General features: G+C 34.8%; 3 protein-coding genes and 2 non-coding genes across 5 annotated transcripts in view; 3 read left to right on the top strand and 2 right to left on the bottom strand.

Moving 5' to 3' along the window:
• Positions 1–11,365, bottom strand: part of TSPAN19 (tetraspanin 19) — a 16,843-nt gene extending 5,478 nt beyond the window's left edge. The window contains exons 1-4 of the mRNA XM_034987290.1: positions 11,300–11,365; positions 11,144–11,216; positions 8,356–8,480; positions 4,532–4,606 (exon numbers count right to left, since the gene is read on the bottom strand). Of these exons, the coding sequence (XP_034843181.1) occupies positions 4,532–4,606; positions 8,356–8,480; positions 11,144–11,216; positions 11,300–11,365 (339 nt within the window). The remainder of the gene's footprint in view (positions 1–4,531; positions 4,607–8,355; positions 8,481–11,143; positions 11,217–11,299) is intronic.
• An 11,168-nt stretch (positions 11,366–22,533) lies between these two features.
• On the top strand, positions 22,534–225,190 carry LRRIQ1 (leucine rich repeats and IQ motif containing 1). Its single transcript, XM_034987248.1, is given in 25 exon segments — positions 22,534–22,680; positions 24,010–24,121; positions 28,252–28,343; positions 30,146–30,263; positions 32,732–32,955; positions 38,116–38,190; positions 40,938–42,566; positions 48,941–49,093; positions 51,104–51,254; positions 75,759–75,952; positions 76,483–76,610; positions 89,389–89,462; positions 97,758–97,851; positions 111,535–111,714; positions 113,855–114,298; positions 116,505–116,715; positions 123,953–124,072; positions 136,226–136,315; positions 136,968–137,089; positions 137,610–137,705; positions 137,957–138,039; positions 146,989–147,090; positions 211,123–211,255; positions 213,846–213,906; positions 225,020–225,190. Coding segments are annotated over 25 exon segments (5,004 nt in total).
• LOC117998956 lies at positions 186,685–186,786 on the bottom strand. Its single transcript, XR_004676160.1, has one exon. It is a non-coding gene; the product is annotated as a U6 spliceosomal RNA (small nuclear RNA).
• Positions 200,881–200,986, top strand: LOC117998950. The gene has a single exon (XR_004676155.1). It is a non-coding gene; the product is annotated as a U6 spliceosomal RNA (small nuclear RNA).
• A 35,551-nt stretch (positions 225,191–260,741) lies between the features above and the next one.
• The window catches only part of ALX1 (ALX homeobox 1), a 21,601-nt gene continuing 17,508 nt past the window's right edge, over positions 260,742–264,834 (top strand). The window contains exons 1-2 of the mRNA XM_034987289.1: positions 260,742–261,216; positions 264,072–264,376. Of these exons, the coding sequence (XP_034843180.1) occupies positions 260,991–261,216; positions 264,072–264,376 (531 nt within the window). The 5' untranslated portion in view covers positions 260,742–260,990. The remainder of the gene's footprint in view (positions 261,217–264,071; positions 264,377–264,834) is intronic.

Raw genomic sequence — 264,834 nt, 5'->3', positions numbered from 1 at the left:
TTTATTTATTTATTTATTTATTTATTTATTTATTTATTTATTTATTTTTAAAGATTTTATTTATTTGACACAGAGAGAGAGCCAGCTAGAGAGGGAACACAAGCAGCAGGAGCAGGAGAGGGAGAAGCAGGCTCCTGGCTGAGTAGGAAGCCCGATGCAGGGCTCGATCCCGGGACCCTGGGATCATGACCCGAGCCGAAGGCAGATGCATAATGACTGAGCCACCCAGGCGCCCCTAAACTAACTGGAATTTAAATAAAAACTTGGAAAGAAAAAAGGTCAAAATCTGTGAGAAACTTTCCTTATGGTTCCTAATAAAAGAGTATTCTAGTCAGTTTGTTCCTTTCTGCTTATTCCTAAGTGTTTTCTTTTCCTTCTTTATAACTATTTTTAGCAATCTCAGTGAGTGCTAAGGCATTTGTTTTTTTGCATTGTAATCTATAGGAGGAATAAATGAGACTTATTTTATGATTAGGGAGAAAGTTATGTGTTATTCTCCTGAAGGTCTAAGGATTCTGCTTTTCTTCTTGGACCCTCAGAAAAAAATTGTAAAAAACTTTGAAATGGACCAAAAAAGATTACTGAGTATCTTTTCAATGGAAATTAGGCTTGTTTTAACATAACTTCAGGGTCTTCTTATTCTATGGGGGTCTTTACCTTTCTCAGTTTTTAACTTACTTTACAACTTTAGTAAGTTGTAGGAAGCTATAGTTAGACAATTGATTCTTTGTCAGAGAAGTTACAAATGAATTTTTCCTAGTGGGGTGCAACTGGTATCTCCCCTACGAACCATGTTTTGTATATATTAAGAAATGGCCTTTAGGGGTGCCTGGGTGGCTCAGTTGGTTAAGCGGCTGCCTTTGGCTCAGGTCATGATCCCAGGGTCCTGGGATTGAGTCCTGCATCGGGCTCCCTGCTCAGCCGGAAGCCTGCTTCTCCCTCTGTCTGCCACTCCCCCTGCTTATGCTCTCTCTCTGTCTCCGTCTCTGTCTCTGTCTCTTTCTCTCTGACAAAAGTAAATAAAATCTTAAAAAAAAAAAAAAAAAAAAGAAATGGCCTTTATAACTGTCTTTTCTTTGGACTCTCCTTTGAACTGGTTTTCATTTCTTACCAGTTCCCACATTAATAAACATGTTAAATAAAATCATTGACCTGTGCCTACTGTATATTTATACAAGAATTATGATTTTTAATTGAAAAAAATTATCCTTTCAAAATACTATAACAAAAAACAATCAGATTTGAAAGTTTGGGGGGAAACTACTCTTTCAAAATCTAGATATTGCAGAGGTAAATTTTAATAGTAACTTACTTAAATATTTAAAAGTTTATATGACTTTCATAACTAAGGTAAAAGGTAGAAAGAATGGATAGTATTCCCATTTTATGAACAAGGAGATAAATACTCAGAGAATTTAGTTATTTGCTTTGTTTACATGAATCATGATGAGGAGCTGAGACTTCTAAATATGGTTCATTTGAATTCTAGTCTATTGATTTGTCATTATATTATGCTGCCTTTGAATAATGAAAATGAAATTCCTGGTGGGAATACTACAACAATTAAACCATGTGTACAAGTTAAACTCTTACACAGTTACTTATATATCTATGCTTTAATGCATTTAAGATTAGAATAATGTAAAGTGTTACTTAGATCTCTAAGTTATTGATTGAGCTTATTCTCCAAGTTAATTTTTATTTAGAATAGAAAATGTTTTTCCATTTTATATTGTTGTGGGTAAGGGCAGACTTATGTCCTTATTTATCCTCTAAAGCATTTTTTGGGAGATTCAGAGTGCACATAAATCACATCTTAGTACATAAGGGTATCGTATATAATCTCTGTGGGTACTATATAAATAAAATTCCCTCACGCATATTTATTTTGACAAACATCCACTGAAGCCCTAGTGTACCTCCAACGCCGTTGGGTGCTGTAAGTGGCATAAAAGATTAAAGGCTCCTAAGAGCTTAGTCTAATACGAATGTAGAAGAAAAATCGATGTAAACAAAGCTGTTAGCTCTAGATTCAGTTAATAAGTGTTTGAGTCCAGGCTCTATCATTTGGCCATGATATATTTTAGCAAGCATTTCTCCTCTCAAAGCCTGAGTTTCCTGTTCTAGAAAGTAAGACTAACAGTGCAACTCTGGGGGTTGTTGTGAGGATCAAAACTATATTGTCCATTGGCGCGAGCCAAGCTACTCATGCTGTTTGACAAAGTCCAAGTATGGGGGACGATCCTGAAAACAGGAGACTCCACAGCTGGCTCCTGCTATTCTCTTTCATTTTGTTTATGGCAATCTTTATAATTGTGGGAATATTTCTGGGGTTTCATGATAAAGTGACTACTCATCTTAGTTACGCCTATCTAAGCAATCATAATGAAACTAATTCCACGAAGAATTAGTTTCTATAGAACAAAATAACAAGACGGTCACGCTCTGTCTAGCACCTTTCTCTTTGCATACTGTTTTTTAGTTTTAGCGAAAGCCAATAAGCAGAAATCAATAAAGGTCATGTTAATCATTACAAAGGAAAAATGAAAGAAGGCTATGGCTGTAATCCAGAAAATGATCTAAGATTTGGAAAAACAAAAATATCCTAACATATAAATAAAGTTCCTCCGAGGCTGTCAGGAGGAGATGCTTGCAACCTGACCCTGTGTGTCTCCTCATTCGCCGAAGCCAATCTTTCCTACGAGAGACCCACCCTGGCTGGAGCTGGACTCCGGCAGTCCATAAAGTGGTTATCACAGTTTCTGGCACATGGTAATTATTCTCAAATGGTCTTTCTGATTCTTAAGTAGAGCTGAGTATGTGAATAACACTTAAGTGAGTATGGACAACACTGATAAACTAAATTTATGTGCTAAGGATCCTGAAGTGTTATATTCAAGTTGTATCACCAGATCCCAAAGTCAGCTAGGATGTAGTGCTTTGCCACAAAAACAGCTTTACAGAACTCACATGCTGTACACACACACACACACACACACGCACACGCACACACACACACACAAGAAGAAAGTTTAGCGCTAAATGTCAGTTCATTTACAAGAAGTCCTGGGTGATTAGATATCCAGGATAGATGCCCAGCACAGGAGTGCAAATGAAGTAGGAGGGCAGTGGTGTTATGTAGGAAAGATTTTATTGGGGTTTGGTTGTTGCTTAGGATTCTACATTGAGAGAGAATTTGAAGGCCAGGAAACACAGGAATAAATCAGGGGCTCCTTTGGAAATTAATTAAGGAAAGGAAGAGAGCTCTTAAGTAGCTACTGCATTACAGGAACTTTTCAAGTTGTCAGTTCATGGTCACTCTCTAAGGGAGGTAGGAATGAACCATACTGTACAGATGAAGACATAGGCTCAGGGCTCTGAAGTAGCTTGTTGAGCGCTAGTCATCTGCAGATCTGTACGACCTCTAGTCCATGCTCTTTTCCTGCAGGACAATCTCCCTCGACACAAAGATAGACCGTGACTGCACTGAAACAATGAATTTCTTTAAAAATTGAAAGTAATCATTGATCTCAATAGTTAAGTTTTGTTTCCAAAAGGTTTTTTTCAGATAACTTATTATGTGTTTTTTTAACTTAATTTGATAAATATAAATCCTGTGATTAATTATATCACTCATGGTCCTACCTATGCAAAATACATGAATTATTCAGTTCATCTCATTTATTTATTAATTTATTGTTATTTTACAGATTTTTTTTATTTATTTGAGGGGGTGGGCAGGGAGAGAATCTTTATTTTTTAAAATTTTTTTAGAAAGATTTTATTTATTTATTTGAGAGAGAGACTGAGAGAGCTAGAGCACGAGAGAGGGGAGGATCAAAGGGAGAAGAAGACTCCCCACTGAGCAGGAAGCCCAATGCAGGACTCGGTCCCAGGACTCCAGGATCATGACCTGAGCTGAAGGCAGTTGCTTAACCAACTGAGCCACCCAGGGGCCCGGGAGAGAATCTTTAAACAGACTCCCACTCAGTGGGAAGCCTGATGTGAGGCTTGATCTAACAACCCATGATCATGACCTGAGCTGAAACCAAGAGTTGGATGCTTAACCAACTGAGCCACCCAGGCACCAGGTGCCCTCAGTTCATCTCATTTAAATAAAATCACAAAATTTCAAATTTGTACAAGTCTAAAGGTGTTTCTTTCCAAAAAATAGAATATAGTCAGCCTATATAGAAAAATAGAATTGGGTCAGTCATGGTAGTCACAGTTGGCTGGGGGGCCAATTTTGGATTCCCTACTCTTAGTATCATCTCCTCTTCCCCCATGTTCTTTGTTATTTACATTTACATTTTTCTCAATCTTCTGCTGAGCTGAAGACAAATTTCCCTAGCCCACCTTTCCCATCTGACCCCTGGCCCTTTCCTTATAGAATTCTATAGTACTTCCAATGAATCTCCGCCCCCCCCCCAAAGCCATTTATCTTTTGCTCTTAATATAGGCTCATAGGCCTCAATAATTTTAGATACTCAATTTTGTTTAGATTTCAAATAAAGGGATGATCTTTCCATACCTCCTTTTTCTTTATGAAGATGAATGTTGAAAGTACAACCTGAACACCAAAGGCCCACATTAACAGTGCTGTGTACTGAAACAAAAGAAAAACAGAGATGGCAACTATGTTTCTAATATGTATCTTAGATACTTCAGTGATGGGAAAATGCATATCATAGGAAATACAAAGTCTTAAAATACACACAGGTATTGATGGTTCCTGCCCTCATATACATGAGTGAAGTTATTCAAACAAAAAGGCAAAGAAAAAAATTCACTGAGCATTTGGATAAGAATTAAGAAAGAAGTGATCGTGTTCAGTGAGCATGCTATAGACCACTTGTTCTACAAAGTTGTTGATGATTTTCCTTCATTCAGATCCAAAAACTGTTATAGAGAGTAACTCACTTATCTGGACCTCCACTTAACACGCCAGTCCACTAATACTAGAAAACTCACTGAACTGTGACCTACTACACAAACCCATCAGGTGCAAAGTAACAACAATAACAAACCCCCAGAAAATACAAAATCATCTGCTATAATAAAATTAAGTCTGTAGGTACATTTAAACTCTTGCTTTGAAAACTGAAAATACTTCTATCCAAAGCCAAGTGAAATCATTTTTACACTTACGTAACTATATTTTTTAAACTTACAGCCACTGCAATTTTCTTCATCACAGGAGCACACAGTAATACACATTATCTAGAATTCATAATGATTTTTAAAAATTAGCAGTCTGAATATTTTACTAACTAAAATATAAGAATGACTTACTGTTAGTATTCTTAATTGCACATATTTTAAACATTAGTACTTTAAAACAGTCAGTTAAAATTTGATTGATATAAATTATATTTCCTATTTTCAGAAACAAACATTTCAGAGACAAAAATATGGTGTTTAGATCTGTTTAGAAGTTTAGATTTCTAATACTTCTATATACGTTATCTCACTTAACCTTCACTAGAAGGAGATTGGTAGAAGCAGGAAAAATTGTGTAAAACAATAAAAAAATATTACTGAGTTACTTTTTAATGGCAAGCTGGTTGTGGTCTAATGGACTTTCCCAGGTTTCTGACCTTATGAGAATATGCATTATTACCTTTGACTAAACTAGTATTCAACTCTGTACAGAATCCTGATAGTAATACAAAAGTTCCCTGTCCATAGCAATGCAAAATGATTCCTATTAATGGAAAGGCAAATGAATACAGTCTATAGAGAATTAAATCTCCACAAATCTAATTCTCCTTCAACCAGTTGTTACTTCTTACAGTTCCCTTACTGAGTAATTATTATTTATTTATTCAAAGATTTATTTATTTATTTGACAGAGAAAGAGAGCACAAGTAGGCAGAGCGGCAGGAAGAAGGAGAGGGAAAAGCAGGCTCCCTGCTGAGCAGGGACTCAATCCCAGGACCCTGGGTTCATGACCTGAGCCAAAGGCAGATGCTTAACCGACTGAGCGACCCAGGCACTCCTGATTAATTATTTAAATAAAGTTTCTGACACATGGTCATTGACACAAATGTTAAGTCATGATTTTTACCCTTGAAGATACCCTTTTAACAGTAGTTAGATGTCTATTGTAATAAGAAAAATTCAGTGTATTTATGTGTTATTAGCACTTACAGAGTACTGTGAGATCCTGCCCAAGAACTTTTAAAAAAGGGAAGTAAACTGTCCCAAAGGGGCACGTGGGTGGCTCCATCAGTTAAGTGTCTGCCTTCAGCTCTGGTCATGATCTCAGAGTCCTGGGTCCTGGGATAGAGCTGGTAGGCACTTAACAGAGTTGAATACTAGCTTAGTCAAAAGGTTCCCTGCCCAATGGGGAGCCTGCTTCTCCCTCTCCCTCTGCCTGCCCCCATGCTCATGCTCTCTCCCTCTCTCTCTTTTTCTCTCAAAAAAAGAAAATCTTAAAAAAAAAAAAAAATACCCCCCCCCAAAAAAAACTGTCCTGAAGAGTTAGACTGTGAAACTGTAATATCTATTCAACTGGAGTGGGGTATGCAAAATCACCTTTAAGCCAAAGAATAGTGCTTAGGCCTATAAAATTTGCCCGTAATTTGACTGCATAAATTAACATCGTTAAAGGAAAAATGTATCTATCAGAAAAGTACTGGTAAATTCAGAGGAGAATAGGGAAAGTGGCCTGATGGCAAAAAGTAGCAGTTCCCTTCCTTGGAGCATCCAGACAAGAGTGTGGTGTCTGGGCTTCAGGACCTAGTATTATGCACATTCCTTATGATGGGGTCTGTCAGGCTTCTCGGTCACAGCCCATAAATACTTGAATCCCATAAGGCAGAAAGTTAGAAGATGTCTGGTTTTCTCCCTCTAGTTTCCCCTTTCCTTACTGCCCCCCCCCCCCTTCTTATACTAGTTTCAGGCTCTGTGCCTTCTTTGCCTAAATGGAAATGTATGGCAAGGAGAAAATCACAATGTTCCTGTAAGCCATTTCTGTCCTGGTTTCCAGATCCAAAATTAGAAGCCCATTGAGAAAATTATGCTCAATGTCCTGGAAGAAGAGAAAGGTGGGATTTGAGAAGAGACAGTGAGATCTCGTTTTAGACTAGAAAGAGTCTGAGCCTGACTGTGGAGCCCTGCGCATTCCCAGAGCAAGAGAGTCACGCATTGGGCTTCCTGGCGTTCCCCTGGTGAGTGGTAAGACCCCGGGGGAAAAGGAAGTGTGGTTTCCAGCTTTGCCTAAAAAGCCTCTGCCAGGGGAAATATTCAAATAATAAGAGGTACCGATTATTGGGTAGCAACTGATCCCTGTATCAGGCGTTAACCCTTTAATTGCTGTGTCATTGGGAGGGTGAATGTTTCAGGGGAAGGATACTGCGGAGAAGGAGCTGAGGTCATGGCTATCTACCAGTCCTTCACAAAAGGTTTCACTGATATACTGTATGATATCCTGGATGATATACCACATAAGAGCAGCTTTGCATTTGCTACCCTAGGCCATTCAAACAGCAGAATGAGTAGACCGGAAGGAATCATGTGAGCTGGGAAAGTGAGAGTTTTCATGGTGACCAGCGCAGATTGATAACCAGTGCCCAGAGTGACCACTGAGACTTTCATTGTTACATAAAACCTAAGTCTTTCCGCATTCTTCCTGGTAAGAGACACAATGTCTGCAGTTGAATTTCATATTTGTTGGACAAGAGAGTGCCTGTGAATTAAAACTGATTTGATTTAAAGAAAGTGTTAAAAAGCTGTATTTCATCTGAGTCTGTGGATTGTGATCCAGACCTGCCACATGTATGGTAAATGGCTCATGTTCACGTCTATAATCCTAATTATAATTTATCTTTTCATGTTACATGGCTAGGGAGACAGTGTGCTAGCCAGATGCCAGGGTCTGGCCCTCTCAGCAGTTCTATTTCTCTTTGTTAAATAATAAATTGTGATCTCAGTTATAAGCTAAGCTTCCTACATGGCATTCCCACAGGGAGAAAATGTGCTGAGTATAGGATATGTTTTCTTTTCCTTGCTAAGCCACATTGCTTGTTGACTTTAATAGTTTATTTGGATTTTAGTCTTTGGATTCTTAATTTTGGTTAATTGTAGTTTACACTAGGAGATGAATTCCTGTCGATTCTGCTGAAAAATAATATCTAAGTGTGTAAATGCAGAGATCCAGATTTGATCCATGGAAAACTCACCAAGAACATTCTACCTAGAAGTTTCTTGAGAGGGAGTGCTTCATGTACCTTATTCCCTAGGGCACACTATACTGCAATGTTATGACGTAAATCATTATTGCTCATTTGTGTGACATAGACACTCAAAATCAAAGATACAGATTAGTTCAGACTATTAAGATGAAATACATACCAGAAGTAGGAGCCATCTGATTTCACTGTGAATTCCCAAATAACCCAAGAGACAAAGAAGAACAATAGCAGATCCAGTTCCAATCAAAATGTGACAAATATATACTATCAAGTGATTATTTTCATCTGTGGAAACCACAAAATAAATTATTATTAGGTGATGTTGTATTTTATTTAATAATATATGCAGTAACCTAAGATTTCCCTAAGCAGTGGCTGCCAAACCGGTAGGATTCTCTGTCTCTCTTTTTTAAACTTCATTCTGGCACCCTCTTACTTAGTCTTGGCAACAACTTTTCTTCCATTAATGACATGATAGAAAATTTCTTCAATCTCAAAAGATGTCTTTCTTTTACCTTATCTTCATCATCTTCTATGAAGGCAGACATTTTTTTTCCTGGGGTGAATTCTTCTATGTTTAATGAACATCCAAACATTTATGAATTTATTCATACAAATTTTAGGGGCATCTAACATGTGTGGGTTAAGTTTCTCTTATATGAAAGTCTGAGTTTATTGGTAATATGACCCCATTAAAACTATATTTTATTCTCTCTCCATCTAGACCGAGCTCTCTGCTAGAGACTATATATATTTATATAGTCAACAGACTAATTGTTAAATGTTTAGTGTTATGACACAGACTGTAGAACACTAAATGCCTAACAAATATTTGTCAAAAAAAAAAAAAAAAGAAGAAGAAGAAGAAGTAAATTAAATATGCCGTAGGTTTTATGGGAGAACAGTGCAGGCAGTGGTGTCCTGGAAGCCAGCTTGTTCTGGCTCATAAATGCCAACTGTTACATTTTCACAAAATTCGTAAGCCAACCCAATTCATGTTGGCACTGTGAAATCAGCCATTGTGGCATTACGTCTTTAAACCACAGAAATCAGTAGATACCATAAATCAAGACTTTCTATCCCAGAGCCAGTTGTTAAACGTTTACCAGCATGCCCCTGGGTACAGGAGACCCTAAGCCCGTAGGGGGAGGAGGCTGGAGAGTGTAGGTAGGCAAGATTGCTGGCGAAGGCAACACTGTGCTTGGGCTTTAATGAGGACTGAAAAGATCTCGGTTGGAATGACAGAGGCATTCTGAGACACGGCACAGTATGTGTTGGATATTCAGCTTTGCTGGCACTTAGGGTTTGAAGCAGGTGAAACCGGGCAGGTTTGCAGGGGACAAATTATGCACATTTTGTAGGCTCTTATCCAGTCTTCCTCATTGGAGTTAAGCTCCGCGAGGACATAATCTGTCTTTCTTGTACAGTACAGTATCCTTAGCTCACGGGATTGCGCCTAACATGTAGAACAGACTCTATAAATATTTGTCCTATGAATAAATAATTGCAGTGGGGAACCAGAAAAAAGCTTTTCGTGTTCTATGGGTAGATTTTCATCTTAAATTATTTCAGTGGCATTTGGAAGATGGCTGAGAAAAGAGATCAGAATACGAGGCTGTTGGAGGTTATTACTGGGGCAGAGGGAAGGAAGATGGGGCTCTTAGGTGGCCTGGTGTTATTACAAATGGAGAGGGGAAGGCAGAATCATTTTTAAGAAGAGGTTAAGTTCGTTGGAAGTTGCACATAAAAGAGAGGGGAGGAACCAACCACTTTCTTGCCACAAACTGGTTATTTTCAGTTCCATGTCTTAAAACCTTAACCGAGATTTCACTAAATGTTTAAATACATAATTTTAAAAAAAAAAACAGAACTTAAAGGATAAGTTTCTGACTGTCTGTTTAGGATATATTTTTTTGCATAAGGCAAGTACGTTAAGGTTAATGAGAATTATCTTTCAATTCCGCAGTGGAGGGAAAGAAAAAAGAAAAGACTTTTGCTCTACCTTAACTACTACATTATTAAAGTAGATCCTGTATGGGAAGTGCTTAGCCCAATGCCTGGCACATAATCAACACTAAATAAGTGGAAGCTACCATTGCCATTCTTCTGGGGAAGGAAAGGAAAGAAGAAAGGCTGTCATAAGATCTCCACACACCCATGTACTCTGAGAAAACCCCTAATGCACTCAGACATCACAAACACTTTACCATAAGCAAAGTATATAAACAGAAGAGAATAAAGATACCAGGCACTTAGGTGTAGCTGAAGTTTAACTAAATTATTCAGTACTTTGTAGTACTTTATTACCTATTAAGTCTTTTTATTTAGCTTTTGTTTTCCTACAAACGTGTTTTTTCTTACTTGAAGTCCACTAAGAAATGTTTGTTCTACAGTATGCATGCTTTTTGTCATATATTTAATGATAACAGTGCTGTCTAATAGAGCTTACTGAGTAGTGGAAAGAATCTAAATCTGCACTGCCTAGTAAGATAGCCAACACCCAATAGCCCCTTATGGCTACTGAGCACTTGAAATATGGCTTCCTTCCCAACCACCAAGGATATGTATACGAAAATAACACTTAGGATATTAAACTTCAGTCCATAGTGAGCACAGCATACCACAAAATGGTAAAACAAAGGGTTTTTAAATTTAGTTAAACGCATTCAACTATTTCATTTATATTTGGATAATATTATATTTTATTTGTAACATGTAATGGGGAGAGTAATTGAGTTTTAAAAGAAATGATTTAACTTGAGCACTACATTGGTCTCCACTATCTTTTCATCCAGAGTGTATTAGAACAACACACAATCTTCCATTCTTGGACAATACTTAATGAATTTTGGAGAAATACTGCCACCTGCTGAATATATTATGTATGCAGTTATTTAAAATGGAATGCCTGGCTTCACTCAGAGAGCAAAAGAAAAATAGATACATACCCAAAGCTGTGAAAAAATTATTTCTATCCAATAAGAACCATGCACCAAATCCCATGAGTAAAAGTCCAAGAACCTACAGAAAAAACAGTCAGTGTTTATATTCGCTAATAAAAACGCATTACATTTTCTTTACGAAATAATTATAAAGAATCTTACCAAGAAGGCTCCATTAATGAGATTAAGAAAGTATTTAAAAATTAACATTTTGTTTTTTCTTAACATTCTTTTTCTCCCTGGATATTGGTGTTTCTGAAAAGATAACCACAACTTTTACTATAAATAGTCACCACAGTAACAACTTTAAATAATTCTGCCTGCTCATGTCATTTATTTGCACATTTTTCTTCTGATACCAGTTGTCAATATAGCATTCCCCTCCACCCTCCCGAATATGAGGACATGTTGAAGATATCTTGAAACTGGGCCTGTCTTCTCCATCTGCACTAGGCAGTTGAGACCAAGAAGGCATTTGAGTAACATGCCAATAGCCACCTTAGGAAACTTCTTGCAGTTTTCAAAAAGTAAAATACTTTGTTTCCAGTCTTAACGCACCTTGTTCTCCTTGCTGGAAAGCTTTCCTTCACCTCTGCCTGTCCCTCCTGTTTCCCAGAATAATGTCAACTCTTTGTTGAGTTCTCACCTTGGAAGCCTTTGCCTAACCTCAATTTGTTGCCCTTCTATTTTCTCTTTACTTGTCTTTTCTTCCCATGTAGACTCTGAGGTCTATTAGTGGAGAGAGTAGGTCTTGTGTACCATTATAATCCCAGAATGTAGCACACAATAGCTACTCAATAGATACTTGTTGAATTAATAAATGAGTAGATGAATCAGATTATTTAATTAGTGAGTAATTTAGTTTGGTATATAATGGAAGGGAACAAACCTTAACTTAAGGTTGTGTTAAACATTATTTAATTTAGTTTCCTAAAACTTTTATGGGAAAATCAACACTTAGATCATTGGTGTTTGGTGCTTTATTAGAAATGAAGGTTTTAAATTTTCTTGGGCATGTTTCTGGGTTTTCTCTTTCCTCCATTGTTTCAGTTCTAGCTAGTACCGTATTTTACAAAGTATTGTAGTTTATAGTGTTTTAATCTTGCAGTGTGTAACTGACATGATGAAATCAGATTTAATAAGATTAATTTGAAGCTATTTGTCTCTACTTGGGAAGATCTGTTTGTTGAACCGAAGAATGCCCTGGAAAGGGGAGAAATAAGAGATGTCTAGATTAGAGTCTATGCACTGCCCCTCCCTACTCTGACCCAAGGCCACATTCCTCCCTGAAATGCCAGGGTTCTCCTTCCCAGCTGAAGGAGTCTCTCCAGGCTTTGTCTTCCACCCTCTGCTTTGAAGTCCCCTCCTGCCATTTGGTTTCTCCAGTTTCTGTCCTCCATTCTTATTCTTAGATTCCTCCAGTGTCTGGCCTGTTTGGATGGAACAATCAGTTAGAAAGACTGCCTGATTTTTATTTCAGTTTCTCCCTAAGAGGCTGTAGACACATAATTTTGGCTTCAATTCCATTTACTTCAGCTGATGAGAAAGTTGTGATCCTCTCCTATAGCCTAAACAAGTTGTCAGAGCCAAAGTCCTGGGCCTCTGTGAACAAGAATGAGAAAGTAATGTACAAGAACACTGCAGGAACTCTGGTGGGAACTATTGAGAGGCATAGACTTGACTGTTGAGTTGGTAATAATTAGCACATTAGAATTGGGGCTAACATGCTTTATCAAAGGATCCACAAACAAAAATAAATTGAAGCTTATTTCTCTTTCAGTCCAAGGTGGGTAACTGGTTCTCTTCTAGATCATCTTAGGAACTTGGGGCTTGCTTCAGCCTGTTCCGTATCTGGCTCCCAAATTTCCTCATAGTGTCATCTTGTATAGCCAGCAGAAAGGAAAGGAGGATGAGTAAACTCGGGTAAGCATCTTTTAAGCCAGTGAGGTGAAAGTTGCCCACTTCTCTTCTGCTCATATTCCATCGGCACATACTAAGTCACACAGCAGGTCTCAGCCCACGGTGGAATCAGCTATGTGCCCAAGAGGAAGGAAAGAAGTGACTTAGGGTGAGGAGAGCCAAACAAAATACCCAACAGTTAGGAAAGGGCATTGTAAGAGATAATTAGAGGGAGAAAAAGAGTGCTTGGATACAGTTTCAATATGTCTTATTATGGAAAAGAAATAATTATCATCAGAAGGATTCCTGTAGGATGGAAAAATTAAAAAAAAATGATAATCACGGACAAAAACATATACTTCATGTTTATTTTTTTGTTTTTAAAAATGTTTTATTTATTTGTTTGTGAGGGAGATAGAGAGAGAGCACACGAGCTGGACGAGCAGCAGGGAGAGGGAGAAGCAGGATACCCGCTGAGCAAGGAGCCTGACGTGGGACTTGATCACATGACCCTGGGATCATGACCTGAGTCGAAGTTAACCGACTGAGCTACCCAGGTGTCCCTCATATATTTCATGTTTAATAAATGAGTTTGAATGGGTAGAAGATATCTTTGTGGTTAAGCACTGGAAATGGAGTGCAGGTAAATAGAGAGCATAAGTTATGCAGATTTGGGAATTATCCATGGGGAGCTACTGTCATGGAAAAGAATGAAAGAGGAGACTGACTGCAGATAAAAGTAAGCAGATGCTTGATAGTAAAGAATGACATAATTAGGAATTTGAATTTTTTAATGCAGACTTTTACAAAATGAGGATGTAATCAAAGCATGATCTCATGGAAATCAGTAGAGAAATAATTTTCTAAAATAGTGTTGCATGATATAGAGGTCAAAAAGGGTAAGAATTCAATACTCTCAAAACCAGCCAACTTGGTAAGAAAGCTGTTCATGGTAACTTCAAAACAGCAGTGTTTTAGTCCATTTGAGCTGCTATACCAAAATACCACAGACTAGAATGCTTATAAACAACAGAAACGGGGAGTCTGGGTAGCTCAGTCAGTTAAGTGTCTGGTCATGATCCCAGGGTCCTGGGATTGAGCCCCACATCAGGCTTCCTGCTCAGCGGGGAGTCTGCTTCTCCCTCTGCCTGCTGCTCCCCCTGCTTGTGCTGTCTCTCTCTCTCTGTCAAATAAATAAATAAAAACAGCAGAAATTTATGTCTCATAGTTCTGGAGGCTAGAAGTCTTAAATCAGGGTGCCAGCATGCGTGGGGAGAGCCCTCTTCCAGGCTTCAAACTTCCTCTTGTATCTTCCTGTGGTGAAAGGGGCTAAGGAGCTCTGTGGGATCTCATTTATAAGAGCACTAATCCCATGCATGAGGGATCCCCCAATGACCTAACCACCCCCGAAAGGTCCCATCTTCTAATACCATCACATTGGGTATAAGGATTCCAACATGTGAAGTAATTTGAGGTAATACAAACATTCAGACCATAGCAAGAAGTTCAGGTTAAAGAGTTGGAACACAACAAACAGGGTGTCTAAGCAACAAGTCAAGAAAGTCCACAGCCATATTTGCACAGAATGAGAAGAGGAGATGGTCATGTGCTGATCCTTCCAGTTACAACCACCACATACTGGAAACAACATCAATGAAAAGAAAGAGGTGCTAACACAAAGATACACAATAAGTTAGTGCAGTTTCTATTTAAATATTTGTAGTGTGGAAGAACAAGTTTTGTCTTGGATTGTTGTTGTTTTTGCTATAGACAAAGAATTTGTTTAAACAATTAAATAAGGTCCTGGTGGCATTTCTTTTGTTCATTTCCTGATTAGGTAATTAATGGTCCAATAACAGAGATATTTTTAATAGTATAAATGATATAAGAAAGGACAATTTACAATAATTCACCTATTCACAGGTGTCGTTTTTCACTAGATAATAATAACCTAATTATTATTTGTTATCATTTGTAAATTCCTTCTAACTGCCAGGAGATGGGAGCACAAAAATGAATAAGTAATGTACAAGGAGTCAAGTATTAAAACCGATGGTCCACTCCGAGTTATGTGTTGGGGATGTGGGGACAGGGAATAAAGGGAACTGGGAAGTTTCAGAGAGAAGACAAATTTGAGATAATCCTTGAAGGTTGATAAGAAGGTCCCAGTCAGATAAAAATGGGGTAGACATAGGAAGATTTCACGACAGATGGAACACTGTGCTCACAAGCTTTATAGTGAAGGGCATGAGGGCAAGGGTCAGAGTGGCAAGAGGTGAAAAATAAGGCTAGAGAAGTAGACTCAGTAAAGACTGTGAAAGATCAGGTATGTTTTGCTAAGAATTTGCTTTTAATCTTCTGCAGGTAATGGAGAATCCTATTTCTGTCATCAGCGTGGAAGTCAAATTAGAAAAGAAACCTATGACAGGGAGCTACTTTGCAAAGCTAATGTATTAGTTCATAACAAATGATGTCGTCTAAACTACAAGATAGTTATGGGGATGGAGAACAGTACCAGGATATGAGAGACACAGTAGGAAGTAGAATTGTCAGCAATGGGATGTTAGAAAGAAACCAAAATAAAACTTGAATTCAGGTCTATAGAGCTTAACTACTTGGGCTATTAAGATTATGCCATATTCTACAATATGTCATTTACACTGGTTGCCTTGACCATCAAAGTTTTGCAAATTAGGTACTCTTGTGCTATTATCCCCAGTATTATCAATGACATAAGAGATTCAGGAAGGTAAAATAGTGTTCTTGAGTTCACCTAGTTAACACGTGGCAGGGCTGACATTCAAATCCTTAGATATAAACCACTTTCTTGCTACTCTTCCCAAGGCTTTAATGTCATCACCTGTAAATGTAGATTAGAAGAACACACACCTCAAAGGGATACTGTGAAAATTGAATGAGATTATGTTTGGAAGGCACTTAGTCCAGCACCTGGCTAAATGTTACATATTAATCTTGTGATAGTATAGTAATCATACACAAGGGAGGAGCACATGAGGTTGGGAAAGGGATGGGAACTGTAGGAAAGTGATGGACTCAAGCCGGCCGTCATGTGAGCTGCAGAGAGCACAAAAAGGGTTAGAGAAGGACCTTGAGAGTTTGGGACAGTCTTTAAATGGAAAAAAAAAGCAGAGGTCTAAGAATCCAACACTGTAGGTCACATATTAAAAATATTATTATGCAATAGTCATCCTCAAGAAAATAAAACAAACATCTGCTAGGCAGCTATTTGAACTTCACAGTGATATTCTGGGATATTTAAATTTTATCACTGCTATATAAAAAATAAGACAACTGTTGCACAATGTTTTTTAAATTAAAGTCATCTCACCACTCGACTAACATTTTCTTTTTCTTTTTTTTTTTAAAGATTTTATTTATTTGACAGTGAGAGATACAGCGAGAGAGGGAACACAAGCAGCGGGAGCGGGAGAAGGAGAAGCAGGCTTCCTGCTGAGCAGGGAGCCCGATGCGGGTCTCGATCCCAGGACCCCGGGATCATGACCTGAGCCAAAGGCAGATGCTTAACAACTGAGCCACCCAGGCACCCCTTGACTAACATTTTCAAAGAAATCTTATTCTTGTCAGATGTCAGAGAACAAACTGTTATCTTTCATCCTTTCATGTCCTCAATAAATATTACGTGCTCTCTAAGGGAACTATATTGTGTTAGGTCAATAGGCTATAAACCAATCAGACCTGCAGATAATTTTCAAAATAAGGTCAAAATTTAATGAAAAGAGGGGCGCCTGTGTGGCTCAATCAGTTAAGCATCTGCCTTCAGCTCAGGTCATGATCCTGGGGTCCTGGGATGGAGTTCTTGCATCGGGCTCCCTGCTCTTCTGGGAGCCTGCTTCTCCCTCTGCCTCTGCCTCTCTCTCTCTCTCTGTGTCTATCATGAATATATAAAGAAAATCTTAAAAAAATTTAATGAAAAGAGAAATACTTATTAAAAAGAAAAAAAACCCTACTCAGGTTAAAAGGTTATGGACAAACTGACATACTCAATTTTACGTTATAATATCTAGGAAGATTTCAATTAAATAAATTTATGCTAAATGCTGCAGACTTAAACAAAAGTTTCAAGTTAAATTGACATAATCTGTAACTATGAGACAATTGTTGTATCATATTTTGTTCCTTATTTAGTAATATTAATTAGTGATAGCTAAGGTATGACTAATTGATAGAATTATCAGTTTTCCTCCAAAGTAAAAAATAACAAGAATATAAGAGATGTACTAACATGCATCATAACTTATCTTCAGAACTTTCAATATTTTTCTTTTTTGCTATCAATTTGTTTGACAAGGTAAGATTTAAGAAAAAAAGCAGTTTAGACATCATATTCATAAAAGCTGATTACTAATTTAGCTAATTTAAAATTAGTTCTGGACAGCGCCTGGGTGGCTCAGTCAGTTAAGCGTCTGCTTTCAGCTCAGGTCATGATCCTGGGGTCCTGGGATCAAGTCCCACATTGGGCTCCCTGCTCAGCGGGGAGTCTGCTTCTCCCTCTCCCTCTGCCCTTCCTCCCCACTCATGCTCTCAATCTCTCTCAAATAAATGAATAAAATCTCTAAAAAAAGTTAGTTCTGGAAATTAATTGATTACTAATGGATTTGATATTCTGTAGGAAAAGCCTGAATAGTTTCGTAATTACAAATAAAATTAATTTTAAGATTTTTATTGTGAATTTCAACATAATAGCCTGAGTATTTTACTTATTTATTTTTTATTTAATTATTTTTTTGCTGAGCATTTTATTTTATTAAAGATTTATTTATTTGAGGGGGGAGGGGAGAAGGAGAGGGAGAGAATCTCAGGCAGACTTGGGGGTGGGGGGGCTGCATCTCACCACCCTGAGATCATGACCTGAGCTGAAACCAAGAATAGGACCCTCAACAGACTGAGCCATGGAGGCGCCCCTAGCCTGAGCATTTTAAATGAAGAATTTGAATGGCCTATAAATTTGCAACAAAACTAAACTAAAAAAAAAGAAAAAATGGCACTTGAGCATGGACTTTGATAATGAAAATATCCTAAATTTTAATTAGATTTGAAACCAGAAGTAGTTGATTTTTGAAAATCATTGTCTTTGAGTGAGGCACTAACATGTGTTTTTTTAATTTCAAAAATCTACTTATTTCTCATTCTATATTATTAATTCCTATGTTGATGCAATGTTGTTACCAGGAAATAGTCTATTTTCTTTCAAAGGCTCAAAGGAAATGTTTGCTTTTAGTTTATTGTATGTCAGATGTCTTTTGCGATTATGCTTAGCCACTTCCTCTTGGAATTTAATTCTTTGCAAGCTTAAAAAAAAATAAACAAATATCTGTTATTAACTAAAATAAATTTCACAGTTTGTACACTATGTATTTGCTCCACGGTAAAGGAAATTAGATGATTTTTTTTTTTAAGATTTTATTTATTTATTTGAGAGAGAGAGTGCACGAGCAGGGGGAGCAGCATGCAGAGGCAGAGGGAGAAGCAGGCTCCCCAATAAGCAGGGGCCCCAGGTGGGGCTTGATCCCAAGACCCTGGGATCATGACCTCAGCCGAAGGCAGACGCTGAGCCACCCAGGTGCCCCAACTTAGATGAATTTTTAAGTTAAAATTAAATAGCATGATATATACTTACGCTTCAAATTTTATGTTAAAACAGTGGGTGTCACTGTCAATATTTTACAGTAAAACATATTTCAGAAAATATGGAGGTTTTTGATAGGCATTGAGTGAGGATTTATTTGTCTTTTTAAAAATAAATTGCTGTCACGGAAAGCAAACGATTTATTGTCTTCCATACTTCAGGCCCCATAAATCACTATTCAAGATTACGATTTGGTGGAATGAATAGTTTTTACGTGGGCAACTGAACATTCACTAGTCGCAAGTAATAAATATAGATAGATTAGAAACAGTTTAAAGGTCAAGCCACCTTTACTTGGGTAACTGTAGCAAAATGTCGTTTCTTTATTCCATATTTTCCCAAAGTATTTAAATATTAAAATCTACCTGAAAAAAACGTTCCTCATTCAGCTCCTGAGATGCCGCGTTCAGGCCAATTCCGAGTGGAGATAGTTTGTCCTACTGGGGCACCGGTAAGAAAAGACCCGTCCATCTTCCTTGGGATTGGCTGTTGTCGTGGTTACGCTTTGTTTGGCGTCTTTGGGCGCTGTCTTCCAACCAAGCCTGGGGATTTAGCCGCTGGTGGGTGAGCTGGGGCCCCTCCTGAATGCGGTTGGTGGCGCGGGAGGCGAGGCAGAGCTATGGGAGCGCAGACGGAGCCAGGCGCCTCTCTGCCAAGGCCAGGGAAACGGTCGGGGGGCCGCGGGCTGAGGGGGTGGCTGCTGGAGTCTGAGGAGCCCTAGGCTCCTTTCGATTTCGGAGCTTTTGCAGCTCACCCCAAACTTAGAGATCCTCCCTTAGACTTTAGAGAGCTTTCGATAATTACCTTATTTCCTCCCTAAATGTTGGTTCCTTTCATCCCTCCCTCTATTCCCCTCTTCCTTTCTTTCCTCTTTTTTTATGATTTATAGCTACCTTTTAAAGTAGATTTCCTTCCCTGTATTTATAACTGAAAAACTACAGTTGAAAGGAGAGTTCCTTAAGATTTCCCACTTTGGGCAGCTTTAGCCGACTCCAAGTGATTTATTATCAACTTGAAGAAGTTTACTGTAGTCCTCTTACGGTGGGATCCATCTAGGGCTGCCCTGTCCTATCCTGTAACCAAGCCACTAGGGGGCTGCTGAAGGCTTGAAATGCAGCTAGTCCAAATTGAACTGTACTGTAGGTGTAAAATACACATCACATTTTGAAGAATTAGTATACAAAACAAAAATATAAACTTTTTACACTGATCTTAATAATAAATGATTTTTTATTGACTAAATGTTGAAATAATATTTTGGATATAATGGGTTAAATAAAATATATTATTAAAACTAATTTCACCTGTTACTCTCAACTTTTTTTAAAAATTGCTACTAGAAAATTTAAAATCACATATGTGCTTGGATATATAATTGGACAGGGCTGATCTAAAGGGCCAGTTGATGAGCAGAGAGGGACGCATAATGGAAATGATTCTTACCTTTACACTGTTCTCCTGCCTTTCTTTCTACATAAAGTTTTGTGTACCTGTGCATTCTGCTTTAGAGCTACATTTTAAAAAAATCTAATTTTCCTACCTCGCAAATCTTTTGAATTGCACTTTAAGTAAGTTTGATAACAGGATAGCATTTTACACTGGTTCTGTTTATGGTTTTGTTTTCCTTTGGAGGAGGAAGATGATGGGTAAAATTGTCTAAATTACAAAAGTAGTACATATTCATGATTTTAAAGATCACTCAACATAAAGGTATGAAATGAAAATTAAAAGTTCCCCAATTTGTCCCCCAAAGTTTCTGTTTTAAAAAAAGTATGTGTGTATAGTTACTCTGCATATTTTTCTACCACATGCCTTTTTTCAATTATTTCTTCTTTGCTACCTTTCCACAGGAGCGCAGTAAATATACCCATTTTTAAAAGGACTTGTATAGTATTCCATTCTATGAATCCATCATAATCTATTTAACTTTCCTTAGTATTTAGGATTTTTTAATTACATTTTTTATTGAGATAATTGTAGATTAACATGTAGTTTTAAGAAATAATGCGGAAATATCCCTTGTACACTGTCCAGTATCTCCCAATGGTAACATTTTTATTGGTGCGGTCTGCTAATCTTACTCAGATTTCCTCCGTTTTACTTGTAATCATTTCTGTGTATTAGATAGAAGTTTTATCATCTGAATATGCTCACTTACCTACTATTCCAATCAAGATACTGAATAGCTCCAATGCTACAAGAATCTTTCATGTTGCCCTTTTATTGCCATAACCACCATCCACCCCTGACTCCTGGTAATCACTAATCTGTTCTCCACTTATAAAATTTTGTCATTTCAAAAATATTATGTAAATGGAATCATGTGATATGTTACCTTTTGGTTTGGGCTTTTTGCTCAACATAGTTCCCTAGAGATTCATGGAGATTTGTCGGTATTGTGACATGTATCAATATCCATCCCTTTTATTGTTGAGTAGTATTACATGGTATGGATGTAGTAGAATTGGTTTAACCATTCACCTACTGAGGGACATTTTGGTTGTCTCCAGTTTGAGGCTATCATGAATAAAACTGTTGTGAATATTCATGTAAGTTTTAGTTTGAACATAAAATTTCATTTTTCTGGGATAAATGCCCAAGAGTATAGGCAATACATGGAGATCAGTCCAATTAAATCATTTATATGTGAAAGAGATTGGACTGAAATAAAATCATAGTTGATGAGTACAGTATTTTTCAAACTTTTTTCCTTAAACCAAGACCCACAGTAAAACAGACAAATTACACATTACACTGCAGCTCATGCACACATGCATACATATATACCCACTTAAAATTGAAACAAAAGTTTTTAAAACAATTTTTATCTTTAACATATATAGTACACCTATAGGTTATTTTCTGACCTACCCTAATTTTTCCTATCCTATTACATCATTAAAACTTTATGATGAAGAGCCACTGCATTAATATCTTGATCCACTAATGGGTTATCATCCCGCAGTTTGAAGACTATTGGGCTAGGGGATATTCAGAAGGATACTGGGCAGATGAAGAGCTTGACTTAAGTTTGGAGACCATTTCTTAGTGGGAAAAGCACTGGTTTTGGATTCAGGATCTCTCAATTAGGGCCCTGTCCCCATTACTTATAAGCAATTAATGACTATATGAAGTTAAGTAAACTCTTCAAACCTTGGTTTTCTTATGAATACAATGACTATAATGACCTTATACCTGTTAATTTGCTCTGATGATTATCAATCACACAAAGTATCTTCAAGTGCCTGGCTTGTCACAAATACTCAATACCTGGAAGCTAATGGTGGTGGATGATGATGATGATTACATGAAGATATACTGTAATGTACTGCTTAATCTATATCCATCACAAGCATTAAAGGTTTAAATAATATAAATATTGGTCTTATAAGCCACATATTGTCCATTATTACAACGTATTATTGTTGTTAAAAACATGTGGCTATCTCTAGTAAAGTTAACAACTATGAGTTAATGAGTAGAAACTAACCATATGTTGCCCCATATATAGACTTAGGTTGTTCTCTAATGAGTATTCTTTTTTTTTCTTATGAGTATTCTAATCTCTGAATAAGAAATGTATTGAATAAGAGAGTATTATTAGAGTTGATCATTTTGTAGTCAAACAAAGAAATAATGAATTAATGAAGAGAGAAAACCGTGTTCTTTAATATATAGTACAACCATAATAAGATATGATGAAAGTATCCTAGATGAAAATATTTACACAGAACATGTTGGATTGGTATAGCACATTAAACAACCCATAGTTTTTACTCGTTTTATCCTCTTCAATTTTTTTAAAATGGTTCTGTGTTTATTATGAAGGATGATGGAAAATGATGATGATGATGATGATACAAAGCTCAAAGAAGAAATAGAAGCTGAATTGGATAAAATCAGCATTTCTTCATTAGAAAAAGATGATATTGATAGTGATTCAAAATCAGACACCCAGAGTGATGATAGTGATACAGTAAGTGTTAAATGCTGCGCTTTTAAGAGCCTTTTAACTGGAGTAAACTTTGTAGGAGAAATATTACTTTTTTCAGTTTGCTTTACATTGTTATCTCATTTTTTAACTTTACAATCACTTTTAAACAATGTATATCGTTAGATATTTAAATATAAAAAGTACATTGAAGATAGAAGTCACTTATAATTTCACATGTATATATGTGCATTTTTTTGTAAAATTAGTATTAGACATAGAATTATTTATTTGTATACTACTTTTTAAACTTAAATCATGAGCTTTTTAATGTTATTAGATATACATGAAAAGCAAAATTTATGTGAAATCTTTAGACCTATAGAAATAGTTATTTTTTGGAAATCAAATATATTATCTTTTCATTTGTATATTTCCCCCAATGTTTATATGCTTAGAAAATTTATTCACAGATTCATTCTTTTACATCAAAATCCTCAAACTAATGGGAATTTATTTTCAAGTGTATTATATAATGTAGATCTAAGTAGAAATTTTCCTGCACATATTTAGTTAATATTAATGTCACTTGATGAATAATCTACCTCTTCTTTTTTTTTTTTTTAAAGATTTTATTTATTTATTTGAGAGAGAGAGTGAGAGAGAGAAAGAGCACAAGAGGGGGGAGCGGGAGAGGGAGAAGCAGACTCCCTGCTGAGCAAGGAGCCCGATGCGGGACTCGATCCCGGGACTCCAGGATCATGACCTGAGCCGAAGGCAGTTGCTTAACCAACTGAGCCACCCAGGCGCCCCAATCTACCTCTTCTTAATTGATTTGTCTTATCGTTTGTATATGTTTAGTTGTTATACATATAATCTATCCAAGGCTCTCTATTCTTTTCCATTATTCTGTTAATTTTTGCCCTATTGTGGTTTTTTATGATTAAGTATCAAACAGGTCAAATTCCTTGTTTTGCTTTTTCAAAATTTTCTCCACTAAGCTTTTTCCCAAAAAAACCCTCATTTGTTAAGTTTTGGAGGATAATTCTACTTTGATTTTTAATTAGGATTGCAATAACCTCTATATTACTTTTGGAAAGTTATAATTTTTATATTATTATGTATTTTTATCCATAGCTAATTCAAGTGAGGCAAATTTCTGAAATTCTTCATTTGAATATGAGACGCAACAGAATCATGGATGTACTTCATAATCACCTGAAAATGAAAAGCAAATTTTAATCAAATATACTTGTTTGAACTGATTTGCACATTTTGCTCAAAGTTTTGGTGTATGAAAACTTTCATCAAATTTTTGATACATAGTTTTAATAAACAATTAACAGTTTCTATCATTTTTTTAAAAAATTTTAGGATTTGGATGAGTTACCTGAGTCAGTTCTTCATTATATTAACATCATAAAGAATAAGAGCAAAACTGTTGAAGAGCTCCTTCTTCAGGACTTGGAAGATACTGATGTTTTAAGTAAGTAGTTTTTTTTTTTTTGAAGTACAGTTTTTATCTGTTTGACAGATAAGTTTTCTGTAGGCATGAATAATTTATAATTTAGAAAAATATAGTGCTTGAAGTTCTTAGCTGTTGTTATATACATGTATATGCATTTCTCTCTTCTAGAATATCTATAATATTCTGGATTGTTTAATTTAGTCCATTAATTTTTTCCTTATTAGTCTCTTTATATGTCCAATAAATACTAACCACCAACAGTTTGTTTTACCAGTCTTAATTAAAACCAGACACTCTATTACAGTTGATTCTTGAACAACACAGGTTTGAACTACATGGGTCATTTATGTGCAGATTTTTTACAGTACTGTAAATGGATTTTCTCTTCCTTATGATTTTGTTAATAACGTTTTCATTTGTCTAACTTTCTTTATTGTATGAATACAGTATATAATATATATAATATATAAAATATGCCTTAATAGACTATTTATGTCATTGGTAAATGTTCTGGTCTACAGTAGGCTATTAGTAGGTGTGTTTTGGGAGATCAAAAGTTATATGCAGATTTTTGACTGTATGGGGGGGTTGTCACTCATAACCCCCATGTTGTTCAAGGGTCATCTTTGCATTAAAAAAAAGAAAATTAGTCACAGGAATATTTTAGAAGTATCGGTTTATACATTTTTTGGGAGAAAAACGTAATTTACATCGGAAACCTAACAATTTTTATTTGCTTCAACTGAGCAAATTTACTTCTTGGAATTATTCCAAGAATAATAGAATGATCAAAGATTTAATTAGAATTAATCATGGCTTGGTTTATAATGAAAAATGGCAACAGCCTAAATGTTCAACAGGTCTCGGTGTAACCAACAACACCCACTAAAAAAGATGGCTTAGATAATATTTAATGGCATAAAATGTTCATGATATAGTATTTAAAGTTATTCTAAAATTCAGGTTTATTTATGCAAATATTAGCATAAATTACAATGTGGATATTCATAGATATTCATTCAACAAATATTACTGTGTGAAAGGATCTGTTTCAGCCACTGAAAATATAACAGAGAACAAAATAGGCAAAGGTCTTGCTTTCCTATTCTAATGCTCCAGTGTGGGGAGACAGACTTGAAACAAATAAATATATAATATTTTAATAATGATAATTTCCATGAAGGAAACCATTTAAGAGAGGGGATAGAGATTGAAGGTTGCTTTTTTAGATAGAGAAAGTAAAGGAAGGCCTCTCTGAGGAGGTGATATTTGAGCAATGACTGAGAAGGAAAGCCACATGGATATCTCAGTGAATGAGAAGGGGAGCCACATGGATATCTAGAGAGCCAGTGTTCCAGAAAGAAGGCTCTGTAAAGGCAAAGGCACAGATCCTATTGGGGTCAGATCATATAGGGCTCTTATAAATCATGGTCTGGGCTTTGGATTCTACTCTGTGTGTGTGAAGGTTTTTGAGAAAGGAGTGTCAATATCTGATACATTTTTGAGGCAATCATTCTGGTGATTGTGTAGAAAAGATAACCTGAGGTAGCAAGAGTCAACTACAAAACTATTGCAATATGGTGGTTAGAGGGATTCCTTGGTGGCTCAGTCAGTTAAGCATCTGCCTTTGTCTCAGGTCTTGGTCCCACATTGGGCTCCTTGCTCAGCAGGGAGCCTGCTTCTCCCTTTGCCTGATGCTCCCCCTGCTTGTGCTCTCTCTCTCTCTCTGATAAATAAAATCTTTAAAAAAATAGTATGGTTAGAGATGAGAGTGATTGGAGTAGAAATGATAAAAAATAGTCATAATCTAGAAACTATTTTTAAGTTAAAAAGAACCAAAAGTGTTTATTGATGGATTGGAGTGAGAGGAGGAGAGGAAATTGACTCCAAGATTTTTGTCCTGAGCACCTGTTTGAATGGATATGTAAAGACTTACTCTATGTAGATACTTCAAATTTTGGCAATGATTATCTGTAGTTGAGTTATAGGGAATATTAATGATTTGCTTATGTATATTTACTAAAGTTTGCACAATGAAAATATATTATAAATATATTGGCAATTATATAGCCTAATTAAGAAAAAAAAGGGAAACACAATTATAGAAAATTAGTTACATGAAAGGTTATATAACGTAATTATAGCAGTGGTTTAGAAAATTATGAGATCTCGTGTATAGTTCTGATCAAATAAGTATGATAGTCTCAGTGAATAAAATATTTTTCCAAGAAAATTCAAATGATCAAAATTGCTTGAAAAAAAGTGGAAAACATGATTAAATCAATAATCTGGCAAGAAAGTGGAAAAAGTTTCCTTCTCAAATGTCATTAGAAATTAGTATGATTAAAAAAAAGAAAAAAAAAGAAATGAGTATGATTTTACAGTTGAATTCTACAATCCATCAAGGATAAATGAATCTGCAGATTATATAATATTTCATTTAAAAAGCTGCATATTTCAAATATAAAGCATAACACACACACACACACACACATACACGAAACCAGAGGCTGATTTCACTTATGAATGTAGATATATTAATTAGGGCTCTCAGTTGTAGACAGAAGCTACTTGAGCTGCTTTAAGCAGAATGGTTTTGGGAGTGTTTGTGTCTTTTATGGGTAGAGGTTAGACGTTTTGGTTATTTAGTGCTGCAAAACAAACTGAGTGGTTTAAAATAACAATAGTTATTATCTCTAATGGTTCTGTGGGTTGACTGAGCTTAGCTAGGCAATTCTTGCTTGCTGTGTATGCATTCACAGTTAGATGTTGAATAGGGACACAGTCATCTGAAGCTTTTAGTGGATTGGAATTCCAAATATGGTTCCCTGAAATGCTTGTCAATTGATGCTAATTGTTGGGTGGGAGTTCAACTGGGGCACCTGGATGGTCAGCTGGAGGCACCTATGTGTGGTATCTCTCTATGGCTTGCATGGCACCTGGATTCTGAGGAGTTCCACGAACAAAATCCCAATAGACTAATGTGGAACCTTGTAAGGCTTCTTATGATCTAGTTTCATACGGGGTCAGCCCAGGTTCCCTGTGGGAGGGAACTAAACAGTAAATGCATACCAGGAAGTGTGGAAGAGACATCTTTGAAGACTAGCTATTCCAATGAATAACACAATTGTTAATAGAACTGAAGAAATACACTCTAGTCCAAACATACAAATTGTAAAAAATATACACACACACATACATTGTTAAACTGGGTTGCAGAAAGAGATGCTGTCTGATATAATTAAGATATTCAGAGACATTAATCTTCTACCACATACTCCTATCTCCAACCCAAAGCTCCCTCTATCATAATCTGGGCCAGAAAAATGAAAATATTGCTCCCTGTCTCTCTTCATGCATAGTATTTTTATGGAAATAAAGACTTATGCAAATATATCAATTGGCAGAACCTTAATCACCCTTAGAAACCTAGCTTCAAAGGAATCTGGAGAATGTTATTTTTGCTTTGTCAGCCCCTCACATGGGAAAACGGGCTCCTGAGACTTTGAATAGGTGTCGAAGAAGAAAATCTGTAACGTCTGACAAAATAGGTGTAAGTAGTTAGTGAACCAGCAAAACAGTCATCTGTGAATAATAGTTTACTGTTAATGAAGATTGACATGATAGAACACATTAGCTGAAAAAGGAAAAAAATTAATTACATCTGCACAGATGATAAAAGGACAATAAAATTCAATAAAAACTCATAAAATCAGAAACGAAAGCTCACTTCACTCACATTAGTAATTATCTTTTAAACTAATACTTTTATTAAAGTGTGTTTAGTATCTTGTGCAAGGTTATATTGCTAGTTTGTGGCAGTAGGATTGAACCTTTATTGATTTCTAATCAAGGTGTCACTGCAGTATCAAACAGCATTATTCTGTGTATGCGGAAAATAAACTTTAGTCTAGAATAGGAAAGGTGATCAAGAGAGTGCTTTATGAATTTGTTACTTTTATTTTTAGAACAAAGATTACAGATGTCCTCTGTTCTTTATATTTCATTATTTTCCTATTGTTTTGAGTCACTGATCAAGAATATACTATGATAGAATTTGAGATTAAACGATAATGAAAGGGTTTGAGATTTTAACATGCTTTGCTCTGCTCTAATATTTAAAGCTATAATATTTTTTCTTTCTCTAGACTATAGTTGTGGACTGGTTCCTAATAATCACATGCATTTAAGGATAGAATTATCAACTGAACATAAAGAAAATCCAGAACAGTTGATAAAGGTATATGATCAATATTTGAAAGTACTCAATATTACAGTTAGAAATTTACCTTTCCCTCTTATGAAGGCTGATAGTTCCCTGATTTGAAGTTCAGTGATAAGGGCACCTGGGTGGCACAGTCTGTTAACTCTTGGTGACTTAGTTTTGGCCTAGGTCATGATCTCAGAGTTGTGAAATGGAGCCCCATGTCAGCAAATGATTCTTTCTCCCTCTCCTTCTGCCCATCCCACAGCTTGTGCACTCTCTCTCTCAAATAAATAAATATTAAAAAAAAAAGTAAAGTCCACCTATTAAAACTTAAAAATTTAATTATCTTTAATCAAATCATTTTTGGCTTTATGTTTTCCTCTGGCATGTAATATACAAAATTCAAATTTCAGTTTTAAAAATATTAGAAATAGTGATTTGAATCATCAGTAATTGGGAATTTAAAATGCATGTAGATGAAACAGTAGAACTATACTGTATGATAGTTTTTCCCTAAAAACTCCAAGGAAAACAATAAATATAATGTTTATTACCCTGCTTAGGAATGTACTGTGTTCCAGCAGAGACTTTCAATGTCCCATGAAGGGATGCCTGGGTGGCTCAGTCCATTAAGTGTCTGCCTTCGGCTCCCGGTTATGATCCCAGGGCCCTGGGATTGAGTCCCACATCGGGCTCCCTGCTCAGAGGGAAGCCTGCTTCTCCCTCTCCCTCTGCTCCTCCCCCTGCTTGTGCTCTCTCTCTCTCTCTCTGGCAAATAAATAAATAAAATCTTAAAAAAAAATAAATCAATAAATATCCCATGGAAATTTTAAATGTAGAACATCTTATGTTAGTTTAAAAAAAAGATAAAATATAAAAATTCCTAAAGAAATAAGAGTAAGGGAGAGCCTAGCAATTTTGGTTAAAACCTCCAGAAATATATTTGAGAAATTTCTTCTACATGTTCGGCATCTTAGACTCATTTTACTTCTTATTTTACCTAGCTATCTCTAATTTTACCTAACTCTACTCTGCTCCCTAAGATGTTTAACATAATTTGAAAACTGCTTATATATATGTCTCTTACTCTCTTTTTTGGTAACAAACTTGAAATATTAATTTTGAATTATCATACTGCTACTTCATTGAAGTAGAGATCCTATATCTTTCCAACTAGAATATGGTAGAAGTCTAATTATGGAAAAGTATTCCTCAACATTTTGATTTTTGCATAATTCAGGTTAAAGTGGAGAATAGTTCCATTTTTTTAAACATGCTGAATGTATTAGCTGTTTGTAGATTTGAGCAATCACTGTAGTTAAGAAATATAGAAATGTATTAGGAAGAAAGCGAACATTAGTAGAAACACTTTGAAATGATTTTCAAGCAATACTTTTTGCTTTCATTTGAGCATGGTTGACATACAATGTTACATTAGCTTCAAGTATACAGCATAGTAATAAAACGTCTCTACACATTATGCTATGCTCACCACAAGTGTAGCTAACATCTGTCACCATACAAAGCTATTACAGTATCATTGACTATGTTCCTAATGCTGTACCTTTTATTCCCATGACTTATTCATTCCACAGATTTTCAAGCAGTTTATTTGAATATTGTGGGTAAATATAAGAAAGTGATTAGAATTCTGAAAAACAAGGAGGGTAAAATACAGTCTGCTTGGATGGGAATAAGATTTTTAGTGTGCTGTAGGGTTGTATTTGAGAGAGACTGAAAGTAAATAAAGTTCTATGTATGTATAAAACTTGATATATTATTAAAATGATTGCTTTACTCTTTCTTTAATTATTGGTGCCCTTTTAACCTTTTAGATGTTATCTGAAATAGAAAAAGAAGAATTTCTGAGGAATAAAACCCATTGTGGCAGTCCTGATTCTATTCCAAAGCCTGGTCCTCATGATTTGCCTGTGGATGAACATGTTTTGCCAGGTGCACTAAACTGCTCAATGATATTTTTGATAAGTTTTATGTGATTGGCCATAGTTCTCTGAAAAAAATTTAGAGAGTTTTCTTTTGACATTTAGAAAAATACAATCATGATATTTGAAAATTATTATGCCTTTACTGTACTTACTTAAATTCATATTTTCATAGTTTTTTATGCCTCCTATATTAACTTGATTTAAATATATTTAAAATTTTCCATATATATCTGACTGAAATAGATATACCCAGCCTTGGATTTTTTTTTTAGATTTATTTATTTTAGAGAGAGAGAGAGAGTGAGCAGGGGGAGAGGGAGAGAAGCAGACACCCTGCTGAGTGGGGAGCCTGACGCAGGGCTTGATCCTAGGACCTTGAGGCCATGATGAGCCAAAATCAAGAGTCAGAAGCTTAACTCATGGATTGGAAGAACAAACATTGTGAAAATGTCTATGCTACCTAGAGCAATCTATACATTTAATGCAATCCCTATCAAAATACCATCCACTTTTTTCAAAGAAATGGAAAAAATAATCCTAAAATTTGTATGGAACCAGAAAAGACCCCGAATAGCCAGAAGAATGTTGAAAAAGAAAAGCAAAGCTGGTGGCATCATAATTCCGGACTTCAAGCTCTATCACAAAGCTGTAATCATCAAGATGGTATGGTACTGGCACAAAAACAGACACATAGATCAATGGAACAGAATAGAGAGCTCAGAAATGGACCCTCAACTCTATGGTCAACTCATCTTCAACAAAGCAGGAAAGAATATCCAGTGGCAAAAAGACAGTCTCTTCAACAAATGGGTGTTAGGAAAATTGGACAGCCACATGCAGAAGAATGAAACTGGACCATTTCCTTACACCATACACAAAAATAGACTCAAAATGGATGAAAGAACTAAATGTGAGACAGGAATCCAACAAAATCCTAGAGGAGACACAGGCAGCAACCTCTTCAACCTCAGCCGCAGCAACTTCTTCCTAGAAAGATCACCAAAGGCAAGGGAAACAAGGGCAAAAATGAACTATTGGGACTTCATCAAGATAAAAAGCTTTTGCACAGCAAAGGAAACAGTCAAGAAAACCAAAAGACAACTGACAGAATGGGAGAAGATATTTGCAAATGACATATCAGATAAAGGGCTAGTATCCAAAATCTACAAGAACGTATCAAACTCAACACCCGAAGAACAAATAATCCAAACAAGAAATGGGCAGAAGACATGAACAGACATTTCTGCAAAGAAGACATCCAGGTGGCCAATAAACACATGAAAGAGTGCTCAACGTCACTGGGCATCAGGGAAATACAAATCAAAACCTCAGTGAGATACCACCTCACACCAGTCAGAATGGCTAAAATTAACAAGTCAGGAAATGACAAATGTTGGCTAGGATGCAGAGAGAGCGGAACCCTCCTACACTGTTGGTGGGAATGCAAGCTGGTGCAGCCACTCTGGAAAACAGTATGGAGGTTCCTCAAAAAGTTGAAAATAGAGCTACCCTATGACCCAGCAAATGTAGTGATCTAAAGGGGCACGTGCACCCCAATGTTTATAGCAGCAATGTCCACAATAGCCAAACTATGGAAAGAGCCCAGATGTCCACCAACAGATGAATGGATAAAGAAGATGTGGTATATATATGGAATATTACTCAGCCATCAAAAAAATGAAATCTTACCATTGTTGAATGTATGTACTACATACAACAATGTAGATGGAACTAGAGGGTATTATGCTAAGCGAAATAAGTCAATCAGAGAAAGACAATTATCATATGATCTCACTGATATGTGGAATTTGAGAAATAAGGCAGAGGATCATAGGGGAAGAGAGGAAAAAATGAAAGAAGAAACCAGAAAGGGAGACAAACCATAAGAGACTCTCAATCTCAGGAAACAAACTGAGGGTTGCTGGAGTGGAGCAGGGTGGGAAGGATGGGGTGGCTGGGTGATGGACACTGGGGAGGGTATGTGTTGTGGTGAGCGCTGTGTATTGTGTAAGGCTGATGAATCACAGACCTGTACCCCTGAAACAAATAACACATCATATGTTAATAATAGATTGATCTAAAATAATAAAAAATAAAATAAATAAAAAAATAAAAAGTTGGAAGCTAACCGACTGAAACACCCAGGCGCCCCCAGGCTTGCATTTTTAAGTATCCTTTAACTATGTTCCTTTAACAGCACACACACACACACACACACTTTTATATTAAGTTTTGTGGTATAGTTAAGGCAAGTTATGTGATTTCTTTATTGACTGAAGTGGAACTTCCTTGTATATGACTGCAATAGGATTTTTATGTATATTCAAGAATGTATTTTTTTGGCATATTATCACTTTTCCTTTGGTAATACATTGACCTTATTTCTTCATTTCAAAATTACTTGCATACTCTACATTAGGTCCGTTTTGAGAGGCTTGATTTTAAGAATAAAAAGATTTCTCTTCATGAATACAGATGATGCTGATATAAATTTTGGATACTGTGAAGTGGAAGAAAGATGTAGGCAGTCTTTTGAGGCTTGGCAAGGCAAACAGAAAGAACTGGAAGACCAGGAGAAAGAAACTCTCAAAGCTCAAAGGGATAGAGAAGAAAAGCAATTTCAAGAAGAAGAAGAAAAGAGACATTGCTGGATGAAACAATTTGAAGTTGAAAAGAAGAAATTAGAGAATATTCAGAAGGTAAATGTTTTTTCTTTTAAATTTTTGTTTTTCATACATTTTTTCTTTCTTTTATAAATTTTTTAATTTAAATCCAATTTAATTAACATACACTGTATTATTAGTTTTGGAGATAGAATTTAGTGCTTCATCGGTTGCATATAATACCTAGTGCTCATTACTTGAAGTGCCCTCCTTAATTCCTATCACCCAATTACCCCATACCCCTACCTTCCCTCCAGGAACCCTCAGTGTGTTTCCTATAGTTAAGAGTCTCTTATGGTTTTCCTCCCTCTTTGTTTTCATTTTATCTTATTTTTCCTTCCTTTCCCCTATGTTCATCTGTTTTGTTTCTTAAATTCCACATATGAGTGAAATCATATAGTATTTGTCTTTCTCTGACTCACTTACTTCTCTTAGTATAATACCCTCTAGTTCCATCCATGTTGTTGCAAATGGCAAGATTTCATTCTTTTTTTTTTTTAATATTTTATCGATTTATTTTGACAGAGAGAGAGAGAGCAAGAGAGGGGACACAAGCAGGGGGAGTGGGAGAGGGAGAAGCAGATTTCCCGCTGAGCAGGAAGCCTGATACGGGGCTCGATCCCAGGACTCTGGGATCATGGCCTGAGCTGAAGGCAGACACTTAACAACTGAGCCACCCAGGTGCCCCAAGATTTCATTCTTTTTGAAGGTTGAGTAGTATTTCATTATATATATGTGTGTGTAGATATATATATATCACATCTTCTTTATCCATTCATCAGTTGATGGATATCTGGGCTCTTTTTATACATTTTTTGAATCAGTAACTACTGAATAGTACTGATGTTTTAGCTTATGGTGTGGACTGAGCTCTGTTCTATGGGATTTAAGTACTCCTAATAATTGAGGCAATTGTCTGTGGTAACAATATTTACTATGGCTTTCTTGATTAGTTTTCATTAAATTTATTGGATTTAAAGATTTATTTAAATTTATTTGACTATATACATTAATTTAATTTATTTAAAAATTTATTAAAATTCACTGAAATTTCAGATGCTGCTTTGGATCTTGTGGGCCCCTAGGTTCAATGAAGTTACAAAGATTGTCCTAGGTCGATATTCACAACATAAACGTTGCTTTTTCATACCCTTCTAATCATACAAGAAGGCAACAGAATTTTCTTGATCATGAAATATCCTTGCTATGTGGTCTAATGTATAGCAATTACATAAAACATATTTGGTTATAGCAGTTCACCCATGTAGGTAATGGTCTGTGTCTTGCTCCCATAATTAAGCTAATTCCTGAGACTAGAAATTTTTTGGTGTGAAGGAGTTTTGTGTTGTTTTTGTTTCTGTTTCCTCTTAACCCTACCCCAGGAGGTCCATTCCTTTAGGTCATGGTAGTGGTATATTGAGAAACTGGTGGATTTTTGGTACCCTACTTTATGGCCATCAGGATCATTAGAATGTCTAGATAACAAGCAGGATGGACTTCTCTGTCTTACATTACTAAAATTGACCTACATATTACCCACACTTACTGGTTTTGAGAGTTGCATATAGAGAACATTGACATGTGGTCACTTAGGCAGTTCAGTGTATTCTACCCTTCCATGTTGAGTACATTGCATTTCCTGATTGTATATGAAATAAATTAATTAAAAACTTTTTACTTAAATAAATTAAGTAAAAACTTAAATAAATTAAGTAAAAACAATTATACTGTAGACCCAGTTTGGCTGTGGCTTTTTCTAGTGTGGATCCTTAGCTTTCCTTTCATTATATTTTCCTTTCCACAGACCAGATTAATTGGTCATTTCCAAAAGTCAGAAGCTTTATTCCAGGATAGACTTTAATATAATTTAGATTTTTGGAGTAGTGTTTGTTGTCTTATGCTGAAATGCATCATTGCTATTGATTGTTAGTGGTGTTTACAAGATTTAGAAAACATCTGACTTTTAAAGATTTTATTTGTTTATTTGACAGAGAGAGACACTGTGAGAGAGGGAACACAAACAGGGGGAGTGGGAAAGGGAGAAGCAGGCTTCCCGCAGAGCAGGGAGCCTGATGCGGGGCTCGATCCCAGGACTCTGAGATCATGACCTGAGCCGAAGGCAGACGCTTAACGACAGCCACCCAGGTGCCCCGAAAACATCTGACTTTTAAATTCTGTTCATTTTTAATTGTTTTATTTATTTTTTATTTTTTTTTATTTTTTTTTTAAAGATTTTATTTATTTATTTTTTTTGACAGAGAGATAGAGAGAACAAGTAGGCAGAGAGGCAGGCAGAGGGAGAGGGAGATGCAGGCTCCCCGCCGAGCAGGGAGCCCGATGCGGGGCTCGATCCCAGGACTCTGGGATCATGACCTGAGCTGAAGGCAGCCGCTTAACCAACTGAGCCACCCAGGCGCCCCCATTTTTAATTGTTTTAAAACAAAAAATTTATTGACTACCTCAATGGCAAAGCATTCAGCTATGTGTTTCAATGACACAAAAGAGATCTGACATTCAGGCCCCACCTTCAGAGGATTCTAACTTAGTTTCTGAAAGTAATTTGTGCTTTATCATAAAATTATAGTTTAGAAATATTTTAATGAATTCCTAAATGTATACATTTTTATGTCTTGAGGTTTAAAACTTTTCCAGTGGGACCATGCCATAATTTTATAGTGATGTATTATAAATATATAATTTACTTACTTTCAGTAGTTCTTTTCTGTGTCCTTTGTTAGCTGTTGGGGAGTGAAATAGGAAGCTATTGTAAATTTCTTTCCTCAAGAGTTCTACCCAACTTCTCCCTCCTCATTTTTGGCAAGTGATCACATTACATTTTTGCATCAATTACGAACTCCCTCTTCCTAATCCTATATCTACTTTGCACCCAATCTCTGTATTCACCCTACCTTTTTTCTTGTCTTTACTCCACACTCATGAGGAAAGGTTTCTTCTACTAAAAGTTAGCTTTCCCTGCGCTGCTCTGTATTCTATTTTTCAGTTACCCCTACTTTTTTGGTTGTTTTACCTTGTATGCTGAAACGCCCCTATCAACTTCCTCCTTTCTTATTATTTAAAGCATGTTCAGTTTTCTTCCATTCTAGAAACAAAAAAAAAGAAAAATCATAAGATCACCTTTGTTAATATGTCTCACTGTAGCTTCTCTTTAGCTCTACTTATCATAGTAAGGCATCTTAAAGAGTAGTTAGTTTTGCTATATTTATGTCCTCGTCTCTCATTGAATCCTAAACCTACGAGGTGTATATCACCACCACCCCATTAAATGAAACAGCTCTCAACAAAAATAACCAATGACTTCTAAGTTTCCATATTCACAGTTTCTTTTTCAGTTCTTATATTGGCCTCTGTAGCATTTTATGCCAGTAAAAATTTGATTGTTCACCATTTCTCTCTTCTTTGACTTCTGTGGGATCACAACTCCTTGAGTTTCTTCTTACCTGTTTGGCAGTTCCTCTTTATATCCATGTTAGCCTTCTCTGTCTCTGTCTCTGTCTCTCTTCTTTTTTTTTTTTTTTTTTAAAGATTTTATTTATTTGACAGAGAGAGAGACAGCGAGAGCAGAACACAAGCAGGGGGAGTGGGAGAGGGAGAAGCAGGCTTCCCGCCGAGCAGGGAGCCCGATGTGGGGCTCGATCCCAGGACCCGGGGATCATGACCTGAGCCGAAGGCAGACGTTTAACGACTGAGCCACCCAGGCGCCCTCTGTCTCTCTTCTTGAATATGGTACTACCAAGGATTTCTTCTTTTGTCCTTTTTTTTCATATACTTTCTCTCTTGATAACGTTGTTCATAGCTGACAGAAACAAATCTGTTATATAACTGTTCAGAAACAAATCTATATTTATAACAAAAAAGAAAAATGAACTATGTAACTCTCCTACAGATATTTACACTCAGAACTTAATGTGTCTAAAACTGAAGGCATTGTCTTTCTGAGTTGTGCTTCTCCTCTGGTATTCATCATTTTGGTGAGCTACACTATCATCATAGTCTAAGCTAGAAAGGTAAGGACCATCTTTGGCTCTTCCTTCTCTTTATTATCCTCTTCTCTTTAATAGTTCTATTATCCATCTTCTCACCCACCCACCTATCTGCTGTTACTCTGTAGTTCAGGGTGTCCTAATGTCTAGCTTGGCATATTCACTAAACTCTCTAATTGATCTCTACTTTTGGTCATGTATTCCACAAACTCATTCACCGTAATGCTGCCAGAAGGATTTTTTAAACATTATTTCTGTGTTTAATTCTCATCTTATAAGATTATGTCCAAAGAAATATTCCCACTTCCTTTATCCAGGCACTTGGCATTTTGTAGCAATTTCATGTTTACATTGTCTTTGTATCTGTTCTCACTCCCATCACCCTATACAGAAGGCCCTCTTGCTTCTTACATGGGCTTCTCTAAAACCTACCTTATTGATCTCTTTAGTGACTCCTTGGTTTTTTGTCTTTAACTCTAATGTAACCTTTTAATTTTCCTAAAAACAGAGCTACATTTTCCTAGTTGAAAAACATTTAATAAATGCCTTCAAATACAATCTTCTGTATGACACTTTTCATGATCTTCTAGTTATAGCACCTGTTTCTACTGTGATCCTTTATAGTTTTCTCTTGTGATAAATTTATTCTGCTAAATTTTAGGTAATAGGTGAACTTACGATAGTGTTCCCATATTAAAGGTAAAATTTTAGAGGAAAGGGATTATATTTTACTGATTTTGTTTATTCTGCAGAGCCTTAACAAAATAGATGCTAATCAAGAAAATCATTATCCACTGAACTGATGGATTATGTGGATTAAATGGGATGGTATGGAGAGAAAAAATTGTAATGCAAAACTCATCTTGCAAACATTATTATTTGTAATTTTTGCACTGCCCGATAGCATATCTAGCCAATGCATTTTATTATGTGAATAAACATACTCAAATAAGTAAAACAATTTGCCCAGGTTGCAAACATCTTTATGTGCTCAAAATGGGAACCCTAGATATCATATATGTGATACTTTAGGTTGAGATTAAAGTTGTTATCCCAGTACTAATAACAGAGTATCAATGGGTGAGTTGTTATCTTTAACTATTATTTACAAATATAGGTTGTGAGATTTGAATATAATGAACATAATGTTTTTTTGATATTTGAACATAATATCTCAATATTACTGTATGTTCAGCAAGAACAGGACAAGATGAATGATGAACTCCATAAAGAAGAGAAAATGTGGAAAGAGAAATTTAAACAGCATGAGGTATCTATTTCTTGTTTTTAATCATCACAATAATCATTCTTCATTTGAAATAAATTATTATACTTGAAATGGACATTTTAAAATAATATTGCCTACCTGGTGTAGGATTTAATTTACTAAAGCTTTAAACACTTCATTAATCATCAGAAATTCTCCTTGAAATATAAGGTCCTAAAAATTAAAATAAACTGGTTTAGTGAGTGAACATGTCTATATAAAATTATAATTCTACAATTTTTTAAGGTTTGAGGAAACATACTATTATAAATATTTCATTATGATTGAAGATGGTTATGAAAATCACACCTGGGAATATAATAGTATAACTATTGAAATTCAAGACAAGGGGGGGAGAAGTTGTAAAAGCTGCTGGAGCAGAAAGGCACATTACCTAAAAAGGAGCAACAGTAAACTAACACCTGACTTCTTAAGTGAAATGATGGAAGAAGATAGTAGAACAAAACAATTTAAGTGTTAATGGTTTCTTTGATCTTTAGTGTTCTTTGAATCCTGAGTCATCCCCTGATTTCTGGACTCAGTTTTCATTTCTTGTATGCCTAAATCTTTTTTTTTTTAAAGATTTTATTTATTTATTTGAGAGAGAGAATGAGAGAGAGAGAGAGCATGAGAGGGGGGAGGGTCAGAGGGAGAAGCAGACTCCCTGTCAAGTAGGGAGCCCGATGCGGGACTCGATCCTGTGACTCCAGGATCATGACCTGAGCCGAAGGCAGTCGCTTAACCAACTGAGCCACCCAGGCGCCCTGTATGCCTAAATCTTGTTGAAAACATTATTGGATACCAAATTTTCTCAGTCTTTGCACACTTGAAAATATTTTTATTTTGCTTTAACAACCAAACGATTAGTTTCCTGGGGTATAGAATCCAGATTTATTACCATTTGGTTTTAACAATTTAAAGATATAACTCCATTGAATATTTATATATTTTTGCCTGTTATTATTATAAATTTAATACTCATTCCTTACATTCTTTTGAAGCCTTAGGATTTTTTACTTTTTACATTTATCCACACGTATTTACTGATTTCTTATTGCGTGCCAGGCACTTCTGAGTGTTCAAGGTACAGCAGTGGATAGAATGGAAAATACTGCCTTCATAGAGCTTAATTCCTTAGGGTTCTGAAATATTGCTAGCATTCATGTGGGTGTATCAGTGTGTGTGTCTATGTGTATGCATGAAAAGTTAACTCCACTCTTCATCTTACGACCTTTTTTGGTTTAGAAAACATTTTTCTTTTCTTTCTTTTTTTTTTAAAGATTCATTTATTTATTTTAGAGAGAGAGAGAGTGCCAGGGTGTGGGGAGGGCAGAGGGAGAGAGAGAATCCTGAAGCAGACTTCCCACTGAGTGCAGAGCCCAACATAGGGCTCAATCCCAGAATCCTGAGATCATGACCTAAGTAGAAATCAAGAGTTAGACACTGAACCTACTGAGCCACCCAGGTGCCCCTGAAAACATTTTTCTATTATTTTCTTCCCTTCAATTTTCTCAGGTCTTTAGCTGTACCTCCTACTAGTCATATTGGAATTTCTGTGTTGATCCCCTTTACACTTGGAAAGTCTCTGTCATAGATTTCATGTCTTTGTTATTTTGTATGTTGTTTCAGGAAAATGTCTAATTTGGAAGTTTTTATTTAGTCAACACCTATTTAAGCTATTCTATTTTGATTTTTTGTTTGAGTGAGTCATTTTTTTTTTGAGTACTTGCATTTTCATTTTTATACAAAGTTATCCTTATTTAAACATATTTTTCCTGGGCGCCTGGGTGGCTCAGTTGGTTAAGCGACTGCCTTCGGCTCAGGTCATGATCCTGGAGTCCCTGGATCGAGTCCCGCATCGGGCTCCCTGCTCGGCAGGGAGTCTGCTTCTCCCTCTGACCCTCCCCCCTCTCATGTGCTCTCTCTCATTCTCTCTCTCTCAAATAAAAAAACAAAAAAACAAAACAAAACAAAACAAAAAAACCCATATTTTTCCTAAAAAATTTTTGTAAATTTTTATTCAGTTTAATAGCTCTCTTATCTCAGAAACTACTTCTTCCTTCCACTTACTGAACTATTTTGATTGTCTCACATCCTTTGTGTTAGTTTTCCTCAAATATTTGCTGAATTTTGTTGATCTGTTTACCTCTGTTTTAGGACTCTAGTGACAATGACATTTTTCTCGCCTAACTCCAGATGCTCTCACTTAATGCAATATGTGCTTATCAGCTCTCTTAATAGTTAAGAAAGGATAAAATGTGTGACGAGGCTAGTTCTTCATATTGCTTATATGTATGTTCTACCTTGCCTTCCTGGTCTCATAAATCTCACCCAATAATCCCCTGCTTCTGCAGTTTCTGTGCTAGCTCTGGGAATCTCCTATATCAGACCTCCCATCTCAGAAAGTTTGAAGTCCTCTTCTACACAAATTTTGGCTTGTGGTTTCTCTTGCTTTTTCTCTGTGTCATTCTGATTTCATAAGCTTTCTCTCTTCAAGGAATTTCTCAATTTATATCTGGGTGGCTTAGTATAGCTATAATATTAGAATATCAACTTGCTAACATGATCAAAACTCCCAAATATTTTTAAAAAATTATTACCCTTTAAAATAAATGGCTTTAGTTCTTCTAAGTGAATTTTGTAACAACTTCATTATGATTTCAATTTTACTATTTGTTTTCAGCCTATATTTTAGATGATAGTTTAATGACATCTTTAGTTTATGCTGACTACTATTTATCTTACTTTAGGAGTTTATTAAAAACTTGCATTTACAAATGGAAGAAGAAAGAACACGATTTAAAGATCTACAAGAAAAAGAAAAAATGCGTTTATTAAAACTGCAGCATAATGCAGCTGTAACAATTCAGGCTAAATATAAAGCATTTGTGGCCTACCAAAAATATGGCCCTATCATAAAAGAACAAATAGAAAGTAAGAAAAGGAAAGTGCAAGAGTGGAAAGAAAAGGAAGCAAAAATACGACAGATGGAAGAAGAAAAATGGAAAAGATTGGAGGAAGAACAAAAGATAGAAGAAGAGATAAAAAAGCAGAAGCAGGAGGCAAGGAGGAGGAGAGAAAAAGAATATGAAGAAAAAAAGAACATCATGAGAAGAGAAAAAGAGCAACTACTAAACAAGGAAAAATTAAGATTAAGACAAGATGCAGGCGAACAGCTAATAATAAGTAGAGCATTAAAGAAACGTGAATATAATATCAAACTTTTAACTGTTGAAGATACATCAAAGAATAAGGATGATATAGCCAAAAAGGTAGGGGATGAAAAGTCAAAGAAATGGGAAGATGTTCCCCTCTGGCTACTTGAAAAATCAAATAAGACAGAAAGTGTCGGTAGACAGCTTGTACTAAAAGAATCAATACAAGAGCAATTGAAAGATCCTATTACAAACCAGGCAATTTTGGCAGAATTTGAAGTAAAAAATGAATACCTGCCAAAAAAACAATGTTCTGAAAAAATTGTCAAGGAAGAAAGAAAATGTGAAAATATAGACAAAAAAACTGAATTGGAAAACCCAGATCTAAAAGAAAATGTGAAAGAACAGTTTCAGCTGCAAGAATTAAAGCCTCAAATACAAAAAGGGGAAAATGTGAAAACTGCCAAAAATGAGAATATGAGACAAGACACCCAAATAATAATAGTAGGACATAATCAAGAAATTAACAAGGTAAAAAACAATGAAGCACAGAAAATAATCAAAGGTAATCAACAGAATAAGATACAAAAAGTAGAAAAAGAAGAGCTATCAGAACAGAATGGGATATTATATGAAGAGAATAATATTTCAGTGATTTCAGTGAAGGAACAACCACTAAAATTAGAAAATTCTGAAGTTATAGAGGAAAATATAATACTACGAGAAAAAGAAATTGATTTAAAATCCAAAGAAAAAACTGAGGAGATCCCAAAAGGCAATACTCTGAGTAGTGATGCGATTTTTAACAGCAGTGACTCCATGATAAATATAGAAGGCAAAATAAATGAGCAAGATTATATTTTTGGTAGAAATGCTCTTCGTGAAGATTTGGGGGGCTATAATGCAAAAAACTCCTTAGTTTTTAAAGAAGTAAACTCACTTAAGTCTCAACCTAAAGAAACCACAGAAGAATATCATGAAAATAGAACTGAATGTAAAAGTATTGTGACCTGTTCTTTACCAAAGCCAACACTTCTATCTTCTATTGAAGAAAAGAGGCTAGCTTGGATAAAATCATTTAAACCTTGGTTTGAAATTTTCAAGGAAAATCAACAAAAGAAAATTGTTAAGATGAAGAGACCTATAAAATGCCCAGCCAACATGATGCCCCCTTTGAATACACTAGAAATTCTTCGATGTGGCCCTTGGAATACTTTACAGCAGGTATTTTATAACTTTATAATACTTTTTCATATTCAATTACAACTGATTCTCTAAAACGTTGAAGACATATTTTGTATCCAAGAATTTTGTCTCTTAATTGGTGACATTGCTAATGAAATATTGCCCCATTTGAGAGGAGATATATTTAAAAGATCTCCTTGATTAAAATTCTTCAAGGTATCTCCCTCAGTGTAGCACTACAGAAAGCTTTGATTTATATCCTGAAGCCATGTTCAAGGGTCCTGTAGCCATTATTAAGCTTCTAAGAGTAGAGGCATCTGGGAATTTAGTGTGGAATTTAGTAGGAAATTCCTAAATTGACATTCAGTTAGTTTGCTAACTGTGTCTTGGGCACAACACCACCTACTGGCTCCTTTGGAATGAAGTGGATTTCTCTGTACCTGACAAGGGCTGTGAAAGGCTCATGATAGAAGACTCTAGAATTTCTATTTGGAAACATATTTAGTCATGTGCTATATAAATACGGCGCATATATGCCTGAAATTTAAATAATCATCACCAACTGCAATGAACTTTTATGTTTATAAAGCCCATATTTTCAACCAAAATTAACACAAAAACTAACGGGTGCCTGGGTGGCTCAGCCTGTTAAGGCTCTGCCTTAGGCTCAGGTCATGATCCCAGGGTATTGGGATAAGCCCCTCATTAGGCTCCCTGCTCAGCAGGGAGTCTGCTTGTCCCTCTCCCTCTGTCCCTCCCCCTGCTCATGTGCACTCATGTGCACACTTTCTCAAATAAATAAATAAAATATTAAAAAAAAAGACAGAAACTAACAAATGGGTAGAAAAACAGGAAAGAATATTTCAAGTAGTACAACACTAGAAAGGACTTATGATTAAAATACATGTATCTGGCTAGGGTCTGAAACTGAAATGTATTCAATAAAATGTATTTAGTTTTTTGATATAGACAGATGCCTAGGAAAAGAAACATTCATGTTAATATATATCAATTTTTTAATTTATTCACTCAGCAAATATTTATCTGTTCCATATGATTGATCAATATTTATTGTTGGACTAAAGGGACAAAAAGAAAACCCAGTCGTTGGCATTATGGAACTGACTGGTATATAAAAAGGCTTTAAACAAATAAATATACCAATAAATACATTACTACAGATTTTGATAATTTCTGTAAATAAGACTCCAGGTTATTCTTTTTTTTTTTTTTTTTTTAAGATTTTTTATTATTTGACAGAGAGACACAGCGAGAGAGGGAACACCAGCAGGGGGAGTGGGAGAGGGAGAAGCAGGCTTCCCGCTGAGCAGAGAGCCCAATGCGGGGCTCAATGTGGGATGCGGGGCTCAATGCGGGATGCGGGGCTCGATCCCAGGACTCTGGGATCATGACCTCAGCCTAAGGCAGACACTTAACAACTGAGCCACCCCAGCGCCCCACGGTATTCTTTAAAAGGATAATAAGATAGTGGGCTTTAAAGAGATCCCTGGGATGTGAAAAAGCAGTATAATGAACAAGAACTATTTTGAAGTTCCTTTATTTCCTAGGCAATGTATTTTCATATCCATCAGATCTGTAGAGCTACACATAGAATCTCTCAATAGCTCTTCTATTAATTATTTCCCTTGGCTCCGTTATCTCTGAAATCATTCTTTTTCTACTTTCCCTAAGATGTTGTGCAGGCTTTCTGAATTGGTAACATTAGCTACTAACTTTTATTTTGGGTAATTTTCCTATGCGTATCTGTTTGAGCTAGGCCTGAGTGACAGCTTCATGCTCATCGTGTACTTGTTTCTAAAGTAAACTGAAGTTTGTAAAACCAGTGCTCTTCTCTTTCATTGTGGGTCTCTGCTCTGTTCAATGAGAAGAGCACTGAGGGAGTTAAGATGTGTGAACCTGTCTCCTTGGTGTTTCTTCTCCTATCCACTCTGTTCCTTTTGTGAAACTCTTGTCATTATACATAAAGTAAGGATTACTCCTTTTGCTTCTTAGAGCAAGTCCTGGCCAACTGTAATGGGTATACAGATCACCTGGGAATTTGTTAAAATGCTAATTCTGATTCAGTGGGTCTGGTGACCAATCCCAATGTTCTGCATTTTTAAAAAAAAGATTTTATTTATTTGAGAGAGAAAGAGAGAGAACGAAGAGGGGGAGAGGGAGAAGCAGACTCCCCGCTGAGCACGGAGCCCCATGCAGAGCTTGATGCCAGGCTCAGTGTGGGGCTCGATGTGGAGCCCCATCCCAGGACCCTGAGATCGTGAACTGAGCCAAAGGCAGACGCATAACTGACTGAGCTACCCAGGTGCCCCAATGTTCTGCACTTTTGCAGTGCTCCTTGGTTGATGCTGTTGGTGCTGGCCCATGGATTAATATGATTAGAAAAGTTGTAAAAGACACTGTAATCCTCTGACTACTGCTCAAGCAATTATTTCGAACATTTAATTTTTCTTTGAAGCATCAAGTATACAGTATAAAGTTGAAAAATATTTATGAATATGTCTATAAATGCAGAAGTGTTATAAAATACCATCTTGTAATGACCCTGGGAGATGGTTTATATTGGTGTCTTTATTCACTATTGCTACTGACCCATGACTCTCTTACTTTGATTTTCTAGTCTCTTAGCTTCACATCTTTATCCTTATCTTGATCATCCACTGCCATCTTTGGAAGGTCCTTCTAGAGAAGACCTTTAGAAGAGAAGAGTTTACTCCTCTAGAATTTCACCCAGTGATGAATTCATTTTGCTTATATTAATCTCTCACTTTCAGCCTTCAGCACATGAAATCTGGTGTGCCTCTTGACTATACTTCTTTACAATTTGTCAGGCAATAGTGGTTTTCATTACTTGACTGTGGGTGGATGAGTGGGAGGATGGACAAATGGATGAATAAATAAGTCCAACTGAATGTTAGTCTTATCTCCATATTACTGCTAGCTTCACAATTTAGACTCTATTAATTAAAAAGGAAATTAATGTAAAAATTATTTGAGTATAATTCAATAAAGTACTAACAAGCCCTGTATCAAGTAAGATCGGGGTCCTGATTTTATTTCTGCCATTTACTGGTTGTTGGGCAAGGTGCTTGACCTTTTTGAGCTTCAGTTTTGTCTTCTATAAACTGGGAAGAACAATATCTATTGGATAGGATTGTTGAATTTTAAAATAACATATGTGATGAATATAGTCTAGTCTGTTGTCAAACTTGGATCTCAAGCAAAGATTCTTGACAACTAATATATGTATTTTTTCTAGTTTTAGTGTTCTAATTCATTTTTGTTTTATTTTTGCTATCTTGCTACTAATGATAACTTGCTTTAAATAATCATAAAAAAGGTACTGAACTTAAGGATTTTTTAATATGGCTTTATAACATGGCATGAAGGATAACATTTTAGCTGTTGATTAACTTTTAGATAAGAATGTCTCACGTCCCTTATACAAGGCAAATTGTAATAAACTGGTACTGTAATGGTACATGAGCTACTAGAAGTTAGAGGCTGCTTCATTTAATCTAGTAATCATACCTCAGATTCAGTCTCTTTGCAGCTGATTTTTAAAGTATTATTTCTTCAGATTGAAGAGATTTAAGATTTTATCACTGAACAGATGTTCTGCAAAAAGCAAAACCAAGAGTCACTGCTTTCCCTATTTTTGTAATTACAGTTTACCATAAAGGACTGGCACTCCTTGTATTGAACTCAAGAATAATTGAAAGTGAAATCTCTAAAATTACATAGCTATTTTAGGTCATTTTATGTACCATGATCTGTCAAGGATTTAGGGAAATATAGATGATTAAGTAATAAATTGATTTGTTATCTTTTATTAAAATATAATGAACGAGTCATAAGTTCTATAGGTAGAACAGTTCATTTTCAAGAAAATATTAGTTTTTGAAATATCTTTATATTACCCTTTATTAAGGAAAGAAACTATGAATGCTACACTTTAGTTTTGCCATAGGGCAGTTTATCATTCATTTATTTCTGAAGCATTTAGTGAACATCCACTATGCTCCAGTTGCTCTTTTTCAGGCTGCCCATGCAGTGATGAACACATTGTGAGTACTAATTCTATATTGACCTTAATATTTGGAGCATAAAGCAGCTTTATTTATATGGTTACTGTCATGCATGTATCCATAAATGATTAATATAAAAATTAATTTTGATCTCATATGTTTGGAAAAACCAAGGGTAAGATAGATAATAAATTACTGTACCATAAGGAAATTTTAAAAATCTTCCATAAAAGGGAGGAGGAAATATTATGAAATGCCTTATATTCAAAAGTAGATACCATTAATAAGGACGCTGCAGTGTTTGTCACTCCTATACTGTAATTAAACTAAGCTAGAGAAATTACCACATCATAAAAACTAGAACGTAACCGTTTACATAGGTGACTTTAAGCAGCATATGATTACGTCAGGCAGGATAATATAAATTAGAAGGTAGAGGAGCATTTGTTACTATAAAGCTACAGTTGTGGAGTTTTTGGTTTTTAAGTGCTTAGTTCTAAATAGCGTGTTCACTTGTTAGTATACAGCTAGCTTCCCAGTTACAGAATTTATAGGTTCTCTTTGTGGACAAATTAAATGGGTAATACACAGTGGTTTTCTTGACACAAATGGATGAATATTTTTCTTTCTGAAAAACCATAAAATATACATTTGCTTCAAAAGTAATTTTAGACTATGAATAACTGAGAAATTCCTGAAATAATTATGAAATGAGAAACTTATTCACCTGAAGTTTGAAAAATATTGTTTATTACTTTTTCTACTCAAAGCCAAGGAGTGGACTTAATCCCTTCTTTATATCTCCAGGAACATATGGTCTTCCCATTCACTTACATAAATATGTAAATTTGAAACTTTTAGTTTAATTTAGTGCACAGGAAATGACCGAATGAAGAGGAGTTACTGTACTTAAGACTCTTACTTTTTCTAGCCTTTTCTGAAGCAATAATGCTTTCAATTTCAGTAGAACATTTTTTAAATTTCTGTTTCAGTATGATATATACTAGACTCTTCCTATAAAGCTAATAATATTAAAATTGTTTTTCAGTACATGGGAAACCCGGCCTTAGGATTTTTGATATGACAATATGAAAGTATTCTTACTATAAAATGATTTAACATATATAGTTTTTAAGATTTATTTATTTATTTATTTATTTATTTGACAGAGAGAGATACAGCGAGAGAGAGGAAACACAAGTGGGGGGGGTGGAAGAGGGAGAAGCAGGCCTGCCGCCGAGCAGGGAGCCCGATGCAGGGCTCGATCATGACCTGAGCCGAAGGCAGACGCTCAACGACTGAGCCACCCAGGCGCCCCTTAACATATATAGTTATTTCAGTGCATGGACTTAATTATAGTGAAGAACCAACATACTATATTTATTTCTCTGCCATTTTCTTTATATTAGAGCTCTTGAGTTTAATAAGTAGAGTTCTTTTCAGTAATCTGAAACTATTCCTGTTATCTGACATATTCTTGTGCAACTATAAGTGTAGTCCTTACTATATATACTGTAGAGTTGAGTACATTCTTTGATACTGAATTTTCTTTAGTTAAAAAGACTAAAACCAAAACAGTAGAAAAATTCTTTAAGAAAAAAGCTTTGTGAAGTATTGAGTCCACAGTGATATTTCAATAATAAGAAATCTCATAATATGGTCTTCAAAGTGTTTGAAAATACAGAAAAAAATACCATTCATGCTATGTTATATTACAGATTCTATATGCTCTAGGTATATTACATTATTCAACAGTAAGGAATGATTCATACCAGTAAGGAATGATTCACACCAGCAGACTTATAATAGAAAGCTATTTTTATTATATGGTTTAATTATTATTGCATGGTCCTATTTATTACAGGTTCTATAATTTCTCAAACTTTCTTTGTTTTTGGAAGGTAGTTGAGCCATTTTAATTAAATCATGGCAGGTTGGACACAGAATCTACCCCCTGACATATTGTGGCTCCTGTTAGTATCCAGGTATTCTTAGGATACTGTCAAACACAGATCTTAAGCATTTATGTAGTACAATCTTGAAAACAGTGCCAAAATAATTCACACAGAAAGTGAATTTGGTGAAAAATCAGCGAGTGAGCTAATAGATGGTTATATTATTGCTTCTATGCATATTACTTTTGAACTTGAATTGGTCATGGATGATAGCATTATTTTGCCTTTCTATGTGAGGAACAAAGGAGGCCCAGATAGATTAATTGAAAGTGAATTGTTAACAAATGCAATTTTCAGTATATATCATTAGTTTTTTTGATGAATTTTTAAAAAGAATTTTGCAAGGCTGATATAGTTTATATTCATTATTGTTAGATAATGTTATGTACTCCCATTTTCTTGAATTCTGTAGGTCACAACAGTTACATTTCAAGATTTGCCAGGTTGTAGTCTCTCCACACTAGCAGAGTGTCCAAATCTTCAGTTTTTGTCTCTTCGACGCTGTGGGTTGATTTCTTTGCACAGCCTGAGTAACTGCAAAAACCTGAAGCACATTGATGCCCAGGTATGTCCCTGTTCTCCTCATTGTTTATCCTATAATAAAATAGAAAATGGATTTATGTTTATATTTCAGCAATGACAATTTTGAAGAAATAGTTACTATGTTAACCTGTAACTTGGGTTCTAAAGATGTCAAGGATCAAACAAAATTTGTGAGAACCATTGAGGAAAGAGGATTAGGAAGTATGGCCTGGAAAATCACTTATCTCTATTTGCAGATGATGTAGTTATTGTCTTTGTTACTTTTTGCTGTATGACAAATGACATTACTTAGTAAATTAAAACAACCACCAATTTAATTGCTCATGGTTCTGTGGGCCAGCCATGAATTGAGGCCAGGCTTGTCTGGGTCTTCTGCTTCGTGTTTTGTTGCCTGGGTCTTTTACGTAATTTGAAGTGGGGGCTGGAATGTCCAAAATGCCTTATTTGTCTGGTGCCTTGGGAGGTTAGAATTTCAATCTCTCTTTCTTTCCTTCTCTCTCTTTCTCTCTCTCTCTGTGTCTGTGTCTCTGTCTCTTCCATTTTGGGGCTTCTCTACAGAGTGACCTAATCCCAAGAGTGAGCATTCCAAAAAGACAAGCTCCAATATGCAAGTGTTTATCAAGCATCTGCTGGCATCATGCTAGCTAATGTTCTATTGGCCAAACCTGACTTTGTGTGGGAGGGAGCTGGGTGGATTTGTGCATATTGGGTTGTGAGGTTTATTGGGGCCTATCAAAGTAACAGTCTACCACAATCTACCCTCTGGCTCCTAAGGAGTCACATCCTTCCCACATTCAAAATACATTCATGTTCCAGAGACCTCCAAGTCTCATCATCTTGTGGCGTCAGACTTAGACTTGAAAAACAAAATTTCCTCTTCTAAATCAGATCCAAGTGGAAATGATCTGCTCAGATAGAGTTCTTTCAACTCAGAGATCTGTGAGATAAAATGAAAAGTATCTTCTCTCCTCCTGTTCCCCCGCCCACACACACACACACTCACATACAGTGGTGAGATAGGCTTGATTAATTACAATAGCTATTCCCATTCACAATGAAAGAAAATAAGAAGCTCATGGTGTCCCTATTCCATAGCTGAGCACATATCATTTCCTTAATAAGGACTCGGTTCTGCTCAATGAAAATGGTTTTCTATGACCCTTGGTTCTGCCCACTGGGGTTTTGACATTTTCAAGGAATACTTCTTTTTCCATAAGATGTACTATTTGCAGCTGAGAATTTTCCTGAGCCTGTTTCGTTTCCCATAGTAGATGGGGTGGGGGTGGGGGGCGGGTAGGCTAGAAGCTTCTTTTCATTTGACTTACATTCTTTTCAGTTCACACAGTCCGTGTTTCCACCAACATGATTTTCTTTGAAAACTTTGTGGATTTCTTATGCTTCTTATTAAGTTCCCTCCATTAGACAATGGCTATGCTTATAAATATTTTTGAGAGGGATGCCGTGGGACTACACACAAGATTCTTAAAAGCCTATTTATTTTTCTGAGGTCTTAAAAAATAAAATTGCTGTTACATCCTAGACATGATCTTGACACTGAAACCAATATTATATATTGCAGAGATATGTATGTGTAGTAAAAGTATAAAACTGTACATGAGATTCATACCTAATTCACAATATTGGTGTTCTTTGGAGAGGAAGGGAGCAAAAGGGACTGAGGAAGGGGAAATAGGGAGATTTCAACTTTTTCAGTGTTTGGTTTCTGTAACAGTTTTAAAGCAACTATGACCTAGTGTTCATTTTTGTTCATTTAGATTGTTTGAAATCTTTTGTTACATGATCTTCTGTATTTTCTGTATTTTCAAAGATTAATAAATATAAAATCAGTTAATTATTAGGTTACTTAATATTTTCATCTAGATAGTATAACATTCTGCATATTTGCCTTAAAAGTCAGAGATTCAGTTATTTACTTGGAGATCCTCTCTCATCCTTCCTCTTTTTGTAAGCTTTAAATGTTCCATTAATAAGTTGTTGAACTAAAACTAATGACATTTGTTCTTTGTCTTAGGAAAACCATATTGAGACTATCAATTGTGAAAATTTGGAAAATCTCTGTGTTGTTCTTCTTAATAAAAATCAACTGACTTCTTTTCATGGTTTGGATGGCTGTACTAATATCCAAAATCTTGAACTCTCACATAATAAAATCACTCGAATTGGTAAGAACAAGGGAATTTGAATTTATTGACATTTATTTCTCATGATTACATTTTGTTTCATTTATTCCTTTTCAAGAATAGGCCGCCATTATTAATTATTTTATTTATGCCATACTTATTTAATCTTTTATCCAAATGCATGAAAGAAATAAGATTATTTTTAGTATATATAAAGGAAATATGCTCTCACCACTGGCAAATGGCTAGTTATCAGTGGCTCCTTAAATTAGTATATTCACTAACCTATTCCTTTTTTTCTAACTAGTGGTCATCTGAGCTCTACTGGAGACTATAATACCCTGGTTCTGTGCCATCATATTTTTATGGATTTTGTGCTTTCTGCACTTAGAAACTGTCATATCTGTTTCCTAAAAATCCCTGTCATCACTCCTTTCCTTGCTTTCTACACTGCTTGTACTAACCTTTCCTTTTTTAGATAAGGCATGAAAGAAAGAATTCATCGGTTTGAATCTCCCTAATCTTTTCCATCTCTCCATCTGTGTATCTGTATCCCTATTTATCTATATCTGTTTCCACCCTCATACTTTATAATCCATATAATTCAGCAATGAAAATGTCTTTTCTTAAGGCCAGTCCTGTTTTCTATAAATATAATTGTCAGTCTCCTCTGATGCTTAATCACCTGTCATATGTGAAACAGTTCCTTTGCCATTTACTTCTACCATAGCCTCATCTCTCTTACCCTTTGCTGTCAAGTTTTGTGAAAGTATTCTGTTCATGCTTTCATTTTTTAGTACCCAACTTCTCTCTTCTTCCTACTGAAACTCAACTTCAACTTACCGCTATACTGTTAGCAGTGTGATAATTCTAAAGTAAAAATCTCATTATATTTCTTACTACCTGGCTTAAAATTCTGTTATTTTTTATTTAAATTTGTGAGATTCTCAAGGGACTTGATAGGAGCTTAAATAATGGTTAATGAATTATCAAGGATTGCTAAAAAGTCAGGAACTAGATAAAAATTTAACTCTGGTACAATACTAATAGCTTAAATTTTTGGACACCTAAAAGGTACTATCTTTTCTACCTCCTCATCCTAAAATTTATTTATTTATTTTTTTCCTCATCCTAAAATTATTAGGAAACATGGTCTGGACTGAAATTTCAGGGAGTGGGATGGGAGTAGATGGGGTAGTGGAAGTAAGTTCACTTTTCCCATTTGATTTAATTTTATTTTTGATATATAAAACAAATATATGTTTCAAAGCCAAACTACATTTAAAAAGGCATACTCAAAGAGATTGATCTTTCATCCCTGTCCTTTTCACTCTGTTCTCCGATATACTTTTATATATAGATGTTTTTGTATATATGCACATATAACATCTATATATGTATTTAATAAGATATGTATCACTTATGTGTATGTTTGTACATACAAATATATACACATATATCTAAGAAATATATGCATATATACTAATCCTAATTCTAGGATTAAAATATAGAATATAGAATATTTTAAGTACTGTCCTTTATCTTGCTTTTTTTTCACTTAACAACATGTTATGGAGTTCAGAGCATTCTTTTTCCATGGCTTCATAGTCTTCGATTTTGTGGATCAATCAGGTTTTATTCCACTGGTTCCTGATTGATCAACATTGGATGGTTTCCGGTCTTCCACATTTGCCATAATAAGTAATCTGATACTTTTATCATTTTATACTTTACCAGTTATATCTTTAGATTAATTTTCTGCAATGTATATTGCTGGTGCAAAGGACATCTGTAATTTAGGAAAATAGTGCCAGGCACATTTTATGGGTTAAACGATTTTGCACTCCTACCACTAATACACATTAATGCCAGTTTCTTCCACTTTTCTTCTATTATTTTGTTCCTTCTATTTCTGAGTTAAATATTTAATTTTTAAAAAATTTTTATTCTTGGGATGCCTGGGTGGCTCAGTCGGTTAAGCGTCTGCCTTCAGCTCAGGTCATGATCCCAGGGTCCTGGGATCGAGTTCCGCATCAGGCTCCCTGCTTGGCGGGGAGCCTGCTTCTCCCGCTCCCACTCGCCCTGCTCGTGTTCCCTTTCTCGCTGTGTCTCTCTCTGTCAAATAAATAAATAAAATCCTTAAAAAAAAATTTTATTCTTTTTCACTCTTGTTAACATAAATACTTAAGTCTATAAATTTTTCTGTGAGCACTGCTTCGTCCGTAACTTCTGTGTTTTCATCAGTTCTACAATTTTATGACGTATTTTGCCTTTTAGCTAAGATTTAAAATTTCTGTATGATAAGACCATTTTGTGTTGTTGCTGTTATTCTTTTTAGTTTTATTGCATTATAGTGAGAGAATTATCTTTATGCCATTTCTGCTTTTTGGAACTTATTGTGATTTTCTAATATATGGTCAATTTTCAGGAATGTTTCATGTGTACGTGAAAAGAGGTCATTGTGTTTTTAATTGGAATATAGAGTTTATATTTTTATCTTTATGATCTACCTTGGTGATCATTTGTTTTAGATCTTCATAGACTGAGTTGAGCTGGTATAAATATGTTTATTATTAATCAGCCTATTTCTTTTTGTATATATATTTTTATATATTTTATATATCCTTTGGTTTCCATTTTTTGAGTGTTGCTCCATGCTGTTTTGTAGATATTCTTTTTTTTTTTTTAAGATTTTTTTTTTAATTTATTTATTAGAGAGAGAGAGAGTGAGAGAGAGAGCACAAGAGGGGGAAGGGTTAGAGGGAGAAGCAGACTCCCCGCCGAGCAGGGAGCCCGATGTGGGACTCGATCCCGGGACTCCGGGATCATGACCTGAGCCGAAGGCAGTCGCTTAACCAACTGAGCCACCCAGGCGCCCTGTTTTGTAGATATTCTTAACTGTGTTATCTATGTGTCCTTCTTTGTCTCTTTAATGTTTTGAGACTAAATTCTACCTTGCCTGACAACATTTTTTTGTTTGTTTGTATTTGCCTACTTGGCCATAAAAAAAAAAAAACCCACAAAACTTTAGAAACACTTTGTTTTAGGTGTGTACTTATACACAGCATAGATTTGGGTTTTATTTTTTGATCCAATTTTAAATGTTTTTGTTTCATATAGAGCATGGCCAATTGCATTTGTAATTCAACTTACATCCTTGGTGTTAGTACTGTCATCCCACTTGGGATGATGTTCCCTTTCTGGAAGAATGCCTTGTTGATATTACCTGGGTTCTTCCACCACTGGAGCACCTCCATTTCTTATTTATCCATCCAGTTTCCATGGGATTCCTTCTGTACCAGTGTGGATTTAGCCTGGATTGTGTTGGTCATGGATACTTAACTACCCCACTTAGAAAAATTCAGCTTGTAATTTCTTCCTCTCCCATTTACACTGGAAATATGATAGATTGGGGTATTTTTATTTATTGTTGTTTGTTATGAATTTCTAGAGGAGTTATGGGGAAAGTTGGATCAAGGCAGTCACTGTCATCTCTGATTTTTTTTTTTAATATGGGAAAATTATAGTTGTTTTCACAAAGCAAGCTTTTACAGACATTTCAAGGCACACTTTTGAAAATAAAATGTGTAATATTCTTTAATGTGTTTATTTGCCTGTGTGTCTGTGCTGCTTGCTTTGGGACTACTCATATTTTCTTCTGTATGGAAATAGTGATACTTTTGATACAATTTTTTATTTTAAAATTTCAGTTTAAAAGACAGAAATAATTTTGTTGTTGTTGGAATGAAGGCAAGTGCATTGATAATGCATGTTGCTATATTGGCACACACTGAAGCAAGCTTAAAAAAAAGAAAAAGGCTGATTGTGAGAAGAAATGCTTCACCTCCCATTCACTTCATTTTCATTGCCAGCAGGGCTGTATGGGATTTCTTGTAACCAGTGGATTTCCTGGGATAGGATATCTGCAAGATTTATGTGGAAACTGCCATAGTATTAATTGATGTACTTGAGGTATCTTTATGTAGTACAGAGCAAATAAGGTAAAAGACATCTTTGCTGTCTGTTGGGTACAATGAAAACACTGTATTTATTGAGTGTGAGAAGAGTGTACATGAAAAAGTAGATTTTCTGAAGACTGTTTTGAGTCTGTTTTTCATCTTCAGGAACTGCTTACAGAGATTCTGGTTGAGCTAAAGGAAAAGCATAGATTTTGTCTTTCAATGATGTATTGATGCTAAGAACTCTTATGAAGGGGCACAAAGATAGATTTGTGTTTATAAGTTAATAGGTTACTATTCCATGCTATAATATTTCTTAAGGAGGTGAAATAAAATTGGAAGCAATACCATGTATTCTACATTTGTAGTTTCAAGTTTAATTTGTTCCCAATTCTTACTAAGCTGTAGTTATTGCAGTAGCTAATATGTAGGATTAGCTTTCATTACTTTTTATTAGAAAACATTAATGCACATTTTTATTTGAATTTCATTCCACTTAAGTGAATCAGAATAGGAACTGTGTCAGTCTGTTTAAGGCAATTCATTTGAAGTTATTTATGCTAAATGTTTTCCATTCTAATGAAACTGTTTAATTACAGAAATAGAAACACAATGTAAAGTATACTTTTTAAAAGTAACAACTTAAATAAAATGTAATTCTATACATTGAAAGTTATGTAAAGTTAATTATGTATTTTTAATTTAGTAAAAATTATGTTTAATTTAATGTTTAAACATATTGTGTGCTGTGGCTAATTTAAAGACTACCACATAACATTTTAATATTATTTTTTATAATTGGTTCTATTTGGGTAGCACGTTTTTGATTATAGAATATTTTGATTTGATCTGGAGTTATTCTTGCATATTTTGAATGTCAAAATAATTGCTTAATTTTAACTTTTGAAGCTTCACTTTAGTTGATAATTTTAAATATGGATTTATTTTAATCAGACAACAGATTTTATCATACTTTTTATAATCTAAAATGTTTTCTGTTTTTTTTCCTCTGGAAGTTCTTTTTTCCTGTACTATCTTTTATAAGTCAATTTAATTTGGGTGATTTACAGTTTAAATTTTAAGGTTATGATATCATTCTGATATTTCATGCTTTCTTTTGCCTGAAATTTCCCATAAGTAAGTTTCAGGTAAAATTGGCAAAACATTTTGTTTTCCAGAAGTAATATGGAAAAACATTCCTTGAATGGATGTTGAATATCTGTGAGAAGTTTTTCATATTTTGAGGTAGTATTTTTGACTTCATTTTTTAACAAATAGCCAAAGCAAATGAAAAATAGGTGATTTATAATTTATAATCTAGTTTTCTTTGTTCCTTCCATTTTTATGTTGGATTTTATTGACTTTTTAAGAGAAACATCCTGAAAGTAAATTAATCTGAAAAAATTCATGCCATATGACGAAATTATTTTATACATTTTCTTACAGAAAAAAATACAACTTAATATAATAAATATAGCAATAGATAACTTTTTTAAACCACCATATATTTATGTACTACATACGTTTAACTTATTTGCTTTTCCTATAAACGCTACGAGTTAGTTACTATTAAATGCTCCCCCCCCCACTCCGGTAATAATTGAGGCACAGAGAGGTTAAATAAATTATCTAAGATAAATTAGTAAATGATAGAGCCAGGATTTGAAACTCAGCATTCTATCCCTAGTATCTGATTTTTTAATTCCCTCATTCCACTGCCTCTCCAAAAGATATGAATTTAACATTTAAGATTATTACTATTTTATTAGAGTATATTAAAACTCTTTATGCAGAAAAAAGTAATGATTTTAAGGTTTATTGATTAATAAATTTGTTAATGAGCAAATTTATTGAGCACCTACTATGTGTAAGCACTTTTCCAGACACTAGAACACAGTACTAGAATATTGCTGAGGATGCAGCAATAAGCAAAACAAATGAGTATCCTGACTTTTACCAAGATCATCTAGTGATATTTACATAGAGAAAAGAGAATGGGAATAAATTGCTGTATTTCATTTATTGAATATTGAGTAAAAATGAAAATAAGTATGATGTTGATGTGTAAGAGCAAATAATTATTTTTGTCTTCTCATTCATGAAGCTTCTATCTCCGCTACGTGAAGAAAACTTTAATCTGAAAAAACACCTTTCTTTAATGCCAGCAATTAATTTGTTAATTTATAAATTTCAGGTGATACATTCCTAGAAAATACCATTGTAAATAGAAGTATTAAGAGACTTTTTTCCCCTGATGTTTTATTTTCAGATAATACTGCTTTCTGGAAAAGTGACACTAATATTATAAGTATGAAAGATATTGAAATAATGCAACATTTTCACATAGGCTTGATTACTGTCTTGACTCATAGGGGAAGTGTGCCTGGCTTAATACTTGCTACCCGATGTTGTCTTTGGAACACTAGAAAAAATTAATGAAGTAAAATAAAATAAAGCTCTGGATATTTTGCTTGTAGAAATGCTTTTCACTACTGTATACTTAGTGAATTTCTTGTATTCCACTAGATGGTGCTAGCTTACTCTTCAGTTTTGAAATGCAACAATGCCCAGTATAAAGCTGAAAGGGATTTTACAGATCTGCCAATTTCAGCTTTTTAAGAGTTTACAGATGAAAAAACAGACCCACATAATTTTCATCAAACTCCTACCAGAGGTGGGGCTAGAATCCAAGTTTTCTGATTCCTGTTTTAGTATTCCTGTTTCCACACAACATGTATGATCCTGAAGAACTTTTGCATTGAAACTAAAAATCTTAAGCGCCACTCAGCATATTTGCATGTAACGGTCAAACATAGCAATCATTGAGCAGCTGAAGGAGGTAGACCTTTACCAAACACTTATTTAGTGAAAACCCAGCCTAATTTAACATCTTTAGTTTTGCTGTTCCTTACAGGAGAGGTTTTTCCCCCACTGTGGCAGGAATGTTTTATTAGACCATTGGCTCATTTCTGTGGGAGGAATTCTTTGAAATAGATATTTGTAGCAAGTATAGCCAAATGCTAATTTTGCCATGGGCAAGGGCCCTTTGAGGGATAAACACACTTGGCTTCAGTTCTATTTTTTGGGACATAGGAAACTTTTAAAGAGTTAATAAAGAATATATTGAAGCAGTGGACTCGAGTGTTTAAGTGATACTTTATATTTGTTATATTTACATAATTTGCAAGAAGCTCTTGAATATTTTTGTGGCTACTGTTTTGTTTTGTTTGGGATGGGGAGTGGACAAAATAGAAATATTGACTGGGAAAGAATCATTTTCTTTGAGATGTTGAGAAAGTAATGGTATTCTAAGGTAAGGCTTGCTCTAAGTCTATTTTGCTCAGTTATTATCCTTCATTTGATAGCAAAGAACTTGTAAGATTAAAAGAGGAAGGGTGGCAACTTATTCTAACTTCCTTCCCATCTAGATCCCCTTTTTGAGCCAAGTGCATTGACTTGATCAAATTACTGTTTAATCAATTGTATACAGACTTTTTTTTAAAGTGTGTACTGATATCCTATTTCTTCTTCAAAGTTTAGCTCAAATATTTGTCTTTGAAGTCTTATTTGGTCACAACAGTTAGAGTTTTTTAACTACTTTTCATTGAGGATAATTGTTAAGAAACAATAATAGCTATTATTTTTAGTACCCAATATGTGAAAGTGTTGTACAAGCTACTTTAAAATATTGTTTTTAATCCTCCCAATAACGCAAAATCCCCCTCACTCCACAAATAAAGGAACAAAGACTCAGAGAAATTAGGTAACTTGTTTATATTCACACAGCTATTTTTTGGAATAGACCTGAAATTCATGGACCGTCTGCCTCAGAGCCTATTCGTTTTTTATAATGCCATAATGCCTGTAATTAGCATAGTCATAGAGAAAAACTATATGCATGACTCCTATGATGATTGTGGGTTGTAGATCTTTATTCTTAGAGCCTATTTTTTTTGCTTTAAATATTTTTGAGGCCATGCTATTTGTTTTATATAAATTTATAATTGTTATATATTTCTTTTGAATTTACCTATTTTATCATTTTTAAATGTCCCTCTTTATCTGTAGTAAAGCTTTCTGCCTTAGTCTTCTGTGTCTGATACTACCCAAACTAGCTTTCTTTTGGACACAAGATCCTTTTATGCTTGTAAAAATTATTGAGTACCTGCCTTAAACAGCTTTCATTTATGCACGTTATATCTATCAGTATTTACTGTATAGAAAAAAAATGAGAAAAATTTTGTTTTTATTTATTGACTCAGAGCTTAAGATAATAAAGCTTTTCCATTAGTAATAGTTTTATAAATAATAAATGTAGTTTTTACCAAAAAGATATGGTGAGAAAAGGGTTATTGTTACACATATTTGCAAATCTCTTTAATGTCTAGCTTAACTCAAGACAGCTGGGTTTCTGTATTTCCTTCTGCATTCAATTTGCTACAATATCACACCTCATGTAGCCTCTGGAAAACTCCACTATGAACTCTTGAGCAAATGAGAGTGAAAAAGGCGAATAACGTCTTAGAATTATTATGAAATAGTTTTGCCTCCATGGAACCTTTAAAAGCGTCTGTAGGAGGTTGGTCTCTGGACCATACTTTGAGAATCACTAGTTTAGTGTGTACATAACGTATCTTTTTCTATCCTTTTACTTACAATATTTCTACATGTCCTATTTTTGGTATATCTCTTTTATGTAATGTGAAAATGTGTTGCTTTTGTTATTGTTTTATCTAGACTCCCTGACAAATTTTAGCTTTGATTCTAGCCTTTGGTCTTTAATAACTAATTAAGTTTAATTAATAATTAAGTGTAATCATTAATATATTTGAGTTTAAATCTACTATCTTACTATTCGATTCTATTTGTTTTGCCAGGCAAAACAAATAGAATCGAATCTGTTTTTTTCTCTTTTCTTGCCTCTTTTTGGTTTAGTTGAATTTTTAAATTATTTCATTTTTCCTTTCTATGACCAGTTACATATTATTTTACTATTCTTTTTGTTTACTGTAGATAGCATGCCTTATTGATTTACCAAATCTAAATTTATTTGGTACTTTTTCAAAGCAGTTCTAGGGTCTTAGAAAATTTAAACTTTATTTACTTGCTCCCAGATTAATATGCTATTATTGTCGTGCATTTTATTGTGTGTGTGTGTGTGTGTGTATTTGGAATGGCTTAAGATAGTATTATTTTATAATATCAATATTGTTAGGATTCACCCACTTTTTAAAACCTTCCCTTTGTTTTTGTCTGTGTGTGTGTGTGTGTGTGTGTGTTTGGAAGTATTTCTCTTTTTTGAGATAAAATTGATATATAACATATTTCTTTTGGGTACAACATAATTTGATTTTTGTATAAAAAACACTATGAGTGATCACCACAGTACATCTAGTTATCATCTGTCATTATACAATTGATCCCCCCTTACCCAATTTGCCCTCCCATCCCCTTTCTCTCTGATAAGCACCCTTCTGCTCTCTGCATATATGAGTTGTTGTGGTTTGTTTGCTTAGTTTTTTTAGATTCCACAGAGAGAGATCGATCATATGACATTTGTCTTTTTCTGACTTATTCCACTTAGCATAATGCCCTTGGGATCCATCCATGTTGTCACAAATGGCAAGGTTTCATTCTTTTTATGGCTGAATAATATTCCATTGTACATCTAAATACCACAATTGTTTTATCCATTTCACACATCAGTGGGCATTTAGGTTGTATCCATATCTTCGCTATTGCAAATAATGCTGTAATGAATGAACATGGGGGTACATATATCTTTTCAAGTCAGTGGTTTTTTTTTTTTTCTTTAAATAAATATCCTGAAGTGGAAATGGTAGGTCATAAGGTAGTTCTATTTTTAATTTTTTGAGGAACCTCTACTTTCCATAATGGCTGTACCAATCTACATTCCCACCAATAGTGTGAGAGGGTTCCCTTCTCTCCATATCCTTGCCAACACGTTACTTCTTGTCTTTTTGATAATATCTATTTTAACAGATGTGAAGTGATATCCCATAGTGATTTTGATATGCATTTCTCTGATGACTAATGATGTTGAACATCTTTTCATGTGCCTGTTGGCCACCTGTATGTCTTCTTTGGAAAAATGTCTATTCAGATCTTTTGCCCATTTTTTAATCAGATTGGATTTTTGCTATTGAGTTGGAGTTCTTTATAAATTTTGGATATTAGACCCTTATCAGACATGTGATTTGCAAATATTTTATCCCATTCAGTATGTTGTCTTTTCATTTTGTTCATAATTTCCTTTGCTGTGCAAAGCTTTTAGTTTGATATTGTTCCACTTGTTTATTTTGCTTTTGTTGCTTTTCCATTTGGTGTTAGATTAAAAAAAAAAAATCATCCAAGACCCATGTCAAGGAATTTACCACCTATGTTTTCTTCTATGAGCTTTATGGTTTCAGGTCTTATGTTCAAGTCTTCAATACATTTTGAGTTAATTTTTGTGTATGTTGTAAGATAGTGGTCAAGCTTCATTTTTTTTTGCATGTGGCTGTCTAATTTCCCAATACTAATTATTGAAGAAACTGTTCTTTCCCTATTTTATATTCTTGGCCCCTTTGTTATAAACTAATTGACTATTAACTAATTGGTTTATTTCTGGGGTCTTTATTCTGTTCCCCTGATCTGTGTCTGTTTTTATGCCAATACCATATTGTTTTGATTACTGTAGCTTTAGTGTATAGTTTGAAATCAGGGAGTGCGACACCTCCAATTTTGCTTTTTCTTGAAATTGCATTGACTATTAAAGGTCTTTTGTGATTCCATATAAATGTTACAATTATTTGTCCTATTCATGTGAAAAATGCCATTGGGATTTTGATAAGGATTACATTGGATCTGTGGATTGCTCTGGATATGGACATTCTAATGATATTAATTTTTTAATCCATGAGTACGGAATGTCTTTCCATTTATTTGTCTTCATCAATTCCTTTCATTAGTGTTTTGTAGTTTTCAATATACAGATCTTTTACCTCCTTGATTAAATTTATTCTTAGGTATTTTATTTTTTGATGCACTTATAAATAGGATTATTTTCTTAATTTCTTGCATAATTGCTGTCTTTTCAGACTGTTTTCTGCCATTTAAAAAAACACTACTGTGGGGCGCCTGGGTGGCTTAGTCGTTAAGCATCTGCCTTCAGCTCAGGTCATGATCCCAGGGTCCTGGGATCGAGCCCCGCATCGGGCTCCCTGCTCTGCGGGAGGCCTGCTTCTCCGTCTCCCACTCCCCCTGCTTGTGTTCCCTCTCTCACTGTATCTCTCTCTGTCAAATAAATAAATCTTAAAAAAAAAAACACTACTGTAATATTGTTTTGTAATTTATTCACTTCATGATAATTTGTTAACATTTTTACATGTTATAATTTTTAAAAAATTGTAGTTGAATTGATCAAGCAAGAGATATTTGAGGAGAGATTCTGTCTATATTATTTTTCTATTTCCATGTGGACACAACACAGGGCTGAAACTAGTAGAATGAATCTCTGATGAATTTTATATTACAAGTAAAGCTAGTTTTGAAAAAATAGATTTTGATATTTTTAGTAGAAATGTGGAGAATATAAATTATTTATATGTGTTTATATAAGGACTCTATCCTTCTTTCAAAAAATTACAAAAAAATTTATCATTATACCAGTATTAAAATAAAGCTATGTTTATTATAAAACATAGCTCGTACCTAAATAGAAATCCAAAAATCTTTGAGGAATAACAAATATCAAATGGTAAACAAAATGTCCTTCTATATATAGGAGGCAATTACATGAAAGAACAAAGTAATCAAAATAAGAAATCACTTGAAATGAATATGGTAACTCTTCAGCCAATCATGCTTACTTTTTCTATATAAATAAGTGTACTTAGGGTAAAGTTTAATTTAAAAAAATTTAGGTAATTAAGTAAAGTTTAACTAAACAGTAGAAAAAGTTTTATAATACCTGTCATTATTACAGTATATATAAAGAGATAAGCTCTAGGCATGTAATTTTTATTAATATTAAAGAAACAGTTAACATTTTAGTGCTGCTTTTGAAATGATGCAGACATACTTTTAACCACTACTGAAGTTGATCATCAATTTGAATTTTTAAAAAGTACCATGATTTATAAAGTGAGCGATTGTTGAAATATATTAACGTATATAAAATAATCTTAAGATGAACAACAATAAAAATGATCCCTATGTGAATTACTGGTTGGGAACATTCCTTTTCAGTCAATTTTTCTACCGTTTACTAAGATGGGACATACTTAAAAACTCAAAAGCATTGTTAAACAATAGAGCAAGAGTGTATATGAAACTGTTCTGACTGCAAAATTTTAGACTGGCTTCCTCATGCTAAAGATGATAAATTATCTCATTTACACTTCCATCTTCACCTTCCAGTTTTGCCAGTTATAATATCCTCTTTGTTGTTTAGTAAATTATTAAAACATGTGCTTTTGATACATGTATTTTAGACAATATTAACTCCTCTTTAAGAAAATAAAATTAGAATATTTACACTTTTTCCTATCTTCTTTTCCCCTCAAAATTCTTATTATTCACATCAGGATTTATGACTCTATGTATATATCCTTTAGTGGCTTTAGATCTGTATGACAATGGGTCAGTACCAGTTCTTTTTACAACTGTTCTTTCAGCCTCTGCTTGTCTGGATTACCTAGTTCATTTGCTCTTTTTAAATCTTATTTTTTCAAAGAAAGATAGATCCTATAATCCCTGAATTCTTTCATGTTTGAGAATATCTGTCAGTTGCTTTCATTCTTTTTTTTTTTACTTCATACATATTAAAATTTTTTTATTCTTATGTTAATCCCCATACATTACATCATTAGTTTTAGATGTAGTGTTCCATGATTCATTGTTTGTGCATAATACCCAGTGCTCCATGCAGAATGTGCCCTCCTCAATACCCACCACCAGGCTAACCCATCCTCCCACCCCCCTCCCCTCTAGAACCCTCAGTTTGTTTTTCAGAGTCCATCATCTCTCATGGTTCATCTACCCCTCCGATTTCCCCCACTTCATTCTTCCCCTCCTGCTCCCTTCTTCTTCTTCTTTTTTTTCTTAACATATATTGCATTATTTGTTTCAGAGGTACAGATCTGAGAGTCAACAGTCTTGCACAATTCACAGCGCTTACCAGAGCACATACCCTCCCCAGTGTCTATCACCCAGTCACCCCATCCCTCCCACCCCACCCCCCACTCCAGCAACCCTCAGTCTGTTTCCTGCGATTAAGAATTCCTCATATCAGTGAGATCATATGATACATGTCTTTCTCTATTTGACTTATTTCGCTCAACATAATACCCTCCACTTCCATCCACGTCGTTGCAAATGGCAAGATTTCATTCCTTTTGATGGCTGCATAATATTCCATTGTATATATATATACCACATCTTCTTTATCCATTCATCTGTCGATGGACATCTTGGCTCTTTCCACAGTTTGGCTATTGTGGACATTGCTGCTATAAACATCGGGGTGCACATACCCTTTCGGATCCCTACTTTTGTATCTTTGGGGTAAATACCCAGTAGTGCAATTGCTAGGTCATATGGTAGCTCTATTTTCAACTTTTTGAGGAACCTCCATACTGTTGTCCAGAGTGGCTGCACCAGCTTGCATTCCCACCAACAGTGTAGGAGGGTTCCCCTTTCTCTGCATCCCTGCCAACATCTGTCATTTCCTGACTTGTTAATTTTAGCCATTCTGACTGGTGTGAGGTGGTATCTCATTGAGGTTTTGATTTGGATTTCCCTGATGCTGAGCGATATTGAGCACTTTTTCATGTGTCTGTTGGCCATTTGGATGTCTTCTTTGGAAAAATGTCTGTTCATGGTTCTGCCCATTTCTTGATTGGATTATGTATTCTTTGTGTGTTGAGTTTGATGAGTTCTTTATAGATTTTGGATACTAGCCCTTTATCTGATATGTCATTTGCAAATATCTTCTCCCATTCTGTCGGTTGTCTTTTGGTTTTGTTGACTGTTTCCTTTGCTGTGCAAAAGCTTTTTATCTTGATGAAGTTCCAATAGTTCATATTTGCCCTTGCATCCCTTGCCTTTGGGGATGTTTCTAGGAAGAAGTTGCTGCGGCTGAGGTCAAAGAGGTTGCTGCCTGTGTTCTCCTTTAGGATTTTGATGGACTCCTGTCTCACATTGAGGTCTTTCATCCATTTTGAGTCTATTTTTGTGTGTGGTATAAGGAAATGGTCCAGTTTCATTCTTCTGCATGTGACTGTCCAATTTTCCCAACACCATTTGTTGAAGAGACTGTCTTTTTTCCATTGGACATTCTTTCCTGCTTTGTTGAAGATGAGTTGACCATAGAGTTGAGGGTCCATTTCTGAGCTCTCTATTCTGTTCCATTGATCTATGTGTCTGTTTTTGTGCCAGTACCATACTGTCTTGATGATGACAGCTTTGTAATAGAACTTGAAGTCCGGAATTGTGATGCCACCAGCTTTGCTTTTCTTTTTCTACATTCCTCTGGCTATGCGGGGTCTTTTCTGGTTCCATACAAATTTTAGGATTATTTGTTTCATTTCTTTGAAAAAAGTGGATGGTATTTTGATGGGGATTGCATTGAATGTGTAGATTGCTCTAGGTAGCATTGACGTCTTCACAATATTTGTTCTTCCAATCCATGAGCATGGAACGTTTTTCCATATCTTTGTGTCTTCCTCAATTTCTTTCATGAGTATTTTATATTTGTCTGAGTACAGATCCTTTGTCTCTTTGGTTAGATTTATTACTAGGTATCTTATGGTTTTGGGTGCATTTGTAAATGGGATCGACTCCTAAATTTCTCTTTCTTCTGTCTTGTTGTTGGTGTATAGGAATGCCACTGATTTCTGTGCATTGATTTTATATCCTGCCACTTTACTGAATTCCTGTATGTGTTCTAGCAGTTTTGGGGTGGAGTCTTTTGGGTTTTCCACATAAAATATCATATCATCTGCAAAGAGTGAGAGTTTGACTTCTTCTTTGCCGATTTGGATGCCTTTTATTTCTTTTTGTTGTCTGATTGCTGTGGCTAGGACTTCTAGTACTATGTTGAATAGCAGTGGTGATAGTGGACATCTCTGCCGTGTTCCTGACCTTAGGGGGAAAGCTCTCAGTTTTTCCCCATTGAGAATGATATTTGCTGTGGGTTTTTCATAGATGGCTTTTATGATATTGAGGTATGTACCTTCTATCCCTATACTCTGAAGAGTTTTGATCAAGGAAGGATGCTGTACTTTGTCAAATGCTTTTTCTGCATCTATTGAGAGGATCATATGGTTCTTGTTCTTCTTTCTTTTATTAATGTATTGTATCACATTGATTGATTTGAGGATGTTGAACCAACCTTGCAGCCCAGGGATAAATCCCACTTGGTCGTGGTGAATAATCCTTTTAATGTACTGTTGGATCCTATTGGCTAGTAATTTGGTGAGAATTTTTGCATCCATGTTCATCAGGGATATTGGTCTGTAATTCGTCTTTTTGATGGGGTCTTTGTCTGGTTTTGGGATCAAGGTAATGCTGGCCTCATAAAATGAGTTTGGAAGTTTTCCTTCCATTTCTATTTTTTGGAACAGTTTCAGAAGAATAGGTATTAATTCTTCTTGAAATGTTTGGTAGAATTCCTCTGGGAAGCCATCTGGCCCTGGGCTTTTGTTTGTTGGGAGATTTTTGATGACTGCTTCAATTTCCTTAGTGGTTATAGGTCTGTTCAGGTTTTCTATTTCTTCCTGGTTCAGTTTTGGTAGTTGATACATCTCTAGGAATGCATCCATTCTTCCAGAGTATCTAATTTGCTGGCATATAGTTGCTCATAATATGTTTTTATAATTGTTTGTATTTCTTTGGTGTTGGTTGTGATCTCTCCTCTCTCATTCATGATTTTTTTTATTTGGGTCCTTTCTCTTTTCTTTTTGATAAGTCTGGCCAGGTGTTTATCAATCTTGTTAATTCTTTCAAAGAACCAGCTCCTAGTTTCGTTGATCTGTTCTACTCTTCTTTTAGTTTCTATTTCATTGATTTCTGCTCTGATCTTTATGATTTCTCTTCTCCTGCTGGGTTTAGGCTTTATTTGCTGTTCTTTCTCCAGCTCCTTTAGGTGTAGGGTTAGGTTGTGTACTTGAGACCTTTCTTGTTTCTTGAGAAAGACTTGTATTGCTATATACTTTCCTCTTAGGACTGCCTTTGCTGCATCCCAAAGATTTTGAATAGTTGTGTTTTCATTTTCATTGGTTTCCATGTATTTTTTAAATTCTTCTTTAATTTCCTGGTTGACCCATTCATTCTTCAGTAGGATGCTCTTTAGCCTCCATGTATTTGAGTTCTTTCTGACTTTCCTCTTGTGATTGAGTTCTAGTTTCAAAGCATTGTGGTCTGAAAATAGGCAGGGAATGATCCCAGTCTTTTGGTACTGGTTGAGACCTGATTAATGACCTAGGATGTTATCTATTCTGGAGAATGTTCCATGGGGACTAGAGAAGAATGTGTATTCCGTTGCTTTGAGATGGAATGTTCTGAATATATCTGTGAAGTCCATTTGGTCCAGTGTGTCATTTAAAGTCTTTATTTCCTTGTTGATTTTTTGCTTAGATGATCTGTCCACTTCAGTGAGGGGGGTTTTAAAGTCCCCCACTATTACTGTATTGTTGTCGATGTGTTTCTTTGCTTTTGTTATTAGTTGCCTTATATAATTGACTGCTCCCATGTTAGGGGCATAGATATTTACAATTGTTAGATCTTCTTGTTGGATAGACCCTTTAAGTAGGATATAATGTCCTTCCTCATCTCTTATTACAGTTTTTGGTTTAAAATCTAATTTGTCTGATATAAGGATTGCGACCTCAGCTTTCTTTTGGTGTCCGTTAGCATGGTAAGTGGTTTTCCACCCCCTCACTTTCAATCTGGAGGTGTCTTTGGTTCTAAAATGAGTCTCTTGCAGACAGCATATCGATGGGTCTTGTTTTTTAATCCAGTCTGATAGCCTGTGTCTTTTGATTGGGGCATTGAGCCCATTTACATTCAGGGTAACTATTGAAAGATAGGAATTTAGTGCCATTGTATTGCCTGTAAGGTGACTGTTACCGTATATTGTCTGTGTTCCTTTCTGGTCTATGTTGCTTTTAGGGTCTCTCTTTGCTTAGAGGACCCCTTTCAAGATTTCCTGTAGGGCTGGTTTTGTGTTTGCAAATTCCTTTAGTTTTTGTTTGTCCTGGAAGCTTTTTATCTCTCCTTCAATTTTCAATGACAGCCTAGCTGGATATAGTATTCTTGGCTGCATATTTTTCTCATTTAGTGCTCTGAATATATCATGCCAGTCCTTTCTGGCCTGACAGGTCTCTGTGGATAGGTCTGTTGCCAATCTAATGTTTCTACCGTTGTAGGTTACATATCTCTTCTCCTGAGCTGCTTTCAGGATTTTCTCTTTGTCTATGAGACTCGTAAGTTTTACTATTAGATGTTGGGGTGTTGACCTATTTTTATTGATTTTGAGAAGGGTTCTCTGTGCTTCCTGAATTTTGATGCCTGTTTCCTTCCCCAAATTAGGGAAGTTCTCTGTTATAATTTGCTCCATTATACCTTCTGCCTCTCTCTCTCTTTCTTTTTCTTCTGGGATCCCAATTATTCTAATGTTGTTTCATCTTATGGTATCGCTTATCTCTCGAATTCTGCCCTCGTGATCCAGTAGTTGTTTATCTCTCTTTTTCTCAGCTTCTTTATTTTCCATCATTTGGTCTTCTATATTACTGATTCTCTCTTCTGCCTCATTTATCCTAGCAGTTAGCGCCCCCATTTTTGATTACACCTCATTAATAGCCTTTTTGATTTCAACTTGGTTAGATTTTGGTTCTTTTACTTCTCCAGAAAGGGTTTCTCTAATAACTTCCATTTTTTTTTTCAAGCCCAGCTAGTATCTTTAAAGTGATGATTCTGAACTCTAGATCTGACATCGTACTAATGTCTGTATTGAGTAGGTCCCTGGCAGTCGGTACTACCCCTTGTTCTTTTTGTTGAGGTGATTTTTTCCGTCTTGTCATTTTGTGCAGAGGAGAATAGATTAGATGAGAGAACAAAATGCTAGCAGAGTAACAACGTCCCCAGAAAATATACTCTAAACAAATCAGAAAAGACCTGAAGCAGTGGAACAAGAAACAGAAAGAGAGAAAAAAGAAAAAGAAAAAAAAAGAAAAAGAAAAAGAAAAAGATAAAAACAAACAACAACAAACAAAACAAAACAACAACAACAAAAAAAAACAGAATGTGATCAAATATGATCAGGCTGGTCAGTGCCACACACTAGATTTGGGGTGTATTTTGGTCTGTTAGAAGAAAGTGCCTCCCAAAATTTTAAAGAAAGAAAAACTTATATATGTACAAAAATAAGGGTTGATATGATGAAGGGATGGAATATGACTGTAAAGATGGAAATTATAAAAAATTTTATAAAAGGAATTGATAAGAAGTTGTTTGAAAAAAGAAAGAAGAGGATTTTAAAAAAGAAAAAAGAAAAAAAAGGGAGAGAATGTGATCAGGCAGGAGAGTAGAAAAGACCATATACTAGAGATTTAGGGTATATTTTGATCTGTTAGAAGAAACTATCTCAAAATTTTAAAGAGAGAACAACTTATATATATATGCCAAAAATACGGGTAACTACTATGAAGGGATAGAATATGAGTCTGAAAATGAAAAATAAAAATGTTTTTTAAAAAAAGGGATTGATAAGATGTTGGTTGAAAAAGGGAAAAAGAAAAATTCAAAAAAAAAAGAAAAAAAGACAGTTAAAAAAAATTAACTTTGAACTACTAAAGAATCATGGTAAAAAAGCCACGAATTCTATGTGCAGTATTCCCCTAGCGCTGGCATTCTGTCGTTCTCATTGATCAGTAAACTTGGTCTTGGCTGGCTGTTCTCGCTGATCTTCTGGGGGAGGGGCCTGTTGCAGTGGTTTCCAAATGTCTTTGCCAGAGGCGGAATTGCCCCGCCCTTGCCCCCTCCCGGCTGAGTAATCTGCTCGGGTTTGCTCTCCCGGGCTTTTGTTCCCTGCGAGCTTTCCGTACAGCTTTGGAGGCGGAGAGTGAAAATGGTGGCCTCCCAATCTCTGCCCTGGAGGAGCCGAGAACTCGGGGCCCCACTCCTCAGTGAGCCCCCCAGAGAAAAGCCATCAGTCACTCCTGTCTCCCCGGTCTCCGGCTGCACTCCGTGCTCACCCGGCCTGTGACCGCGCATTTCTATCTCTGGCACCCGACCCCGGGTGGAGTCTCCAAACCCAGCAGATCCCTGTGGTGCACTCCCTCACGGCTCCTCCCGGGGGAGGAAGGTGAGTCTCCCCGGATCTGCCGCTTGTTGGGTCTCTGCTGGAGGAGCAGGGGCCCGACTGTGCCGCGGATCACGGTGTATGGCAACCCCGAGCTGAGAGCCCGCGCCTGGGCTCCGCCTCTGCAGCCGGCTTCCCTGCTCCGTTGCCTGGGAGCTCTGCCACACTCAGGCACCCCCGGTCTTTCTGTGACCCCGAGGGTCCTGAGACCACACTGTCCCGGAGGGTTCCACCCCCCGCTTAGCCACCAGAGTGACGTCCCTCAGCGGAGCAGACTTTTAAAAGTTCCAATTTTGTGCTCCGCGGCTCTATCACTTGCCAGAAGCGGCCGACGGAGGCCCCTCCCCCGCCGTCTATCCTCCCGAATATCGCCTCGGATTCACTTCTCCGCACGTCCTACCTTCCAGAAAGTGGTCACTTTTCTGATGAGAGAGTTGTTGCTCTTCTTTTCTTCGATCTCCTGTTGAGTTTGTAGGTGTTCAGAATGGTTTGATCCCTATCCAGCTGAATTCCTGAGAGGAGACGAAATCCAGGTCTCCTACTCCTCCGCCACCTTCTTGCTTTCATTCTTGAAATAGAAGAAAGCTGTGCATTCTATTTTTAGATAACACTTTCACTTGGTACTTTGTGACATTGCTTCACTGCATAAGTGATAGTGTGTGTTGCTACTGCAAGTTAGAGGCTGTCCTCATGACTGAGTTCTGTGAAGATACCTGAATAACACTCCTTGTCCTTGATCAGTAACTTAACCAAGAAACATCTTATAATCAATAAATCCACAAATTTGTTTTGGAATGTAATGTCCCTTTCAAACTACAGATTAAGTTATTCCTTTGTTTCTGGAAAATTTTGGTTTTTATATATTTGAAAACATTTTTGTTTTGGTTCTGTTTTTCAATCATAGATGATCCATATTTTGGTTGAGTTTGTCTTTCATGTCTATTGTAGTTCAATGTCATTTTATTTTTGGCTTTCTTCGTATTTTATTCTCAGTGTGATGATCTCTTTTTTTGTGGGCATTTCAAGCTTTAGCTCTCTATTCTGTGCAATGTTGTTTCTAAGTAATTTATTAGTTCTGTCATGGTGTTATTTTGATCCATTGTTTACCTACATCTCTTGTTTTAATATCTTTGAATTCTTGTTACATTAAATTTCTTTAAATATCCTTCTATAGCCCAAAGCATTTTCAACATATTTTCTTCTTTCTTGTATTTTCTTCTGAATAGAATCCTTACTGTATTAGTTATATATTGTTATGAAGCAAAGTACCCTAAAACAGCAATTTAAAACCACAAACATTTTTTCATATTTTCTGGGGATCAAGAACCTGGGAGTGGCTTAACTGGGTGGTTATGTCTCAGGATCTCTCAAGGGGTTGCAGTCAAGCTGTCAACCAGGACTGCTATCATCTCAAGGCTCAATGAGGCTGAATGATCTACTTCCAAGCTCATTCACTTGTTTGTTGGCAGGCCTCAGTTCCACATATTCTTTAAATGATTTCCTTTTTTTGTCATTAAGCTAATTTTTAGGTTATGTATATATATGTGTATGTATACTTTAATGCACATCCTCCCTCACTGTTATATATAGGCAGATGTTTTAGAGATCTTACCCAGTCTCCATTTACTATTTCACTGAATTTCCTTTAAAACTTTCATCTTAAAATCTAAGAGGTATGCCCCATTATCTCCGTACAGAGTTCCCCTACTTTGGCTATATAACAAACCCTTTTGATGAATAGCAGTATCAGGTTTTCCCAAGGTTTTTCTTCAGGTCAGCAATCATTGTTGGTAGTGGTGGTAGTCAGGATTAAATAACACTTCTATTCAATACTTGCTCTGATTTTTTCCCCCCCAAATAGATTGTTTTTAAATATATATTATGCAAGAAGTGCATTCTCATTTAAATTTTTTTAAATAGAGAATTATATAATGTAAGCAATAAAACATTATTTACCCCTTCTCTCTTATTTTGTAAGAGTAACCACTGTTCACAGTTGTTTATGGATCAATCAAGATCTTATTCTAGGCAATACAATTATAGATGTGTAGATTTAGATTCAGACTCACTCAATAGCTAAAAGCCTATGTATGCAAATTAGGTTTTACACACAGTAATAGATTATGAACCTCCCTCTTTGGCAGATTACTTTATATTGAAGATTATGTGCATTCATTTTATAAGATACTCCATAATTTACTTATTCCCTTAATGATAGACATTTAACTTACCTCCATTTCTTTGTTTTAAATAATACAGAAAGGAGTCTCTCTACATTTTACTTTATAGTTGTGTGTGTATTACCATGTAATGGATTCCTACAAGTAGAAATGGTGTGTCAAGTATTCCTCAATATCTGAGGCTTGAAATCATGGTAATTCCACCAAATTGAAATCTCAGATTGTTGAGTAAACTAATTATACCTTCTCTATATATTGGCTGAAAATCATGGTGTCTTAATATTTTAAATTAGCTGATAGACTTTATTTAAGTCCTCCTAGCCTAACATGTCACACACCGATACTGGTTTTTACATATACAGACAGCCCTAGGGTGGAAGTATGTGTGGCATGTTTGAGGAACAGCAATGAGGTTAACATGCTAGAATGAACCAAGAGAAGGGGACAGTAGTAGAGGATGAGTTCAAAGATAGGGTTTTGTGGGCCATTTTAAGGACTTTAGAAGACATTCTCTCCATAATCAAATATTTAAAACATAGTCTACACTCCTTGTCCCCACTTTTACTGTACTGTTCTTCCATCCTAATTACTCTATTGTTATCTCTAACAAAAATCTTCAGCTAACTTCATGACTGCCAAGGCAGTGGCCTCCTCTTATTCCTTGGCACACTGTTGGCCATATATAACTTAGTGTAAATAAAAATACCTTTGATAATTGTAAAATGTATATTATTTTTTTATTTTTACTAACCAACTGTGATCATCACAGAATTCTGTTTGCCTTTTCCTCTTGTTCTCTCCCAATTGTTCTGCTGTTTTATCTCCTACTTCCTTTCAGCTTCTTATGCCAAATCCTTTAGCTTTCCTCAGTGTGTGACCTGATGTTTCATTCTTGGTTCTCTTCTTGGGTGACCTTTGAGAAGTTTCACAAATGCATTCCCAACTTTAAATGAGTTAATAGAAGATTCTGTTTCTGGATAGCTCTGAATAACTTAAGAGTAAAGTGCATGGCTTTTAAAAATATTAAGCTGTGGAAGTAAATTGCTTAAGATGTTTAAATATTTGATAAAGGACATTTTATTTTACACAACTACAAATTTTTATTAATATTTCCTTCTTCCTGAATGCCTTTAAACTGCTTCAGTGGGTTAATTGATGTTCATTGGGTATGATCATAAGGCATACTAAATTCCAGAGTATTTTCTATTTCAGCAGACTTCAAAATACATTTTAGCTAATATATATTTATTATTATATGTAATATACTATTTCTAATACCTTGGAGTTTATAATATATAATATATATAAGATAGTTGACTCTGTTACTTAAACTTAGTCGACTATCTTATAAGACAGAACAATTCACTCCTTGAATAATATCAGGTGACAATTTTTTCTAAGTTATACTTGCTATTTTACATTACAGGAAAATACCGGTATATTAATCCTAGATAAGAACTTAAAAAATGTAAAATTACTGCCTAAATTTAAATTTAAGTCTCTCTCTTCTGTGGGTCTTTCTATGCATTTTCCTGCTTTTCTTAGATAATGTATAATTTATCATAAGAAAATTAACTCTTTAACATAAAAATATATTCCTTTTTATACAAAATAATAATCCATAACTAATCATCCATAAATTACATACATACAAAATAATCATCCATAATTAAGTTGTTTTGACTCAAACTATTAGAAACATTGCAATTTTGAAATATAATTTTTCTTCAAATGTATCTCTATGAAATATTTGTACAATACACTCAATTCTGTTACATTATCTAAATTTTTAAAATATGATACAGCATTAAGTTTTCTTGTGAAATCTTGGTAATATTACTTGATTTTTCCTTTTATTTCTCCATTTTGATATAAGCAGACTGCCCTTTCCTTCTGGAAACTACAATGTATAATCAAAAGAGCAAACCTTGAGTTAATGCTTTAAATTTCTCCTGGATAAATTTATTACATAAATTCCAGATATTATTTTTATACATATGTTTCTTTCAAGATTATCTTTCAGTTTATTATCAATAACTTTTTTTTTGGTTGAAAAACTCATGTTTATTCCAACATTTAATTGAATAAAATATTTTGGGGCTTGACAAGAAAATCACAATGAAGCTTGATTCTCCAAGGTTTAGGCTCAATGACTCCCATATGTACAATACTCACTAAAGACATTCTACTAACCAGTACCTACTTTAGACCTTAAACCATATTTCCAATTTCTAGAACTGCCTATTTCATATAATAGGGTGGTGCTTAGAGAGATCGTATCTAGTCCAATATTCAATCTAAATAACATTTTCTAGATTTTTAATATTTTCCATGAAACATTTACAGACTTCCTCAGCATTTCTTTACAGTGCTAATTCCTGATAGCTTACTTGAATAACCTTCTCAGTTTTGTTCTTATAAGTGCTGAGCTGTAGTCTAAGATTCCTCTGGTATTTTTTATATAGTACCATATTGGTTTTAACCTTTTCTGGGCAACAAGGAGGATACTTGTGACAATCTTGAAATACCTGAAGAATATGCTAATATTTCATTGTTGTTAATATGGTTGCACCTACTTGACTTGGGGGAATCTAAGATAGCTATCTCCATGGTAGGAAAGTAGCATTCCAATGTTACATATTCAATCTTAAGGAAGTAATCAAACTTCAAAGACCCTGAAACTAGGTTGAGAACTATTTTTTTAAGAAAACAGGTCCTTCTATCTCTCCCTTGTTCTGTTGTCATTTGAAAATAAAGCATTCAATACCCAGTGTATACTTTTTAGTATTTTGTTCAGTTTCCAATTGTGTGTGTATATATATATATACACACACGTATCAATGTCATTCAAAAATATATCTTGTAGGTACAAGTTTAAAAAATAATACATTTTACACTTACACATTTTTCACAGGAATACGGGCTAAATCTTCACTTGTAATTAGAAATATTGGGAAATATAAAGGTGCAATAATTTAGAAATCTCACCTTAGATTCTGGAAGAATATATGATACAAGTGATCTTGGAAAATTTTTCTTCCAGGTGGTTTAGAATCTCTGAGAAATCTTCAGCAGCTAATTGTGGACCACAATCAATTAATTAGTACAAAAGGTCTTTGTGATACTCCTACCATTATATACCTGGATTGCTCACATAATCATCTTACTAAAGTTGAAGGTATTGAAAACTGTGGATTGCTTCAAGTACTGAAGTTACAGGGAAATTATCTAAGTGAGGTAATTTCTTTAAATTATTGGCTTCTTGATTAATACATTTTCTTTTGATAAATCATTTGCATGTTTTAAAAGCAACTTTGTTTAATTTTCCTTTTTTTTTTTTTTGCTGATCATCTGTATGTGATTTCCAGTTTACTTAAAACTGTTACATACTTCTATTAAAAAAATGTTCAACATAGAATATTTTGTAAAGAAATCTAATTTAACATTAGTTTTTCAGAACACTAAAATAAATCATAACTTTTCAGTTATATTTCAGTATATAAGTGGAGCCAAATGTATCTGTAATGAAATTCTAATTAAAGTTTACCATGAAATAACTTTTATTAAAAAAACAATTCTAATTATAAAGTTAATTCTTAGAAATTTTATTCATACTAAAATTCTCATAACATTATAGTTTCATTTATGATATGTAGTTTAACAGAATATACATTTTGTTACTTTTAATAGATTTTATGTTTTTAAATTTTGTTGAATAACAAAAATATTTTACTTAATATAAGCTAATGACCCAAATTTAAATATAGCTTCCGTCCTTGGAGAATCATGTTCTACTAAGAGAATTGCACCTGGACGATAACAGCATTTCAACTGTGGAAGCATTTTCTTCATATTGGTTGCCTTTATTACAAAACCTGACTATCTCTCAAAACAGGTAAAAACAAATTGCATAAGTACTAAATGCATTGAATGATTGCTTAAAGTAAATGCTTGATCTTCATAACAAGTAGAAAGGTTGTTAGTTTTTACCAGCAATTCAGTGAAAGTGCATCACAATAAATTAGTACATAAATTAGAAATATAACTTTATAGGATTTGAAAAAGTAGTGTATTGGCATACCCTTGAATTTAAGTAGAATTTTAATTGTCACTTCTCCTACTCCTTTTGTTTCTTCTCAAAGACATACTTGTAGAAATCTCTCAGAGCAGGTTTGTTTATATTTGTAAAGAATATAGTCCTTGGAAAATGCAGGAGGTAGTTAATTTAATTCAGGATGTCTCATTCTCTCAAGTGGTACTTATTAAGTCCTGGAAGAACGATTTTTAATCTGCTCTCAACTTGCATGTCTTTTTGTAACTGTTAAGATTGATTTAAATTCGATTTCCCTAAGGTTATAAAGTAACACTTAAAAAAATACCTTAACATTAAATCGAGATGGGTACCTGGCACAGAAGATCCATTTGAAACCACCGAACATCTGGATCTTTGCAGAGAATAAATGTCTAAAACCAAAACAGGAACACAGTATGTGTATGTATCCCTCTGCTTAATATTTCCTTGAGACCTATCCACTCTAATATGATTAATTTGTTCATCAAAGGCACATAGAGTAGAGGAAAGAAACCACCTTTAACAAGAAATTGCTTTTTTGGGTTATACAACTCTTGCAGAACAAGTGCACAAGTACAACCCGATTTTAATACATACATATTTTTTTCCTAAAAGAACCATAAAATTTTCTCACATTCTTTCCACAATAGTGCTCATCCTCTGAGCATGTAACTTCTACCTATTAAACTATTCCACTATTTGACAAAGCAAAAACTGAATCTGTATTCAAAAATTCCCTTAAATTATTTTAATTGGATCTAATATATAAAAGTTTATCTGGTTTTAAAAGGGCATTTATTATAGAGCCAGCTCTTTCAGATAACACTGTTTAATTTGGGCCATCCACAAACTCATTGGATCTTTTCACAATATTTTCCAGGTAAGAAACACAATTTCAATAGAAATATTCAGCTATGCTTTGGTCATATGCAGTAAATCACTCAGTAATTGACATACCTCATACATTTTATAGAAGTGGATCTCAAGCCACATTCATGAGAAAAATAATATTAGAAGAGATTAGAAAATATTCAAATCAATACCATTTTTTTTTGAGAAATGATGCCTTTAATTTCTTTGGACAATTTAAACTATCAAAGAAATCTACTTTTAAAAGTTAAAATTACTACTAGCTGATCGACTTTTGCCCTTTCAGTCTCATATGACTTATTTCCCATATCAATCCGATATGACTACGAATTATATAAACTAGATCACTAGACATTTGTTAGAATTAATAATAATAATTGGAGGGCGCCTGCGTGGCTCAGTTGGTTAAGTGACTGCCTTCAGCTCAGGTCATGATCCTGGAGTCCCAGGATCGAGTCCCGCATCACGCTCCCTGCTCGGCGGGGAGTCTGCTTCTCCCTCTGACCCTCCTCCCTCTCATGTGCTCTCTCTCTCTCATTCTCTCTCTCAAATAAATAAATAAAATCTTAAAAAAATATATATAAAAATAATAATAATTGTGGTACTTAATCCAAATAACCCTTATTTATAAGTTTGTTTGCTTAACCTTATAACATTTGGATATTGATGTGGTGTTTGCTATTTTGGGGAGCATAGAACTGAGTAATATATGTCCTTAGCATAAAAGAACTCTTAAGGGGTGCCTGGATGGTGCAATTGGTTAAGCATCTGACTCTTGGTTTCAGTGCAGGTCATGATCTCAGGGTCTTGAGATCGAGGCCTGCCTGGAGCTCCATGCTCAAGCGTGAGTCTGCTTGAGACTCTCTCCCTCTGCCCATTCCCATGCCTGCTCTCTCATGCTCGCTCTCTCTCCCTCTCAACTGAATAAATAAATTGTTAAAAAAATTATAAAAAAACTCAAGGATGAAAAAACTTAAACTTCTGAATTTAACTATATAAGAAAAGTCAATTTATTATATAATATATGCTATTTTGAATTTTTTAATAATACTGTCACTTATATTTGAATATATTCTTTGTGATCTCTCATAGTTCTTTGCACATTTAACTTTCTATCGTTTCTGAAAGGACAAAGGGAAAAGGCCCATGGACATCAGGGAAATGTGATTGATAGATGGAAATGGACATAGAGAGTAGTAAAATCATTTCTTGAAATCATAGTGTAAAAATGATCTTCAACCTTAGGATTTTTCACAATAAGCTAATACCATTAACTGCAGGAATTACCCATCTTACATTAAACTTCTACATGTGCATTGACTTTTTCAGAACTATATCAGGTTTGGTAAAACTCAGGATCAGCCAATCTGGGTTTGAATTCTGAATCTACAACTTAAGTTGTCAGTTGACCTTAAGCAACTCTTCTTACTACCGGAGCCTGGTTTTTTTTTTTGTTTTTTTTTTTTACATATAAAAAGGGTAGTAATACCTACCTTACCTATTTTATGGGATTCTGATATTTATCTAAAAGGAAAATGTATGTCAATACATTTTGCAAACCTCAGATGAGTTTTATAAATGTGATATTTGGATATGTGATTGGTATGTCTTTTAAATTGTATATATTTTTCTTTTAATTTCTGATAAATATTTTCACCACAAGGAAGAAATTATGTGTCCATATGCTTTTTTCCCCCCAACAAATGAAATACAATAAAGAATGATACTTAGTACATACTGTTTGAAATACATGTTTCATCTTGACTTCTGTTTTAAATTTTCATTAGGACATAATGACTGTTTTAAGTTTGACTCAGCAGAGTCCTGACTAGAAGACTCTCGGCTTCATGTCTTTCTACTTCCAGTGAGACTCTAAGTAGGAGCAGAAAGTGGAAACTATTACCGATTGGCTGCTCATTGTACAAATCTTTTGCTTTTTGTCGTCTTTGAAATTTATATCTTTTTTATGCCCAGGGCTAATGTGACAAGGTCAAATGGTATTAGGTTTTCACTAATGTCCTTTGTCTTTCTGGTTTGAATTTTCTTGGAAGAAATATACACAGATTGTCAGTAAAAGGAAAAGTTCTAGAGGTTTAAAAAAAGAATTCTACTATTAGGTTTCTACCATCCTAATGAATAGTCATAAAGGTGAATGAATAGCCAGTTTTCTTGATCAAAATTTTTTTTAAAAAGAAAAAGAACATGATTCTAAAAGCATGGCTATCTGAAAAGAAAATTTAATATAAAAATATTTTGTCAAACTAAATATTTCTTTACTTGCATTGATTTTTGAAAAGAGAATTTTATTTTTAATTCTATGACTTCATTGGTTATTTTATTGGTTGTCTTCAACCTATATGTTTCCTATACATTGCCATATATAACTTACTGGTTAAAAACATGAAATAGTCTGAAAAAAAGGGGAAAGCTCATGATCTGTTTATCTTTCAAAACCCTTTTAGTAGAAGGACAAAGATTTAGTATTAGAAATTAATTAAAGCTACAAAACAAGTAAGAATTTTCTTGTTGATAAATGTATTAGAATTATATCGAAGAACTTAAATTTCTTATTTGTAATAATAATGACCCAGAACATGCCTGAGTAGGAAAATCATAAAACTAGGACTTAAATCCACTAATTATGTATCAACAAAGTTTTAAATTTTCCTTCTTCCCTCCCTTCCTTTCTCCCGCCTTTCCCTCCCTCCTTCCTTCCTTCTTTCCTTCCTTCCTTCCTTCTTCCCTCCCTCCCTTCCTTCTTCCCTCCCTCCCTTTCTTCTTCCCTCCCCTCTCCCTTCTTTCTTTTTCAGGTACATGTGACTTTTTGGTAAATTTTACTATTTAGTAGTTTGTATACAAATAATGAAGTGTGTGTGTGTGTGTGTGTGTATATGTATATATATATACATATACACACACATATATAAATGTAATGGCCAATATTTTATCACTTTTTCTTTTATTACCTTGGGTTTTTTTCCTCCTAGAAATCGTTTTTAAGAAGTGGTGTTGTGTAGGTTTGATATAAATAGTAATATTGTATTTAGGTTTAGCTACAGTCAGAGAGAACTTTTTCCAGCCTCATTATTTGGTCTGTTTTTCATAGGTAGTATCTTCTGTCTCTCTGCTAATGCAGAACAGGATAGTACAAGAAAAGAGTCAAGGTTAGTACAAGGGTTAGTTTTGTGCCAGACTTCCTGAGGCTTCCCAGTCATGGTATTATTCTATAAGCTTCTGACCTTAGAATAATAGATTTTTTTTTCATGACAGGGAGATGGTAGAAATAAAGATGTAAAAATGTCTGCCAGGACAACTGGAAGGACACTATAAAAAGCAAGAGCGCAAAAGAAGTGGTATTAATGCATACTTTTTTTTTTCCTTTGGTACTAGAAATATTCTGTAGTTAAGGCATATTTTGAACTGTATGGAGTTGCAACATTTATAGGGGGATTTAGGAGACTTGTATTTGTAATGAGATTATATTTGAAGCAAAGTAATTTTTCTGTTGTTGTTTAAAAATTGAGAAGAACTGGCTTAATTTTTATTTCTAAATAGCTATGGTAATGTGATATTATATTACAGAAAAAGTGTAGACTTCCCTTAGTTGGACATGCAAATCAAACTAAATTAATTTTCCCTTCATGGCTGTTGTTTCCAATGATGTGAATATCACTTATTTCCTTTACTTGAATTTGGACTCTTAATGACAATATATCTTAGAAAATGATAGAAACTTTTAAAAGTAGGAGGAAAAATCATTATTACTAGAATTTAAATATACATGTATTAATAATAAGTATTATTTTTAAATGTTAAAATATTTCTGCCAAACTTAAGTTTATTCTATCTATATAAAATCTTTTCTATTATTATGTTCCTTAGAAGCGTACTTCTAACTTAGAAATAACCTTAGTGTAACTTTGGATAGTTGCAGTACTTATAATACTTTCAATCTGGTAAACAAAATTTTTTTTTTAATTTTATTATGTTATGTTAATCACCATACAGTACATCATTAGTTTTTGATGTAGTGTTCCATGATTCATTGTTTGCATATAACACCCAGTGCTCCATTCAATACGTGCCCTCTTTAATACCCATCACCAGGCTAACCCATTCCCCCACTCCATCCCTTCTAGAACCCTCAGTTTGTTTCTCAGAGTCCATAGTCTCTCATGGTTCCTCTCCCCCTCTGATTCCCTCCCGCCTTCATTTTTCCCTTCCTACTATCTTCTTCTTCCTTTTTTTTTTTAACATACAATGTATTATTTGTTTCAGAGGTACAAGTCTGTGATTCAACAGTCTTACATAATTCACAGTGTTCACTATAGCACATACCCTCCCCAATGTCTTTCACCCAGCTACCCCATTCCTCCCATCCCCCACCACTCCAGCAACCCTCAGTTTGTTTCCTGAGATTAAGAATTCCTCATATCAGTGAGATCATGTGATACATGTCTTTCTCTGATTGACTTATTTCCCTTAGCATAATACCTTCTAGTTCCATCCACATCGTTGCAAATGGCAAGATTTCGTGTTTTTTTGATGGCTGCATAATATTCCATTTTGTGTGTGTGTGTGTGTGTGTGTGTATGTGTGTATCATATCTTCTTTATCCGTTCATCTATTGATGGACATCTTGGCTCTTTCCATAGTTTGGCTATTGTGGACATTGCTGCTGTAAACATTGGAGTGCACCTGCCCCTTTGGATCACTACATTTGTATCTTTGGGGCAAATACCCAGTAGTGCAATTGCTGGGTCATAGGGTAGCTCTATTTTCAACTTTTTGAGGAACCTCCATACTGTTTTCCAGAGTGGCTGCACCAGCTTGCATTCCCACCAACAGTGTGTAGGAGGGTTCCCCTTTCTCCACATCCTGGCCAACATCTGTCGTTTCCTGACTTGTTAATTTTAGCCATTCTGACTGGTGTGAGGTGGTATCTCATTGAGGTTTTGATTTGGATTTCCCTGATGCCAAGTGATATTGAGCACTTTATCACATGTTTGTTGGCCATTTGGATGTCTTCTTTGGAAAAATGTCTGTTCATGTCTTCTGCTCATTTCTTGATTGGATTATTTGTTCTTTGGGTGTTGAGTTTGATACGTTCTTTGTAGATTTTGGATACTAGCCCTTTATCTGATATTTCATTTTCAAATATCTTCTCCCATTCTGTCGGTTGTCTTTTGGTTTTCTTGACTGTTTCTTTTGCTGTGCAAAAGCTTTTTACCTTGATGAAGTCCCAATACTTCATTTTTGCCCTTGCTTCCCTTGCCTTTGGGGATGTTTCTAGGAAGAAGTTGCTTCGGCTGAGGTCAAAGAGGTTGCTGCCTGTGTTCTCCTCTAGAATTTTGATGGACTCCTGTCTCACACTGAGGTCTTTCAACCGTTTTTAGTCTATTTTTCTGTGTGGTGTAAGGAAATTGTCCACTTTCATTCTTCTGCATGTGACTGTCCAATTTTCCCAACACCATTTGTTGAAGAGACTGTCTTTTTTCCATTGGACATTCTTTCCTGCTTTGTTGAAGATGAGTTGACCATAGAGTTGAGGGTCCATTTCTGGGCTCTCTATTCTGTTCCACTGATATATGTGTCTGTTTTTGTGCCAGTACCATACTGTCTTGATGATGACAGCTTTGTAATAGAGCTTGAAGTCCGGAATTGTGATGCCACCAGCTTTGCTTTTCTTTTTCTACATTCTTCTGGCTATTTGGGGGATTTTCTGGTTCCATATAAATTTTAGGATTACTTGTTCCATTTCTTTGAAAAAAGTTGATGGTATTTTGATAGGGATTGCATTAAATGTGTAGATTGCTCTAGGTAGCATTGACGTCTTCACAATATTTGTTCTTCCAATCCATGAGTATGGAATGTTTTTCCATTTCTTTGTGTCTTCCTCAATTTCTTTCATGAGTATTTTATAGTTCTCTGAGTACAGATTCTTTGCCTCTTTGGTTAGATTTATTCCTAGGTATCTTATGGTTTTGGGTGCAATTATAAATGGGATCGACTTCTTAATTTCTCTTTCTTCTATCTTGTTGTTGGTGTATAGAAATGCCACTGCTTTCTGTGTATTGATTTTGTATCCTGCCACTTTACTGAATTCCTGTATGAGTTCTAGCAGTTTTGGGGTGGAGTCCTTTGGGTTTTCCACATAAAGTATCATATCATCTGCAAAGAGTGAGAGTTTGACTTCTTCTTTGCCGATTTGGATGCCTTTTATTTCTTTTTGTTGTCTGATTCTGTGGCTAAGACTTCTAGTACTATGCTGAATAGCAGTGGTGATAGTGGACATCCCTGCCGTGTTCCTGACCTTAGGGGGAAAGCTCTCAGTTTTTTCCTATTGAGAATGATATTCGCTGTGGGTTTTTCATAGATGGCTTTTATGATATTGAGGTATGTACCCTCTATCCCTATACTGTCAAGAGTTTTGATCAAGAAAGGATGCTGTACTTTGTCAAATGCTTTTTCTGCATCTATTGAGAGGATCATATCATTCTTGTTCTTCTTTCTTTTATTAATGTATTGTATCACATTAATTGAATTGAGGATGTTGAACCAACCTTGCAGCCCAGGGATAAATCCCACTTGGTCGTGGTGAATAATCCTTTTAATGTACTGTTGGATCCTATTGGCTAGTATTTTGGTGAGAATTTTTGCATCCATGTTCATCAGGGATATTGGTCTGTAATTCGTCTTTTTGATGGGGTCTTTGTCTGGTTTTGGGATCAAGGTAATGCTGGCCTCATAAAATGAGTTTGGAAGTTTTCCTTCCATTTCTGTTTTTTGGAACAGTTTCAGAAGAATAGGTATTAATTCTTGAAATGTTTGGTAGAATTCCTCTGGGAAGCCATCTGGCCCTGGGCTTTTGTTTGTTGGGAGATTTTTGATGACTGCTTCAATTTCCTTAGTGGTTATAGGTCTGTTCAGGTTTTCAATTTCTTCCTGGTTCAGTTTTGGTAGTTGATACATCTCTAGGAATGCATCCATTTCTTCCAGGTTATCTAATTTGCTGGCATATAGTTGCTCATAATATGTTCTTATAATTGTTTGTGTTTCTTTGGTGTTGGTTGTGATCTCTCCTCTTTCATTCATGATTTTGTTGATTTGGGTCATTTCTCTTTTCTTTTTGATAAGTCTGGCCAGGGGTTTATCAATCTTGTTAATTCTTTCAAAGAACCAGCTCCTAGTTTCGTTGATCTGTTCTACTGTTCTTTTAGTTTCTATTTCATTTATTTCTGCTCTGATCTTTATTATTTGTCTTTTCCTGCTGGGTTTAGGCTTTATTTGCTGTTCTTTCTCCAGCTCCTTTAGGTGTAGGGTTAAGTTGTGTATTGGAGACCTTTCTTGTTTCTTGAGAAACTTCTATTGCTATAAACTTCCCTCTTAGGGCCGCCTTTGCTGCATCCCAAAGATTTTGAACAGTTGTGTTTTCATTTTCATTTGTTTCCATGAATTTTTTAAATTCTTCTTTAATTTCCTGGTTGACCCATTCATTCTTTAGTAGGATGCTCTTTAGCCTCCATGTATTTGAGTTCTTTCCAACTTTCCTCTTGTGATTGAGTTCTAGTTTCAAAGTACTGTGGTCCAAAAATATGCAGGGAATGATCCCAGTCTTTTGGTACTGGTTGAGACCTGATTTGTGACCTAGGATGTGATCTATTCTGGAGAATGTCCGTGGGCACTAGGAAGAATGTGTATTCTGTTGCTTGGGATGGAATGTTCTGAATATATCTGTGAAGTCCATTTGGTCCAATGTGTCATTTAAGGTCTTTATTTCCTTGTTGATCTTTTGCTTAGATGATCTGTCCATTTCAGTGAAGGGGGTGTTAAGTCCCCTACTATTATTGTACTGTTGTCAATGTGTTTCTTTGCTTTTGTTATTAATTGGCTTATATAATTGACTGCTCCCATGTTAGGGGCATAGATATTTACAATTGTTAGCTCTTCTTGTTGGATAGACCCCTTAAGTGGGATATAATGTCCTTACTTATCTCTTATTACAGTCTTTGGTTTAAAATCTAATATGTCTGATATAAGGATTGCGACCCCAGCTTTCTTTTGGTGTCCATTAGTATGGTAAATTGTTTTCCACGCCCTCACTTTCAATCTGGAGGTGTCTTTGGGTGTAAAATGAGTCTCTTGCAGACAGCATATCGATGGGTCTTGTTTTTTAATCCAGTCTGATAGCCTGTGTCTTTTGATTGGGGCATTTAGCCCAGTTACATTCAGGGTAACTATTGAAAGATATGAATTTAGTGCCATTGTATTGCCTATAAGGTGACTGTTACTGTATATTGTCTCTGTTTCTTTCTGGTCGATGTTACTTTTAGTCTCTCTCTTTGCTTAGAGGACCCTTTTCAATATTTCTTGTTTGCAAATTCCTTTCGTTTTTGTTTGTCCTGGAAGCTTTTTTCTCTCCTTCAATTTTCAATGACAGCCTAGCTGGATAGAGTATTCTTGGCTGCATATTTTTCTCATTTAGTGCTCTGAATATATCATGCCAGTCCTTTCTGGCCTGACAGGTCTCTGTGGATAGGTCTGTTGCCAGTCTAATGTTTCTACCATTGTAGGTTACAGACCTCTTGTCCCGAGCTGCTTTCAGGATTTTCTCTTTGTCTATGAGCCTCGTAAGTTTTACTATTAGATGTTGGGGTGTTGACCTATTTTTATTGATTTTGAGGGGGGTTCTCTATGCCTCCTGGATTTTGATGCCTGTTTCCTTCCCCAAGTTAGGGAAGTTCTCTGCTATAATTTGCTCCATTATACCTTCTGCCCCTCTCTCTCTTTCTTCTTCTTCTGGGATCCCAATTATTCTAATATTGTTTCATCTTATGGTATCGCTTATCTGTCGAATTCTCAGTTGTTTATCTCTCTTCTTTTCAGCTTCTTTATTTTCCATCATTTGGTCTTCTATATCACTAATTCTCTCTTCTGCCTCATTTATCCTAGCAGTTAGAGCCTCCATTTTTGATTGCATCTCATTAATGGCCTTTTTGATTTCAACTTGGTTAGATTTTAGTTCTTTTATTTCTCCAGAAAGGGTTTCTCTATATCTTCCATGCTTTTTTCAAGCCCAGCTAGTATCTTTAAAATCATCATTCTGAACTCTAGTTCTGACATCTTACTAATGTCTGTATTGATTAGGTCCCTGGCAGTTGGTTCTGCCTCTTGTTCTTTTTTTTTTTTTGAGGTGATTTTTTCCGTCTTGTCATTTTGTCCAGAGGAGAATAGATGAATGAGAGAACAAAACGCTAACAGGGTAACAATGACCCCAGAAAAGTGTACACTAAACAAATCGGAAGAGACCTGAAACTGGGGAAAAGAAAGGGAAAGAAAGAAAAGGGAAAAAAAGAAAAAGAAAAAGATTAAAAAAAAAAGAATATGGTCAAATATGATCAGGCTGGTGAATAGATCAGTGCCACACTAGATTTTGGGTGTATTTTGGTCTGTTAGAAGAAAGTGCCTCCCAAAATTTTAAAGAAAGAAAAACTTATATATGTACAAAAATAAGGGTATATATGATGAAGGGTTGGAATATGACTGTAAAGGTGAAAATTAGAAAAGATTTTATAAAAGGAATTGATAAGAAGGTGGTTGAAAAAAGAAAGAAGAGAAATTAAAAAAAAAAAAAAAAGGAGAGAATGTGATCAGGCAGGAGACTAGAAGAAAGCCATACACTAGAGATTTAGGGTATATTTTGGTCTGTTAGAAACAACTGTATCCCAAAATTTTAAAGAGAGAACATCTTATATATATACCAAAAATAGGTTTAACTACTATGAAGGGATAGAATATGACTCTAAAAATGAAAAATAAAAATGATTTTTAAAAAAGGGATTGATAAGATGTTGGTTGAGAAAGGGAAAAAGAAATATTCAAAAATAATAGTAAAAGAAAAAAAGAAAATTAAAAAAATTAACTTTGAAACACTAAAGAATCAGGGGGGAAAAAAGCCATGAATTCTATGTGCAGTATTCCTCTAGTGCTGGCGTTCTGCTGTTCTCATTGATCGGTAAACTTGGTCTTGGCTGGCTCTTCTTGCGGATCTTCTGGGGGAGGGGCCTGTTACTGTGGTTTTCCAATGTCTTTGCTGGAGGCGGAATTGCCCCGCCCTTGCCCTGTCGGGCTAAGTAATCTGCTTGGGTTTGCTCTCCGGATCTTTTGTTCCCTGCGAGCTTTCCCTACAGCTTTGGAGGAGGAGAGTGAAAATGGCGGCCTCCCAATCACCGCCCTGAGGAGCCGAGAGCTCGGGGCCCCACTCCTCAGTGCACCCCCAGAGAAAAGCAGTCAGTCCCTCCCGTCTCCCTGGTCTCTGGCCACACTCCGTGCTCACCCGGCCTGTGACCAAGCATTTCTATCTCTGGCACCTGACTCGGTGTGGAGTCTCCAAACCCAGCAGATCCCTGTGGTGCACTCCTGCGCTGCTCCTCCCAGGGGAAGAAGGGGAGTCTCCCCGGATCTGCCACTTATTGGGTCCCTGCTGGAGGAGCAGTGGCTCGACTGTGCCGCGGATCACAGTTTATGGCAACCCCGAGCTCAGAGCCCGCGCCTTGACTCCATCTCTGCAGCTGGCTTCCCCGCTCCGATCCCTAGGAGCTCTGCCACACTCAGGCACCCCCGGTCTGTCTGTGACCCCCAGGGTCCTGAGACCACACTGTCCCAGAGAGGGTTCCACCCCCGCTTAGCCACCGGAGCGACATCCCTCAGTGGAGCCAACTTCTAAAAGTTCCGATTTTGTGCTCTGCTGCTCTATCACTTGCCAGTAGCAGCTGATGGAGGCCCCCTCCCCCACCATCTATATTCCCGAATATAGCCTTGGATTCAGTTCTCCGCACGTCCTACCTTCCAGAAAGTGGTTGCCTTTCTGTTCAGAGAGTTGCTGCTATTCTTTTCTTCGATCTCCTGTTGAGTTCGTAGGTGTTCAGAATGGTTTGATCCCTGTCTAGCTGAATTCCTGGGACCAGAGGAAATTTAGTTCTCCTACTCCTCTGCCATCTTGCTCCGAAACCCAAAAATTTTTTTTTGAATTAAAACAAAATTAGTAACTAAGCTGTTATGCTGTCAAAAAGTGAAAAATGTTTTTCTTTATATTTTTACCTCTTAGTGGCTTAAGTTATGTGTTTGAGCCAGGAAAATTATATAGATAATATAAATTCTCTGTTGGGTGCCTGGGTGGCTCAGTCATTAAGCGTCTGCCTTCGGCTCAGGTCATGATCCCAGGGTCCTGGGATGGAGTCCCACATTGGGCTCCCTGCTCTGCGGGAAGCCTGCTTCTCCCTCTCCCACTCCCCCTTCTTGTGTTCCTGCTCTTGCTATGTCCCTCTCTGTCAAAAAATAAGTAACATCTTAAAAAAAAAATTTCTCTGTAAATTTGGCCTTATACAAAAACAGTAACAACCAAAAAATGTACTTATTTTTATTTAAATAGCCACTACACATTAAACTGCATGATATTTGTCATTGAAATTGATAGTCCATTGTAATTTCTCTTTAGAAATGAATATAAATCTTCCAGTATAGAATAAATAGTTGGAATTTTATAATTTATACATTTTTAATTAGTACTGTTAATGTTATAATTGTATTTTATTATACAAATACAATTGTATATAAAATTATATATAATTACATATCATTACATAATTGTGTTATATAAATGTTACTATATAGTTACATCAATAATAAGGATATCCCTAATTAAAATTTTTATGAATTTCTTTGTTTTCAGCTTGACAAAAATCATACCACTTTTTCATTTTGTTTCTTTGGAAAAACTAGATGTCAGCAACAATTGTCTTTCTGGTAAGTTTAGAACAATACATAATTTTTAAAAAGTATGTAATGAGCTTCTGAGTTTCTTTTCCAAATGTGGTAAGGGAGTTGTTTTGGATAGATGTGTTAGTGGTATTTACAAAGAACATACCTATACAATAAGGTGTAGAGGAGGAAAGATTTTTCCTGTATCCTCTTAAGATCTTAGGCTAGGCCTAAGAATTAAACTGATACAAGGCAGATTTAGAAGTAAAGAATACAACTTGTCATTGTTTTTTGTTTTTTTTTTCAAGTTTGTTTGTATGTATTTCTCTTGCCCTCTACTTCCTATCCTTTTGATGAGAATATCTCTTTCCTTCTAATACAGGGAGGATATCTTTCAGGCATTTCATCTCTTGCTTGTAAGAAAAAAAAGGAAGGTCACAATGTCCTTCTTGTATCTGTTTTTTAAATGCCTTTAACTCAAAATAGTCAATATGCTGTATATTGGGGTGGCAATTTCTGAATTCCTTCAAAGTATGGTGAAATCATCCAATTAAATTTCCTTCCACTTTTAAAATCATATTATTGGGACTCCTGGGTGGCTCAGTCGGTTAAGTGTCTGCTTTTGGCTCAGGTCATGATCCCAGGGTCCTGCCTGTTTCTCCCTCTCCCTCTGCTGCTCCCTCTGCTTGTGCTCTCTCTCTCTGTCAAATAAATAAATAAAATCTTAAAAAAAATAAAATCATATTATTTCCATATCTTTCTGGTAGACCTGGGCACATACCACAATTATATTTTTATTTGAAATTCATGTATCTTTTACCTATGAAATAAATAGCCTAATGAAGATGAGTAAAGTAATTTGTCTAACTTGTTGACTTCTAACATGTATAAACACCCATTAAAAGTTTATTAAATTAAAGAATGATTAACTGATTTACATGGCCAGTCCCTCCCTAAATTTACCCATCCCAGTTCTCAGTCAGTCCCCTCATGGAGACAACCATAGTTCTAAATTTGTCACCATAGATTAACTTGACTCTTGTATTTTTATATTAATTTGATCAAACAGTATGTTCTCTTTCCTCTGGCTTTCTTAGCATTCATGTGACATTCCACTGTATCAGTTGTTTCTTCTTTCTTTCTTTTTTTTTTTTTTTGGCTGAGGTGTAGTCCATTGTATGAATATATCACACTTTGTCCATTTTCCTGTTGATCAATATTTTAATTCTTTCCGATTTGGGGCTGCTATGATTTTTAATGGAATTTCCGGGGGAAATTCTTATATAAATCTTTCTGTGGACATGTTTTTATTTCTGTGGGATAAATGTGTAAGAGTGTAATTGCCGGACAATAGAGTAGGTATATGTTTGTAAGAAACTGAAAAAAAGTTTGCCAAAATAGTTAAAACATTTTACACCAGCAATGTACTGGAGTTTCAACTGCTGCATTCTAGAGGATGTTTAATATTTCAATTGTGTTATCTCATTATGGTTTTAGTTTACATTTCCCTGATGAATAACGATATTAAGCCTTTTTACATTCTTATTTATTGATGATTTTTACATATTCTTTTGTGTGTATTCAAATGTCTTACCATTTTTATTGGTTATTTGCCCTTTTTTTATTGATATGTATAAGTCCTTTGTATATTCTGGATGTAATTCTTTGTTAGATATATGTTTTGTAATATTTTTCCTGGTCTCTCTATAACCATGAATTTTTATTAATGGTATTTTCAGATGAGCAGAAGTTTTCAATTTTGATGAAGTTTAATTTATTATTTTTAGTAGTTATTGTTCACTCTGTGTCCTTTGTAATATTTTTCTACCTCCCATTTGAGAAGATGATTTTATAAATTTTCTTGCTTTCTTATAAAAATTTTGTACTTTTAGTTCTTACCTTTAAGTCTGTCTATGATCCATGTCAAATTATTTTATGAATGGTATGAAGTAGAGAATGAGTTTAGTTTTTAATATGGATATCCCTTGTTCCAGCAACATTTGTTGAACAAGCTTTTTTCATCATTGAATTACTTTGGTGTCTCAAAATATTTGATTTACCTTTGACTTACTTTGGGATGAGTTTCTATTAAATGTTTTTCTATTAACTGAGCTAATGATAGATCATACTTTCCTATTTCTTTATATGTTTAGTAATTATTTTATGAGATGCTTTATTTAATTAGAAATTTTAAAAAAGCAACACATGGATCAAGATTCTAAAGATTCAAAAAGGAATTCAGGGAAAAGTCTCCTTAGCCTTGCTTCCCCAGCAGCAGCCAAAGTTACTAGCTGGTCAGGGCTCCCTAGAGGTATTCATTGCATATACATGCAGATGAATAGCAGAGTCCTCTCAAACCTTGGCTTCTACTACACCCCCATTCCCTTCCTATCATTTCACTGCAGTCACCTTGGCTTCCTGATATTCTTCACGGATCTGGCTGTTGGGTCCCAAAGGCTTTTTTCCTCAAGGCCTTTCGTTTTCTCTCTGGACAAAATTAGCTTCCATAAGGCAACAGTCCACTCAGGTGATGGAAGTGGTATTTTTGAAAATGAACAACTTAATATATTTGAAAACAAAACCAGCCATATTACCAAGGACAACTTCAGTTCTGTTAGCAGATCATTGGGAAAACTTTGAAATGACTAAAACAATAAGTCTTTCAAACAGATCTGTACAGTTTATATACATAGCACAGTTCCAGAGAGTACAGATAGATAGTTCAAGTACCATAGCAAAGGAGACAGAGGACATTTAGTTCAAAGGTTCTCTGGTTGCAAGAATGTGTGCTAATTCCTAAATAATGGTACATACAGTGTTAATTAGAACTAGAAATTTTCTTCCAAATTTTGATCCTATAGAGTCGTCTTTCTAAGTAGTTCTGCTTGGTGCTAAAATGTTATTCTTTGCTTCTGGAGTTAAACAGGCATTTACATGACAAACATATCTTGCAATCAGTTTATTTAAACAAATAAAAAAACAATTCGTCCAAGTTCTGAGCTTGCTTTTTGTTTTGTTTTAGACTCCATATATGAAGAGAGATCATATGGCATTTGTCTTTTTCTGACTTATTCCACTTAGCATAATGCCCTTGAGATCCATCCATATTGTCACAAATGGCAAGGTTTCATTCTTTTTTATGGCTGAATAATATTCCATTGTACATCTAAAAACACAATTGTTTTATCCATTCACACATCAGTGGGCATTTAGGTTGTGTCCAAATCTTTGCTATTGTAAATAATGCTGTAATGAATGAACATGGGGGTACATATAACTTTTTTTCTTTAAATATAAGTTTTTTTTCTTTAAATAAATAACCTGAAGTGGAATTGCTAGATCATAAGGTGGTTTTATCTTTAATTTTTTGAGGAACCTCTATCTATTTTCCATAATGGCTGTACCAATCTACATTCCCACCAACAGTGTGAGAGGGTTCCCTTCTCTCCATATCCTTGCCAACACTTGTTATTTCTTGTCTTATTGATAATAGCTATTTTTTTTAAAGATTTTATTTATTTGACAGAGAGAGACACAGCGAGAGAGGGAACACAAGCAGGGGGAGTGGGAGAGGGAGAAGCAGACCCCTGGCTGAGCAGGGAGCCCGATGCGGGGCTTGATCCCAGGACCCTGGGATCATGACCTGAGTTGAAGGCAGACGCTTAACGACTGAGCCACTCAAGCGCCTCTGATAATAATTATCTTAACAGATGTGAAACGATACCCTGTTGTGATTTTAATTTGCAGTTCTCTGATGACTAATGATTTTGAACATCTTTTCATGTGCCTGTTGGCCATCTGTATGTCTTCTTTGGAAAAATGTCTATTCAGATCTTCTGCCCCTTTTTTAATCAGATTGGATTTTTGCTACTGAGTTGTATGAGTTCTTTATAAATTTTGGAAATTAGACCCTTACCCTTATCAGACATGTGATTTGCAAATGTTTTATCCCATTCAGTAGGTTGCCTTTTCATTTTGTTCATAGTTTCCTTTGCTGTGCAAAGCTTTTAGTTTGGTATGGTTCCACTTGTTTATTTTACTTTTGTTGCCTTTTCTTTTGGTGTTAGATAAAAAAATCATCCAAGACCCATGTCAAGGAGTTTTTTTCTATGAGTTTTATGGTTTCAGATCTTATGTTCAAGTCTTCAATCCATTTTGAGTTAATTTTTGTGTATGTTGTAAGACAGTGGTCAAGTTTCATGTTTTGTATGTGACTGTGCAGTTTTCCCAACATCACTTATTGAAGAGACTATTCTTTCCCATTGTATATTCTTGGCTCCTTTGTCAATAAATTAATTAAACATATATGTGTAGGTTTATTTCTGGGGTCTCTGTTCCATCGATCTCTATGTCTGTTTTTATGCTGATACCATACTGTTTTAGTTACTGTGGCTTTGTAGTATAGTTTGAAATCAAGGGGCATGATGCCTCCAGCTTTGTTCTTTCTCAAGATTGCTTTGAGTATTCAGAGTCCTTTGTGGTTCTGTATAAATTTTAGGATTATTTGTTCTATTTCTGTGAAGAATGCCATTGGGATTTTGATAGGGATTGCACTGAATATATTGCTTTGAGAGGTATGGACATTTTAGCAATATTAATTCTTCCAATCTAGCACATGGCATATCTTTCCATTTGTTTGTCTTCCTCAGTTCTTTTCATTAATATCTTGTAGTTTTCAATATATAGGTCTTTCATCTCTTTGGTTAAATTTATTCCTAGATATTTTTTTTTTGATGCAATTATAAATAAGATTGTTTTCTGAATTTTTTTTCTGATGGCTCATTAGTGTAAAGAAACCCAACAAATTTTTGTGTATTGATTGTGTATCCTACAACTTTAGTGAATTTATTAGTTCTAACAGTTTTTTGATTGAGTCTTTAAGATTTTCTATATATCATGTCATCTCCAAATAGCTACAGTTTTACTTCTTCCTTTCCAATTTGGATACCTTTTATTTTATTTTCTTGTGTAATTGCTCTAGATAGGACTTCCAAAATTATGTCAAATAAAGTTGTGATAGTGGGCATCCTTGTCTTATTCCTGATCTTGGAGGAAAAGTTTCACATTTTCACCATTAAGGATGATGTTAGCTGGTTAGCTGTGGGGTTGTTATATATGGCCTTTATTATGTTCAGATACATTCTCTCTATACCCACTTCATTGAGCATTTTTATCATAAGTGGATGCTGAATTTTGTCACATGCTTTCTCTGCATTGTTTGAGATAGTCATATGGATTTTTATTCTGCATTTTTTTAATGTGGTATATTACATTGACTGATTTGTGGATGTTGATAAATCCCATTTGATCATGGTGATGTGTTTTTAATATATTATTGAATTTAGTTTGCTAATATTTTGCTGAGCATTTTTCATATCTATGTTTATCAGGAATATTGGCTTATAATTTTCTTGTGGTGTTCTTGTCTAGTTTTGGTATCAGGGTAATGCTGGCTTCATAATATGGGTTTCGAAGAGTTCCCACTCTTTTATTTTTTGGAAGAGATTGAGAAGGATTAGTATTAATCCTTCTGTGAATGTTTTATTGAATTCACCAGTGAAGCTGTCTGATCTTGGACTTTTGTTCCTTGGGAGGTTTTTGATTAAGATGATTCAGTCATCTTACAGTAATTGATCTGTTCAGTTTTCTATTTCATCATGATTCAGTCTTGGTAGATTGTGTGTTTCTAGGAATGTATCCTTTTCTTCTAGGTTGTCCCAATTTTTTGGCATATGATTTTTCCTAGTAGTCTTTTACTATCCTTTGTATTTCTGTGGTAAAAGTTGTAACATTTCTTTGATTTTTGATTCTATTTATTTGCATCCTCCTCGTCCTCCTTCTCCTTCTTCTTCTTCTTCTTTTTTTTTTTTTTTGCTGAGTCTGGCTAAGGTTTGCCATTTTGTTGTCTTTTCAAAGAATCAGCTCTTAGCTTTATTGATCTTTTCTATTGTATTTTTAGTCTTTATTTTATTTATTTTTGCTCCAATCTTTGTTATTTTCTTCCTTCTAATAACTCTGGACTTCCTTTGTTCTTCTTTTTCTGGTTTCTTGAAGTTTAAAGTTAGATTGTTTATTTGAGATGTTTCTTATTTCTTGAGGTAGGCATTTATCACTGTGAACTTCCCTCTTAGAACTGCTTTTGCTGCATCCCATAAAGTTTGGTATGTTACATTTACATTTTCATTTGTCTCAAGGTATTTTTTAATTTCTCTTGATTTCTTCTTGGAAACATTGCTTGTTTGATAGTATGTTGTTTAATCTCCACATATTTGTGAATTTTCATTTTCTTTTTGTAATTGATTTCTAGTTTCATATCATTGTGTTGGAAAAGATGTTTGATATGATTTCTTAAGTCCATCTGGTCTAACATGTTTAAGACTGATGTTTCCTTCTTGATTTTCTTTCTATTCTATATATTGATGTATACGATACATCAGTTATCAATAATCTAGTCATTGATGTAAATGGAATATTAAAGTCCCCTATGATTATTGTGTTGCTGTCTATTTCTCCCTTTAAGGCTGTTAATATTTGCTTTAAATATTTAGGTGCTCCTGCATTGGGTACATAAATATTTACAATGTTATATCCTCATGTTGGATTTACCCCTTTTATCATTATGTAACACTCTTCTTTGTCTCTTATTACAGTCTTTGTTTTAAAGTGTGTTTTGTCTGAAGTAAAATCTGTTTTGTTTGATATGTCTAGTAATTTTTTAAAACATTTTATTTATTAGAGAGAGAGAGCACAAGCAGGGTGGAGGGGCAGAGGGAATGGGAGAAGCTGAACAGGGAGCTCCCCTGTACAGGGAGCCTGACTGAACAGGGAGCCTGATGCAGGGCTCTATCCCAGGACCCTGAGGACATGACCTGAGCCAAAGGCAGATGCTTAACTGACTGAGCCACCCAGGTGCCCTGATATGTCTAATAATTTTTAATTATATATTGAACATTGTATATAATACAGTTTAGTGAGTCTGGAAATTGTCTTCCTTTTAAAGGCAGTTACGTTCAGTTCTGGCAGGCAGTTGAAGCATTTATGGGTAATTTTTTTTTTCTGTCTTCTTTAATTTCGTTCTCTCTTAGGACAAGCTATTGTAGTTTTCAACTCTTAGTGCATGCCCCTACCCCACGGCATTGTGTTCCTCCTACTGCATAGTCTTTCTGGATTGTAGCTCAATCTGTGAGATACTCAGTTAGGTCTCATTTTGTCTGGGTTGACTCCAATATCTTTTGCTGCTACATGAACTTAGTGTCATCATTCAGCTTTCAGCCTTACAGTTGGTGATCTCTGCTAGGATTTTCAATCTTTCTGTGTGTGTGTGACACCTCACACTTGTCCATGGACCTGTGGTAAATCTGTGGTAAATCTTCACAGAGACTTCTTCCCCCAATTCCCTCCTCACAACATATAAACACACAGCTCCTTCTCAGTATTTTTCATCATAAATTCCAGCTTATTCTAATCTTTGTCTCCTCACTCAGCAAAAGAGCTTCTTTATTTGGTCTTTACCGCTCTGAAGTAAACTGCTTTCAAACAGAAAACCACTGTGGTTGTAGGCTCACCAGGTATGTTTCCCATCTCGCAGAGTCAGGTTTAAAAAACAGGTGCTTCCTATATATTGTCTAGTTTTATGATATTTTTCTGTGGGAGAACAATTCAATATAAATTACTCTGTAATGTACACTAGATTGACCTACTATTCTTACTTTTGAAAGTAAAGTAGGTCTATGTAACTCTATTTATGTATGTGTTCAACTTTACCACTTATCTTATTGCTTTAGATTTCACTTCTTCAGATTTTGTGCTAACAATCTGGCACAAACAGTTCTAAGCCCTTTACACATATTACCTCATTTAACCCTCACCCAATAAGATAGGTAATGAGCCTGAATCACAAAGCAATTGTATGGTTTGCATAAGTTCACAAAGCTGCTAAATGGGAGAAATATATATTCTAACAGCAGAGTCTGTGTTCTTTTTTTTTTTTTTTTTAGATTTTATTTGACAGACACAGTGAGAGAGGGAACACAAGCAGGGGGAGTGGGAGAGGGGAAAGCAGGCTTCCCGCGGAGCAAGGAGCCCGATGCGGGGCTCGATCCCAGGACCCTGGGACCATGACCTGAGCCGAAGGCAGACGCTTAATGACTGAGCCACCCAGGTGCCCCAGAGTCTGTGTTCTTAACATAGTCTCTTTCTAAAAGCATACTGTATTCTGCAAAATAAATAATTGTTATCGCTTTACTACCTAACCAATAAATAAATGGTCATTGATTTGTGATTATTTTTCTTTCTCTGTTACTATCTTCTGTAATGATTTTTATTGTTTATTTTCTGTAGATCTTACAAGTGCCATTAGATGGTTTGATGCATGCTATTCTCTTCATGAATTGTCTCTCACTGGAAACCCACTTCTTCAAGAAATAAACTGGAGGTAAGAAATATTGTTGCACTCTATTATATACTTTATTATAGTTGCAGAAAACACGATTTGATGAAAATTGTTCTGTGCATATTAATTGCTTGGGAAAAGTTAATAAAATAATTTAAAAGTTACTCAAAACAAGAAATTTTTATAATATTAGTTTTAAAAATATCTTAAACCTAAAATAATTTTTTGCACATGTATGAACTAATGCAAATTTAAAATGATTATTTTGATCCATACCATTGATTATGTGACAATTTTAGTATAATGGTAACTTGGAGTTTGTTGGTGTCTATTAAAGTATGACTTATAAACCTATGTGAATCCATGCTTCTCTTTGAAATATTGCAGTACCTAGATGTAATAGAAGAAAAATATTTTGTAATTTTTTTAGAATGAATTTTCTTCTTTAAAAAAGTGTTTCTAATCTGAAATTCTCATACTATGCTAACACCATTTCCCCCCAAATTGACCAGCATCTTTTTTCATGAAGAGCTTTTTTTGAGATAATTTTCATACAGTAAACTTTATCAGTTTTATTTATGAGTATGGATATGGTATAAAACCACCACAATTAAGATATTAAACATTTTTACTACCTTAAAAAAATTATCTCATGCCCCTTTGCAGTCAGTTGCCACCCTTAGACTTTAAAAATGTCTCTCCACTCTTTGATGGCCTTTATTGTTTCTGATGAAATCTGCCAACATTCTCTTTGGAGACTTCTAATATATTCTCTTTATCAGTGGTTTTCAGCAATTTGATTATAATGTGTTTTGCTGTGGTTTTATGTAGATTTACTCTTCTTAATATCTGTTGAACCTCTTGAATCTGATGAATTTGTAGTTTCCATAAAATTTAGAATTTTTTTGCCCATTATTTTTTCACGTATTTTTTCTGCCTCCTTCCTATCTTGTTCTACTAGGATGCCAATTTCACCAATATCAGATCACTTGATATATTCTAGAAGTTGCTATTGCTCTGTTCTTATATATTACACTTTTTTTCTGCCTGTAATTCACTCTTAATAGTTATTGCTTTATCTTCAAGTTTTCTGATATTTTCTTCTTACATACCTATTTTGATGTTAATCCCATCCAGAATTAATCAGTTCAGAGTTCAGATACTGTGTTTTTCATCTCTAGAAGTTTCATTTATTTTTTTTTAATATTTGCGATTTCTCTCCTAATCATGCTCATGGTTTCCTGAATCATCTTTAACATATGAAAAATATTTATAATAGCTATTCCAAAATCCTTCTCTGCTAGTTTCATCATCTATATCATTTGGGGGTCTATTTTTGTTGATTCCCCCCCCCCCCCCAATTCTGGGTCATATTGCCCTGCTTCTTGCATGCTTGGTCAATTGTGATTGTATTCTGGACATCTTAAATTTTATACTGTTGATTTCTTATTTTTGTTCTTTTTCTTTAGGCAACATCTATTTTGTTTCTGATGTACAGCAGCTAAGTTACTTGAAATTAGTGAGATGCTTTTAAAGCTTGCTTTTAAGTTCTGTTAGGGAAGTCTCAAAGAAATCTTTAGACTAGTGCCAGTTTAGCTTTTCTGCTATGGAACTGACTCTCTGGTGCCTCTTATGTATATCCTTTCAACTTTGGCTGATACGAATTATTCCCAGCCCCATATGGGTTCCTGTAATTTCTCTACCTTTTGCTTCCCCCTGGTTCTTTCCCTTGGCCTTAAGTCATTTTCTTTTATACATCCTCAGATCATTACCCATTTACCCAGGTCCAGGTGAATTAAATCCCAGAATTCTGAAAGACTTTGCATATGTCCACTTTTCTAGTACTGCTGATGATTCTGATCTAAACTCTTGTCTCTTTTTATGTCTAGCAGCATCCATTTGTAAGACAATTTAACATGATTTATTATACATTTGACATATGTATCATATTAACTCATGGGTACATCAAGACAGAACAAGCCAAGAATAGACAGGGTTTATAGCCTAATTTAGCAAGATAAGTTTGACAACACACTAAGTACAAATAAAGGCAAATATATACTGAAATTCAGGTAAGAAAACCTGTTTCAGGATCCTCAGAGTTTGGATCAAATCTATAAATCTTATCAATTTGATCAGGTAGTGAAAATATAACATTTATGAATAAAATATAGACAAGGAAGGACACATAATTGAAAAGAAAGTTGTTGTGACATCTGATCCTAGGGAAGAAGCAATTGATTCTTTGTCCTGATTTGGTTTTTCTGTGATGTGTGGCCATAGCCAGGAAGATCCTGGTTCTGATGATTTCCAAAGGAATGTATCTTACAGTAGAACCAATGATCTGGTCATGTTTAAAAATTCCTATATCTGACTTAATCCACTTGTAGAACAAGATAAGACAGTATAGAAAGTAGTCTATTTCCCTCCCTTCTCTGATGCCATTGCAAACCTTTGACACTCTCTTTCCACAAGTATTGATTTTCTGAATTTGTTTATTGGTTTTTCATTAAGAAAATAGCATTTTTATACCAAGTCAAACACCTGTGTAATTTGCTACTTGTTGATAGCGTGTGTATCACAGAAGAGTTATTATCTTTGCCAGAAAATCTGTTTTTCTATTTTCTTTAAAGCTCAATTTCCACATAAATTTCTAAAGTTACACTATTTTTTAGGGAAACCTGGTATGTTTTTACATGTTTTAGAATAGAACTTGTCAATTTCTACCTTAGGAACATCTGTTTCCAGGTGCAATTTAAGCTGTGTAGTATAAAGGAAAGACTATCACCCAGTGAAGTGGTTTTCAAAGGTGTATCCCTAGACAAGCAACTTCATCATCACTTGAACACTTGTTAGAAATGCAAAATCTTGGACGCTGTCCGTACTCATTTAATCAGACACTAGGGGATGATGTTTAGTAATCTGTGTTTCAGGAAGGCCTTTGAATGATTTGATGCACACTAAAGTGTGGAAATCACTGTGATTTTAAACAAGGACATCCTTTTCCTGCCCCATACTGTGCGATCCTGGGCAGATAACAACTTTCCTATGTCTCTGAATCCTCAACAGTAAAATGAAGATAATAATAGTACCTCTCTTATGGGGTAGTTATGATAATTGAATGGGATAATACACATATTTTGTTGGGCACAATTCCTGGAACATGGTAAACATTCAGAAATCTACTATTTTCCATGTCAAGGCTAAGCACACTGTGGGCTCTTATTAAATCACCAAATATTTATTGTATGCCTACTATATCTAGCCAATGTCCCAAAATTTGGACACTATACAGGAAATTCAATGCACTCCATGATTTCAAACCATGTTTATAATCTTGGTAGGGATAAAAATGTAGGCAAAGAATGATAGCCATGAAAACTAATAGTGATAGCAAACACTGTCATAGTGTTTACTTTGTGCCCAGCATTGTTCTCATTTAATATTTATAATATGCCTAATAAAATAGTTAGCTAGTATCCCCATTTTACAGGTGGGGAAACAGAGTCATATAAAGGCTAAAAAACATGCCCAAGGTTACACAGCTAACTAGTGGAAGAGCCAGAATTCAAACCCATGCAATCCAGCTTCAGTTTGTGCTCTTTAACTCTTAGATTTTAGTACCTAATACCAGTGTCAGATGACTATTGTAGGCAACTGATATACTTTAGAAATCCCACCTTAATTTAGTGTGACCAGGAAAAAAATACATTTACTGAAGAGGCAAACTTTGGGTTAAATCTCAAAAGTTTGATAAGATTTAAAATCAAGTTAAAAGAAAAAAAAAGCACTTCTGATGGAGGAAATATTGATGAAAAGGAGGGAATGTGAAAGACAAGTTTAGGCTCTGGTCTATTCAGGTGTAAAGTAGGTAAGAGTGGGAAATACCTTTGGAAAGAAATAAGAAATCAAGTGCGTGCATTTACGGTGGGTCAGAGAATGACCTACTATCTATACGTATTACTCCACAGCAACTCTGAGTTGGGTTCTGTAATTATCATTCTGATTTTACAGAGGTACTAACTGAGGCTTGGATTCCTTGTGATTTGCCCAGTTGTGATGTAATTGTCAGGGAAGGGATTAGAGTTCTAAAGCCTGGAATTTAAATACTTTGCTTTACTGTTGCATATGATATATTGCTGCCAGATTGTAAAGGGCCTTGTATGCTAGAGTAAAAAAGTCTCCTTTATCCAGTGGTCATGGAGAGAGCCTATAGCATACTAGATATATGTATAGGCCTTGTGAGTAAACTGCTCAGGTGCATGTCTAGTTCCATCACTTTCTAGCTGTTTGCCTTGCACAAATTACTTAATCTAGCTGTATCTCAGCATCTTCATCTATAGAATGGATATAATAAGAGTAGCTCCCTCAGGCCTTACCCATTAAGGTAATAGGTTGTACCACACAACAACGAACCCAGAAATCTATGTGGTTTAGTACAATAGAAGCTTATTTTTTGTCTATATTGTGTCTGATGTGAGTTCGGCCTGTCTAATCTAAGCAGACTCAGAAACTCAGGATACTTCCCTTTTGTGGCTCTGTGTCATGCAACTTCGATGTAATCTGACTTTTTTAGGTAGTAGATTCTGGCGAGGGAGGGGAAGAGACCACAGAGAAAGAACAACTGACATTTCACCACTCTCATCTCAAAAGTGGCATTGATCACTTCTCTCATATTCTACTGGCTGTAGCCAGTCATAAGGCCAAACTAACTGCAAAAGAGGCCGGAAAATGTAGAGAAGAACATGGGCACCAGAGTACGCCAATAGTCTTTGTGAGGACTAAATATGTTGCTGCATAAAAGCATTTTATAGTAGTACCTAGCATATACCACAGTTGGCAGATGTTAGCCATTATTTTTAAGGAGCTATAGGGAAATTTTGAATAGCTGTATGAAAAGGAAAATAGTGTTTGGGGAAGATTTTTTTTTCAACAGCAAAGTGATAAGGGATTAGGGAAAGTGGCCAAATTAAATGCTATTAGAGAGTCCAGGCATTAAAAAAGGGCTAAAATTAAGTAGTGGAAGTGGTCCCAGACTATTGTATAGATCTTTCTAGTTTAGAACTAGAAAAGTGATCTTAGAGTGAAAATTCCCATACATAAAGAAGAGTAATTATGTCTAAAAGGCTCTGCTTGGCAGGTGATATTATTTATAATGAAAATATCTAATGGATTATTTTTACACAGATATTTTTATTTTCCTAGGTAACTTTATAGACTATATATATGTGTGTGTGTGTGTATAGGATATGTATATATATGATATATATGTATATATATGTCATAGATGACCAAAATTACTTGTTGAAGGAATACATTACAGAATTTTACACTATAATGTGTAAAAGCTTGAAAAAAAATGCATGTTTCAGGCCCTCTAATTTTTCTATTGAATTTTTAAAATTTTTCTTTAGTGATTGAAAGTATTATTACCTATAAATTGACGATTGATCTTATTATTGATTTGCAGTAATTATCAGTGTCAGTTCTATAGCTGGAGTTCTTAGACTTTTAGGGAACCATGATATTTGTCAGGTTCCTCATGTTTCCTGAAAAACTGATCTTAGGACAAATTGTTATAGGAATACCAACTATTAGTTAATATCAACTTATAAGGAGATCAGACATTGCAGCTATTTAAAGAATTTGTGTATATATATGAAAGGACCCCCTAAATATGTTTCTAGACCTCTTGCCAGCTGGGAAAAGGACTCTTTCATTTGGAATTGAAGTAGTGAAGATCCCCATCTAGATGTACTAGCTCAAGTTCTGGGGCTGTGCTTTTCTTACATTGGGGTTTAAAACCCTAATCCCAAGGTTTGGGCCTCCTCATTTTCATTTATTTTTATTATTTTATTTTTTTAAGATTTTATTTATTTGAGAGAGAGAGTGAGAGCAAGAGAGAGAGAGAGAGAACTCTCGAGCTGGGGAAGGAGCAGAGGGAGAGGGTCAAGCAGACTCCACACTGAGCACCGAGCCCAACTTGGGACTCGATCCCAGGACCCTGAGATCATGACTGAGCTGACTGCTTAGCCAAGTCAGATGCTGACCGAGTCAGATGCTTAGCCAACTAAACTACCCAGGTGCCCCTTTGGGTCCTCATTTTTAGAAAGGAAACCTTAGAGTGAAACTTCCCATACAAAAAGTAGGTATAACTATGTCCAAAAGGCGCTGCTTGGCGGGTGATATTATTTATAATGAAAATCCCTGATGTGTTGTTTTTAGGTAGATATCTTTATTTTCCTTGGTAGCTATATAGACCAAATTTATGATGACAAACAAAAATAGGTGGTTGTGTCCATTATTCAGAGAAAGCTCTTTGGGGGCCATGGTTTTCCTATTAGGCGTTGGGCAAATAAGACATGAATTCTCTTGCTGATTTGATATCAGTTTCCATTTAAATAGCTGCCATGTTGCCAGTTGCAATAACTAGAAACAAACCTATATCCTGAATAATCTTTGAATTTATTTACGTTTTTTGCATGAAGAATAAATACTTACTTTGTTGAATCAAATAGGCTTATAGTGAAATATATTAATAATAAATCTATTTAAATATATAAAGATAAATATTCACATTTTACTACTACTATACTCCTAAATATATATACTTAGTGCAATACTAATATATACAATACTTACTAAGTATAGATACTTTAGAGTTTTAAAGAAAATATTTAGTTAGAAACAATATTCAAAGAAAAAGGTAGTACTTATATTATAAACATGTACAATTATTTAGCTATTATAATTTTTATGTTTAAATGAACTTTATTGGACTAGACTCATACCAACTTGAAAATTTTGCTTATCAAATTTCACTTAGATCAGTTGGCCTAATACAGCTTTCATGATTTCAAGAAGAGATTCAGTTATCTAAAGGGTTTAAAATCTAGTAATCTATAAAATATGGATTTGTTAATGAAAGGATCAAGTAAAACTTTAAGCAGTGTGTTCCAATGAACTTTACATAACCCCTTGATACCAACAAAAGGATTAGTTATAGATTTTCCCAATTGGCTTCTTACTTTCATGTCTGGCCAGTGATAACATGGACAAAACTGATGTACTAAAAAAATCTCTTTTTAAAACTTAATCTACAGACTCAGTTTGGAATCTCCTTTGGAAATGTGTTTTATTCATTAGTGATGAATAGAGTCTCTTAAGTGACAGAATATTCACCAGGAAGTTTTCACTAAATGAAATATTGATTCAGCCCTTGGCTAGGAGGAGCCCAGCTGGAAAAACTAATGTTGAGATCTCACAGTATTCTTATACTTCATTTCCAATATGAATCAACTTGTTACAGCACTTTCTAATATATTCATCATAGACTCTTATAAGGCTGCATTTAAACTTAAGGCCAACCCATTGCACTACTAATTTATACAGATCTGAGAACTATTCCTTAAAAAAAAATAAGAAACAATGCTTAACATAAAACACCAAATCTAATGTTGATATTTATCATATAAATGACAAATTTCAAGATATTGTCATAGTCTTGAAGATCCAAACAAGCTAAATTTTTATATCCAAAGAAGTTTCAAATATTCTGACTCAAACTGTTTGGGAACACTTTTTTATATATAAAGGTGATGAATTATAATATCAAATATTTTCAGTGTGAAAATCCAAGCCCTGTTGATCCACATTCTCCATAATTATTTCCTGTAGTTATAATATTGTACATAATATCTATATCAATAACCATATCCAAAATATAGTATTTGATGACAAAATTATCATTTTTCCCCTTGCTGATCTGGTTAGTTAACATCCAAACAGCTTCCACATAATGCCGTTTGCAATATCTAGAAACAAACTAATGTCCTATATTGCCTTTGGATTCCCTTATTTTTCATTATTTTAGTTGTCCAGAGAATAAACAGTTGTTGTATTAAATACAATATGCTTGCTGGTAGTAAAATATTGATCTTTCCATTAATCTGATAGAGCAAATTCTTATATTTTTACTTCTAAGATTATATTAGGTTATTTAGTTAAAATAGCTCTTCATTTTGTCACCGATTATTTCTGAATAGAAAGCTTGTTTCTCTGTATATGTGATATGTACTCTGTAACTTCAGTGTTACAAGAATACGTTTCTAAGAAACCTTCATATCATTTACGCAAAACCAATGGCAATGTTAATCAGTAAACAAATCATTGGAATATAACTGTCCAGGCCCACAATATCTCTTATTTTAGCAAATTCTCTGACATATAGGACATGCTACAAGTTTTCAAGTAAGCTATATTTTTCTGGAAAATTTCAGACAATTATGAATGATTAGAACTTCAGAGGTTTTTTTTTTTTTCTTTTAAGTTTAACCTGGAGCATCTCTGATTTTATTTTTTTTCTAAGATTTATTTATTTATTTGAGAGAGAGAGAAAAAACATGCGCATACATGCACATGAAAGGAAGGGTTGGCGGGACAGTGGGAAAGGCAGAGGGGAAGCAGACTCCTGCCGAGTGCAGAGACTGATGTGGGGCTCAGTCTCAGACCATGACCTGACCTGAGCCAAACCAAGTCAGATGCTTAACCTTAACCACCTGAGCCACCCAGGGCCCTGAGCATCTCTGATTTTAGCACAACTCGTTATAGTCTATTTTCCTTCCAAGGCAGTGGTTCTTAATTCTTTAAGGTACATAAGAAAGGCTATATTTTAAAAATGCAAATTCCCGAGAACGCACCAACAGAGGTCTTTGGGCGTTAACTGAATCTAAAAAAGTATCCCATGTACTACTAATACAGTAGTTCAAGGACAGCCTTTTCAGAGACACTGCCCTGCCGGGTTGAAGACACACAGAGGGATCTAGCCTTGAATTCCCATTCCAGTGGATTTGTAGAGTGACTAAGACAAAAAATAGATGTTTGAGACCCTGTGGCTCTCATGATAACAGCATGAGTATTTTCTTCCTTTTGTTGACACCTCCTTAATTAGACAAAATGAGACCTGAAAGATGGCTATTCAAGAGGGTCTTAGTGTTACTTTATCTGCACTATCACTGAAGGTCCAGGATCCTGTTGAAAAGTTTTATAGGTCCAACAGCTTACTGTTACTGTTTAACCAGAAATGACTGTACAATAGAAATAAACAAATTAGCTTTACCTAACTCTTAAGAAATCCAATTTACAATAAGAAAATCTGCCTTATCCATAAGAATAAAAAAAAAGAAAAAAAAAGAAAAAAAAAAAAGAAAATTTGCCTTATTGAATTTTCCTTGTAAGATAGACCTATTCAAAGACCAAAGCCTGCTATTAGCATACCTCATTCCTTCTGCTGGCTGGGTCCACTCTGGAGACCAAGATATCAGACAGAAATCTGTTTGGTACACAAAGAATTAGAACTGTTAGTTATTGTCTAGGACTAGTTCCATCAAGTTATTGAAGGCTTATGTTTGCTTTTCTGTATTTTAGGAGATACGATCTAAGGAAGTAAGATCACTAATAGGATTAGAGCATTTTTTTAAGCTGTTACGAACACCTATACAGTTTTAATTTTTAATACCCTTTATTATCACATTTCAAAAGCATCTTTACTTCATCTTTACTTCATACCTAGCATTTTATAGCTATAAATAAGTTTGACATTATAGTCATGTCTTAGAAAACTTGACTGGGTACTTTGAGGGAGATTCAGAATGCAATGTAACTTCATTAGTAATGTAATAAATAATTTGATAGGATAGAGTATGGATAGTTAATCTCTCCATTATATTTTAATTATTATCAGCTTCAATTTCAGAGATTAACCTTTCCTTGCATTGGTGATAGCTTCAGTCAAAGATTTTATGTTATATTTAATATTATACCTGTGTGATTACCTCTGATTACTTCATTACCTCTGTGATAAATAGCTATCATCTTAATTAGCATTCTGCTTTTGAACCACATCTTAAAATGAATCAAATATATATAATATATATAATATATGCCACTTATTTAACCCTTTGTGGTAGGTGTGGTAGTTTATGATAAGAGAAATATTGGTAGCTTCAAGCCTAAAAAAAACCCTTAAAAAGGTTCAAAATATATAGACCCAGATTTTTACTTGATCTTAGTCAAAAGGCCGAGAAGTGATGGACCCAAGTTTTCTTAACTAGCTTAAACTCTTTAACATTGTAAAACATCTGATAATTATCTTGAAGAACAAAATCTATTTGTGTTCCCTCTTTCCATACTTAAATATCTGTAAGAAAAAAAGGTATTATTTCTCGGAGAGTAAAGGGAGGTGAGGGTGGGAAATTAATCATGTGTCCCCAGTAAATGAAAAACTGGTGTTTTTCTTCTCTTTTTTTGCTTTAATTTAAGGAGATGTATTGATACCTTCCTTGTGATTGTCTTTTATTAAACACTATCAAGATCATAACTATATATAGCAATGTGTTATGACTTTAGTTGGCCTTTGGAATTTGTGCCTTAATGGACCACTTCCTTCATTTATATATAAATTATACATAAATATATAAAATGTAAATTATATATAAATTATTTATATAAAGATATGAAATTATATTTTACAACTGTGTTTATATAAATGGATATGTCCACCCTGACTATACCATCTAGGTAGAGGAAATAACTGACTGGGGTTTTCCTTCTTAAATTTTAGCATTTTAGTAATCTTACCTTGCCATCCTTCATTTAGTTTTTAGGAACTGTAAGTTTGTTTTGTTTTGCTTTTTAATTAAAAAACTGTTTTTTAAAAGATTTTATTTATTTATTTGACACAGAGAGAGAGAGGAAGCACAAGTAGGGGGAGTAGCAGGCAACAGAGGAGGGAGAAGCAGGATCCCTGCTGAGCAGGGGATCTTGTCCTTGAACTACAGAGCTTGATCCCAGGACTCTGGGATCACGACCAAGCTGAAGGCAGACACTTAACTGACTGAGCCACCCAGGCACCCCTAAAATACTTTATTTTTTAGAGAAGGTCAAGTTAGCAAAATTAAGCAAAAAATATAGAGAATACCCATATACACCCTGTCCCCACACATGGACAACCTCCCCCACTATCAACATCCTGCACCAAATTGGTATATTTATTATAATTGATGAACCTGCATCAACACATCATGATCACCTGAAGTCCATACTTTCCATTAGTGTTTACTCTTGGTGTCATGTATTCTATGGGTTTTGACAAATGTGTAATGACATGTATCCACTATGTAGTAGTATTATATAGAATAGTTTTACTGCCCTAAAAATGCTATGTGCTTTGCCTGTTCATCCCACCCTCCACCTTAATCCCTGGCAACCACTGATCTTTTTACTGTCTCCATAGTTTTGCTTCTTTCAAGAATTTCACATAGTTGGAATTGTACAACATGTGTCCCTATCAGATTGTCTTCTTTCACTTAGTAATATGCATCTAAGATTCCTCCATGTCTATTCATGGCTTGATAGTTCATTTCTTTTTAGTGCTAAATAATATTCCTTTGTATGGATGTAACAGCTTATTTATCCTTTTACCTACTGCAGGACATCTTGATTGTTTCTGGGTTTTGAAATTGCAAATAAAGCAATAAATGTCTGTGTGGAGATTTTGGTGCATAGTTTTTAATTAATTTGGGTAAATCCAAGGAGCACATTGCTGTATTATAGTAAAAATATGTTTACTTTTGTAAGAAACCACCAAACTGTCTTCCAAAGTAACTACACTGGTTCTGCATTTCCACCAGCAGTGAATGAGAGTTTCTGCTTCTTCACATCTTCACCAGCATTTGGTGGTGTCAGCATTTTGGATTGGATGTTCTAATAGGTAGATAATAGTATCTTATTATTTTATTTTATTATTTATTATCTTGTTTTAATTTACAATTCTCTAATGACAAATGATGTTGAACATCTTTCATATGCTTACTTGCCATCTGTATATCTTCTTTGGTGAGGTGTCAAGGTTTTTGGCCCATTTTTTAATTGGTATGTTTATTTTCTTATTGGGTTTTTAAAAATTTTATTTATTTATTTGAGAGAGAGAGAGGGAGGGAGAGAGAACACACAGAGGGAGAGGGAGAAGCAGACTCCTGGTGAGCAGAGAGCCTGACATGGGGCTTGATCCCATGTCCCTGAGATCATGACCTGAGTTGAAGGCAGATGCTTAACCAACTGAGCCACCCAGACACCCCTCTCATTGTTGAGTTTTAAAATTTCTTTTTATATTTTTGGATAACAACCCTTTATCAGATATTTTTTCCCAGTATGTTGCTTGTCTTCACATTCTCTTGACTTTGTCTTTCCCAGAGCAGAAGTTTTTAAGTTTAATGAAATCCAGCTTATCAATTATTTCTTTCATGAATTGTGTCTTAGGTCTTATATCTAAAAAGTCATCATTACACCCAGTATCATCTAGATTTTCTCCTGTGTTATCTTCTGGAAGTTTTATAGTTTTGCATTTTACATTTAGGTCTGTGACCCATTTTGAGTTAGATTTTGTGAAGAGTACAAAGTCTGTGTCTAGATTCATTTTTTTTTTTTTTTTTTTTGCGTGTAGATGTCTAATTGCCCCAGCATCATTTATCTGTGCTCCATTGTATTGCCTTTGCTTTTTTGTCAAAGATTAGTTGATTCTATGTATGGGGATCTACTTCTGGGCTCTCTCTTCTGTTCCACTGATATATTTGTCTATTCTTTTGTCAATACCATACTGTCTTGATTACTGTGGCTTCATTGTAAGTCTTGAAGTCAAAGTGTTAGTCTTCCAACTTTGTTCTTTTTTTCAATATAGAATTGACTATTCTGTTTTTTTGTTTTTTGCCTCTTTTAATAAACTTTAGGATCAGTCTGTTGATATACACAAAATTACCTTACTGGTATTTTTAGTGGGATTGCATTGAGTCTATAGATCAAGTTGAGAAGAATTGATTTCTTGACAATATTGAACTTATAATCTCTATAAAGATATCTTCATTGGAAACCTTTCCATTTATTTACTTCTTTGATATCTTTCATCAGTTTGTACTTTCACTCATAGGAAATGTTAGTTTTTAACTAAGAGGTTTTATTCATTTAAGAAGTCCATTTTACCCCTGTAATCATTAGTGGCCTTGTAAAAGAGGCCCACAGTATCCCTGTGAAAGGTTTGGCAAGTACTTATAAATGGCTAGGTTTGGTGGACAGCTCTTGCTATCTGACTTGGTTTTTCACAGAATTAGGCTTTTAAATTGATACAGACTTTTGCTCATACCTCCAAGATTTTTATTATAATCTTTAGCAAGATTCAGGAAGAAATATAAGTTTATGTTTTTCAGATCATGATAAACAGGGTGATCTCTTACTGGTCTTGTTTTAGTCCTATTCTGAAGTATGTTTTACCAAGAGAAACAATCGGAATTTATCTCTACTTCTGAAATAAACATCAAATTTCAGTAAGATTATTATATTATCTTCTTTTTAAAAGACTGTATCTGATATTATTCTTTATATAGTGTAGCCTTTCATTTACTCCCAGCCCAAGTTTCCAGCTGCTTAAATTTCCCATTTGTGTTATAGAAGAAAATGGTTAAATTTTTTGTCAAGTCTCTAAAACCTAACTTTGTACATGACATGATACCATAAAATTTTTTAGGAAATTTAACAGTATAATTTTCTGTATAAAGTCAATAGCATTTTCTGAGATATACTCTGTGCTTATATTGTTTAAGTAATAGGTATATGGTTATTTTAAATATAAACTCTCCTTTTCAAGATTATTAAATTTTTTCCTGCTTTCAATAGGCATTCTCTACTTAAAGTGTTACCAGCTCTAAGAATCCTCAATGGCGAAATGCTAAACTCTTATTCAGAACGGCACACTGAAGAATACTATGAACCAGAATTAGGACGTTTTGTGGTACTTTGTCAGTCCCAGATTCAAGAATTCAACTCACTAATTGAAAGTTATATTACTGGAAAAGGGTAAGACTGTTCACTTCCCCTTGTCATAATTTAAAGAAATAATTCAATCTATGTATATAATTTAAAAATACTTTGATTAATACAGTGATACTTTTTTTTGGATTAGGGCTGTGTGTTTTAGGGATATTCTCCCTTAAAAACATAATTTAAAATATAATTTAAATGCTAAAGTGTTAGATAAAATAAGTGAAATCATGAGGATAGCTTCAAGACAAGAATCAAACATCCATTCAGTCATTCAATTAATCAGTCAAAAATTTGACAATTATTGTAGACAAGACATACAAATAAGCTAAGTATTACACATTATCCTTAATTCACAGATTAACATAAGAGAAAATTAGATAAACAATTACAATGGAGCAAGGCAAGTTTTATAATAAGTATAGCATTAATTATATATTAAGATATATTGTACATGTATCACATTTATATATTAAATATTAGGAGAGCACGGTAGAGAAAAGCAGTCAACACGTGCACATATTCAGAGGAACAGAAGCTAAGAGTAGAGACCTAATCAGATATAAAAGAAAGAGAACTTCCCATTCCCCATCCCAAGTTAGGAGTGTGTTAGTATGAATGAATTATAATTGATCTTTCTATAACTGTATTTTCTAATTTGCATTGCTCCAGAAAGCACAGATGAAAAAGGAAAGCAATTTCATATTTCACTTAATGGTGACTCTTCATTATAACTGAATTATAACTATAATATGTGCTTCCAAATACCTAAACTTGATCATTAAATTATAATCCTTAATATTGCTCTTTGCATATTCATACATGCTCATCTATATAAGATTTGTTTTCTATTTAAATGTTTTTTTAATGTAGTCTATTCAGTTTAAAAACAAATCTTACAGCTTTAAAAATAATTCCAGTTGTTATAGATAATTAATGTTGGCTTTTAACAAATACTAAGATTATTTACAAATCTTTGTGAAAAACTAAATTTATATCTCTTTGTATATTGTGATAATGTAGAATTTTTTGTGTAAAGGTGACCCTGATATCCCTCATGTTGAAACGTAGATTTCTCAATAACTTTGTATAATCTCTTGTCATTGCAGTGTGTTTCATTTTGGCATTGATCATGGAAAATAGACTATATTTTATATTAATAATAAATGGTGGTGAATTCAACACCAGTCATACACACTTAATATTCCAATATCAAATTGCGCCTTTTCTGCATTATTAACCACCAAAATGAATGAAATACAAAATATCGAAAACACATGGGAGGAGCCTATGCTAATGTCTAATATTACTTTTGTGAACACAGGACTGTTTATCTCTACAGTTTAGGAAATATAACTTTCATTTTGTATGGTATGGTTAAAAGTTTTATATTTATTTATATCCATGTTTCAGAAAAAAAATTAAGGCAGCTTGTGGCTATATATTAAATACAGTCAGAAAATATACATTTGAAATAAGTAAATTGTTAAAAATAAAACAAAAAAGGAAAGATAAATAAAATGTAGCCAAGAAAAAGGCTCATACAGGTGCAAAGTCCTTTACATTTGCTATTGAGATCCCCAAATTTGGCAAGCAGAAAGTCTGATTAATTACATAAGCCCTAACCTTAATAAGATAGAAATTCAGCAGTTGTTCAAAAGGATCACAATCATTTATGCCTTCAAGTATTTGAATTCTCTTTGCAATGGATTATTTTTCCAAAGAAAAATGGGAATAAAAACTTTCCCATAATATAAGTTCTTTGTTTAAAAGTCCAATACAAATATTTTGCATGGCAAGAGTCAATGTAGAAAGTACTTTTAACTTTGTTTCATAAATAACTTCTCCAAATTTAGGCGGCCATGTTTTCTCATGTTTATGGTAGTAAAAGCATGGATTTTTCTCATTCAGTTGTACCAAAAATACCTAGAATAAAAATGGTTCTAAAACTTCCAGACATTTTGTCTGGATTGACTGATCTAAGTTAGCTAAACAAATACTTTCAAATTTTGTTAGAAATGAGATAAATTTTTATATAAACAACCAGAAATAAGGTTTTAATGAATGTTGTAGTAAAGCTTAATTTTCATGTCAACCACAAAAGGGAAATTTCCAAAACCTCTACAAATTTTAATATTTGCTGATATAATTCTTATTAAATGTCTTCATTGTTTAGAAATTTTGTCACCTTGGATGCTGCAGAAAATCTCTGCCATTATTTTAAGAAATTAATGACACTTAGTAATGAATACCGATATTCACATGAACATGGGAATGTAAGTATCACCCAGATTGAAGAATCTGAAGCCCAGCAAAATCATTTGGCCCCTACAAATAGTGATAGCATACTGCAAAATAGAGTTCACTCTTGTGCAAACAAATATAAACTGGACTCACCAGATACCTCTGAGAAATGGATGAACTCTGACTCTAGTCATTCCACATTAACCAACTCCTTATGTGAAGATATGGAAGGAAGAAATCAGGAAGAAATAGTAGACCAGAAGAGAGAAGATAGCAAATCAAACAGTATCCCCATCAAAAGAATCCCATTCATGGAAACAGTAATGACAAGCTCTCTGCTGTGGAATTGCCAAAACACTGAACATCGTAACAAAATGTAAGATTTATAGAAGGTTTTTCTTTTACATTTGTATATCTTTTATTTTTTATGGATAGTCTTAGGTGATGTTACCAAATGATAATTTGGTAAAGGATTTAAATCACTTTTGTATTTCATAGTAATTCCCTTAATTATGTTTTTATGATGTGTGTACAAATTATTAATTATAGTACAGATTAATTTTATTGAATTTTAGCAGGCTGATTTAATTGACTAGTATTTTATTAAAAAATGAGTACATGTAAAATTATGTTTCCTGCCTTCTTTTTTTAAAAAGATTTTATTTATTTGAGGGAGATAGCGAGAGAGAGCACGAGTGGGGGTGGGGAGAAGGGAGAGAGAGAAGCAGACTCCCCCCTGAGCAGGGATCCTGATATGGGCTCGATCCCAGGACCCCAGGATTATGACCTGAGCCGAAGACAGACACTTAACTGACTGAGCCACCCAGGCGCCCCATTGATTTTTAATCTTTAAACAATTAAAATGAATTTTTAAGAAGAAATAAAACACTTTGCTATTCTAAAAATAATATAAAGAAAACACTGAATAATCAGGTAATTTCATTTTTTTAAAACATACTTTTCATGTGCCATTTGCTTATTGATTCACTTAATAAGCATCTATGCAAGGATTTGAATGCATGTGCTATAATTTTCTTTGGCATAACAACTGATAAAGTATGGCAATATTCTTCAAGGTTAATCACATAAAACCCTTCCAACTATTAAATACTTTTATTTTTTTTCTTTCAACTTTTATTTAAATTCCAGTTAGTTAACATACAGTGTAATATTAGTTTCAGGTGTATAATACAGTGATTCAACACTTCCATACATTACCTGGTTCTCATCACAACAATACCCTCCTATATCCCCATCACCCATTTAACCCATCCCCCTGCCCACCTCCCCTCTAGCAACCTTCAGCTTGTTCTCTGTAGTTAAGAGTCTGTTTTATGGTTTGGTAACTATGAAATACTTTTAAAAAGCTAATGGCTGGTGCCTGGCTAGCTCAGTTAGTTGAGCATCCGACTCCTGACTTTGGCTCAGGTCATGATCTCGGGGTCCTGGGATCTAGCCCTGCATAGGCCTGGCTCCCTGCTTAGTGGGGAGTCTACTGGAAGATTCTCCCTTTATCACTCTCCCTCTGGCCCTCTTCCTGCTTGCATGCCCTCTTTCTCTCTTTAAAATAAAATAAATAAATCTTTAAAAAAAATAAAAAGCTAATGGCTTTAATTTTTTATTGAACCAGCAAAGATTACTTTTTACTTAGGCTTGTCAACTTTTTTTTTCTTTTTTTACTTTTGGCCTCAGTGTCAAACCAACAAAATTAAAAATGGTTAAATTCAGCTTCTCCTGTAATAACAGATGCTGCATAGGGCAGAATGCAGAGTATCACAGTAGCTAATCTTGTTTTTCCTAGTCTTTATTCTTCTGGAAGTTGTCAGTATGAATGGTGATTTCTTTTCTGAAAGTTATGTTAAAAAGTTTGATATGCTGAAACTTATATGTCTTCCCTAATGCAAAAATTTTTTAAAATGTATTGAAAGTGGCTCTAACACTTCCTAATTTATAATTCATTAATTTATTTAATCAATTGCTTTTGCTCTGTAGGGGAGGAAAAATAGCTTTTACTTCTATCCTTCTAAGTTCTCAGCTGGAATCCCTGTCATAAAAGGTAGATTAATAAGAGAAAAGCATAGAAATGTACTATATGCTGGCTAATTGAACATAATAATAAAAAATAAAACAGAAAAAAGAAATGTATTTAATATAAGTTTTACATGACATGGGAGTCTTCATAAAGAAATTAAGACCTGTAGAAATAGTTAAACCTGAGCACTTTTATATTAGGTTTGATGAAAAGTAGAAGGTCGTGGAAAATACAGTTAGGGCAAAGAGTATGAGCTAAGCACAGTAAACTAGGGTAAATTTAGCAAGTCCTGTTTATTCAGATTCTTCTTGTCATCCCTTCATCTTCAGATAAGAATGCTTCTTTTCTCTAAGTTACTGGCCCATTTCTCTCCAGATTTGAAGGTTTTCCATCCCATTTTTACTTATGTGCCTATAGTTAAGCCAAAAAGTTCTTATTTTTAAATAATACCTTACATATTTCATGTTTACAAAAATAGTTTATGAGGACCTCTCACCTACAACTGTGTTTTTATGGATACTAAACATGTTTTCTTTTCTCTTCTTAATAGTATGGCAGCTATGGTAATCCAGGCATACTGGCGTGGTTACATCGTACGCAGACATATTCATTTCCCCTCAAGGCTACGTACTACTGCAATAGGACCCCTGATATCCCAGCCAAATTACTGCATCAAGAATAAAACTGTTTTAAAGAAAGAAAAAAGAGAAAACACTGTGAATATCCAAGAACAGAGGGAGAAGGCTGCTATTCTTATTCAGGTTAGTTTTAATCTTTTGGTGAAATAGTCCTGAGAGATGTATTTCTCATCTTTCACTGGGTTATTCTGTATAACAGACAACTGCCAAATCTTAGTGATTTAAACTACTGGATTTATTTCTTACTCAGGCGATTTGTAGGCTGCAGATTGGCTGTGCCTGTGCTTAGTATCTAGGCTGAAGGAGTAGTCTATAATTTAGAAATACTAGTCTCACGATCAATCATGAGATCACACAATCATATTTATTTATTTATTTATTTATTTATTTATTTTTAAGATTTTATTTATTTATTTGACAGAGAGAGACATAGCGAGAGCAGGAACACAAGCAGGCGGAGTGGGAGAGGGCGAAGCAGGCTTCCTGCCAAGCAGGGAGCCCGATGTGGGACTCGATCCCAGGACCCTGGGATCATGACCTGAGCTGAAGGCAGACGCTTAACGACTGAGCCACCCAGGCGCCCCACACAATCATATTTAAACCTTCTGCCCAGATATGTCATTTGCCACATCTGCTAACATTTGATTAGCCATAACAACTCTTACTTGGCCTAATCTATAGCACTTTTTAGAAATGTGTTTAAAAATCTACTAAAATAATTGTTAAAGGCCTTCAAATACACGTTCAAATTAAAAAATTAAAAAATTTTAATTTTAATTCAAATTAAAAATTCAGAAAGTGAGTAGTGAATAGACATGATTCACCCTCACCAAGATCAGATTTTGAAATGAAGTTCCAACATCACTGTTCATCCTTTTATTTATTTATTTGTCAAATATTTTTTAGAACCTATTATTTGTCAAGCACTGTTCTGGGCTCAGGAACCATAACTCTAAACAAACCATACAAGTTCTCTGCCCTCATGGAATTTACATACTGATGGAAGAGGCAGAACTAAATAAATACATAAATATAATATAAACTAAATAAGTACATAAAATAAGGTCTATGGAAATTCATGGTACTGTGCCTGAATTGAAAGATAGTAACCAAAAATTTAGTGTTTCCCTTTATTCATTCATTCAATAAATATTTCTTGATACAAAAATCTTACTAGCTTATATTCTATTGGAATGAGCAGTTAGTAAATAAGTATGTTAGATAGTGATAAGTCTTAAAAGGAAAAATAAAGTAGGAAAAGGTTAGGAGTATCAAGGGAAAGTTTTTCATTTCAGATATGATGGAGATGGAAGACCAGAAAAGGAGACATTACAGTGAGAGATTAAGCCATTGGATGTTGGGGAAGAACATTCCAGACCGTGGAATATCTGATTTAGGAGCAAACTGCAGTGTTTAAAGAGCAGCAAGAAGCCAGTATGACTGGACAGTGATAGAGGGGAGAAGGGTGACACAAATCATAAGTCATGGTAAAGACTTTGGCTTTTACTCTGAATGACATGGGAAGATATTACAGGAATCTGAGCAGTGGACTCACATGATCAAGTTTACTTTATGTTGTGATTATACTGTAGGAATGCAGGAGTAGAAGCAGAAAAATCATTTAGGAGCTATTGCAGTAATTCAGACAAGGGATAATGGTAGCAAGGATCAGAGTGTTGCAGTAGAAGTGGTAAGAAAATCACATTCCAGAATATATGTTGGTTTATTTTGAGGCATACATCCTTTGAAGGTAGAGCTGATGATACCAGTTCATGGGGATGTGCTATATGAAAGAGAGTGAGGAGTCATAGATGCCTCCAAGGCATTGGCATATGCAACTAGAAGAATAGCCTTAAAATTAAGTTGCTGGCTTTCACTATTAAAGCCATAGTTTTCTGGGGCGCCTGGGTGGCTCAGTCGTTAAGTGTCTGCCTTCAGCTCAGGTCGTGATCCCAGGGTCCTGGGATCGAGCCCTGCATTGGGCTCCCTGCTCTGCTGGAAGCCTGCTTCTCCCTCTCCCACTCCCCCTGCTCGTGTTCCCTCTCTCACTGTGTCTCTCTCTGTCAAATAAATAAAATCTTTAAAAAAAATAGATAAAACCATAGTTTTCAAAATTATCTTTGCTGTGGTTCTAATGAATATTAGAATTAGATTGAGTATTTCAGTTGAATTAATTCATCTGAACTGTACTCCTAAAGGCAATGCATAGGCAAAGGTGTTACTGATGCCTGAATGGTGGTGGGAGTCTGGGCAGGACAATGGATTTAAGCAAACTCTGAAGAAAAGAAGGAACCCCAGTTACTATCTCAAAATATTATTCTGCTACATGAAGAATGAATATATCATGTAGACCAAACTCCCTACTGTTATCAGTTGTTATACTTTTTTCAGCTTGCCAAACCTCACATTCTCCTCTTCTTCCAAGCATACAGCCTGGCTAGATATCCCACCTTCCCTTGCACTTTAACATGGCCCCTTTTCTGAGTCCCAGTCAATACAATATGAATGAAAGATACATGCACCACTTCCATATCTGGCTCATTAAACGTGCCACAGACATTCCTTCATACTCTTTATCCTTTCTGGTTGGTTGAAATGAAGGCAGTTTCTGAGGCATCATTGGAAGCTGTCTGTTGGGATTATAGAGTCGGCGAAGTCTGGATACCTGAATCACTTTATGTTAAAGTGCTGCCCCCTTGTCTTTTTCAGCCTCTCAGTGTTTGTTAGGTGATTAAGAAATAAGCTATTGTTTTTTGAGATCTTATACCTTTTTGGATATTTTTGTTATTGTACTTAGCTTACCCCAACTAATATAAAGGATGTAGGATACACCTTGAGACATAGATAGGGTTCATTGTAAATATGTAAGAGAATAGAATTCTCATATTTAAATATAGTGGAATATACATAATATAAACTAAATAAGTACATAAAATAAGGTCTGTGGAAATTCATGGTACTGTGCCTGAATTGAAGATAGTAACCAAAAATTTAGTCTTTCCCTTTATTTGTTCGTTCAGTAAATATTTCTTGATACAAAATTATATATAAAGGATGGTAGAAATAAAAGAACCTAGAATTTCACATTACTGGAATAATAAGAAGTTGTAGTGAAACTGGACTACCATAACACCTGGAAAATATAGGACAAACATGGCTGGAAATGTGTGAAGGATTTTAACAGGGAACAAATTATATTGGTATGTTCTGGATGTGGGACTTGATAGTAGTTGAGGAAAAAAGATGCCAGATTGCCTGGCCAGGGAATTAATTTGAATGTGTGAGAAAGATGAACTAATTGTAGACAGATTACTGGGGAAAAGTTGAAACCTTGACAGAAACAAATAAGCTAGAAGAAGTATCTGAACATATTGTATATTACTATTATTTCTCATAAACCAATAGAGATGGCTGGAACTTGAATTCTTGACCCTATTACAGATTCAGGAGGGAAGTATCCATATATGTCACACCGGAAAGACACACATTTTGTATTGCATTCTAGAGCTTTGTAGAAGTCCTATCCCTGATGAGTGGAGTTGGATCCATTGTGAACCACAGCAAGCCAATCCTTGTTGAAGGCCTGGATTAAAGTGTTCCCTTTAGACCCTCTTTTCCCTAGGTCTGCACATCACCTTGATATCTTCTATAACCGACTCTTTATAACTGACCCACCTCTCCCTACTCATCACCAGATTTTTTGAAATAAATCCCAGATATCATTTTTTATAGATATTTCAGTATGAATTTCTATAAGACCTATTGTTTTAAGTATAACTATAATACATTACTAATCTAAAAATTGAAAATTATTCTTCAATATTACCAAATATCAATATTCAAATTTCTTTGTTTTATAAATGTTTGTTTACAGATTTTTCTTGATCAAAATATAAATAAGGTCATTACTTTGCCTTCAGTTTAAATGTTAAGTCTTGGGGCACCTGGGTGGCTCAGTTGTTAAGTGTCTGCCTTCGGCTCAGGTCATGATCCCAAGGTCCTGGGATTGAGCCCCGCATCGGGCTCCCTGCTCAGCAGAGAGCCCGCTTCTCCTTCTCCCTCTGCCTGCCACTCTTCCTACTTGTGCTCTCTCTCTATCTCTGTTAAATAAATAAATAAAAATCTTAAAAAATAAGTAAATAAATGTTAAGTCTTGTAAATATATAGTAACCCCTCTCTTTTTTCCTCGCAATTTATTTTTTAAGGAAACCAGGTCTTCTATAGTTTTCTACTTTCTGAATTTTGCCAGATGCATACCCATGGTATCACTTACATATTTCTTGCTCCCTTGTTTTCTGTCAGCTGACAGTAGGTTCTAAAATGTCATATGATTTGGGTTTAGTTTTTTATCAAGAATACTTCATAAGTGGTGGTATGTATTACAGTGAGGAGGTACATAATGTCTAGTCACTTCTCTTTTCAGAATACTAGTGACCATTGATAATCATTGCCTACATCAATTCGTGTATTAACAGTTTGTAAAATATTGATACTCTACATATAATTTCTTCATTTATTAACTAAAATATGTCAGTAAAGAGAAACTTAGTTTAACTATTTAGTTACCTTGAGGTACAGCTCATTCTGGAAAGGTAGGTTAAATGCTTGATGCCATTTTACCAATTTTAAGATTAATGAGCTTTCCTAGCATCCTTCAGAGGTCACCATAATATGTTCTATCATAATGTACACATGAATTTTTATATATGATGTATTTAATTCCATTGCAGTTTCATTCTTATTGATGCTCAAATTGTCCCTTGTTTGGCCAAGTTAGCTTCAAGTTAAGCTTTTGTGACACAGTTCATTGGTTTTTAAAATTTCCCTTGCTTTTTAATGTGCCATGATGTTTCAGGTTCATTTTGTATACATTTTGCCCCAGGTCTAAACTCAGTCATTGCTCTGAAGATCTTTGATTCCTTTAGTGGGAATATTTAGAGGCCAGTCTGGGTTTTAGGAATGCATTAGGATTTTAGGAGTGTTGTTGCTATTGCTATGGTCATTGTTTTTAAAATTTTTTCACTGTAGTGATGAGCTTACAAAATACATATTTTATTTATTTTTTTATTTATTTTTTATTTTTTATTTTTTATTTTTTTATTTTTTAAAGATTATTTATTTATTTATTTGAGAGAGAGAATGAGAAAGAGAGAGAGAGCATGAGAAGGGGGAGGGTCAGAGGGAGAAGCAGACTCCCTGCTGAGCAGGGAGCCTGATGTGGGACTCGATCCTGGGACTCCAGGATCATGACCTGAGCCGAAGGCAGTCGCTTAACCAACTGAGCCACCCAGGCGCCTTTTTTATTTTTTTTAAAGATTTTATTTATTTATTTGAGAGAGAGAGTGAGAGAGAGAAAGAGCACAAGAGGGGGGAGCGGGAGAGGGAGAAGCAGACTCCCTGCTGAGCAGGGAGCCTGATGCGGGACTCGATCCCGGGACTCCAGGATCATGACCTGAGCCGAAAGCAGTCGCTTAACCAACTGAGCCACCCAGGCGCCCACAAATACATATTTTTAAGAAAAAATTTACCCTTGGGTTCATACTGATATTTTAAAATTCAATTTAGGACTATAGGATTTTTACTTATTTGATTTTATATTTACATCTCTTTTCTTCTATGGAAAGTTCTGGTTCCAATAAATGACATTAACATCTTTTTTTTTTCTCCTTTTCTCTTCCGCTTCTGTGTGTATGTGTGTGTCTCTGTGTGTCTGTGCCTGTGTTTACATGCACATACATAGTGGAAATAAACAAGGACTATACAAGTATGAGAAAATAAAACAAACAAACTAAGCTATTTATTCAGAGAGTGCTATAACAAGGGAGTCAGCCACCATCACTTGCCTTTGGCATAAGCTCAAAGGCAGGGAGGAGAGTAGGAAATTTTTAGAGTGGAAAAAGAAAGAGAGAGAGGGAGAGAGGTCTCCAGATATAGTCTAATTGGAGGTTTTTGGTACGGGGAAGGTAGAAAGCGGGCAGCTAGAAGTAGGGCGTATTCTGTGATTAGTTGGGAAGCATATTTGCCTATCTCTGGTTGGTCCTGAGTTAGAAGTAAGGACAAAAATAAGGAGGCTGACAGTCATTGATTGACCAAGTCTTAACCATTCTTGGCTAATTGTTGCCGAGGTTGTGGTTTAGCTTTCTAGGTTGGTTGCTGCAGAGGTTGTGAGTGACTTCTATTGTTGTATATGATCTGGCTATTGTCTTATATATTCCACTTCTCAATATATATTTTTTCTGTAATAACAATACCAATATTATTACTAACAATATGAATATGAAAACATGTTGAAGGTATCTTTTGTAATGAAATTTGTCTTTTGAGTATATTTCACTAGGAAGATAGTCAAATAAATCTATTTTAAAGTCACTTTAGATAAATTCTGTGTATGTATGCCCATAGTATGAAACATATCTTTCTATTTCTTCAAGAATTCCTTTTATTTCATATTTGTTTATTTTATGACTATCTTAAGCATGTGCACAGTTCCAAAGTCAAATCTAAGAAAGGTATATTCAGAGAAGTCTGGCTTCTATAGCTGAATCTTCTATTTTCTACCTCTATCCTTAATAATTTTTAAAATTAATTTTGCAAGTTACACTTTTACTTTTTAAATATTAGCAAACATATACATATATATTTAAATATATATTTATATAATTTATGTTTATTATATATTTATATACAGTCTTTCATAGATAAATGGTAGCATGTAATACACACTTATTTCTATCTTGGTTTTTTTTGCACTTAATGTATCCTGGAGCTCACTCCGTAGTACTTATTCTTTAACAGCTACATGTTCTTGGAGTTATAGTTAGAAAAGGTTTCTCTACTCCAACATTATTGAGAAATCTGAATGGTTTTAATTCTATTATTATGTGCTTAGTTTATTTTAAAATGAAATTAGTTAATAGTTATGGGCCAGGATAGTACCTCTCCAATATGGCCATTTGTATATGTTGAAATTTGCCTAAATGTGCGTTAGTTTATTTTATACATAATTATTTGAAAATCAGTAAAATTGGTTTTCCTTTGTATCTCTTTCTTCTTAGTTTAGAATGGGTCCTGGTGGAATTGTCAGATAATTGATTGGTTGACCTACATGTGCAGTTGAGGGAGTTTTAGAGATTCTTTTCTGCTTACCACAAGGAAAGTCTCCTGAGATTCAGAACTTTAGACACATGCAGTTGTTTAATTTATCTTACAGTTTTAAGTGTCACATAAAGTTCAAAAAACAAATTATTGAGCCATTAAACTAAGGTCTTAGATGTTTTATCTTCCTAATGGGATAACACAGAGAATCTGGTTTGTAGTTTGATCTATAACCTTGTATAACATGCTTTAAATTTTTGTTTAGGCAGTTTGGAAGGGCTTTCTTTTGAGAAAGAAACTGACAACAGCTTTAGAGGCTATTAAGAATGAAGAATCTGAAGAAGAATATGAAGAAATAAACTTAGAGGATTTTACATTTGATGAAGTAAGTACCAACTACAAAATATAAATATTGGTTTTAAAACTTTTTTAGCATACTACTTTGGAACTAAATCAGTTTCTAAGATTTTTATCCTCTTAACACTATGTTACAGATTTTTTTTTTTAAACAACACTTGAAAAAGTATGCTTCTAATTTCTTAATATCTTTTCTATGTACTCTACAAGCATGTACAGTATGTAAACCTGGTCATAGAATATTTACAAGAGTTTTTGTGTGCTCTTTGACCAGATTTACACAATGTTTTGTTTATCAGTTATCCTTCATTAAATATAACTCTGAGCTTATTTATGCCCTGCTTAACAACATTTTGTAGTTCTTTGTTACCTAGGAAAATGAAAACATCCTCTTTAAATTGTTATTTAAGTATTCCATAGTAAGGTAGCACACTATCCAGACATCTATGCCACTTCTTTCCTGTGGCTTCCATATGCTCCAACCAAATTTGAGCACCATTTTATTGTATAAAGCACTTGCCTTTCACATTCTGGTTTTACTCCCTGTGCTTCCTCTTCTCTAGACCATTACATCCACATAAACACCACTCAGATGAAGATATAGAACATATGAACACCCCCAGACTTCCTCATGCCTCTCTAGTATTCACACCTCCATCATCATAGATTAGTTTTCCCTATTTTTGAACTTCCTATAAGTGGAATCATATAGTATGTACTCTTCTTTCATGTAATAATATGTCTGTGAGATTTATCTATGTTGTTGAGCATAGTTTAAATATACCACTCTTGGGACGCCTGGGTGGCTCAGTAGTTAAGCGTCTGCCTTCGGCTCAGGTCATGATCCCAGGGTCCTGGGATCGAGCCCCGCATCGGGCTCCCTGCTCCGCGGGAAGCCTGCTTCTCCCTCTCCCTCCCTCTGCTTGTGCTCTCTCTCTCTCTCTCTGACAAATAAATAAAAATCTTTAAAAAATAAATAAATAAATAAATAAATAAATAAATAAATATACCACTCTTTTGCAAATACCACTTTTTATCTATTATTTGAATATACCACTTTTTTTTTTTTTTAAAGATTTTATTTATTTATTTGACAGAGAGAGACACAAGCAGGGGGAGGGGAGAGGGAGAAGCAGGCTTCCCGCGGAGCAGGGAGCCCGATGTGGGGCTCGATCCCAGGACCCTGAGATCATGACCTGAGCTGAAGGCAGACACTTAACGACTGAGCCACCCAGGCGCCCTTGAATATACCACTTTTTAAAAGTCTATACTACTATTGGAAGATATTTGTTGTTGCGTTATTGCTAGTATTGCCTATTATGACCAAATGCTATGAACATTCTTGTGCATGTCTTTTGATGTGCATATTCATACTTCTTTTAGGAATAGAATTTCTGAGCCTTAACGTTTACCTGTGTTTAGTAGATAGTGCCTAAAGATATTCCAAAGTGATTATATCAGTTTATAGTCCTATCAGCAGAATATGCGAGTTTCAGGGGAATTCTATCTTCATTAACACTTTGTATTTTCATGTCTTTTTCTTCCATTCCAGTAAGTTTGTGGTGGCATCTTATTGTTTTAATTTGCATTTCTGTCATAATTAATAATGTTGAATACCTTTTAGTATGCTTACTGACCATTTAGTCACTTTGTGACATGATCAAGTGTTTGCATATTTTTCCATTGGGTTGTACATCTTCTTTTTTCTTATTGATTTGTAGAACTTCTTTAATATTCTGAATACTACTCTGTTTTCCCTTGCAAATATCCTCTCTAACCTCTGGGGCTTACCTTTTCAATGTCTTTATGGTTAATTTTAATGAACAGAACGTTTCTAATTTCAAATTTAAAAAAATTTTAACTGTTGTGGCATATAAGAAATCTTTGCTTACTCTTAGATCATTAAGGTATTCTAGAAACCTTATTAACTTTCAGCATTTAAGTCTGGATGCATCAAGAATTAATTTTTGTGTATAGTGTGAGGAAGGGGTCATGTTCCCTTGGGTCAAATGAATATAAATCAACTTGAAGAACTGCTATTTTTAGACTATTATCTTTTTAAATCCATGAACACAGACTGTCCTACCACTTATGTAAGCCATTTAAAATTTCTGTCGACAATGCTCTGTAGTTTTCTTCATAGTGGTCTTGTACATTTTTGGTTAGATTTGTTTCTAGATATTTTATGTTTTCTGATATTGTATTTATGTTTGTATGTGACTTTATATTCACCCACTTTGTTGAAATCACTTATTAATTTTAGTAGTTTATCTCTCAGGTCTTTTGTATTCTGTATATACAATCATGTCATCTGAGAATAATTACAATTTTCTTTCTTTTTTTCCAGTTCTTACGTCTTTTATTTATTTTTCTTGCCTTACTATTTCCAGTAAAGTGTTGAGTAGTGGTGATATTAGCAGACATCATTTCCTAGCTTCTGGTCTCTGAGAGAAAGCTTTCAATATTCCACCACTAAATAAGGTGTTTAACATAGGTTTCTTGTAGAAACTTTATATTTGATTAAGGAAGTTACCTTCCTTAACATATTTTTACCATTCCAAGAGATTAATATGATGATGACGATTTTATATATGAGTTGGATTTTATCAAATACTTTTTATGCATATAACATTGATTTTCAAACATTAAATCTCATATTCAAATAAACCAACTTAGCTATAATGTATTATCTTTTTTACATATCTCTGAATTTGATTTATTAATATTTGTTTGGGATTAGCATTTATATTCAAGAAGTTGGATCTGTAAATTTTCTTTTTTATAAAACTCCTAATCTAGATTTTGGTGCCAAGGTTATGTTGGCCTTATACATTTGATTGGGAAGTGTTTCCCCTCTTTCTGTTTTCTGGAAGAGTTTGATGTAAGATTGATTTTATTTGTTTCCTAAAAGTGTGTCTCAGCATATAATCTATTTGGAGAAATGTTCCATGTGCACTTAAAAGGAGTGTTAAATATATTGTTACTAAAATCTCAGTTACTTCAGGTTTATTAATTGTTGTTTTAAATTAGTGATTTTGGGGGGAGGAATTCTATCAGTTATTGACAGAAAAAATGCTAGAATTCTCTTACTATGATTGTGCGTTTTTCTAAATGAGCTTTTAGTTCTGTCAAATTTTGCCTCATTAGTACTTTGAAGCTACATTATTAGGGCATACATATTTTGTATAGTTAAAACATTGTATCGTAGACCCTTTCATCATAATAAAATTCCAGTCTTTAATACAGTTTCCCTCTTTAACTAAATGCCTTAGTGGCTACTTCCTCCAATATTCTCATACCTACAGCTTTCTTTTGGCTAATAATTTTATAGTAGTATATATTTTTCTAAACATTCCCATTCAATGTTTCTCTGTTTTATATTTAAAGTGTGACTCTAATAAGAGTATATGATTGGGTTTTGCTTATTATTATATTCTACTCTGCATTTTTTTAATTAACATATTCAGACAATTTTAATTTATTTTAGTAAGAGTATAATTAGGTTTATAAATACCATCTTTGTATTTGTTTTTTGTTTGGCCTATGTGTTCTATATTCCCTTTTAGTTTTTTATTGCCTTTTCTTGCATGAATCAAGTTTTTTGTTTGTTTGTTTTTCCTTTTTTCTCCCTTCATTACCTTGTTAGTTTGTGGTTGTTTTTCCATGTACTTCATTTCTCCCTACATTAACATGCTTCCATCTGGATTCATTTTCCTTTCTCTGATGGATTTTCTTTAGTAATTATTTAACTTCAGGTGAATCTTTTTTATTGCTTGAACATTTCTCTTTAAGTTTTGAAGGATATCTTCTCTAGGTATAGAATTCTAGGTAAAGTTTTGGTGTTTAAAGATGCTATCTCATTAGCTTCTGACTTTCATGGACTCTGTTGAAAAGTCAGTAATAAGTCTTATTTTTTCTTCTCTAAAGATATTATCATCCCACCCCCATTCCCCAGCCTACTTTTAAGGTTCATTTTCTGTGTTTGTTTTTCAGCAAAGTTGTGATTTTATTTGTATTTACTAAGCTATAGTAAGGAGGCCATATGGCTTCTTGAATCTGTGGTTTATGCCTTTAATCAGTTTTGGAAATTTCTTAGCCAGTTATTTCAAACATTTAATCTTTTTTATTATTTCTTTCCTTTGAGGTGAAGTGGTTCCAAAATGTATATGTTAGAATCTCGCACCATTTCACATGTGTCTCTTGGACTCTCTTTTGAATTGTTCTCTTTTTTTTGCTTCTGTGTTTTAATATGGATGTTTCCTACTGACCTATCTTGTAGTTTACTAATCATCTCTCTTGGGTTACCTAATCATGTTCAGCCTATATTTTGAATTCTTAATTTTAGTTATTCTATTTTTTAGTTCTAGAATTTTTACTTGATTATATATTGTAAATCCCAGTTATGTTGAAGTTTTCTATCACTTCCTGTATTTTCTTGAACATACCAAGTATGATATTTTCAAAGCTTTCTCAGTTAATTGCAACACCTGGATCACTTGTAGGTTTATTTCTATTGACTGTATATCTCTTGCATTTTGAGTCAGTCAATACTCTTTTTTAGCATTTAACCTTTGATTAAGTATCAGACATATTTGGAAAAAAGTGTAAAGACCCTGCAAGATGTTTTCTTTCTCTAAAGAGGATTGAATTTTAATCTTGCAGGCAGGTAGCATATGGGCAGAGATTCTTTTGAGGCTTATTTTCAAGCTTTATTAGGGCTGCTATATTTCTGGTTTCTCTTACAGGTTGAGCTAATATGGTTTCTCAACTAAAAGTGGCATGTTTACCAGATTACCCTCACCTTGTTTGTCCCTTAATTCTAATCCCTTTCTCCACAGCATCAAGTGACTGATGAAGTTTCTTCTTAGCTTTATAGCATTCCAGGTGTTCCTATTGTCCTTTGACTCTAGGTATCTCTCCTACACATATTGTACATGGAACTGGAAAACACCTGAAAGAAAATTTAATACATGATTTTGAGTTCACATTTTAAAATGTCAGAGGGTAGAGGTACTCAAACTAAATCCTGACCCATTGGTCATCCAACAGGTGTCAAATTACAAGAGTTTATCACACTAACACTTCTCTACCTGCAACTCTTCCCCTATTGGGATAAGCCCCTCTGGCACTTATGGGGTAAAGTAAAACATGTAATACATCAATTTCTACTCTACAATTCAGATATAGAAGCAACAACAACACTACACTGAATTAGCCTAAAAAATCCTACTCACAAGACAACTTTACCTCCTTCTTCCACTGTGAACCATGTCCAAACCCAATCAGTTGAATCAATGTGGCTCATACCATGTGAGTCCTGGGTATCATGGTGCCTTCCAACACAGGGGAAAACACTATCTCTATCTTCCCAGGGTGTTCGCTATATAAAGATCCTTGAAAAGATAGTCTGGAAAGAAAGCTGTCACAAGACATGAAGACATGGAGACCCATGGAGAATTGTCTCCCGGCATTAAGCACCTATTATTTATTACTAATAATGAACCTCGGAAACAGTGATGAATAAGACATTTTCTTGGGCTTTGAGTTCACAGTGCAAGGTGAATAACCTTTTTAAAAGAATTATTTTAGCAGAAGTTTTAATAAACTTAGGCCTCAATCTCCTTTAGGGGGGATTTTTGCCACCTTGCCATAAAATATCTGTAATAACAAATAAATATCCAAATAATAAATATGTTAAGTCTAATGTGGCATAGTGATCTACAGTTGCACTTTTATTTTGCACCTTTTAAATTATAAAGTAATTTTAGTTGATTCTTTTATTGACTTCATTTAACAAGGTTTATTTTTCTGTTACTTAATACTGTGTAGAAGCCAATATATAAAAAAACAATAAAGATATCTTTGAATTTAAACATTACAAGTCCTCTTATGATTCCCTAAACCTAGAGAAGATGAGAAAAGCTAATATAACATAAGTATAGAAAACCACAACAGTCAAATTTGGATTTGTTTTTTGTCTCAGACCAAAGTAAAATTCAGTAAGTTTTCAGGAATAATTTTTGAGAAGGAGACAAATATATCAAGCTGGGCAACTTTCAGTTCTGGAGTTCATGTTTGATCCCTATCTAAAATTAACTTCACAGAATATTACATATTCCAGTACATTATGGGAAAATAAACAAATGCAATCTAAATTATAGGCAAAGAAAAAGACTAAAGTGACATTTTGTTTGATGAAAAGAGGTATGCATGGCATATAACAGCAATCTCCAACAATATGATCCACCATGCTTTTGCATTGAGCATGGAGGCTCAAATTTATTTATTTTTAAAGATTTTATTATTTATTTGAGAGAGAGAGAGCACAAGCCAGGGGAGGAGGGCAGAGGGAGAGGGAGGGATAATCTCTAGACTCCCTGCTGAGCCCAGAGCCCCACATGGGGCTCGATCCCAGGACTCTGAGATCATGACCTAAGCTGAAGTCAGGTCCTTAACCGACTGAGCCACCCAGGCACCCCAGAGGAGAAGGTTTAGAAAGTGAGATTTGAGATTCATAATGGGCCAAGGTTTCAAACTGTAAGGATTCTAAGACGCTCCAAAAGTTATCAGGAAGTATTAGAAAGAATTATTTTGGGGATAGTAAGAGGCAACTTGGGCAGAAGAGGAGGAAAGTGTTGGGACAGGGGAGGAGATAGTGAAGGGAGGAGGAAAGGCATCAAGTCATGGCTTTTAGCATTTCTAGGACTTGTTCAGTTTTCACTGACTTGTGACTTAGGGCAAGTCTGATCCTAATTTCATGCATCAAATGAAAGGATTACAGTAGATGGTCTGAAAAATTTTACATATACATACACAAATAAACATGGATGTTATTTGTAGCTTTTCTTCCTGATAGCTTTATATTCTAGATTCTCAAAGTTGAGTTGTAGAATAATGATTTCTTCTCTGGTCAAAAGCCAAATACATGTATATCTGATCAAACATTCAATTGTGAACACAAAGTTACAGATCTAAGTTCAAGTTCATTTTTAATATGTAAGTAAATTTGCTAGTAGTCTTCTAATAATCAGAAAGCTTTCCAGATCCTCAGTTGTAAGTTATAGAACATCTGAACAGAAGGTTTTCTTAAGCAATAACTGAAATTTGTATAAATGCCCAGTGGTAAGCATGATATATTAATATACATTTTTAAAACAGTAGTATATATTCTTGGCCAATTTCTCTTGACATTTTGAGATTTTTTTCAACATTCGAAGTACTGCCAAATATACTAGATATTAATAAGCTTGAACTCACATAAATCAGTAGTCTTTGTAACATTTTTTGGTTGTGATTATATAATTACTAAAAGTATCTTTAGCATTTTATACTAAGCCTTCTCTTTATGCTTCTAGAAATTTCTGAGATAGTGGTTAAAGAACTGTTCTGGAATCTTATAAAAGTTTGTGACCTTGTATTAAAAAACAAGAAAAACTATTTTCAAAGTTTTCTGCACTTTTAGATAATTTAAAGACTGAATTTTTCCCCAGACTTTGTATAGCTTAAGAAAGAGATTTCATCAACATCTATGTGATGTGGCAAAGAAATCACTCTTTGTGAGTTTTTGTCCTGCTGTAGAAAGAAAACAGCTGGAGTCCCAGAGAATATAAAATAGGAGATGGTTGGCAGGTGTTTAAAAGAAAAAAAGTGTGTGTGTGTGTGTGTGTGTGTGTGTACATAACAGTGTATAAATAAGGCCCCTTGCCTGGCAATACTGGTCCTTTCCACACTTAGTCCTCAAGTGGCACATGACCTTTAAAAAATAAATAAATAAATAAATAAATAAATAAATAAATAAATAAATAAATAAATTTTTCTTCCAGTTTTTAATTTTAGTAAGATACACATAAAATAAAATTTACTGTCTTAATTTTTAAGTGTACATTCAATGGTATTAAATAATTCATAAAGTTATTTTACCATCACCACCATTTAATCCATATCCAGAACTCTCTTCATCCTGTAAAACTGAAACTATATAGCTATTAAACAGTAACTCCTCAATCCCCCTTAATATTCTAAAGTTGTAACACTGCAGTTTGAATTTATACCCTCTTAACTTCAATAGCATCCCAAAACTTGCTCCTTTACAGTTCCATTGCCACTCCTTTCCGTTGTTGATCTCACAAAAATTACTTCTTTATAGACATAAACCAGTAATTCCTTTAAATGCACTAGTGTCTTAAATTATGTAGGAAACTAAATGTGGAGTTATAAACCAAAGTTACAATAATACTAGCTTTTAAAGTAATAATTGTTTTTTTATGTATTAGTCTCCTTAAATCATATAGAAAACAAAAAGTAGGGTTACAAACTGTTGTTACAAAAATATTGGCTTTTATAATTTCCCATGTATTTATCTTTACTGAGATCTTTGTTTTTTTCATATGACTTCCAGTTACTGCTTGTCTCTTCATTTCAACCTGCAGGACTCCCTTTAGCATTTATTTCAGGGCAGATCTAGAGGTAATAAACTCTCAGCATTTGTTTATCTGGGACTATCTTAATTCTCTCTTGACTTTGAAGGACAGTTTTGACAATAAAGGAATTTTGGTTGACAGTTTTTGTTTTATTTTAACTTTTAGCGCTTTGAATATATCAGCTCACTGCCTTCAGGACTTCAAAGTTTCTGAAAAAAATCTGCTAGCTGTCTTATTGAGGATTCCTTATATGTGACAAGTTACTTCTCATTGGCTTCTTTCAAGATTCTCTCTGTCTTTGGCTTCTGAAAGTTTGATTATGTGTCTGGTGTTGGTCTCTGAGTTCATTGTATTTCAAGTTCTTTGAGATTTTTGGATGTTTATATTCAGGTCTGTCATTGAATTTGGGAAAATTTCAGCCATTATTTCTTCAAATATGCACTCTGCTTCTTTCTTTCTCTGCTCCTTCTATGACTTCCCTGATACACATGTTGGTCTGCTCGATGGTATCTCACAGGCCCCTTAGGTTCTATTCATTTTTCTTCAATCTTTTTTTTTTCTATTCCTCAAACTTGATAATTTCCATTGTCCTATCTTCAAGTTCACTAATTCTTTTATCTGCCTACTCAGAGACATATCTCTCTAGTGAATCCCACTAAGGAATATCTCATTTCAGCTACTGTACTTTTCAGCTCCAAAATTTCTTCTTGATTTCGCTTTAGATTTTCTATCTCTTAATTGATATTTCCATTTTGTTTATACATCATTTTTTCTCCTTTTATTTCTTTGAATAGCTTCAAAATAATTATTTAAAAATCTTTGTCTAGTAAATCTGCCATGAGGTCTTTTTTTAGGGATAGTTTTGGTTGATTTATTTATTTTTCCTTTGAATGGGCCATAAATTTTTCTGTTTCTTTGAATGGTTTGTGACTTTTTTTAAATTTACAATTGGACATTGATGTAATAATTATGGTAATTCTAGAAATTAGATTCTCTTCCCCAGGGTTTGCTGGGGTTTTGTTTTTGCTTTTATTATGTTTGTTTTTGTATTATTGTAGACTGTCTCTGTGCTGAGGATCAGCCTGAGTTATAAACTTAAGGTCTTCTCAGGTCTTTTCTGAGCTGTGCCTTTCCCTAGATATGTATGTTGACTTTCTAATTTCCCACATATATGCAGATGATTTTGAATATTCTAGATTTTTTTTAAAAATGAGCATCCTAGTCTTTGATATCTGGCTCCTAAAAGATGAAAGAGAGAAAAATGAAGGGGTGGGGAAGGACACCAGCCCATTAAATCCCCTGGAAATCACTTAGCTGGTAGGGCAGGGGCTTGCAACAAGATGGGAAGTACAAGGACACCCACTTCTTTGCACCTCTGTGATCAGAAGTAATCAATGATCAGTGCACAGATCACCATGTTTGGAGGACAGGGTCCTTATTGTCCACTCTGGCTCTACAAGATATATGCAAGCTACTCCTGGAACACATGAACAGCTGCCTAACTCAGGGACTGGGGTAGAGCTGGCAGCTGTGTTAAAAGCTGAAATTGACTAAAATTAACCACAATTTACCATCCAAGTTTTCCCCTGGAAGTTATAAAAGCCTTCAATAGACTCCAGCTGGATTCTGCAAGTGCAATCATTTTCTAGGTTGGGAGACAGGGTCCCGGTTCTTCCTGCTCCACCATCTTCCCAGAATCCTCTGGCACACTGCCTTTTGTCATATTGTCTCCACATCTTCACATTCTCTCTTCACTTTAGTAGTTTTCACCAACGTAAGAATACGAATTTGATGATAGCTGCTATGCCACGGGCCTTAATCTTTCCTGGGATAGAACTGGATTTTTCTCTATTTGCCATACAAAAGAAAGAATTAAAAAATCTGAACCTTGAATCCTGTTTGCATCAAATAGCACTTTTTAAACCAGATATGTATTTTTAAAACATATATAACTGATATATAGCTGTGATATGTATGTTAATAATGTCTGCCTGGAAAAAATTGGACAATGTACCTGTCAAACAACTGAATAGAGGTGCCCTATTTACATATGTATTCAAATAACATGAATTTAAATAGGTATTCTAAGACTAAGTTCTATAAGTAGAAGTCTGTCATTGCACTGCTAGCCTATAGTCAGGATGTCTTAGTCTTTCCTGCCCAATGGTCTTTCAAGATATAGTCAAGAAACATTGAAATTGTATAAATGAAAAATTCCATTTAGTTCTCCTCAGAATATAATCATTCTAGTTTTTAAATCATAAATGTTTGATTATGGGAGCACCTGGGAGGTGCAGTCCGTTAGTCATACAACTCTTGGTTTTGGCTCAGGATCATGAGATTGAGCCCCATGTAAGGCTCCTGCTCAGTGTGGAGTCAGCTTGAGATTCTCTCTCCCTTTCCTTCTCCCTCTGCCCCCACCTCGTGCTCTCCCTCTCTCTAAAATAAATAAATCTTTAAAATGGGGCACCTGGGTGGTTCAGTCTGTTAAGCATTTGCCTTTGGCTCAGGTCATGAACCCAGGGTCTTGGGATCAAAGCCCGCATAGGGCTCGCTGCTCAGTGGGGAGTCTGCTTCCCCTCTCTCTCTGCCCCTCCCCCTGCTCATGCTCTCTCTCTCTCAAATAAATAAAATCTAAATAAATAAATAAATAAAATTTAAAAAATAAATCTTCAAAAAAAACCACAAATGTTTGATTTTTTTAGAACCTTTTAAAAAATAAGTTCGTGGGCATTCTGATCTTTTTTGTAAAGATTCAAAAAATGTTACAGAACCACGGAAGTTTATTCTAAACCATATAAACTAATCCAGGCAATAAAATTTAGATAACTATATCCTAAATGATGTAACAATAGCATACTTAGTATAGTTCCACTGTCAAAAGATAAAATAAACTTGGTAATTACATAAATGGAGTAAAGATGTTTTAAGATAAAGAGTGAAGGGACTTATAATAGTATAATTTCAAAGTTTAAATTTACATTTTATCATTCACACACTTGAATTAGAGACTCTAATATTCAGATCCATGATTTTTATGTTGCCACAAAATTCATTTTTCCATCTATTCAGAAAATTTGTGATTTTATTTATTTATTTATTTATTTATTTGAGACAGAGAGAATGAGAGAGAGAGAGCACATGAGAGGGGGGAGGGTCAGAGGCAGAAGCAGGCTCCCTGCCGAGCAGGGAGCCCGATGTGGGACTCGATCCAGGGACTCCAGGATCATGACCTGAGCCGAAGGCAGTCGCTTAACCAACTGAGCCACCCAGGCGCCCAATTTGTGAAATTTTTGAAAAAACTAAGTAAAAGCTGTCTTATAGACAGTGTTTATGGAAAAACTGATACTAATGTGTTAAAATACCATAAATTTTTAATAGTGAGGTTTGGTAGAAAATATTAAAATTTGCATTAAAAGAGATGAAAGATTATTTCCCTCAGTTACATCTGGAGTTGGCTCAGAATCATGGTTATCAACAGTTAAATACACTGAACAATCTGCACCTCTTATTTTTTGGAACACTTGAGTACTCAAATTCTCACTTTATCCCACTTAGGGATGAAAAGTCTTTAAATTTTTTTTCCAATGTTTGCATTAAACAGATGTATAACATCTCACAATAGCAAGTAGCACATTTTCCTGTAAATGAAAATTCCGATATACTCTCTCAACATTTGTTGTATAAAAGACAATTTAAAAGACTCTTTGTAAAAGTTATGCAAACTAAATTATGTACATTAATGTTTATTATTTGTTCAGGCTGCCTTAGAGAAAGAATGGCTAACTTTAGATTCCACCCGCTTCCCTTCACAAACACTGCTTCTCCCAAACCAGCTGCACTGGCCAAAGGTAACATGTCATGGAAATCTCTTCGTGCTCCATCTTTGCTCATTTTTTAAGGTTATGCTGTGCTGCAGTGATTAATAATGCAATTTATTGACTTGAAAAACACAATTACTTTTAGAAGCCTCTGACTTCCTCCTCATCCCCAGATGTAATTTTTCATATAGCCTTTCTTTCATTTGCTCCTAATTTTTTTCTTTATTTTGGATTTCTTTCAACACTTTATTTCACAGTAGCAAAAAAAAAATGATATACTTCAGCTGCATATTTGGCAGTGGACTAAAATCACTAGTTGACAGCACTTTAAAAATACAAAAATATGCATTAAGAGGGCAACAGCTGAAGATTCTCAGTCAGAGGTCAATGAACTGCAATATCTGTTATTTATTTGATAATCTTTGAAGTTTTTGTTTTCTGATATTTTTTAAGATCTTTGCAGTTAATCATTCTGTATATGCAAACAATACCAAAAAGCATATCCCTCATCACTACAATAAAAACATGTGTATTATATAAATTTAATTTTATTATAATTTTCAATTTTTGTATGTGTTTCCCTTGGGAGACTACTCAGTAATATGCATGTAAAGTAATATGATATAAATACTAGAATTTTTCTATTTATTTTATACTTAATATACATCATTTTCCTGATAAGTTCTCTGGAACCTTAAAATATGATGATACCTCACTGAATTTACCAAGTCATCCAGCTCAAGCATGGCTATGTAATGAGAAAGAAGATTTGTTTTCATCAGAACACCCACAGTTTAATAGCAGGTAAGCTAACTTACTCTTTTAAAGGATTAACCCATGAGGAGAGTATTATAATTATTACAAAAGTAGTAAAATGATGAAAATTAGGTACAAATTTTCTTGTTTGGAAGATGGAAAAGCATTTAATGTTAAAAGTGTAATCATTTTATGGGGTTTTCAGTAAAAAAAAAAAACGTATAAGGTAGCTTCATTAAAGCAACAACAAAAGTGTCAGTGAAATAATGTCATTAATTGCTATAAACAAGTGAACTTTTAAATACTACTATATAGGTAGAGATAAGGATTAGAATAAAAATTCCAATGTTGCATTTCTTTCGACAAAAGGATTGAAATATGCTTCAAGTAATTGAAATGTAAACATTTTAAATTAATGGCAGACTTTTATTACTTTTCAAGATAAAGTTTTTCTGTAACTTAAATGGATTTTATTTCCAAGTTTGAGACAACATAAACAGCTTGTAGTTTTAAAAGGTGCTGATATACTCGTGTTGATTCAGTTAGTGTAGTTTTTTTCTATTGCCAGATCAGAAAATAGGACTTTATCTTGGACACCTGAATCAAAGACCAGCAGAAAGAGTTTGCTAAAAACTGAAAAAGAAGAAAAAATTTCAAAAGAATGGTATGTGGTCTATTTTACACTAAAATATGAAGAAATTGAGAAACTTTTAAATGTTCAGGGTAGATATTTTTCAAGACATTAGGAATTACTAGTTTTTAAGAAACTGTATATCTGTTAAATTACAAATTCTTAAATGGGAATCTAAATTTGTTTTAGTATAATATAGTTCAGATATGTATGTTTATATGCATATGCATGTATTAATATAGTCTGGATATTTGTTTTGCCTTTATTAAATTTAATCTTTTTAGGGGCTTTAAGGATATTGCTACTGCTCAGCAAATGTTGAAGAGAGCACAGAAGATGAAATCAAAGAAATTAAGGAAAAAATTAGGTGGGTAATGATTGCTCTTTGAATAATAATTGTGTCTGATATTGAAGATAAATTCTTTTAAAATATTATTTACCAAATCATATTTAATAATATTTAATAAGAACAGAAATGAAATGCACAGATATGAGTATGTCTAAGGTAATAATTCTGAAAACTCAAGGAAACTTAGAAAAAATTATGTTATTACATTAAATGATTTGTTATATACTTAAATGCTATTTTCACTTTCCCTGTTTTTTATTTACTTTGTTATTGATTATTTTATCTATTGTGCACTGAGAATTATGCTGTAATTTATTTCTAAGTTGGTTCACTTTGACAAGTGTTGATTCTAAAGAGTATCTGCTTCATGTGCTTATTCCTTTGTGTGTTTTTAAATTGCTTGATTATTCGATAAATTATTTCTATAAATTTGTTAGTTTCATGAATATTAGCTATGAGGGCTTCACAATTTGACACTTTGGAAAAGAAATACAATGTATATCTTCAGGATTATGCGGAACTCGGGAAATGTTTAGAGGCATCCTTTCTTCTATCCCATTTGATTCTCCAAATCATTTCTTTCTTTGGATACCTCTAATCATTTTAGTATCATTACTTAATAGTGGAGTAGTTTATAGTGTCAGGGCAAGAAATAGCGGGTCATTATGATTTTATATTTATAATTAAAACTATTTAAAATTATTGGCATATTGTGTATAACTTAGCATTTACTTATAGCTTTATAAATATCTATTCATGGACTCATAGGCTTAATATAAGTAATGTGACCTACTTTTAATTTAATTTAATTTTTTATTTTATTTTATTATGTTATGTTAGTCACCATACATTACATCATTAGTTTTTTTCTTTTTTTTATTATGTTATGTTAATCACCATATATATTACATCATTAGTTTTTGATGTAGTGTTGCATGATTCATTGTTTGCATATAACACCCAGTGCTCCATGCAATACGTGCCCTCTTTAATACCCATCAGCAGGCTAACCCATCCCCCTACCCCCCTCCCCTCTAGAACCCTCAGTTTGTTTCTCAGAGTCCATAGTCTCTCATAGTTCGTCTCCCCCTCTGATTCCCCCCTTCATTTTTCCTTCCTACTTTTTTTTTTTTAACATATAATATATTGTTTTTTCAAAGGTACAGGTCTGTGATTCATCAGTCTTACACAATTCACAGCGCTCACCATAGCACATACCCTCCCCAATTGTGACTTCTTTTTAAAAGCTGTTTTGAGTTTTTCTTTTTCATCAGCTTCTTTTACAATGATTTTAATGTCAGTGAAATGTTTTCATAAAAGTACCATTAGTCCTGAGAAAAGCAGAGAATCTATATTTATCTTATAATTCTAGCTTATGTAAGTATACAAAGAAGCATTCACAAGATTCATTTTTCTTGATTAATTTTCCCACTTATTATTTTTAATCATTAATTCCATGGAATTCTAAAAAATGTATGTATATATTATTTTAAACAAAAATAAAAATAACCAAAATACCATTGGTTTCCAAGAAATAGCTGATATTTCTTGGCACAACACTTTATTGATAAATTTCTGATGATTTATTTTTATATTCACAAATGTTCAACTTTCCTTTTCTTGTGTTTACATTAGTGACACCTTTTATCTTTTTAAGATAACTGTAGTAATTTTTGTTGCATACTAAAAGTTTGTCAGGATTGAAAGACTGAAATTTTAAGCATTTTTAAAGAAAATGTAAGTATATGCTCTGTTCAACTTGCATTGTGCTTCCCACACTCCTGTGATGAAAACTCCTATTAAGTTCATCAGAACTCAGTGAACTGACTACCATCTGGTAGTTCCCAGGGTAATAGTAACTCCAAACTCTTAACAATAATGAGACTTTCTTTCAGTCCTGGGGAAGTAGAATCCAGTACAGCAATTTAGGGTAGTTTGATAAACTTTTTTATTGCTTCGATGTATATTTTTATTCATCTTCAATAGTATCAACAAAAATTCTTTAAATAGCTGTTTTGAGAACAATGAAAGTTTCTGAAACTCCTGGGGGAAGTTCAAATAATCAGAAGCAGCTTAAGTACTGATTCAGTCAAAGTTCAACAAATAATTATTACTTATTTATGTTCAAGATCTACTTCTTTAAAGATATTTACAATGTTTGCAGAAACTTCTGATAGTGAGGCTAAAGCAAAGTTTATTTTGTTAGAATAGGTCTCTGGAAATATATAGGTCTTTCTTGCTAATTCTTATAACTAAGGGATTTTTGTTGTTGTTGAGTTCATTTTTAATAAATCAGCACAGTAAATAATAGGTTTGAACACAAGTTTTAATAAAGAATCTATGCTCATACAGAAAAACCATTGTTTTAATGAACCAAAATTAGACATAATCATCATCAGGCAAAAATTAAGCCATTTTTATCTGTCACAAGGTGGCATGGTAGGGTAACAAATGTAAAAGGACAACCAGACATCTTAAATTTAACATTTTGACAGTGGTCATTAAGCGTGATCTGTTAGGTAAAAATCCAAATGGCAGTTGGATAATTTTTTATGGGAATCATTACTCTAATTACACGATTGTAAACCAAATTGCATTCTTAACTACTGTGGGAGGTTTTATATCTCTGTTAAGCTTTTGTTTGATCAAAATACTAGTTGATGAAATAAAAGCAATTTTTTTCTTTAAAATTTGAATTCCGAAATGTAAAACTTAATGATGACCTTTAAATTCTCCTCATTCTTTTTCTCTACTGCCCCTTCACACATATATTCAGAATAGAAATATTCAAGGTAAGGTTAAGGATGAAGTCATGAAAAAGAAAAGCCGTGGGATCCTCTCCAATTATGATACTTTAATCTTCTACTAGGTTAATAATGTAGCACTTACGTCACTTTGTATCTGTGAATGAATCATTTAAGACTCTATACCTCTGGTTTTCTTCTTACAGAAAAAGAACTTTCTAGTACCTTTCCAGTTTGCAATTCAAACAATCTGTGATATGCTACTAACTTATTTAAATCTGCCTAAAATAATGGCCATAATTTTAAACTTTTACTTACTAATAAATTGATATTTTATATACCTATATTCTGTTAAACACTTAAACATTTACTAGTAATTTTCAAATATACAGGGAGATAGATCCATCTATCTAGATCTTATATGGATAACCTGCCAACTTGAACCTGCCACCAGAGGGCAACATTGTCCATAAAACTGCTGGAGACTAGCCATCTCTGAGGGTAGGGAGGGTGGGTGGTAGGTGGAGCATCAGAGAATAGAAACTTTTAATTAAATGGAATCAGTTACATCCTCCAATCTAACAAAGCAGTAATCCTCATGGGGTGGGGCATAAATGCACAGATTATGGAAGCTTTAATTCAAATTTCTACCACGAAAAACCTTAGCACAATTTGCTTAGTTGCAAACACATAATATTTCCTGTTTGTGTCTTATACATATATTTATTAGCCAAGGGATATGAGTCCGCATCACAATATTTGATTTAAGATGAGAGTGAAAATAGGACAAAAGGCAGGGGGTCAATTACTTAAAGAAAGTTGCAGGTAGACGAAGAATACCATTGAGTTTGCTGATTAGTAAAGAAGAAAGGGGCCAAGGAGACATACAGTGTAGGCAACCATCAGGGGAGACTCAGTATTGATGACTTCTATTGGGATAAATGAGGCCATCTGCTTTAAACAGAAAAAGCAGGAGAAGGAGGTGAAGTGGGAAGAGGAATTGATTTGAAGCCATAGGATGAAATCTAAAATTGTGAGGATTTATATTTACTCAGTTTGAGTGTGTGTTCTGATTGTTGCTATTCCTAGTAAGTTATTGCTTAATAAATATGATGGACATAAGCACAAACAGGTAATGACTGGTCTTGTTTTTATGGGGTTTTACTTTGTTTGTCTTTTGTTTTTACTGTTATCTCATGCACAGAAGTAATTTTAGAACCTGGTGATCTGTGTTGGAATTTAGCAGATACCTAGGGAAGTTTAGGGTTTACTGCAGTGGAGAGCACCATGTGCAAGATGAAAGTTGCTGGTTTATTGAAAATGTGAGTCAATAACCTAAAAGTAGTGAGCATAATCGGTAGCAAGATTGAGAGGAGCAGGATGGAGGAAGAGAATAAGTGGTTGGGTTCATCTGGAGCACTCCTTGGAGAGGATGAATTCTGAGTATAGGGGTTTGGGTGGAAAGCAAATGATAAAAAGTTTAAGGGCCAAGAATATAAGGACAAAAACATAATGTGGTTTTCCAACATTTATCATAGTTATGCATGTCACATTTCAAATTTCATACAGTGAAGAAAGAATAGGATGAAGCAAACAAGGTGAATTTAGTTATAAAAGTAGGACCACAACTAGGGATAAAAATGATCTTGCAGCTGTTTGTAATACCTAGCATATTGTCAAGTACATAATAAGCATTCAACAAATACTTGCTGATTTTATTTCAGTGATGAAAATAGCTTGAGACTGTGATGTTAACATTTAGTTATAGTCAAGAATGAAGCCAAGTAGAAAATAAGTTAGGCTAACTTTTTAATATGAATTGAGCACTTCATGGGCTATAGCAAAGAGATCAGTTTGCATAATGATAAGGTAACTAAGGGATGAATGTTAAGGATCTAAAAGGAACAGTGTAGACAAAACTGTGGCAAAATAAAGTTTGTTGATGATTTATTTTGTTTACTTCAGGGATTTCCAAAAAGAATTTGTAAGAATTTTGATCAAACATTATTTTGTTGTGTGCCTCAACAAAACGATAATAAAGTCCATTTAAATAGTAAGATTCTGGAGAGTCAAGACCCTCCTTATTCTCCACTGAATTCCCAGAACCTGATACCATGCCTGGCATATGGTAGATGTTCAATAAATAACTATTAACTGAGTCAGCAGTAAATTAGATGAAAGTCACTAAATACATTTGACTGTGTGTGTGTATGACTGGGAGTGTATATTGCAGTCATTTAAATATATGCTTCTATTTGGGAAGACAAATTTAAATTAGTAAGAAGTACTCCTTATAAAAATGGAATAGAGGGGTGCCTAAGTGGCTCAGTTGGTTAAGTGTCTAACTCCTTATTTCAGCTCAGGTCATGATCTCAGGGTTGTGAGATCGAGCCCCGTGTTGGGCTCCACACTGGGCATGGAACCTGCTTAAGATTCCCTCTCCCCACTGGAGGGTATTATGCTGAGCGAAATAAGTCAATCAGAAAAAGACATGTATCATATGATCTCACTGATATGAGGAATTCTTAATCTCAGGAAACAAACTGAGGGTTGCTGGAGTGGTGGGGGGTGGGAGGGATGGGGTGTCTGGGTGATAGACATTGGGGAGGGTATGTGCTATGGTGAGCGCTGTGAAGTGTGCAAGACTGTTGAATCACAGATCTGTACCTCTGAAGCAAATAATACATTATATGTTAAAAAAAAAAAAAAGAAGAAGATAGCAGGAGGGCAAGAATGAAGGGGGGGAAATCGGAGGGGGAGACAAACCATGAGAGACTATGGACTCTGAAAAACAAACTGAGGGTTCTAGAGGGGACGGGGGTGGGAGGATGGGTTGGCCTGGTGATGGGTATTAAAGAGGGCATGTTCTGCATGGAGCACTGGGTGTTATATGCAAACAATGAATCATGGAACACTACATCAAAAACTAATGATGTAATGTATGGTGATTAACATAACATAATTAAAAAAAAGAACAGGTTGGATATGTATAAATAAAGAGAAACCTGGAAGGCAAAAAAAAAAAAAAAGATTCCCTCTCCCCCTCTCCCTCTGCCCCCCCAAAATAAATAAATAAATAAATAAATAAATAAATAAATAAAATGATGTACAGCTAGTCATTCAGCCTTAACTTAAAACATTTTATAACACTACTGTACTTGTATGTACTTGCACATACAAAAATGGATAGTAAGAAGATTTTTATATATGAAGTTAACAAGAATAAGATCAACCAGTGAGCTAAGATTAGGACTATAGAAACTGAAAAGGGATTATACAGAGGATGAAATAATTTTAAGGATATTCTAATGCCTAAATAAAGTTATGTTACTTAAATGAGATAATGAAGTACAGAGCCACATGCATAATAGAAACTCAGCTTCTTTATGGGTTTCTATAAATATCTTATAAAAATGTATTTAAAACCTAATTCCCAGACATTGGGCAAGTCATACTGGGAGATAAAAGATTTTAAAAACAGCGACATAGGCCTGCCATTGATGATCTCAAAGGAGTAGATTTAAATGTACAAAACTGATTTTATAATGCAACAGAAAGCTACCACAAGCTGTACTCTTTACAATAAACTTGTCCCTTGACCTTCCTACTTGACTTTGTATTTTTTGAGGTAAGAGTAGTATCTTATTTCACAGTGATATTTCCAGGGACTATCAAAATCAAGTGATTTTTTTTTTCCCCATCTAGAATTACTGTGTTTCTTATTTCTTATCATTATCCCTTTGCAACTTGCATTACTGTAAGTTTTAAATAAATTTAAGGTTGCAATCACATTGTTTAGAATGAAGGGTATTGAAAATGTGGCACTCTTTATGTGCCCCTGATGAATAAAATTATCTTTTTGAGTCTACTGAGCTAGATAACTCTCCTAAATATTTTATATGTATTATTTAATCTTGATAATAATATGAGAAAAGTGTTATTGTTACCTCTGTTTTACATATTGAGAAATCAAGTCATGAAGAGACTATTTGCCCAAGGGAATACCAAAGAATTTATAAAAGATCCACAGCTATTAAGATCCATGTCCTATATAAATAAAATGAATAAGATGAAGCCAATTATGGATCCATCAATTAATATCCTATATAGCCCACCTTATTCTATGCAGGATTTAAGATATTTTCCAAAAATAGAATTTCCAAGTAGGATATATTACTGTTATTTCTATTGTGATTATGTATTTACTAACTGCCATTTGTTGAGCACCTCCACTTATGTAAACATGAGTCTTGATGCTTTACACACATTATTTCATTATTTCTCACTAGTATTTCAGAGTCAATATTACTGCTCTTGGACAGAGAGGGGAAAGGCAGAGGGTAATAGCGATTTGTCGAGTCATACAACTAGTAAAAGTTGGGGCTTGGGTCTCATCCAGGTCTGTTGAATTGTAATGTCTTTGCTCAGGAAATACATAGATCAAATAGAAAAGCAAGAAGAGCAGGAGAATGTGTAGAAAGATCATTTGGTTATAAGGTATCATACAGAATAAGAAGCCCATGGTAATCTGTCTTTCCTGACTGACTAATGTTCCTTTGACATGTCAGTATGGTTTTTGTAAATGGCTTAGATAATATGTAATATGTATTCTTATTTATTTATTTATTTATTTATTCATTCATTCATTCATTCATTCATTCATGAGAGACAGAGAGAGAGAGAGAGAGGCAGAGGGAGAAGCAGGCTCCCAAGGAGCAGAGAGCCCGATGCGGGACTCGATCCCAGGACCCTGGGATCACGACCTGAGCTGAAGGCAGATGCTTACCCATCTGAGCCACCCAGGCGCCCTGTAATATGTATTCTATTAAATGTATATACACAGGGTTTTAAAAAATTTGTTATTCTTATTGATAATTCATGTTGAATTCATATAGAAGTACCCTTATAATACCTTAGGTCACATATAATTATGAGGTATGCCCAAATATTGACTAATATTTTCCCTAATCTTGAGAAATATAATCTCTGTGAAGCATGTAAATCATGCTTAATAATGACAAATTATTGCTAGACTAATGGAAATCTTCAGTTTCTACATGCTTGAAAAATAACTCTAATAACATTCTAAAAAATATACCACCTTAGCATTTACTTAAAATATGTAATTTGGGCTTTATACTATTTAAATCCTACTTTTCCATTTAGCATATTCAATTACATATTGCATTAGACATTAATTAAGCAAAGATTCTTAAAGTCCCCTTTTGCAAGATGATGTAAGATATTAAGAAAATGTATGTTGCCGGGCGCCTGGGTGGCTCAGTTGGTTGAGCGACTGCCTTCGGCTCAGGTCGTGATCCCAGGGTCCTGGGATCGAGTCCTGCATCGGGCTCCCTGCTCTGCGGGGAGCCTGCTTCTCCCTCTCCCACTCCCCCTGCTTGTGTTCCCTCTCTCTCTGTCAAATAAATAAATAAAATCTTTAAAAAAAAAAAAAAAGAAAATGTATGTTGCCTTAACTTGTGGTTTTATGTTAACCTACTTTAAATGTATAATTTTCTACTCTTTCTTCTACCCCCTGTTATTTACATCACTATTTTCTTTTCTTACAGTTCAACAAGCAAAAACTGCAACTGTACCAATCCCCCATAACCAATAAATTATAGGGCTCTGTGCTTACAATCATCCTATTTATTTCATAAAATTAATAGGTTTAGAATGCTCTTGGCTATAAAATGTACATAGAATTTTTGCAACTTCTTTGTTATGTAAATATAATATATTAAGGCAAAAGATAAACCATTAATTTATCTGTAAAATTAATGAAATGATCTTTTTTCTATTTCTCATCCTATCAGTTGTCTTGCTTACATCTCCTATATCCCAGCTCCTCATATGCAGAGGAGAGAAAAATAGGGTATATGGTTTTTCCTGTAATAATGCCTTTTACCTAATTTGCATTTATGGAAATTTTACTTTATTCCATCACAAATATCAGGAATTTCAGAAAGAAGCTATAATATTAAATAGTAAAGCAATTCCTCAAATAAAAAGATGATGCCATAACTAGAAAATTTTATTATAATTTTTTTCACATTACTAGGATTTCTGTGCTTTGTGTTAAGTATTGACTGTGTACTTAATCAGATAACCAAGAATATATGAATGGTTTGTTACTATGTTTACTATCATAAAAAAAATATAACCGCTCCAGAGAAGGAATAAGCCAGAGCTGAACTTTTGTCTTATCTTGCTTTTTGTCTAGATCCCATGGTTTGTCTAGCATTATTCAAAAACAATGAAAATAAAGTTTCTGTTACAAAATCACCAAAGATGGCACAGCCCAGAAGAGATGGTTACTTTGAAGGTATGGTTCAATCATAGATATGTAGAAAGGTAAAAAAGATAAAAATGGAGTATGGAATTGTTGAATCACTATATTATACACCTGAAACTAATATAACATTGTATTTTAACTAACTGGAATTACAACAAAAAGCTTAAAAAGATAAATAAAGGGATTTGTAGGAAAAAAAGTTGAAGATGTAAAAGTGTATTTAAAATAAAATTTTTAAATCCTCAATAGTCCTGAAGTACAAATGTAAAAAATTACATATAAATTATAATTAAATAAAAGTCAAAATGCAGTTTTTGGAGCTAAAATACTAATTTAGTGTATTGATTCATTAGCACACTAGTTCAGTATTTGCATCAGTGCTTATATAACTTTAAATTTATTATATTTTATGTGAAACTCTTATAAAGCTGTTTCATCAGTATAAGTAATTTTATTTAAATTTTACACTGATAATATTAGCCTCTATCAGGGGAAGTGAACCCATGTGGAAATGATATTCTAATATATTTACTTCCAGTGTACAAAAATTGCATTATATATTATAAATTAAACTCTGGAATTTTAAGTATTTTGCTATATTTGAAGTTTGCCCTACTCACTTTTGGGGAAAAGGTTTTACACATCTAAAGGGCAGATTATATTTCTGATTTCAACATTTGGAAGAATTATGGACACATTATCAAACAAATATTTAAATATATCAGAGAAATAAACATGACATAATAAGTTTGCCATTCTTTCTCTTTAATATTAAAATGTTCATAATTTTATCTATACTTTTGGATTATAATTTCTAATAGGAAAATATATTTGAATGGAAGTGGACCACTTAGAATTTTTAAGACTTTGTCTTCTGTACATTTTAAATAAATCTTAAAATTTATGCATTATTATAGCATGATTGCGAATAGATACTTTAACATTTCTATTCAGTAATGTCTCAAACCAAAGAAAATTTGATTAACACCAACTTTATACTTTTCTAGAGATGCCTATTAAATATGTAGCAGTGGGAGGACATGGGGTCTAGAATTTTCTTCAAAGTATGTAGCAATAAATATATACATAAGAAGATAGGTAAAACAAGTGTAGCAAATTACTGAAATTGTTGGATCAATAGATGATAGTATATGGAGGTTTGTTCTACCATTCAGTTTTTTTAATATTAAATTTTTTCCTTGGAAAAACATTTTAAAAATTTGGTGGGTTTGAAGGTGCCAAAAACCAGTATTTCAAAAAAATACTTATCAATTAGTATTTTAATACAATTAAAATATGTTTTCAGTATAAGACTTGGGTTTTAAACAATTATCATATTACAATCTTAATTTCACCATTTCACTATAAAAGAAAGAGTAGAAGGTCTACTAAAATCAGTAACAATTGCACAGATATTACCTGTTAAATAGAAGCATTTTTACTTTAGAAAGGCAGTGCCTGGTAAGAAAGATAACGGGCATTTTTTGCCCTTTAAATTAGCATGCATCTCAGAATCAGAAGGGAAAAATCTATCCCAGCATGTTCTGCATTATCTCTTGTTCTGTGAAATGTGAAGACATGTTATCATCTAGAATAGTATATATGAATGTATGGTATATTTATGGGTTTGTGTACTGATATAAAATATACTAGGAATAGTTCAAATAGCAATAGAAAGAAAGTGGCCTGTAGAACATGGAACATTTCTACCTGTGCTTCATGATAATGAAGTTATATGTTTTTGTTTACTTTCTCCCATATGAAATGTGTTTAGTTTAGTTTACTTTTTTATTTTTTATTTTTTTGCAACCTCAAGTACATTTGGCATTTCATTCATTTCACTTAATGGTCATTATGTATATACCAGATATTCTAGTGACTGATAGTTATTTTCAGGGTTGTTGGGGTTTTTTGTTTTGTTTTGTTTTGTTTTTAAGGAATGGGCTTGGCAAAAACAGTTGTACATGGAAGAACTTTTTTTCTTCAACCAGTATGTTTATTTCTACCTTCTTTTTTTTTAAGAGGAAAAAGTGAGGCGAAGGTAATTTGATCATTGCTGGCCAGGCTGGATCCCATGGTATCCTTTACCTGTTGCTCTGGCCTCCCAAGGCTCCTAGACTCAAACTATTTCGTAACTGGCCAGGAAGGCCAGTCAGCTTCCACATAAGTAGCCTGATTCATCCCAGTTTCCCAGTAGAGGGCACATTTTAAAATCAGGTCTTTTGAGATATAATATCAATTATATAAAATGCACCAGATTTAAGAGTACAATTCAATCAATTTCAATATATTTGCAGAGATACACAACTATCACCACAATCTCATTTTAGAGTATTGGAGGGACTTTTCCCTTAAAAAATTCAAATAAAATTAATAGTTGGGCATTTAACCCCCCCCCCCCCCCCCCCCGCCCCGTGAAAGTAAGGGAGATCAGAATTAAACTTCATTGTAGGTTTAGATTGAATGATTCTATGTGGAACAGTATCTCCGCTCAATGGCATGCCAGCACTGTTGTATTATTTCCTTTTGTTTTGTTGAAATTAGATGATAGTATTATTTGACTATTTCTCTCTATTCCCATTTATTTTATAATAACATCTGATTTTTTAAAAGCTGAGCTTAAAAATACTTTCTTCTCTACTTTGCAATTTTATCTCTGGGGGTTTCCGTGATTTCTTTTGTAAACTGTACTAAAATTCTTTGATTATTATTGCTGCTTTTTTCTGAATGTCACCAGAAGAACAGCGAGGATGGTGAATATTCTCTATTAGGCCAAAAAAAAAAAGCACTTAAATTTAAGGAATATTTAACGAACTATCAAATTATATTAAATGATGTAAGGTAAAGAATTATTCCCTTTTAATAGACCATGTTTTACAAAATATCCTTCTTTTGTTTTGTTCCAAATTTTTATTTTAATTCTAGTTAGTTAACATACAGTGTAATATTGGTTTCAGGAGTAGAATTTAGTGATTCATCACTTAACATGTAATACCCAGTGCTCATCACAAGTGCCCTCCTTAATACTCATCACCCATTTAGCCCATCATTCCACCCACCTCCCCTCCAGCAACCCTGTTTGTTCTCTATAGTTAAGAGTCTCTTATGGTTTGCTTCCCTCTCTTTTCCCCCACTTCCCCTATATTTATCTGTTTTGTTTCTTAAATTCCACATATGACTGAAATCATATGCTATTTGTCTTTCTCTGACTGACTTGTTTTGCTTAGCATAATATACTCTAGCTCCATCCACATAGTTGCAAATGGCAAGAATTCATTCTTTCTGATGACTGAGTAATAATCTGTTGTATATATACCACATCTTCATTATCCATTCATCAATTGATGGGCATTTGGGCTCTTTCCACAATTTGGCTATTGTTGATAATGCTGCTATAGACATTGGGGTGCATGTGTCCCTTTTAATCAATATTTTTATATTCTTTGGATAAATAACTAGAAGTGCAATTGCTGGGTTGTACATAGGGTAGTTCTATTTTTAACTTTTTGAGGAACTTCCATACTGTTTTCAACAGTGGCTGCACCAGTTTGCAATCCCACCAACAGTGTAAAAGGGTTCCCCTTTCTCTCCATCCTCGCCAACATCTGTTGTTTCCTGTGCTGTTAAGTTTAGCCATTCTCACAGGTGTGAGGTGGTATCTCATCATGGTTTTGATTTGTATTTCCCTGATGATGAGTGATATTGAGCATCTTTTCATGTGTCTTTTGGCCATCTGTTTGTCTTCTTTGGAGAAATGTCTATTCATATCTTTTGCCCATTTCTTAACTGGATTATTTATTTTTTAGGTGTTGAGTTTGATAAGGTTCTTTATAGACTTTGTTTTTATTTTTTTTTTTAAGATTTTACTTGAGAGTGAGAGAGTGGGAGTGAATGCACGAGCCTGATGGGGGGAGGGGCAGATGGAGAGGGAGAAGCAGACTCCCTGCTGAGCCAGGAGCCCAATGCAGGGCTCCACTTGGTGCTGGATCCCAGGACCCCCGGATTATGACCAGAGCTGAAGGCAGACACTTAAATGACTAGGCCACCCAGGTGCCTCATATAGATTTTGGACACTAACCCTTTATCGATATGTCATTTGCAAATATCTTCTCCCATTTTGTAGGTTGCCTTTTAGTTTTGTTGGTTGTTTCCTTCACTGTGCAGAAGGCTTTTATTTTGATGAAGTTCCAATAGTTCATTTTTGCTTTTGTTTCCCTTGCCTCTAGAGACTTGTCTAGTAGGAGGTTGCTATGGCCAATGTCAAGGAGGTTGCTGCCTGTGTTCTCCTCTAGGATTTTGATGGTTTCCCATCTTGCATTAAGGTCTTTCACCCATTGTGAATTTATTTTTGTATATGGTGTGAGAAGGTGATCCAATTTCATTCTTCTGCATGTCGCTGTCCAGTTTTCCCAACACCATTTGTTGAAGAGGCTGTCTTTTTTCCACTGGATATTCTGTCCTGCTTTGTCGAAGATTAATTGGCTGTATAGTTGTAGGTCCATTTCTGGGTTTCCTTTTCTGTTCCATTGGTCTGTGTGTCTGTTCTGTTTTCATGCCAGTACCATACTGTCTTGATGACTATAGCTTTGTAATATAGCTCTAAATCCAGAATTGTGATGCCTCCAGCTTTGCTTTTCTTTTTCAAGATTGTTTTGGCTATTCGGGGTCTTTTGTGGTGCCATATACATTTTAAGATTGTTTGTTCTAGCTCTGTGAATATCTATTTTTTTAAGTTTAATTCAACAGATTTTATTAATCATTTCCATCTTAATTGTAATTCTATCTTGGTTAATAATTTTAGGTGATATTAATTAATACTACAATTTTGGTCCATATTTTTTCTGTTTATTCACTTAAATTATATAGTTTATGATTATTTATGAAGAAGGCATAAGGCTTACTGATAAAATTTTAATGAGTTCATCTTATTTAAACTCAAAACTGTACAAATAATCTTGAATATCTATTTTATAACATTCATGAGATAATGGCAATTTTTGTTTAGCTGACAGATTTAGAGCTTTAGCCTAATGAAGACTGGGGAACCTGCTCCCCAGGTAACCTCCTACATGTACTGTGTGTTAGGTATCAGTCAATTATTCCTGTGAGACATGACTAAGAGCCTAAGAATTTTACAGGTTCAGCATTGATTTACTTGATTTATTTGTTTTTTTATAATTTATTTATGTTAGGTAACTGTTTTGGTTTACCCTGTATCACCCATAATCCCTACTTAGGTTTCAATATCTGATCTTACCTTAGAATTTGAAACACTTTCCTGATTATTACCTTAAAGATCTCCCAGCAAGTTTCCTTTTTTATGTTAAAATGCTCAATTTAGAACCTGACGTCCCTCTTCTATAGCTATCACTGGTATAAAAAGAAGCCTAGCTTAATGGTTGCAAGTCTAGATTCCTGAGTTAGTCTAACACAGTCTGAATCTTGGTTCCACCATTTATTGGCTTTGTGGCCTTGAGGGCATTATTTAACTTCCCTGTTTAGAATTGTTTTTCACATGTAAAATTGGATACTAATAGTACCTCCTTGTTGGGGATTACATGAGTTCCTACTTGTGAAATGCTTGAAATCCACAGTATAAATACATAGTTAAGTCCTCAAAACTTGTAATCATTGGCAACAGTCATTTTAAAAGTATAGCTTTATTTTTTTTTTCTCTTGTTTGCAATTGGTAGTATTTATTATATTTCTTGCTAGGTACTGTGCTAAGAGTTTTACTTAAATTCTCTGATTCAATCTTTTCAAAAACTCTGAAGAATGTATTATAACTGTCAATATGAGGAAACTGGTTTTGAGAGTTTGAGAAGTGATTTGCCCAAGGTCATACAGAGAGTAAGTGGCTGAAGGGGAATGGAGATAATTTCTTTATCAAAACAATGCTAGCGAAAATCAAACAAGATGTAGACACTGAAGGGCAAAGGTTCTTCGATAACCCTAAAATGTATATACAAACTTAGAATCAAAATATTTAGGAAAAAAATAAAGACTAATTATTGGGTAAAACTCTGGGAAACTAATAATCAATTTTGTTCTCTATTAGTTTCTCATAGCTTGCATTAATATATATTAAGAAACAGTTTAGTACCAACATGGTGATAAATATGATTTGTGTCTTATAATTAGTTCCTATTTTACCTAATATTATTTTAATGTTATTATGATAACCTAACATTGTTAAGGACCAAATCTATTAGACTCTAAGGGTGATCATGCTTTCAATCACCTGTTTTAATTTTCAGATGGATGAGAACATCTCCACACAACCTAAGAGTAAACCTATATTTTTGCTTCATTTACTCTCCTTATTATTTATATACAAATTAAATGACTTTCTTGCCATAATCTGCTGAAATTTTAAAATTTGCTACTTCTAAACCAATGCCAAATTCAGACTTTTGGCTTTAGCCAAGGAAGGAAGATAGACAAGTCAGGAAAAAAGTTGGATCTGGCCCAACAACCTTCTCAGAGAGGCAAGTTTTGTCTTAGCTCCTCCGTTCCCTGGGACATTTTACTTGATTTTAATGTTGGGTTTTTTTAATTCCCAGCTGGTGCTGTCATCACTAGCATGCTTTCTATTTCTCCTTTTATAAAACTGAAGATTTACACATACCATATGTCCTTTTACATCATAGATGTTCAAATATGTTCATATTAAATTTTTGAGCATTGAAGACATTAGAAGACCTTTAACTTCTATAATTTTTACTTCAGAGCATTTCTAATCAAACCATCTTCCTTTGTGGTATTTTTTATTGTATGATTACAAGAATTTTCTTCTCCAGCTTTCTTCCTTTTAATACCAGCTTAGGGCACAGAGTCACATAATGTAGATTGTTTAAAAGCAGGTCTTGTATTTCCATCCCTGTATAGAGTACTTGCTAATAGTGCCAACGTGATTAAACATTAAGAACTGGTAGAATAAATGCAAGCAACCAAAGAATACCTGAAAGTCATGCTCTAAAGAAGAGATGCTTGCAATCTTATTTCTACTGAACAAGACTCAATATTAGTCAAAGTAGACAAGGGAATGAATATTCATAAAATCTGATCTGTCCATGATTATCTCAGTTTGCAACAATAACTATTCTTTGAATTACTATTTTCCTACTAAATTTTAAGCTCCTTGGTATTCATGGCCCTTAGGATAACACCTAATGCATAATTGATACTTTATAAACTTTTTTGGTGAATAAAAACACAAAGGACCTTTAAATAGCTTCAAATATAGATGGAGCTGCAAGATGCTTATATAATATCCTTGAATATGCTGCTTCCTTTGATGAACTAGATTCACTGTCCAATGCATTGCAGGAAATCTCTTCACTTGACTAATTCTTGTCATCTCAAACATTAATCTTTTAAGAAAACTTTTTTGATTCCAGCTTAGAACACAACTCATTGTGTTTCCACAGTATCCTGAATAAAATTTTGTCTATCATATAATATAATGTAATATGATATAATAGCCTCTTTACTCTTGCTTGTCACTTAACTGCTTGTATGAGGCATTATTCTATGTGCTTTATCTATGACAAGTAAAGAAATCCTCACAACAACATTTTGAGGTAGGAAATAAAACTTTATTCTTACTAGAAAAGTGAAAATCTGCCTGCACTTACAAAGAATTAGAGATCAACTTACACAATCTTGTCTAATTTTTGTATGAACTTTTTTTTAATTATTTCTTAAGATGACTAATAGAAGAGGATTTGGGGAAAGTCAATAGCAAAATATAAAATTGAAAAGCAAGTGGGAGGCCCAACTTAGAGATAACTGTAGATCAAGAGCTATATTTTAACCTCCTTTTAAAAATTTAATATGGTAGCTTTTTATATAACTAAGTATCTAAAATCTTTCCATGACCTCTCATTGCTCTTGGAACAAAAGCTATCCTCGGGCGCCTGGGTGGCTCAGTTGGTTAAGCGACTGCCTTCGGCTCAGGTCATGATCCTGGAGTCCCAGGATCGAGTCCCTCATCGGGCTCTCTGTTCGGCGGGGAGTCTGCTTCTCCCTCTGACCCTCCTCCCTCTCATGCTCTCTGTCTCTCATTCTCTCTCTCTCAAATAAATAAATAAAATCTTTAAAAAAAAAAAAAAAGCTATCCTCCATATTGTGGCCCACCTGACTATAAATGTCAGACCCCTTTTCAGTTCCTCAAATATGATAAGAAATTTTTTACTTTGAGGCTTTTGTATTTCATTGCCCTCTGCTCTCCACACTTTGCACAAATGACTCATTGTTTAGCTTGTGTTTCCACTCCCATGAGAGGGCTTTCTCTTACAGCACTGCCTAAGTAGCCTTTTCCTCTCTACCCAGTTACTCTCTCACACAGCACCTGCTCCATTCATGGCATTTATCTGCTCTTGTCCTATTTATTAATGTAAGCTGTTACATATGGGGTACTTGGGTCACTCAGTTGGTTAAGCATCTGCCTTCGGTTCAGGTCATGATGTCAGGGTCCTGGGATCGAGCCCCGCATGGGGCTCTCTGCTCAGTGGGAAGTCTGTTTCTCTCTCCCCCCCACCTCAAATAAATAAATAAAATCTTTAAGAAATCCAAAACAACCTGTTACTTATATGTTGTTTTTTCCACTAATAGAATGTAAGTTCCATGAAGGGAGAACCATGTCAGGCAGACCTTACACAGTTATATCCTCAGCACTTAGAATAGAGCCAAGTATACATTTGGTAGTCAATAAATATTTGAATAAAAAAGAAAATATGTTTATGTAACATGCTTATAATTAAAACTCCCTAAATGTATTCTAGACACTGTCATGCTATTTTTAAATATAAGGCTCAGAATTATTTTAATTTTCTATGGAAAAAAAATCTGATTAGGAATTCAGTCCAGTAAAGCATGAAACAAACTGTAATTTTTTAAAAATTATCTGTGGATAAGGTAGATTCAGGAAGGGGTAATCCAGGGTCAGAGAGAAGCTGATTAAACTCTTCTTTATCCAATTAGTTATAAATGGTTTGTATTTTCTGCTTCCCCCCAAATTCAGCCAAAAGAGAATATTTATTCTGTATTCTATAGTGTGTGTGGGGTTGGTGTGTATGTGTGTGTGTATGTGTGTGTGTGTGTATATATATATATACACATCTTATGTATGTATCATCTACATATACATATACACTTTATGTTTTGTGTGTGTGTATATCTGTATATATGGCGGGTATATAATTAAAAAATGGGAGAGGTACCTGGGTGGCTCAGTTAGTTAAGCCTTGGACTCCTGGTTTCTGCTCAGGTCATGATCTCAAGGTCATGAGATAGAGCCCCGGGTTCTGCTTGGGCTCAGTGGGGAGTCTGCTTCCACTCCCTCCCCCATCCTGCTTGCAAGCATTCACACTCTATCTAAAATAAATAAATAAATAAAATCTTTAAGAAAATAAAAAATGGAAAGGGATTTCAGAGCTCTTAGAGTTCTTTGAAATGAACCATGCATGGTATGTAGGCTTTGAGATGTTACTATTTTCCATTCAAAAAATACAAGAGGACTTCCACTTCCGGTAATAGAAGACTATATAATTCAAGCCAATCCTCCTGCAGAGAACAACTTTAAAAGCTGGAAAAATTATTTTTAAAGAACCTAATTGAAGTCATTGGAGAACTAACAAGGAAGTAACGAATTATAAGTCAAGAAGGAAATACAAGGAGCTGAGAAGCTGAACAAGCTTTTGATAAAGTCACCAGTATAGGTGAATTGCAAATAGACTTTCTACTAGCCTCTTGCCAGAAACAAATATAAGCCATCTCCAAAAATAGATAACATCAACCCACGCTTCAAATTATCTCTACATTTCTTCCTCTGCAATATTTGGCACACAAATTAAAAAAATAGGCATAGAAGGATAGGAGACAGCATCATTGAATAACATGAGAACAATGGACAAAAATAGAGCCAACAAGATCTCAGATAATGGAGATTTTTTTAATAAAGATTTTATTTATTTAACTGACAGAGAGAGAGAGAGACAGCTAGAGAAAGAACACAAGCAGGGGGAGTGGGAGAGGGAGAAACGGGCTTCCCGCCAAGCAGGGAGCCCGATGCGATGCGAGGCTCAATCCCAGGACCCTGGGATCATGACCTGAGCTGAAGGCAGCCGCTTAACCAACTGAGCCACACAGGTGCCCCTAGATAATGGAGATTTTTAAAGAAATATACATAATAACTTTTGGAATACAGAAGAAATTGAGAATTTCAATAGATATTAAACCTAAAAATATCCAAAAGGAAAGTCTATAACTTGAAAGCACAACAACTGAAATTAAGAACTCACTGGTTAGATTTAACTACAGATTAATCAAAACTGAGGAGAGAACTACTAGATGGGAAAATAGCTCTGTAAGAAATATCTAAATTGAGGCATGAAATGAAGGAGAATAGAAAATACGGAAAAGAGAAGAGACATGTGAGATATAGCAAAAATGTCTCACACACATGTAATTACAGTCCAAGAAAAAGTGGTGAGAGAGAATGGTGTAAAAGTAATATCTGAAAAGTTAATGGTTGAGAATTTACTGAAAATGATAAAAAACTTCAAGTTGTGGATTGAACCACAAAACATATATACATACAAAGAAAACCACACTGCAGCACATCATAGTAAAATTGCTTTAAAAAAGGGGTGGGGGGAGAGAACATTTTTTTAAAGAGCCAGAGAAAAATGTTTATTATTCTTCAAAGGAGCAATAATAATGAATAATGAAGCTGGCTTCTAAACAGAAAGATGAAATCCAGAAGACAATTGTGTTGTGCCCCTCCCCAAATTCAAGGGTTGGAAGACCTAAACCTCTGATTATATTTGGAGATAAGGCTTTTAAGGAGATAATTAAAGTTAAATGAGGTCTGCAGAGTGGGTCCCTAATCTAATAGGACTGGTATACTTATCAAAAGAGGAAAAGACCTCAAGAGTATATGCTCACAGAGAAAAGGCCAAGTGCGGACATAATGAGAAGGTGGCCATCTGTGAGCCAAGGAAAAGCATCTGAGACACTAAACTTGCTGGCACTTTGATCTCAGACTTCTAGCCTCCAGAACTGTGAGAAAATAAATTTCTGTTGTTTAAGCATCCAGTCTGTGGTATTTTGTTATGGCAGCCTAAGCTGACTAATACACAGTGTAATGCTATCTTCAAAGTACTGAAAGAAAATAAATGCCACCATGAAAAGTCTATACCCAGCAAAACTTTTATCTTCAAAAATGAAAGCAAAGCTGGAAAGAGCCAAGATGTCCATCGACAGATGAATGGATAAAGAAGATGTGGTATATATATACAATGGAATATTATGCAGCCACCAAAAGGAATGAGATCTTGCCATTTGCAATGGCGTGGATGGAACTGGAGGGTATTATGTTGAGCGAAATAAGTCAAACAGAGAAAGACATGTATCATATGACCTCACTGATATGAGGAATTCTTAATTGTAGGAAACAAACTGAGGGTTGCTGGAGTGGGGGGTGGGGTGGGAGGGAGGGGGTGACTGGGTAATAGACACTGGGGAGGGTATGTGCTCTGGTAAGCACTGTGAATTGTGCAAGATTGTTGAATCTCAGATCTGTACCTCTGAAACAAATAATGCAATATATGTTAAGAAAAAAAAAAGAAGAAGGTAGCAGGAGGGGAAGAATGAAGGGGGTGGAAATCGGAGGGGTAGACAAACCATGAGAGACGATGGACTCTGAAAAACAAACTGAGGGTTCTAGAAGGGAGGGGGGTGGGAGGGTGGGTTAGCCTGGTGGTGGGTACTGAGGAGGGCACATTCTGCATGGAGCACTGGGTGTTATGCACAAACAATGAATCATGGAACGCTACATCTAAAACTAATGATGTAATGTATGGGGATTAACATAAGAATAAAAAATTAAAAAAAAAAAATGAAAGCAACACACTCATGCCATCCAGTTCCCCACCTCCTGCTTCTCTGTATAGCCACAAGGAAGAAGGAGGAAAACACCTGGATTCCTAAGTGAAACTTCACAAAGAGGGACAACTGGGTGGCTCAGTCTTTTAACCGTCTGCCTTTAGGTCAGGTCATGATCCCAGGGTGCTGGGATTGAGTCCCACATCAGGCTCCTTGCTCAGAGGGGAGGCTGCTCCTCCTTCTGCCTGCAGCTCCCTCTGCTTGTGCTTTCTCTCTCTGACAAATAAATAAATAAAATCTTTGAAAAATAAATAAAAAATAAACAAACTTCACAAAGAAAGTAGGGAAAGGTAATGGTTCCGGGAGAAGAAGCCCATGGCAACCTTTCTTTTCTTTTCTTTTTTTTTTAAATCTGTGTTGTCCCTTGCTCCATGAAAAAAAAAAAATCTATGTCCACCTACTTGCTACATAGGAAAATTTCTATATTTTGGAGATAGACAATAATCCTATCAAGGTTTCAGAGAATTATTACAATACCTTAGAAAGTTCATCATCAAGAACATTCATCTTCTATCTAAAGAAGGCTACATGAGATTAACAATGGATTTGGACCAAGATGTCAGGTTTGAATTGTGTGTAGATACTCACTAGCTATATGATTCATATCTTTGTTTTCTCATCTGTAACTGGGAACACCAGTCTTTACGTCTCATGATATTTTGAGAATTAAATGACAATATAAGACCTCTTAGCTAAAGGTGATGGATCTGAAAACCCTCACTAAAATTTCAGTGAAGATATTTTTTATGACGCATACTAACAAATATAGGAATATAAGGAAGGTCCAACAACAATATAATTTTTTAGACCAGAACGTAAATATATGAGTAATAGATTACAAAAGCTTAAACCAGCAATGAAATATGAGAACTATTTTAAACTCAAAGTTTCAAGAATTGATGGTATAAGGCCCAAATGAAGTAGTGTGAAGAGATCTGGGTTACCTGTGCAAAATTCTTGAACTTAAATTTTCTAGGTAGGATAAAACAGAATCTGTGACCCAGGAACATCCTTGACACCTTGCTAAAACTAAGAAGAGTAAGTGTAGTTGTATGTGTTAAGTGCTAAAGCCCCAACCCTTTCCCCTGCTCAGCTCTCAAAATTCTGATAATCATGTTTTTTAGTCAATTCAAGTGGCTATAACAAAATGCCATACACTGGGTGGATTAAAAAACAGAAGTTTATTTCTCACAGTTCTGGACTGGGAAGTCCAAAATCAAGATACCAGCTAATACAGTTCCTATTGAGAGCTCTCTTTCTGGCTTACATATGGCCACTTTCTTATGTACACACATGGCTTTCCCTTGGTTCATGAATGTGGAGAGAGGAGATCTCTTTCTTCCTCTTCTTATAGGGCCACTAATCCCATCATGAGGGCCCCATCCTCATGACCTAACCTAACCCAAATTACCTACCAAAGACCCCACTCCAAATACCATTACATTGGGAATTGGGGTTTCAACACAGACATTTTGGGGAGACACAAGCATTCATTCCATAGCACCATGCTTTTAACCTCCAGGAAAGAGATTACAAGAGTGTTTCTGGAGATTCTTATCAGTCCAAGAGGAAACATCTAAATATTGACATTAGGTATTTCCAATATAGGACTCAGGTAAGTCATCTTAAGGTGAAACTTTCAGAAGAGGCCTCATTTATTGGTGCAGAGTTTCCTATCAACTTTACAGACCCCCACTCTAAAATATAAGCACATAAATGAGGGTCTAAAGCAAATTTAAAACATGAAAAATAGAGAAAAAACTAACAAATGTAATAACTTGAACACTGTACCAGGTGAAAAAATTCTTCAAATATACCATGAATATTGTCATTGACATAAAAAAGATTGCATGCATGAAATAAGAATGAGATGCTATAATAAGAAAGAGAGGTTAGAGAACTAAAAATATCTTTTTGAAAATAAAAACATGATATCAGAAATGAAAACTTGGCAGAAGATTAGAAGATAGTGTTAAAGAAATTTCCCAGAAACTGGAGCAAAAATACAAAGTGATGTGAAACATGAGAGAAAATGTAGAGAAGAGACTTATTCCAGGAGGTCCAACCCTTGATAAATAATAGGAGATCCAAAAAAAGAGAACATTCAACAACAAACATATTGAAAGAAATGATCAGAGAAATCATTCCAAAAAATTCCCCAAACTAGAGGGGATCAAGAGAGTTTCTAGATCAAAAGAGCCCATTGCATGTTAGGAAAATGAATGAAAATAAACCCATCTTTTTGACATGTCTTTGAAAAATGTCATAAAGCTGGGGACAAAGGTAAGAGCCTAAAAGTTCTCCAGAAAGAAAAACAGGTCACATGCAATGAATCAGTTATCTAAAAGGCATTGGATTCCCAAAGTTAATCTCAGAATCCAGAAGATAATGGAACAGTATGTTCAACATTCTTAGAAAAAAGTTATTTCCAACCTAGAATTCTGTAAACATACAAACTATTAATAAAATTTAAAAATATAAAACATGCCAAGTCTTAATTTATCTCCCTTGCAAACTTGCTCAGTAAGTACTGGAGGAACTACTCCACAAAAATGAAGAGGTCAACCATGAAAAAGGAATTCATGAAATCTAGCAAAGAAAGAGACAAAGGAATATTTACAGTGATGGGGAGGAGAGATTCCAGGATGACAGCTTACACAGGTTTAGAGAATAAATACTCCAAGGTGAAAGAAAACATCATGAACCATCTCTCTGAGGAAAAAAAAAAATCTTTCTGATTGTCTTATGTGCTCAGACATACTTGAAAGGAGATATTCACTTGAGGAAGAGAGTTTTGGAGTGACCTACTGATATGTGTATGGAATACTAATGCATGAAAGTATAGTAGATGTAGCCCTCTAATAGAGAATTTGGAAACGATAGTACGTACATAGAAAACTAATTATATGTAAAAAGTGAGATAACCTAAATGTGAGAAAACAAAGAAAAAAAATTGTACAAGACATGAAATGTTATCTAAAACTGCTGTGCCACTTTTTTCTATGAGCAGCTGTTTGTTTTGAGTTCAAGTGAACACTTAAATTCGTGAAACACAATAGGCTTCATACAACACTAAATTTACTTAGCTTTAAGGAAGGACAAAGGAGAGGAAACCACAAAGCATGCTTAGTGTAGAGAAGACATTGTGACACCTGGGCAGAGCACGTAGTGTCCTAGTCCTTCTTCACTTAGGAAACACATGGGCATGAAAGATGAGGCTGTTAGGGGCGCCTGGGTGGCTCAGTTGGTTGAGCGACTGCCTTCGGCTCAGGTCATGATCCTGGAGTCACAGGATCGAGTCCCGCATCGGGCTCCCTGCTCAGCAGGGGGTCTGTTTCTCCCTCTGACCCTCTTCCCTCTTGTGCTGTCTCTCATTCTCTCTCTCAAATAAATAAAATCTTTAAAAAAAAAAAAAAAAAGAAAGATGAGGCTGTTAAGTGTGTGGACAACTTCAGTTAAAGGAAGCCATCAGCTCTAGCGATCCCAACAGCTTTTATAATCAGTCATGTAGTCTTCTCATCTAGTAACCTAGTCAACTTAGGGGTATATAGCTAGCTCCCAATTCTCTGGTTCAGTTGCATTTCATTCATACTACTTGCTTATTGCTCAATAAACAACCTCAACAATGAGGTAAAAGTTCTTGGTCTGATATGGCTGAATTCTCATTGATCTTGCATGTTGCATAGATTAAATTCTAACAATTTTTTGACATGAGGATCAAATCCTCATACCTACCTGCATCTAGAGGAAAACCATAAAACAAGCTATTAACCCTTCTTTTGAAGTACCCTATATAGCTGAGTTGTAAATGACATTTACATTATCATAAAAAGATAAACACTGAATCATGGTCTAACCAAAAATTATGGGGTTTTTTTTTTGTTTGTTTTTTGGGGAAATGGGAAGAAGAGGTATATATGTATATGGTAGAGATGTTGTAAAATTGCTTAATCTTTATCTTTCCTACTGTGAAGTCAATAGGTAATATGAAAATACAAAAATAAAGACATCAGAATACATGCAGGCCAGTGGTGAAAGAAATGACAAAGATGGTTGCATAGGGTTGCCTTTAAGAGTGTAAATTGGGGATGGAGAGGGGCAGAACTGGGGATAACCATTTTCCATTCTTAAAAACATGTCATATATAACCTTGATGCTTTTTCTTAATGATTAGGTAAGCTATTTTTTAAATCATCCATTAAAGGGTCTGGTTTTTAATGAAAAGCTAATAAATGAAAACATATTAAGGTAAAACAAGAATTTTTAAACAAGCAAAGCAGAATTCTTCACCAATACACCAAGTCCAAAATAAATACTAAAGGGTATTCTTCAGGCAATAGGAAAAGGATTCCAGATGAAATCTTGGAGATATTAGAAGTAATGAAGAGTGAAGAAGGATGGATATGTAGGTAAATCTAAATGAACATTGACTTAGACCAGTAGGTCTAACAATGATAGTAATTTCTGGTTGGTTTAAAATATTTATAGATGGGTCACAGTAATATTTATGCTTTGCTTTTCATAACTCTGTATCAAATCATTTGCCTAGTTTTGTTTGTTTATGAGTCTTACATTCATCTGTTTCTATTTTTGCTTTCTCCATCAGAGCAGAAACATATACACTAGCTTGGAATTAGATAGAACTGAGTTTGGATCCCAGACCAAACCTGTGTAATTTTGGTGAAGATATTTAACCTGTCTATACTAAATTTTCTCATTAATTAATTGGAACAAATAATATATACCATGTAAGTCATTGGATACATTGAATAAAATACTTGGAAGATACTAGAACCACCTAGCTTTTAGAATGTGGGGACTAAGACTTAATTCCTATTTAATCTACCAATACATATTTACTGAATTTACCATGAGCTTGGCATTGTGCAAAGAGATGAAGATACAGTGGTGAATGAAATAAATACAGACCATGGGTAATAGAGTTCACTGTCTGGCAGAAATGGGAGTAGGGATTATTTATAAATATCCATGTACATATATAATGATACAACTGAATAAAGTTCTATGGAGGGAAAGTAGGTGTGCTCTTTATGAATTTAACCCAATCAGATAAGGGAAGAAGTAACACTGAATTTGAAGTTCAAGTAGGACAAGATGTTATTCTGCCTGATCCCATGATATTCTGTTTAGTTATCCCCTGTCTTTTCTTTTCTTTTTTTTTTTTTTTAAAGATTTTATTTATTTATTTATTTGAGAGAGAGAGAGAGAGAGAGAGAGAGAAACAGCATGAGAGAGGATAGGGTCAGAGGGAGAAGCAGGCTCCCTGCCGAGCCAGGAGCCCGATGTGGGACTCGATCCCAGGACTCCGGGATCATGACCTGAGCCGAAGGCAGTCGCTTAACCAACTGAGCCACCCAGGCGCCCTCCCCTGTCTTTTGTTTCTTAGATTTCTGTCTACTATATCCACTAACTTCTTAAAATCAACATATGAACAAGCTGCATGTCTGCCACTGAAAATGTGATTCTACCTCCTTTTCAAGCTACTACCCCACCCATCGCTCTTTTTTACTTAGCGACCTCCGTAGACAGTCTAGTCAGGGCCTTTATTCCCCACCTTCTATTTACTCTGCATTTTTCATTTCTTCAATAAGCATCTTTGAGCTTCTACTTTCTTTCAGTGTACCTGAGACTGGAGGCACAAGTAAAAATCAGTTCCTGCTTCAGAAGCCCAGTCTAGTGAGAGACAAACTATTAAACTGAAATGTATCATCCCATGTACCATACTTCTATAAAGTTATGCAGACTGTACATCTCCATCATTCCCTTCAAACTACATTCCATACAGTAATCAATGTTTACCTCAAGCCACATATGTATTTACTTCTATAGCCAAAGTTTACTTTGTCAAATATTACACTTATATAAATATGCAAAAGCAAAATTCATTAAGGTACAAAATCAGACCTATTCCAGTGGCATGATGAAACAATCAAGATATAACACCTGATCCTCTCATATACCTTATAATGTTTAGAGACAATGACAACTAAATGTCTATCTCCATCCTTCCCCCTTTTGATTTTTCTAGGCACTTCAAACCCAGCAGGCCTAACATGAAGTATTAGTATTGTATTCATTCCACTCTCTACACCTGTTTGATTCTTTTTATTCCGTCTCTGTTCATAGTATCATTAGCTAGTCACTCACTTAACCTAGAAAAATCAGAATCATTCTTAATTCTGTTATCCTTCTTATTTGTTGAATATAAACACCACCCCACACCAGCCACTGCCTTCAATGTCTCTTGCCTTGAAATATTATGATAGCCTGCTTTCTAACATCCACACATCTTTCAATATTGTAAATGCAGTCATCTGTGTTTGTACTGCAATGTCTTTCTAAACTATAATTCTGCTATAGCACACCTCTGTTTAAAATCTTGTAGTGCCTTTCTGTTTCCTCTAGAACAAATTCCAAAATCCTAAGCATACAATGCCCTCATATACAGTTCCCAGCCTACCTTCCCAGTACTACCTTGTATCATCTCCCCACTCCCTAAAATATTCTATAATCATATTGAACTGTTTCTATACTATATCTATATTATATATCTTGAATGTTTTTTCTCACCTTTGCAGCTTCAGACGTCTTCTTATCCTTCATGACTCAGATAAATGTCATTTCATCTGTACATCATTCCTGATGCCACCTCCTGTAGGCATTTGCCTATGTTTCTTTAATACTGTTGTATAACTATGTTTTTATCTATTTCCTCCCCTGACTATAAATCTTTCCAAAGTCATGGATCCCATCTTAGTCATATTTCTGTTTCCTCCCATCCCCAAAACGTAGCAGCAGTATTAGATTCATCTATACTAGGCACTCAGTAAGTATTTGTTGAATTAATAAACAGTTCTGACTTAAAAAAAAAAATATCTTTGGATTCTCAGAAACACTCTTCCTGCCAATTGCTATTACTCAAAGTCAGATATTGGCCTGTTCCCAACTTAAACTTACAACTCATTCAGTGTTCACATTCAAGCTTTAGGTTCCCACTGTCTCAGCCACCCTTTGGATCTATTTAGCAAATTTGGAATTCATTTAATCATTTCCTACTTAAGCTTCATCAGCTGTGAGGTTTTGGATCTTGAATAATTTCATCATTATAAACAGTATCCTTTCATTTTAAAGCTTCATAGTTTTTAAAACATTTTCTGGAAAGATAGAGATGAGTACTATATTAAAGTCAAGATATGTTTTTATGTTTCTAGAAAACTAAATAATTCTATTTTCCATCGAGATTCTATAGTACTTTAATAGAATTGTGGGTTCCCCATGAGTTTTCCCCAAAGCTTCACTACCTTCTGCAAGATTTTTAAAAATCATTATTTTAATTATAAAATGATACTCAACCTAATGGTTAAGAGAGTAGAGCCAGACTATCTAGGTTTAAACCCCAACTCCACCCCTTGTTAGAGGTATGACTTTGCCATACACTTAACCTTTCTATATCTCTTTCCTCATTTATGAAATTGCATAATGTAATGATGTAAAATAATGCATGGCTCTGAGAGTTGAGCAAATTGATCAGTACATGTAAAATGCTGGGAACAGTACCTCATGCGTAGTAAGCTCAGTACATTTTAACTGCTGCTATTTATCAGGAACAGTAGCCATTTACAACGAAATTTGTACAATTTAGAATTTGATTATAGTAACTGGATATATTTTGAAACATTATACTTTAAAATATGGTATATGTGTATAGGGGGAAATGTATTATTCTGCTTAACTGATCATTTTTTACATGGAAAGGAATTTTCCAGGTGAAGGTAAATGCATATGCTTGAGTGAATAAACAAGATACAGATTCCGGTCAAGGATTCATTTTACTCTAAATTTTAGCTGGACAAATTTGATAGGCAGCTTTAATCCATATTTTTAAAGTGATGTCAATCAATCAATCAGTCACACTTCTGGCATTAACCTCCCACCCCCAATGCATATGCTATCTCTTGTCATTTCTTTTCTTCACTCTGTATAAGGTCTTGAACTTAGGTAGCCCATTGAAGCATGAATTAAAGAAGAAACTGATATCTTTAAACATTCCAGTAATAAATCTAATTATAAAAAATTAACTTAGTTTTTATCCCCTACTAAAATATTTTGATTCAGATATTTATATATGTTTTATAAAGATAAAATTTATTTTTCAATTTTATTCAAGAAGAATAGAAGAAACTAACACTTATAGAATTCCTGAGCTGAAACAGTGAATTGATTTTCTGTAATTGTTGTGATTGTAAGATTTATAATTTTTAACAAATTTGAGGTGTTAATCAATATTATATAGAAATAAAATTATCCCTTGAAGTTTCCTAAGCTATATGCTGTAATTCTTTGCATCAGTGGCCTTAGGTTGTATATGAGATTTTCCTATTTAAAGAGAAAAGAGCATGTCAAGTACAATTTACAAATTAATTAGGTGAATTACTATCATAAGTAATACTTAGACTTAATTTTAAGAAATTAAAACTTATTTACCATGGAGCCAACATTTTATCCCCACCCAAATGCTAAACTCAAAATTTTTATCAAGCTCAAAGTTGCAGATCTCTCAGAATTGCCACTTATGAATGACATGCTTATGTTTAAATGGAATTATTTGCCGGTGTATACCTTGAAGTTTTCCAATTTCATATTGTACTTGTTTCCATTCTCATATATTTGTACATGTACATATATACAGACATCCATCTGATAAAATGAGTTCTTATTTTTGGCGTGCAATGTTAAATTGGAATTTATACATTTTTCCTTAAATTGTTTGAACAGATACTATATCCCTTAAATTTAACTTTATGTGTTTTTTTCTTTGATATTTCTATTAATTTTAGGAGAGTAAATGTTATTGAGTAAGCTTTTCTATTGCTCTGTGTATGTGTTAATCATTTATACATTTGAGCATTTTAATGTTTAAAATATTTTAATTTTAACTTGGATGGTCATAAATGCCATTGCATTTGGAACCTTAGGTCTTAAGAGATTTGCATGTGTTCTCCAAAAACAATCTATAAAAATCTTACTCTTTTGCACGGTTTCTTCAAAGAAGAAAACATGTTCCTGTTTAAAAAATACTCATAGTCATCTCTAGAAATGTCATCCATTCACCTCCAAGTTTAAAATATTTTCCTGTGAGAAGTATGTAAAAACACCTGAATTATTTTCCTACAACTCACCTCACCCATAATAATAAGAAAGTGTAGAAATAGAAACAATGACAAGGGTTGGTATATAAGAAGGAGAATAAACCCTTTTACATATTTTTATTTGACTATTAACTAAAATTGTGTGTGCCAAGATTTAGGTTAGTTGAAACCCCCTACAAACGGGCTTATGGAAACAGTAACTGATCCTTCTAACATTATGTTTTTTAATACACCACGAGAATGCATTTCCCAAAAAGCCTAAGATCCCTATCTTGGGATGTGATGAAATGCTTTTAAGAATTCTATAGTAGAGGAGAAACACCTTTCTTAAAATTTTAAATCGTGTATTTAATGTGAGTTCTCACAATAGAGCCCGGCGCACTGAAGTATTTTCTCATTTTTTAAGGGAATTAATGGCCCTCCACCAGCCCTTCAACATGTAAAATGAGTAAGTTACTTGTGTCCAGTACATCCAAAAAAGAGCCAGGATAAAATAAACATAAGGGGTTGGATATCTTGGAAAAAATCTGTCATGGGTTTGGGTTAATCATCTCCAGAAGAAATTCAACTTGATGCCTGAAATGTAAGACTTCTTGGAGAAAGCAGAAAGGCCTGAGGCAGTGTTGATCTGAAGGAGTGCTCTCCATGGGTCAGAGCTGCTCTGCTGGCAGAGTGCAAACCCAGTTCACAACCGAGGCCTCTGAAAAGTTGTAAAAGACTGCAGGGGCCTTCCAGTGCACGCACTCCAGCTTTGGTTACATAGTTTTAATAGCCCAGTTTCTTATTATAAAATCAAACTTAAAAATAAAATCTGTGCCTAATTTTCCAACTTTCTGTCTGTCAGTGATAGGATTGCTTCCTTTAACATTTGTGGAAGAAAACATCGACTTCTTTAGTTGTAGTGATCATATATAAAAGTTATGTAACTATGGAATATCTTTATTTGGTGCAATTTTCATAACGTCCTATTCGTAGGCTTCTGAACATTAGAAAGTGAGTTTTTCAAGCAATACTTTGGCTTCATTCTCTTCTTTTTTTTTTTTTTTTGGCTTCATTCTCTTCTACTACTTTTCATCCATTTTTAAAATATATGTTTTTTCCAGCCACAAGCTTCTCTTTGCCTAAAATCCCTAATACTAAAAGGCCTTGGAAACTGTAAAAAATGATAATTTTGATTTCTAGTAATGAAATTTTTTCTAGTTTCTAGGGAAATTTTTCTAGTTTCTAGTTTCTAGGGAAACTGATCTAGTGCTAAATGACTCAAATCCAATATTTACTCATTTTGCACCAACCTCCTCCTATTTTGTCTATTTCCATCATCAGAGATAGATTGTATTCACTTTGAAATAATATGAGGTGAATATAAAAACAAAATCTATCATGGTTTTCGGTTAATCATTATTACATAGGAATAATTACACGATTTTATCCTGTGTGATAGTAAAATGTGCTGCAAACTTGGTGGCAAGTTTTAAGTGTGCTTTAGAAGAAAAATAACATAGAGGAATAACTTTTATGTTCCTTTTGCTTTTACCCCCAGTTTTATAGCACCCTACTGCCAAGGGAGTTATATTAGCCTTGGACTCAGATTAGTCGTTAAGTAAAATATCTGTGCATATCCTAAAGACTATTCCTTTTTTGTAGATGTAGTAGGCTGTTCATGTACAGTCTTACACTCTTATAATCTTTCTGTTTATACTCTGCAGATTTTGTCTTAAAATTGCTGTAATCATATAGGCATAAGCTGACTAATTCCAGTAAAGAAACTTCAACCTTTAAACAACATAGGAGTCAATCATTTCAATGAATAGGGTCCTAAGTGCTGAAGCATTTCAAATCCTTTTTCATTTGACCACTCAGTGACCTGATAACTATTTCCTGTCCCTAAATAAGGTTGTGACCCAGGTCTTAGAGTGCGAAACTCAGATAATTTTAGAAACAAGTCAAATGCCATAGAATTAAAGGAGTAGAAGACAGTTTGACTAAAATTCTTCTTTTTAAAGTGGAATTATGTATCTTAAATATGAAAGAATCAAAATGAAATGTATTACCTTCTATTTGTTCATCGTGTTTAAACTACCCAAACCATTGATTTTATTGCCCATTAGAATGGAAAATCATGAGCCGTCTCTAAAAGATTATAGTATAATTTCACTTTCTATTCCTTTAAGGTATTCAGATTATAAAATAAGTAATTAAGTAAATAAAATGCAAATAATATTATTTCAATACCTCACCAGAATAGTTTGAGAAGGATGGTGTTAAAAATGAACTTCAATTAGATGTATATGTGTATGTGTGGAGAGAGAAAGAGTGTGTGTGTGTGGGTGTGTATGAATGCAATCTTCTGTTTTTATTAGGATTTAAAGCTACAGAAAGGAGAAAATCATAAAAGAATAACAACAACAAAAACTAAGTACATTTCAGAAAGTATGGCAGGAATGTTTCTACTCACCTATTTGAGCTGCAGCCTTTGGCAATTGGATTAGGGGAAGGAAGACTCTTACAAGTGCATTTTGCTGATCTGAAAATGTAATTGACTATAGTTTGTTTTGATAATTTTTTTTTGCTTTTTCATAAGTTGGATGTGAAATATAATGTTATGAAATGTTAATTATTTTAATGAGGTCAAAAAGTGTTTCCTTAAAATAACAGTTTTAATGTTTAACATACATTTGATACTTTTTCCCCTTGTACAGTTAATAAACTTATGAATTAAAAATATATTAGAACTAAACTTAAAAATTGATTTTTAAAAAGTAAATATTGAGAAAAGCCTCTGAAACTAACACTTAGTTGGAGCTACTTAAACTGAGATTTACAGTTCTCACAGGGATCATACAATTTATCAGACAATATAAATTTCCAGTTTTGATCTTGCACATTCTAAAGAATCATTATAAATTAAGCAATTAAATGCCATAGGGTTGATTAAGCAGTGAGGAAAGTATTATGTCAGATCTTGTTTTAGAATGTGATGTGTCATATTATCCTTAAGGAGCACACTTTTCTATTGTTAATATACTAATTATACAGCCAGAAAAAACTGAGTTTCACTTATTCAGTTGGATGTTGAACTACTGCCAGTTTTAATCTTTCAGTTTTATAATTTGGTTTATTGTATGTTTAATTTGGAACCATGTCATGGAATTGTGTGTAAGTGTGTGCATGTTGTGTGTATGTATAATTTGAATATTAAATGTAGGAATTTTCAACAGTGAAAAATTAACATAAAATAAAACCAGTCATCAAGCCCTTGATTTTCTTATTTCTTGGAATTTATGTGAACAAAAGAGAGCCCTAGAATGTATGACTTTTCAAGCATGATTTGTGGAAAATATTTAGAAAAATAAAACTTATAGTAAAAATATTCTCTCAAGGACTTTTATTTCAATTAAGCAATAACTAAAATGGTAGCATGACTAAAGATGTTTTAAACATTATTAAATTAGAAACATTGACTAACATTAAAAATAAAGTAAATTTACAAGTGTGATTTGATTTTTCTTAAGATGTAGTAATAATTCATAAACTCCAAATTGCTGGAAAATATGAACTAATATTGGACACCTTGTATCTCATATAAATCTGAATTCAACTCTATCCTATATATATTTTATTTTCCGTATTTGATTTAAATGCATGTTTTAGCTACTTATTTACAAATATACCTTTTGTTATATATTACTATTTGTAAATTTTGCATCTTTTATCCAAAATTACTATTCTGAATTTACTTGCTTTTGTATAAGGTACATGCAATGATAGATAAATGGTAATTAGCTGACAAAATTTGAGATTATTTCATTTGAATGTGAGACTATTTTCCTTGTTATTTAAATGTAATGGACTTTATACATAAGAATATGAAATTTAAATTTATCATTATAGTCAAAATTTGAAAATTGCATTTGAGAGCAAATAATAAAATGAATTAAATGACAAATGCATACATTTAAATGAAGGTTTGTTGTTAAGGTCAAAAGGAAAAAATTATTAAGCATTTACTTGATCTAAAGAAAATTACGGTTGTAAATTTAAAAACTGTAAGGGATTAAGCCTAGAAAGTAAGCTCTAAGTACCAGGAAAAAGAACTCAGATTTAACCTACAGATGACCTGGACTTGTTTGTTCAGATGACAATTCTAAAAGTGTGCAGGGAATATTCCTGTTTAATACAATTATGTGCCGCAAGCCTTGACCTCAGTGACAGTCAAGGAGCAGATCTGAATTGGCCCATTCTCTGATACGGTGACATTGCTTCTGTTGCCTCGATTGTGACCTCTGATTGCATGGTACTCTTGAGAGTTCTATGTAACAAGCGTAACTCCTGGTTCTTAGCCAGGAAGGTTGATCTGCCTGCATGTCAGCCCCTTATTCTGAGTTACATATGCTGTCTATCCACCCGTGATATGTAACTATTATTTTGTGTATATATACCTGAGTACTTTAATAGGAGTGTTTCACAACTAGTGAAATATGCAAAATGAAAAACATTTTTTTCAAATAAGAAGTCCGTGTGGTGTATTAGTTTTTAGAACGAATGCTCATTTATTTTCAAGCAGGTTTATTGTTCCAGTTTTACATCTATACCTTTGCCCAACTCAGAGAAGTACACACCACTTCTCATCCCCTATCTCCCTACTCTAACCATATCTAGGTAGAGAAAATTGATGTAGAGAAGTGTCATGGTATAGTGTAGTGAGAATAAGGATTAGAAAAGACCGACCACCGACTTTAAGTTATAATTTCACCATTGTCACCATGGGCAAACTACGTAATTCTCTGAACCTCCTTTTTTCTCACTTTGAAAATGGGGAGCATCACTCAAGAGTTTTATAAGAATTAAATTAAAATTAATGTAATGTGAAGGGCATGTCACAACTCTCAGCACATATTGTAATCATTATTATTATGGTGATATTTTTTTATATGCCTCCCAAAGGAGAGAAAAACATGGCTATACCTACACATGATGGACACAGGATAGTTTCAGAATTCTTGTAATCCCAGCATGGGATGAAGGCTGTTCCATGCACAGCAGCCCAAATAGAATAATTTGCATAGCTTTCTTCACAGTTTAAATGAAAGCTAGGATCAGAATCATTCGGAATCATTTGTTTGTCAGTCATGTGTTCAGACGTGGTTTGGTTATTTGAAGTCAAATTATAAATGGGCAGTAGAGCTGGAAATTTAATTTAAACATTTTCATGCTAAGATTAGTGCTTTGTCCACCAGATCAATGGTTTTCAAACTTTATATCTTAGCAGAAAACCTCTTTCTTCAAATGAAATATTACTCCAAATTCAGTATAGTGTGTAAAACAGCTAAGAGTACATCTGCTCTGGTTTAGGAAGTGGGTCTGATCTCTTGGCTACTTCCCATAGCAGCCACTGAGATGCATTTGAAAAGCTTAAGAGGCTTTTCAAAGCACAATATAAAGAAGTGTACCTGATTAGCTTTTACCAAAGAGTAATTCCCTTCCCATTGAGCTTTGGACTGACTGACTTGTTCTTAGTGCTTATCACATGTGGAAGTATATATTTAATAACTATAATTAAAATGTCTTTATACTGTATGCTGAAGTTCAAGACTGTTGGTTCACTGCTAGATCCTCAGCTCTTAGAATAATGCCTGGCAATAGTAGGCAATAAAAACATTAAGCAATTCACATAAAATGTACAAGTTTATATTACAGTAGTAATCAAAAAATCATGTAGCATAATTCTTGTTCTGGGTAGGATAATTTATTTTTTAAAGATTTTATTTATTTATTTGACAGAGAGAGACACAGCAAGAGAGGGAACACAGGCTGGGGGAGTGGGAGAGGGAGAAGCAGGCTTCCTGCCAAGCAGGGAGCCCCGATGTGGGGCTCGATCCCAGGACCCTGGGATCATGACCTGAGCCGAAGGCAGACGCTTAACCGACTGAGCCACCTAGGCGCCCCTGGGTAGGATAATTTAATGATCCAATATTGACTGTTATGGAAAATTACATTTCATATTATAGAATACAGTGTGCTAATAAAAATATTAAGAATTTATTCAGTATTTCATTGATCCCAACATATCCTTTTTTTTTTTTTTTTTTGCGTTTTAAAGTCTCTGAACTTAGAATGCATCTCATAATAAATGGAAGTCTAAAAGTTGCTGTCAGCCAGGTGTCGGCTGACATATGATGTGAATATCTTCAATTGTCATTTTCCAGCAAGTTCAAGATCAAAGCATCATACATACGATGGAATAATATAGTACTCTAAAATTTGGAGAGCATTGGGGTGCCTGGGTGGCTCAGATGGTTAAGTGTCTGCCTTTGGCTCAGGTCATGATCCCAGCGTCGTGGGGTCAAGTCCCGCATGGGGCTCCTTGCTCCTTGGGAGCCTGCTTCTTCCTCTGCCTCTCTCTCTGTCTCTCATGAATAAATAAATAATAAAAAAATAAAATAAAATAAAATAAATAAAATTTGGAGAGCATTTTAATAGCTGACATAAAATAAGACTGGCATATGCAACTATGATTGAAACAGTTGTTAAAATACTGAAATACATTCTTATCTGTTTGGTAAATAGTTACTTCCTTGAGCCTCTTCTCACTACTGCCACCCCACCTGCTACTGCTTTAGCTTCTTCCCCGGACATCCTCTCCCAAGCCTATGACATTTAGTAAGTATAGGATTAATGGCCTGCATAGTAGGGACTCTCCAGTACTCTGCTCCAGTTCAAAGCCAGTGTCCTTTCTGATTATCAGTGCCCATGGCATAAAGCTTAAAAATTGTTATTCTCATACCAATTACACATCATTGAAAAAAATACGATTCAACCCTGAGAGTAAGGCAAAGGAATTGTTGTGATCCCCAAATTTTAGATATGGAGAAATAAGGCTCGTCTCCGCAAACCTTATTTGGAGCTGATGCCTAAAGTAATAGAGACAGAACAAGGTGGGTAATCGCCAATCCAAGCAAGCACAGGCACAAAATTTGTGAGATTGAAAGATCAAGTTAAAATAAGCAAAATCTCAGTAAAAGATAAACAGACAACTAATTCAAAGGCATTCCCTCAGCCACGGAATGCCAGTGTGTGCTTCCTCTTAGTGAAGTAGCTCATACCTAAGAATAGGTAGCTTGGGTCCTACAAATGAAGCTAAGAAAAAGCACATGGCTAGATTCCGTAGTAGTGAGGGCATGCACTGAATATCAGCCCTCTCCTGATGGTTCTGACGTTGCTCCGTGACAGGAAGGACCCCTCCAAGAAGGGCCTTTATGGGCTGTACCTCAGCTGCTTTCACTGTTGCCAGAGAGGTTGTCTGTGTTCTTTTTTTTTTTTTTAAAGATTTTATTTATTTATTTGACAGAGAGAGAGTTAGCGAGAGCAGGAACAGAAGCAGGGGGAGTGGGAGAGGGAGAAGCAGGCTTCCTGCCAAGCAGGTAGCCCAATGCGGGGCTCGATCCCCGGACCCTGGGATCATGACCTGAGCCGAAGGCAGACGCTCAATGGCTGAGCCACCCAGGCACCCCGAGGTTGTCTGTGTTCTTACCATAATATGGGCATTGAGAAAAATATAGAAGAGAATAGAGACACATGAAGTAAAGGTGGGGAGAAAATAGAAGATGAATAAAGATGAAGTAGGAAGTGATTGAAGAATCAAGAAAAATACTACAAAGCAATATAACACAATTATATGGTTTATGATTTCAAGTTATTGAGAAGTGTAAAAAGTATGTCTTTCCAATACTATGTAGCCTCAGAAAGACAGCATAAAATGTAGAAACAAAAAAGTCTGCATTTTTATATGTATCCATCATTATGGTATCCTACAGGATAGTTTCACTGCCCGAAAAATTCTCTGTGCTCCACCTGTTTATCCCTCTGCCTTAACTTCAGGCAACTACTGATCTTTTTACTTTATAGTTTGGGCTTTTACAGAATGTCACATAGTTGGAAACAAACAGAATGCATGCCATTCACCTACTAAAGGACATCTTGGTTGCTTCCAAGTTTTGGCAATTATCAGTAAAGCTTCTGTAAACATCCATGTGCAGGTTGTTGTATAGACCTAAGCTTTCAGCTTTTGGAGTAAATGCCAAAGAGAGTGATTGCTGGATCCTATGGTAGGAGTGTCTTTAGTTTTGTAAGAAAAAGACAGGTTTGCCAAGCTGTTCCAAAGTGTCTGCCATTTTACATTCTTGTCAAGCAATGAATAAGAGTTCTGTTGCTCCAAGTTCTCACCAGCATTTGGTGTTGTCAGTGTTCTGGATTTTGGCAATTCTAATATAGGAATACAGGAATATAGTGGTACCTAATATAGGAATATAGTGGTATCTCAGTGTTTTAAATTCATACCCATTTTTAAAATCAGGTTGTTTTCTTGCTGAGTTTTAGGAGTTCTTTTTTTAAATTTTATTTTATTATGTTAATCACCATACATTTCATCATTAGTTTTTGATGTAGTGTTCCATAATTCATTGTTTGTATATAACACCCAGTGCTCCATTCAGTACGTGCCCTCTTTAATACCCATCACCAGGCTAACCCATCCCCTCACTCCCCTCCCCTCTTCTTTTTATATTTCAGGTAACAGTCCTTTATTAGATGTGTCTTTGGCAAATATCTTCTCCCAGTCTGTGGCTTGTCTTCTCATGCTTTTGACAGTGTCTGTCACAAAGCAGAAGTTTTTAATTAATTATTTTCTGCATTATTTTGTATCTGAATGGTCATCACCCAAACCCAAGATCACCTAGACTTTTTACTCTGTTATCTCCTAGAATTTTTTTAATTTTGAGTTTTGCATTTAGGTCTATGATCCATTTTGGGTTAATTTTTATGAAGGTGTAAGGTCTGTGTTAAGATTCTCTGTCTCTGTCTCTCTCCCCCAAACCCTCCCTCTCTTTTATTCATGTAGATGTCCAGTTGTTCTCCTACAAATAGTTGAAAAGATTTACTTTTTCTCGATCGTATTGCCTTTGTTCCTTTATCAAAGACCAGTTGACTGCATTGTGTGGGATCTGTTTGGGGGCTGTCTATTCTATTCCATTGATCTATTTGTCTGTTCTTTTTACCAATACCACACTGTCTTGATTACTGTACTTTATAGTGAGTCTTGAAGTTAGCGTAGCATCAATTCTCCAAAAAGTATTTTGAAATAAAGTTTTAGCTGGCAACAAAGGTAGAGAATTCCTCAGAAGTCAGAAGTGACAAGAAAACATGAATATAAGGATGAATAAGTCTAGATATCTAATGTACAGCATGATAACTCTAGTTAATAATGCTGTGTATCGAATACTGAAAATTTGCTGAGAGTAGATTTCAATTGCTTTCAACACACACGCACACACAATGACAACTATGTGAGGATATGGTATGTTGATTGTCTATAGTAATCATTTCACTTCATATAGGTATATAAAATCATCCGGTTGCACACCTTAATTATATGTATAAATAATTTTTATTAAAAATAAAATTAAAAATATTAAGTTATAAAAATTATAAAAAGAAAGAAAACACAAATATATAGATGTAGCAGGTAATTGCCTAAGAGTTATCTCTTCAGGGTAAAGGGGGATGTACCCTCTAGAAACTGGCAGAAGCAGTCAGAAATCTTTCTGAGTTGGATAGTTTAAACTCACACCTCTAAAAATTTTCATTAATATAGATCTAAAGATCATAAACTAAAACAATAACAAAATCACTAAACACCTTGGAAAACAAGTTAGTAGAATGAAAATCAACAGAAAAAAGAAACTATAAAATTAGTCCATTGAACCAGGCAGGTAGTAGAATTATCAGATATAGAATATAAATAAAAAGAGTCATCTTTAATTTGATGAAATACATAAAATATTTGCTATTTCTACACCTAAAAATGGCTTTGAAAGTATAATGAATCAACAAAAGATTGGTAAAATTAGGAAGCTTTGAAAAAACTGGGTAGGAATTCTAGATGAAATATGACTGATAAAATCATAAAAATTAACTATGATATAAATGTAATAGGTGGATTAAATATAAAATTAAATAGGAAGAAAAAAATTATTGAACCTGGTGTACTGTTGTGCATTATCTATACAATTAGCTATTAAATTCCAAGGACAAGGGATGCCTGGGTGACTCAGTTGGTTAAGTGGCTGCCTTCAGTTCAGGTCATGATCCCAGGGTCCTGGGATTGAGCCCTGCGTCAGGCTCACTGCTCAGTGGGAAGTCTGCTTCTCCCTCTGGCACTGCCCCCTGCTCATGTGCACTCTCTCTCTCAAATAAATAAATAAAATCTTAAAAAAAGAATTCCAAAGACAGCACACTCTGTTTTGTTTGTGTTCGTTTGTTTTTAGATATGGAGAGAAAGAGAGAAAGTGGGGGGAGGAGCAGAAGGAGAAGGAGAGAGAGAATCTTAAGCAGGCTCTATGCCCAGCTCAGAGCCTGACTGGGGGCTCTGATCTCAGGATCCTGAGATCATGACCTGAGTTGAAATCCAGAGTCAGAAGCTTAACCTACTGTGCCACCCAGGTGCCCCTATTTTGGATTGTTACCTAATGTTATAGACCTGAGATTTACTCAATACTCACATGACCTAAAGTACCTGCATTTTTCTGTAGAGACTTAAGAAATTCTTTCTGTCTTCTGGCTCTACAACTCAAAAGAATATATTAATGAGTGTTCTCGACCTCTGTGAATGTGGAACACACTCAGCTGTGTTCTCAAACAACTCGAAACTCACCAATGGCCTTCGTATTCACAATATAAGGAAAAGGGCAAAAGTATAAGACTTAGAAGAAGGTTCCTGATTTGTCACTAACTAGCTGTTGCATCCTGGGTAAATCACTGAAATTTTCTGAATCTTAGTTTTCTTATTTGAAAGAAAGTGATTGTTTTTTCTTTATTATGAAAGAAATCCATTTTCATTTGTGAATTTATCTTTGAGTATAGCTAAATAAATACATAAAGACTAATTCCCTATCCTTAGGTTAGTAATTGGACAATGTGATGAGGAGCTCTAGTAAATATCTATACCCAAGGAATTAATGTATAAGATTTAGTCTTCATATTTTGAGATAGCTGCTTCAGGAGAAAGGAGAATGGAATGTGATTTGTTGAACAACCAGAATACTCTCTAGGGAATTTATGTATCTCATTGTATGTTCACAACATCCTTGTAAGAAAAACTTAATTATCCCCATTTTTTTTTTTTGAGAAAGAAGCTAAGGGTTTTTTTTTTTTTAAGATTTTATTTATTTATTTGAGAGACAGAGTGAGAGAGAGAGAGCATAAGTGGGGAGGGAGGGAGAGGGAGAAGCAGACTCCCCCACTGAGCAGGGAGCCCCATGCAGGGCTCGATCCCAGGACCCTGGGATCATGACTTGAGCCAAAGGCAAACACTTAACCAGCTGAGCCACCCAGGTGCCCCTGAAGCTAAGGTTTTGAGCTTATGTAAGAATAGTATGAATTTGAACCTACATCTGGTTGACTCCAAAGCCACAGTGTTTCCACTCTTTATCAGGAAGCCATATTTTCCCACGAAGTACTTCTTAATGTCATGTTTCTGAATATGGAAATGAATGACATTTTTAAAACGTTCTTAATATACCAGCTGTAATAAATAACACAGAATTTCTTTTTCTCTTGTGGATAACTTTTGGAAAATAAGGAGTAATTGTGAAATAAAGTTTTCCATATTTGGTCTCAGAGGAATTTGTAAATTTCTGCTAAACCTATTCAGATATTAAATTATGGAAAAGCACAATGAGCATGCTAGCCATAAAAATTATGTTTGAATTGGTAAAAAAAAAAAAAACCCACAGTATTCTGTAATGCTGTACTTTTATTATGGGAAATGGTTTCTGAATAATAGCTTTTTCACACATTTGGAGAATAAGTAAATTTATGATTATTTGAAGCAAACTTCTTATCTATGTTCACTGAAAATCTCAAATAATTTTTAGCTACTTATGTTTCTGTGCTCCAAAAAAATGATAAAACAGCATATTTTGACCTGAAGATGTTAGAACTTGTTGATTTTTTTTTCTTTTCCTTTTTTGTTTTCTCCTTTTAAAATTTAAATGTAAATGGTTTGGCTTAGTTATTTGTTTTTCAAATTAGGAAAACAATTTTATAGAGAGAAAAAAATTTACAAGTTGAACACAAAATCATAGACATTAATAAGATATACTATATTTGGTTAGATTAACTATTTCTATGGGGGTACTTTAGTCTGAATTCTAATAGAAGGAAAGGAGAGGTTTTACTGGCTTCACATTCAAAATTGACCAGTGGTAGTGTCATGAGACAATTCTCTGGCATTTCTAAATGTTCTGGAAGTGTGGCAGTAACTACCCTTTTTTTCCAGACCATCTTTTAAAAAAATATTTATAGACCGAACAGCCTTACAAGATAAAGATGGTATCCCCCCTGAAGCAAAAGGCTGATTTGCTTGATGTCCAGTGTAACAGAGGTAATGTTTTCTCATCAGTACAAAAACAGCTGATTTGTAACCCATTATAAGATACTTAGCTCTCTAAATTTAGGATGCTTCAGCTGTGACACAAACCTACCTTGAGCTTAGTATCTACCTGGACTCTCTTCATTTCACGCTTGTTGAAATTAAGGGGCAAAGGGAACTACCACAAATATGCCGATACTCATGTTGCTTGCTATGCTCTGAATAATAAAGCCCTTTGTCCCTGGCCCAGGAGTCTTGTGTCTTCTGCCAACATTCATAAAACAGTGCCAGGCTAGCCTTCTACCTGAGAATATGATCAAATCTCACAACCCTCAGAGTTCTTGACGTAGAAAAATTTTAATTTCTCAATTGAAGAAAGAAAGGATTTGCGAACTTTATCCCATCTTCTTGATTGATTTGTGTTGCGGAATGCTGTCAGTAACCATGAGTGTGTACTTACTGCTTATCAACTATAGTTTTAAGAAACACTAACTTAAAATATTTTAGGACTGTAACAGTGTGTCAAATGTGCCTGGATGCAGCTATGATTTTAAGAGAGGTGATATGTGAATTAGCACAAATAAACCTTATCCCAGGAAACATGCAATTTTCTATTACAGAGAGAGAAAAAAGTCTTGAAATCATGCAAACCTTGGCTCAAAAATCAAAATTGCCATTTCTAAGGTTTGCATCCACCAGAAACAAGAAGTGATAGAAGTTTCTTATTTACAGTACATAAATGATTTCATAAGTTTGCCTCACAGATTGGCAAGACATGTATTATTCCCACTTTACAATTGATGAAACTAAGATTTGAAGTGGTTTGTAATTTGTAATTCAATTATCTCTCCACCACACCAAGCTATATTAATTTGCATCATTTATTTTGTTTTATTTTATTATTTTTTAAAGATTTTATTTATTTATTTGACAGAGAGAGACACAGTGAGAGAGGGAACACAAGCAGGGGGAGTAGAAGAGGGAGAAGCAGGCTCCCCGCTGATCAGGGAACCCAATGCGGGGTTTGATCCCAGGACTCTGGGATCATGACCTGAGTGGAAGGCAGACGCTTAATGACTGAGCCACCCAGGCTCCCCTAAGCAGTATTTTAATAACCTATTTTTCCAACTTAGTGAAATATATTGAAAGCCAACTATGGTTAGTATTTCTTGTATATAGACTGAGAATCCTTTAGTTGTAAATGATACCTTGACTTTAGGAAAGATGCTTACAGCGAGTGCATAGAAAGCAAAAGATAAAAAATTGTTAAAACTTAAAGTGCAGAAACACTTTTGGACAAAGAAGCATTATATGAGTTTTATGATATTGGAATAGAGAAATAAATTTGGACAGAAAAAGTGAAAGAATTAGAGGGCTAACAAATGGTATAGAACTTCCATGTGGGAAAATAAAGAGGGGTAGATAAATTTTTTTCTGAAACAAACATAAATTCAGAATATAATTTAAGAACAATCTTACATGTGAACTTATTGTAACATGATGGCAATCTGATAGTACCTCTACATAGCTGACAGAATTGAAATCATATCATCTCTGGAAAAATATATTTTTATTTATAATAAAATAAGGCACTATGTGTCAAACCAATAGAAAAATAGACATCACGAAAAAGGACAAATAATTTGTATTAATATTTGTTAGACACTGATTATAAGATAAATATGCTTACTTTAAGCAATAGAAGCTATCTTGGAAATATCTGCAACGAGAGCAGATTTGAGAAAACTGAATATAAATTTTAGAAATGAAAAATAAAATAATTGAAATTAAGGTATATAATACGGGTTTACCTGCAGATCTGACAAAGCTGAAGAAATAATGAACTTGAAAATTTTATGTGAAAACGTTATCTAGAATCTAGTGCAGAGAAGCCAATAGATAAAGAAAAATAGGAAATAAAAATATATAAAGTTAGAGAAGGTTTAATTATGTCTAAATAGAAATCTGGAGGATAGGCAAGATAGAATGAGGCAATGGCCATATCCAGTAAGATAATGACTGAAAAATGTTCTGAACTGGATAACAAACATCATCAACAGATTCAAGAAATTGAATCATAAGCAGGATAAATTAAAAAATAATCCAGAGCTACTCCTCAGAGTAAAACTTTATACAACAGAAAACAAAAAAATCTTAGAAAAAGAGGACACATAGTATCAATGAAGTTGTAGTTAGAATGACAGCTGATGTCTTAAAACCAACAAGAGAAGGTAGAAGAGAGTAGGATATCTTTAATGATCTGAAAGTTGTATGAATGAAAGTTACTGTCAAACTGAAATTCACCAGAATAAGAACGAAATACAGACTTTTTTTTTTTGAGGTACGAGTTTATTTTTTTTTTGTTTTTTGTTTTCAATCACGATTGTATATTTTTACTTATTTTTCATTTTATTTTTTTCATCATAAGTATGTTCTTTAATCCCCATTCCCTATTTCCCTCATCCCCCCACCAACCACCCCTCTGGTAACCATCAGTTTGTTCTCTATAGTTGAGTCTGTTTCTTGGTTTGTCTCTCTCTCTTTTTTCCCTTTGCTCATTTGTTTTGTTTCTTAAATTACATGTATGAGTGAGATCAAATGGTATTTGTCTTTCTCTGATGGGCTTATTTCATTTAGTATTATCCTCTCTAGCTGTATCCATGTTGTTGCAAATGGCAAGATTTCATTCTTTTCTATAGCTGAATAATATTTCATTGTATGTATATACAACATTTTCTTTATTCATTCATCTATTGACAGACACTTGGGATGCTTCCATAGTTTGGCTATTGTAAATAATGCTGCAATAAACATAGGGGTGCATGTGTCCCTTTGATTTAGTGTTTTTGAATTTGGGGGGTAAATACCCAGTAGTGTGATTGATTCCTGGATCATATGGTGGTTCTATTTTTAATTTTTTGAAGTACCTCCCTATTGTTTTCCATAATGGCTGCACCAGTTTGCATTCCCACCAACAGTGCAAGAAGCTTCCTTTTTCTCCACCTCTTCAACACTTCTTTTCTCTTGTGTTTTTTATTTTAGTCATTCTGACAAGTGTGAAGTGATACTGCATTGTAGTTTTGATGTGTATTTCCCTGATGATAAGTAATGTTGAGCATCTTTTCATGTTTCTGTTGGCCATCTGTATATCTTCTTTGAAGAAATGTCAGTTCAGGTCTTCTGCCCATTTTTAATTGGATTATTTGGTTTTGGAGTGTTGAGTTGTATCAGTTCTTTCTATATTTTGGATACTATCACTTTATCAGGTATGTCACTTGCAAATATCATCTCCCATTTAGTAGGTTGCCTTTTGGTTTTATTGTTTCCTTTGCTGTGCAGAAACTTTTTATTTTGTTGTAGTCCCAATAGTTTATTTTTGCTTTCATTTCCCTTGCCTTTGGAGACCTATCTAAAAAATCTTGCTATGGCTGATGTCAAAGAGATTACTGCCTGTGCTCTCTTCAAGGATTTTTATTGTTTCAGGTCTCTCATTTAACCCTTTAATCCATTTTGAGTTTATTTTTGTGTATAGTCAAAGTGGTCCAGTTTCGTTCTTTTGCATGTGGCTGTTCAGTTCCCAACACCATTTGTTGAAGAGACTGTCTTTTTCCCATTGTATATTCATTCCTCCTTTGTCAAAGATTAATTGACCATATAACCATGGCTTTACTTCTGGGCTCTCTATTCTGTTCTATTGATCGATGTGTCAATTTTTGTGCCAGTACTATACTGTTTTAATTACTACTGCTTTATAATATAACTAACTGTGAAATTGTGATGCCTCCAGTTTTATTTTTCAAGATTGCTTTGGCTATTTGAGGTCTTTTATGGTTCCATACAAATTTTAGGATTGTTTTTTCTAGTCCTGTGAAAAATGTTATTGGTATTTTTGAAAGGATTGCAATAATTGTGTAGATTGCTTTGGGTAGTGTAGACATTTTAACAATATTTGTTATGCCAATCCATGAGCATATGTTGAATGAAAGTGGTGAGAGAGGACAAACTTGTCTTGTTCCTGACCTTAGAGGAAAAGCTCTCAGTTTTTCACCATAGAGTATGGTGTTGGCTGTGGGTTTTTCATATAAGGCTTTTATTGTGTTGAGATTTGTTCCCTCTAGGCCTACTTTGCAAAGCATTTTTATCATGAATGGATGTTGTACTTTGTTGAATGTTTTTTTCTGCCTCTATTGAAATGATCATATGGAGTTTTTTATATATATATGTACCCTGATGTTTACTGTAGCATTATTTATAATAGCCAAGGTATAGAAGCAACCCAAGCGTCCACTGATAGATGAATGTATAAAGAAGTTATGGTATATACATATACAATGTAATATTACTCAGTCATAAAAAACAATGAAATCTTGCCATTCGTAACAACATGGATGGACCGAAAAGGCATTATGCCAAGTGAAATAAGTCAGACAGAGAAAGACAAATACTATATGATTTCATTATATATGAACTGAGACAACAAACAAATGAATAAACAAATAAACAAAATAAAACAGAAACAGACTCATAAATACAGAGAACAAACTAATGGTTGCCAGAGGAGGATACATAAAATAGGTGAAAGGGATTAATAGGTACAAATTTCCAGTTATACAATAAAAAATCATGAGGATGTAAAGTACGGCATAGGGAATATAGTCAATAAGATTGTAAGAACTTTGTATGGTGACAGGTGGTAACTACACTTATTATGGTGAGCATATTATAATGCATGTAATTGTCAAATTACTATGTTATGCATCAGAAACTAATATAATATTATATGTCAACTATACTTCAGTTAAAAATAATTAAATGCATAAATGGGAGAAATTTACTGGTCCAAAAAAATCCAAAAAACAAAAACGCCTTGGTCAGACCACCAGGTTTGAGTGCCTGACCCAGCATTACTACCTGTGAGCAACTCACTAAACTCTTGCTGTGGCCTCCCTTTTCATCCCTGGTTATAACTGTACCTACTTCACTGAGTGGTTGTGAGGATTAACTGAGATAATTCATCTAACATATTTAGAAGAAAGCCTGACACATGGTCAGGGGTCTAGAATGTTATTGGGTGGGTTACAGATTTGATCTCTTCAAACAAATACTCAACATATCTAAGTGGAGCTTCATTACATCAGCAGTAATCTGAGGGATGAAAATTTTATACTCTTCTACTACAGGTCTCTATAACTATACTTAAATATTAATTTTTGCAGAGCAGAAATTCAGGTGCTAGAAATCACAGATAACTGAATATCAGAGATATATACATTGTCTCCCTAATAATACAAATCTAGGAATTTTGGGACTGCAATTATGGTAGCCTTTTTGAACTAGCATAATTAAAAATGGGGGGAGGGTTAATAGAGCTGCAATTGAACTTCAGGAAGCAAGAGAGTTAGAGCCTTGTATACCCTCAGGATTTCTTTCTCACTTGTCTCTGGCTTTACTCTTCCCTCTCACTATTGACCGGCTCTCTGCTTCCCAGGCCACAGGGTCAAAAATACTATTCTCAACAATTCCAAATTTAAATGTTAATGCTCCAGCCATCAGAGCAACAGAATGAATCAATTCAATCAGCTCTACCCATTCCCCCAGACCAACAGATTGGGTTACCTTATGTGACCCTTTTTGGCAAATATGCTTCCCATCCATGATCCCATCAACTGTGACCTTTTAGTAAACATGCCCACTGGGAGTCTCTTTACAATTTGTGCATGGAGGAAAGGGGGAAGACCCAGAAAGGAGGGGTTAAGAGTTAACCCAGAGGGTGTCTACTAACTGTTGGTCTATAAATCTCTGTTGGGACAGAGAAATTAGAAGTGCTAAAAACTACAGATAATAAAGATAGTTTAGAGGAAATGAGAACTCTGAAATAATAATATAACAAAAAATTTATTAATTTAGGGCTTAGGACTTTATACCTTACTTCTGTCCAAAAACTGATAAGAATAAAAAAATGCTTGATTTACAGAATCTTATTTTACCAAATAATTTGGGGAGGGGGCACATCCATTAGTAAGGCAAAATGGCACAGCTGTGGTTTATGTCAAATCACATTTGGCTATTGTTAAAATCAGTATCTGTGAATTATTAATACAGCATTTAGTGTCATCCTTGTGTGGGGACCATGCTAATCTCTGTATCATTCCAATTTTAGTATATGTGCTGCCGAAGCACTATTAATATAACATTTAGAACTGAATTCTTTTAAGAGACTATATTTCACCTTATAGCTGATATTCAGCAAATGATTTTCTATATATTTAATTTATCCTGCAATTGCTGACTGTGGGATTTAGAAAACCCTAAGTAAGATGTGTGTTTACTGCAAAGATTATTGTCTATTCTCATCATATAAGATCTAAAACTAAAGTTCCCTGTCCCTAATAAACAGATAAAGTAGCAATGTGTGATCATATGGTTTTTATTCTTTCTCTTATTGATGTGACATATCACATTGATTTGTGACTATTGAACCACCCTTGCATCCTGGGAATAAATACTACTTGATTGTGATGTATAATTTTTTTTGTGTATTGTTGGATTTGGTTTGATAATATTTTATTGAGGATTTCTGCATCTATATTCATGAGAGATATTGGCCTGTAGTGTCTTTATTTGGTTTTGGTATCAGGATGATAGAGACCTCACAGAATTTGGAGGTTTTCTTTCCTCTTCTATTTTTTTGGATAGTTTGAGAAGAATGGGTATTAGCTACTTTAAATGTTTGGTAGAATTTGCCTGTGAAGCCATCTGGTCCTGGATTTTTGTTTGTTGGGAAGTTTTTGATTACTGATTCAATTTCATTGCTAGTTATTGGGCTGTTCAAATTTTGTATTTCGTCCTGCTTTAGTTTTGGTAAGTTATATGTTTCTAGGAATTTATCCATTTCTTCTAGGTTGTCCAATTTGTTGTCATATAGGTTTTAATAATATTCTGTTACAATTGTTTGTATTTCTGTGGTCTTGGTTGCTATTTCTTATCTTTCATTGGTAATTTTGATTATTTGGGTCCTCTCTTTTTTTCTTTCTTTCTGATGAGTCTGGCTAGAGGTTTATCAATTTTGTTGATCTTTTCAAAGAATCAGCTCCTTGTTTCACTGACTGTTCTATTGTTTTTTTGTTTGTTTGTTTTTAGTTGCTATATCATTTATTCCTGATCTAATCTTGATTATTTCCTTTTGCTGGGTTGGGTTTTGTTTGTTGTTCTTCTTCTAGTTCTTTTAGGTGTAAGGTTAGGTTTTTTATTTGAGATTTTTCTTGCTTCCTGAGGTAGGCTTGTTTTGCTATAAACTTCCCACTTAGAACCACTTTTGCTGCATCCCAAAGATTTTGGACTGTTGTGTTTTCATTTTCATTTGTTTTCATGTAATTTTTTATTTCTTTGATTTCTTGGTTGACCCATTCATTTTTTAGTAGCATGTTATTTAGCCTCCATGTATTTGTGCTCTTTCCAGATTTTTTCTTGTGGTTCATTTCTAGTTTCATATCATTGTGGTCAGGAAAGATGCATGGTATGACTTCAATTTTTTGACTTTGTTGAGACATGTTTTTGGCCTAATATGTGATCTGTTCTGGAGAATGTTCCTTGTGCACTTGAAAAAATGTGTATTCTACTGATTTAGGATGGAATGTTCTGAATATGTCTGTCAAATCTATCTGGTCCAGTGTATCATTCAGAGACACTGTTTCCTTGTTGATTTTCTACTTGGTTGATCTGTCCATCAATGTAAGTGGGTGTTAAAGTCCCTTGGTATTATTGTATTACTATCGATTATTTTTTTATGTTTGTTAGTAACTATTTCATGTATCTGGGTGCTCCCATGGTGGGTGCATAAATATTTACCTTTGTTATATCCTCTTGTTGGATTGCCCCCTTTATTATTATATAGTGTCCTTTTGTCTCTTATTACAGTCTTTGTTTTATTTATTTATTTATTTATTTATTTATTTTAAAGATTTCATTTATTTATTTGAGAGAGAGAGAGAGAATGAGAGAGAGCACATGAGAGGGGGGAGGGTCAGAGGGAGAAGCAGACTCCCTGCCGAGCAGGGAGCCTGATGCGGGACTCGATCCCGGGACTCCAGGATCATGACCTGAGCCGAAGGCAGTCGCTTAACCAACTGAGCCACCCAGGCACCCTACAGTCTTTGTTTTAAAGTCCATTTTGTCCAATGTAAGTATTGCTACACCGGCTTTATTTTGGCATCCATTTGCATGATAAATGTTTCTCCATCCCCTCATTTTCAATCTGTAGGTGTCTTTCAGTCTGAATGAGTTTCTTATAAGCAGTATACAGATGGGTCAATTTTTTCCCAATCCATCACCTTATGTCTTTTGAATGGAGCATTTTTTCCATTTACATTCAAAGTAATTATTGATAGATATGTATTTATTGCCATTTTGTTACTTTTTTGTGGTTGTTTCTATAGATTTTCTCTGTTTCCTTTCTTCTCTTGCTCTCTTTCATGGTTTGTTGGCTTTCTTTAGCGATATACTTAAATTCCTCTCTCTTTATTCTTTGCATATCTATTACTGGTTTTTAATTTGTGGTTACCATTAGGTTTGCATATAACATCTTTCATATAGCAGTCTATATAAGTTGATGATTGCTTAAGTTTAACCCATTCTTTATTCCTCTCCCTCACCAATATTTTAGGTATATGGTATCATATTTTACATCCTTTTATTTTATGAATCCCATGACTGATTTTGAAAGAAATATTTATTTTTCCTGCTTTTGTATTTTTTTCTTTTTCATACTCTCACTACGGTCTTCCTTTCTATTCAAAGTCCCCTTTAACATTTCTTGTTAGTGGTCCTGAACTCCTTTAGTTTTTGTATGTGTAAGAAAATCTTTATCGCTCCTTCTATTCTGAATGATAATCTTGCTGGATAGAGTATTCTTGGCTGCAGACTTTTCGCTTTCAGCACTTTGAATATATCATGTCACTCCTTTCTGGCCTGCAGTTTCTGCTGAAAAATCTTAGCACCTCATGGGGTTTCCCCTTATAGGTAACTGACTCCTTTTCTCTTGCTGCTTTTAAAATTTGTTCTTTATCACTACTTTTTGCCATTTTAATTACTATGTGTCTTGGTGTGGACCTCCTTAGGTTGAATTTCTGGGGGATCTCTGTGCCTCCAGGAACTGGATATGTTTCCTTTCCCAGATTAGTGAAAATTTTCACCTATTATTTCTTCAAATAAATTTTCTACTCCCTTATCTTTCTCTTCTTCTGCTGAGATCCCAACAATGTGGATGTTATTACACTTGATGGAGTCACTGAGTTCCCTGAAACTATTCTCAATTTGCATAATTCTCTTTCCTCTCCTTTGCTCAGCTTTGTTACTTTCCATTACTCTGTCTTCCAGGTCATTAATTCATTCCTCCCTTTATCTAGCCTGCTATTTATTTCATCAAGTGTATTTTTAATTTCATTTATCATGCTTTTCATCTCTGATTGGTTCTTTTTTTTTGTATCTCTATGTTAAGGGTCTCACTGATGCCCTCCACTTTTCTCTCCAGCACAGTGAGTATCTTTATGATCATTACCTTAAATTCTCTATTAGGCATACTATTTATATCTGTTTTGCTTTGGTCTCTTGCTGTGATTTGGACCTCTTCTTTCATTTGGAAGATGTTTCCCTGTCTCCTCATTTTGTCTGACTTTCTGTGTCTGTTTCTATGTGTTAGGAAAGTCAGCTACTTCTCTTGCTCTTATTGATAATACCCTTATGAAGAAGAGGTCCTGTTCCCCAGGTCCTGGTGCTGCAGGGAGTGTCTCCTTTGTGTGTTACATATGCTCTGCTATTGAGTCTTGGCCTCTTTTTCCTTCAAGTCAGTGGTCTGCAGAGGCTCTTTTTACGTCTTATGGCCAGCAAGGTGTGTGGTGGTCTGCCTACGATCTGCCCCTGCCACCTCTGGAACTGAGTCCTGCACAACATGTGGATCAGGATATGTGGTGTTAACAAGGTTTGCACCAGTCTTCTGAAGATGGGACCTGCGGCACTGGGACTGAAGAGAGAATGACTGGGAAGGGCAGATCCACTTAAGCACAGGGCTTGGTGCACACAAAAATTGAGTGTTGGCACCATGCTGTTTTCTGCAAGTGACTGTTGTTTATGCTGGAGGGGAGGGGAAGGGAATGGCACCTGCCAGCTCCTTTGTTCCTGGAGAGGTCTCCCCATGATTGCTGTCTTTCTGGGCTACAGTTTGAGATGAGCAGATCACTCTCCCTCCCATCTGCCCCTGGTGTTTTTCAAATGCTGGGTCTACACTGTAACTGCATCGGCTGTTTGTCATACTGTCTTTTTAAGTGTGGTGGCTCCACTTCCTAAGGCTGTCTGCACTCTCCCAGAGCCAAGCCCAATGATTTTTAAAATTCCAGGCTTTAAGTCCCACTGGTTTTAAGAACTCTCAAAATTCAACCCCTTTCACTTTCAAAGGCAAGTATTATGGAAATTTGTCCTTCCTGTTTGTGGGCTCCCTGGTGTGACTCTGTTTTCTACCCTTCTCTGTGCCACCAGCTCCCTCCCTAAACTGGACATCCATAGTCTGTTTCATTCTCCTTGTGCCTTCATTCTTCTTTCCTTCTTTGATGTGGCCTCTTCCCTGCCTTTAGTTTTGGAGTTTGTTCTGCCAGCCTTTGGGTCATTTTCTGGGTTATTTATGCTAATTATGGTTGTTATCTAGTTGTATCCATGGGAAGTAGTGAGCTTAGGGTCCTCTTACTCTGCCATCTTCCCAGCTGACCTCACCATAGACATTTTCATATTAACAAAAACTGAGTTTGCTATTAATAGACACTTATTAAAGAAACTTATTTAAAGGAACAGTCCTTTTCTCAAGAAAATCCCAGATGAAAAATCCATGTGCCAAGAAGATAGAAAAAAATAAGAAATAGGAAATATGTTGGTAAAATCAAACATAAATTGACAGTATGACTAGCAATAATCACATCTTGTGAAATTAAATGTCACAAGTGAAATTAAATGTCACAAGTCAAATCAGATAAAATTTACATATAAGTCAAAATGGAGCTAAGTTGAGTTAAAATATTCTATGATTCTTAAATTCCCTAGGAGGAAGGAAAAATTTGTTAATTTTAGATTATGTTAACCATATATATTATGATTTCCAGGATAAAAACTAAAATGAATATATACAAACAATGTTATTTCCACACTAGTGGGAAAAAGCAAAACAGAACAATAAAATAAAAGAAGGACTCAATCCAAAATGAAGCCAAGAAAGTAAAGAAAAAGAACATAGTATATTCAGGGGTGCCTGGATAGCTCAGTTGGTTAAACATCTGAATTTTGATTTTGGCTCAGGTCATGATCTCAGGGTCATGAGATCAAGCCCCACATCAGGTTCCACTCTGGCAGTGGAGCCTGCTTAAGATTCTCTCTCTCCCTCTCCCTCTGCCCTTCCCCCACCTTTCTCCCTCTTAAAAAAAAAAAAAGAACATAGTGTATTCAGGCAAATAGAAAACACAAAATAAGAAAATAAGATACACACACATATATCTTATATATACATACTTAAATGTGTGTGTATACAAACTCAAATATACCAGGACTTACATTACAGTAAATAGTTAAATAACTTAGCAGATAACAATTGCTTCTAGATTTTTTAAAATTCAAAAGCCAAACTTAAATTCTAAAGGTGCAATAAGTTTGAAAGCAAAATGATGGGAAAAATAGACCACAAAAACACTAACCAAAAGAAAGCTGGCATCCTTATATTAATGTAAGAAAAAACAGCCTTTAGGGAGAAATGAAAGCATTACTAAACTAGGCGAAATTAAAAAAACTATTTTTTACTTAATGGAAATTAATGAAAATACCACTTATAAAATGTGTGGGATGCAGCAAAAACAGTGCTTAGAGGGAAATTTGTAACAAAGAGTGCATACATTAGAAAAGAAGAAAGATGTAAAATCCATCGTCTAAGTTTCTACCTTAAGGAACTTGGAAAAGTAGAGTAAATTAAATCAAAAGTAAGCAGAAGAAAAAAAAAAGAATTAGAGAAGAAATCAACAAAATTGTAAATGGGAATTCAATAGAGAGTATCAGTGAAACCAAAAGCTGGTCCTTTGAAAAGATCAATAAGGTTAATAAGCCTCTGGCCAGGCTAAATAAGAAAAAAAAAAAAAAAAAGAGGACACAAATTACTAATATCAGAAATAAAAGAGGGAACATTACTACTGATTGATTATATGGAGAGTAAAAAATATAATAAAGGTATGCTATGAATAATTCTATGCCCATAAATATGATTACTTAGATGAAATGGACCAATTCTTTGGGACACAATTTGCTAAAACTTGCATAAGAAAAAGACAAGCTGAACAAGCCTATATCTATTAAATAAAATTGAATCAAAAATTAATCACCTTCCAAAAGAAAGTACCAGGCCTAGAAGGGTTCCTGGTGAATTCTATCAAACATTTAGGAAAGAAATTATACAAATTCTCTATAATCTCTTTCAAAGGATAGAAGCAGAAGGGATACTTTCTAATTCATCTGTAAGGCCAGAATTAACCTCATACTAAAGACAAACAAAGACTATACAAGAAAAGAAAACTACGGATTTTCAATAATGTGATACAGAAAATCCTCAATAAAATATTAGCAAATCAAATCCAACAATTTATAAAGAAAATTATACACATTACACATTATCTAATGACCAATTGGGACTTACCCCATATATGTAGAGCTGGTTAAACATTCAAAAATCATGGGGCACCTGGGTGGCTCAGTCAGTTAAGTGTCTGCCTTTGGTCAGGTCATGATCCTGGGGTCTTAGGATCGAGCCCTGCATTGGGCTCCCTGCTCAGTGGAGAGTCTGCTTCTCCCTCTACCCCTTCTCCTGCTCATACTCTCTCTCTCTCAAATAAATAAAGAATCCTAAAAAAAACAAAAAAACAAAAAAAACAAAAATCCGTGTGTCCATCACATCAACAGGCTAAAAAAGAAAAATCACATGATATCTATAGAAGCAAAAAAACATTTCACAAAACCCACCTATTTATGATAAAAACTCAATAAACCAGGAAGAGGGGAACTTCTTCAACTTGATAAAGAATTTTTACAAAACCCTTACAGTTAACATCATACTTAATGGTAAGAAATACAAAGTTTTCCCACTAAGATCAGGCACAAGACAGGAATATTGACTCTGACCACTTCTTTTCAACCTTGTACTGGAAATCCTAAGTAATGCAATACACAAGAAAAGGAAATAAAAGGTATACAGAATAGGAAGAAAGAAATGAATTTTTTTTCCAGATGACATGATCATCTATATAGAAAATTTGAAAGAACCAACAAGAAAACTTCTGAAACTAATAAGCAATTATAGCAAAGCTTCAGATGTAGGGTTAATATATAAGAGCCAATCACTTTCCTATATACGAGTAATGAATAAGTGAAGTTTGAAGTTAAAAACACAAAACCATTTACATTGCCACCCCCAACTTAAATGCTTAGGTATAAATCTAACAAAATATGTATAAATTCTGTATGAGAGAAGCTACAAAACTTTGATGAAATAAATCAAAGGACTCAATATAATTGATAAGTGTGCTATGTTCCTGGATAAAAAAACTCAATATTAGCAAGATTTCAGTGCTTCTTTTTTTTTTTTTAAGATTTTATTTATTTATTTGAGAGAGAGAATGAGATAGAGAGCATGAGAGGGGGAGGGTCAGAGAGAGAGGCAGACTCCCTGCTGAGCAGGGAGCCCGACGTGGGACTTGATCCCGGGACTCCAGGATCATGACCTGAGCCAAAGGCAGTCGCTTAACCAACTGAGCCACCCAGGCGCCCGATTTCAGTGCTTCTTATCTTGATTTACAGATTAAATGAAATCCCAGCAAGTCATTTTGTGGATATTAACAAACTGATTCTAAAATTTATATAAAGAGGCAAAATGCCCAGGATAGCCAACACAATATTGAAGGAAAAGAACAAATTTAGAGGACTGACAATATTTGACTTCAAGATTTGCTGGAAACCTACAGTGTGGTATTGGCAAAAGAATAAACAAGTAATGGAAAAGAATATAGATAACCCAGAAATAGACCCACACAAATATGGTCAACTGATCTTTGATGAAGGAGCAAAGATAATACAACAGAGTAAAGACTGTCTTTTCAACAAATGGTGGAAGAACAAAGTGGATGTCCTCATATTAAAAAAAAAAAATGGGGCGCCTGGGTGGCTCAGTTGGTTAAGCGACTGCCTTCGGCTCAGGTCATGATCCTGGAGTCCCTGGATCGAGTCCCGCATCGGGCTCCCTGCTCTGCAGGGAGTCTGCTTCTCCCTCCGACCCTCCCCCCTCTCATGTGCTCTCTCTCATTCTCTCTCTCTCAAATAAATAAATAAAATCTTTAAAAATAAATAAATAAATAAAAAATAAAAAATAAATGAATCTAGACACAGACATTATACCACTCACAAAATTTAACTGAAAATGGATCACAGACCTAAATGTAAAATGCAAAACTCTAAGACTCCTAGAATATAACATAGAAGAAAATCTAGATTTAGGTGACCTTGGGCATAGCTATGACTTTTTAGAGACAACACTAGTGGCACTATGCATGAGACATAATTGATAAGTTGGACTTCAATAAAATTAAAAATTTGTGTTCTGCTGAAGACAATGTCAAGAGAATGAGAAGACAAGCCATAGACTGGGAGAAAATATTTGCAAAACATTTATCTAATTAATGGCCACTATCAAAAATATACAAAGAACTCCTAAATCTCAACAAAAAGAAAATGAATAACCCAGTTTAAAAAATGGGCCAATAACCTTAAGGACACTTCACCAAAGATAATATACAGATGGCAAATAAGCATATGAAAAGATGTACCACATCCTATGTCCTCAAGGAAATGCAAATTACAAGATCCCACTTTACACCTATTAGAATGGCCAAAATCTGGAATGATGAAAACACCAAATTCTGACAAGGACATGGAGCAACGGAACTCTTTCATTGCTGATAGGAGTGCAAAATGTTCAGCCACTTTGGAAGACAGTTTGGAACTTTCTTATAAAACTAGAAATAATAGCGCACCTGGGTGGCTCAGTCGGTTGTGTCTGCCTTCAGCTCAGGTCATGTTTTCAGGGTCCTGGGATCGAGTCCCTCATCAGGCTCCCTGCTCAGCGGAGAACCTGCTTCTCCCTCTCTCTCTGCCTCTCCCCACTGCTTGTGCTCTCATTTGCTCTCTCTCCCAAATGAATAAATATCTTTAATTAAAAAAAAATAAAACTAGAAATATTTTTACTGAATGATCCAGCAATCTCACTCTTTGGTAATTATTCAAATGAATTGAAAACTTATGTCCACACAGAAATCTGCACACACATATTTTTGGCAGCTTATTCATAATTGCCAAAATTTGAAAGCAGCCAAGACATCCTTCAGTAGATAAATGAATAAACTGTAGCACATCAGACGATGGAATATTATTCAACAATGAAAGTAGATGAGCTACCAAGCCATGAAAAGACATGGAGGAACATTAAATGCATATTACTAAGTGAAAGAAGCCAACCTGAAAAGGCTATTATATGTATGATTCCAACTATGTGACATTCTGGAAAAGGTAAAACTGTGGGGATAGTAAAAAGATCAGTGTTGCCAGGGGCCAGGATTGGGGAGAAGGGGTCAAGAGGCAGAGCACAGAGGATTTTTAGAGCAGTGAAAACTACTCTGCATGATACCATAGTGATGGATACATTGTCATTATATATTTGTCCAAACTCACAGAAAGTATAACATCAAGAGTGAACCCTAATATAAACTATGGACTTTGAATGATTATGATGTCTCAGTGTAGGTTCATAGATTATAACAAAGGTACCACTGTGGTGGGGAGTGGAAGTATGTCAATAATGGGAGAGGTTTTGAATATGTAAGGGAAGGGAGTATACAGAGAAATGTCTATACCTTCAATTTGTTTTAAACCTAAAACTGCTCTAAAAAAATGAATGCTGTTATTTTATATTAAAGAAGTACCAAAGAGAAGTAAAAAATTCTGAACTATATTGAGATTTTTATTATATCTTTCTTATTAATTTATAGAACAAGCACTCAAAAAAATCAGTAAAGACATGGTTTGATAAACCAATTTAATAACATTTGCTTAAAGGACATATATAAAACAACAACTGGAGGAAGCACACAAGACATTTACAAAACTTTGACTTATACTGGCCTTAAATCAGGTCTCAAAAATTACTTAAGGATTGAAGGACACCTGGGTGGCTCAGTCGTTAAGCGTCTGCCTTCGGCTCAGGTCATGATCCCAGGGTCCTGGGATTGAGCCCCACATCGGGCTCTCCCTATTTGCGCACACACATGTGCACTCTCTCTTTCTCTCTCTCAGCAAATAAATAAAATCTTAAAAGAAAAAGAAAAAAGAAAATATAGCAGGCTAACCCAGAGAAGTTAAATGGTTTGTTTAATGAGTAGTCATAGTGTTAACAGAATCAAGATTGAATACATGTCGGGGTGCCTGGGTGGCTCAGTTGGTTAAGCAACTGCCTTCAGTTCAGGTCATGATCCCAGGGTCCTGGGATCGAGTCCTGCATCGGGCTCCCTGCTCTGCAGGGAGCCTGCTTCTCCCTCTCCCACTCCCCCTGCTTGTGTTCCCTCCCTCGCTGTGTCTCTCTCTGTCAAATAAATAAATAGAATCTTTTAAAAAATTACTTAATTGAAATCATGTGCAGTATGTTTTTTGAATATAATGCTAATAAACTATAAATGAATGATACCAATAATACTAATGATGATAGTATTAATAATGAACTAATACTATAAATGAATGATAAATCAATATAACTAGATAATCTTTACTCTCTTGGAAATTAGGAAATATCTGAAAAATTCATGAGTCAAAAAATCATAAATATTTTAAAAAATAACTAAATAATAAAAAAATCTATATATCATAATATAAAAGCAATAGCCAATGAATTTTTTAAAGTAAATCAATTCATCAATAAAGCTAAATTTTTTGAAAGAAATTTGATGAATTCCTGGCAAGTCCGATTATGAAAATAAAAGAGAAAGCACAAATAACCAGTATCAGCAATGAAAATGAGGCAGGATGACAAATGATACAGACTAAAGCTATAGTAAGGAAATATTGTGAACAACCCTATGGCAGTACATTTGAAAATTTGGAGAAAATTATCAAGTCTTAGAAAAATATGATACTGAAACTAACCTTAACTCTAATCTTAAACCTAGCAATATAGGCAAGCAACCAGGAAGGAAAAAAATTTCAACCTGTGACAGTATTTTTTTTTTAATTTTGTTAGTTAACATACAGTGCAATATTGGTTTCTGGGGTAGAATTCAGTGATTCATCACTTACATACAATACCCAGTGTTCATCACAACAAGTGCCCTCTTTAATACCCATCCCCCACCCACCTCTCTCCATCCACCCTCAGTTTGTTCTCTATCATTAAGAGTCACTGTGGCTTGTTTCCCTCTCCCAAATGTCCATCAACTGATGAATGGATAAAGAAGATGTGATAGTATTTTTTTTAATTTTATTTTATTATGTTATGTTAGTCACCGTACATTACATCATTAGTTTTTGATGTAGTGTTCCATGATTCATTGTTTGCGTATAACACCCAGTGCTCCATGCAATATGTGCCCTCCTTAATACCCATCACCAGGCTAACCCATCCCCCACACCCTTCCCCTCTAGAACCCTCAGTTTGTTTCTCAGAGTCCATAGTCTCTCATGGTTTGTCTCCCCCTCCGATTTCTCCCCCTTTATTTTTCCCTTCCTACTATCTTCCCCCCTCCTTTTTTTTTTTAACATAAATGTATTATTTGTTTCAGAGGTGTAGGTCTGTGATTCATCAGTCTTACACAATTCACAGTGCCATGATAGTATTTTTAAAATTATATACCAAAGAATGTGTCTCACAAAATATGTGCAAGACCTTATCTGGAAAATTGTAAAACTCTATCAAGAGTGTTAAAGAAAAACTAAATAAATCTATGAATTGAAATACTAAACTTCAAAGATTTAAATTGTTCCAAAATTAACAGTGGATTGTGTAAGACTGTGGACCTCTGAAAAAATAATACATTATATGTTAAAAAAACAAAAGATAGCAGGAGGGGAAGAGTGAAGGCGGGGGAAATCGGAGGGGGACACAAACCATGACAGACTGTGGACTCTGAGAAACAAACTGAGGGTTCTGGAGGGGAGCGGGGGGTGGATGGGTTAGTGTGGTGATGGGTATTAAGGAGGTCACGTTCTGAATGGAGTACTGGGTGTTATACACAAACAATGGATCATGGAACACTGCACCAAAAACTAATGATGTAATGTATGGTGATTAACATAACATAATAAAAAATAAATAAATAAAGTAAAGTAAATAAAAAACAAAATTAACAGTGGATACTATGCAATCTCAGTTAAATCACAAGAGGTATTTATGGGAATTGACAAGCAGAATCTAATTTGTATAGAAAGTCAAAATCTGCAAATAGCCAAGAGACACTCAACAGGGTGAATAAATTGGGAGAACTTGTCAAGCACCATTATTAATAAACTCTTATTATAGAGTTGGTGCAAATAAGTGAATATATTGTGGTGTGACATGGTATTGTATGGTATGGAAGGTATGGTATGGATGGGATGAGATGAGATAGGATGGGATGGTAGTAATTCTAAGATAGGGTAGGGTAGGATAAAGTAAAATAGTAGAGAAAATTACAACTGATAGGCATTACGCTTAATTGATATTATAAGACAGATTATATTCTAAATCAGTGGGCAATAGATAGACTTTTCAATAAATCTTACTTAAATGATTATCTATACTAAAAAATTAATTATGTCCACACTAAGGACCTAAATATAAGAAGCAAAAATATAAAATTTACAGAAGACAATGTGGAAGAATATAAAATTGGATATGGAATAATTTCTTTAAAAATACTGGTCATCTTGGGGGCGCCTGGGTGGCTCAGATGGTTAAGCCTCTGCCTTCAGCTCAGGTCATGATCCCAGGGTCCTGGGATCGAGTCCTGCATCGGGCTCCCTGCTAGGCGGGGAGCCTGCTTCTCCCTCTGCCTCTGCCTCTCTCTCTCTCTCTCTCTGACTCTCATGAATAAATAAATAAAACATTAAAAAAATACTGGTCATCTTGATAAATATATTTACATTAAAATTAAAAATCTCTATAAATCCAAAATTGTCATAATAGTAATGAAACAACAACACAAAGCGATGGAGAAGGTATTTGTCACACATATAACCAACAAAGGTCTCATATCCAAAATATATAAATAATTCCTAAAAGTCATTAAAATACAAATAGCCTAATAGAAAAAATAAACAAGAAGCTCTAACATATTTTTCACAAAAGAAGAAATCCAAGTAACTTGTGAACATATAAAATGGTGCTTAATCTCATTTTGTAGCAGAGAAATGCAAATTAAATCTGCAAAGTAAAAAAAAAAAAAGCCTTAAAAACTAATTGTTGGAAAACACATAACCAGTAAGACTCATATTTTGCTGACTGAAATACAATTTCGTACAACCATTTGGAAAACAATTTTACATGCGGTGGACTTGAAGGTATGCATTTATATGATCCTTCAATTACATTCTTAAATGCTTGCTGTATAGAAACTTGTACACGGATAGTCAGAGTAGTGTTTTTCTTAATAGTCCAAAACTGGAAACAGCCCATGTGTCCAACAACAGTGGAATGGATAAACTCTAATACATCCATACAGTGGAATATAATACAGTGCTGAAAAACAATGAACTACATGTATACACAGCAACAAAGATGAATCTCAAAATAATATTGAACAAATGAACACAAGAGAATACTGACAGAATTGTAGCAAGCAAAGCTTGCTTAATACATAGATAGGAAAAATTATAAAGTAAATCAAGAAAGTCAAGGTAATAAAATGTAGCATAGTGGTTATCCCTAAGAGAAGAGACTTTAGAACAGGACTTATGTGCAAGCTGTGTTCTATTTTTTTTTTTAATGATTAGAGGTCAAATGGAGTATGTATTTATATTTGTATTTATATAATAATTTTAAACAATTTATGCATAATTTATATAATATATAATCTTTACATACTTATAATTACTTATAAATCCTAAAATTGTAAACACCTGCTATATGCAATATTTTGTGTACATTGTATATATCACAACAAAATAAAATGATAAAAAGAGCTTTCTGTGCTCACTTGGCAACACATATACTAAAATTGGAATGATATAGAGAAAATTAGCATGGCCTCTGCACAAGGATAAAATGCAGATTCATAAAGTGTTCCATATTTTGCTTTCCTTTCTAATGTTGATGAATGACAAAACTATGTCTCTGATAAGCAAAGTGACTTGACCAATTGAAGTCCCTTCCAGCTTCAAACCCCACCCCCAATTTCCCCTTCAAAAAAAAAAAAAAGATGTTCCCCAAATCAATATTTATATAAGTAGTTTAAAGCTAAAAATTAATTTTGTGGGGAAGACTGGTAATGCCTATCTTGACTTTTTTCCTCACTAGAGTATAAATAGATTAATAATACTTTTATCTATCTTTTCAATTAAAAGTGAAATCAATGAATGGAGGCCCTGATTCATTTACAAATGAACTTCTGCTATATAAAATAAAAATCTATCTTTCTAAACAAAATATAATGAAAGATAAAAATTCTGCATTAATAAAGTATATACACTTAGAAAACCAAAATATTCAGTCTATGGGAATACTTGTTTAAATGAACCTATGGGAAACAATAAATTTTGGACCAGGATTGTTAGTCTCTAATATGTTTGTCATTCAAATTGTGAAAAAGGGGCACCTGGGTGGCTCAGTCCCTTAAGCGTTCGACTCTTGATTTTGGCTCAGGTCATGATTTGAGGGTTGTGAGATTGAGCCTGGAGTTGGGCTCCATGCTGGTGTGGAGCCTGCTTAAGATTTTCTCTCTCTCTCCCTCTGCCCCGCCCCACCCTCTCTCTCTCTCTTTCTCTAAAAAACAATTGTGAAAGACAATTTTTACTTATATTTACTAGTTTTGTATAGTGCAAGCAGTATTTTAATATATATTCAATATGTGATGTTAGCTCTGTCTGTAACAGAAGCATATCTGTATTCTTATTTGACAGGTAGAGAAATCATCAGAGGCAGAAATTAATAGTCAATGAGAAATGCATTATGAATGTATAAACCATATGTATGATAAGTATTTCTGTTTTGTAGCTATAAAAAAACAATGATTACAATGATACAAAAATGTTTAATTGGGGGCGCCTGGGTGGCTCAGATGGTTAAGCGTCTGCCTTCGCCTCAGGTCATGATCCCAGGGTCCTGGGATCGAGTCCCACATCGAGTCCCACATCGGGCTCCTGGCTCAGCGGGGAGCCTGCTTCTCCCTCTGACCCTCTCCCCTCTCATGCTGTTTCTCTCTCGCTCGCTCTCTAAAAAATAAATAAAATCTTAAAAAAAATGTTTAATTGGATCCATCATGCCTCTATCATCAGTGTATCAATATAATACCACTTACTGACTTCTTTTGAAATAAAACTAGTAGAGGAAATCAACCATATATTTGGCCCATGATTAATAAATATACATAAATGAGTAGAATTAGTGATGTCTTTTTACCAAGAGCAGAAGCTTTTATATATGTCAAGAACCTGAAGTCCAACTATACAAAAACAAACAAACAAAAAACAGGTGGCAGTAATATTTATATGGCCACTATGACCATGTTATTTTGAAAGCCAACCTACTTACATCATCTGCCTCTCCATTATTCTATTGGGTGGGGCCCTAGTTTGGATGACCTACTGTATTAACACTCCCTGAGGGAGTCTAGGTTGGATATGGGAATATTTTCCAAGAGTAATTAAATTGAGAGAGTGAAACAGGAGAGAATCATGTCAATGGAACCTCCTTCATGGTTATTACTGAGCAATTGCTAAAAATTATTTGAAATAACTTGAAATCAATTAGGACTGTGTATCCTTGTTATCTTTTGGAAATTAACTTTTCTTTATTAAAGACACACTAAAATCCTCATATATTATGAAATAAAATACATTTAAAAAAATACCTGTTATAGATTTGGAATTCTTTGAACAAGGACTTCCTGGACTCCCCCCAGAAAATTGTTCTGTCTAGTTTTGTGGTTAGTCCTGGGATCCTTCCAGTGACCCCCTGGAACCTTGATCTTGGCCTGGATTTAGAGACTCTTACAGATAGTCTCACCTCCAGGATAGCTAAGTCTTGGCCAATGGCAACTGAGACAGCATTAAGACTATGCATAATAGAATTCATTTAACTTAAAAAATAGCAAAATGGTTAGAGTTATTAAATCCTTAATATATGTTAGGCATTATACATGTTCTATTACTTTATATTAGCATATACATTTTAGGAGAAAAAACTGAGGCAGAGAGAAGGTAGGTAATTTGCCCAACATTACACAGTAAGTGAAAAAAAACAACTTATTACGTGCAAGATAGATGCGAGGCAGATAAATGACTAAAGTGTAGACTCTTCAATATAGACTGAATTAATTTATCCTAGAATTAATTTCTCATTATGTCAAAATTCCAGAGCCTTTTCTAGTGAAAAATTAAGTGGTGTGCCAGATTCATTGGAAATGTAAAATGCAATCTTAGACAATGACTACTGGGTAGTTCTAAAAGTAATATCCTGTTAACACTTACTGTAACTTAGAAATGGGTAAATCTGCCAATGCCATGACAGTGAAGGATCTGTATTACTTATTTTTCCTTTTATCTCAGGTTCCCAAACAGCTTGGCATAGCACTGTTACTGATCCTGTCATTTAACACTTTTACATTTTGTTTAGGATTTTTGCATTAGTTTTTACTTTAAAATATTACATTAAAATATTATTTACCTTGATTCCTGAGATTTTTGTTACCTCCTTAAATTTTGTGCCTAAGGTAAAATACTTCGTTTGCCCCACTTGACTTACCCTTGTCCTGGCTCTGGTTAACAGCAAACATGGAGACACATTATACATTAATATGACTATACATATGACTACATGACTTTAACAACCTGCAATTTTCTTGACTTATGTGGCTCTCACAGAAGAAACTAAAGAACGACTCTTTATGTAGTATTTGGTGCTTTACTATAAAGATAGTGAAGAGTTTAAATTCAACTGACCAATACAAATGGCAAAACATATCCTTTCAAGTAGAATCATACATAAGTTGAATACAAAAGACTTGTTATAATTGGTTAATATGCACAACTACATAGACTTTGTGAAAGAATGGTTCTGTTATTCCAGAGGGATTCACTTAAATATAGCAACTCTATAATATTGAAAATTGTATCTGCAAAATCTATAGATTTTAGAAGACAATTTAGTAACTAACTTCTCCTTTACTTTCCTAAAGGTCATTCGTATACTTTATGTATCACCCAACCCCCAAACGGACAAATTTTGAGAATTAATTTAAATATCAGAAACTAGCAAGTATTTTTCATTCTAATACTTTTTTTTTTTTTTTAGCCTCCCTACCATAAAACATAGTGAAATATGTAAAGGAGTGATTAGTGCTGCTGTTAGCCTTTCACCCTTACATACAGTGTTGGCTCTATTCCCAAAATTTCTGTTTTTAAAGTTTTGCAACAACAATCCTCTTCTTTATTCATGAAGTCACTTTCGTTAGTGATCAATTACATATTTAAATATATTTTAAAAGAATAGGAATGTTGCTTGTCACACACAAATGGATCTTAGAGAGTTACTGGTTTCATGCCAATGCTGTCAACTTTCCAGCAACAGATTGGATTGGTTAAGGAAGAAGCCATAAACACCCTATCAACAAGTATTTATACAGATGTTAATGAATTTAAAATTCTGTTAGTGTAACATTTATGCCAAACTCCAATTTTATTTGTGATTTATTTGTGAGGTATGATGCAATAACTTCTTTTAATAAACATGTACAGACCACTTATACTTTAAAATGGAAACATATTTTTAGTGTTTCCAGCATGAGATACATAGAATCAGCCATTTATCAAAGTTACCAAAAACATTTCCATTTTGCTCATCGTGCAACTATGTCCTCCAAAAGCTTTTGGTAAGGAGATGAACTCATCTCTATCCATGAAACCAAGAATACGTTTTTATTATATTACTAAGAAAGACCATTAGAGGAAAGGAAAATAGTCATGGGAGGGTTGCCATATATATTTAAAATATAAATAATTAGCTTTTTGTGTATTTCCCAAATGATAATTGAATCTTAATCTCCCTCTATGTAGGATATTTATGCTATACTGGTAATTTAGAAAACATTTATTTGAAGCATATGGGTTTAATGAACACTTACTTTGTTTTTCATGAAGAAAAGAATAATATTTCCATTAATTCCAAAAGAGACTTCATTTCTTTCAGTGAACTTCTTAAAGCTGAACTGCTTTCCTCTAGGACTGTGTACACTGTGGACATTTTATAAAGTAGCCTTATATGATGTAGTAGTTTTTTTTTTTTAATTTGCCATCCTTCATTGTCAATTTTTATCTCAAACTAGTTATGACTTTCAGAGCTAAAGTTTCTATTATAATGATTAAGTTAATTATGTATGGGAATGCATTACCCTCTGCAATGCACCAAACGGTTTGTCTACATGCTAAAAATCTAAATTCCAGCTCTACTTTTGTCAGGGCACTGACAGACCATTAATCAACTATGACAATTATTCCATTATTTCACAAATATTTTTGAGCACTATCCTACTGTGTACCCCTTAAAGAGCTTATTTATAGTAGGCAAAACTGACACATGAATAGGAAAATAAAATATGATGTAATAAATGCTATCATGGAGTCTCTATAGGAAACTTTAGAGGGCATCTCCAACTTAATTTGAGTAATAAATGCAGTGTTGGAAGATCAAGGACTTACCCCAGTGAATGTAATTTCTAAACTGTCATGTCCTGAAGACATGAAGCAAAAAACACCATTGACAAAGTGGGCAATCTGACGCATAGGCCTATAGGCAAAAGAGAGCATTTTGAGTAATTCTAACATATCTGAGTGACTGAGGCAAGAACCTAACAGATGTGTCTGAATGTATATGCATGGCTTATATGCCATGCAAAAAAAAAGAAAAAAAGAAAAAAATTGAACATTATCCAAAGGCAATGGGGAACCAGGAGTTTAACCTATGAAGCAGTGTAATTAGATTTGTATTTTAGCTAGGCCATTTGCAGTATGGAGATGCGTACATGGAAGCAAGACCAAAGCAAAGCAAAGCAAAACAAAAAACCAAAAACCAAAAACAAAAAAACAGTGAGAGGGCTCTTATAGTAATTCAGAAGAAATGATGATAGCCTAACATAAAATAGTGGCAACAGAAATCCAGGAAATTTGAGATTGAAAAGAATTTAGGAGGTAAAATACGCAGTTGTAGGGTGAGGATAAACGCTGGTTCAGTATAAGACTCTGGTTTCTGACTTATATATTGACAATGGTGGTAGCATTATGGGACCTTGTAAAAGGTAGGAAAATACATGAGTTCAGCTTTTTTACATACTCAGTATATATTATCTGTAGAATGTCTAAGTGTCGAAGCTTTGGATGAATACATGTTTCAGAAGGAAATAATGAAGGTGATTGAAGAAATTGAATGAATATCCTCATACAGGAAAAGTATAGCCTAGGAGTAAATGGGGCCAGGTTCGAACCCCAAAAAAGAATCCTGAGATCAGAAGGGATGACAAGGGAAGAGGAGCCCTTGCAGGAGACTGGGGTTTAGACAAAAGGTCAGAGAAAAAACAAGAAGGTGTAATGAAACAAAATCCAAAGGAAATAAGACTTTTAAGAAGGAAGGACCGGACAACAATGTATAATAATATTATAGAGGAGTCAGTAAGATAGTAACTTCGAAAAGTCCTAAGGATTTAGCAGTATTAGTCATCTTGATGTGAAGGCATCACAATGAAGAAGAAGGCATCTTGCAGTGAGCTGGAGCATGAATTGTAATAAGTCAACAGAGACTGGTCTTTGTCTACCATTTCAAGTTTATCTGATTAGGGAAGGAGAGAGAAGAGTAGCTAGAGGGGAAGGTAAAAGCCATTTTTGACAGATACTGGAAATATGGAAGAAAAGAAAATACTGATAAATAAGAGATCCTAGATTTTATGAAAAGGTTGGGATCCAGAGCAGAGTTGAAAGCACTGTGCTTAGGAGAAAGGGTGCCTCTTCTACTGTGATAGGTCAGAAGGGTACCTTTGCACTTACGTCACCATATACAAGGCTGCTCACTTCTTTCAAAATGGAGCCTGAAGTAAAATGGGTAGTGGGGATAGAAAGGAGGAGCCAGTTATTAGTGACATACCGAGCAGGTAGACTAGATCTAGTTTCTGATTAGATGTTGGTACTGTAAGGCATGAGCAGCCAAGGCTGACTCCAGAATACCTGGTCTGGATGACTTGGGAATTCAGGAGGCAAAACAGATTTAGTAGGATGATGATGGTAAAAACAAGCTGTGATTCTGAAGTTCAGCTGTATTTGAGAACAGGAATAAAATAGAAGCTGGCAATACTTAGCTGCCAGCCCCATGAAGTAATACGCAATGTCTATCTGGTTGACTATCATCAGAAGTCAGTGCAGTGCCAGGCAAAGAGTGGGGTGGTGTGGGGGTCCTAGATACTTGTAGAATGAGGAACACATCTAAAGGAATCTATAAAGAAGCATGAAAGGGAGCACTGGAAGTCTGGTGTTTCAATGTCCTGCAGAAAAGAGAGTTTTAAGACAAAAGAAATGACCTGTGTAGTTGAATTCAGCAGAGAGGTCAATTAAGATGAAATAAATGTGTTTGTTAGATTAAGACAGTGCTCAGTAAGGACAATTTCAATTGCAATAAATTAAGGTGGGAATGGAAAGTGAAGAAGTAGAAACGAGGAGTAGACTTCTCTTAAAAGAATTTTGTTAACCAATATCTTTTAGTGTGAAAGGGAAAGTATTCAAAGAGTATAGAATTTGTCCCTGAAAACTTATATCTTATTTTACATGAGTTTATTGAATTGGGAGATAAGAACCTATAAATTATGAGGGGAAAATAACTTGTAGTTTAGAAGATATTTAGCAATAAATTTGTATGCCTAGAAAGAAAGTTGCTCCTTTTGAAAGTACAATAGAAACTAAAATCAAACAATAGGCAAGAGAAAATATTTGCACCAGTGATAATAGATAAAGGATTATGAATGGTCAATTAAAAACAGAAAGAGAAATATTAGGATCCAGCAGAACTGGGGAAAACAAGAAAGTATTTTACACTATTCGGTTTAAAATTAATAAGTAATCGTGGAATAACATTCAATCTCACTAGCAGTAAAAATGTATAAATTAAGTCCACATTAGACAACATTTTTGTCATATTATCAAGAACTTAAAAATATTTAATATCCCAGTGTTGACCAAGGACTCAGTGAAATGAGTAATTTCCAATAGTCTATGGTAAATTGGTGAAAGCTTTTACAACTATTTGACAATATAGATTATATCGTTTCTCAAAATATTTAAAGTTTTATAGATGTTATCTTTAATTCCACCTGAAAAACAGATCAATTAAATAGATAATTAGAAACCTATCATGTAACAAGTTGGTATATCATAGTGTATAACATCTAATATTATGTTTAGGATGAGATTTCCATTACATAGAATACATTTGTTATAGTACTAACAGAAAAGTAGGATGTATAGAATACATACAATTTTATGTAAACAACAACAACAACAAAAATCTATTAAAAAAAGAACTACGAGGAAATGCCTTAAAAAATATTATCCAGGGGTTATTTTTGGATAGTGGGATTTTTGTGGATTTTCTTTCCTTTTTTTTTTCTTTTTGACTTTTTACTTTTCCCTACTTTTCTAAATTGTCTATAATAAGAATGTATTCCTTTTATAATAAAAAATTTAACAATTTGTTTAAATAAAATTACTCAAATTTGTGTTTTGAAGAAAAGGAGCATATGTAGCCAGCAGTTACTAGGGGACAGTAGGAATCAAAGGAAAGACCTTTTTTTCTTAGGTTATGATTCCAGAAATTCATGAAGCAAGACCCAGAAAAGTAGTAAAGGTCAGGAAGTAAAGCAGTTTGAGTTCTGCAGGTAGAATGGTGCCTCTTCTACAACAGAATGATTTTACTGGACATCCTGACTAATGACAAGCATCCATTAAGTAATCCAAATCACCATTATTCTTCCGGTGTGAGATGCTAAAAACAGAACTTCTACAAGTTTAAAAGAGTTAATCTAATTTTCCTCTTCTCAATGACAGGAATAATCCTGAAATGCTTTAGCCAAAACAGAATCAATTTTTTCAGCATATAAATTACAGTATCTTCAGGTACATCCAGCCAACTTCACCAATATGCTTGTTCTGTTTATTACACTGAGCACACGCCAATCTACCAGTCTACGCCTTAGGGTTAAAATGGTTAATATGAACTGGACCTTTACAGTGAAATCTCTCATCTTTACTCAGGGATTGTTGTTTAGAACCTTAGCTGAACTCTGATGTAAAACCACTTAAGGTTTATGGAGTGTTATTGTAGAGTTGAGGAAAACTTTCCAAAATGAGTACTGTAAAAAGTGATTATTGCAAGTATTTGTCATTATTTTAAAAAACAGAAAGACAGATTATTTTTAGCTAAAAGTATAATTGTTACGAAAGGGTTCTTTACATATCAAGAATAGGTAAGTTTTTAGCTATGAGCTCAGTTGATTATCAGTGGTCACTGAGTCCTCACTTTTTTCTATCACTGCAATTACGGGGCCAGCATCTGGTCTGGTCAGCCAAGAAAGGTGGATAAAAGGCTGGGACTCTGCTAGAGAAAAGACTTAATGCTGTGCAGTAACTGGACGTGGCAACGCCAAATGTTCCCTTTGTTTGAGTCCCTCTTATAGTTTCTGTATAACCTCTATGGCCACTTACCAGAATGGTGTCTGCTCATGGATTCAATGGTCAGCCCTTGCATGTGAAGTAATTGTTCCTCCAATATAGCAAATATGGAGGGCTTGGCTTAAGCTCAGGATGCAAAAGATGTGGCCATTTTAGAAACATAAGGTGGCATGGGAAGTAACAGCAAGTTAACTTTGCTAAGTAACATGGAGTCTAGAGAAATAAACATGCTGATTTTTAGTTTTTCTAAGAACTGGCTACAATATCTCTTTGAACTAGAGTCATTTTACTAATTTCAGCAGCAACTTTTCAGGAAAAGAGACATGGTAGATGTATCGCTCCCAACATATTCAGAATGACAAACGCTAACCTTTTATGTACAGGTATGACTGGGTATGGCAACTGCACCAAGCATTCGAAGCACCATGCTTCATTTGTTTTCCAAACAACTTGCAAATATATGGTGACTTTTCTGTGTGCAAAGATCTATAGTGAAAGAATTAATAAATCAACATATAAAATATTAGGTTTTAAATTATAGGATTCTTGTTAGTTTGATTACCATGAGTTAGTTTTCGAGAGGTACCTTTCTCTGGTGTACTGTCAGCCAATCCTACAAAGCTAGTAAGTCCCTAAACATGATAATGGCTCCAAAAAAGATCTAGTCCATGGAGGAAGGCTCTAAAACAGCAGGTCTTTGGTGTAATTCTGAAATGCATGGCATTGTCATAGTAGTAACATCTATAGATTAAAAAAAAAAAACACAAATGTATAAATTTTACATTTAACCAACTGAGCCACCCAGGCGCCCTAAATTTTACATTTAAATATAAGGGTTGGATTTTTAATTTTTTTGTTTTTCTTTACTCTTTCTTTATATTTGTTACCTTGTATTCTTACCTTTATAATTTCTCCCCTTGCATATTTCCCATATTCATTTGTATTATGCTTCCTCACCTCCTTTTTTGAAATAGCTACTCTGGCATAAGAACAGGTTCCCTAAACCTTATATAATTATATTCCTAGTTTAAAATATTGTATTAGCTTACACAAACCAAGCTTAGTTTTATATACAAAATTAAAACTCTGTTTCAAATACACTCAACATAATTTATGAATTCTACGTATGTATAAGTTTAGTGTAAGAACAATTAGATTTTAAAATAAGCCTGAAAAGACATCCTAGTGGACAGATATTCTTTTTATACTAGAATTCTATTATCTACCAAAAATAAATCTTTGAATTTTTAACTTAAAAACTAAAAAAAGCAAGTCCTATTAGATGTTGGCTGCATCGAAACATTTTATTTTTCAAAATAGGTGAGTTTGAAACTCAAGCAGGAAGATTACTTAATCTGTAAGTGACTGACATTTTTTTTTACAGATGATTAAGCTCCCATGAATTAGTCTTTTTTTTCTTTCTTTTGATAAAATTGTTTGCCTAGACAACTACTTGGCCAAATTTTAATCTCTTTAAATAACAGATAAAACTTCCATTTTTTTCCCCAGGTAAGGAAGAAGAACTTACCTACAAGGATAACAAGGCAAATGAAAAATCAGAAAGGAGTAAAGAATACACATACCAATGGCTTCACACACAGGTTGGGATTCATGAAACAACTAATTCCAGAAATATAAAATGGTGAGGTCATTTCCTTTAAATCAGATTTTTGTATTGTAAACAATCTTGAAAAGTGAAACCTAGGTTAATTGTGCTAAAACAAACATGACTTTATAGTCAAAGGCCAATACACCCATTGCCAGTTTATAAAAGGCCTCTTCTATAGAATAGATTTAATCACTCTTTATATTTTTCACCTTAAAATGTTTGAGAACTCTGTTTCTGTAATGCTTAAAACCAACAGATGAACCACACAAACGATTCTACTTTATAAAGTAAAATGCATGGTGTCCATTAACTGTTTATAAATATCATATGTATTAGAGGTTATATTTTATTTTGTGTCATTTCTATCATTTACGTATGGCAGTTAAAATTGTAATTCAACACTGTGCTGCCACTTTCCCAGACATGTAACTAATCCCCAGTGATGTCTCCATGCTTCAGTTTCTTCTCCTTTATAGTGAGATGTTAATATCATCTATCTATCTCACAAGATAGAAGCTCACAAGGTTGAGGATATCATATGTTTATATCCCTTAGTAACAAACAAGGAAACTTGAATATAATAGGTAATCAGTTAATTTTTGTTACATTAATGTATGTATTAGTTTTCTACCACCATAGCAAAATGCCATAGATTGTGTGGCTGGAACCGCAGCGATGTATTTTCTCACAGTTCTGGAGGCTACAAGTTCAAGATTAAGGAGTTAGCAAGTTTGGTTTTTTGGAGGTCTATCTTCACGTTTGCAGAGGGCCACCTTCTCACTGTGCCCTCACACAATCATCCTTCCATCTCTGTTGTCTGTGTTTTAATCTCCTGTTCTTATAAAGACACTGGTTATATTGGATTAGAGCCTACCCATATGACCTTATTTTACTTCAATTACCTCTTTTAAGGCTCTATCTCCAAATACATCACATTATGAGGTATTGAGAATTAGGACTTCAACATATCAATTCTGATGAAACAAAATTCAGCCCACAGCAATGTGGTATAAAGCATATATATATCCATAACCACTGAACCAAAGTTTTAGGGAAATAAAAGTCCAGAAATAATAATATTTTTGACATAAATTTTTAGGACTTTCATTTTAGCTACATATATCCACAAAATAATAAAAAATAAAAATAATAAAATAATAAAGAAGTGCTATTATAAACACTTACAAAATATATAAATAAATATTGAATCTAAATGTAGATGATGCTTTGGAACTGTTTCCAGGCATTCTATAAAATATAACCTCCAATACATATGATATAATGTAATAAATATTTAAATGACTAACAAATAAAATCCTACAATTATGAGGGTTAAAACTTAATTTAGAAGCAGGTTAAAATATGTAAAAAATGAAATCTCTTGGGCGCCTGGGTGGCTCAGATGGTTAAGCGTCTGCCTTCGGCTCAGGTCATGATCCCAGGGTCCTGGGATCGAGTCCCGCATCGGGCTCCCTGCTCCGCGGGAAGCCTGCTTCTCCCTCTGCCTCTCTCTCTCTCTCTCTGTCTCTCATGAATAAATAAATAAATAAAATCTAAAAAAAAAAAATGAAATCTCTTTTTTATAATATATATAAACTGAAACTTTCATATTGGTCAATTCTATCCATGTAATTTCTTTTAAAATATGGAAAAGGAAGTGAAGAATGAAAGAGAAATTAAAACAACATTTTATAATCTGGATTATTTGGTCATATTTCATTGTGAGCAAAGAAAGTAGGAATAAAGCAATCAGCATTTGGGAATCTTTTTATTTTACTAAGTGCTCTAATTAATACAAGCACAATTTCTTTTATGTTGGTATGAATCAATTTAGTGTAATTCATAAGATGACATTCTTAGAACTATAAACAAATATGATATAACCAATAGTTTACCATCTATTTTAAGCAGATATAAGAGGTCTTGTTCGGAGATTTAAAAAAAGCATTAGGATAGATAATGTGAAAAATATAAGCAAATTGTTTCAGGATGCATTTTAGATATACTTAAACCTTTGATAATATCCCTTACTCCTAAATAAGTTATATTTAAGCATAAGACACAACAGGCAATTGTTCATGCACTTTATCTTTTGAAAATATATAAAGGAATAAGTAGTGATATTTTAAGAAAAAATATTTTCAAGAACAGAAATTCTTAAAAAGCCAAATGTCAGTGTTCTAGTTTTAAACAGAAATTAATGGTGAGCATTAGTATAATGCTTTAACACACTATAGGTGTTTTAAAAATAGGAAGCTTTGATTTTCTCATAAGACAAGTAAGATATATAAGTAAATGTAAATAAAATATTTTTATGATCTACAATTTATTAACTATCATTGGTACTTTCAAATTTTTGCTCTCTATATGTATTTCTGTTTGGCAAAGAAGAGTGGCATTAAAGTGTTATTTAGAAATTTAAATTTTATGTCGAAGTGAATTTTCAAATGACTATGAAAATATGTAAATTTGTATATATCTTTGCCTATACTCTAATTTAATAAAACTATTATTTCCATTTTGTAGATTACTAATTTTTCCCAAACTTTTCACTGGGCATTTCTTTCATATTCTTCCTCTACATTTATATAATAATATAATTTTTGTTTTTGTCACTATGCAGCAATCACTTCTTGCCTGAGTTAGATCCAGATGTACTTAATGGTGGAAGAGTTCAGCTTGTGGTAAGAAATGTGTTTAAAGTTACAGAAAAATGTTGCACACGCTGGTCCTCAGTAAATGGCACTTTAAAATATGACCATAATTAGTGTAAATTATGAAAATATCACAACTCTATTTGGGGTAATCTCAAAATACTATATATTAAAATAATAACCTGTTATAACAACATGTTTTCTTGACTTGCAATATAACTTTAAAATCTGATATTACAAAACAAAAATCTGATATTACTTTAAAATATTGATTCTATATGGTAGATTTAAAAATATTAACATGCTACCATTTTAAAATAACATGACTCTGAACAGGAATTGCATAATGAACTTATTTACTTGAATATTTTAAAAGAGTAGGATACTGAGAGAAATATACTCTCACAAGTTAGAAAATCAAAGCAGATAAAAATTAACAAGTAATTGTGAACTCAACCTCTAAGTAATGAAGTGTAAATTATTGAAGCTTTAGGAACAACCAAGTTCTAAACATGGTGACCAGAGTGTAAGACTCTAGATAGTATAACTATATGTGCGTTGCTAAAGTCAATTGTACTATGTGCTATTAGAAGGAAGACTATGTTAACAGAAGGAGAATGGCAAATGTGGAGTCTAGAGAAATGGAGCCCACAAAACAAGAAATTTTCAATGTGTTTCCAGAAATTTCCAGAGGAAAGGGTACCCTAACCAATGACAGAAGTGTACGGCCTCCTTGGCAGGTGAAAATGGATGCCTCAGGTGACCCTAACTTTATGACACCTTCCATTTATATCAACCAATTAATACTCCTTGCTCAGATTCTACATTCACCAAGAAAACTGATTATAATTTAGCTTGCCAAGTAGAATTTAGCATAAAAAGATAATGCACTTTCTAATGCATCTAGTATGATGGTATCCAGAGCAGTTATATTCAGGATTCTCATGAACAATTCATTCAAGGAGTTTTCCTGAAAAGGAGCAAAATTAGGGCAATAGCTAAAATAATGTGTTTTCCTGAAAAGAGAGCAAAATTAGGGCAATAGCGAAAATTAATGTGTTTATGAAAATATTTATAGAATCTATGCACAGGTTTGAAATAATCATTAAGCAAATATTTCCTTGCATTTTAATACAGACTCATCTGGCAGAGTGGCATGTAGATTGCCCTAGGAAAATTGATACTTCAAGCTATGAACACCATGCATATTACTAACAATTGCACACAGAGTGTTGAGTTGCCACTTTGGAGCAAAATGGGCAATATAAAAGTCCCAAAGAATGCCAGGATAAAGAAACTGATACTAACATTGAATGATTATACTTCTAAAAATGAATGAAAACAGACTGCATAGATTTCTAATTGAAATGGTTCTATGAGAGGGGCGGCTGGGTGGCTCAGTTGGTTAAGCATCGACTCTTGATCTTAGCTCAGGTCTTGATCTCAGGGTCATGAGTTCAAGCCCTGTATTGGGCTCTATGCTGGGCATGGAGCCTACTTAAAAAAAAAAAATGGTTCTATGGGATTAATGCTCTGATATTAATCTCCTTCTTCTTTATCCCACTGTATTATACTATATTCAAATATATGACAAATGCATAGCAATGATAAGTGCTTTTTTGATATTGAAGAGGTACAGGTGAATACAAAAACAAAGTAAATGGTAGTAGAACAGAAATAGTTTTTTGTTTGTATGTTTGTTTATTTCCATTTTTTTTTTTTAAATGGAGATAAGAGAAGGGATTAAGGACTTATGTCAAAAAGATACTGGACTAATTGAATGCCCAGAGTCTCAGCAATGTGTTGGGAAACTGGAGGCAGACAATTGCACACCTGGGACCAGGCCATAACTGAAAGTAAAATTTAAAAAGAAAATCTGCAATTGCTGCCACTTTTCCTCTGAGACATAAGCAAAACACCCATAATAAAAGGATAGAAAATTATAAAATAAAAATGATCAAATTCTAATTAGAATCATTATGGATATGCAAATAAGCCTACTATAAATTCTGTCTATATAAAATATTACAATTGAAATAAACAATGGACTGGACACCATAAAAGAGAGACATAGTTAATTGAAAGATTATCTACAAAGGAATAATAATTATATTGACAGCTGACATTATAGCAGAAATAATGCATACCAAAAGAGAGTGGAGTTACTTCTTAATAATAGAGATTGATATAAATATTATCCAGAATACTCTTCACTAACCTTCAAGAGTAAGAATAAGATATAATAAAACATTCAAATTTTGGGTTTTGAAGAAGCTAATAAATAACATCTCTGTCTTCCAAATAAGATCAAAGTATTTTGTGTGGCAGACAGGAATGCAAAAAATGAAAATAAGTTATTTTACTTATTTTCAAATATATATCAGAAGACATGCCATAGATCCAGACAATTGTATTGCTGATTAAATTTATCCCCCAAATCCCCAAAACTGCAGAATTTTTCTGCAGAAGACAGTCCTAAGTTCAGGTTCTCCAGGAAACATATTCTGAGATTCTTATATTTGAGTGCAAGACATTTGTTGGAGAAGGCTTTCAGAAACAACTCCTTTGAGGGGTGAAAGAAGCGTAATTGAGCAGAAGGAAAAGGTAAAATGCAATAGAGTTGCAGCAGAGGAAGTGAGCTCCAGTGGTGTGAAGGCCCTTCTAAGTTGTCCCAGCTTGAGGCAAGAGGATCAGGCTCTTATGCTCCTACATCTCCTCAGGAGAGGGTGTGGTTTGGGTGAGGCAGCCATCTTTAGCTAAGGACAGTTTCCAGAGAGGTATTCAGCTAAGAGCCACACTTTCTCAGCAGCTGGGAGAATCTGACTCAGTCATTAAAAGTGATCTGAGTGGCATATGGCGATATCCACTATACTCAGGAAGTTTATTGTTCATAGATGCAACAACTTAGCATATAAAATGCGTCAAATGTCTCCAAATAAATCTATAAAGTAAAACCAATTCCAACCAAAATTATAGCTGCTTTTTTAAGAACCTGAAAAATCTCATTCTAAAATGTGTATTGATGAATAAGAACCCAATATTATATAAGTCAACTTTGAAAAAGAAGAGCCAACTTACATCATAACATATAAAGACTTAGTATAAAACTAAACTTTGTGGTGCAGATAGACCAAAAGATATGAATAGTTAGTTCAGAAATAGACCTGTGACTGTATTGGAATATGATATATAACAAAGGTGGGAAAAGGTCAAATCGTTTGGCAAATAGAATTCAGTAAACTAGCATTGAAAAACAGGGCTATATATAACCCATACACACTATAATAATCAAATGGAATTTAGAAGATTTGAAGACTCAAATGTGAAACATAAAATTATAAAATTGATCAAATAAAATAATTGAGAATATATTTGCAACTTAACAGTAAAGAAATACTCTCTTAAAAGATATAAGTAATACAAATTATATGGCAAAAATTTTTTTGATTGACTTGACTGTTTTAAATTAAATATTAATTCCTATGAAGGATTTTATTTATTATTTATTTTTTTAAAAGATTTTATTTATTTATTTGACGGAGGGAGAGATAACAAGAGCAGAAACACAAGCAGGGGGAGTGAGAGAGGGAGAAGCAGGCTTCCTGCTGAGCAGGGAGCCCGATGTGGGGCTCGATCCCAGGACCCTGGGATCATGACCTGAGCCGAAGGCAGACACTTAACGACTGAGCCACCCAGGTGCCCCCCTATGAAGGATTTTATAGAAAAGGTTAACAGACAGATTACAGACATGGACAAATTATTTTCAGTGCCTAAAACTAATAATAGCTTAATATCAGGATATAAAAAGAACTTCTGCAAATAAATAATATAAAGTCAGGTAACCTAATGAAAAAAGAAATATAAGTACAATAGAAAAAAACATACATAGTTTATAGGGATTATGACTAATACATAAATGTGTATAAAGAGATGCTCAGTTACATGACCAGAGAAATAAAAACTAAAACTAAGAAGTTGCATGACTATCCTCATCAGAATGGAAAAAATTAGAAAATTGGGTAATGCAAAGTGTTATCAATAATGTGGAAACACTGCTGTACGGCTGGTGAAAGGAAAAGCTGGTACAGTCATTCTGGAAAGAAATCTGTCAGAATTTAAAAGTAGGTCTTTGTACGCCCTATCATGTATTAGTGACAAACTTTAATTAAAAATATTCTATTCACTGCAATGTAAAAAACAAAATATTTAAGGATAATGTTAACATTAAGATGTGCAAAGCTCCTATAATGATAACTATCAAATACTGCTTTAAAAAAATCAAAGAGATATATCATACTCATGAGTAGAAAGACTCAAATTGTAAGTTGTCAATTCTCAATGATCTATAAATTCAATAGACCCTTAGAAAGCTTTTCAGTAGAAATGGACAAATTTTAAAATGCATATGGAAATGCCAAAGATCTAGAATAGTCAATATAATCTTGAAAAAAGGACTCATACTACCTGATCTCAAGACTTGCTATAAAGCCCCAGTCAGTAACCAAGACTATATGTTATGTGCAGAAAGACAAAAAAAATCAATTAATGGAAAATGATAGAGAGTACAGAAAATACCACACTTATAAAGTTAGTTGATTTTCCTTAAAGGTACTAAAACAAAAGAGGAAAAGAATATTTTTTTTCTCAACAAATAGTGCTGGACAACTGTATACAGGGAAAAAAGTGAATCTTGATTCCTACTTTACATCTTAAAAATGAATTTGAGATGAATTATGGGCCTAAATATAACTGCTAAAATTCTAAAATTTCCCAAAGAAAACAGCAAGATATTTTCAAAAATCTAGGGAAGGCAAAGATTTTTTTAAATAGAACACAAAAAGCATAAATCAAAAAAGATAAATTGTACTTCAAATTTAAAACATTTGTACTTAGAATTCAGAAAATAAAAAGAAATGAAAAGTCAAATCACATCCTAGGAGAAAAATTTGTATTTTCTTTCTTTCTCTCCCCCTGCTTCTTTTTCTCTCTCCCTCCCTCTCTTTCTTCATCCCACCACCCTCTCTCTGCCCTCCACAGCCCTCTGCATGCAAACAATCCCTCCCCCACATATACACATCTAATAAAGGTCTTGTATCTAGAATATATAGAAAAAATTCCCACAATCGATAATATAAAGACAAATACCTCAATTTATTTAAAAATGGTGAAGCTTTGAGAGACTTCACAAAGGAAGATGTTTGAATGGTTAATAAGCACACTGATTTAAATTAAAACAACAATGAAACACTACTACACAACACTAGAATTGTTAAAATTTAAAAGCCAGAAAGCACAAATGTGGGCAAAGATATGGAACAACTAGAACTCTCATGCATTACTGGTATAGTGAAAAATGATAAAACCATTTAGGAAAATAGGCACTTTATAAAGTTATAGGTACTCCTACTCTAAGACCCATTAATTCTACTCCTAGATGTTTACTGAAAGGAAATGAAAACACATGTCTTCATAAAAACCTGTATGAAAATTACATAGCAGTTCTATTGATAACCCCCCCAAAAAATGCAAACAACATAAATGTTTATCAACAGCAGAATGGATAAACTGTGGTATATTCTTACAATGGCATACCTACTCAGAAATGAAAAGAAATGAGCTCCTGATACATACAGCAACATAAGTGAATACCAAAATCAATAGAGTGAATGAAAATTCTGTATGATTGTATTTATATTAAGTTCAAGAGCAGAGAAAACAAACCTCTCCATGGTAAAAGAAATCAGAACAGTTGTTGCTTCTGAGGATAAATTACTGGAAAGAGGTACAAAGGAGCCATTTGCTAGTTATATTAGTCAGGGGTCACTAGAGAAACAGAATCAGTAGGATATCTATAACTGTATTTATCTATATCTAATATATAAAATCTTATATAAAATCTCTTTATATATGTATATAGAACCTAGAATAGCCAGCGCAATCTTGAAAAACAACAGTAAGAAGAGTCATACTACCTGATTTCAAGACTTTCAGACTTGGCCTGAAATTTACACCATTGGCCCTCTGGTCTATCTATCTATAGAATCGAGAGAGAGAGAGAGAGATGTATATACAGATATAAAGAGATTTTATAGATAGATTTGCTTATTTATTATAAGAAATTCTTATTTATTATAAGGAATTGGCTCATTTGATTATGGAGGCTAAGAAATCCTGTGATCTGCAAGCTGGAGATCCAGGAAACCCTGGAGACCCTGCTGGTGTAGTTCTAGTCTGACTCTGAAGGCCTGAGAACCAGGAGAACCAAAGGTATAGGTTCTAGTCTAAGTCTAACTGCCTGATAACCAAGACAGCTGATAGTGTAAGATCCAGCCCAAGTCTGAAGGCTGGAGAACTGGAAGTGCTGACTGTTTAAGTTCCAGTCTTAAGACAGGAGAAGACCTATGTTCCAGCTTCATCTGTCTAGCAGAGAGAGTGAATTCTCCCTTTCTCCACCTTTTTGTTCTATTTAGGCCCTCAGTGGATTGGATGATACCTGAGAGGGCAAGCTGGTATACTTAGTCTACCGATTCACATGCTAATCTCATCAAAAACACCCTCAAAGACACACCCAGAAATAATGTTTAACCAAACGTCTCAGGACCCTGTGGCCCAATCAAGTCAACACATAAAATTAACCATCACAGTAGTCATCTGTAAGAAATAACTAAACTGGACAGTGTAATTAGAAAATGAACAAAGGGTTTGAGTAGATACTTCACCTAAGAGACTATCCAGATAGAAATAAGCACATGAAAAGATGTTAAACAGTATTAATCACTAGGAAAATTGTTAAAGCCAATATATAATGTCACTATACACCTATTAGAGTGATTAAAGTAAAATACTGACAATACTAAGTGCTGACAAATATGTGGAGCAACTGAATTTCTCATACATTTGCTGAGAATGGTACAGCCACTTGAAAAAAGGCTGTCAATTTTTTATAAAGTTAAATATGCACTTATATGACTCAACAATTCTGCTCCTGGGCATTTTTCTTAGAGAAATAAACTTATGTTCATTCACAAACCTGTACATAAATGTTCACAGTAGTTTTATTTGTAATAACCAAAAGTTGGAAACAAGTCAGATCTTCTTCAGTGATTGAAAGGATAAACAAATGGTGGCACATATGAATGGACATATAATAAAAAGGAATAAACAGCAACAAACTAGAACAAACCTCTGATACGTATAAAGATTTTGATGGATCTCAAGAACATTATGCTGAGTAAAAAACGACAATCTGAAAAGGCTACATACTGTATGATTTCATTTACATAACTTTCATAAAATATAATTATTGTGATGCAGAACATGAGTGGTTGTCAGTGATTAGGTTAGGAAGAGGGATATGACTAAAAGGAGAGCAGGGGAGTTTATTTGGGAAAATGGAATAGTTCTATATCCTGGTTGTGGTGATATTACATGAATTTATATGTATGAGAAAATGTCATAAAAGTATAAACAAACCAAAAAAATAGTGCATGTGAAAACTGGTGAAGTCTTAATCAGGGCTGCGGTTTGGTAATGGTACTGCACCGATGTAAATTTACTGGTTTTATGAATCACACTTCGATTATTGGGGAAGGGGGCTGGAAGTCATACAGGGAACTCTCAGTGCCAATTTTTGCAACTTCTATAGAAATTTTAAGTTACTTCAAAATAAAAATTTTGAAAGTGATTGAATTTCATGTTTAAGGTCTATGCATTTCATTGCATGTAAATTATAGCTCTATAAAACGTTTAAAGTACCTTCCATGCTCACATATGTTATATAATGAGGCCTCTACCTTATTATATGAGAAAAGGGGTTTGTGCAATGATGATAATGTATTATGAATGGAGGGGTAAAATGAATGAATTAAATCTAGATCTCACAAATACAATGCACAGTGAAAATAAGCAAGTTGCAGAAAAGAGATACCACTTACATTAATTTTGAAAATAATATTTTCACATTTTTTGTGAATACTTTTATAAGATAGCTTATAAATTAACTTTGCTTTATAAATTGTATTTCTCTTTTTTACAAAATCTAAATAATAAGGAAATAGGTATTTATTTTTATGTGTGCTGTTTAGGATATCTTCACTTCTAAAATTTTATAAATAAGTGTTTAAGAAAATCTTATTTATGAAAAAAGCAAAAGAGGAATTCCCTGTTTTTTATTAAATGACAGAGATTCTGTATTTTTAATTAATTTTCATGGGTTGGAGGTGAATCAGGATCCAGATGCTTAGAAATCATGTTCAAAAATTCATGCTCCTCATTTCACTATGAAAGTATGGGGGAATCATTAAACTACATCAAAAACTAATGATGTACTATATATTGGCTAATTGAACATAATAAAAAAAAGAAAATATGGGGGGGGGAGTATTATAAACCTTGCAGGTGGGAGCCACAAATGTGACCAGTTCAGAAAACAAAGATATATGAGAATTTTGCAAAATTACTATTTAATAAGTATTTGCTATTAAATTGCACATAAGAATATTCTTACCTAACATTGACTCAAAACTGTTCATTATGGTATAACCATACAAAATGTTTAATATCACAATGTTTTAGAATTAAACATACATTATTAAAAATATTTTATTTATGTATTTGACACAGAGAGAGAGCACAAGCAGGTGGAGGGGCAGGCAGAGGGAGATGGAGAAGCAGGCTCCCCGCTGAGCAGAGAGCTCGCAATGGGGCTGGATCCCAGGACCCTGGGATCATGACCTGAGCCAAAGGCAGATGCTTAACCCACTGAGCCACCCAGGCGCCCCTAAACATCTATTTTTTTTGTAGAATATATATATATATATATTATATATATATATTTTGTAGAATATATATATATATATATTCTACAAAAAAAATAGATGTATAGATAGATACAAATATAGATATATATATATATAGTAGAATAAGTGTTAAAAGCATGGTCGGTCATATTCAGTTTTTAAGTATATCCATTTTGCATGATATAGAAAAAACAAAGAGAAATCATAAAAAAATTCATCTTAACAGTTAAAGGAAGGATAATGTTCATTTTGAAAGCCAATGTTTTCAGAAATAGAATTGGAATACTAATGCATATGTGGCTATGTCAGATGTCCTAACTGACCTTTAACTAACCCCTTTATAAAACGTCTAAATTTGCATTTAAGCTGCCAGGTGGCACCATTGTGAAATTGTTTATTCATGTTAAGTTTCACTTCTAAATTTGATTCCCTCTTATAGTCTGGCCTACTTAGTAACTGATATTAATTACTTTCTACTTTGGAAGAAACAGTCTTTTGGGTGTCAATGGTTAGATGGTAACGAGATTTTTGGAAGGCATACTTCACAAATATTTTCTTGACATGTAGGTATCATCATATTTGGAAGAGGCTGGGATTTCTACTTTTATATAGATGTAGTGAAATTATATCCTCAAATTGAAGCAAATAAAATATGATTTTAAAATCTTGAGTCTTGTAGTTAAAGCCTCTTTAGCTAGCAGGAGGGTTCCTGTGTTTTTGCCATGTTTTTCCTTGTTTTGTAACTGATCTCACCAAAACTGTTGTATCGCTTTGGTATTTCCCCCTTATTCTTGACTGGATCCTTTTAAGTCTTAGTATTGATGGAGCTATTCTTTTTTTTTTTTTTTTAAAGATTTTATTTATTTATTCATGAGAGACAGAGAGAGAGAGAGAGAGAGGCAGAGGGAGAAGCAGGCTCCCAAGGAGCAGGGAGCCCGATGCGGGACTCGATCCCAGGACGCTGGGACCATGACCTGAGCCGAAGGCAGACGCTTAACCATCTGAGCCACCCAGGCGCCCTTGATGGAGCTATTCTAATGGAAATAATAGATATGTGCTTTTGTATACTAATTGAAATAAAGTTCAGAAAGAATGTATAACATTTTTCATACCAATCACAAGTATAAATTGGAAGCCATTTGTTATTTATTTCATTTTTAAACTGTTTTTTTTTACTGAGGTCTTTTGACAATACAGTTGTATCACTTAGCCAGGGACATCAAAAAGTGACTGACATAGAATGGTTTCTATTCTGAATTAAGCAATAACAGATTTGCTTACTTACAATGAGAAGTTCATGCTTGTGACAGTGGGAAGAATTTGGGAAGGGAAATGAAAAGGAGAAGGGCAAAGATCTGAATCTGAAAGAGAATGATCTTTAGATTCTGTTTTCATGAGATTTTGTAGCCCATCATATGGGGATAGCTTTTTAAGCACAGTGATAATTTTATGGCTTTATTTTGCTCTACTGAAATTTTTCTCACATAGAACATTAGGCCAGTGCTTTTTCACAGGATTTCAAGCATCCTGTGGTTTGGGTTAAATCCCAGTTCTTTTGAGGCTGCTTTACTTTCCATCATGGCATTTTCCTTTACTTCAGGATTGAATCCTGATAAATCGGTACTTAATGATATTAACATTATGTAAAATAGTATTTTATAAGCAAGAAGTGATTCTTTCAACTGTTAAGTTCAGTCCCAGGTAGTAATAAAAGTTCAGATGGTAATTTTAGATGTGATAAATTATTTAATCCTATGTTCTTAAAATAATGTATCTTGAAATTTCTATATATTTACCATCACCCTTAAATTTGACATAATATATACTGTTTTTATGTTAAAAATGGTTTTCATGAGAAGGTAGAGATCTTTTGTGACTTTGTAGTATACAAATATGGGATGAAAGGCACTTTGAGGAATATTGTTGAGAAGACTAATACTTATAACTGGTAAAATATAAATACTGCAGAAAATAATCCAATATGACATTTCTAACATTCAATTAAGAATTAAATAATATACTTGGTAAATAAGTGATGTTAAGCTGTTTAAAGTTTCATCAGTTGCCTTTAAGATTGATTTTCATCAAAATTACTGTACTGAAATGTTTTCTTTTGTTGTACAGACTCAAATAGCAAACCTCAATTTTAAAATCGGCTCTTATTTGCAAAAAATGCTTTGACATAGTGCATTTGTTCTGCCTGGGCAGCGGTAAAGGATTGTGGTATCATTTTGAAGAAGGTTGTTTGACAGAGCCTGTTTGTTTATTTGGGGTAATGTGAGCTGCGTTCAGAAAATGCCATATTTTGTTTCATGATTGTATACATTCTGTCCCATTGCTCCCAGGCAAGACTTGTAAGCAGAGAAGACACGGATTTAGACCTTTTTTCCATGACCAGTGGAAGTGCTTTGTCTGTAAAGAGAGAAAAAAAAAATCAGGCACACAGACACTCAGCGGGATCTTCAAGTAAGTTGTGGTTTCCTTCAGAATTAATTTAGAAATCACAAACGAATTGATGGAACATAATGCCAACAAGCATTCTTTTATAGATAAGGGGTAGGATGCCAGCAACCAGAACTGCCTGAGAGTGTGTATTTGAATTTTTTCTTTCTTTCAATGCCTTCTTTTGATATAAAGCAAATTAAATTATTTATAAAACTAGCAGCATCAATTTTTATTTTAATTATATTCTGTGACTCAGTGTTCTACTCCCCCACCAGCCATGAATTATATTGAATATATGATCATTTAATTCTAAAGGAAATTTTTTGGCTAATTGGAAAAAGTTGGATTTATATATCAAGCTAATGTAATTTGGCCTTTTGTCATCGATTTAATTAATGTTGTAGGTAACCTTAACTTTTAAAGGAAACTTTTTAAAATAGCAGATTTTAGATAATAATACTATACTGTCAAAACCCTGCTTTAAGAACTATTTCTGCTGAGTAGATGACAACTTATATTTATTAATAATGACTTTTTATGCTTGCAAACTTGTCACACACATCTATTATCTTTAATATGATTTCAACAAGAATTGCATTGTGGTTATTAACTCTGAAAAAAATAAACATTTAAAAATATTTGTATCTTGTGGTAATAGAGTCTAATATTTTCAAACTCTTCATATACCCTAGAGGTTTTGAAATATCTTCTAAAATGTTTTGGTATATTCGTATAAAAGATGTTTTATTTGATATATTTTGTTAATTTCCCCAAAGAATAGTGAACCTCAAAAGTCCACATATTAACTTATACTTTATTATAAGTATTGTTTTTTTGAAAAAGTTTTATTACTCATTTATATTATAGTTTTATACATACAAAGTCAATACTTTTTTTTTTTTTTAGGATTTTATTTATTTATTTCACAGAGAGAGAGACACAGAGCACAAGCAGGGGACTGGCAGGGAGAGGGAGAGGGAGAAGCAGGCTCCCTGCTGAGCAGGAAGCCTGACGTGGGGCTTGATCCCAGGACTCTGGGATCATGACCCAAGCCAAAGTCAGACACTTAACCAACTGAGCCACCCAGGTACCCCACAAAGTCAATACTTGATTCAATGTGAAAAATTCAAATTATCCCAACTGGTGCTCTATAGATAAATGAAAACTTAAAAATGATTCTCTTTTTATCCAGGCATGTGGCATTATTAGAGTCTAGTCATTTAAATCCATTAATAAATGCAAGTTCACTTTGAAAAACTTTAATTTGGTCTTCAAATAATGATTTTAATATATCTAACTTAAAAATATTTCCAGACCTCAAAGTTCTTAGAATGTTTGAATTTTCTTTACTTGATTATAGAATCTGATCACAAAATTTGCTCTAGTCAATATGGGTAAGAAAGAAACATTTTATATTTTAGGTTTATTCACTAAGTAAAATTATTGATCTAGTATAAAACTTTTGCATTATTAACATGATTTGTTAATTACATCAACTTTCAAAATATATATTACATTCAGAAGTAATCAAGCTGTGTTACACATAATGAATAATGCTATTCATTTTAAGCATTGCATTTTATGAACTCATAATATATCACTTTGCAGCAGTGTACAAAACAAACAAATTGCCTTGTCACATTACAGAATATCAAAGTTTCTATTTATCATGTATCATCTGACTATTAAAACATAAATATCTCAATAAATCAACAACTGTCCTAAAATGTACTTTACCTTTCACTTTATCTTTCACTTACATGACATCAAATCATAGATTTTAGAGAATACAAGATCATTATATAGAGTTAATTTTTTAAATGGTCTTATTTTCTTTTTCAATTTTAATTCCAGTATAGTTACCATACAGTTTTATATTAGTTTCAAACACACAATATAGTGATTCAACAACACATTCTCTAAGGAACTGTCATATGGCTATCCTCACTGATTCCAACTGGTTGTCAGTAAATGACATTATAACAAACACTACTAATCACTAAATCTGTTCACTAAGTGACAATTTAAGACAAACCATTTTAGAAAAAGAGTTTTTATCCAATAACAGAATGATTATGAATAAAATACCACTTACTGAATTATTGTAGTCACCAGTTTACTACAACATCTATATAATATAATGGTAAAATGTGGGCTCTGGCATCAGTTTGCCTGAATTTGTACCATGACAATTTCCTCATCCTTAAAATGGGAATGCTAAGACAAGTACTATACCTACCTTGAGGAGTTGTTGTTAGGATAAAATGTAGAGCATTTAAAACAATATCTGGTACAAAACAGGTATGTAATAAATAGTCTTTATAATTGCCACCTCCACATAGCTGTAAAGAAGAAGCATTTGAAGTAAGATATGAGAGTCGCTAGTGTCTAGGGACATGGGCTAACTAGCTTAGCTTATAAGAAACGCACTCTTGAATAGTTATTTAACTAAAAAACTTGGGGTAGCCTGTTATCCACAGAAAACTTTAACCATCAACATCCTTGGGTCCTAGGACTCCATGGCCCTGGGCCAACCACATACAGCTTTGGTATTTTGAAAGCTTTTTTTCCTCCAGCTTTTTCTCTCTCTTAAAAAACTTGTCACCTTATTAAAACTAAAGTATTTCTTTCAGCTTTGCAAGCCAAATCTAGAGAGTAGTTTATGGGCTGCAGCTATAAAACTCTTTCAGCCTTTGAACTTTTCTAGGTATTTCTCTTTCTCTATTGCTATAATATTTGTATCATGTATTCTGTAAACTCAGATAAAATCAGGTTTAAAATCCCAGTTCCGCTATCACACATTAAGTTATGTGACCCTAACTCTAAGAACAAGTTAGCTCTCTGGAAAATGGGAATAATAATGTCTATCTCATAGAGTTTTGGTGAGGAAGAAATGAGTAAAAATATAGGTAAAGCATGTGATACATTGCCTAGAATATAGTAAGTACTTGTTTATATTATTTTTGTTTTATGTTGCTGTTGCATAAATTTAAATGACTTCAAAGTAGAATTGTCTTTCTTCTCTGTGTGTCAAATAATACCAGAACAGTGTATTTCAGCATCATGCTAGTCATCTCAAGCAAAATTGTCTTAGAGAATTTCCGAAGTTCTCTTCCCTTTCCTTTTAGGTCTTTCTGCTTTCTTATAAAAGGCCAAGACAGTCTTCTGCTACATGGCCTTCTAATCTAAAAGATGAAAGAGGTCACATTCTTCTGTTTAAAATGCCATTTGCAAAATGGGTGTGCAAATAAATTCCTCATTTAGACAATATTTAGACAAAATATTTGATTTCCTTAAATGATTTTGGTTTTCTCAATTAATTTTTCCATTTAATACTGAAAATAAAGGATGCATTAATAATAATAATTTTATTGCTATAACAATTTATAGCCTTACACATTTATTTTAATTATCTTTTCTTATTTATGCTAATTATTTTTATTTGACAGCTAATATAAATAAGACTTGGATTTTATTTACTTTGCCTTTGACCCAAAAAATTTAGCAAGGAAAAGCCACAACTTGAATCCATCTTTTCTTGTTCCAAACCCAGTGCTATCTTGCTTCCATGCACTAACATATAATAGCTTAACTGTAACAATAGAACATAATTAATGTAGTTCTTACACATTTACTGAATGATCACTGCTCACTATATACTTAGTTTAGGTTCCCAATTGCTTCCTCCTAATAATTTCTGCATGTTCTAGGACATACTCCATTTTCAGAGTTAGCTAGGGATTGAGAATCTACATTCCCCCTGTAATAGTGCATAATCAGCCCAAAGTCAATTTCTTCTTTAAGTATATCTAAATTCTCTTGAAATATAAGCCCTTTTAATATGGTACTGAATTTTATGAATATGGAAAAACACACTTATTTTACAAGTGAAGCAGCTAATGTAGTTAAAGTGCGTGAGAAAGGCTTCGCAGAGACAAAATATTTGATTTGTACCTGGAATGACATTTGGGATGTAAGTAAGGAAAGAAGTGGAAGAAAGCCATCTTAACAAAAGCAAAGGATAAAATATGAATATATGTTTGTTTAACATTGAGCAGTAAGTCTGGACCAGACCTTGCACATACTGAAGTAATGCAAAATAAGATTGAATTAAAGGTGAAGCCTAGTTTCAGGTAAGTTTGAAAGTAAAGTTGAATTTTGAAAGGCTTAGTCTCTAGTAGGGAGGAAAATCTCTCTCAGTAGTATCAGATATTAGATATCTGATATCAGATATCAGACTTCCTTTCAGATTTTGTTCGCCACAACAGTGTCACACTGATTTTTTTATGTTTATTGTTTATTCTCCTTCTCCTCTGCTAGCATGTATGTTCCAGGAGGGCAGGGAATTTAATGTAGTATCCTAGGTACCTAGAACAGCTCCCTGGCATGCAGGCCCGTAATGTACATGTAATGAGTGAATGAGTGGATGACTGACTGACTGACTGACTGGCTGGCTGAAATGAAGCAGGAAATGTCAGATAAGAGCTAGAAAGAGGGTATTTGACATTCTACTTCTCCATAGTGGGAAGCAGGCTGTTCTGACAAAGAAGGAGGGTAAAAGATTAACTGTTTGGTAGACCTTCAACAGTATCTGCTAAAGCTCCTAAGAGTACCTGATCTGTCCAGAATCCTGGTATGTACAATCTATCCAAACAGTAAGGGTTTTCTTCCAGGTAAGTATTTCAAACAACCAATCAAGAGATTCAGATTCCCATGGATCCAACCTACTTGAAGCAAATCCTGCCATTTGTTCAATCAAAAATATTTATGGGGTGCTCTTGAAGGCTCAGTGCTTCACACAGGTGAGAGAGTGCTGAGCAACACCAGTATATCTCTGGCCTTCATGGATTTATAATTTATACAAATATATGTTGTAACAGTCTGGGTCCAATCAGAAGATAGCTATCATACAGTAGGTTAAACAGGGAAAGTTTAAGTATTATTATGTATACTAAAGTATTATCCATATCAGCTATGAAATATAAAGAAACTCTATATGATACCCTAGGATTGAGTGAGAGCACCCAAGGAAGAACAAACTTGGAAGGGGTTCAGATTTCACTGGAGAAGGTATAGTTCAGCCACCAGATATCATACGAGCTCCCTGGTTTGGCCAGACCAAAGCTGGTCTGGAGTTACCGGGCAAACAATAGGCAGTTCTCTGGAGTGCAGGAGGGGGAGCAGGTAATGAGCAATTGGTAGTATAGGCATGCAGTGAGAATGGGTACTGATAAGGCAGAAGGTGATTTCCCTTTGGTTTCCCTGTAGAGAGGATAACACACAGATTATCACTAGGCTGAACCTGTGGGATTGCAGAGAAATCTTGTTCTGGGACTGTGGCTCAGGCAGGCTGCATCAGAGGTCCTGAACCCACAATGCCAACTCCATCCACTCCTATGCCAGAAATTGCAAAACCCCTTCTTCCAGCAGTGTCCTTTCAGCACCCGCTATTGACAAAGCTTAACATTTTTCTCACTTTAAGGAGAAATGCTTAAATAAATTATTTTATCACAAAACAATGAAGGGTATTCATTGCTTATACATTGACAACTGACATATGCATGCACTAAATTACTACTTTCTGAATATAACAACATATATGTGTATGAAGTATATATATTTTATGAATTATATGGTTTATACATAATTATATATTTATATATACATATATAAATACTTATATGTATAAATATATAATTATATGAATTATATATATTTATATATATGTGTGTGTGTGTGTGTGTGTATATATATATATATAAAACATCTTTACAAAGGTAAATTGGACTCACTGTTCTTCTCTTTAAGAGTCACAGCTTGGACCAAAGGCCTAGTATTATTTTACTCATGGCATCTTAGGCCAGGAAATATGCTTGGATGAGAAAAACTGTGAAAAAATTTTCACAATTGAGAAGAATTGAGGAAAAGAATAAGAAGACCTCAAATTGTTAAGAGAATGTCATTGCATCATTCTTTTTCTCTTTCTTCTAAGTTTTAGAAACTATGTCATTAACTAGGGAAATTAATTAACTAAGAAATGACTTTATTTTTTTAAAAGGTTTATTTATTTGAGAGAGAGAGAGAGAGACCATGGGGGGAGGGACAGAGGGAGAGAATCTTCAAGCCGACTCCCTGCTGAGTGCAGAGCCTGAAGTGGGGCTCAATCTCATCACCCAGGAGATCACGACCTGAGTTGAAACCAAGAGTCTGACACTTAACCAATGGAGCCATCCAGGCACCCCAGGAATGACTTAATAAAGTGTATTACAGCCCTCACTAAACTGGAATTATGAAGTCTAGAGATAAGAAATGATTAATATGCCAGTTGCATTTTTAAACATAGTGAGAGACATTGGTAAGAGTATGTGTTAAGAGACTGGGAAACAGATATCTAATCCTGGCATGGCTCCTCACCAGTTTGTGACCTTAGTTAAGCCCTTTACAACTCCTTTGTAAATCTAGTAGGTAAAAGGCAGCCTGGAATAAAGGAGAGGAATTTGAAAGGCGAGATCTGAATCTGAATCCCAGTTCTCATACTTGTGTTTTTGTGAGCTTGGATGAGATATTTCAGGTTTGGTTTGTCCATTTAGAAAATGTCATGGAAAATTAGATAAATATATATGTATTTTTGCCCTCACGTGAAAAAAAAGATGGAAAAAGAAAAACAAACATAAAGGAGACCCAAGAGCCCCAATAACTTTAAAATTCCATAATTCTGCAAATAGAATGATAAAACTTTGTGACAATTTCCCAATTAAAAAGCAACAAAAGCTATTATTTCTGATATTTTATAGTATGAAAATCATGTTTGTAACTGAAAATTTTCTCCACACCGTAATACTTCTGATTTCAAATGTTTTCAAATTGTCTCTAATTACTTTAGCTAAGTATAGTCAACTGAGATGGGAAAAAAATAAACCTTTCCTTTGAATGTTTTCCAAGTAAAGATCAGAAAACCCCCATCATCTATGAGAAATGACAGCTATTTCATAAAATCAAGTTGAATTTTAAAAAGCTAGAAGTGATTCTGAAACTCAACATGCCTATTGTAAAAATTTGGCTTAAGGATATTCTACTATAAATACTTAGTGGTGGGTATCTTGATGTTCTAATACATTTTTTTAAATGTGAGAAAAGACAAACAAACAAAATTTCCTAATAAGAACCCAGTCAGCAATTCATAGAGTGTACTTGGAAATGATCTTTAGCTTAATCCTTAGCTAGATGTTTACTTTTTAGAAAGAAGTTGTTTGTAAATTTAATATTGAAGACACTAAAGAGGAAACTAGGTATAAACATAGAGCTACAAGGTAATTTAAGGAATAGGTTATCCTGAAAGTAATTAGTAAAATCTATGATGTTTTGTACAAATGTAAAGTGTTATGACGGGAAAAACAAAGGAATAACATGTTAGGCAGCTGTACTCTATAAGACAAATTTCAGCTTTTCTTATTTTTTTTAAAGACAACAAATGATTCTATTTATTTATTTATTTATTTATTTATTTATTTATTTATTTATTTATTTAAAGATTTTATTTATTCATTTGAGACAGAGATACAGAGAGAGAGAGAGTGCGCATGAGCAGGGAGAGAGGCAGAGGGAGAGGGAGAAGCAGGCTCCCCACTGAGCAGGGAGCCCGATGCGGGGCTCGATCCCAGGACCCTGGGATCATAACCTGAGCTGAAGGCAGATGCTTAACCATCTGAGCCACCCAGTCGCCCCTTCAGCTTTTCAATTTATAAGACTTTGTGAAAGGTGGTCTTGCTTTTAAATCTGATTATTCTCAGGCAGAATATCAGAGAACCAGAGCTATAGTCCCTTCTGAAGTATGTTTTGAAGAGAACTCTAGTATATTTATGGGCCAAAACTAGAAGGAAAGAGAGGCAGTCTCTCTTTTTTTTTTAAGGGTTCTCTTTTTGAAGATGAGGTTAATATTAGTAATATTTTATATTCACTTTGAATGAATTGTACCTTGGAAGTTATTTGTGGCGGTCTTGTTCAATGAGTATTTATTGAACACTTAATATATATTAGGTATGATTATATGTTGTAGGGATAATTTCAAATTCAATTCAGTTCAGATTCAACTAAATATCAAAATTCTAAACTTTTTAAAAATGCATGTCAGCCTCTCTACCTTATAATTATGCTTAATATAGCAAATGTGTTAAAAAGTAGAGCTTAAATTCCACATATGAATAACAACATCATATGGTATTTGTCTTTCTCCTACTGACTTATTTCACTTAGCATAATACTCTCTAGCTCCATAGCAAATGGCAAGATTTCATTCTTTTTTATGACTAATATTCCATTGTATGTATATACCACATCTTCTTCTGTAATTAGCATTTTGACCTCTTTGACAGCTCTGCTACTTGCTACTGATCCCTTACATTGTGTAACTTAAATTTACAAATCAGTGGATTTTCTCACTGGATGTCTAGAAATGTTTTACATGTAATTTATTTTTTGTCACATAGAGTGGTCAAAGTGAGTAAAAGTTACATTTAATCATGTAGCTGTTTGCATATTTTTCAGCACAAACTGAAACTATACATAAAAAGAATAAATTGAGTTTTGGTTCAGTTGCCCACTACTTAGCATATTGGTTTTACTTATACCTGGCCTTTAAAAAAATCTAGATAGTTACATCATTCTATTTTCTTCATATACTATCTTGGAAAAACATGTAGCCTCTAGTATTCTATATCAAATTTTGCAAAGTTCATAGGAGACACTCTCATTAATATTACTTTATTAACTCATGTGTTTATATAATACAGCCAAAATCAACTCAAATATGGGAGTATTCTTTGAACACCTTCAAAAATTCCAGTAACAGGGCGCCTGGGTGGCTCAGTTGGTTAAGCGACTGCCTTCGGCTCAGGTCATGATCCTGGAGTCCCAGAATCGAGTCCCGCATCGGGCTCCCTGCTCAGCAGGGAGTCTGCTTCTCCCTCTGACCCTCCCCCCTCTCATGTGCTCTCTCTCAAATAAATAAATAAAATCTTTAAAAAAAAAAAAATTCCAGTAACAACTCATCTGCAAAGACCTTGAGGAGTAAACAGAGAGACAGTGGCATAAATAAAGGATAAGAAAGTTTGAAAAAAACTTTTGGTAATTCTTAAATTTAAAAAATCATGTTAGGGTTTATGAAATCATATAAAAATATAGGTGGTCATAGATATGGATACACATATAGAAATATCTTTCTCTTGTATTTCCTCACTTACAGAAATTGAACATTGTGTTGTTTTTCATTGATACCTTTTATTCCTTTTTTAATTTCATAGGCCTTATTTCCAGGTAATGGGCAGTTGTTTCCAGTCCAAGCCATGCAAAAACAGATATGCATCTCACATTGGCTAACCTAATGATTTTCTTTATGGTACTGTTATATCAGAGGCATACTTTACTTTACTTCTGTTAAACATGATACTGTCTTCTTTACAATATATCTTAGTCATTTGAAGCTGAGTTTCAACTGTGTTACTATCACTTACCTTTGGGCAAATAGTTTAACAGCATTACCTCAGTTTCCCCATTTTAAAAATGAGGGTGATGTGTATCTTGTGGAGTTATAATGAGGATTGAAAAGAGTTGGTGAAAATAAAGTGCCAAGCAAGGGGCTGGGACGTAGTGAACTCTTAAATCCCTTCAATGTCACATTTTCAGGCAAGTTATGAGTGAATTGACAATGACAGAGATTTGAAGAGCATGTGTGCGATGAGAAAATATGAGCACTAACATGTAATACTCATAATAGTTTTGAGAGTAAAAAGTAATATAACTGTGCTCAAGCAAAAAAATTTTTGATGCTAAATGCATAATGAAGAGCTGTTAAATATGTGCACTTTTAATTAACTGCCATACTAAATGGCATAAGTGATGGTGTTCTATCTACAAAATCTCCTAATAAAATAATTCCATGATACCGCCGTCTATGCCGATTGCTGTAAAAATTCATTGTATAAGAACTAAAAATTGACCATTGTATTTCCCATTTAAATGATTCAAACTTCTATCCCACTATAGATGTTATATTTTTGTCCAGATAAAAAGAAGGTAAGGATAAGACTTTATAAACAATTACGACCAAGTTAAACTTTTTTTGTTCTATATACAAAATCTGGCTTTGCTTATCATCTTTTTTTTTTTTTTATCTGAAGTATTTGATTTAAAGTAAGATGTCAATGGGGCGCCTGGGTGGCTCAGTCATTAAGCGTCTGCCTTCAGCTCAGGTCATGATCTCAGGGTCCTGGGATCAGGCCCCACATCGGGCTCCCTGCTCCGCAAGAGGCCTGCTTCTCCCTCTCCCACTCCCCCTGCTTGTGTTCCCTCTCTCGCTGTGTCTCTCTCTGTCAAATAAATAAATAAAATCTTTTTTAAAAATAAAGTAACATGTCAATAAAAAAGCTAGAGCTACATCACATAGAATTTTTTAAAAAAAATTTTCAGCAAGGGTTGGTCTCTAAATAATATAAAGTTGTAAACTTTAAGGCTCTTTTTATTATTGCTTAAACCATTAACGCTGACTTTTCTTGGTCTCAAATTTTTTGGCAGAAGCTTTAAAAATACAAATTGGATAGGTCTTTTATTCTGTTCCTGAACTTTGACAATTAATCAAACAAACACATTAACACTTTAACCCTTAAAATATTCCCAAACCAGAACTAGATAACCAAAATTAATTATACTAAGAGCATGTTTACATGGTTGGTGGAATCATCTAATACATATGTATTAAATGTCTAGTACAAAGTAGGCACATAATAAATAGCTGTTGATTTAATGTCCTGTTAACAACTTGATACTGCCTATTTCCAAGATCTAAGACAATTTAATGAAACAGTCAACAATGATTCCAAACACAGTTAAATGTAACATTTATTAGTACCCACAGAACAGTGTTTACAGATCTAAAACATAGTTTCACCAGCAGCTGACATTACCCAGAGAATGACAAATTTCAACTGTATTTGTGTGAGAAAACTAATTGTACATATGTCAACTATGTTTATTCTTTGTAAAAAAAAAAAAAACAAAAAACCACACATTTTTAATATTTTTGAGGACAGGATTCACGTATGCTCTTCTGATATTAAAGCATCATGCTTCTGACTGTAGTATTCTAGTTCTTATGCCTTTCTTTCATGTTCATTTCCTTTTTAAAAATAAACTGCTATACTCTGAATTTTGGGGTGAGGTTGTTATTGTTGTTGCTTTCAAACCAATTTCTTACACTAGCTAATGTGGTGAGTAAATAAATGGGTATGGTCAAATGTGAAATGCATTTGTCAAATGAATGAAACTGAAGTGCAATAATATAATAAATCCTCAGGCTAGTCATGTTTATTGTTGCCAAATGTCTCCCTGCTAAGAACTAATAAGCATGAAAAGGGATAATAAAAGTTTCCATGAAAAGTTTTTGGGAAATCTATCCACAAGTCTTCACTCTCTGGGAATGTGGAAATAAGTATTTGTTCTATACAAGTTCCATATGAGGACTGTAAAGATGGAATTATTAGAATAGAGTAAAATGGAAAGCAACTACAGTGTGATCGTTACTAATATTATTTGACACATGGAAGAAAATTGACAGGGAAGGTCCACTGTAAGGCAGAATAGAACCGTGCCTGCTATAAAATAGGCACTAAACAAATACATGTTGAATGACTGTGTAAATAAAAGGACAACTTTAAGATTTAATTTATTTGAGAGAGAGAGAGAAAGAGAGAGAGAGCTCTGTGGGGGGAACAGGGTGGAAGGACAGAGGGAGAGGGAGAGAATCCAAGTGGGCTCCCTGCTGAGTGCCAAGCCCTACGTGGGCCTCAATCTCACGACCCTGAGATCACTACCTGACCCCAAATCAAGAGCCGGATGCTTAACTGTCTGAGCCACTCAGGCACCTCTAAAAGGAAGATTTTAAAATTAAAGCTTTCTAAGACCTCAAGTGATCTCAAAAATCTATTTTGGGTTTTAATGTTTAAATTCCAAAGGATAACTGCTTAATGATAAACATTTGAAGATTTACTTAAAATGCATATTTTTGCTAAAAGTTCACTTTAGCTAAATTAATTAACATGGCAAAGTGAGGGGTAAGACAAAATTAAAATGGAGTGTTATATAAGAACTGGGTTATTTCAAAAGAATAGACATATCACTTAAGGTAGAAAATACTCTCAATTATTAGCATCATTTATACCACTGGTCTTTAATTACAAACAATTATAGACACTTGGTTGTAAATATAATAAAATTGAATAGAGTCCTGAAGAGAACAATAAAAAAAATTACTAAAGGAGTTGGGAATAGACATTACCTGAATTGACAAGAGTAAAGGGACATGTGATCTGATTTTTAGAAGCAACAGTGTGCGGCAGAAAATGGATAGCTGGGTAGCTTTTAGATTGTTAACTCCTCAATGAGTTACAATTTTTATTTCCTAGTCAATTTAGAAATTTAAACACTCAATAAGTATCTACTAGTTTGGTGGGAGGCCAGAAAATTGCATTTATCAAAGTTATATAGAATAGTTAACAATGGAAAGAAGAGTTTTAAGTTAAGGGCCACATGACAGAAAGCAAACCTAGTTCTGAAAAAAAAAATCACAAAACCTATTTGTATTTTACAACCAAAAATAAATCACTCAAAAACATTCCTCTAGGAAAAAAAATAAAAATAATATTGAACAATATTAGTATGAGAACCACAGAATTTATCAAAATACGACAATATTTTTAGCACCACATTCTAGCCATCTTTGTGTGTATAGAGACAGTTACAAGGTATCCTCAAGAAGAAATCAACACAATAGGGTGTTACAAATAGTAAAACCTGGCAAATAGTGTGTACAATAAGGAGGCCTTAAAAATTCTGATCAAATATGAAGGGTAGCTATTATAAAAGATAAATAGGCAAAATACAAAAGTAAAAATCTTTATAATATCTATCAGAATAAGATTCCTCACTCTATTTGATATGTATTAGTTTTTATGCTCATTAGGAATTGTTTTCAAATAAATATACATAGCCAAGGCAAATTATTTGTGTCTGGTTTAGAAATAATAGGCATCGTGATTTTTACCAACAATAACAAATACTGTAGATATTTTCTATCAAATGTACCAAACCTAACTGATTTTCTTAGTCATATGTCTCTTAACTATTGGATAAGACAAATAATTGTAAATGTCATTGTCCGATTGAAATATTGAGAAACAAATTTTATTAATATTTTTATAAGTTATAGAAAAAAATTTTAGTCACTGAACAAGCTTGAAAACAATTTGGGAAACAAGCAAATGATTTATTGAGGAAATCTGAATATAATATAGACAACCTGTTATTTGTTTTGTTTTCATTCTCAGTGTTAGACTTTATCTAATTGAAGTTCACTGTAAATGATCATTATAACTCAAGGTTGGACATAGCAATGACCTCAAAAAGCAACTGTTATTTGAACACTGTAATGACTACCTCAACCTCAAACTTGCCCAGTGTAACTCATTCACAGCGCTTAAATTGATGTAAACGCTTTGCTGCTAAAAATTTGTTCTGGTCACTTTCATTAAAATGTTGAATTTTTTTTTCTCCATGCTTTACTTGCGCTGTATCTGCTGTTAAGCAATGCAATATGGGAAGGACTTTGAAAGGATTTCTATATCCAGACACATAGTGTTGGGTGTATTGATGAAAATCCAATGACGTATTCCTATATATCATGAAATTTCTATTTTGACCGGTTTAACGAAGTTTTTTTTATACATACCAGGAGAGTCATTCAAAGCATTTTACATATTAAATTACTTATCAAAACACAGCATATATAGACCTTGACATTTGTTAAAGAACCAAGGATTTAACCAAAAAAATTTTTTAAAGGACCAGAACAAATTTTTAGCAGAACACAGATTATGTGGCAAAGAAGTGACTTATTGGAAGATAGAGCATACTTACCAAGACATACTTTCAGCATATATGTAAGAAACGGAGTGGTTAATTTGTATGATCACCTTAAAATATGCAGCAGACTGTTGTTAAAGAAACATTACATCTATAACAATAATGTTGCAGGAAAGTGACAAAAACTGTTAAAGATCCTTTAGTCATAATTTTTTTTATTCCAGGAGCCCATCAGTAGGTCTAGCTCTAATGTCAATTTTTTGAGGCAAGTTTCCCTCACTATTGTATTTTCATGAGGGTAAGTAATTTTAGAATGATTATACATCGACTATTAAATTGCTTCTTTATTTTCTTTTTTCCATTTCTAGGGTAGTTACAGGACAAAGTAATAGCTTTACAATAAATGCCAATATGCGGTTCCTTTATAGATGCGTTGTTTTACTCCTTGATTTATGTTCCATGTATCTGGTGGTTCAAGAATTTATATGACAACACAAAGACTCTCACTAAGTGCAATGAGAGAATAAGCTATATTGACTACTGCCCAAATTATATATTTTCAAGTAGCAAACAATAAAATGCAAGCTTTTAATCACATCAAAAATGTATTTTTAAAAACTATATGTATATGTAAGTATTTATGTAATTTTAAAGACTAATTTCCTACAGCATTTTCATTCCACTGAAAATATACTTCAAAATTACTATAAAGGTGTTTTAAAATATCACACAATATGTGTGTGATAAGTTATTTGCTGAAGGGAGTACACTACACAATGAAAAGTTTACAAACTGCCCTTTAAATATAGGGTTCCATTGTGGGTAAGTACAAAAAGACTTGAAGATTCATCAACAGCTTCAAAATAACAAAGACATCCGAACAATATAAGGGAGAAGAATTGTACCATACAGTTTGTAATCAATAGAAAAATCCTTTAGAATGCAGAAACACTGTTAAGAATGAGGATTTGGTCTAAAGAAAAGCCATGTTTTAATGCAATTCAATTTATTTCATTTTGAAATAATTATTTTAGAAGTGTATGAAATTATAAATATTCCAATACTTTGTACGGAAAGTGTCTCCCTCCTTACATATTATTTGTCATCTTTGATAAAAAGCTTATATTAAGAGTAAGGCTTTAAATAATACATCTTTATACTATTAAGATACTTTCATAGAAAATATTAACCAATAACGATCTATATTATTGGATTATATTTTAAATACGTACTTACTTATACATATTACCTTGATTAATGCTTGCAAGGAACTTGATTTAGCTTTCTCTGTTGGAAGAAAACATTTGTGTCAGCCATTTGTGGAAATATGCTTACTTTTTTTTTTTTTTTACTAATCTCTGTTTTTTGTCTTAATATATCTGAATTCTGAATGTGTCCCAGTAGCTCTTCAGTTCTCAGACCTCCCTGCTCCCCCACCCCTTCGACCCCAGCTTTCTCCCCAAATTATGTGTTCCCCTAAATACATACTTGCTATCCAGGAAAGAGTTTATTCATTAAAGAATTTTTACTGCTGGGGCAAGTTGAGGGTTTGTTGTTACTGTTGTTGTTTTCCAAAATAGACCAAGAAGACTTTCCATTCTGTTATTTGAAAAAAAAAAATATTTTCCATATGTAACTAGCACGTAGGAAGATGATAAGTTTTTAGGATACTTTCTTAACATTTTTTAGGCCACTATTTTATCATTAGGAAATTCTTTAAAAAAAATGGAAATTCTTGCTTTTCTGCATTAGTAATATTCCTGTTTCTTGAAAAATTTCATGCAGTTTTGCGAAGGACTACTGACTGATTTACAGGGAGTGGCTCCATGAAGACTAACTCTGGCCACAACTTGGAAGCCAACTTTACCTGGCATAGTTTTAGTCCTTTGTCCTTGACTGCCTTTGAGTGCCAGCTGTGAAGGTCTCTAAACTCCTGAGCTATGTTCTGTCTCTAACATCATTACAGACTTGAGTCTGTATCCACAGCTATTACTCTCTCTGTCTAGCATACCCCCGTCTTAAATCAATAGCTTTTTTTCCCCCTGCCTTCCACCACTTCTTTTTGTCGACTAAAAGTAAAATATGCCACCTTTATAGAAGTTCATTAACTACTTTGAATTTGTTTTCCTAATCACAGTTTTAGTATAAAAATCCAAAAAGCAGTAGTTTTAAAAGAGCTTTTAAATATAAAATGGGTTTATAATCAATATTTACCCTCATGCTGCACCAAATTTGAAATTAAGGCAAATTTCCACAAACGATCTAATGTTTCCTAACCTTCCTATTTAGACATACTTTTTAAATATTTTAAGTTTTAGTTGGGAAAGCATTAATTTTTTTTAAAAAAAATTAGATATTTCCCCTCCTAAACTTATGTAGAGCACAATAGCATCACAATGGAGAGTCATGTGGTTTGAACCTTTGCCTCAAGCCAGGACTATGGGGGCTCTGGAATTCCTCACTCTGCTGCTTTTCAAACCCTTTCCCCACAGATCCAGCCCTGTGCTTGCTTAATCCTCAGGAGATTTAAAGCAGATGATCATAATTCTCTAATAGTATTTTTGATACAACATCTTGGGATCTTGCTGAGTAAAACATTTCTAATCCACCATCCCATTCTTTCCACTACTATTTATTTTTAACCTCTAACAATTTTTGATACTTTTTTTCTGGATAAGTTCTAAATTGTTGACCATAATAATTTCTTCCATTTTATAGCACCTGTTTACAAAGCACTCTCATAGATCTTACCACCATTGCAATATAATCAGAAAGGCAGTACCCTTCACAATAACCCTGCAATGCAGATTGTTTCCCTCATTTATAAAACTAAGGCTTAGAAAGGTTGTAACCTGCCCGGAGTCACAAAGCTGGGTTTTATGCAGCCAGACTAGAACCCATGAATATGGGCGCCTGGGTGGCTCAGTTGGTTGGGCGACTGCCTTCGGCTCGGGTCATAATCCTGGAGTCCCGGGATTGAGTCCCACATCGGGCTCCCTGCTCGGCGGGGAGTCTGCTTCTCCCTCTGACCCTCTTCCCTCTCGTGTTCTCTGTCTCTCATTCTCTCTCTCTCAAATAAATAAATAAAATCTTTAAAAAAAATAAAATTAAAATTAAAAAAAAAAGAACCCATGAATATCTTTAGATTCTATATCTAATATGTTTTCTGTTTTACCAAGAATTCTTTTTTCTGAAGAAGTCCTTAATTGAAAAGAACTATTTCTAAAAATCATAACATACTCATTTAGGAAAACACAGTGATAAAAATTTAAACTATGAAATATAAACAAATTTAGATATCTAAAAACTAGGAAAATACATAATCTCAGTCTTGAGATACTAGTCTTGATTTGTAGATAGAAGAAAACATATCTATTTAATTTTTTCAATCATTTTATTTGAACAAAATGTACTTTATACCAAACTTTGATTATTTTGCAAACAAAAAGGAAACTCAATATGCCTTTTTTTAAAATTCAAAGATCATATAGTTCTAAAATGTGTGTTATTGACAAATATATTTCTTGCTTTAAAATATAATTCTACTTGGATCAAGTTAAGTGAACGTGTCCATTTAATATCACTGTCTAGGTTTTTCAATTAAGGGAATATTTGCACCAATGATAACAAATACGAGACCTTCTAAGAAAGAACGTATATCATTCCGTGACTATCCTGTACAACTCAGTGGTGGATGGGGAACTGGCAAAAAGAAGGCGAACACTTCAAACTAATTCTTCAGGCTTCAGCATTCAAAATATATGGCACATGGTTTTCTCAAGAGATCTATGGATATCTGGTCATGTTACCAATTGAATACAAGGTTTTAGAGTACTGTATTTAATTTGTACTATTATACATATTCCACAATTTTGTTTGCTGATGGAGTTATCTGATTTTCCATCTATAAAATACAGTTTTGCTATTGTTCCTTTGTTTATGAGGAATGGCCTCCAGAATTAATTCTTAAAATGTATGAATGGAACTTGCATATCCAATTTCTTCTTTTGTTTAAAGATTTTATGACATATGTATTAAAGATGGTTTTTGTTACCAGTAATAAGTTGTAATACCATACACATATTGTAAGAGAATATAACTATAATTTATTGACACTGTTCATAGTATTAATGAATAATTAATACATTGATAAATTTTATTTGACCAGATTATCATTGGATATTTCAAAGATAAATTGATATATAAAATATTTAAACAATGAAAATGGCCTTCTTTTTTTTTTTTACTTTAAGTCATCTTAAATAGAGTTAAGAAAATATACTTTGTTTAAACTAAAATGAAACATCAGTTTAAATATTTATATTGTTATATATTCTATCATTTTAATTTTAGTTAAGGTGCCTCAAAATTTATTTAAAAAATCTTTTCAAAACTCCATCTTAAAACTTTGTAATATCAATCTATTTTCTAAAGTTACAGACCAGTTTTATTAAATTCTTACTATTTTGTGGTTAATATTCTGTGATGTCTTAATAAATACAATGTGCAAAATACTGTATTTACCTCTCCTGTTCCTTAAGATCTTTTACTTTCCTGAGTCTGGAGCTTTTTTCACCAGTGACTTCCCAATGTGTTGCTGTGTAATAGGATCCACTGAACTTTAGTTTTTTTTTCCCTTTGTTTTCTACTCTCTATTGAAGTATTTCATCTAAAAATGACTAAGCAGATTTAAAGATGCATTTATTTAGTTCGTGCCCCCTATCGACTTTTAGAGCTCTATTGCATTTCAAACCTATAAATCTCTTTTAACTTGATTGAGATAGAAATATTAATGAACCTTGAGCTGTCAGTCAAAGAAAACAGAGATTCATATGTTGTGGCCTAGAAATTGAGCTTTGGAACATAAGCTCCATGTGTAGTTGCTTTATGAACATGCTGTTATGTCATCCTTTTAGTAAGAGCATCCACAGACCAGCATAATGTAATGATGGAAAATATTTTCTCAACTTATTGTGAACCTGCAAGAGAAAGCCACATCAGAGCTGAAACTGATGGGGTTTTATGGTTCATATGTTCAAATCAATGAAATGGAAAGGTTAGTATGAAAAGCGAGATGTTTATGATTAAACTGTTTTAGTACCTAAAAATAATTTAGTCTATAGTTTCCTTATTCTGTGATTTGTGTAATTGTTTCATAATATTAATTCTGAGGAAGATGATGGGTGCTGATGCTTGTTAAATTTGTAGGTGATGATTGATGAAGATGTCAATAAAAGAGTTTCCTAATTATAGTGTTCAACCAAAAGTTCTTTGTAGTGCTGTTTATTGTGTCTGGCCTTAAAATGTTCATTTACAAAATCAGAGTTCAAACATCATTTTAACATTAGTTTATTTGCATTTATGAAAATAGAAGAGGTAAATTTTAAAATTGAATATATTTTTAAAAATAATTTAAATTGTTTAAATTTTAAAGTTGAATAAAACCTGAAAGAAATCATACAAGAGATATTCTTTCTCCTGCTGCCTTGAGAGGAGACATTAAGGCAAATATTTGTCTTTAAGATTTGGGAAGGCAAAAATATGAGCCTATATTGTCACTTAGTTGACTGAATTTTAGATTAATAGTGATGGACCCAGCCAATGTTACTATTCAAATGCACAACCCCAAATGACATTTTGTCTTTCCTGAACCCTTCCCAAATCAATTCTCACCTTTCTACCTGTCCCTCCCTCACCCCAGTGCTATCACAACCACCAGGCATTTTCAGTGAGAATGGCAAAGTGAACCCTGATCACAAAAAGGCTGGTGGAAGTGTTGGGCAGTGTTTGGAGATTCCAGAATGTCTTGATATGAGAGTTAACTATATTGGCTTATGGAGGTATCATCTTCCCATGGTCCAGTCTGCCAACAACATCTTCGTGCACATAGTGCATTATAAGAGAGCTCACTAGGTATTTTGAGAAGCATTCCAAAGCCTAATTTCTTATTGTGCTCATAAATTAATTTTTTTTAAAGATTTTATTTATTTATATGACAGAGACAGCGAGAACAGGAACACAAGCAGGGGGAGTGGGAGAGGGAGAAGCAGGCTTCCTGCTGAGCAGGGAGCCCGATGTGGGACTCGATCCCAGGACCCTGGGATCATGACCTGAGCTGAAGGCAGACACTTAACGACTGAGCCACCCAGGCGCCCCTGTGCTCATAAATTAATTAAAGGTACAACCACCACATTAAAAAACAAAAAAGTCAGAATAGTATAACAAAAGCCAAAGCACTGTTAAAGACAATGCTCTGCCTTAAAGGCAAAAGGGAGAACACACCAAGATTCCTGGAAATTAGTTTTGAGTTTTTCTTTTTTGGAGAAAACAAGTGATAATGCACTTTAGGCAGAAAGAATAAGTTGGAAGGCACAGGCAGGGATTAAAAGGTTTTTACATTAAAATTGCAAATGAACAATAAGTAGCAGTATTTTAAGAGATCTCTGTCTAATTTTAAATCCTCACATCATCAGCATAAGAAGCTTTGGATGTTCCATGTTTTGATTATGCTATTATTGAATTGGCAATTGTCATGATTTTCTCTTGGTTGCTTGTAATTTACTCATGTTCTCTTATTTTTCTCAAAATCTAGGTAACATTGAGCCAAAGTTCAGACTAATAAAATTAAACATGTAAGGTATATTTTGACAATATTTTACTGGTAATATGCTATAATTGAAGTAACTATAATAAGTTTCTTAGAAAAGAGAAACGTTTTTGCTTATTCTTTTGAAAAGGAAAATAAGTTGGTAAGGTCTCCCCTTATTATTTTCTTTATTATCATATTTTCTATCAAATGCAGCTTCTACAATCTTTAAGGACCAGAAAATAATTCACCGTCTGAATTTATGGTTTTCATGACTCTACTGGGAGAAAGTGAGTTATCCAGTGAATATTCTTTAACTTAGGGGAAGAAGACCCCTACTCATTCTTTGGAAGAAAGGTTGTCAGGGCTAATTTCTAATTCATCACTAAAAGGAGAGGTAATTCAGTCTTTTTCCATACAGAATGAAATCCATTATCTACCATGATATCTTTGCTTATCTAGATGCAGCTGTTTTTCTCATTGACGGTTGTGAGATTCAGAGAAAGCCTCTTTCCAGAAGCTAAAGAACTGTATTCTACACCTATGGTGTCTAGAACATAGCCACTAGCCACATGTAGCTACCTGGTACTTTTAATACAGTTGTCTGAATTGAGAGATGATGTAACTATAAAATGCACAGTAGGTTTCAAGCATTTTGCATGAAAAGAGAATGCAAAATTGCCCAATAATTTTATATTGATTGTGTTAAAATAACAGTATTTTGGCTTAAATAAAATATATTATTGAAATATTTTTTTTTTTTTTTTTATTTAGAGGGCACGCATTGAATGGAGCATTGGGTGTTATATGCAAACAATGAATCATGGAACACTACATCAAAAACTAATGATGTAATGTATGGTGACTAACATAACATAATAAAATAAAATTTAAAAAAGATGTAAGTACTAGAAAAATTTGAAATTACATATATATTGAACATTGTATTTCTATTGGATAGAACTGATCTGGAGGCTATTCTCTGAGATAACTTGGGTAGGGTGTTATTGATGCAGAAAATAATTGGTGACATAGTAGATAAAAGATAGTGACCCCAGAAAACAGGGCACAAAAATTCTAGTTTGTAAGGAGGTAAACTTTGATTCTGCTAAACATAGTGAATTTTATGAAATAAAAAGGAAAAATAACCTCACTTGTGGTTCTAGACTTTAAGATAGTAAAATTGAATTTTAATTCCATTAAAATTAACATATATATATATTTATATATAGTTCATTTTGTTTTTATTTGTTTTTAATAAGAGACCATCTTATAAAGTCAAGTCAAAGTCTCTTATGTTACTGGCGGCAAGAAACAGAATTAGCACTCACTTTGCAGTCTATGTTATCTCAGGCTTTACATGTGTATAGCTGTTAATTTTCAAACGGCATGATTTGAGCTGTGACATAACTAGGGTCTTTTAATGAGAACAATATTACATTTGGCATCTTACTGTATTATAAATCTAGTTTTAATCTAATACATAAAACATGAAAAACCACTAACATTTGCATAAATGAATATGATACATTTGAAAACAGCACGTAGAGTGTTTCTAACTTCTAAAAAGCATATAATCAACATGTGCTTTATGTGGTACCACCTGACCACCATTTTTCCTTCCCCTCCAAATATGCCGTTCATCCACTATTCCTAGGAGCCAGAATTTTACCCAAGTCAAAATTGAAGTGAAACATTTCATATGACTTTTCATTTATGACATATCCCTACCAGCACTTTAAAGCAAAAGCCCTCTCTTAGTAGATCTGGAAGGGCCCCCTGCAGAGGGATCATGGGGACTCTAGAACTCAGTGAAGAAGAATGCATGGAGCAGCAGGAAGGAGTGCCTCCACTGGTAAGGTCTGCTCTACAAGGGGAGCTTAGAGTAAGGGCTTCTCTGGTCCTTGTCTGTCGTCTTTGCCTTCAGACAGTAGCTGGCCAAGGTGCTACAGGAAATCCTTTCTAGGGAGCTTTTGAGCAAAGTGAACTAATTCAATTATATTACAACTGGTAAAGTTTTCCTTTTTATTTCAAGGTTTATTTTTACCTTGACTGATTGTTATCTCCATAGCATCCTTACATTTTAGGTGTTGTTATAACCACTTTTCCAATGCAAAAGCAAAGGTGAGAAACAACTTCAAGTCTATGCTTTCTTTATGGAAGCCTGAATGCGTCTACCAGGGGTAACCAGGTGAGTAAGTGTAAAACTTTTTTTTTTAAATGTCATTGGAATTTCCTAAAAATAATTTTCTCTAGCAAAAGCTGTAATAGAAACTTCAAACTTGTTTTATGATCCTCATAGAATTGTTCTAGATCAGCATTGTACAGTACAAATACAATGTTATCCACATATATAATTTTGAATTTGCGGACAGCCACGTTACAAATGGAAAAAGAAATTGATAAAATTAATGTATTTTATTTAACCCAATGTCTCCAATACATTTCTTTTATCAAAGAGGATTATATGGGCATTATCTTACAGGGAAGAAAAAAAAAAAAACTTCAGCTCTCCTAGCCCCTAAAATTACATGTTTGGGGAAAAATAAAATAGTATAAAAATTAGCTGATTTCTAACTGATATGTACCATAGACATAGTAAGGGTAGATCTGTTTCTCATCTCTCTCTGAATCATTCAGAGTTTGTCTAGGCATGGACTTTCTATTAACTTCAAAATGATTCCAATGCTTAGATTAACTCAATATAATACATAGAAGAAAGTAAGAAATCAGCACAGCAATTTTGTTCTGCTCAGTACCTGTTTTGGAGTGAGGCATACAGAAGAAAGTGAAGAGAACATTTTTGTAATCTGTACTATGTTCTTTTTTTTAAAAAAGATTTTATTTATTTATTTGAGATGGAGAATGAACCGGAGAGAGCATAAGCCTGGGGAGGGGAAAAGGGAGAGGGAGGGGCAGATTCACCACAGAGCAGTGGGACTGGACCCCAGGACCCTGGATCATGACCTGAAGCAAATCTATCCTATGTTCTAATCCTCACTCTGATATGTCATCTTAGACAAGTAGCAAGGTCTGAGTCTCCTTGCTTACCATTAAATTAGGCTTATAACTCCTAGGGTGCTATGAGGTCAGGTGACAAAGTATATGAGAAGCCCCTGACTCAGTACCTTGGGTATTATAAGTACTCAATAAATGATGACTTGGCAAATAAAATCTTTCCAGACCCATCTTCCAAAATTAAGCCAAAAATTGGATCGATTCTGCATACCTTATTTAGCAAGTATTTCTATGAAATGATGGAAAATATTTTTAAAAGATCTTTAAAACTGGCTTCTCTAAATTTGCCTCAAAATGGCAGTAGAATTCAACTTTTCAAATATATACATATTGAAAAAAACCACATACATATTGAACATTATCCCTTGAAAGTATACAGAATACTTTGGAAATGTAAAAGGCATACATTTCTAATAGCACGTAGTTTATTTTTTCACATGGACAAATGAAACATATATTTCTAGAAAAGAGGTTAAAATGCCAGCACCAGACCTCTGTAGGCAGTGCTCTATACTCCAAAATGGACCCATAAAATGTTTCCAATATCAGGTCCCAAAGGGGATTCCAGGTAATTGGCTAGACTGGTGCACATGCTCCATTCTCTCACATTTCTCCACATCTCATCCCCTCCCCTTCATAGGGAAATAGTGGCTCATTGTCTCTCTAGGGAGACAAAGAAAAGCATAACCATCCCTTGATTTTATTTCTTTCTTAATCTTTATTCATTTTTTGATTAACAAGAAACTTGTTTTTTTTTTTAATCTTCATAAATATAAACTAACTTTAAAAGATGAATGTTAGCCTAGATCCAATAAACAACAGTATAAGGAACTTCTATTTTAGCATCCCAAAAGGGACAAGAAATATTTTGGGTATAGGAAGTGTTAGTTTCGAGTGAGAATGGACAAGGAAAGGGTGTTTTCACATTCTATTTAATTGACCTCGAAAGATGAATTGATATTGAGGAAAGCATTTTAGGCAAAGGATACAGCCTGAATAAATACCTGGAGACAGCTAACAGTGACATGTCCAGGAAATGGAAAGAAGAATCCAGAGACTGGATTATTGGACAGAACAGAGAAAGCCTGGTGAGAGAGACAGGGAATTAGTGGGAAATGTCATTGGGAAGTAGGATTGGATAAAGTGCTGTGAGATCTGTCCTGCCTATAGATTTTAGGTGGGAAACTGCTATGTGAAGGTTTTCAAAAATAGGAGGGCAATGTTATTATTACCAGTAATTACTGGGATAATCTCAAAATAAAAATAGACATGATCAGGGGAAAATTTAATTTGATTCAAATATGACATGATAACAATCAAGTTACTCCCTCCAAAGTCTGTTGGGAGTTGGTTTTACATATGCTGATATACTTAAATCTAAGTGAGGCTGCTTCCAAGTATAGACATGGGCTGCACTCTCTGTAAATGCTCCCCTCACAGAAATATGGATACAGAGGGTGATATCCTGAACAAGCTGCTCTACTCCAGGGAAAGTGTTCCATGAAGCCTTCAGGAACACAATGCTGAGTCTTCTAAGTCTAATAATGGCTAGAAAAAGCTAGAATTTCTACTATTTACTCTGAATATATTAGAATCAAAGAATTGTTAAGGCCTCTGTCCTAGTTGGCTTGGGTTGCTATAACAGAATACCATAGAGTGAGTGGCTTAAACAACAAACATTTATTTCTCACAGTTCTGGAATCTTCAATTCTGAGGCCAGGGTGCCAACATGGTCAAGGTGCCTCTTCCTGGTTTACAGGTGGCCATCTTCTTGCCATATTCTCTCATGGAAGGGAGTGAGACTTCCCATCTCTTCATCCCTTTTTAAGAGCATTAATCTCATCATGAGGGCTCCAGTCTCATGACCAAAAATACAACCCTAACCACGTCCCAAAAGCCCCACTTCTAAATACTATCACAATGGGGATTAAGGTTTCAACATATGAATTTTGAGGGGACACAAACATTCAGTCCATACCAGCCTTCTAGAAACCATGTAGTTTATTTAATTAATAAGAATTGTATAATCTTTTTTCAATACATGGCCTACAATGGGAACATTTTAACAAGAGAAGCTGAGACTTTAATAGGTAACTGTATTTGTTTGAGGTTAGACAGATTGATGGTTAGTAATAGAGCTAGGAATAGGTCCCCAGTCTCCGAGTCACAAAAATTTTGGAAAATTTGTTAGAGGTAATACCTATGTTTACAACCTGATGTAATTATAGTTTGCAGCAAGCACACTTACCTCAAACTAATACACACGTGTCAGGACATAGAATCCTTGTGGAGATTTGTTTCTCACGTGTGATCCTCTCTCCTCTTTCTTAATTAATCATAGCTATATATTTCATTTTCCCAATTTATATAGTTGAATTTTCTTTTTTTAAAGTCACTTTTCATTCCATAATACCACTTGTTTATTTTCACTATGTCCATAATCTTTATTAAGTCCTTTCCCATTCTGAATTTTAAAAGTCAAGACAGTAAACACATAGTGCTTATAATATGGCCAGGCACTGTCCCTAAATGTTCTAGATACATTAATTCTTTTTATATTTACTCTCATCTGTTGAGATGCGTACTAGTTCTAGCCCCCTTTTACAGAAGATGATACTGGATCATAAATGGTTACATACCTTCTCAACATCACACAACCAGCAGGTGGTAGAGGTGGACCCAAGCCATGTGAGTCCGAATCTAGTCTGTATTTTCCTACACAAAATAAATATGCATACATACATTATCACAGACACTGTGTGTAGCCAGTTAGCTGAAGGTGCCATCAATAGGTAATTGAAAAAGTTATCTAAATAATAAAAATATAGGCAGGCCAGGGGCGCCTGGGTGGTTCAGTCGGTTAAGCGTCTGCCTTCCGCTCAGGCCATGATCCCAGAGTGTGCTCCCTGCTCAGCGGGGAGCCTGCTTCTCCCTCTCTCCCAGCTCCTGCTCTCTGTTGCTATTTCTCTCTCTCTCTCAAATTAATAAGTAAAATTAAAAATGTATATATATAGGCAGGCCAGAATGATACTATGGTAATCTGACAGAAAACATTTGCTTTCAAAATGTAGTCTTTAATTTCAGCTCATAATTAAAGGAAAATATGGAAAAAGTTATTTTTTCCTTAGAGAAAATTAATCCTAATTTGGAAATTAATAGTACAGTAATTTTTTGGTGAAGGAAACTTCAGAGAGGTAATGTTATGGTAAGCATGAAGGATGCCATCTGGAAGCCTTGATTTGCAAGAGACTTGTACAACACAGACTTACCTCTGTCAAGTTTCTTGCCCAGAGCATGCCGCTTTGAGAATCAGCTCACTTTAGTCACAGAGAACTTTCACTGTTGAAACGCTTGCTTTTTACATTAAAAATCCTGTTTTCTAACTGAAGCCAATCCATCTAGTTCTACCGTTGGGGCCACACTGAATAAATGTAACCAGTCTTTTGCATATCTTCTCTTAGCTAAAAATCACTAACTCCTTTAACCATTCTTTGCATGACAGCTCTTCCAAGTCCTCCTTGACCCGCCACTAAAAAAGCTCAAAATTATCAATTTCTCTTAGTAAAAGTAGTTTCCAGAGCATTTCTCAGTTCTCTAGATTTCTGCATAACACAGTGTATAGTGAGGATTAATCTTTCTTGATGTGTGATGCTTCACTTCTGCTAATGTAATGTAAGTGAAGTTTGTTTTAACTACCTTAGCAACTAAATCATGCTGTGGACTCAAAATATTCTCAGATCTTTATTGTATGGACCCTTATAGTCTTTGCTTCCTCTCTTCTATATTTATTTTTTTAACCTTAATTTGAAACTTTATTTTGTCTCCATTGGTTTAATTCCATCATTCCACCTTCTCCAAAAATATTTGCTTCCCAATTTTTCTTGTATTCTAAATCTTTATCCCTCCTAAGAATATCTACTATATAAAACTTTGTAAGTGCAACCTCTGTATTTGAGCTTTTGGAGAAAATATTGAATAGAATTAAGGTCCACCTTTAATAAATAATATTTGAAGGAAATTTTTAAAAATGATTAATAGGATTCTAGTGTTCACTACTGGAACTAAAAAGTTGCATGAGATACTTCAGAGAAGAGCTGCCATCCTATACCATTTGCCTCAACTTTGATCCAGCAGTGAGAGATACCCAAAGAAGCTTATGTAGCTCAAATGAGACATTGCTCATAGATCTATTTTATTTCATGAAAAATAAAAGTACATTGATAAATATTCATTTTGTCAAGACTTATATTACTTTTTAAACTCTAAGAGAGTAGTCAATGTTGTATTAACATTAGAGAGAATGCAGAATTAAAGGACATTCTTAAAACAGAATAATCAATTACTTAGATTTTGCTTAATTCAAGTATCGAGCAATTCTTAATGTAGCAGAATAATGACTGTAAACCCATCTCCCCAAAAGTAGCCCATGTGAATCAACGACAGCATATAAGAAATAATTTCATTAATGTTAATCAGAAATGAACTTTATTGGAAATATTTGGATTCCCTGAAAGTAACTACATTAAAGAGATTACCCCCAAATCAGTTCCTTTTAAAATTAAAATCCTCCTTAAGAACTGAGCTTATTATATGTATATATATTGCATGTGTATATTATGTGTATATATATTGCACACGTGGTTGAAATCTTAATTTAAATGAATTGTTTAAAGCCATTTTTTCTCTCTTTTTGGAAACTTGGAAAAAAAATGCTCCCTTAAGTATTTGAAAGAATAGCAGTACATTTTAATTGCTTGTTATACTTGAACTTTATTAATAAATTGTGCGTTCATGAAGTTTTGTGATCTCAGACAGCAAACTGTGAAGGTAAGAATATGTTTAATTGCACTGACTTTGTACGGTCCGTGTGATGTTGGGAACTGAAAAATGACGTAATCCGCTGAGCTCCTGGGATTCCTTTTTTAGCAGCCGGCTTCCCATGCATTGGGTGACACCCTGCTCTAGAGGTAGTGAGTCAGCTTTGTTTAACAAAAAGGATATCAAAAATCCAGTGAAGGTTAAGCAATGTTTACTGTAAAACAAGATCTTAAAAGAGACTAGACTGTTGCCTGTTATTTGACGCATTCACTAGGAACCTCTTGCAGTCAGGCTGAGCCCTGACTTTCCCCAACCAGGAGAGTGGCTCATTCGCTGTGGAAGACAGGTAGAGGAGTGACGTGCGCGTTACTTTACACACTCTCACATGCACACACACTGTCAAAAGAGTTAGTTACAGGTCTTCTGCCTTATCCCCTAAATCTGCAGCAATTTGTGATATGGATTAATTCTGATCTCCAGCTTGTAAAACAAAAAGGGCACTGTCCTTACCAGGGGACGGCTGGATGATCTATTTGCCAATATCAATATTTGGATGGAAAGCTTAAAATATGTTGTTTTTCCAAGAGTTAGACTTTAAAGGAGGGAAAGCACCACTGGTGAAATATTAGCAGCAAATCGGTTAACCACTAACTTCTTTCTGTAGTCGAGGAGGCTCTTTTAAGTTTACGGGAGAAGCGAAACTTCATTCTCTTTGCTCAGAATAGAGACTCCCACATAGAGAAAGTGCTAAGACTAAAGTTCTTGCACTCTTAACCGCAGCGTCCTCCCGGTCGTAGGTGACTTCGCGTCCAGCCTTGAGGTCAAATCAGGCGGCGTTTGGAGACTCAGCCTTCACCCCCAGAGGCCTGCCAGGGCGGCCCCTTGCGGCTGCCCCCGCCCCGGCCAGCAGCCCAGACGGTGGTCCTCCGCCGAGGTGCGCACCAGGTGGCGGCCCACCGGTGCACGGGGACGCCTGGACTTGCCTCCGGGAGTTTGCTCCGCTCACAGCCTAGGCACAAGTTCCCCACGGGAAAGCTTCGGCGTGAGGTCGGGCTGCCGCAGCCATTGGGCGAGGGCACCGGAGCTGGCTTGCGGGTCTGCGCCGCAGGGGCGCCGCTCGAGGCCCCTGGCCGTGCCTGAACCCCAAGGAGGGGGCGGCCCGGGAGCTCGGCTTTCCTGCTGCGAGCCACAGAGAGCATTTTGTTCCCAAAATCTGCTTAGGACACTTTGCAAATTAAAACTCACTTATCAATATTCACATCAGGAATCCACGTTGCTGGGGGCGGGCAGGACAGGTTGGAAGGGAGAAGTGAGTGAATATTAGTCATTACCTTTCTCTGTAGTTCTTTAATGATTTTTTCGAATAAAGGAGTTGGCGCTCTCTCCCCCTCTCTCTAAATAATCCAGGGTGTAATGAACATGTCTGTGTTTTTCGTCTTTCTGTCGAATTTATAAAGCACCACGGCAAAGAGGTTGAACTAGATGGGGAATGATTTTCGGCAGCTTACAATGAGGTGCTTTATAAGCGCACCGCTTTGGCTTTGTGCAAACCCTGTCCCGAGGTAAAGGGTATTCGTGGGCGCGGGAGAGGCACAGTAGGTGGGGGTCTAGCCCACGGAGAGTCTGCTGCTTTCCGTTTGAACCTGCCTTGATTACGTCTATTAATCGTACCCTGGTGAGGTTTGCTTAATGACCATGGACCTTTACATTTACATTGTATAATTCCAGCCCAAAGGAGAAACATCCATCATGTTATTTTGCCTCTGTCTATATTGAGATGTTCTTTAAGTCTTTACCTGAAACGTGAATACTTAATGCATGGATGTGTATGCACATCTTGAAGAGAAGCGGCTCTGTCTTTAAGACTTACCTACATAATCAGGAAAAAAAAAGTATCTCAAATGCAATGGATAGAACTTTAAACAACTATCTCAAATATAATAGTGGAAGATGTGTTAGAGGTAAATGATTAATTGCTAGTATAATCTGAGTTTATGAATTGACTATAGTTTAGCGTAATTATAAACTATTTAAAGGTATATGTGTCATAGAAGAGATCTTACTCTAATGATCCTTTATTTTGCCGTATTCAGAATTTCCTGGAGCAATGATGACAGCCATAGCGAGTAACAAAGGTGACTAGATTATCGCGGTTGGATTATGATGTTTTTATATCTGTAAAATGCATTTCTATAGCAAATGTAAACAATGTCCTAGTAAATGTAAACCATCACATATGTTAGATAAGTCAAAATATTTCCTCGTGGGGGAAAATACTCAGATTTTTAGATTTAATTTAGATCCTTTAGGAGAAAAGAAGTCAAATCCATTTCTCTATTTAAGAAAAAAGGGCAACTATGTGAAAAACTATTATTGAAACAAGTTGAAATTCAAAAACAAGCATAGCTCTTTGAAAAATCATGTGAGTTTCTGAAATACCAAAATACTTACTATTACTATTGAAATTGCAGGTAAATTTAATCTATTAGAGTTGAGAGCTTTGTAATAGGAGACTTGACAGACTGACAGGATTGATTAAAATTCAAGTAATTTTTTTTTTTTTAATTGAAATACAGAAGCTTCAAAAACATGACAGAGTTATACATTAGTCTGTAGATGTGTTTTCTGGAGTAGATGATGATGGATTGGGACATGTATTTAAAAGAAAAGCTTAAATAGTTCTTCGCGTGTTTATATATTTATATTTTGAGGGACACCTCTTGAACTGCTTTGATGCAAAATGTATTCCTGTATCTTTTATGTCTTTAGAGCTGTGGGAAGGCTGAAGATGAAGCCCGGGGAGGGAAACAGCAGCAGAGCACAAACACGAGGCCACCTGGCTTCTTGCCATCATACATGACATTCAATTATTTGAGTACTTTTTCATGAGAGTTTTCCCTCCACCCAGCTTTCCCTCCCCTCTCCAGACCCTTGTTTTTCTACATTTGGCAGAGTTCATCTGATTCAGCATACATTTGTCCTCACTGTACTTAGTAATATGTCTCAAACTCTCACCACAAAAAGAAAGTGCTAAGACTAAAGTTCTTGCAACACTATCTTGACATTCCCACTATTGCTCTATAAGTGTGACGTTTCTTTCAATAAGCTGAGAAGGAAAGGAACTAGAGCGGTCTACACATCGTTTCAACGGCTGCTTTGATGTATGTACTCAAAATATTTTTCATTTCCCCGGAATATATTCTCATGGGGGAGGGGAACATTAAATGCAGCTTTTAGACCATGAGAATTTATTTTTAATATAAAATAAGTCAAGCTGACAGACAGCCAATCTCTTATCTGAACTTATCTGGATTAACATGTATGTGTCCCTGTCTGGAGGAGTCAAATAGTCATTTCAGTGGGCTTCTCAACTAGTTTCAATGTACTCAATTACTTTAATTCTAGGCTCTACTGGGAGGTAAATAAAGAAAATTAAAAAAAAAAAAAAGCCCACTCCAAATTGCTGTTTGGGGAGTTGGCACCTAACAACAACAACAATAACAACCACAAACTGATTGCAGGAATGTTAGATGTAACTTCAAATCGGAGCATCGGCGTCACTTCACAAAATAGACTTTCCCCTGTCAGCAACTGATGGTGCCAGAGGAATGAGGAGAAACCCGTGTTTTCAAAGAGGTTGAGACTTGAATCTACAGTAGGTCTGTTAACCCTCATCCTTTTGCTTTCTGGACTGGGGTACATTACTTACTGACACCCCTCCACAGGCGTTGCACCTCACCCCCCACCCCCATCAAAGCTATGTGAAGAAACATCAATGTCTTCACAGCACCCAGAGACCTGAAGGTGGTGGGATCCTAAGATGTCCTAAATTTTGTTAGGCTTTAAAAGACACTGATGGTTCCCCATCTCAGTCCCTTCCCTACCCCCTCTCACCGCACTCCCACTCTCCCCAGCAAGCACTGGTGCCCACCGAGAAAGTTCAGATTTGAAGGAAGCAGAGGAGAAAAGGAGGCACAACAACTTTATTCCTGGTAGATTTCTTGGCTGATGTGAAAGATGGGGAGCAGAATCCTGAGTTTAGAACACAGGCTCAGAGCGTAGTAAGAAATCAACAATACCCTCAGAGACAAAATAGAAAGGTGGAGCAAAGAAGGGAATGGTAGCCTGGGGTTGATGGACTGCGCCTGCTGAGATAAAATCCCAATTAGAACCTGACTTAATAAACTGGGTCTTATTTGCCAGCTGATGGTTCCTTGGAACACTAACCCCTGGGGCCCTGGCCAAGCTGACTGGTTGGAATTGGAGAGGGTAAGGATAAGGAATGAAGATGAGGGGTGGTTTTAAAAGCCCACTGAGGAAGGAAGAGTTATGCCGGGTTTGGGGTAGAAAGTATTTATTGAAGTGCTATGGTCAATTTCCAAGAAGGTTATCCCCAAAGCATCAGGCAGAAAAAGCCCAGGTAGATCTCACAGAAGGAGAGAGAGCCTCCAATCTGATTTTGTCTCTCTTCTTGAGACTCCCAGAAAGCATTTAATTATTATTATTTTAATTAGTATTATTTTAAGTGTATTATTAATGCTCCAATGGCTAAAGCTGTGTCATTACCATAAACTCCATCTCAACCTCTCAAAATCTATTTAATGCAGCTTTTGGCAACCAGAGACCCAACTTCTTGCCAAAAACTGCAGATTAAGCATTCGTTATGGGAGTTTGCCATTAGTTGTTCCTTCTGTTATGGGCACAAGTGGTTACATGTCCCCAAACACACAGGATTCCGTGTAATAGATTTGCGTTTGCAGGAGGCTCCAGGGATATTAAGTGTGGTCGGTGACACCTTGCACCCATCCCTCTAACCACTACCATCAAAAATGGGTTTGAGGTGTTGGATAGGAACAGTTTACTAAGCAGCTATCTTCCTTGGCTCCCCTGTAGTTTTTCCTCTATGAGCTGGATCTTTATTGGTATACAAGTACCCCAGAGCTTGCATCATATGTCTTTCATTTAAAATACATCGAATGTTTTTCAGGAAATTTAGGGTTCTTAAGACGCATATTTATAAACAAGCTGACAGAGCTCTACGACGTAACTAAGTTTATAGCTAGGAGTTGTTTGTGTATTTCCTCAAGTCAGCAAGGCGTTATCCTTGCTGCTGTGAAATTTTTAAAAACCTATTAAATGACCATTTCTTTTATCTTCTCCATGTTTATTACAGAAGGTCAGACTTGCAGAATATCTCTGAAGGTTAAGAACAGAAGGGGCTAGGGGAGAATAAAAAATCATTACCCCACGCAGAAATGAGTGGCTAACTGGACACCCAACTCTCCAGCAGGGGCAGCGAAGGAACTAGCTAGAAAGTGCCCAGGAAGCACATGGCTGCTACTCTCCCTTAAGCGTGGTCCGGACGCCTAGGGTACCCTCCCGCCAGCGTTTCCTTGTTTTTCGTTTTGTTCTGTTTTTTTTGTTTTTTGTTTTTTCCCTCAGCCTATGATGCCAGGGTTGTTCCCGCGTCTCGATACAGTCTGGCTATCTCCTGGAGCGCAGTCCCGGGACAGTTTTCCTTTTGACCCCTTGAGATTTAACAGTTCGCTGCTGGTGCGGGCTGCGGGGCTCGGGAGATAGAAATAAGACCGCAAGAGCTACGCGATTCCAGGAATAGTGTCAACTCTCGGGAGCCCAACTGCGCACTCAAGGCCACGCTGAGCGCGGCGCCACGTGAACTGAGCTTGTGCCCCCCCGCCCCCTCTCGGGAGAAAGGTCCCAGGCGCACAGAGGCGGCCGCTGGCGGCCGCCCGCTCGGGCTCCGTTCGCCCGGATCTGGGCGTTCCGGGCCGGCGCGCTTCTAGGGCAGTGCTAACTAAGGAGCCCCGCAGAGGTGCGCAGAGCTCCACGGCGGTTCCTCCGAGGCTGCGGGCCTGTCCTGGCCTCGAAGCGGGTCTACCAGGGAGTCTTGGGCCAGCCAAGGCCGCAAGAGGCTGGAAATTCCCAAGCCCATCAGGGTGCCAGCCAGAGTTGGGCCTGGCCCCACCGCTCTCGTGCCCAAGGCCGTGGCGTCGTTGCCAGGCTGGTTTAGGGAAGCGCGACGGGCGCTGCGAAGGCCTGTGCCAGAAGGGCTGTCAGGACCCTCGAACGGCGTCCTCCCTGGGAAGGTGCCGTCCATAGTCCCCAACTTGTGGGAGCTTTTCACCAAATTTGCCAGCTCAAGAGCCTGTTGCAAATGGCTGCCTCTTCGTGCCCAAGGCACTGAACATACTTCCCTTAGACGCCGCGGGCTTCTCGGAAGCCAGAGTCAATCCCAAAGCCACTCCTAGGGAATGTCAACTCCGCAGTGCTGCCCTGCCCTCAGGGAGCGGCCAGCTCCCCGCCCACCCTAGCACACCCCCCGTCCCCCGCCCTTCCCCGGGCCCAAACCCAGGCCCAGGCCGCGCCGGCGCCCGAAACGCCGCCTTGCTAGTGAGCCCAGCTCCGCGCGCGCCCCTCGCTCCCGGCACGCGCTGCTCACAGTAACTCCACCGCCACTCTTTAAAAATAATTGTTTTAAAAACCACGCGGAAGGCCTTCCTCTTCCATAAGCCTTTTGTGTAACGAGCGTCCCTCTGGCCTATACTAAGGGCGCTTTGAAGGAGGCACTTTTCCTAACAGGTTTTCCTAAAATAATCTGGATCGAATCATAAAACCGGGGACCAAAGGGAGCGTTGGGAGGAGAGTGAGGAAATAGACTGATATTGGCATAATGCTTCCAATGCCTCTTGCTCAGCTTCCCTCTCCCACCCATCGCAAGCACGTCCACACGCCGCGGCGTTCCAGAAAGAAAGGAAAGGCCATGGGCTCGTCAGCGCCGAGAGCGCCGGGACGCCGAGCTCCTCCGGGTTAGAAGCAGAAGCGGCCCCTCCACCGCGGCCGACCCAGTAAAGAGCTGCCAATGTATCTGGCTTCTTGGGACTCGCGTTAATGTGGATCTTCCACATAAACGATTTACGGATGAAATAAAAGCCCTTTAAGAGTAATACTTCCTTTCAAGTTCTTACGACGCCTCTAAATCTCTCGGGTAGTGAGTGGCCGGCGTGGGGGCGGGGTGGGGACCGGGTGTCGGGCGGGCGGCCGGGAAAGGCGCAGAGAGCAGGGAGTGCAGGGTTAACTGCTTTGCGATCTCACCAAGCTCTTCCGAAATGCCAATCCACTGTCGCGGCGACAATGTTTCTGGGTGTCGGGGCCTCGTCCCTCCTGGCATTTGTCTGAAATGGAGCTGTCTAACCTAGGCCCGGACGCGCCCTGCGCGGGTAAGTGGGGGAAGGTGGGGGTGGGGCGGGGTGGGGGCGGAGGGGGACCCGGGGTGGAGTTAGTTGCCTGCCTATTTTCATATTCATTAGAACTAGGAGGTTGCCCGACGAGCCCAGCTGAGTTTCAAGATATAAAAGCAACTTCGGGTGCCCCCTTTCCAGCCGGGACGTATTAAAGGGCTCGGAGCCGGGCAGCTTCCCCTTCCCTCCTCGGCCCTCCCTTCTCCCGCCCACTTGCTCCCTCCCCCAGCGCTCTCCAGCCTCCGCTGCCCGGGAGCTCCGCGACAGCCTTCCAGGATTATGGAGTTTCTGAGCGAGAAGTTTGCCCTCAAGAGCCCGCCGAGTAAGAACAGTGACTTCTACATGGGCGCAGGAGGCGCATTGGAGCACGTTATGGAGACGCTGGACAATGAGTCCTTTTACAGCAAAGCGTCGGCCGGCAAATGCGTGCAGGCCTTCGGGCCGCTGCCCCGCGCTGAGCATCACGTGCGCCTGGAGAGAGCCTCGCCCTGTCAGGAGAGCAGCGGTGAGTCGCCTGCCCGAACCTCGGCCACCCTTCCGCAAACCCTAAGTGCGGGGACGCGCCCGGACAGGCAGGCGGGGAGGATGGAAGGAAGGAAAGGGGGAGCGAGAGAGCCCGGAGGGCGGAGGAAGGCAATGGAAGAGTGAGCGATTTAAGGAGCGGGGTTGGCTGCAGCCGACTTTGAGGGGCAGGGGAAGGATTAGGCACCGGATTGCCTCCGCGCGGCTCTCTTTTAGCTGTCGAGTGCTGTCCCTTATGGGTCCCGGACTCCCTGTATCCAGGACCCAGGCGTAAGCTGATAGGACGGTAAATAGAGTGTAATTGAGTCAAGACAGCGCGCTTCCTCTGTGAGCCCGACGCGCTGCCCGCGCAGAAGGAGCTGAAATCGATCATAGCTCGTTAGAGGACGTCACTGTCGTCACGAATAAGAAAACTTTGAGTTCTTTTAGGTGAAAAACATTTTCAGAACAAGTTTTCCAAGACGTGGCGGTATTTTTCTTTGTGAAGCTGGAAAACTGCTAGATTAGCTTGTGTGAAGTTGTGATGCGGATTCTTTGGGTTTGCAATACAGCACACACAAATTTTTCCTAACACCAAATCACTTTCAGTAACTTCGGGTAAAGAATCCCCAGTATAAGCACTCACTCCCGAACTCTGTATTGTCTCTTTTTCTGACTCTACATTAAAAGTCACCTAAGAACCCTCTCTCGGAATGCTTCTGGGTAAAATCTTCAACTTTGAACGGCCAAGTATCTCAAAGTCAAAATGTTATCAAAACAAACCATCTATCTTTTCTATCTTGTAACCCAATACAAACCTATTTTTTTTAGATCGCGAAAGCTAAAGCAAGTTTACAATTTCAAGAGGACTTTTCCTTATCATTGTATATATTCCACAGTTAAGCTGTAAGGAGCGGGTTGCTTTAAAATAACAAACGAATTAAGTGTGAAATATTTACAACAAGCCTCCCGCCCCCTGTTTTAATGGAGGGTCAAAATCTGGCAAGGTATTGGCTCATAGGAGCTCATTTTCTAAATACTTTGTACACAGTAAGTTTTTTTTTTTTTTAAACCATCTCGTATATTTTACTTATTCAGCGTTGCAGATTCCTTGTGACTTGCAAGGTTGAACCAAAATAGTGGGGTGGGAACGACAGAGAAAATCAGTTAAATCGTTTCAGTCATTTATTTAGAAAGACACACGCAATTAATTTTTATTTTTAATATGTTAAATTTTTGGCTTTCTGTTTGTATTTCAGACTGCAGTATCTTTATTTTTGGAATTCTTATATGTATACGTAAAGTTATTCGAATGGACAGGATTTAAAAAAAAAAAAAAGATTCTCTGATGTCCTGTGTTAACTGCTGGATAGGACTACATCCTATTTTAAATAGTCGGGAATCCAAAATAAGAAGAGAAATAGGTGATTTTTGATACCTTAACAACTTTTTAATGAACATCACACTTTTAGGACGAATTTTAATAGGAAAGTATTAAGATGAATGCAGGCAGCAGTTCGCTAAATTTAGGAAAGCTCCTGTCTTTCTCCTGAGATGCCCTTACCCTCACGGCTGCTTCCCCTCCCCCATCCCTAATTACCGAAGTTCCCCATTTAACTCTGCCGAACACAAAACCTTATTGTTAATCAGTCATGGCTCTTCGTTATATCTAGTTTTACATCCCATCTTTTGCATAAAGGATATTAAACATTTAAGTTATTTTAGGTCTTAAAGTTCAAAACATTGGTATAATGATTAGAATAGTTGCTAAAATACGTTATGAGAGAATTTTTTAAAAGATACAAACGAATAAAGTATGGCAGTTCATTGGAAATTATTGTTCTGGCTGGGTTCACTTTTTCAAAAACTCTTTCCAATTTCATTATGTGCATCCATTGCATGTGTGTGTGTGTGTGTGTGTGGCCACAGGATAGATTTTTGTTTTATATCATATTGCAAACATGCAATCAAATCTGGAGGAAATCACTGAAAGTTAAATACTCCTAAACAGAATGGAAGATGGCATCTTTTGTAATCTTTTAATAGATGTTTCAATGTCTCTGCTTCAGGGGAAAATAAAACTTTCTGTCTTAAACATATTTCATGAGTTAAACGTAAATATGACCTATTTAGAAAGAACTGCAAGTGAGTTATTACACTAAAGAAGTCTACTTTAATCTTATTCTGTTCTATAAGAAGCACTTCCAGAAACTGATATGGAAGTCATTAATTTAGTAGGTCACTTTTTGAAAAAAAAAGTGAAAAACAGACATGAATATACAGTCAAAATATTCAAAATATAGTAGAAACAAAACCATATCTAAATCTGTAGTCCATATGTTTTGAGTGGAGCAGGAAGATTACTTTTGGGAAGAGTTTGGATTGGGGTTTACAGATACTATTTTTAAAATTGAAATTTTTCAGTTTTTAAAATTGAAATGTCTTTCTTGAGCCATGTAAGTAGCTCGATTTTGTCTGCTGTGAATAAATACATATATCACTTACATTAAATTTCGTTCACTTTTCAAACATGCTCAATTTTTTAAAAAATCTAGAGTATCTTTTAATTTGATCACCTTATTTGACTATAAATTATGTGCATAAGCATTACATTAGCCCTGTAAAATAGAACTGTAAAATCTGGCAAATTATATGAGTTCCATGTAACACATTTTTAAATGGCCCTAAACCTGCCCAAAATGGATTAATAGTAGTACACAATGTGATGCTTGAATTCATCCTGGCACAGTAAATCATTAACAGACTGCTTTCCTGAGACTGTAAATTACTTCAACTTCATTTCTTCATTGAAATGTTTCACAATCCTGAGAACTGTTGTTTTCCCCTCTCTGGGTACAGTGAACTATGGGATCACTAAAGTAGAAGGACAGCCTCTTCACACAGAACTAAATAGAGCTATGGACAACTGTAATAGTCTCCGGATGTCTCCCGTGAAAGGGATGCCAGACAAGGGAGAACTGGATGAACTTGGGGATAAATGTGACAGCAACGTATCCAGCAGTAAGAAGCGGAGACACCGAACCACCTTCACCAGCCTGCAGCTGGAGGAGTTGGAGAAGGTCTTTCAGAAAACCCATTACCCGGACGTATACGTCAGAGAGCAACTTGCTCTGAGGACAGAGCTCACGGAGGCCAGGGTGCAGGTAGGAGCCAAATGAAGGCCTTGGGTGTGTGTTGGGAGGGAGAGATACTGTTAGAATAATTCAATGGTTGCATTTTGCCACAAAAGAAGAAACTGATTCTCCAGCTAAAGATATAGAACAATGTACGATATGCATGTCCGTCTACTAAAATTTCTTTTTCCTTGCAAAGAATTTAATCACTCACACAAAAACATAAAAGAACACTTGACTTATTACATAGGCATACAAATTAACGAATATTTAAAACAACAGAATGTCATAAATATCTCTAATTTAAAAATTAATTTTAAAGGGCAAAAACAGAATCATAGCTATCTATTTACTAATACATTTATTTTGTTTTGTTTTGTCCTATTTTATCAGATGTTAAGGTTCTTTTTAGGTTATATACCACGTATTGGTAAGTTACATGTGTAATGGCCCGTAGATCTGTAATTTTATTGAGGTTGGGGTTATAA

Source organism: Mirounga leonina, unplaced genomic scaffold (assembly GCF_011800145.1).
Source record: "Mirounga leonina isolate KUSES-001 unplaced genomic scaffold, KU_Mleo_1.0 Mir_418, whole genome shotgun sequence".
NCBI lineage: Eukaryota > Metazoa > Chordata > Mammalia > Carnivora > Phocidae > Mirounga > Mirounga leonina.
This window is presented reverse-complemented; position numbering and strand designations above follow the sequence as displayed.